A 264,225-nucleotide genomic window follows, 5' to 3' on the forward strand; every position below is an offset into this window, starting at 1 on the left:
AAAGTGCTGCACTCAATATGCCAGCAAATATGGAAAACTCAGCAGTGGCCACAGGACTGGAAAAGGTCAGTTTTCATTCCAATCCCAAAGAAAGGCAATGCCAAAGAATGCTCAAACTACCGCACAATTGCACTCATCCCACACGCTAGTAAAGTAATGCTTAAAATTCTCCAAGCCAGGCTTCAGCAATATGTGAACCGTGAATTTCCAGATGTTCAAGCTGGTTTTAGAAAAGGCAGAGGAACCAGAGCTCAAATTGCCAACATTCGATGGATCATCGAAAAAGCAAGAGAGTTCCAGAAAAACATCTATTTCTGCTTTATTGACTATGCCAAAGCCTTTGACTGTGTGGATCACAATAAACTGTGGAAAATCCTGAAAGAGATGGGTATACCAGTCCACCTGACCTGCCTCTTGAGAAACCTGTATGCAGGTCAGGAAGCAACAGTTAGAACTGGACATGGAACAACAGACTGGTTCCAAACAGGAAAAGGAGTATGTCAAGTCTGAATATTGTCACCCTGCTTATTTAACTTACATGCAGAGTACATCATGAGAAACGCTGGGCTGGACGAAGCACAAGCTGGAATCAAGACTCCTGGGAGAAATATCAATAACCTCAGATATGCAGATGACACCACCCTTATGGCAGAAAGTGAAGAAGAACTAAAGAGCCTCTTGATGAAAGTGAAAGAGGAGAGTGAAAGAGTTGGCTTAAAGCTCAACATTCAGAAAACTAAGATCATGGCATCCAGTCCCATCACTTCATGGCAGATAGATGGGGAAACAGTGGAAACAGTGGCTGACTTTATTTTTGGGGGCTCCAAAATCACTGCAGATGGTGATTGCAGCCATGAAATTAAAAGACGCTTACTCCTTGGAAGGAAAGTTATGATCGACCTAGATAGCATATTAAAAAGCAGGGACATTACTTTGCCAACAAAGGTCCGTCTAGCCAAGGCTATGGTTTTTCCAGTCATGTATGGATGTGAGAGTTGGACTATAAAGAAAGCTGAGTGCCGAAGAATTGATGCTTTCAACTGTGGTGTTGGAGAAGACTCTTGAGAGTCCCTTGGAGTGCAAGGAGATCCAACCAGTCCATCCTAAAGGAGATCAGTCCTGGATGTTCATTGGAAGGACTGATGTTGAAGCTGAAACTCCAATACTTCGGCCACCTGATGCAAAAAGTGACTCATTTGAAAAGACCCTGATGCTGGGAAAGATTGAGGGCAGGAGGAGAAGGGGACAACAGAGGATGAGATGGCTGGATGGCATCACCGACTCAATGGACATGGGTTTGGGTAAACTCCGGCAGTTGGTGATGGACAGGGAGGCCTGGCGTGCTGTGAGTCATGGGATCGCAAAGAGTCGGACACGACTGAGCGACTGAACTGAACTGAACTGAACTGAAAGGTACCTTTTGGATCATTTAAAATATATTCAGTATATTCTCTATTCCAAGCAATTAGTTTTTTCAAAGCCATGGGTATGTTCCATATTTCATTATAAATAAGGTAATGATCTAACCGAGGCATGTGGAGGGGCAAATCCTTTCCCATGCCATATGAGGGATTGACTACCATAAGTACTAACGGCCTTATTTTTATATACCCATGGGGAAGACACTTTAGATTCTTTAAGTTTAGGGGTTCCTCGGGGTCCCCAATTGATAATGGAGCCTTCTGTGACATTTAATAATAAGTGACCTTCTGATCCCTTATGTAATTTCCATTGTATCCAATTTTCAATACCATGGCTAATGTCAGCAATACAATCAGGAAGGTCAGGTAGATTCATCATACTGGAAGTTTCCTCCTTTTCTAAAAAAGTAAGAGCAGTTAACAGAAAGAAGGAAGTCTTATTATCATTTGATTCTTTGACAACTAACAGCCATTTTTGATATCTTGTTTTAAGGCATACACTTCCAACACCAATACAAACAGGAGTGGCATCGGAGCCAATATTATAATTTACCAACTGGCGACCTTCTTCTTTTTTAATAGGGAAGTTTTGATCATATGGCCTGGGGAGCCAGGCCAAATCATTTATGAATAATGGGACTGGCGAATCTTCCCAAGTCACAAGTCTCAGCAGGGGAGGATTAGGTATACAAGTCCAATAGTGATGCCTATCTATAGCTTGTGTACTTGCCGCCATGGTCAGCAAAGTGACCATAGCCAAGAACAGGTTGTCTGGTGTTTTTGGCAGTCTTCTATGTAGCATCTTCTCTGCCTCTAGAGATAGTTTCTCTATCTGTCCCCAAGTTGGCAAAGGTGCTTCTTGGGTTATTTTTGATAGAGATAGTCCAGGATTAAGGATCAGCAATGACATGGCTCCAAGCGGGGGTTCAAACAGTGGGTCTATATCAAAGTAGGTCCTTTTCTTTCCAGGGCCGGATTTTTCATTTTGGGATCCACCGATGTTCATCTTCTTCTGTTAAAATAAGAGCATAACCGCGTCCTTGTTTAAGTAAAATTCCCTTTTCCAACTCTTATTGTCTTTCCATAAGACTTGTTGAGTTTGTTGTAAGGTTTCTTTTTTAGAAAGCAAATCATTAGCAGTTTGATTATTTTTCCAATGTATTGTAGCTGCTGGTTCTGTATTGTCCCCTCTAATACCCAAAAAATTTAAAGTAAAAAGAGCCATTGTTAATTTATCTTTCGGGGAATTAAGTCCTATTCCATACCTTTCTCCCCCTTTTAGTTTTTGTAAAGTGTTTTTTAATGTTCAGTAGACTCGTTCAACTATAGCTTGTCCTTGTGGGTTATATGGAATTCCAGTGATGTGTTTAATAGACCAGTCTTCAAAAAATAATTTTAACGTGTGACTTGTACAAGCTGGTCCATTATCAGTTTTTTTTATGTTTAGGGAGTCCCATGTAAGCAAAAGCTTGTTGGAAGTGAGAAACCCAGAGATTTGCAGTTTCTCCTGTATGACGTGATGCAAATATTCCAGAATAAGTGTCAATAGACCCATGGACTAGTCCAGCATTGCCAAATGTTAGAATATGTGTTACATCAGTTTGCCAAATATCGTTGGGAAATAATCCTTGTTAATACCTTCAGGCAATGTCGGAGTAGAATTAACTTGTTGACAGGAAGGACAATGAGATACAATATCTTTAGCTTGTTGACAAGTCAACTGAAATTTATGTTATAATCCTTTAACTTTTAAGTGTGTTATTTCATGAAATTGTGATGAGAAAGAGATGAAATGAGTTTAGTGTCAGTAGTATTGTTTCCTTCTGCTAAAGGTTCTGGAAGTTGTGAATGTGATCGAATATGAGTAATATAAAACGGATTGTTTCTATAAAAAATAGCATTTTGTAATTGATTAAACAGTTGAATAATAGGCAGATTAGAGTTAGGTATCATTACAGTCTCAATTAAAGAAGTAACCTTGACAGCATATTGTGAATCACAAACAATGTTAGCAGGTTCTTTGATATCCAATAATACAGTGTAAATAGCTTCTAACTCAGCCTGTTGTACAGAAGAATATTTAGACTACCAAATCTTCAGTAGGGCCAAAATAAACTGTTTTGAGGTCCTCATTTGCGTCAGTAAAATAGGTGACAGCATTGTGAATAGGCTCTATTTTTCTTATTTTAGGGAGAATCAAAGCATGTTTTTTAAGAAAATTGATTAACTTAGAAGAAGGGTAGTGGCAATCAATGTTGTCAATAAAATCAGAAAGAGCAATTTGCCATTCAATATTTTGAATATATAAATGTTCAATTTGTATTTTAGAAAATGGTGCTATTACAGTCTTTGGATTGTAACCTGACAATTGTTGAGTACGAGTTCTCATCTTAAATATTAACTTGCTAACCATATCAACATAAGTAGTCAATAACTTAGTTTGTTTATGATGCAAAAAGACCCATTCAATTATAGCTTCTGTTTGCCAGATTATTCCTGTGGGAGAATATGGAGTGGGCATAATTAAAGCTGCTATAGGCTGATTTAATTCTACCCTAGTCAACTGTTGATTTTGAATTGCCTGATTAATTTGTTGTATTTCTATTTTGGCTTCATGGGTTAGAGACCGAGGACTTTTTAATTCATTATCTCCTCGTAATATATTAAATAGATTTTTTAAGGCATAATTTGGAATCCCTGAGGTTGGACGAAGCCAGCTAATATCACTTAATAATTTTTGAAAATTATTTTAATTGATCAATTCAAATCTATGTTTTTTGTGGAGTGTTTCTATTTAATATATAACCCAAATATTGATAAGGAGTTTCAATTTGAACTTTATCTGCTGTAATAATTAATCCATACAATTCTAAAATCTTTTGAGTTTCTAAAAATATTTGTTGAAGAATTTTCTTATCAAAGTATGCTAATAAAATATCATCTATATAATGAATAATATATGCTTGTGGATATTTTTCTCTAAACATAAAGGCTGATTTACAAAGTGTTGACACAAGGTGGCGCTGTTCCTCATTCCTTGTGGCAAAACAGTCCAGTGGTATCGCGGACTAGGGCCTTTCTTATTAATATTGGGAATAGTAAAAGCAAAATTTTGGAGCATCATTAGGATTTAATGGCATAGTGAAAAAATAATCTTTTAAATCAATGATAATAATTTTCCATCACTTTGGAATCATAGCGGGAGAAGGGAGTTCAGGTTGTAATGCTCCCATGGGTTCCATAACAGCACTAATTTTTCTTAAATCTGTAAGCGTTCTCCATTTACCTGATTTCTTTTTAATCAGAGACCGGTGAATTCCAAGGTCTAGTAGTTTCTACTATATGTCCTAATTTCAATTGTTCTTCTACTAGCGTTTGTAAGGCTTCAATTTTTTCTTTTGATAAAGGCCACTGTTCCACCCATATAGGTTTATCTGAAAGCCATTTTATTTTTAATGCAGTCTTTGGAACAGTGGCCCCTAAACTAAATTTTGAGGAGTACTAGGGTGAAGTCCTATATTAGTCATAATTTGTTTTGTCTGAGACATTATGGGAGGTATTGTAAGATAAGCTCCCCATTGCATAAGTAAATCACGGCCCATAAGTTAATAGGAATATCAGCGACCAATGCTTGAAGCATAACAGTTTGTTGATCGGGACCCTGGCAACACACAGCGTGTGCACTCTGAGCTATATTGCTCATTGTTCCTATTCCAGTAATAATTGTAAGAACTTGTTGTAACTGCCAGGATCGAGGCCAGTGTTTAGAGGCAATGATAGAAACATCTGCCCTTGTGTCCACAAGTCCAGGGAATTGCCTTCCCATAATTTTTATTTCTAATTTTGGTCTCTCGTCTGTAACAAAAGTTTGCCAAAATACTTGTTTTCCAGTACTTCCAAACTCCCTTATTCTCTTTAAGGAGAATTTAATTTTATATAAGGTAATAATAACAATTGAGCAATTTGATCTGCCTTAGATATTTGACAGGGAACACCGGTTTTTAGCATTATAAGTATTTCTCCTTCAAAATCTTCATCTATTATTCCTATTTGAACTTTGACCCTCTTTAAAGTGAGACTGCTTCTTCCTATTATTAAACCAACAGTGTTTGTAGGTAGGACTAAAATAGGTAGGCAGTCAGTTGGTATTTTATATATTCCCATATAGGGCATTGCTACTAAATTTTCTGAGGCTGTTATGTCTAATGCTGCTCTCTCTGATGTTGCAGGGAATAAGTCATGAACTGATTGTTTTCTTGAGGTTGAGCTGGGTAGGCAAAGGGAACTGCGTTCCAAGTGCCCGCATTATTTTGGGGGCCCCGAGCCAGGCCTTGATTCCCATTTCCTGACAAGGGAGTCCCGTCTTTATGAAATTTTGACCTACATTGATTTGCCCAGTGATTTCCCTTATAGCATTTTGGGCATAATCCTGGGGTCTTGATATCATTTTTTGTCTTTTTTGAATTTCCTCCTTTACAGTCTTTTTTTAATGTGTCCTAATTTTCCACATTGGTGATATCTCATATCCGTCTTTTTATTAGCCTTAGACAATGCTTGAGGAAGAGTTGCATTTTGTATGGTTCTGACCCAATATCCTGGTAAACTTTAAGATATTCTTCTAGGGGGGCACCCTGTGCTTTGAGAGGCTGAATCGCCTTTTTACATTCTGAGTTAGCATTGTCATAAGCAAGAACTTGCATCAGCAAATCTCTGAAACCAGGCTGTGAGACTGTTTTGTTCAAATTTTGACACAACCTGGCAATAAAATCTACATAAGGTTCCCTGTTTGATTGTTTAATTTGGGTAAATGAAACCGAGGCTTGTCCAGGTGGATTTATTCTCTCCCAGGCTTTTTAACATATCATTCTCACTTGAGTAAGTAATTGATCATCAAATGTAACTGAGCTTGGATGCCAAAATATCCTCTGCTACCCATTAATTGATCGAGCGTTATATTAACTGGCGGGTTGGCTGTCGCATTTCTGTGAGCTTGTTGATTTGCCTCATCTTGCCACCAGGTCCTAAATTGTAAAAATCTGAGGTGGATAGGCAAGTTCTGGCTATCATTTCCCAATCATAAGGAATTAACTGTTCAGCTTGTGAAAGTCCCTGAATTAGTCCCATCGTATAAGGAGAATTAGTTCCATATTGGGTACATGACTGTTTTATCTCCTTTATTTTAAATGGTATGGCGTTATAATCGTAATGCATTCCCCCTTGTGGGAATTGAGGATCTGGTGGGATTTGAGTTACAGCCACAGGGAGAACTAAAGCGTCTTCATCCCCCTGCAATCGTGCCATAAGAACCCCCTTTTGTAAAGGCGTCATTTTATTAGGCACAGTTACCTGTGGTTTAAAAGCAAATCCATTATCCCAAGGGGTTTCAGGATTGAAAGGAGGAGGCTCAACCAGAGGTGCAGTTGGTCGAGCGAGCAAGATCTGTTCTTGACTTCTGTCGTTCTTTTGGCTCTTATTTTTTGTTTTTATTGATTGCTTCTCTTTCTCATCACCAATGTTATCATATAAATTCATTTCTTCCATTTGTTCTTGTAACTGTTCTGTAGAATCCCCTGAGCCTTCGAATTGCAGTGGTCTTAAAGCTGTGCTAATGAGATTCCCTACTGACTATACAGATAAAGGAATCTTTTCCCCATGTGGGTAGGCACGGCGCAGGCAACGCATAATTTCTTGCCATTTCTCATACCTCCAAGTCCCTCTGTCTGGATCTAGCCAGTAGCAATATTTTTCAATGGCAGAAAACAATTCTTTAAAAGAGGATTGAGATATCTCAACCTCCGAACTTTTTATCAGAGTTTTTAACGCTTGCATATAGTCACTATGCTTAGAAGGTTTTTGCCCCATTGTTACTTTGATTGACAAATCCGTGGGAATGTACTTACCAAGGACGAGCTGGCCGGATTTCGCTCCGTTCTCCGCCGCTAGGAGCGTGGCCTCCTAGGCTGGTTTCATTTTCAGGTCCTCGGGCACAAGCAGGGGTTCCGAAAGCGTGATGCGGCGGGAGAATGAGAAACAAGACACAAGAGTTCAGTGAAAGGCGAGGATCAGGGGACCAACACCGCTCCAAGGTGAAGGTGCCGAAACTGAATCCGTGCCAGCTTTGTTATCCTCTCAGCCGCAGTGGCACCCCACTCCAGTACTCTTGCCTGGGAAACCCCGTGGTCGCGAAGAGTCGGACACGACTGAGCGACTTCACTTTCACTTTTCCCTTTCATGCACTGGAGGAGGAAATGGCAACCCACTCCAGTGTTCTTGCCTGGAGAATCCCAAGAACGGAGGAGCCTGGTGGGCTGCCGTCTATGGGGTCGCACAGAGTCGGACACGACTGGAGCGACTTAGCAGCGGCAGCAGCAGCCGTGAAGGAAGGAATGTGCAGGGGGTTAAGCAATAACTCATGTGGCCTTCAAGGCCAAAGAATAAAGTGATCATTAACCTTTGGGTAAACAAGAAACAGTAATCAATAACAAATCAGTAACTAAGACTAATATTCTTATCTATAGATATCCTCCGGATACGGAAAAACATGTAACTCTTAGAGGCCAATTGGTAAACAGTCTGGGGTTGGTTTTCTGCCCACAGGATCATATCTTGTTTTCAAGATTATGAACTGTTCCCTCTGGACTTGTTCCAAGAGTCCCATGCCTTAAAGCATCCACTTTATCAATAATTATAAATTCTTTCTGTGGCCCTCCCTGGGGCCTGCTTTTCTTCTATTCTTCCTGTCTCCTACAATAGTCCAACTCACATCCATACATGACTACTGGAAAAACCATAGCTTTGACTAGACAGACCTTTGTTGGCAAAGTAATGTCTCTGCTTTTTAATATGCTATCTAGGTTGGTCATAACTTTTCTTCTAAGGAGCAAGCATCTTTTAATTTCATGCCTGCAATCACCATCTGCAGTGATGTTGGAGCCCCCCAAAATATAGTCTGTCACTGTTTCCCCTGTTTTCCCATCTATTTTCCATAAAGTGATGGGACCAGTTGCCATAATCTTAGTTTTCTGAATGTTGAGTTTGAAGCCAACTTTTTCACTCTGCACTTTCACTGTCATCAAGAGCCTCTTTAGTTCTTCTTTGCTTTCTGCCATAAGGGTGGTGTCATCTGCATATCTGAGGTTATTGATATTTCTCCCAGCAATCTTGATTCCATCTTATGCTTCTTCCAGTCCAGCATTTCTCATGAGTATTAGACATCATTATTATTGCTAAAGAGATCATTCACACTGACCTATACTTTAGGAACAGCAAACATTTTCCTACTTGCAATATTACAGCTTTCAATAACTAAAGCCAACTGCTACAACATAAGAAAAATAAAAGAGCATAAGGATCCAAGGCTGGTTTCCTCCTTTGAACTTCCATAATAAATACTGATAAATCTTGGAATAACAATAGCATTCAGTAGATAGGTTATTTAAGGTCCCAGGCTCCTTGCTGATGGGTTGTCTCATTTACTCTTCAAACAGCCTCAGTTCAGTTCAGTTGCTTAGTCGTGTCCGACTCTTTGTGACCCCATGGACTGCAGCATGCTAGGCCTCCCTGTCCATCACCAACTCCCGGAGTTTACTCAAACTCCTGTCCATTGAGTCGGTGATGCCATCTCATCTTCTGTCGTCCCCTTCTCCTCCCACCTTCAATCTCCCTCAGCATCAGGGTCTTTTCAAATGAGTCAGTTCTTCACATCAGGTGGCCAAAGTATTTCCTTCCAATGAACATTCAGGACTGATTTCCTTTAGGATGGACTGGTTGGATCTCCTTGCAGTCCAAGGGACTCTCAAGAGTCTTTTCTAACACCACAGTTCAAAAGCATCACTTCTTCAGCTTTCTTTATAGTCCAACTCTCACATCCCTACACAACTACTGGAAAAACCATAGCTTTGACTAGACAGACCTTTGCCAGCAAAGTAATGTCTCTGCTTTTTAATGTGCTATCTAGGTTGGTCATAACTTTGCTTCCAAGGAGCAAGCGTCTTTTAATTTCATGGCTGCAGTCACCATCTGCAGTGATGTTGGAGCCCCCCAAAACAAAGTCTGTCACTGTTTCTCTGTTTCCCCATCTATTTGCCATAAAGTGATGGGACCAGATGCCGTGATCTTAGTTTTCTGAATGTTGAGTTTTAAGCCAACTCTTTCACTCTCCTCTTTCACTTTCATCAAGAGGCTCTTTAGTTCTTCTTTGCTTTCTGCCATAAGGGTGGTGTCATCTGCATATCTGAGGTTATTGATATTTCTCCTGGCAATCTTGATTCCAGCTTGTGCTTCATCCAGTTCAGCATTTCTCATGATGTACTCTGCATATAAGTTAAATAAGCAGAGTGGAAATATACAGCCTTGACATACTCCTTTCCTGATTTGGAACCAGTCTGTTGTTACATGTCCAGTTCTAACTGTTGCTTCTTGACCTGCATACAGATTTCTCAGGAGGCAGGTCAGGTGGTCTGGTATTCCCATCTCTTTAAGAATTTTCCAGTTTGTTGTGGTCCACACAGTCAAAGGCTTTGGCATGGTCAATAAAGCAAAAGTAGATGTTTTTCTGGAACTCTCTTGCTTTTTCGATGATCCAACGGATGTTGGCAATTTGATCTCTGATTCCTCTGCCTTTTCTAAGTCCAGCTTGAACATCTGGATGTTCACAGTTCACATACTGTTGAAGCCTGGCTTGGAGAATTTTGAGCATTACTTTGCTAGTGTGTGAAAGTGAAACTTGCTCAGTCATGTCCTACTCTTTGAGACCTCATAGACTATACATACAGTCCATGGGATTCTCCAGGCCAGATAACTGGAGTGGGTAGCCTTTCCCTCCTCCAGGTGATCTTCTCAACCCAGGGATAGAGCCCAGGTCTCCCACATTGCAGGCAGATTCTCTACCAGCTGACCCATAAGGCAAGCTAGTGTGTGAGATGAGTGCAATTGTGCGGTACTTTGAGCATTCTTTGGCATTGCCTTTCTTTGGGATTGGAATGAAAACTGATCTTTTTCCAGTCCTGTGGCCACTGCTGAGTTTTCCACACTTGCTGGCATACTGAGTGCGGCACTTTCACAGCATCATCTTTTAGGATTTGAAATAGCTCAACTGGAATTCCATCACCTCCACTAGCTTTGCTCATAGAGATGCTTCCTAAGGCCCAGTTGACTTTGCATTCCAGGATGTCTGGCTCTAGGTGAGTGATCACACCACTGTGATTATCTGGGTCGGGAAGATCTTTTTTGTATAGTTCTTCTGTGTATTCTTCCAACCTCTTAATATCTTCTGCTTTTGTTAGGTCCATCCATTTCTGTCCTTTATTGAGCCCATCTTTGCATGAAAATTTCCCTTGGTATCTCCAGTTTTCTTGAAGAGATCTCTAGTCTTTCCCATTCTGTTGTTTTCCTCTATTTCTTTTCATTGATCACTGAGGAAGGCTTTCTTATCTCCCCTTGCTATTTTTTGGAACTCTGCCTTCAAATGGGTATATCTTTCCTTTTCTCCTTTGCGTTTCCCTTCTCTTTTCATAGCTATTTGTAAGGCCTCCTCAGACAACCATTTTGACTTTTCGCATTTCTTTTTCTTGGGGATGGTCTTTATCACTGCCTCCTGTACAATGTCACGAACCTCCATCCATGGTTCTTCAGGCACTCTATCAGATCTAATCCCTTTAATTTATTTGTCACATACACTGTATAATTGTAAGGGATTTGATTTAGGTCATACCTGAATGGTCTAGTGGTTTTCCCTACTTTCTTCAATTTCAGTCTGAATTGGCAATAAGGAGTTCATGATCTGAGCCACAGTCACCTCCCGGTCTTGTTTTTGCTGACTGTATGGAGCTTCTCCATCTTTGACTGCAAAAAATATGATCAGTCTGGTTTTGGTATTGACCATCTGGTGATGTACATGTGTAGAGTCTTTTCTTGTGTTGCTGAAAGCGAGTGTTTGTTATGACCAGTGCATTCTCTTGGCAAAACTCTGTTAGCCTTTGCCCCACTTCATTCTGTACTCCAAGGCCAAATTTGCCTGTTACTCCAGGTATTTCTTGACTTCCTACTTTTACATTCCAGTCCACTATAATGAAAAGGACATTTTTTGGGGGTGTTAGTTCTAGAAGGTCTTGTAGATCTTCATAGAACCGTTCAACTTCAGCTTCTTTGGCATTACTGGTCGGGGCATAGACTTGGATTACTGTGATACTGAATGGTTTGCCTTGAAAACGAACAGAGATCATTCTGTCGTTTTTGAGATTGCATCCAAGTACTGCATTTTGGACTGTTTCATTGACTATGATGGCTACTCCATTTCTTCTAAGGGATTCTTACCCACAGTAGTAGATATAATGGTCATCTGAGTTAAATTCACCCATTCCAGTCCATTTTAGTTCGCTGATTCCTAAAATGTCAATGTTCACTCTGACCATCTCCTGTTTGACCACTTCCAATTTGCCTTGATTCATGGACCTAACATTCCAGGTTCCTATGCAGTATTGTTCTTTACAGCATCGGACTTCCATCACCAGTCACATCCACAACTGGGTGTTGTTTTTGCTTTGGCTCCATCTCTTCATTCTTTCTGGAGTTATTTCTCCAGTATTCTCCAGTAGCATATTTGGCACCTACTGACCTGGGGAGTTCATCTTTCAGTGTCCTATCTTTTTGCCTTTTCATACTGTTCATGGGGTTCTCAAGGCAAGAGTACTGAAGGGGTTTGCCATTCCCTTCTCCAGTGGACCACGTTTTGTCAGAACTGAACTCTCCATCATGACTTGTCCATCTTGGGTGGCCCTACACAGCATGGCTCATAGTTTCATTGAGTTAAACAAGGCTGTGGTCCATGCAATCAGATTGGTTAGTTTTCTGTGATTGTGGTTTTCAGTCTATCTGTCCTTTGATGGAGATGGATAAGAGGCTTATGGAAGCTTCCTGATGGGAGAGACTGACTGAGGGGGAAACTGGGTCCTGTTCTGATGGGCAGGGCCATGCTCAGTAAATCTTTAATACAATTTTCTGTTCAAGGGTGGAGCTGTGTTCCCTCCCTGTTTTTTAACCTGAGCCCAAACTATGGTGGAGGTAATGAAAATAATGGTAACCTCCTTCTAAAGGTCCCAAGCAAGCACTGCTACACTCAGTGCCCCCAACCCTGCAGCAGGCCACTGCTGACCCACGTCCCTGCTGGAGACTCCTGGACACTCATGGGCAAGTCTGAGCCAGTCTCTTGTGGGGTCACTGCTCCTTTCTCCTGCGTCCTGGTGCGCACAACGTTTTGTCTGTGCCCTCCAAGACTCTGTTTCCCCAGTCCTGTGTAAGTTCTGGCAGCTCTATGGTGGGGTTAATGGCAACCTTCTCCAACAGGGCTTATGCTATACCCAGGTCTACTGCACCCAGAGCCCCTGCTCCTGCAGCAGTCCATTGCTCAGCTGTACCTCCTCAAGAGACACTCAAACACAGTTCTGTCTCAATCTCTGTGGGGGTCTCTCGGTCCTGATGTGCACAAGGTATGTTTGAGCCCTCTGAGCATCTCTGGTGGCATGGAGTTTGATTCTAAACGTGATTTTGCCCCTCCTACCATCTTGCTGGGGCTTCTCCTTTGCCCTTGGACATGGGTATCTCCTTTGCCCTTGAATGTGGGGTATCACAATGTAGTTAGTAATTCCCCTCCTTTTGTGATGAGGAAGTGGCCCGGAGAGGAGAAGCCACGGCTGCAGGGTCACATAGTTGGGAATGGTTTCACTCCCTTTTTCCCACCTCAGGGAACTGTGTCACAGTGACCACTCAGGCAGACATCTGGGAGATGCCCTTGATGGGAACTTCTTAATATCAATCCATAATCAAGCCCATCACTTTACCTTCAAATAGGACTTTATCCATTTCTCACTGTCTCTACCCTCTCTACCACTTCCCTCCTAGAGAAGCTCTAACAGCTTCCTCAGCAATCCCCCTCATGTCACTTGCCTTCCTTGAGCCCATTGCCCACACTGTAGCCAGAGGGGTCTCCCCTTTTAAAGCTCTTTAAGTCTTCCTGTTGCTCTTAGAATAAAACCAAACACCTTCCTGACAACTACAGGGTCCTGCATAGTCTCCCCCTTACTTATTATTCTAGCTTCATATTCTCTGAGTTGATTTATCCTGACCACAGTGAATCTTCAGTTTCAGGGTCCTTGCTTGGCTGGGCCCCTCCAAGTTGCTTGGAGAACATAGCAATGTGTTCAGTAGGGTATATGTTTCTATAAACATTGCAGAAGTAAGATATTTAACTATAATCCTTTAAGATCATTGTCTTTCAACTCTCCTTCTGTCATAATATATTGTTCCAATGCAGTACTGGAATGATGCAGCTAAGACAGAGTTGAGTTAGGTGTACGTTAGTTTAGATTCAGAGGTGTTATGGACTGAATGTTGTGTCCCCTGAAATTCATATGTTGAAATCCTAATCTCCAATGTGATAGTATTGAGAGATGGGGCACTTGGGAGGTAATTAGGTCATGAGGGCTCCACGTTGATGGGTTAATAATGTAGAATTCGTTCCCTTATAAAGGAGACCTTTCAACCTTTCTGCCATGTGAGGACACAAAGAGAAGACAGTTGTCTATGAAATACGAAACAGGTTCTCACCTGACACTAAATCTGCTGGCAACTCGATTCTGGACTTCCCAACCTCCAGAACTGAGAGAAACAAATGTTTGTTGTTTAGCCACTCAGTCTGTGGTAGTTTGTTGTAGCAGCCCAAACAGACTAAGACAAGAACCGTTTATATGGTTCACAGTCCCTTTCATCTACAGTTGTGTCATCACTGTCCATCCCAGTGCAGGAGTGGCTTCCAGGAATACTCCTACTGTCCACTGTGCTGACTCGCCCTGCACTGTGACAGGAAGGTGCAGGGCCACAGGTTGCAGTAGTGCCCAGCATCAGGGGTATGTACAAAATGGGTGGGGAAGAGATTTGAAACATACAGTACCAGAGCTAGTCTACAGAAAATTCTGTTGATCATCAGATGTATTAAACTACATGCAGAGGATTTGGTTCCCAGCAAAGCCCGGTTAGGAAATGGCAACCCACTCCAGGAGTCACTTGCCTCCCTTGGGCCCATTTAAGATCATTGTCTTTCAACTTTCCCTCTGTCATAATATATTGTGCCTGGGAAATTCCATGCCCAGAGGAGCCCCGTGGGGTCCCAAAGAGTCGGACACAACTGAGCAGACACACATGCATGCAAAGCCCGGGCAGTATATCTGGCAGTGCAGCCTATACAATTATAAATGTACTGCACGTTTTTTCCTCCTTTCTAACAGAAATGGAATGAACTAAAAGATATCAAAGTCCTATGTTTGTAGGGATATGGAGAACTGTAAACAGCTAATATAATATGTCTATGAGGAAATTTGAGTGTTTTATAATCTCATTGTGTTGGGTTATGCCTCACTTAGCATTTCTGTCCTAGCAGTGTCTTACAAATGAAGTGACCTGTAGATCATAACAAAAGTGATAGAGTAGGCCCTCCATATCCAAAGGTTCTGCATCCGTGGATTCAGTCAACCTCAGCAAAATATTTGAAAAAAATTCCAGAAATTTCCAAAAGCCAACAGCCATACAGTGACAACTATTTACATAGCATTTACATTGTGTTAGATGTTATAAGTAATCTAGAGATTATTTAAAATATGGGGGTGTGTGAGTAGGTTATATGCAAACACTATGTTCTTTTACATAAAGGACCTGAGCATCTGTGGATTTTGGTATCTGCAGGGGAATAATTGCCGTGCAGATTGTCGTTCTTTAGTCACTAAGTCGTGTCCAACTCTTTTGTGACCCCATGGACTGTACTTGCTGGGCTCCTCTGTCCATGGGATTTCCCAGTGGGTTGCCATTTCCCCCGCAGATACCAAAGAGTAACTGTAATTCATTAAAAGGAATAGATACATTTCAAATCAGAGTAATGAATAGACTTGATTGTGATAATCTAATTAATTAAAAGAAGTGAATTATAGGACTTCCCTAGTGGTACAGTGGATAGGAATCTGCCTCTGCCAATGCAGGGGACACAGGCTCCATCCCTGTCTGGGAAGATTCCACATGCTGAGAAGCAACTAGGCCCATGCACCACAACTACTGAGCTCACATACTGCAACTACTGAAGCTCATGTGCCTAAAACCTGTGCTCCACAATAAGAGAAGCCACTGCAATGAGAAACCTGTGCCTGGCAACAAACAGTAGTCCCTGCTTGCCACAACTAGAGAAAGCCTGAACACAGCACCGAAGACCCAGCACAACCAATTTAAAAAAAGTGAATTATATAAATACATTTGGGGAAAGACTCAAATTTCTCACTTATTTGACATGAAATACTGACATGGATGAAGATAATGTGGAATTCATATTATGCCACTACATGGGGATGCTGACAATAAAACTAGTTAATGGACTGTCAACTCAAAAAGTATTTAAGCTTAGACACTATATAAAAAGACTTATGTCTGTGTTTCCATTGCTGCCCTGCAAACAGCAGTACTATCTTTCTAGATTCCATACACATGCGTTAATATGCAGTATTTGACTCTCTCTTTCAGACTTACTTCACTCTCTGCAGTAGGTTCTAGGTTCATCTACCTCATTAGGACTGACTCAAATGCATTCATTTTTATAGCTGCGGGGCAGCAGTGGAGACATAGACATAGAGAACAGATTTATGGACACAGTGTGGGAAGGAGAGAGTGAGATAAATTACAAGAATAGCGTGAAAACATATACATTGCCATATGTAAAATAGATAGCCACTGGGAATTTGCAATGTGACACATGGAGCTTAACCCATGCTCTGTGACAACCTAGAGAGGTGGGATGGGGTGGGAGATGGGAGGGAGGTTCAAGAGGGAAGGGATATATGTATGCACATGTGCATGCTAAGTTGCTTCAGCCGTGTCCAGCTCTTTGCAACCCTTATGGACTGTAGTGTGCCAGGCTTCTCCCTCCATGGGATTCTCCAGGCAAGAATACTGGAGTGGGTTGCCATGCACTCTTCCAGGGGATCTTGCTGACCCAGGGATCGACCTGCATCTCTTACTTGTCTCCTGCATTGGCAGGCAAGTTCTTTACCACTAGTGCCACCTGGGGAAGCCCCAACATATGTATACCTGTGGCTGATTCATGTTGATGTATGGCAGAAACCAGCACAGTATTGTAAAGCAATTATCCCTCAATAAAAAATGTTTTAAAGAGTTATAGCTCATGTATTAATGTTAAAGAAATTTAGGAGTTTTTTCAAATTTGATAATAATCCTAAGAACTTACATGGCATTAAGCTTTACAACTTAGAGAAAATTGTTTAAACTACCCACCAAAAAAGTCAATCTTATGAAGACTGAATTATTGTTTTATATTTTTATAGAAATAAATCATTGTCTTATGACTATATGGTCAAAGAATATATAGAAAAAAGTTACAGAGCTATATCATGGCAGCTAATTAATAAAAATATTATGCTATATTTCCAGAGTTTATGATTTTATAATTTGCGTCAGTTTTTAAAATTTCATCATTTGCTGTTATTTCTTCCATAGTTATAAAAGAAAAACCCCCCTCTTTAATGTACTGGTGTACTTATGACTTTTTATTCTTTTTCTTTACTCAAAGAATACCCTAAATTTTATAAGCTTCAGGCCACATAAAACCTGTCTCTGTCCCTACCCAGACCTGTGTTCTTGCTCCTTGTGCTGTAGCCATAAATTGAATCCCTTCTATGCTCATTGCTTGGGAAAGTGCCTGGCATACCAGAAAACTACTTGTAGATAAATGAATGAAACTGGAATGCGAGAATGTCAACTACAGGAAAACATGAACTTTATCCATTTAATTTTTTCCCTACATTTCCACATCCGGAACAGTGTCTGACACATAGCAGATGCACCATAAGTATTTTTCTTTTAAAAAAAAAAATTATTTATTTATTAAAAGAGTATTTCTTTATTTGGCGGTGCTGGGTCTCAGCTGTGACACTTGGGATCTTCAGTTGTGGCATGTAGGATCTAGATCCCTGACCAGGGATTGAACACAGGCCCCCTGCACTGGGAGTGCGAAGTCTTAGCCACTGGACCACCAGGGAAGTCCCTTCAATTTACTTATTTTTAATTGAAGGGTAATTGCTTTACAGTATTGTGTTGGTTTCTACCAAATACAGTAAATATTCTTCTGAATGAGTCCAGATCTGTTACCCGTTCTATTGCAGATAATGCTTCTTTTCACTGTCTCTGGTTATTCCATTTACAAAGCACCTCCACAAGGTCTCCCACAGCTCTGACAGGTGTTATTTTCATTTCAGAGTGAAGGTTCAGAGGAGGAGAAGTGACTTGCCACAGGTAATTCAGTCAGTGGCAGAGCTGAACCTAGATCTCAGGGCCAGAAAGCCTCGGTGTCCCCTCCCAGTATAACCCGTTCCTCAGTAAGAAAGCAGACAGTGAAGGCAGTCCCACAACGCAAAGCAGGTTGATTAACCGAAGAGTTAGTCCACATGGACACCAGGTGGCGCCCACCCACCGAGTAATTCCCTTAGTCCTTGATAAAACACAAAAGCGTTGATCAGAAACCAAAGTTTGAACCACTAGTTTCATTTGCTCTCAACTGTCCGGCTTTTCCTTCATTGACCACCCGCTCTTTGGGTCTCAGTTTCCTTTCTGTCAAATGGGAATATCAACAGGTACTTCCTAGCCAGGTGATATGCTATGGTGCCCATGCACAGCCCATGTTCAATAAGCATGTGTCCTCTTTCTTCCGACAGGGCCCGTGGTAATCCCCGGCTGTACAAAATTTTTTAGCCCTGCGCATTGACAGAGAATGATTTCCAGTAGGAATGAGAAGGAAATTCCCTTTTGTTGATCATCTACTGTGCTAAATGGAAAAGTGGCTCCTACATCCTAATCCCTGGAGCCCATGAATGTTACTTTACATGGGGGTGTCTTCGCAGATGTGATTAATTTAAGGATCTTGAGATGGGGGATTATCCTGGATTATCAGGTGAGTGCTGAATGTAATCACACATATCCTCAGTAAGGGGAGGGCAGAGGGAGATCGTTCACACACAGAGCAGAAGGCAGAGGTGTGGCTTCAAGCCCAAGAACGCCTGCAGCCACCAGAAGCCAGAGAAGGTTGGGAACAGATTCTCCCCCAGAGCTTCCACAGGGAGTGCAGCCTGGCACACATCTTGGTTTTGGTCCAGTGAAACAGGAGCAGGAATGTGACCAGGGGGCAGAGGAAGGGCAGAATGCCCATCTTATGAACTGGGTTTACAATTTGCTGGGAGCAAGGAAGGGGCTGCACTCCAGGGGACACCCCGACTCTGGGTCTGCTCACCAACCATGGTGATTCCAGGGGGTGTTGTCTAAAGATGTCTTTGAGTTCCTTTCACATACTCACACACACACACACACACACACACACACACACACACACACACACACACACACACACACACACACACACACGTAGACTGTCTTGCCCCAGACTCTGCCAGAAGGAGTGGCAGGGGAGAGGGGGACGCATGAACTCAACATCTCTGCATCCTCTTTCCCACGGGACCCCTCCCTCCACTTTGTCTGATAGGAAGAACACTATTGTGCTGTGGGTCAGAGCTCTGCTTAGGCAGAAGGTAGATCTGAGATTTACTCAATGTGTTATTTGGGGCCACTTAGTTCCGCTGAAACCCAAGCCCTACATTCCTAAGATGGAGATATAACATGACCCTTGCAGAGCTGCTGAGTGGGTTCAGTGCAACATCTTTACACTGTTTCATATGGTGCTGGTAGCAGTCATCAGAGTAGATGACTGATAATGAAAATGAAGAGCTTACATGGCATGTACACAGCCCTTATTAGAAGACAGGCATGGTTGTAAACATTTTACATGTGTTAGCTCACTTTCACGACAACACCAGAAGGTAGGCATATTATCATTCCCATTCTATACATGATGAAACTGAAGCACAGAGAATTTAATGACTTGCCCAAGGGCACATCATTAGTAAATGGAGAGCTGGGATTTGAGCACTGGCAGTGAAGCTCCAGGCTGTACTATCCTGAGCTAAAAAATGGTAGCTGTTGTTATTCATTATAATAGCTAAGATTGATGTGCCAGGACCATGCTGATTCACTGCATTTGCTCAATAGGTATGTGAGGTAATTAACTGTTGTGTCCACACTTTACAGAGGAGCAAATGGAGGCAAGAAAAGTTATGTTATTTGCTTAAGGGCATAGAACTAATATATAGCAGACCTGGGATTCAAATCCAGGCATGCTGGTGTCACGGCCCTTACTCAATTACTGCATTGTACTTCCCGTGTATTGACAATGATGATGAAGAAGAGGCAGAAGAAGAGGCGGAGGAGAGAACAAACCTACCTTATACTAACCTGCTGTGATGTGCTCAGCTGTCAAAGGTTGAGCTGATCCAACAGATTCCCTTTCCATAGACTTCAATGCAGAGAAATAGCAAGACCGTGAAAGCTTTAGCAATGGAAGTGGATAAACAAAAAAATGCAGAAAGAAGACCAGAAAGTAAAGCCCAAACATAGTTAAAGGAAGCCAAAGCCAGGAAGTAGGACAGATGGCAGAACAGCCCCTGGCCCTTGGTTCTCAGCCTTCCCTTGAGGGTGTGGGGCCGGTGGAAACTCAGTTCCCCAATCCCAACTCAGAGGCTCCTTTCAGCAGGCCTAGGTGAGCCTGGGTGTCCCCATTCCTAGAGTGCACCCCAGGAGCTTCTGGGGGATGATGGAGACTCATGAGGACCCACTCTGATGTGGTGAGGAAGCCAGTCGTTGAGAGAGAATAGAGAGTGTATTTGTCACAGTGGTGCTTGCCAGACTGTCTTCCACATCTCACATTTCCCAGCCAACCCCCTCCCCTGGCTGGGACAGACCATGTGACTAATTCTAGCCAATGGGCTATGGGCAAAAGGGACACATGTCACTACCTGGTTAAAATGTGGAAGAGACAGTGTGTGACTCTCCAAATGTATCTTCCCTGCTGTAGCATCTGATGACGTCGCTGACGGTGGCCGGGTCCCCGAGCAGGAGCACCTTCCCTGACACTCCCCCCCAGCCCCCCACCAGAGTGTAGGACATGTAGTGTGAGCCAGGGAGGGACCGTGGTTGGGTTGAGGTCTTGAGATCTCAAGGTTGGTTTGTCATAGCAGCAGAGCTGAACTCACCTCTTAGGAACACACTGAATGAAACAGTAACGCTGGAGTGACGAGCAAACTCTTGTAGACCCAGACCTGCATTTCACCTCCTGAAGTTCCTTCTGTTGGATTTTGATGAGATTCTGCTTATCATTCTGCCTGAATTTATAATAAGCCCCACCTAGTCCTTGCAGCTGGTATGCCATACTGGAAACCTATCTGGTCTTACACGGTGTGGTGGCTTTAAAACACGTCTGCAAATTTCTGATGCTCCTCCCATCAAGAGTTGGTCTAAATCTGTTCCCCTTGCATGTGAGCTGCCCTTGGTGCCTGGCTTTTCCTGCAAAGGATACAATGGATGTGACATTGTATGACCTCCAAGGCTGGGTCATCAAGGCTATACAGCTTCCTCTTGATTCTCTTCAGATTCTTGTTCTTGGCACCAGCCACTATGCTATGAGGTAGCCCAGGCCACATGGAGTGTTCATAGGTAGGTGTTCCAGCTGACAGCCTCAGCTAAGGTCCCAGGTAACAGCCTGCATCCACTGCCAGACATGTGAATAAGCCTTTGGGATGAATCAAGCCAGACACCACCTGACTGCAGCCACTTGAATGACCAAAAGCAAGAGCTCCCCACCTGAGCCCAGTCCATCCCCAGAACCATGGGAAGTGTGATTTGCTGCAGTGATGAATGGTTGTTGCAATAATAAAATGATGCTGTTTTAAGTTTGGGAGAATTTTGTTACACACCAGTATACAGTCAGAACACACTCTGCAAGATTGTCACACCTGGCCTGAGGCTGGATGCTAGCGGCAAGTAAAGATGAGCCTCTGATCCTTTCTGGTTAAATCACAGTGTAAGCCCTGAACTGCCTGTCCTGACAATAAGTATCACATCTTGTACTGTTGTTCTGCTCCTAATTTTTTAGCTTCTGACCTCATCAGTCCTTTTCCCATCTGTGCCCCCTTCTCTCCTTACCCTTGGATGCGAGGCTTGGGTGTATAGTCTTGTTTTTGCTACCTCAGCGGAGAAAATCCTAGATTTTCCTTCATGATCATGATCCCCAGGCTCCCTCTGGTGTGCACTGGCTGTCTTGGACAAACATGATCTGTAACCCTGCCCTCTGGGAACCCACAATGAGGATGTCATTTCCACTCCAATCCCCTTGTCCCCCAGCATCTGGGCTCAGTCTGAGTTTGTTATGACCTGGGATCAGAAATCGAGCATTGGTTCCAGAGATGGGATCTCAAAAACAACAAATACCCCAGCAGAGGGATGGGTTTATCTTCCCAGATTAGTAGAGAGGGGATTGGCAGATGGTTTTGGTTTGAGGGCCCAGCTGTGGGAAGCTGGGAGAGGCAAAAGGGGCTAGTGGTTGGCATTGGGCATGGGAAGCAAATGTCATTGTTACTTTGTATGGTCAGGCAGATATTTCTCCTAATGATGGTTGCTAACAAGTTTGTCTATTTGTAACAGTCATAGTTTCACAAATCAATATATTTGTGATTATACAGTAATAATAATGTTATCATTTATTAGCCTTTACAATGCCAAGTACTGTGTAAGGTGGGTTATATGCATGCTACTATACCATATGTATATTAATCCCATGAGCTAGATACTATTTTTATCCCTTCTTTTATAAATGAGATAACTGAGTATCAGAGAGGTTGAGTAACTCATCTAAGATCAAAAAGTTAGTAAATGGCCGAGCTGGAAATAAACTCATGTTAACAACTACATAAGTAGGAACATGCAAGTTAAGATCACAAGTTAAGGTCGCAAGTTAAGGTTAACACCATTTTGCACTCAGTATATTGGCAAAAATTAAGAAGATTGATAATACCAAGTGTTGGCAAGAATATGGAGCAACAGGAGCTCTTGGACACAGCTTGTGGGAGTGTAAGCGAATGCCTCATTTTGGAAAATACATTTCTTGTAAACTTGAGTATTCACATACCTCCAATTCAACTCCTTGCTATACAGGTATCTGTCACTTTTCCAAAGTTCACTTTACGCCACCTCACTTGTATGAGAGATCTACATTTGTAACTGTTTTTGTGAATTGAAAGAAAGCCCAAGTTGATTTTCATTTTTACAAAAATGAGTGAAAAGTGAAAATGATGTTCAGTGTCTGATCTGGGGCGAGCTGTTACAGAGGCAGCAAATGCCCTGGGGAGGAGTGGCGGGGGAGGAGGGGGGACTGGGGCCACCAAGCTCCTTCCCCAAGAATTTCCCCAGAAACTGCACTCAGCATCTCTGCACCAGGCCACCATAGCTTTGGTCTGGCTTTGACCTGTGTCTGTGCTTTATCTCAGTTTACCTCATTTTGTGCTGTTCGCAAGATCTGTCTTAAGGTAACTGTTTCTTTACTTTACACAGTTTCAGCTTGTGAGATGTTTCATAGGAACACTCTACTTTTGGATAGTGGGGGAAACCTGTATATCCTAGGGGCACTGTGCCTACGTACATGAACAGAGGTGATCACAACAGCATCGGTAATGGTAGCCCAAAGTTGAAAACTGTGTCAGTCAGAGACAGGCAAGAGACAGAAACCAGCCTAGTTATTTTAACAGAGAGAATTTAATATAGAGAATTGCTAACCAAGTATAAAGTTGTTAACTGGATGACCAAAAGGTTATAAAAATATCTCTAAGATAGAATGAAGGCAGCACTTGCAGGAAGCATCTATCATACCCAGGCCTGAGGGAACAAAGAGAAAAGGCTGAGATTATCAAAACTGAAAAACATAAAGCAGAAGACTTGCAGTACTCCACTTCAGGTATCTGAGAAAGGAGGTGTGCTCAGCTGGGGCTCGAGTCTTGGAAAGCAGGCCAGGGCCAGGAGGGCGGGAACTCAGACTTCAGGGGAGGAGATTCTGGCTGGAGCTGATGGCTCTGCGGTTGGGGGAAGTACCCCATGGAGCTGAACCTAGAACCCAGAGAAGGGATGCTGACTGGTGCCACAGAAGGAATTGCTGAGGTGCAGGAGCATTGCTGGGTGATGCTCATGGGAGCAGGAAGGCCACAGGAAAAGTTAAAGAGAACAAAGATGAAGAAGCAAGTCTTTTCTCCCTCCTCCAGCCCTGCAGTGTCCCTCTAGCTCACCCTGCTTATTGGCAAGGTCTAACCAGCTCCAGACCCATCATCACAGAGCAGGTAATTTTTAAATTTAAAGTATTTATGTTTAACTGTGGTGAAATATAACATAAGATAAATATTATCATTTTAACCATTTTAAGGTGTATAGTGGCATCAAGTACATTCACGCTGTTATACCACCATCGCCATCATCCATCCACAGAACTTCTGTCATTTGGTAACACTGAAGCATGGCAATGCTTCCATGACTCCCTGCTCCCCAGCTCCTGACAACCAGAACTACCTTCTGTCTCCATGAATTTGACTACTCTAGGTACCTTGTGTGAGTGGAATCATACTGTATTTGTCCTTTTGCCACTGGCTTATTTCACTTAGCATTATGTCTGCAAGTTTCACCTATTTATAGCAGTGCTGAAATTTCCTTCCTTTTTAAGGCTGACTAATGTTCCATTGTATGTATGTGCCACATTTCGTTTATGCATTCAGCCATTGATAGAGTACAATTTTTTGTAATATCAAATACTGCATAGAAACCACCCCAGGTTAGTCTGATTATAGACGTTGTATATATAATACAACCCTCCCCCCACCCTTTGCCTCTGTATGCAATGGGTTTACTTTTTCAAAGCCATTAAAAGCAATATCCTAACAACATGCCAGAAGATTTTCAAAAACAAAAAAAAGCCTGATGATAATTGGGCCATCTTAACACCAGGACTTTATTTTCCACCTGTTCCATTTAAAAGTCTTTCTTATAGGCAGATATAATTTTTCAGAGTTATGACTCCATCCCATACAATTGAGGGTTCTGCCACATCATACATCTTGTTGCCTGCCAAACAGGTAGCGTGACAGGGTTATCATTTCTAACCCTGAATGAGGGAAAAACAATTTTTTTCTTGATTTCTCTTCTTTTTGTTTCTTTGACCATCTGGACCGTTTTGGTTGCAAATGAGGGGAGCCCTGCTCAAATCAGCTTAAGCAAAAACAAACTGGTGCCTGAGTTCATAGGTGGTAGTGGTGGAATTTTCTGGTTTTGTGCTCTGGATAGACAACAGGAGTAACTCACAGAACTAGAGTCTGAAACCAGGGACTATCTGGCCTGCCCGTCTCTTGAATGACCCTCTCTCTGCTTCTCTTTGATCAGCCTCTTTCTTTCCTACTGCAGGCAGGTCTCTGTCACCTCACAGTAATCCTGGCTACTGGCAGCCCCAGCTTTGCAACTGCAGAAGAACAAGTATGAAGAGGGTAATGCCAGAGAAGGTTTGTGATTGGCTCTGTCAAGTCACATGGGCCACCCATCGGGCCAATCATGTTGTTAGGATGACGATGAACTGTAATTGGCCAAGCCTGGCCACATGCTGATCCCTATGGCCAGGGTGGTTGTAGGGCCTGTTGCTTTCAGATAAAGGGAAATAAAAGGCCTGAAAACAACCATCAAGTCACTACATGGGGCTCTGTTTTTCACCATGGCAACACTAGATAAACACCCTGGCACACTGAGCTCTTTCTTTGTTTTAATAATCACCTTGTGAGAAATTCCCAAGAATAGGAGTACAACCATGGTGCTGGCCGGAAACCATATAACATGTTTCTGTTTCCCAAATGTATTCACATCCCTTAGCTTATTTGTGAAATACCGATAAGTGGCAGGAGAGGAAAGAGTGACACAGAGAAGCTGAGTGACAGTTCCAGGGACATAGAGTGAATGCGGGCAGGGGTAAATCCAGAGCCCGGACTTCCTGACTCCCATTCCAGGGCTCTCTTTCAACAGCATCACGGACAAAGTTTAGACTGGTTGGGGGAGGGTTAAAGTCAAGGTCATCTCCGGCCTGTTATGGGAGGGAACTTCGTCTGCTGTCTACCCCTTGAAGGAGATGGGCCAGACGCCTGGAGGGAAAGGGTTGGCGGCCCCTGCCTTCAGAGCCTGCTCGAGCTCGGATCGGGGAGGTCCCGCCACTCGACCTGGCATCCTCCCAGTGGACGCTTTCTGCGCGGAGCTCCTCCAGGACACTGTGAAGGTGCCTCAGTGTAAGCAGGAGTCTCTGGTCTTGGTCCTGCATCTCAGCCTAGAAGAGAGAAGAAGTATGTGAGGCGGCGGCCAGAGAACTGGACATTCCCCAGAAAGACGTCTCCTTCACTGTCTAATTGGAGACAAGCCCACAGACTCTCAGAAGCCATGTTTTCACCGAAGCCTCTGTTTCTTCATCTGCAAAGTGGAAAGCAAATTACTTGCCTTCCAAGGATCTCTCCCTTGTTTTAGATCCCACCAGGACTTTGGGGCGGAGGAGGTGATGGCACCCCACTTCAGTACTCTTGCCTGGAAAATCCCATGGACGGAGGAGTCTGGTAGGCTGTAGTCCATGGGGTTGTGAAGAGTCGGACATGACTGAGCGACTTCACTTTCACTTTTCACTTTCATGCATTGGAGAAGGAAATGGCAACCCACTCCAGTGTTCTTGCCTGGAGAATCCCAGGGACAGGGGAGCCTGGTGGGCTGCAGTCTATGGGGTCGCACAGAGTGGGGCATGACTGAAGCGACTTAGTGGCAGCAGCAGGAGCAGGACTTTGGGGGCTTATATGATTCCAGAACTGGAGGAAGAACACCAGACTTTTTGTTCATGGTAGTTGTTGGTGTTACTGATTTGTTCTCTCAGCTGCATAGAGTGATGGACATGCTTCCCTGATAGTCAATTGGGGCTCCTTGGCTGGGCTCCAGAGGGGAGTCCTTGTGTAGTCATGTAAATTCCCGGGGATAGAGGTTAAAGCAGGCTTTACTGGGAAACTTACCAGTCAGGGACCAGTAAGTGGAGACTCAAAACTCATCTCTTGGCATCACGTGGAGGTGGGGGTGCATTTGGGCCTGGGAGGCTCCTCTACCTACAGGTCATTCTCCATACCCCCACCTGTTCTTCCTCCTCATGGGTAGGAGGGAAGTACTTTATCAAATGGAAATCAGCGCTTTGAGTTCAGATACTAAGTAGTCTTAGTGTGGGGGCCCAGTGTTTAGGGGAGCACAAGGAGGGAGCAGCACACAGCCTATAATAAGCTGTGGCTCCTGCTACTGGAGTCCCCTGGACCCATGAGAATCCCTACTGGGTCAGCCCCTCCCACCAAGGTGAGGACAGGGTTGGGTCCCAGCTGGTCTGTTGCCTGGCAACCCAGGAAGGTCATTTTTGGACAATCCATTCTGTCTCTGCATCCCACCCTCCCCCCAGCCAAAAGTAGAAGCTCACGTCGTTTGGGGGTTTTTTTAGTTTTTTAAGTTGTTGAATTGATCAGTCTATTTTTAACGGCCCTCTCCTTCCTCTTCAGGATGATAAATTCTCCCAGGGCTGAAACTGGCATATTGAGATACAAACCTTGGGTGCCCTCTGGGGTTCCCCCAAACCACCTCCTTCTATCTCTTGGCTAGTGTCCCCACATATTATGGGGGCATCCTTCTATTTTTGGACCTGGAAGAAACATCACAAGGAGAGGTGTAAGATATGGCTTCCTGAGCAGTTACTGAGGGACCAGGTAACACCATTCATAAGTTCAGGAGAGTTAGTGCCCCACGGCGTGGACATTTACAGACAGGAAATGGGAGACAGGAGTGAGTGGGGTGGATAAACTTCTCTCGGGCAGGGTGCAGATCCTCCTCCAGGCAGAGAGTCCCGCAGTGAGGATGACAACCAGCTGCTAAGAGGGCTGCTGGCCTCTTTAGGGCTTCTTTGTAAGTGGCATCCAGTTGGGTAACACAAGGCATCTGCTGGAATAGTACTGGCCTTTGCCCCTGTACCTCTTCCCCTCATTCTCACCCCTCTGGCCTTGCACCTCCAAATAAGCAGGAATACCCCAGTGTTTGTGCAAGTGTCTGCTTTCTAGAAGGCCCAGGCTAAGACAGCTCTGGTGTACTTGATTTCCAGCTGGGCTAGGACTGTAAAAGCCAGTGTAGATGTGCCAAGCAAGTACTAAGTGAATGATACCATCGCCTCACCAAATTCTCACAATAACCCTTGTGATGTTAGTACTATTGTTATCCCCTTTTTACAATAAGGAGGCTGAAGTTCAAAGCCATTTGCTAGAGGCCACAAGCCACAGAGATGGGCACATACCAGGACTCAGTGTAATTCTAAAACCAGTCTGGCAAGCACTGCACCCACAGCCTCCTATGTAGGCCACGACCTACTTATCCCAGCACCTGGGGTGGCAACTGTGCACTGTGTGGCTGATCCCAGATGGGACCCTGTGGGGCCTACACCCCAGCCTGCAGCTCTCCCCCAGCCTAAGGGGCACCTGGGAGGTAGGAACCAGGGGACCCTGGAAGATATGGGGTGAAGGTATAAGGTAAAAAGAAATACAAAGCCTTACCAGCTCCTTTCTCAGCCACTCCAGGGTCTGCCCAAGACTCGAGGTTGGCTCTTCTGTTGTTTTCATCTCAGCGTCCTCGGGAGAAACCTTGATGCCGAACTGCTCTGCTTATGGACCTGAGGGATCTTAGACTTGGACAGTCCGGCTCCCTTCTTTGGGCCAGGAGCGGGGTCTGGCTAAGTCACTGAGGATGGAGTTAATGAGAGCAGGAAGTGGCTCACGTTGAAAAATGTAGTTTTTTTTTTTTTTTTTTAAAGGGCTTCAGTACTTTGAACAGAGCAAGGAGGGAGGGAGAAGGAGGGAGATAATTGAGCTACAGATGACTCAGTGCCTGTGGGCTCCAGAATCCAAATCTGATGCCCACAGGATCACAGAAGGTTTAAATGACAAAATTGATAATTATTATGGAAATAGGTGTCCATACTTTTTGGCCATATTGTTTTCTGAGGGCCTGTTTTGTTCTAAATTTTATATATATATATATGTATGTATGTATGTATGTATGTATGTATACACACACATACATACATATACAGATAAGTAAAATCTTATTGGGGGAGGGGATACCACATCTGTGTCCCCAGTCCCCTTCCTCCCTCCCTTACCCATCTGTTCAGTCCATAGATGAGAGAAATGCTCATTTTCCAGAAGAAAGAAAGCCCGCTTTCTTCTGGATGCCCACGCACCCCATTTCTAGCAAATGAGATCAAAACAGAAATTTGCTGTTAGACGTCTTGGAAAATGTTACCTACCTGATGAGGAAAAATGTCAGTGGTGCTCCTCCTTTACTCTTACTTTCTTCTACTTACTTCTGCCTTGAATGTGGATGCGATGCCTGGAGCTACAGTAACCATCTTGCAACCCTTAGATAAAGGCTCAAAAAACTGCAGAGGCACTGAAATCACTCAGTCACAGCATCACCAATAGCATCCGCCTGTTTTATGAGACAGGAAATCCATTTTTAATTGGGCAAACACAGTCCTAATGGACACCCGTGAAGTGGGTATTCTTTAATTTTCTCTTTCAACATATACTTACAAGTGCCTTCTGCTGCTGCTGCAGCTTAGTCGCTTCAGTCGTGTCTGACTCTGTGCGACCGCATGGACTGCAGCCTGCCAGACTCCTCTGTCCATGGGATTCTCTAGGCAAGAGTACTAGAGGGGGTTGCATTCCCTTCTCCAGGGGATCTTCCTCACTCAGGGATTGAACCCAGGTCTCCTGAATTGCAGGCAGATTGTTTACCACTGAGCCACCAGGGAAGCCCTATTGAGTGCCTGCTGTGTGCCATATTCTGCTGTAGGCAGATAGAAGAACAGAGCCCAAAATCAGAGAGAAAAAGGCTGTTCTTTCCTGGAGCTGACATCCTAATGGATGGAAAAAACCAAGATCAAGTTAATATTATGATGCCAATGAATAGGATCTATTCTCACACAGGCTTTAAAACATTTTATTCTATCCACTTGAACTAGGAACTCCAAACTAAGAATTAACATATTGATCACAGATAAGAAGCTGAGGTGACCAGAAAAACAAACTCAACCCAATTTGGAGGGACTTGCCCTCCAAAGGGCAAGCTGTTCATAGATAAAGCTGGGCTACACAAGCTCTTCATAGATAAAACTCCACTGAAGATGAACTCATAGCCCCAGATTACAAACACACAAGGAAATCATCCACCATAAGTGAGAGTCAGCAGACACCTTCAATAGCAGAATTAGACCTCACTTCCCCAAGAACTTCAGATGAGATAACCAAACAGTATTCTGAAAATAATTAAAACCATACAAAAGAATTAAAAAACCTAAGAAAAAAGACACCATTTAAAAAGGGGTATTTTAAAAAAACCTAAATAGAATTAATAGAAGTAAAAATTACAGGAACTGTTTATAAGTTAAAGGAAAATCATGTTTATATAAGTGTAGTTCTAAAAGATAGTTAGGGTGGGGGTACAGGACATAGGGAGGCAGACTGAGACTCAATAGGAGGAAAGGGTTGTTAAGAATTCTTCCAAGAAGTGGGCACTCAGTCAGTGGCATGTCAAGGCATAGCCCAGACAATCAAGGAAGCTGGAAAGGGGCTCCACTGGCTCTGAGATGAGACCTGAAGCATCTTGCCAAGTGTGACACTGACTGGGCAGGGAAGGGGGCCAGGCCACTGTATAGAAAACCAGGACACCTGGTTTCTAAGCCCCGTTCTATCAAATTTTCTATGTGAGCTTGAGCCTCATAGTTCCGTTTTAAGCATAAGGAGGCTCAAAATAGTTACAAAAATGAGTTGTAAGAAACATCACATTTCTCATACCCTGCGGTTTACAGCTTGAGATGCATTCTGACTGCCACACACAGAGAAAATTTTATGGGTAATTTCTCCTAGTTGAGCTGTTACTCTTTATAACCCAAGAGATTACAAGAAACTCTTGTTTGCCACATTCACACCCCTTCTGAACACAGAGGCCAGAAATGATTGCTTCCAGGCAGGTCACCAGGCTTTGTGGCACTGGACCCTGTAATTATGGGACAACTGCCTAGATCAGAAATGGGTGTCCCAAACCAAGGCATTTACCTGTGGACTGGACAGTAGGGAGATCCTTGGCTCATGGGTGATGGTGTAAAAGCAGTCATGTTCTGGGTAGTGACCACATGATCCAATCAGGCCTTCTCTCAGAGAATATGAATCTGATACAGCAAGAGGGGTTGGGTTGTCTCACCAGAATATTATGTAACAAAACTCTCCAAAACTCCATACCTTGAAACAATACTTGTTTATTTTTGCTCTTGAGTTTGTGGTGTGGCTGGGGTGGTCTACACTGGGATTCAGATCTGCAGACCTGAGCCTATGCCCTGGGTCCCTTGTCCTCCTCCTGGAATCATCGGGCTACTGGGGCAAGTTCTTCTCTTGGCAATGCCAGAGGATAAGAGAGCAGGTGGAATCGTGTGAGGCCTTAAGACTTAGGCTCTGAAAATCGCACTGTCACTTTTTCCATGTAAGCAAAGTGAGTCACACGGCCAAGCTCCAAATTAAGAGTATATTCCACCTATGAAGAGATCGTGCCACACGTGTGGTGGAGTTAGGGAGGAATGAAGAAGTGGGGTTGGGATTCTCTTCTAGAAGGAAGTTAGTTCAGAAGAGGGGCCACAGGCCCCAAGGAGCCCAGAAGGAAGGCAGCAAGCAGAAACCATGAGGTGGCAGCAGCAGGAGACCAGAAAGGACTAAAGAGACTTGAAGGGTGATTGAGGACAACCAGCGTTTATTGATCTCTGACTCCAGACCAAACATCGTGATGAGCCCTTGATAACACAACCCCATTTCATCCTCAAAACCTTATGACTGCCATTTCCAAACTGAGTGCCAGGGCACCCAGAGGCACTGCAGAAAGCTCAGAGACACTGCGAAATATTTTAAAAATTTGAGGGAAGCACAATAATATCTGTTGGATACTGGACAAACTACTATTATTAAGTTGTATGAACCTAATTTAACAAACAACCATTAGACATTTCTTTGGTCCTGGGGCACTGTGAAAAAATTACAGAGATGCGAATATGCCGTGAGCTGAGAACATTTGGGAACCTCTGCCTACAAGGTAGGTACCCTTGTTATCTGCATTTTATAGTTGATTGAGAACCTATTATTAAGCCTGTTTTACAGGTGAGGAAACTAAAGCTCACAGAGGCATAGATTTTCCTAGGGTTACTCTGGCAACAGGGTTGGAATTGGAACGTATTCTCCTTGATCTGTGTGGGAAGGTCTTGCCTGTTGTGTTGCCGGGGTGGAGAGTCAATGGGGGCTCGGGTTAGGCATCTGCTGCTGTGTTGGGCAGCCCAGCAGGCTCTCTGCCCAATACAGGCATGGTGTTGATAGGAGTGCTTGGCAGTTAGAGCCTCTAATGCTCTATCCTTGACTTCTAGTGCCAACACCGAATTATCCTGGGAAGCCATATCTTGTGGTTAACCTTTTTTGATGCACTTTCATTTATTTTTAATCCCCCTCTCATGATCCTGGCTCAGAAGACACTTTATTTCATAGGCTTGGAAAGGCTTGGCACGTGGGGAGAAAGGGATGTGGAACCAGGAGGCCTAGAAAGGAAAGAACTTCAACTCCTCAGAGAGGAAAAATGCCCTCACCATTTATCAAAGCCAGAATGGCCATCCACACGTCATCCATGGGCAGCTGGTAACATGGCTTCCATGTGCCAGGCCCTGCCCTGTACACCAGGAGCATAGCAGTGAGTTTTTTAACTTTTTAGACCTCGCACCTGACCTCACAGGGCTCATGATCCAGCTAGCAAGAGAGTTCATTAGCAATCAAGTGGTTCAAAAGTCATACCTTATACCACAAGCCTGGCATATATATGTGAATGAATGAAAAAATTTGCAGATGAAGAAACCACGGCTCAGATGGAGATGTGAGTTACCCAAGCAAGTCAGCAGCTAGGGCAAAATTGCAAGTTGTTCCTCTATAGCCTTTCTCCCATTCACACATGGCAAAAGACTATTCCTAGACTCCCTTGCAGGAAAGTGTGGTCAGATGATTAACTCCTGGTCAGTGGGATATGAATGGAAATGATGTGTGCAATTTCTGGGCTGTGCCCTGTAAAGGAGGGAGGAGGGTTCCTGCCCCTCCCCCTGTTTCTCCTTCTGCTAACTGGAATATAGTTGTAAGGCCTGGAGGTGGAGCAGCCATCCTGGACCATCAGGTGGAGGATGGCAGAGCAACAACATAAAAAGAACCAGGGTCTCTAGTGACTGTGAAGCCACTGTGTCAGCCTTAACCGCCACGAATACTTTCAAATGAAAGAGAAATGAGCTCTGTTTTATCACAGGCACTATCATTTTGGGTCTCCTTATTACAGGGGTCAAACCAATATCCTAAAAATACAGGAGCAGAGCTAGTGAGGGAAGGCAGGTTCCTTGATTTTCCCTACTCAGGTCCTTCCAATATATTTTATTCTCTTCCAAGTGTTTTCTTGTTCGTGACCTAATCTGCTCCTCACAACAGCTCTGTGAGGTCCATAGCAGGGAGAGGATTTCCGTGATGCTCGCCAGGCAGACAGGGAACCCAAGATGCGAGAGTAGTAGCTGATATGCATGGGCAAAGTTATTTCCATCTCTTCGATGGGGCAAGTGGGCTCAGTGATGTCACTGAGCTTTGCCTCTATGTCTGACTCCTCATCTAAGGCCCTACCAACCCTTGAAGGTGGTCCCTCACTTATCCTGGGCACCTTAGCCCTCATCCCCACTTTGTGAAATACAAATGAGGTGGAAGTTTAGCGGAGAGAAGCTTCCACGTTGTAAGAGCCCTTAAACCCGCCTTTCCTGCCACGCAAGCACATGCCATTACAGCAGCCAGCAGGAGCACAGAAATGGAGGACCAGTTGACTCGGAGAGTCCCAACACCACCTCTTCTTCTGTGTTGTTTATCACCTTCCCCACGCCTTCCCTTCAACCCAGACAGCAAGGCTGGTAATCCAAGCATTTGTCTTATACCTGTGCCCTTATCTGTGTACTCATGGGTCCTGAACACACGCCCTGCACCTCTGAGTCCTGTAGCAAACGCTGCCAAGACCCTGCCATATCCCCCTGATATTCCTCTTCTCCACATGTGCCCAGGGCTTCCGACTGCAAAGCACATCTGACTCTCTGCTTAAGGAACATGCTTGACCTGGGCAGAGGACAGTGTCGGCAAATAGGTGTTGGTAGATAAATACCTCTCCTTCCTTAGCTCCTGGGTAGAACAATACTCAGTCCAGCAAGACTGAGTCCCTGGTGTCAGCAGCAGCCATGTGCTCATCAGTGTTCAGGCAGTACATTGGAAGACTTCCCTTCCATGTCTAACTCCCCTATGCCTCTAATGTGCTTCCTGGACCACCTCCCAGATAGACCACTTGCCCTAAAATTCTTGTCTTGGGTTTGCTTCTGGGGGAACTCAACCTATGTCAGGTCCCATCCACGCGTGCCCTGTATGTGAGTCCTGTGTACCTCTTCTGTGCATGAGTGTCCTGTATAGGATATATGAATATCTTAACCCTCCTGCCCTGTACGCAGGCACCCTGTGTACGTATGTCCTACACACGCCTGTCTCATGCCCAGGTACCCAGGACACAGCTCTGTGTCCACTTATGTCAGGGCAGCAAGGCCTTTGATCCTGACGAGGTGGTGGAGACTGAGAAAGCAGAGTGGAATGGTGGGAAAAGTGTAATTTCTTGGCCCCAACTAGCTTTGAGTGTGACTCTGAGGCAAGCTGCCCAATTGATTTGAACCCCAATTCCCTCCTCCGGTGGATGAGTAGGAGGTAAAACTGAAAGTGGTGGGGAGAATAGGCATGCAGCCAGTCAGCCTTGGGACTTTGAGGTCCTCAAATCCATCTGGAAGTCAGAGGCCCTTGGCTCTGGTTGTACTTCTATTAATACTATCCCTCAGGGTGGCCACAGAACACTCTCTTCTGTCTTTGGCACTCAATTTTCTTAGACATTAAAAAGGGGATTAGGATTCCCCTGGCTGTTTAACGATTAGGACGTGGTGCTTTCACTGTGGTGTCCTGGGTTCAACCCCTGGTCAGGGAACTAAGACCCTGCAAACCATGAGGTGCGACCAGGAAAAACAAAAAAGGTCAGGGGGAATAACAACAGCTCAGGAATTTTGCACCTGCTTTGAAAATTATGACAGAACTCAGCACTGTGGTTATCTGCACTGAGTTGGGGTCTGGATTTGAACCCCAGAAACATTGTAAACTGGTTGTGTGACCTTGGGCAAATTATTAATCATTCTTGCCTCCACTTCCTCATCTTAAAATAGAGATAATAATAGCACCAGTGATCCATGCCTCTTAGTATTCACAAACTTATGTAGACCTCCCTGCCCTTGACTCTGGGCTGGCCTGGGAGCTTCCCTAAAGCAACAGAATGCAGCAGAAGTGACCTTGTGCCAATCTCTATTATTAACATCTTATATTAGTATGATAAGTTTGTTACAATTAATGAACTGATATTGATGTATTATTATTAGCTAAAGTCCATATTTTATTCAGATTTCCTTAGTATTTGCCTGATGCTTTTTTTTTCTGTTCCAGGATCTCATCCAGGACACCATATTATGTTTAGTCATCATACCTCTTTAAGGCTCCTCTAGGCTGTGACAGTTTCTCAAGACTCTCTTTGTTTTTGATGACCTTGACAGTTTTGAGGGCAGGTACTTTGTAAAATGTCCCTCAGTTGGGATTTGTCTGATTTTATCTCATGGTTAGATGGGGGTTATGGGTTTGGGGAGAGAGGTCACAGAAGTAAAGTGCCATTCTCATCACATCATATCCAGGATACCTACGATCAACATAATTTGACTGCTGAGGCTGACCTTGTTCACTTGGCCAAGGTAATCAGGTTTGTCAGTTTCTCCCTTTCAAAGTTATTCTCCATTCCCACTTCCACATTGTACTCTAGGAAAGGTACTCTGCTCAGCCCACATTTAAGGATTGGGGAGTTACGCACAGATAATAGAGAACAAACTAGTGGTTACCAGGACGGGGAAGGGCAATACAGGAGTAGGAGACTGGGAGATACAAACTTTTGTGCGTAAGATAGGCTACAAGGATGTACTGTACAAAATGAAGGAATATAGTCAATATTTCTTAATAACTATAAAATGGAAAGTAATGTTTACAAATTTTATTTTAAAAAAATCTCTACACAGAATTCTTAAAAAAAGAATTGGGAGTTATGTTGCTCTTCCTTGAGGGTGGAATATTTGGAATTCTTCATCAGAGATTTATCCTTTTCCCCCATTTTTGCATTTATCATATTTTAGGTTACAATTCAATATTACTTTATTTATTTTTGATCAGATTTTTCTAAGTTTGGCTATTAGGAGCTCTTTCAGTCAACTCCTATGTCTTTTGACATAGCCCCATCAGTGTGTGTGTGTGTGTGTGTGTGTGTTGTTGGTTCCTTCTTTGTTTTATGGCACTATTAGATGCTCCAGGTTTGTCTTGTATGTTTTCTGCTTCAGTCCCTAGCATCAACCATTTCTCCCGGGTTCCTTTTATTGGAGAGTGGTATTAGAAACCAAGATCTGGGCAGTAGGTGTGCTTGTTACTATGCAATATCAGGCAGCCAGGTCCTCTTAGCTGACAGAGAAAGGAAATGCAGTGTATACTAACTTGTGTGTATACACAATTACAGCTGTATATAAAATGTATCATAAGTATGTAATCATCTGTATCAATATTATGCTAAACATGAATTTATACTAATATCTCCAACTCAAATCCATTACCACATGGATCATTGGAGGCTCCTCCTCAGGGTCATTTTTTATGATTGCAATGTTGCCAGGTAACATAGTGACATATGTTTATCGGTTTCCAAGGAAACAGAGCTAGACAGTTAACCAAAGGTCAAATTCTCACACAGAAGAGGAAAAGTTTTTGTTAACCCTTTATTCACACTGATCCATGACTCCCCACTGCTTTGGGGACAAAGAACCAACTGCTTGGCTTACAAGTATTTGCAGTGACCTGGCTTACTGATAGTCCAGCCTCATCTCCCATGTTGCTTATTGAGCCCTTCTGGGCAACCATCCTGTCCTCCATCAAGCCTCACACTCACCACACTCCCTTCTACCCAGAGCCTTTGCCCATGCCAGTCCCTCTGCTGGGCCTTGCTTCCTTGCTGTCTTTTACCTGGCTGCCTCCTATTCATCTTTCCAGTCTCAGCTCAGCCCTCGATTCTGCAGGAGAACGTGGAGCCATCCTGTCTCCCAAACAAGGTCAGCACCTTGCTGAAAGCTTGCAGGATACCTTTGCTTTGTGGCAATGTTACCTTTGCTTATCCTTTCCTCCCACTAGAATATGAACTTCTAGAGGGTAGGGTGGGGATGGAGTTGTCTTGATTAATCAGTACATAATAGGAGCTCAATAAATGCTCATTTTCTCCATTCTTTATTTGTTAAACATTTACCAAAGGCCTCCTTTGTGTTGACTCCTTTTCTAGCATCTGGGGATACAGCAAGAGGGAATCAGGCAAAGCCTCTGCCTCCTAACATTTATATTTTAGTGGTGATGACAATAAAGAAAGAAATAAGCAAATGTCAGAAGTTGATAAATATTGTGGAGAAAAATTCAGAATTAAGGAGTAAAGGGTGCTGGGATACTGCTAGTCTTAAAAAGATGCCATGGGAAAGTGTCTCTGAGAAGGTGACATTTGAACTAAGATGTGAAGGATATGAGGGCAAGCTCTGGGGGGCCTCAGGAAGAAGAGTGTCCCAGGCAGAAGGAACAGCAAAGGCAAAGGCTGAGGCAGGGAACTGTGAGCACTTTACGGGGAGTACTTCATCTAGTCCCATTACCCTTCAGTTCAGTTCACTTCAGTCTCTCAGTCGTGTTTGATTCTTTGCGACCCCATGGACTGCAGCATGCCAGGCTTCCCTGTCCATCACCAACTTCCGGAGCTTGCTCAAACTCATGTCCATCGAGTCGGATATGGTGGGATGTTTTATAGGGAGCATTTCATCTAATCCCATTACCCTTACTGAGTCTACTTCACAGATGAGGAAACAGCTCCAAGAGGGGCCCCTTCACACAAGGGTGGTGGAGCTGAGATTCCCTTGGGAGTCTGGTGCCACAGACAGCTTTCTTCTGAAGTCTCCCAACAATAGGCTTTTTCTGGTGGCTCAGATGGTAAAGAATCTGCCTGCAATGCAGGAGACCCAGGTCCAATCCCTGGGTCAGAAAGATCTCCTGGAGAAGGGAATAGCAACCCACTCAGGTATTCCTGCCTGGAAAATCCCAAAGCTACCATCTTGGGGTCGCAAAGAGTCGGACTTGACTGAGCAACTAAACAACAACAATAGGCCAGGCCTCTGGAAGGCAGGAAGAGATTGAAACCCTCCCGCTCCTCCCAGCACTGGAAGTCCTGCCCAGGTCTCCATCACCCAAGCCTCAAAGGCCTGGGCACCTGGCTTCTGGGGCCGCCTCTGCTGTCCTGCTTGTCAAGGATGGCACAGGCCTTTGGAGCGGGACAGGTCAGGCTCTACCATGATGCAGCTGAGGACTCAGGACAGTGCCTCTACTTCCGGATGGTTTACCTCTGCTGACTCCTCCAAAGCTCCTGGAGTCTGCATTTTCATGATCCCATTGGCAGAGGCGAACACTGAGGCTCAGCGAGGTGGGAGGATTCCACCTGAGGCCACCAGAGTGAGCTGGTCACAGAGATTTCCAGAAAGCCGGTGATCTTTAGCTCCAACTCCTCTCTGGGCTTGGCTTGGCCTCCCAAAGAGGGAGTGTCTCCTTAACTTTGGTGCACTAGGCACTTCACTTAATTGAAGTGAAGTGAAATTTAATTCACCTTAGTCTGAGCCCCAGAAGGAAAGAAACGGTGAAATGTGTCCCACTACCACCTGTCCACCCACTCCCACGGCTGGGCTCTGGGAGTGTCGGTGTCAGGGGGCCCTGTTCTCCAGGACCTGCCAGTTTGAGGAAGGAGGCTGGCACTCCCTGAAAACCACAACCCTCAGAGATAAGGACAATAACGCGGGCCAAGAGAGCACAGCTGGAAGAGCCCCTGGGGCCAGGGAGCCTGTGGGGTTACCGGGTGGGCTTCCCAGGGGAGGGGGCACTACAGGGGTTGGTTCATCAGAGGCTTTCTTTCCGCCTTCAGGTGGCGCCCTCGAGTCACGGAGCCGCACGCGCCGGAGAAGAGCATCCCGCCCTGAGGACCTCGGAGAGGACCCCGAGTCCCTCCTGCCGGCTGCGTGTGTGGGAGGGGCTGAGAAGCGGAGTAAGCGTGGGGACCCGGCGCAGTAGGGGCTCCCCAGACGAGGGGCGAGGCCAGCGGCCGAGGGAGGGTTCTTCTTCAGCACCCACCCCGCGCCCCGCCCCTGCGCCCGGGCCGGCTGGAGGCTTCGGTTCTGGGTACCCAGGTGCTGGGGAACCAGACCTGCCCCAAGGGGAGGCGGAGGAGGATGGAGCCGCGTCCCCCGACCCTCGCCCCAGTCCATTACCCTCCTCCCAGTGCCTCCCGGAGCTGACTCCCGGCGCCCTCACCGGCCGCGGGCGGAGCTCGAGCGGCGGCGCTCGGCGATCCCCGGCTCCCGCCCCTTCCCCGAGCCTCCGTCCCCGGAGCCTCCCTGGCGGTCCTGGCCGCCGCCGTACGGCCCCGCGCGGCGCGAGCAGGTACGTGCGCCTCGGCCGCGGCTCCGGGCCGGGCCCGGCTGGGAAGGGGGCGGGAGAGGAGGGGGGTGAAGAGGAGGCGGCGGTCGGGCCCGCTCTCCCCCCGGGCTGCGCCGCAGCACCGACACCGGCTGCGGGAAGAAGGCGGGCGGTCGCCCGGGGAGGACGCGCCCTCCCCGTTGCCCGGCGGCGGCTCGGCGCCCTCGCCTCCCGCGCGGGGAGGTGGGGAGGTGAGGAGGGAGGCTTCGCACAGGTACGCACGCCAAGAGGGAACTGCTGCGGGCGGCGGGAGGCCAAGGACCCGAGGCGGAGAGGGGCGGCCGAGGAGAACTAGCCTGACCTCGCGGCCCGGCCGAAGGACACACGGCGAGGGAACCTGGGCGCACGCGGGTTCTCGCAGATCCCGGCCTCCCTGGGCCGCCTGGCCGCCTGGCTCCCGGCGCCGCTTGGCCCGGTCCGGCCTGGCCCGGCCCAAAGGCATTTGTGGTCAAGGGCAGGAGCAGGGGGGTGTGAGCTGCAGGGTGGCGGGCGCGTGGGTGCAGCGGGCAGCCGGGGCTGGAGCTTTTTGCTCGGAACTTTGGATATCACAGTGTGGATATCTGAGCGCCCGAGGCTTTGTGTACAACTCGTGCGTGTGTCTGTCGACTGGGTTTTGTGAAGCGTACCCACGCCCGCTGTGCGTCTGTTTTCCTCGCGTGTTCGTGCACGCCAGTGCGTGAGGTGCTGGACTTGGGCGGTTCTTGATGGATCTTAGCAGTCCTGAGAGTAGTAAACTGTGTGTGTGTGTGTTACCAACTCTATCCTTTCTTGGGGCGGGCGTGTGTGTGTTTGTGTGTGTGTGTGTGTGACCAGCTCTGTCCTTTCTTGGGGCGTGGATACCATTGTGATGTATGGATCTCTGGTTGTATTGTGTGGCTTCCAGTGTCTGTGGATGCTGCATATGGAAAAGGCCCCTGGGGGTCTGAGTGTGGGACCAAGGTATACCTTTCAGGTCCTGTTGGACTGCAAATGACATTGAAGTGTAACTGGTACAGCTGTGGGGTGTGAGCAGTGGACAGCCAGCATCATTGTCAGCTTGTCTGTTTCTGCTTATGTTTTGAGTAATTGACTGGGCATGCCCTTGTAACTCGTAGGTGTCTCTGAACCTGTGTGTCAAGAGACATAGCAACTCTGTGTAAGAAGGAATCTTATTTTCCTCCACCCTCTTCCTAACTCTGCTGGCATCCTAAGGAAAAAGTTTTGGCTTCCTGCCAGGTGAAAGAGCCCTGCTCCAAGAATCTGAGTGTCCTGGGTTTCTTCTGGGATTTGGAGGCATCAATGTGCTGGTCGGGGAAGAGGGCTCCTGGGCCCCTCCAGGGGCTGAGTTCTAGAGAAGATGCTGAAGACCTGGGTGGGGGACCACTTCTGGACACCAACTGGGCAGGAGTGGTCACTGCTGGTCCCTGTTACTGGCTGGGCACTCAGGAAAATGCATTTGGTGCCAAAAGTAAAAAAAAGAAAAGCCAATGAACACACCTCTCCTCTTGATTTACTGGAAAGTGGGAGCAGTTTGGCCAAAGCCTGGCCGGGAATAGGACTCCCCATCCTGTTGTGTGGGAAGGATTGTCTGCCTGAGCAGGTTGTAAAACCATTTCTGAGGACTGGCTGTGTTCCAAGCCTTGTGCAGGGGGTTGTGGACCCAGACGTATCCCTGCCCTCAAGCTGCTCACGGTTGCTGTTCAACAGTGGCATAAAGTAGAGAGTCTACAAGTGTGGCCTGGAAGACCAGGGAAGGAGGGCCAGATGATGCCACTGGCATGAGAGTGTGTGGGTTTTTAGGCTTTTAGGTGATAACAATTCTTGGGGAACCTGTATTCAGCTCCTGACCCCGACATGTATGCCATGGGATCTTGGCTACATTTTGTAAAATAGAGATAGTAACAACTGCTCATGGGGCTCGTGAAGGTTATGCGAGATACTCCTGAGTGAAGTGTCCACACTAGGGCCCACTAGAGAGTGTAGGTGCTCAGTAAACATTTTTTAAATTGAAACTCAGGCAGAAGGGACATGGTGATCGAGATGGGTTGTAAGTGGAAACAGGCTTTGTACTCAGATGAAAGGCCCTGTGTGTGCTAAGAGGAGGTGTCTGATGCAAGTCCATGTTGGATGGAAGATCAGAAAGATCGAAAAACGTGCCTTCCCACAGAGGCTCTTTGAATTTCATTCATTCATTCATTTCATTCATTTTCACTTCGTTCATTTACTTATATCCTCTCTCTTTCCCACATACACACACACTGAAGCAGGGAGCTTTGGAGAATAAACTCAGGCACAGGGAGGCAGAGAAGTGTCTAGAATCCTGCGTATGTGTGTGTAGACACCCTAGGGCACGTAAGGCACTCTGCACCTGGGGGTCTCTGTGCTGTGTGTGGACTTGGGTCTGGGATGTGTGTACCCACAGGGTGTGGGTGTGCATGGGGACGTGGTGGTCAGGAGTTCTACATGCCAGGGGGGCACCTGCTGGGGGCGCACCAGATCTGCTTGAGGGAGACTCCATCATCAGCTCCCGCTGTGTGGCTGTGAGGGAAAGGGGGCTAGGGTTGTCAGGTTCATCCATTTTGCAAGAGAAGCCAGGCATCTAAGGTTTAAAGTGTAGAATCTTTTGCTTTTTATATATTGGCAACTGCTTCACCAAAAAAAAAAAAAAAAAAGAACAGACCAGAAACATGAAAAAGCAAAACTCCTATGAGCCAAATATGGCCCATGGGCTGTAAGCTGGTATCCTTTGGCGCATGTGCTGTCTATGTGGGCAGGTGCTCAGGTACTTGGGTGGGGTGTCTGCTCTTTGAGCAGAGAGCCCCTCTTCCCTGTCCTCTCCCAGCTCCCCTTCTGTCATCCTCATCCAGGTCCTCCCATTTTCTATTTATATAAAGGCATTTGGCCTTGACCTCAGTCATGGCTCTCAAATATGCTCTTCCTTCCTCTTTGCCCTCTCAGCCCCTATGTGTCCCCTGACTATACTGGGTTCCTCTCTGGACCTCTGGCCTCTACTGTCCTCCTTCCCATCGTGACTGTTCTCCATACAGCAGCCAGAGAGAGCTTTCCAAAACCCAGGGGGATGTTAACCCTCCCAGCCCCAACGCCTTGCCTCCCTGGCTCCTTGGCTTGGTTTTCAGAGGATTTAGAGAGCTAGTCCCAGCTGACCTCCAAGGCAACCCCTCTTCCTCTCCAAAATGCCCTTGTCCCCTCTTGCTGCTGGGGGATTTCCCACTTATCCTCTGAGATTTGGCTCAAATGCCACCAACTCCTAGAAGCTACCCTAACTTTCTCCTCTTTGTTCATACAACCACCTTCATCTCCCCTTCCCCTGCCCCTAGTTATCATTTCATCACAACAGTGTCCATTAATTGAACTGGTGGGGGCCTTACATGCCTTATTTTATGAAATAGAATCCTCACATCAACCCTACGAGGGAAGCATTTTGCTTATTCCCACTTAACAGATCATAAAATTGAGTCTGGAAAGATCACCTCACTTGCCCAAGCTCAAGTGGTGATTCTGGGATTAGAACCTGATATCTACCCTATTTAAATTCCCTCCATCATAATAATAGCTCATTGCCGGTACTTACTGAGAATTTACTATTCTGAGGACTTTATGTGGATTATCTCAATCCTCACATCAGCCTTTTTAAGTAGGAAGTAGTAGTATTGCTGTCATTCAATAAACGGGGAAGCTGAGGCCCAGAGAGGATTCGGGCATTGCCCAAAACCCACATGCCTAGCAGCAGGCCTTGTGTGATGTCTGGCACCAGCAGGCTGTCAGTAATAGAGGTCTGCTAAATTCCACTTTTCTGTTTTCTCTTCTAGCTACCAAGGGGCCAAGGGATGAGCTGGGGTCCGCCTTCCCAATGGCATCTCCCCCTGGTCTGGAACTGAAGACACTGAGCAATGGTCCCCAGGCCCCAAGGAGACCAGCATCTCTGGGTCCAGCAGCCCCAGCTAGGGAGGGTGTGGAAAATGCCTGCTTCTCTTCAGAGGAGCACGAGACCCATTTCCAGAACCCTGGGGATGCCAGACCAGGCCGCTCCCCCAGCCCTCCTGGGGGCCTTGGCCCCTCACGGCCCCGATCCCAGAGAGACGACGTGTCCCTGCATTCAGAAGAGGAGCCAGGCCTGGAGCCCATGAGCCGCCCGGTGGATTACGGCTTCGTCTCTGCTCTGGTTTTCCTGGTGAGTGGGATCCTCCTGGTGGTGACTGCGTACGCCATCCCCCGTGAGGCTCGCGTCAACCCAGACACGGTGTCAGCGCGGGAGATGGAACGGCTGGAGATGTACTATGCACGCCTCGGCTCACACCTGGACAAGTGTATCATTGCAGGCTTGGGGCTGCTCACGGTGGGCGGCATGCTCTTGTCCGTGCTGCTGATGGTCTCACTGTGCAAGGGCGAGCTGTACCGCCGGCCTACCTTCGTCCCAGGCAGGGGCTCCAGGAAGACCTACGGCTCTATCAACCTGCGCATGAAACAGCTCCATGGGGATGGGGGCCAGGCCCTGGTGGAGAATGAAGTCGTCCAGGTCTCAGAGACCAGCCACGCCCTCCAGGGGTCTTAAGTAAGAGCCCACCGTGTCTGGCTGCTTCAGCTTCAGGGTGACCAGGCCCCCAAGGCTGGAGTTTTGGAGCGAGCTCCACCGAGGGCCCTGTGGAAGGAGTCGTGGGTGCAGGAGGGGGAGCTTGGGGCCTGGTCCAGGCTTCGCTTAGGAGAGCGGCCCCTCTGTCTGTTTTGTAGCTTGAGGTTTTGCATAAGGTTTTGTTTGAAGGATGGCTTCTGCTGCTAAAAATACAAAAGTCTGGAAACCGCTGCCCTTGGAGGATGAGGTTTCTTGGCATTTCTGTGGATTGAGAGCTGTTTGAAAGGCTGCCCATTCCTGTTCCCCATGCCTTGGGGAATTCCGGGATCTCTGCTGTCCTCATCAGCCACCTATGGGTGTTGGGTGACCTTGGAAGGACCCCTTGCAGCCCTGACCGTCGAAGGTGGGAGGTGGCTTCATGATGAGGGGAGAAGTCATCCCTGGGATGACCTCTCCTCTCCAGGCCTCAGTCCCCCTGACTGTGATGTGAGAGGGGTGGCCACTCCAGTTCTGCCCTAGGAATTCCCATATAGAATAGGAGCCCAGTATCTGCATGTGGCCACTCCGTCAGGGGAGGAGAGTGTCAGCAGGTGCTGACCATTTTCCGTGCCATTTTCTGACCAGGGTTGCCACCACTCACACAGCCAGCTTCTCCCACGGTCCTGCTAAAGGAGCCCTTAAGTCCTCAGGTTAGGCTGGGCTAAATACAGTTTGCGACAGCCTGGTTTCAGTCTTGGGATCGAATTACCTGCAGTGACTAGCACAAGTTTTACAGTCATGTGCGCAGTTTTCATTAAGTCCCTGGACAAGGGGCAGGGGGTCTTTCAAATAAGAAAGGGTGAGGGCTTTGCTGTATTTCTGTGGACACAGTGTGGGCCTTCATTACCTCCCCTTCCTCAATAGTATGTCTCTTAGGCATAACCTTATTCTGGGAACAGGAAAGAAAAAAAGTTTTTTTTACCTTGAATTTGTAACCTTCCTTCCCCAACCCCCCTAAGCAGTAAAGTGCAGCCACAATTTATCTGGGGAAGAAATCAGGCACACATTCTGGTGGCCTGGAAATTCTAGCCACATTGATCACCATTTGTTCTGTTTCTCTTAGTCAAGTGTTTTCTAGGCTCCATTCAGACTCTCTTTAAACTACTGACAAAGAAAGGAAGTGGGTCCTAGTGGGCAAGGAGATAAAGGTGTTTGAGGACTGGGGGGAGGGTATCATCCATTCTGAAAGGCTCTAGAGGCTTTGAGAATACATGCCTTCTAGGTCACTGGTTTGAAGACTCTAACGGGGTCATTTCAGTGAGCCCCCGAACCCCTGCAGGTTCTGTGCACTCCGTCTCAGTTGGCCATGTGGGTCACTGATCCTGATTCTTGGGGGTGGGAGAGTGGGGTAGGCATGGGGTCTGTAGACTAGAGCAGCCCTGACTATCTGTAACCTGAGCCCTTAGTCCGGTGAGTTGAACATCTGGACGGTGTAACATTATCGCTTCTATGACGGATCAAATATCTGCTTCTGCTGGCAGGATTTGCCAGGAGCAGGGGGCTGAGGGAGGGCTAGAGAGGACAAAGGCTATGCATCTTGGCCTGTCAGATTCTGTTTCTGCTGTTGAAGAGGTGTGGTTTGAAAAGGACAAAGCCTCGAGATAGTGAAAGATTCACAAGTCAAGGCTCCAAGCGAGGAGTGGATGCACGAAGTGGCAGGAGCCACTCTAGGTAGAAGAACTGAACATCCCAAATGATGGGCTCAGGCCTTTCAAATCCATAATGATAATAATAAAAATATCAATCCTAGCCAAATGGATGCAGGCTATCCATTTGTGACAGTGGGATACTCATTTGGAGACTAAATCTGTTGAGTGGATGCATCCGGGACCATCAATTCCTATCAGTTTAAATGCTGTGAATTGTGTTTAGGGGCTAAATCTGTTAGAAGGTTAAATTCCAGGAATCTCAGGTTTTCTCTAAACCAGAGAAGCATGCTTTGCATCCTAATGCACCCTTTAGAAAATGTGTAAAATGAATGGAGGCAGTCATTTCTTTGTTGATGAGTTAAGAAAACTTAAGTGATGCCAAAAACATTTCCCCAAGATTGCAGCTGAGATGGCCCAGCCAGTGGATCAGAAACAGGGTCAGGAGGGAGCAGGGCATAGGATGCTGAGAACTTTCTTTGCAGGTTTTTTTGGGGTGTAGCTGTGAAGTGGTCCCAGGGGACCCTGTGGTGGCTGGAAGGTGCCCACATGTAGCAACTGCATCTCCTACTTGAAAGGCTACTAGAGTCCCCAGACCTTGCTTTTCCTGGGATATGAGAACAGATACTGAATTTGGAGTTGGTAAAACCTGGGCTTCAGGGTCTGCCATTTCCTGGCTGTGTGACCTTGAGCAAGGTATTGTACCTCTCTGAGTATCCTGAGTATTGTTTTCTTTGTGAAGTGGGAGGAATGAAAGCTCATCCTCAGCCTCCTTTCAGGGAGAGGGAGGTTGGGAAAAATCAGAGATAAGCTGCAGGCCTGAGTGTATGAGGTCTTCTCCATGATCCCTCTTCTTTCTCACCCCGGTTGGAGATAACTGGATTCGGCCTAAAACTTCAGGGTCAACCCTTCTGACTTTCTTCTCTTGCCTCCCACCCTACCGATCAGCAGATCTCATTGGTTCCTTCTCTGGAATCTGACTCCTTAGTCACAACTGCCCAGTCCAGGATGCTCATTTGAGTCCTAATTCCTCTCCTGCCCACCCTCCACCTCAGCTCTTGTTCCACTGTGCAGCCAGGAGGATCCTTGTTGTTGTTCAGTCTCTCAGTTGTGTCCGACTCTTTGCGACCCCATGGACTGCAGCACTCCAGGCTTCTCTGTCCTTCACCATCTCCTGGAGTTTGCTCAGACTCGTGTCCATTGAGTCGGTGATGCCATCCAACCATCTCATCCTCTGTCATCCCCTTCTCCTGCCTTCACTCTTTCCCAGCATCAGCATCTTTTCCAATGAGTTGTCTCTTCGCATCAGGTGGCCAGAGTATTGGAGCTTCAGCTTCAGCATCAGTCCTTCCAGTGAATATTCAAGGTTGATTTCCTTTAGGACTGACTGGTTTGATCTCCTTTGAGGATCCTATTCAAAAGTTAATTAGGTCAGGTTGCTCCTGCTCCAAACTGTCCTATGGCTCCCTCTTACTCCAGGCAAAAACTACCATTCTCGCCAGTCAAGGATGCATTTACAAGGCCCCTCACTTGTGCAAGCTCCTTCCAAGGCCCTAAATCACACTTATTTATAATTCTGATTTTTCCAAAAAGGATGGCTCCCTAAATTTCATAGGCTTCAGATCTATCCCTCACGGTGGCGTATGAAAGCACTACACAGTCTGGCCCCTGTGCTGCTCTGACCTGTCCCATCCTAGCCTCTGCTCACTCCACTGCAGCCACGCTCGCTCCCTGTGGGCACATGCCCACCTCAGGGCCTTTGCACTTGCTGCTCCTTCTGCCTGGAAGGCAACCCTTTCCTGTGGGCCTTTGGGCGAATCATCCCACCTCTCTGGTGTTCCAGAGAGAGACTGAAAACATTCCCAACCAGTCTCCACCTTCTCTGGGGACTGAGGGGATCAGAAAACACAAGAAGAGGGCTTTCCAAAGTTAAGACGGTGGTGCTGAGTCTAGAGAGTTTTGGAGGGGCAAGAGGAGGGAAAGGAAAGGAGGCATTATGAAGCTGCAGGAGGCAGGTTCTGTCTAAGGGATCTGTCTTGGAGGAAGGGGGAGCATCACTGGCACTGACAGAGTCAAGGAGATGCCTTCAGATTGGGTCTGTTGGTTTCTCCCAAAAGACTGGGCTCCTCCTGATGTCCCTGAGGAGGTGAGTTTCAGCTAAGGGAAGGAGAAGCTTGTTGAGATCTTGCCCGGATTGGAATGGTAGGGAGCTCCTTGTCAGTGGAGGTATGTTAGCATTTACTGGTCAGGTGTTGGGTCTCTTCAGGGAGAAATATAGTGGAATTTGGGTAGGATTTAGCCTCAAGGCTTCTAACCCTCTCTCCTTGGAGGAGTGGCCAGAGCCTGGCTAAAGACAGTAGCAATGTTGGTTTTGCTGTATACTCTTTTCTTTGGTCCCAACACCCTCTCCCCCAGATCAACCCTATTCCTGGGTTGGGTTGTTCTGGAGCAGATGGGCAGGCCCAAGAGATATGTATGGTGCAGAGGGTAGCAGGATTACTGCCTTCCTCCTCCCAGGGGACCAAGTACCTCTGAGCTTTCTCCCTACTCCAGTCTTAGAGACTGGGGGCAGAAGCCCTTATGGAGGGAGTTCACTGAGGACCATCCATCACCTGAAGTTTAAGGGCACTGGCTCTGGAGTCTGATTGCCTGGATGCTTGTGTGCATGTGTGCTCAGTTGCTCAGTCTTGTCCAACTCTTGGTGACCCCATGGTCTGTAGCCAGGCAAGAATACTGGAATGGGTTTCCATTTCCTGTTCCAGGGGATCTTCCTGACCCAGGGCTCGAACCATGTCTCCTGCATTGCAGGTGGATTCTTTTACCGCTGAGCCACTGGGGAAGCCCGCCTGGATGCTGAGCCAATGTCTAACACCCCTGAGCCACAGTTTCCTCATCTGTTAAATGAAAGCACCTTCCCCATAAGGCATAGTGAGCAGTAAATGAGATACCTATAAAGCACTGAGCATAGTGCCTGGCACTTCGTAATTCACTCAATAATGTTAACTATTCATTTGCTTGTTCGTTCACACCTAATCTGTATTCTTCCCTGGGGGAGGATCTATGGGGACACGTGGGCCCTGCCCTTGACCTGGTCACAGATTGTCTGGAGAAACAGGACAGTGTACAGGGAGCTGTTTATGTGTGGACAGGGGTGGAGGGTGTTGGCACAGAGGAGGGATCTGATTAAATTGAGGTCAAGCCAACTTAATCTCCTGGGTCTGGGGGAAGGTTAGTGAGTGGAAGGATCTTCTGGCAGGAAAGCTGGCCCCAGGGGAGCAGGGAGGACAGGGGAAGAAGGTGCCTGCCATGCCAACCTCTTCCTGGGTGGCAGGCATCTGAGCCAATAATGACTTAGGGTAAAGGGTACTCAGGAAAGGCCATCTCTCTCCCTTTCCTGATTTTTCATTTCATCCCATCTCTCCCTATCTTCCTCTTTTTTTTATTCTTCTGTGTTTACACCTCCTTTCACTAAAGCCATTCCTGGGGGTTAGGCACCCACAGGTGTGTTGCTACTATTGCTGCCTCACCTGCCAGCCATCTGACTCTCTTCTTGAGAGTGTCTTCCCTCCTCTATCAAAGACGAAAGCAGGGGCCCAAATGCAAATGCCCATAGACTTTGGCAGGTGACATTCACTAATGAAGCAGGTGGCAATAGACAGCAGTGGCAGGATTAAAAGGGTGTCTGCTTCAGTTGATTGGCTGTTGCCCTGGTGGATGGGCTCAGGGTTGTCAGAGCTCCTGATTTTTCAAGAGCAGCTGGACATCTGGACATTTGCATGGGTAAAAAGGATTATCCCACTGCCTGAGAATTGTGACAGGCCAGAACTGAGGACAAAGGAGTGTCCAATGAGATGGCACATGCTAGAGTCAGACATCCACCCCCTCCCTGGCCCAGGGCTTACCAAGTCACTCATAGAGATGGGGGCACCCTCAAGAAGCAGATTAGACTGTCTCCCAGTTGGAGGCTCACTGAACTACAGTGCCTGCAGACCACTTGAGTGTTTCTCATCTAAGATCCTTCATTCTTTCACAAAGGACTTATGTACCATTCTGTGCTAGGTTTTGAGGTATAGCACCGAACAGATGAAAGAGGTTAGGAAAGTATTCTTGAGTGGGTTTGACAAGTATATTCTGGAGCTCAGAATTAGTGTGAACATGGAGATGAGGTCTGCTTCTGACCTGGAGAATTTCTGATGTGGGAGGCCCATGGAAACAGCCCACGCTGGTTTCAAGGGTGGTGGGACTCAGGGAGGAAGAAGGGCAGTCCTGCAATCCCTCCCAGTGTTCTGAGGCTCCTGAAGGTAGGTGGAGGACCCTAGTGTTCCAGAGCTCCAAGAGTTGATGTAGGCAGGTGAGGGGAGGCTGGAGCTGTGGGATGGTGCAGGTGGCTATGCAGCCCAGTATATTACCTCAAGGAGCAGATGGGCTGAGAACCTCTTATGGACTGAGGGAGACCTTCAGTACTGAGACTTCTGGGTAAAGTTCTCAACAGCACCCCCCAATTTTGCACATTGTCTACCAAAGACTCCAGCATCAAAAAACAAAACCCCAGTATGAATTAGAGTAAGAGTACCCCCCCCACCCCATCACCATGGCTAGTGAAAAGACTCTTCATTTTTCTCCCTTCCTCCTCCCATCCCACCACAGAGGAGCAGCAAGTGTTCAAAAGAGGTCAGAGGAGAGACCTCTTGGAACTGGATGTAAGTTTAAATTGGACTGGACTGAGTTTGAAAATCAAAGTGACCATTCAGTTTTTGGTTGGATCCTAGATGCTGAGATGAGAAAGGGGAATCTGACAGAGGTTAATTGGATGAAACCAACCACTTCATGTTTCTACATTTCAGTGAACCCATTATGTATTATACACATTAGATGATCGAATTTTAAATGAAATACAGTGTTCTTTCTGTGCCAGGCACTCTTCTAAGTCTTTGCATCTGCTAGTTCATTTAAACCTCACAACCATCTTGGAGAGTGGGTGCTATCATTAATTCCCTCTTACAGATGAGTAAGCTGAGGCACAGGCAGGTGAAGTGACTTTCCCAAGGTCACACAACTAGTAAATAGCAGACTCAACTATAATAGCATGCAGGCCGGTCAGACCATGTTCGCAGATCTGGACTGTAGGCTGCCACTGAGGCTTGTGGTTTAGATGTCAAATGGGAAGCTCTGTGGGGGATAAGAGGGGACAGTTGGGGCAACACCAAACTTGGACAGGCCCATGTCCTGCTTAAGTCATGGAATCTCATAGGTCAGCGGGATCTTTGAGGATCCTTGGAGGATCAAGTCCACCTTTATCCCCATTTTACTACTGGGGAAAACCAAGGGAAGAGGTGGGACTTGCCCAGGGGCCCCATGGCTCAGGCCCCCTCTCTTCTTCTTAGGCTTCTCATGTGAATTTATGTCATAGACATCAAGAAGCCTAGAGGATGAATGAAGCTGTGCTCCTGTGGTTCTAATCTGGAGGGCGGGTGGGCAGGGCTGTCTTGTAGGCAGAATACCTAGGTTCATCCTTCTTAGGGATGCCTGCCTGTCCCAGAGGAGGGCCATCCTGGACTGGGGAGCATTCAACACTGGCCTACCCTGGCCCAAAGGCTTCCTCTGCCAGCTGCACCTAGGTGGGCGCTGACCACGGTGCTGAAACTGCATGGCCCTTTCCTCTTATAGCCTGGTCGAGGGGAGAAAAGGAAGAGGGAGGGACGATTTTGGGGGGTCATATTTTTGTCACTCAGAGACCAACATGACTGTTATGGGTAATGTTTGACACACAAGTTTTGGGCTAGGATTTCTTTGTGGTCTTTGTGGCAGAGGGAGGGTCACTCAACTGCTCTGGATACTCTTTCATCTGTCCAATGGGAAGAGTAGCTCTCAACCTACCAAGGTCAGAAGGCTGGGGTGAGCATCATTTGGGGTCAGATGACAGAGCCCTGCACGGAGCCCAAGGCCATGTCTAGGCCCAGTGAAGCCTCTCAGGAGGTCACCCTGACAGGCTTTGTGGCCTGTGCCTTCCTCTGTGGGATAGGGGTTGGACTGGGTGGTTTCAGGTGCTCCTAACCTGGGTGCTTGGGTGCTGTGGCTGTAGGTGGAAGTGCTCAGAAACATGAGATACACTTTGCAATAGGACTGACTTTGGAGTCTTGGGCCATCTTGGGAATTATGCAGCATTGTTCCTTTCTCGTATCAGTCCTGACTTGTTTTCCGGCTTCAGGAATGGATTTTGCCCATGCTTCTCCTCTGGACAAGATGTGGGGTCTAGGTATAGCAGTTTTACTAAAAAGAGCACCAGTTTTAGAACCAGGCTGACTCGGGTCCTCATCACAGCTCTGCCACCCCTTACCACTTCAACTAAGCTGCTAACAATGTTTACCTTGGGAATAGCCAGGTGTACTACATGAGACTAGGAGGAGTTTGGCACACTGAGGGCATCAGATACAGTTATTCTCTTCATTGAATAGCAGCCCAAGATTTCCTTCTTCTTGTTCATGAAGTGAAAGTCAGTCATGTCTGACTCTTTGCAACCCCATGGACTGTAGCCCATCAGGCTCCTCTGTCCTTGGAATTTTCCAGGCCAGAATACTGGAGTGGGTAGCCACTCCCTTCTCCAGGGGATCCTCCCAACCCAGGGATCAAATCCAGGTCTCTTGCATTGCAGGTGGATTCTTTACCATCTGAGCCACCAGGGAAGCCCTCTTGTCCATGAACCCCCAGTCTTATCTACCCATATGGCTTCAGTAATGATAACTGGTACCCATGGAGCTCCTGCTATCTGTAAGATACATTATTTGGTTGGGTCCTGCAACAATCCTGAAGGTAGATGTGATGCTCATTTTGCATATAAAGTCACACACCAGCAAAGGGAGGACTGGGAGTCATAAATACTCCTGCTAGATTCCAAGAACCCTGCTTGACTTCTTGAGCAAATTACTGAAACTTTCCAAACCCTCTTTTTCTGGCCTGGAAAAAATGGGGGTAATATTTCCTTATATTAGATATGATATATGCTATTTTACCAGGGTACATCCATATTTAAAAACATATGAAACAAACACATTGAGTGGTATGGGAGAAAGGAATGGAGAGGTTACAGGGGGTAAAACAGAAAACAGTTAAAACGAGGAGGTTCTTGCATTAGTCATAGTATGTCATCAACCAAGAAGACTGACGATTCTTTTCACCTGCTATCCAGGTAAAGGGAGACGATATAAGGTTTGTACACTAGAGAGTTTCAGGCTTTCAAGTGCACACAAACCACCTGGACAACTTGTTAAAGTGCAGATTCTCATTTAATAGCCTGGGTGGGGCCCGAGATTCCACATTTCTAACAAGTTTCTAGGTGATGCTGCTGGTTTGAGTAGCAAGGATGTGTATAGCCTTCCCTTCCCTTCTCAGGAATTCTCAAACTGGTCTGTCAGATGAATCACCTGAGGAACTTACAAAAAATGGACTTAAGGGCCCTTCCCTAGTGATTTGGATCCATGTCTGGGTTGGGGCCCAAGATGTACTGTGTCCTTCAAGCAAGCATTTCAGGAGAGACTGGGAGGCTTGGGCAAGCTGGAGAAGCCTGGCTGTGGTATTCATCTCTATCAAGGCCCATGCTATAGGGATGTTAATACACAGGAGACTGGCTTGTCAGACCTCTGTCCCAAATGTGCCTTCCTGGGACAGGCAGGAAAAGGGAAAAAGACCATTTCCCAGGCTCCTTTGCAGCTATAGTTTAAGAGTTGATGTAGATTCCAACTATCAGATGCATGCAACCAAGCCTTACACTTGGAACTGAGGTGAGGGGGGGGTGGCGGGAGTCAAGGTGGCGGCACAAAGGGCATTTACTTTCTGGCACAGATCCAGGCAGTTGCTGTGTGGCTCTGGAGTTTCCTGACCCCCAGATCAAGACAATGATGATGTGATCTTGCTGCTGCCTGCATCCAAACCTTCTTGTTTCAAAAAGCTAAAGTAGTTTGTTTCCTGCAGCCCTCCCTGTCTCTCCTCTTTCAGAACCCTGTCACACAACACTCCCCTTATGTGGCTAGTATGGAACCTGGCCTTTCCCATGGTCATCCGATGTCCTCTATTAGAGGCTGGGCCCTCCACTTCATACGTGCCACTTAGCCCTGCCACTAGTGGGGCAAACCTCATGTTCAAACCCCATGTCATTGCTGCTCTCTGCACCCTAGTATCCTTGGTCACCTGGGTCTTGCCACTCCTCTACAGCCACCAATCCTCACTGCCTGCCACTCCTACTTGTGACCTACCCTCTGGGTGAGGCTCAGGGCTCGGAATAGCTGGAGACTTAGGGTATCCCAAGGACAAACAGGGGCTGGGGGCTTGGATGCCTGTCTTTGAATCTCTATTTTGGTGCAAAAAGTCAACAGAGGCCTTAAGAATGTAAGTTTTATATCAGACAAAGCTGAGGATATGCATGTGAAGGATCTTTCATCTCCTTGGTGGTGGGACCTGTCTCATTGGAACTGCCCAAAGCAGACAAGATTACAAGGTGACAGACAGTAACTGCTCCACAGACTCTAATTTTTCTTCTGTGAAGAAGCAAGGATCAGTAATAGAATGTCATTAATGAGTAGACAGGGAAGCTATGAAGGAATCTGGATTTCAAAGAATGAGGTTGTTATAGCGCTTGCTACCTGATTTCTAACTGCATGTCAATAGGTACCAGCCATCCAGCATAGGAATATAAAATGTTTTGAACATAATACCTGCTTGGAGTCAGGGTCTTGAGACCAGTGACTTCAACATGGAGGCTGACAGCTCACGATGAGCAGATAAATGCAATGCAATGAAAAACACAGCCAGCTCTAAGAATCAGGAATGCCACAAGGCAAGGAAGAGGAGTTGGGGATGAGGAGACTGTCAGAGATGGTACACGTGGTCTATGTCACTTCAAAAGACAAAGATTTAGAACTAGATGTTTATTTTACTTGTAAGCCACTGGGTCAACACAAATATTTCAAAACAAGCAAAAGTGGTCCCATGATCTCACCAGACCTGGAAAGGTCATGGTAACTTCCCTACAGACAGGACCTTTCTCCTACATCACATCCAGCCCTGAAACTTCCCCAAAAGTCAAACTTTAACTCCTCTGCATCTCATCAGTCAGTCATCCCAAGGTGGCTATTACCAAAGCCATAGTCTGCTCCCCAGAGGCGACAGTCTGTGGTCTCTGTCTTGTTTGACCTAGGTCAGAATTCCTTTTTTGTTTTTTTTAAATAGATGACAAAACCACAACGAGATACCACTTCACACCCACTAGGATACCCATACACAAGAAGACTAACAAGTACTGGTGAGGAGATGGGAGGAACTAGGCCCCTCATACTCTGCTAATGGGAATGTCAAATGGCACGGTCACTTTGGGAAACAGTCTGGCAGTTCCTTAAAAATTAAACATAGAGTTACCATATGATCCCACAATTCCACTCCAAGAGAACGGAAAACATATAAATAAACGGAAAACCAAATAAAAACTTGTACATAAATGTTCATAGCAGCCTTATTCATAATAGCCAAGAAGCTGGAACAACCTGTCCATCAACTGATAAATGGATAAAGAAAATGTGGAATATTATTCAGTCATTAAAAGAAATGAATTACTGATATATGCTACAGCATGGATGAACCCTGCAAACGTTAGCTGAAACAAGCCAAACATGAAAGACCACAATTGTGTGATTCCATGTGTAAGAACTGTCCAGAATAGGCAAATCTTTAGAGATAGAAAACAGACAAGTGGTTACTTGGGGCTGGGAGAAGGGAATGGAGAGTGACTGTTAATGGGTATGAGGTTTCTTTATGGGATGATGAAATGTGCAGAACTCAGATATGGTGATGGATATGCACAACACTGTGAATGTACTAAAAACACTGAATTGTACACTTTAAAAAACACGAACTTTATGCGTATGTGAATTGTATCTCAATAAAGCTGTTATTTTTAAAAAGGAGGAACAGGTTATTAAGTGCTGATATTTATTGTTAAGGCTCTAACACTTCTAGGTTCCACAAACCTACACCTCAATCACTCCCTCTGGCTGCTTGGTGATTTACTCATGGCTGGAAGGAGGGAAGTGGCCTAGATACACAACATGTACTGACAGCCTGACTTGGAAATTCCTAAAGGTCCCATTCACCTCCCCACACATAACAACTAAGACACAGTCTGCGTTTCTCAGTGTCCTTGATGCAAGGAGTCCCATCCAAAAAATGACTGATTCTGCAGATGAATCACTGAAGTTTCTGTTGTCAGAAAACAGTATTATGCTTATGACTATCCTTCCCAATTTCACTAATAGAAAATCTAAGTGGTGAATTTATTGTTTCAATCTTGTCCTTCCCTTGAATCAGGGTCCTAAAAGTTATCTACTTCCCCTGCTTGTCTGATGTTCCTTTAAATGCTTCTTTTTATAATAAAGGATGCTTTTATGAGCAAATTGCCTCAAGTCCTTTTGGTAGAAGTTATGATCCAGCTTCCAAACAAAAACATCTCACCCATTTGCTGGCAGATGTCCACTGATGACTGCATTTGTAGCTCTGCCTGACCTCTGGGTCTTTTTCCAGAGCAGAGCTGTTCTAAAAGCTTCAAGGTGGTCCTTCACTAAATCAGTGCTTGGAATGCGGCCTGCCAGAAATGCCAGGAAGCCCTAGCCTCACCAACTACGCCCAGGTGGCATCTTGGATTGACCCTGGGCATATACGCCTGTCTAGTTTACTTATAACCCACTCTTGGGCACAGCAGACAGGCACTTCCAGGCTATTATACAGCACGTTAGCAGATGCCTTAGGAAGGCTCCGGGAGCCCTCTGCCCACAGATAAATACTATCTCCTAATTTAGAGAAAGGAATCCAAGGAGCTGAGAAATGAAAGGCACCACCCATGGCTGAAATGCTAGCGGTGGAGTGAAAGTGACTAGTGCTTTCATCTCTTGCCTCTTGAGTCTGGTGCTCTAGGGTGCTCCTTCCACTCCAGCACAGGGGTTCATCACTGACCATGTCTATGAGGCCTCGGGCTGGAAAGGATCTGGAGAACACCAAAGGTCAGGTGGGCCTGGACACAGGGCACAGGCTTCCAGAGGCTGGGGCTCCCTGGGGGTGGAATGCTTTCCTGGGTTGTTTCCTGTATTACCAACTCCTCCATTCACCCTTCTCACACACTGGCTACCAGAGGAGAGGCTCCCTGCTTTTCCCTAAGTCCAGCACTGTGCTGCTATGCTCATGTCTGGGCCTCACGGTGGGTGAGAGGCACCGAGCTGCAGACTCTGTATGTAAGCACCACACAAAGCCTTGAACCTTCATTCTTTACCTTTTGTCCCAGTTACTAGGGATCATCATGCATAGAAGCCTACACCAGAATGTTTTAGAGCAAGAAAGGCACCTCAGATTTCGTAGGTGGGCACAATGGCCCTGGGAGGGGAAGGGACTTGCATAGGGTCACTCAGTTAAGTTAGTGGCAAAAAAGAGATTAGCCTTCAGGTCTGCTCTGTTTATTCCTCTGTTCGTGGGTGGCCACTGCCCAGGCACAGACAGACCCAGAGAACAGGCTCAGACAAGGAGAACTGGAACGTCTTGCCCTTTTCAGAGTGATGCAGTAGTTCTGCAATGCGCCTGGCCTTGTGGAAGTCATCCCTGTGGCCTATGGGGGTTCCAGTCACTCATTTTCATCTATGCAGCAAGACCATCTTAGTGGTGTCAGAAGCGAGAGCAATTCATGAAAGGAAGATGCCTAAGAGAGTCCTTTAGCCCCTCAAAGATTCAAACTCTCAAAACTCATACATGGAAGGAGGTGTGCAGTAAAGAAGAGTGGGAGACCGGCAACGTGATTTTTGTATTGACATTTGGCTCTTAATAATAACATCCAAAATGGGTTCTGTTCTTCTAGCGATGCAACTGGAACTGCATCAGGTCAAAGGCATATGTTGCCGGAGTCTCCCCTGGGAAGTGGGGAGGAGCTGGTGGAGAGACACACACTGATTTCTCTTTGGGACCTATATGCAGCCAGGTGGAGAACTGCAGCAGGTGCCCTGGCTCTGGTAGGGGGTGGGGAGGCAATCCCAGCCGGCCTGCAAACACATGGACAGAGTCCTTTGCCCCCAGCCCGCAAGAAAATGGGTGCTGATGGGGCCCACGGTGGCAGCTCCAGGAGAGTGGAGGGAAGGCTGGGACGTTACATTCTTGAGGCCTTCACAGGTACATGTCATCGTAGCCCGGCGGGGGCAGATGGTCTGGGTTAGGTCTGGAATGGAAAGAGGGGCTGATGAGTTGGGGTGATGAAGAATCAGGGGCACACAGGTAGACAGGGTCCTGAATGGAGGGAGCCTGCCTCCAGAATGATGTGGTGGTTTGCAGAGTTAAAGAGCGTGTGCTCTAGAGTTGGTCTGAATTCTGCTTTCCCCACCTTGGACAAGTTCCTTCACTCAGGGCCTTGATTTCTGCCTCTGTGAAATATCTATCCACAAGTGCTGACATAAGAATCCACTGAGTTCCTGGCACATACAAGAAGTCCAGTAAATGTGAGTAGCAACCCCTCCTCTGAGTCCTCCTGGAGGGAAGCTGGGGAAGGGAGCCACTGAGGAATGGGAAGCTAATGGAAGGCTTCAGGAGCACCAGGCAGGGGCCTGGAGGAGGCTCCACTCTTAGCAGCAAGGCCCAGGACTACTGGCAATTCTACGCTTGGAGTCAGATGCCTTTATCCCTGCAATGCCGAGCTGAGCTGCCATCGGCTCCTACCTCTCAGCATCCCTGAGTGAATACCTACCCAGATGGGCTGGTCCCAATGGGTCCAAAGGGGTCAAAGCGTGCTCCTGGGGGCACAGCGCCTGGAGGAAGCCGGTTTGGAAGTCCTGATGACGGGTCAATAAGTGCTCTTGGGAAGCCGGATCTCAGGGGATCCACAACCATGCCACCTCTCCGACACCTGAGGCAAGAAGGAACGATGGGTAAGCAGGTGTGGCAAGCAGCTGTTGGAGAAGAAGTGAAGGTGATGAGAATGTAGGTAAAAATGATTGGGACATCAACTCTGGATGGCTCAAGCAGACTGTGTGGATGGTTGCCTGAGTGCCAGCAGGAAGTGGGCAAGAGCAAGAACACAAAAAGCACACCTTTTCTGGCCATCATGGACTGCACTTTCAGCTCTACAAACTCCAGGACCCCACAACACTGAGATCCCTGCCATGTCCTGCAGCCAAGGAGGGGGGCGCGATTTGATCAAGAACATGGGCCAGAATTTGTCAAGGTGAATGCGGAACCAAAACAAGGCTCTTCCAGGCACAGCTTTAGGTCTAAGGGCTAATGAATTGAGAATTTGTAATGCTAGCTTTTGTGTGTGTGTGTGTGGTTTCCTTGAAGGGTCTCCGGGCGTTCTATGACTCGATTGTCCAAGTCTGACTCTTGACAGTACCCATCCCTCATGGAGTCCTATGGATCTGACCTTATGGCTCAAACTAGGATGAATAAGAAGGTGATGTTACCCCAAACTTTGAGGTCAAAGTTTGTTTGAGCTTAACTTTACCTCAAGCAAAAGTATTAAGTTAAAAAATTAAGTTAAGCTTAATTGTTCAAGCTTAACTTCAGACTTTCTTTCCCCACTGTCTAAAGATGAAACACTCAAGTTGGGGACACCCTTTGCAGCAAAGCTTAAAATCTAGAAGCACTGAGCAAAGACAGTGCAGTGCACAGCTGAGGCTGTAACTCTGTCAGGGACTTCACAAGAACCACCCCAAGAATCTAATGGGGATCAGTGACTTTCCCTTATCAAGTGAGGTCATGACCTCTGAAGAGCCCTTAACTGACCTCAGGTCTGTAACCCACTTGTGTATTTGTCAGTCTTCACCTGAGAGACCTCCCTGGGGGTATCGTTCCACCAGGGCAAGCGGGGCCGGAAAACAACAGAGGAACTGCCCACTGGACTTGCTCAGTTGCTCCCCAGCGTTCAGAGCCCTCTTGCACTGCTCCAGGCATGGCAGAGCAGAACAGTGGCAGTGCTTTCTCAGCCACTCGGCAACAAATGCCTCCTTTACCCCAAAGAAAGACTGATGAAAAGTTCTAAAATTAGAAGATGAGCTGGGGCTGAAAGGCCACGAGACCAAGTCGTGTTGCTGCCATCTCCCCAGCAGTACTCACCCAAAGGGGTCTAGGTCCTCTCCCCCGACAGCAAACGGGCCCAGGGGATCACACCTGAAACAAACAAGGGACAATTACTGAAAGTCCCAGAGCAGCTTGGCGCCTGGGCTCCCAGAGGTCCAAAGCTGATGCCTGTGGGGACACATATGTACTCCCAGGCATGGAGGCAGCAGGAGTCCCTGCCTAAGACCATAACACAAGGGATATTTCAACATGGTCCTTGGCACAGACTAACACTGAAAATATTACAATCACAGTTAACGTGAAAAAAGCTGGACACAAAACTAGAAACATGGAGGGTTCCTAACAATGTAGAAAGATAAAAATATGAACAGTGGGAAACAGATACATTTTATTTTATTCAAACCTTTCTCAGGTTCCTAAAGTCTGTACAAAGAATCAAGAACATTTAGAGCAGAAAAATACTATTCTAAAATCCCAAACCAAAAGCTCAAATTTAAAAGCTTCCAAGGGTGGAGTGAGATGGGTGCTCACATATAGCTAGAACTGTGTTTCTCAACCTTTTTCTCATTATGGCCTCTGCATGAAATGTTACAAGCAGATACTGTACATCAGTTTATGCACTGGAAACCACTGGACAGCCACAAAATTTCTCAGGTTTTTTCCACCCCCTACCAAGAACCAATTTTTGCCCACACTGAGACTGCAGGAGCCAGAAGCATAAATTAGTGCATGCTTTGTGGAAACCAAGTTTATACTAATATACACACACACACACAATGTAACTGCCTCTCAAAAGCCTTTTGTATCTTTACATTTCATGGTCTGATAATTTATGCCTAGGTATCCATCATAAGGGCGTCCATGTGGCTCAATGGTCAAGAATCTGCGGCCAATGTACAAGAATGGGGAAGATCCCCTGGAGAAGGAAATGGCAACCCACCCCAGTATTCTTGTCTGGGAAATCCCAGGACAGAGGAGCCTGGTGGGCTACAGGCCATAGGGTCACAAAAGAGTCACACATGACTTAGTGACTAAACAACAACAAATCCATCTTAAAGAAATTCAAATATCATCATAAAGACTTTAACCAAGGGAACTGGATTGGTCACAAATGGGGACCAGTTACGCAGATCATGGTAATGCAGCCATGGAAACAAATGTTCTTAGAATGTTTAAAAATGATGTGGAAAAATGTTTATGTTCTAGTGTTAACTGTAGAGAAAAGGGGATTATCAATAGCCTAGGAAAAAAGTGTGTATGTGTGTGCGTATAAATAAAACTAGAAAGAAGTATAACTGAAAATAAAAACAGTGACAGTTATACCTGGGTGACATTTCTTCTTTATACTTTCCTACTTTTTCTATAAAGGATCTGGCTATGGATATAATGAAACAAGTAAGATCTGGTATTTGAAAAAGTGTGCTTTGGAATCTACTTGGAGCCCTGGCAAGCAATACAAACCTGACAGTTCTGGGGCATGGCAGACCTCAGAAAAGCTTTGTAAATAGCAGTTAATCGAAGAAGCCATTAATTAAAGAACTGGGAAAAAATCCAAAAGTAGGTGCTTCTCCAGTCAGTTCTACCAATGAGGTGGAAAAGACACTGGGATTAGGTGGACATGGTTTCCAAGGGAAGCAATTTTTCCTGATCAAAGTTATTGTTTCCAAGCCATGGTTCGTGGAGCTGGCAGTCAAACTTTCTGGTGGCCTCCCAATAACTTGCCTCACTGGACAGACCAGGTAGTGCAGAGGGCAGGAAGCATTTTATCTATCTCCACAAACTGCCCCCTTACAGAGCAGCAAACAGAACCAACTATAACAATGACTTGGAGAACAGAGCCTTGATGGCTCCTGAAACATGGAGCCATCTCTATTTTTCTCTCCTAGGCCACGGAGTGTGAGGAGAGAAGAAATAAAAAACAACAGAGGTAAGAAAGGCAGTTGCCAGGCCCACCCCAACAATTTGGGTACTTCAAATGGTCATGGCATTTCCCTTAGGCTCATACTCAACACAGTCTAACTGCAACACACGCACCCTTCTGTGAGCTCCTCATATACACACCCAGAACCTATTATAAAAGTCTCAGTCCTGAATGTGCTGAATGAGGCTTTCAGGATTAAAAAAAAATTTTTTTTGTACAGTCTCTAGAATCAAGTCCCTAAAACTTCATCTGGTAATCAACTGAAGGAGAGTGTGAGCATGCTAAGTCACCTCAGTCACATTTGACTCTTTGCAACCTATATAGGCTATAGCCTGCCAGGCTCCTCTGTCCATGGGATTCTCCAGGCAGGAATACTGGAGTGGGTTGCATGCCCTCTTCTAGGGGATCTTCCTGACCCAGGGACTGAACCCACGTCTCTTACATCTTTTGCACTGGCAGGCAGGTTCTTAAAGCTGAGCCACCTGGGAAGCCCCTGAAGGAGAATGCTGGTACACTAAGTGCTATAGGCACATCTGCCTGGCTGGGCCCACTGGATCGTCTAATGGGTTTTGGGGGTGATCCTGACCACACATAATTTCCTCATTCTCTCCTTTGCTCTTAGATAAAAACAACTTGGCTCTCTTGGGCACACAAATCCTGCTGACGCCGTTCTTCTGGCTGAGGTGGTCTGGTGAACAGAAAAAACCTCGGGACTCTAGGTGGGGGGCTGCCTGGTTGGTTGGCAGGCGTCGGTCACAAAATCTTTGCACCTCAGTCTTTAAAAATTAAAATCTAAGCAGTAACACTCACAGGGTCTGCTGTGACGGTGAAACGTAGTATTGGACATGAACAGATTTGTTGACAGGAAAAGCCTGGAAGAATGGAATACCAGCAGCTGCCGATAGTTACTGACAGCTTGCTTTGTGTCAGGCACCATGCTAAATTTAGTTTTTAAAATTTAATTTTGTGAATAGGTAATGCCTTCACCAGTTTCAAAATTCAAGACAATATACAGATTGAATTCAAAATTCAAAGGCTACATAGATCCATAATCTTGTGCTGAATGTCTTTTGGAATTCAGAATTTTTCATATTTTAGAAATATGAGTATACCGAACATATTACTGTGTAGCACCCTGTAAATAAAACCCTAATATTTCTGCAAAATGAATGAGAATTCACATAAAATGAATATATAAGGAACTTCATTCCACTTCAGGTCACGTTTTGCTACCAAAAAAGGTTTGGTGCCAATCTTATGAAAAAAACAAAACAACAACAATTTTTTTTAGTGGTCTTTCGATATCAGAGTTGTAAATAAAAGATTCTGGACCTGTACAAGTAAAAAAAATATCTCCCCCTTAGCCCTGTCCTCCAGCCTATCAGGTCTTCCCATAGACAACTACTAACACCAGCTTCTTGTATGTCCTTCCAAAGATACTTTGCAATATATGAGCGAATATGCATCTCCTCTACTTTTTAAACAGAAGGATGTGCGGAGTTCTTTATATACATTACCTTATTTCATCTTTGTAACAGCCCTCTGAGGCCATATGACTTTTATAGTTATTTTACAAATGAGGAAACTGAGGCTCAAAGAAGCAAGTGTTCTTACACAAGCCAGACAGGTATAAGCAGCCAAGAATGAATTTACAACAGGTTTGCCCAATTTCAAAGGCCATGTTCCTTTAATTGGTGTGTTGAGACCACTTACATTTAATGTGATATGTTTAGATTTAGGTCTGCCATTTTACTATTGCTTTTCCAATTGTTCGCCTTTTTCTTTCTTCTGTTTTCTCTCTTTATAATTCAACAGAAGGGGTAAAGAGTGGAAACAGTGACAGATTTTATTTTCTTGGACTCCAAAATCACTGTGAATGGTGACTGCAGCCATGAAATTAAAAGACACTTGGCTCCTTGGAAGGAAAGCTATGAAAACCTAGACAGTGTATTAAAAAGCAAGACTATACTTTACTTACCAAGATCCATAGAGTTAAAATTATGGTTTTTCCATTAGTCATGAACAGATGTGAGAGTTGGACCATAAAGAAGGCTAAGCACTGAAGAATTTATGCTTGTGAATTGTGTTGGAGAAGACTCTTGAGAATCCCTTGGACTGCAAGATCAAAACAGTCAATCCTAAAGGAAATCAACCCTGAATATTCACTGGAAGGAAGGATATTGAAGTTGAAGCTCCAATACTTTGGCTATCTGATGTGAAGAGCCGACTCTTTGGAAAAAACTCATGCTGGGAAAGATTGAAGAAGGGGACAATAGAGGATGAAGTGGTTGGATGGCATCACTGACTCAATGCACAAGAGTTTGAGCAAGCCCCAGGAGAGAGTCGAGGACATAGGAGCCTGGCGTGGTGCAGTCCATGGGGTTGCAAAGAGTTGGACACAACTTAGCAACTGAACAACAACAAATTAAACATATTCTAATTCTCTTGAATTAGAGAACAGCCTATTAGAGTTATCGATTATTTACCATTTTTATTGCTCTTCCTTTATTCCTGATGTTCCAAGTTTCTATCTGATTTCCCTTCCCTTCTGTCTGAAGAACTTTCATCAGCAATTTCTTCTGAGAAAATCTGTTGCCTATTAAGTCTCTCAGTATCCTTTATACTAAGAATACCTTAAAATCCTTGAGAAATAAGATGATGTATTTGCTGGATATAGAATTCTGGTTCTGGCAATTCTTTATTTCTCCATACTTCAAGAATAGTGATCAACTTATTTCTGGTTTTCTGTTGAGAAATCCACAATAATTCAAATTCTTATTCCACTATAAGCAACACATGTTTCGCTCTAGTTGCTTTCATGACTTTTTTTTCATTTTTAGCAATGTGATTATGTATGAGCATGGACTTCCTTGGGTTTATCCTGTTTAAGATTTCCTGAGCTTTTAAAATCTATACGTTTATGTCTTTTGCCAAATCTGAGAAGTTTTTAGCCATTATTTTCTTCAAATAATTTTTCTGTACTACACTCTTTCTCTTCTCCATCTAAGACTCTCATGGTCCCAGTATTAGATCTTTTATAATTGTCCCAGGTTCCTGAAACTGTTTAAAATATTTTTTCTCTCTGTTGTTCAGATAGGATAATTTCTATTGATTTATTTCAAGTACTTAATATTTCCCGTTTTCTCTATTCTGCTAGTGATTCATCCAGTGAAGTTATTTTGATTATTTTATTTTTATTTCTAAAATTCCCATTTGGTTATTCTTTGTAACTTGTTTCTAAGCTGAGATTGTCTATCATTCCATTTGTTTCAAGACCATTTGCCCTTACTTCTCTGAGCACTTTTGAAACAGCTGCTTTATCTGTCAGCTAATTATTCCAACATTTGTGTCACCTTGGAATACTGGCATCTGTTTTGTCTTTTTGTGAACTGAAATTTTCTTGATTCTTTGTATTCCCCCAAATTTTTAATATTTTGTTATGAGGTTTCAGGAGAATCCTGATATTGTTGTCTTAGCAGGCAATCAACCCAACTGGGTTTGGGATTCAAGCTCAGGTTTCAATGTCAGTTCTGTTTGCAAAGCCTTTGTAGTGCTATCTAGTTCTATACCACATATGTGCTATCCAGTGGTCAGTCTGAGACCTGGCAGTGGGTGATACTACAGTTCTGTTTCCAAAGTCTTCGGTGTGCTATTTAGAATCAGATCCACTTATGTACATTGTGCAGGTAAGGCCTAGAGTCCACAAACGTTACGCAGTTGCTTTCTGAACTCTTCCCTTTCTATGATCTATCTCCTTGGTGGAGAAGGAAATGGCAACCCACCCCAGTATCCGTGCTTGGAGAACTCCACAGACAGAGGAGTCCATGGGGTCACAAAGAGTTGGACACGACTGAGCGACTAACACATCTCCTTGGTACCTTCTAGGTCCTTGGGGCTTTTCTTTTGGTCCTCTGGCCAGAAAGCTGGGGCACTGCTTACCTTGCTCTGCCATGTACTTCCCCGACAGTGCCTATGTCCACATGCCTGTATCAAGTGGAGGGAGAACAGAGAGGATAAAAAGCAGCAGTGGCTCACTTCATACTCTTGAAACAAGTCTTATTGGAAAGGAAGGGTCTTTTCCCTCAGTTTTAAGTGTTTTTGGACTGTCACATGCTGGGATTTTTTGGAGAAAAGGAAGAAAATACCTGAGAGATTTTCTTCCCACTCTCTCTAAACACTAGACCCCATTCTCAGTACTTTAGCCAGAATGGAGGACTCTCCTGGAGTGCTCTCTTTCAATACCAAGATCTAACTCTTCGTTTTGGGCTTCCTTGAGTTCATACCAGAGGCCAGTTTGTTGGTATTTCAGCCTTTGGTCTTCTCTCCCAATGTACCTGGTACTATTTTTCAGCATCCTCAAATAACTGCTCCATGCATTCTGCACAGCTGCAGTCAATGGGAATGTCAGGACGGAGTGTGCTTATTCCAGAACCAGAAGTTTCCAAACCTAGGCTTTTAACTGGTACACAATACCAACATGTCTGCTTTCAACACAGCTGCTGGTCTGCACTCATTGGTGACCACAGGCGTGAACACAAAACTCTCCATCTGCACATCACACTTCTTTGGGAGCGCCGGCTGTGTTTTCACAGTACTTCTGGCAGTAGTTACCTGAAGATTTCTCGACCCTGACCCCTGATTCAGTTTTCATGGCATTGTTTGAACCACCTAGGCCAGTTCTGTTCAAGCTGTTATATGCACATGAATCAGTGGGTGGATCTTGCTAAAATGCAGGTTTTAATTCAGAAGATCAGGAATGGGATCTGAGATGCTTCATTTTGTAAAAGCTCCCATGTGATCTGACATTGCTGGTGTGGGGACCTCAAATGGCCAGGCTGCTTCCCAGGGAGGATACAAGTTCAGCTGGAGAATCATGGTGATCTAGGTTTATGTACTTTGTCCTGCCAAATGTGGAAACTCAGGACTGGGAAATGGAGAAGCTGATAACTATAGACAAGAATGTGTGTACAAGTAGAGCACCAGCTATGTGTTTTTGAGTAAGCAGGGTACCACATCTTTCCCTTTCCTAATCTCAAGGATATCCTATGAGTTTAAAGGTGAATGGGAGATTGAGAATGGTTGGAAAATACTGCATTTAGGCTATGTGAACAATGATTTTTAAAAGAAAAATATGCATATTTCATAATAAAAAATTGTAAGAAAAATGTTACCCATCATCCGACTCTACCACAATGATTATTTTTGCTATTTCTTTCTGGTCTTTTTATGAGCATATTTTTATATGCTTATATGAAATTTATATGAAAATTATAAGTACAATTAGATCTGTTTTCCTCCATTTGTGTCCTATATTTCTCATGTTAATTGTCCTTGCTATTAAAATTTGTAATGACCAAATAACATTCACTCAAGTGAAGAAAATCTTTAAAATTCTTCTAATGTAGGTATTGGTATTGCTTCTGGTGTGTGTAATTATAAATAATGCTCTAATTAGTAATTTTCATGTTCATGTTTTTTTTCCATGTTAGAAAATAGTTAACTGTTATCCTCCACCCATCAGATCAGTGTATGATGGGAACAGACAATCTGTTTCTCTGGACAAGAGACAGAAAGCAGTTGTACTCAGAAGCTTCCACTATACCTGATTTAGATGATTTAGAAGGTGAGATCTGGGTCTTTTAAGCAGAAGAGATTTAGACAATATTTTCAGGCTGAGCTGACACAGTAATGGCACAAGAGTCCTCAGAACTCTAGGGGAGGGGAAATGTATTTTGCATTTGGTAAAAATAGCCCCTTCTCAATCTTCCATACTTCTTAATCCCCAGAATCTGTGTGTGAGATAAGAAATCACTCCTAAATTTATGTTTTATGGCACAGAGGACCTCAGAAATGGGGGATTATCTGGGTGGGCTAATCTAATCATACGGACCTTTAAAAGCAGAGAACCTTCTGCTGGTGGCAGAAGAAAAGGTGGAAGGGAAGGCTTGAGCATGAGAAGAACCTGACACACTGCTGTTAGCTTTAAATATGGAGGCAGCCATGTGAGGAGAAATGCAAGAAGTTTAAGGAGATGAGAGAGAGGCCTCCAGTCAACAGCCAGCAAGGAATGGAGTAACAACAAGAAACTGAATTTGGGTTCCATTAAGCTTACAAACGTTGTAAGGATGATGCCTTTCTAAATAATTTAAAAGAAAAAGGAGACTAACTTCAGCAATAAAAAGGATAGGCAAATGACATCAAAATAGAGGGTGAATGCTAATTAATACCACTGTTTAGGAAGGCAACTGGGCAATGTGTATCAAAATCTTTAAAAAGAGGCTTAGTCCTTCAGCTCAGGTCAGTTCAGTTGCTCAGTCGTGTCTGACCCTGCAACTCCATGGACTGCAGCACACCAGCCTTCCCTGTCCATCACCATCTCCTGGAGTTTGCTCAAACTCATGTCCATCGAATTGGTGATGCCACCCAACCATCTCATCCTCTGTCATCCCCTTCTCCTGCCTTCAATCTTTCCCGGCATCAGGGTCTTTTCCAGTGAGTCAGTTCTTTGCATCAGGTGGCCAAAGTTTTGAGTTTCAGCTTCAGCATAAGTCCTTCCAATGAGTATTCAGGACTGATTTCCTTTAGGATTGACTAGTTTGACCCCCTTGCAGTCCAAGGGACTCTCAAGAGTCTTCTCCAACACCACAGTTTAAAAGCATCAATTCTTTGGTGCTCAGCTTTCAGTATAATCCAACTCTCACATCCCTACATGACTAGTGGAAAAATCATAGCTTTGACTAGAGGAACATTTGTCTGCAAAGTGATGTCTTTGCTTTTTAATATGCTGTCTAGGTTGGTCATGGCTTTTCTTCCAAGGAGCAAGCAGTCTTTTAATTTAATGGCTGCAGTTACCATCTGCAGTGATTTTGGAGCCCCAAAAAATAGTCTCTCACTGTTTCCATTGCTTCCCCATCTATTTGCCATGAAGTGATGGGATGAGATACCATGATCTTTGTTTTCTGAATGCTGAGTTTTAAGCCAACTTTTTCACTCTCCTCTTTCACTTTCATCAAAAGGCTCTTTAGTTCTTCTTTGCTTTCTGCCATAAGGGTGGTGTCATCTGCATATCTGAGGTTATTGATATTTCTCCCGGCAATCTTGAGTCCAGCTTGTGCGTCATCCAGCCCAGCATTCTGCATGATGTACTCTGCGTATAAGTTAAATAAGAAAGGTGACAATATACAGCCTTGATGTACTCCTTTCCCGATTTGGAAACAGTCTGTTGTTCCATGTCCAGTTCTAACTGTTGCTTCTTGACTTGCATACAGATTTCTCAGGAGGCAGGTCAGGTGGTCTGGTATGCCCATCTCTTTAAGAATTTTCCACCGTTTCTTGTGATCCACACAGTCAAAGGCTTTGGGATAGTCAATAAAGCAGAAATAGATGTTTTTCTGGAACTTTCTTGCTTTTCTGATGATCCAGCAGATGTTGGCCATTTGATGTCTGGTTCGTCTGCCTTCTCTAAATCTATCTTGAACATCTGGAAGTTCAGGGTTCATGTACTGTTGAAGCCTGGCTTGGAGAATTTTGAGCATTACTTTGCTAGCATGTGAGATGAGTGCAATTGTGTGGTAGGTTGAACATTCTTTGGTGTTGCCTTTCTTTCTTTGGGATGAAAACTGACCTTTTCCAGTCCTGTGGCCACTGCTGAGTTTTCCAAGTTTGCTGGTATATTGAAGGCAGAACTTTTACAGCATCATCTTTTAGGATTTGAAATAGCTCAACTGGAATTCCATCACCTCCAACACCTAGCTTTGTTCATAGTGAGGTTTCCTAAGGCCCACTTGACTTCACATTCCAGGATGTCTGGTTCTAGGTGAGTGATCACACCATTGTGGTTATCTGGGCCATGAAGATCTTTTTTGTATAGTTCGTCTGTGTATTCTGGGACTTCCCTGGTGGCTCAGATGGTAAAGCATCTGCCTACAATGCAGCAGACCCGGGTTTGATCCCTGGGTCGGGAAGATCCCCTGGAGAAGGGAATGGCAGCCCACTCCAGTACTCTTGCCTGGAATATCCCATTGATGGAGGAGCTGGGAGGCTACAGTCCATGGGGTCGCAAAGAGTCAGACATGACTGAGCGACTTCACTATTACTTTTTGTGTATTCTTGCCACCTCTTCTTAATATCTTCTGCTTCTGTTAGGTCCATACCATTTCTTTCCTTTATTGTGCCCATCTCTGTATTAAATGTTCCCTTGGAATTTCTAAATTTCTTTAAGAGATCTCTAGTCTTTCCCATTCTATTGTTTCCTCTATTTCTTTGCACTGATCGCTGAGGAAGGCTTTCTTATCTCTCCTTGCTATTCTTTGGAACTCTGCATTCAGATGGGTATATCTTTCCTTTTCTCCTCTGCCTTTAGCTTCTCTTCTTTTCTTAGCTATTTGTAAGGCCACCTCAAATAACCATTTTGCCTTTCTGCATTTCTTTTTCTTGGGGATGGTCTTGATCCTTATCTCCTGTACAATGTCATGAACCTCCGCCCAGAGTTCTTCAGGCAGTCTGTCTATCAGATCTAATCCCTTGAATCTATTTGTCACTTCCACTGTATAATCATAAGGGATGTAATTTAGGTCATGCCTGAATGGTCTAGTGGTTTTCCCTACTTTCTTCAATTTAAGTCTGAATTTGGCAATAAGGAGATCATGATCTGAGCCACAGTCACCTCCTGGTCTTGTTTTTGTTGACTGTATAGAGCTTTTCCATATTTGGCTGCCAAGAATATCATCAATCTGATTTCGGTACTGACCATCTGATGACATCCATGTGTAGAGCTGTCTCTTGTGCTGTTGGAAGAGGGTGTTTGCTATGACCAGTGCGTTCTCTTGGCAAAACTGTTAGCCTTTGCCCTGCTTCATTCTGTACTCCAAGGCCAAATTTGCCTGTTATTCCAGGTATCTCCTGACTTCCTACTTTTACATTCCAGTCCCCTATGATGAAAAGGACATCTTTTTGGGTATTAGTTCCAGAAGGTCTTGTAGGCTTCCTAAAACCATTCAACTTCAGCTTCTTCAGCATTACTGGTTGGGGCATAGAGTTGGATTACTGTGATATTGAATGGTTTGCCTTGGAAACGAACAAGGGATCATTCTGTCATTTCTGAGACTGTACCCAAGTACTACATTTTGGATTCTTTTGTTGATAATGAGGGCTACTCCATTTCTTCTAAGGGATTCTTGTTCACAGTAGTAGATATAATGGTCATCTGAATTAAATTCTACCATTCCAGTCCATTTTAATTCACTGATTCCTAAAATGTCAATGTTCATTCTTGCCAACTCCTGTTTGACCACTTCCAATTTGCCTTGATTCATGCACCTAACATTCCAGGTTCCTATGCAATATTGCTCTTTACATGTTAGTCCTTAATGTAGTTAATTCTACTGTTGGGAATGCATGCTAAGAAAATTCAGAGCTGTGTTCTAAGTTGCATGAAAAGCATGTTCCCTGAAGCTATGGTAGCCTTAAATTAGAAATGACTTAGGCTAAAAAAAACCTCCTTGCATCACCCTGGTTTTTTCTTTCCGTCATTAAGCCAACCCATAAGCAAGTCCCGTAAAGTGTACTTCCAAATATATCCCAGATTATCCTTTATCTGCCACCATCTACCGCCATTATTTCTTGCCAGAGTGCCTGTGTCAGCTCCTTACCTGATCTTATTGTTTCTACTCTTGTCCCTCTCTAATCCATTCTCTACAAAGGAGCCAGAGGAATTAAAAAAAAAAAAAAGGAAATGATATCAAGTCTCTCTCTTGCTAAACATACCTAGTGGCTTCCCACTGTTCCTGACATTGACCCCAAGGCTCTACACAAACTATCCTGTGCTTACCCCTACAGAGTCATCTCCCATCGCCATATCTCACCATGTTCCAACCATACCAGCTTTCCCTTTGTTCTTGGAATAATTCAAGCCAAGATAGTTTCTTCTGAAGCAATGACTGATATAAGTGTCACAAGGAGAAAATACTAAGGGCTGAATCCCACAACAACATTTATGAGCTGTTTCTTTGGGCAAGTTGATTAACCTTTCTGTGTCTCAGTTTTCTTTTCCAAAAAGTGGGATAACAAGAGCAGGTACTTCTTATTCTCTTGCTAATGAAGATTAAGAGAGACTATATTCTATACTTAGTATAATAATAGCTTGGCACACAGTAAAGGCTCAATAAATATTAACTATGTAAGCTGACATTCTAAGTGGGATTCCTTGGGGGGGGGGGGGAGGAATGGTTAAAAAGGTCCCAAATGAATCACTTTCTATCCAAAACATTTTGATGGCACACACACACACACACACACACACACACACACACACGATGACAAGATGATTTCACAGCCCCATTTGTATCCATTTTTCTCTTGGCCACAAATACCAACTACTCCCAATACTACAGAATTTTTATTAGTCCCTTAAAATTTAGTTCATCATGCATTATCTCAGTGAAACCCTTCCTTCTATATCCTGTCCCAACTCAACCCTTCAGAATAATCACCCTTCTGTGAGCTTCAACAGACCTGAGACATACTTCTTTCATTGTTTTAGAAACATTTACGGTCTGGAATAAAAAGGACAATCAGCCCTAACCAACTGTGAACTCCTTGAAGGTTGAGTCCCTATCCAATATTCTATTATTATAACACAACTTCTGCTCATGAATGACTGTAGTCAAGTTACTTATACATGAACCTCAGTTTCATGTAAACCGTAAAAGGGGGGTAGTAGCCCTTACAAATCTCACGGGGTTGAGAGAATTAAATAAGAGAATATGGATGAAATGCCTAGCAATTTCTGCAATAGTTGGCACTCTGTATAGCAGTCATATAAGTATCACTGAACTAGCTTTGCCATTCATGGGGGGAAAAAAATCAAAAGGATCAAGATTACTTCTATTACAATGATAAGAATGAGGGCAACTATTATTGTATCACTAGTAATGAAAAATGAAAATTATTAAGGTGGCATAGGTAGGGGTTAATTCTTTTCCAAATATGGTGCTAGATCAACTGGATATCAATGTGGTAAAACATACATCTATCTCACAACACACATAAAATTAATTTCAAATGGATTATCTTAATATAAAAGGTAACAACAAAGCTTCTAGAGTATATGAGAAATTCTACACGACCAACGGATAGGGGAAAATTTTCTCAAACAGGTCAAAAAAGCACCAAATATAAAGGGAAGGTATTGATAAGTCATATTACATAAAATATTAAGAATGTATTAATTAAAAAAAAACACCCTTAACAGAGTGAAAAGGCAAGCTACAAGAGAGAAGACACTTGTAATACATATGTCTGACAAAGGACTAAACCTAGACTATAATAAACAATGTCTATAAATCATAAGCAGACAAGACAACCCAACAGAAAAACAAGCAAAAGATTTGAATAGACTCTTCACAAAAGAGTAAGTTCAAATGGACTTGTAAACATTAAAAAAAAAAAAAAAAAGATATTCAAAATGTGGTCCATGGACCCCTGGCAGGTTCCTGAGACACTCACTTCAGAGGGTCCATGAGGTCAAAACTATTTCATCTTAAAAACTATTTGCTTTCTTCACTGTGTTGATATTTTTTACTGATGGTACAAAAGCAATGATGAGGACTTCCCTGGTGGTCCAGTGGTTGAGAATCCACATGCCTGTGCAGGGGACAGGGGTTTGATTCCCTGATCCAGGAAGATTCCACATGCCTCAGGGTAACTAAACCCATATGCTGCAACTCCTGAGCCTGTATGCCACAACTACTGAAGCCTGCACACTCTAGAGCCCGTACTCTGCAACAAGAGATGCCACTGCAATGAGAAGCCTGTGCACAGCAAGGAAGAGCAGACCTTGCCACAACTAGAGAAAGCCCACTCACAGCAACTAAAACCCAGCGCAGCCAAAAATAAATTAAAAAAAACAAAAACAAAAGCATCAGTGTGTACCTAGCAGTCATGGTAATCTGACTCACCAGCCACTCCAACTACCCACCCCGCCATCCATTTTCCCATCAAAATGTCCTTAAAGAAGTGGTAAAAATTACCAAGTGTTCTCAAGTCTCAATCTTTGAGTACACTTCTTTTTAATATTGTGTGTGATGAAACAAGAAATATTCATAAAGAACTTTTGCTGCATGTAGAAATACAATGGCTGTCTCAAAGAGAAACTTGTGCAGCTAAGCTGCTAGCTAAAATAGCCATTTTTTCATGGAAAACTATTTTTACATAAAATGACAAACCAAGGTTTTTTCAGATTGAGATACACAGTAGACACTTTCCTGAAAGCCATGGAACCTGTTACTTCAAGGAAAATAACTGACAGTATATGCTGCCAATGATAAAATTAAAGCTTTCAAGAAAATTAGCAATTTGGAAATTTGTATTCACCACTAGGAGAAGGAAATGGCAACCCACTCCAGTGTTCTTGCCTGGAGAATCCCATGGACAGAGGAGTCTGGCAGGCCACAGTCAGTGGGGTCGCAAGAGTCAGACATGACTTAGCAACTAAACCACCATTCATCACTAACTTGATGGGTTAGTCGACTTAGCAACTAAACCACCATTCATTGCTAACTTGTTGGGTTCCCCCATACAGATGCTGATGAGATTAGTAATATTCATGAATATGATTTTTTAGATATTGTGTAATAAAATGTGTCAATGTTTAGTGGGTTGGCACATACCAGTGAACCACCATTTTCCAAACAACCAATACATGATCTTCCAACAGCATGTACTGGTAAAAGATCCATTAAAAGGGCATGATAGACCAGTGGATTTTAATGTAATAACGTACAAAAAGTTCACTGATATGAATTCAAATTTTACACTGGAACTAACCCTTTGTGAAAATTAATGAAGACAAACCTAACTAAAATAGAATGAGGAGGCCAGAAGGGAGAGCTTTCAAGCAGGTATCACTGGACATCAACACAGACTCCAGCAGGGAGAGAGTATCTTCCATTTCCTGCAGGAAGTAACACTATCTTACTACTTCCAGTGGAGGAAGAAAGATTTTCTCTGTGCTGGTAATAGCTCAGCTAATGAGAGAGTGCCACAACTCAGCCAATGAAAAGCCATTACACTATAAACTCCCAGTTTCTTCCAACAGACTTCTGATTTATAACAGGCCCAAGGAAGTGACAGATAGATTTAAGGGACTAGATCTGATAGACAGAGTGCCTGATGAACTATGGATGGAGGTTCGTGACATTGTACAGGAGACAGGGATCAAGACCATCTCCAAGAAAAGAAATGCAAAAAAGCAAAATGGCTGTCTGAGGAGGCCTTGCAAATAGCTGTGAAAAGAAGAGAAGTGAAAAGCAAAGGAGAAAAGGAAAGATATACCCATCTGAATGCAGAGTTCCAAAAAATAGCAAGGAGAGATAAGAAAGCCTTCTTCAGTGATCAGTGCAAAGAAACGGAGGAAGAGAAAAGAATGGGAAAGACTAGAGATCTCGTCAAGAAAATCAGAGATACCAAGGGAACATTTCATGCAAAGATGGGCACAATGAAGGACAGAAATGGTATGGACCTAACAGAAGCAGAAGATATTAAGAAGAGGTGGCAAGAATACACAGAAGAATTGAACAAAAAAGATCTTCATGACCCAGAAAACCACAATGGTGTGATCACTCACCTAGAACCAGACATCCCGGAATGTGAAGTCAAGAGGGCCTTAGGAAGCATCACTACGAACAAAGTTAGTGGAGGTGATGAAATTCCAGTGGACCTACTTCAAATCCTAAAAGACAATGTTGTGAAAGTGCTGCACTCAATATGCCAGCAAATTTGGAAAACTCAGCAGTGGCCACAGGACTGGAAAAGGTCAGTTTTCATTCTAATCCCAAAGAAAGGCAATGCCAAAGAATGCTCAAACTACCACACAATTGCACTCATTGCACATGCTAGTAATGCTCAAAATTCTCCAAGCCAGGCTTCAACAATATGTGAACCATGAACTTCCAGATGTTCAAGCTGGTTTTAGAAAAGGTAGAGGAACCAGAGATCAAATTGCCAACATCTGCTAGATCATCAAAAAAGCAAAAGAGTTCCAGAAAAACATCTATTTCTGATTTATTGACTATGCCAAAGCCTTTGTGTAGATCACAACAAACTGGAACATTCAAGAGATGGGAATACTAGACCACCTGATCTGCCTCCTGAGAAATCTGTATGCAGGTCAAGAAGCAACAGTTAGAATTGGACATGGAACAACAGACTGGTTCCAAATAGGAAAAGGAGTGCATCAAGGCTGTATATTGTCACTCTGCTTATTTAACTTATATGCAGAGTACATCATGAGAAATGCTGAACTGCATGAAGCACAAGCTGGAATCAAGACTGCTGGGAGAAATATCAATAACCTCAGATACGCAGATGACACCATCCTTATGGCAGAAAGTGAAGAAGAACTAAAGAGCCTCTTGATGAAAGTGAAAGAGGAGAGTGAAAGAGTTGGCTTAAAGCTCAACATTCAGAAAACTAAGATCATGACATCCGGTCCCATCACTTCATGGCAAGTAGATGGGGAAACAAGTGGAAACAGTGGCAGACTTTATTTTTTTGGGCTCCAAAATCACTGTAGATGGTGACTACAGCCATGAAATTAAAAGATGCTTGCTCCTTGGAAGAAAAGCTATGACAAACCTAGAGAATTTACTAAAAAGCAGAGACATTACTTTGCCAACAGAGGTCCGTCTAGTCAAGGCTATGGTTTTTCCAGTAGTCATTTATGGATGTGAGAGTTGCACTATAAAGAAAGCTGAGCACCAAAGAATTGATGCTTTTGAACTGTGGTGTTAGAGAAGACTCTTGAAAGTCCCTTGGACTGCAAGGAGATCCAACCAGCCCACCCTAAAGGAAATCAGTCCTGAGTGTTCACTGCAAGGACTCATGTTGAAGCTGAAACTCCAATACTTTGGCCACCTGATGTGAAGAGCCGACTCATTTGAAAAGACCCTGATGCTCGGAAAGATTGAGGGCAGGAGGAGAAGGGGACGACAGAGGATGAGATGGCTGGATGGCATCACTGACTCGATGGACATGAATTTGGGTGAACTCCGGGAGTTGGTGATGGACAGGGAGGCCTGGCATGCTTCAGTTCATGGGGTCGCAAAGAGTCGGACACAACTGAGCGACTGAACTGAACTACCAACTTCCCCTTATTCTCTATAAATGGGTCTCCCAGGTGGTTCAGCAGTAAAGAATTCGCCTTCAAAGCAGGAGACCTGGGTTCGATCCCTGGGTCAGGAAGATCCCCAGAAGAAGGGAATGGCCACCCACTCCAGTATTCTTGCCTGGAGAATTCCATGGACAGCAAAGCCTGGCAGGCTACAGTTCATGGGGTCACAAAAAGTTGGACACAACTGAGCAATTAACACTTTCACTTATTGTTTTAGGTTAACACCTTAAAGAAACTATCACTTATTAAGTTTTGATGTAATACAAAATAGAAAATGCGCCATTATTTGAAAATTACTAAGCTACTCCTCTCTTTTCCAACAACTTATCTATGTTAAGGCTTAAACATAAACATTATCAGCTACAGACTAAATGCAGAAGCAGAAATGAGAATCTAGCTGACTTCTATGCCAGATATTAAGAAGATCTGCAACAATGAAAACAATGTCACTCTTCTCATTACGTTTTTGATTTGGAAAATATTTATTTTCATAAAATTTGTTATTTAGGTTAACACACAAGAGGTTTATTATTTTTTAAAGAATAAATGTATATTTAAATTTCAATTTATAATTAAAATATGTTGGCTATAACCTATAATATAATAAATACTGACAGATATAACTCAAACAAACATCTTTTGGGTTCCTAAGTAATTTGGGAGCATGCAAGGGAGTTCCTGAGACAAAAAAGTTTGAGATCTTCCAGCATAGGAAATGTAACTTCAGGAAATAAAAATTTTATTATATAGATGTTCATAGTATACTATTTAAAATGAAAAATTGGACATTCTTGAAATACCCAATGGAGACTAGGCAAATTGTAGTATGTATCAGTAGAATAAAATATCAGATACTAAAAAAAGTACGTTTATCACTTTAGTAAATAAAACACAAAATTTAAAAAAAATGTGGAACACAAATATTGGGAATATTTAACAAATATGTAAAGATACAGACTGACTGGGATTAAAAAGTGAATTCTGAATGACATAAGAGCTTTATATGCAAGGATTTAGTTTTACCAAAGCTGGTTAAACACAGGAAAAATAGATTTTTCAAAACAGAGAACAAGATTTGGGGCACACAGTTTCCTGATTGAGGACAGATGGAGCAAAGGGAAATGGGTTAGAATCACAATGACAACAAAAAAGTTAGGCTTAGATTAAAAAAAATTTCCCTCACAGATGGGCTGTTTTCAGTAATTCTTCCCGAAAGATCTCAGCAGAACAGACCTACTTTGCATCCTCAGTTCTCCATTGTAATGGAATGTCCTCTCCCTCTATGCCAGCATCACACCAGCAAACCAGTATCCTCTGACAAGCTCTGGACACACGTGTCACCACACACTTACTGAAGCAAGACATCTCAACTTCAGTTTGCATTTGGAGGTTTCCAGGTGTGGGACAGGCAACATGGTATGGAAGTTCGGGGTGAGACATAGAACTGTATGCTCTACAAAGGGGCAGAGGTTGCTGTTTCCTGCTCAGAACATAACCCAAGGCTGTTCAGTGATAGGGTTAATTAACATCCTGCAGCAGTCTAATGGGCCCTCTGCTGACCCAATCTTTCCCTTCTTCCTGCCCTCAGGCTCTACCCTTAAATCTGGCATTGGTAGAAAAAACAAAAAGGTGACAGTGAGTGCCTAGTTGCCCAACAACATGGCAGTGATGGGGCTCTCACAAAGAAGTCATCTTTACAGCCATCTGTGCTGAAAGGGGAAGATGGCTCGCAAGGGGTGGGTGTGGAGGGAGAAGAGGACTACCGAGGCAAGACCTATCAATTCGCTAGTGGCTGACAAAAAGCCTCCTAAACATTCTGCCTCCTCTTCCAGTTCAGTGTCCTAGTCCTGGAAGATTACCTTGCTTGAGAAAGATCTCACTGGCGGGAGAGGTAGGGGATACATTTTTCTCCATAATCAGTGTACACTCACTACATTGAACTTGTACACAAACCAATTACATGAACTAAAACTGAAGCGTGCAATGGGGAAAATAACAGCTTCTGAGTCCCACGTAGAGGCAAAGCCCAGTCCTCACCATCTCAGTTAGATAATTCTGGGAAGTTATGCTGCCTCCCCTTATCCACTGTCTCCCTCTCGGTAAAAGCAGGGATGCCGCTGATCTCCATGTAGGACTGTCTGGAAGATGAGCAACCATAAATGAAAACACTGGGGATGGCGGTCAACACATGGTGGACAGCCAAGAAACAGCAGTTCTTCCTACCCTAGGTTAAGTGGTGGCCATCGTGAGCAACATGTCCTCACGATAGAAACAATGTCCATAGAGGTTCTGGGCTTAAATGCAGTTGCCTAGCATACCCTCTGGGTCGATATTCTCATACCTAAGTGGCTCCACAGCATCAAATCTTTTTCTCAGAGGAATAGGCTATGTATTTAAACAAAATAAAAGGTTCTCTCTTCCAGGGGACCATCTAGTCATTACACCTTCAGTGTTGTTCTCATCTCTGCCTGCTACCTGAATAAGATCCATGGAGTATTTCTTGAACATCTACTATATTCTGAGCAATGAGCTCAATATGACATCTATCATCATATTCCTGAGACAGACACAGTAATTCCCAAGTTGCCCATGAGAAAACCAAGGCTAACTGTGCTCACTGAGACAGGCAAAGCTACAAGGCCAGCGTTAGAACCCAGCTGATCAACCTGCAAAGCCTGTACTCCTAACTGCCATATGATACTCTCTCCTTGACACAGGAGGTAGGTGAGGTGGCAGAAAGAAGGGAAAGAAGTCCCGCCTGCTAAAAGTGGTACACAGGAGTGATAAGCCTTGGCCGTCTGCCTCACCCCTTCCAATCCACCAGGATCCTTAGCAAAAACACCACCGCCCTCTACCAGTATTCTTCAATGATTTCCAACTGTCCATTGGGGAGATTCAGGTACATCAGGTACGCTTGCCATCAGGGTCCTTGGAAAATCCAGTCTTATCCTTCAGAGCTGTTACATCCCAGGATTCTGACATGAACTCTTTCTTAAACCAAAATTCAGAGACAACCCCATGCTTTCAGACCTTGATGCCATTGGACTGCTGGTCTCACAGCCTGGAACAACCTCCCCAGAAAGGAATCTGAGGAAATAATCCAGACACATGAAAAGGAAAAAAGAAAAGGAGCCTGAGGAACACTTTTCCTCTTTCCCATGAACACACAGCTCAGGCAGCAACCCCCAAGAAGCCTTTCCTAGGCCACCAATGGAGGATCTCTGTGCTAATCCCTGATAACCTGGCAGTTATATAAACTCTTATTTACTCACCTGTCTCCCATACCAGAGGGACAGTACATGCCTCAAAAGTACAGGCCCAGGCACAGAGATCCCTGAACCCAGAGGGAAACATGTGCTGGACAGACAACTCAACAAAAATGTGCAAGATATAGGTCCAGCTGATAGAGATACAAAGGGGTGAAAAAGGAGGGTAAAGGGGATATGCACTTGATCAACGCCAATAATCTTGGAATTAGAGAAAAATAACAGCATGGTATGGACCTAACAGAAGCAGAAGATATTAAGAAGAGGTAGCAAGAATACACGGAAGAACTATACAAAAGAGATCTTCATGACCCAGATAATCACGATGGTATGATCACTCACCGAGAGCCAGACATCCTGGAATGCGAAGTCAAGTGGGCCTTAGGAAACATCACTGAGAACAAAGCTAGCGGAGATGATGGAATTCCAGTTGAGTGATTTCAAATCCTAAAAAATGATGCTGTTAAAGTGCTGCACTCAATATGCCAGCAAATATGGAAAACTCAGCAGTGGCCACAGGACTGGAAAAGGTCAGTTTTCATTCCAATCCCAAAGAAAGGCAATGCTAAAGAATGCTCAAACTACCACACAATTGCACTCATCTCACACTCTAGCAAAGGAAAGTGAAGATGCTCAGTCATGTCCGACTCTTTGCGACCCCATGGACTGTAGCCTACCAGGTTCCTGTCCATGGGATTTTCCAGGCAAGAGTTCTGGAGTGGGTTGCCATTTCCTTCTCCAGGGGATCTTCCTGAACCATGGATCGAACCTGGGTCTCCTGCATTGCAGGCAGACGCTTTACCCTCTAAGCCACATTCTCCAAGCCATGCTTCAACAGGACATGAACCGAGAATTTCCAAATGTCCAAGCTGGTTTTAGAAAAGCCAGAGGAACCAGAGATCAAATTGCCAACATCTGCTGGATCATCAAAAAAGCAAGCAAGTTCCAGAAAATATCTATTTCTGCTTTATTGACTATGCCAAAGCCTTTGACTATGTGGATCACAGCAAACTGTGGAATATTCTTCAAGAGATGGGAATACCAGACTCACCTGATCTGCCTCCTGAGAAATCTGTATGCAGGTCAAGAAGCAACAGTTAGAACCGGACATGGAACAACAGACTGGTTCCAAATCGGGAAAGGAGTACATCAAGGCTGTATATTGTCACCCTGCTTATTTAACTTATATGCAGAGTACATCATGAGAAATGCTGAACTGCATGAAGCACAAGCTGGACTCAAGATTGCCAGGAGGAATATCAATAACCTCAGATATGCAGATGACACCACTCTTATGGCAGAAAGCAAAGAACTAAAGAGCCTCTTGATGAAAGTGAAAGAGGAGAGTGAAAAAGTTGGCTTAAAGCTCAACATTCAGAAAACTAAGATCATGGCATCTGGTCTTATCACTTCATGGCAAATAGATGGGGAAACAGTGAAAACAGTGACAAACTTTAGCTTTTTGGGCTCCAAAATCACTGCAGATGGTGACCTCAGCCATGAAATTAAAATATGCTTGCTCCTTGGAAGAGAAGTTATGACCAACCTAGATAGCATATTAAAAAGCAGAGACATTACTTTGCCAACAAAGGTCCATCTAGTCAAGGCTATGGTTTTTCCAGCAGTCATGTATGGATGTGAGAGTTGGACTATAAAGAAAGCTGAACGCCAAAGAATTGATGCTTTTGAACTGTGGTGTTGGAGAAGACTCTTGAGAGTCCCTTGGACTGCAAGGAGATCCAACCAGTCAGTCCATCCTAAAGGAAATCAGTCCTGAGTGTTCATTGGAAGGACTGATGCTGAAGCTGAAATTCCAATAATTTGGCCACCTGATGCAAAGAGCTGACTCATTGGGAAAGACCCTGATGCTGGGAAAGATTGAAGGCGGGAGGAGAAGGGGACAACAGAGCATGACATGGTTGGATGGCATCACTGACTCAAAGAGATGAGTTTGGGTAAACTCTGGGAGTTGGTGATGGACAGGGAGGTCTGGCTTCAGTCCATGGCGTCACAAAGAGTTAGACACGACTGAGCGACCGAACTGAACTTCATGGTAGTATTCTCAAAGAGGGGGTGAATGCCAGGACTAGGGAGCCAGGAGTTTTAGCCAACCAAAAAGAACATGAAGGGCAGGATGGGGCAGGGCTGGCTCTGTCTGCAGCAGGCCTGTGCTTGGCTGGCACTATTCCCAGCCTCTATCCCCATCTTCTAGGCCTAGAACAATGCCTACATATTTCCAAATGCCTTTCGCAGCCCACAGACTTAAAAAGCAGAGACATCACTGCTGACAAAGGTCTTTACAGTCAAAGCTATGGTTTTTCCAGTAGTCATGTATGGATCTGAGAGTTGGACCATAAAGAAAGCCGAGTACCAAAGAACTGATATTTTCAAATTGTAGTGCTGGACAAGACTCTTGAGGGTCCCTTGACTGCAAGGACAACAAAACAGTCAATCCTAAAGGAAATCAACCCTGATTATTCACTGGAAGGACTGTTGCTGAAGCTCCAATACTTTGACCACCTGATATGAAGAGCCAATTCACTGGAAAAGACCTTGATACTGGGAAACACTGAAGACAAAAAAAAGAGAAGGTGATGGCAGAGGATGCGATGGTTACATAGCATCACTGACTCAATGGACACGAATTTGAGCAAACCCCAGGAGAGAGTGGAGAACAGAGAAGCCTGGCATGGTGCAGTCCATGGCGTCACAAAAAGTCAGACATAACTCAGTGACTGAACAACAACAACACTGTTCTACTGACCTATGAGTCTGTCCATCTAATGTAGCTATATAATAACCCTGAATACTGGGTATAGTGATTTCTCCTTCTTTGTTTCCAAAATTATTTTTAGCTACTCCAAACTCCTTTGCCTTTCCATATAAATTATGGAATAGAGTGGGTCGCTAAGAGTCGGACACGACTGAGCGACTTCACTTTCACTTTTCCAATTCATGCACTGGAGAAGGAAATGGCAACCCACTCCAGTGTTCTTGCCTGGAGAATCTCAGGGATGGCAGAGCCTGGTGGGCTGCCGTCTATGGGGTAGCACAGAATCGGACACAACTGAAGCGACTTAGCAGCAGCAGCAGCAGCTTCAGAAGTTTTTGTTGGGATTTTGATAGGAATTGCATTAAACTACTCAATCAATTTGTGGAGTATTTGACATCTTTGGTGCAGTGGGAAAGAATCCGCCCACCAATGCAGGAGACACAAGAGATGCGGGTTCAATCCCTGGGTCAAGAAGATCCTCTGGAGTAGGAAATGGCAACCCACTCCAGTATTCTTGCCTGGAAAATTCCATAGACGGAAGAGCCTGGAGGGCTAAAATCCATGGGTTAGCAGAGTCAGACAGGACTAAGCCACTAACACACAAAGTGTATCAATTTGTGGAATACTTGATACTTTTACTATATTGAGTCTTCCATTCATGAACATGTGCTGTTTCTCCATTTATTTAGGTTTTCTTTGATTACAGTTTTCAGCATAAAAGTCTGAAATGTTTTGTTAGATTTATACCTAAGTATTTTTTTCAATACTTATACCTAAGTATTAATTGTAAATGGTGGGCTGTGCTGTGCTTAGTTGTTCAGTTGTGTCCGACTCTGCGACCCCATGGACTGCAGCCTGCCAGGCTCCTCTCTACATGGGGATTCTCCAGGCAAGAGTACTGGAGTGGGTTGCCATGCCCTCCTCCAGGGAATTTTCTAAACCCAGGAATCAAACCCAGGTCTCCCACACTGCAGGTGGATTCTTTACCAGCTGAGCTAAAAGCTGTTATATTGTATCTTAAATGTCTATTTCCATGTGTTTATTGCAAATACAGTGAAACATAGTTGACTTTTGAATGTTGAGCTGGTATCCTACAAACTTACTAGGCTCATAATATTCTTTTTTTGGTAGATTCCTTGAGATTTTCCATGTAAACCATTATGTCATCTATGAATGTAAACCTTTATTTCTTCCTTTCTTACCTATATGTCTTTTCTTTTTGTCGTCTTAATGTGGTGGCAAAACTTTCAGTACTATGCTGAGTAAGACCCGTGAGAGTGGATATCCTTGCCTTGTTTCTTAGGGGAAAGACTTCAGTAACTAATTTTAAATAAATTTCTTTTGCTAGTATAATGTTGGTCTCAAAAAACATTGTTTAGGTTATTACCAAACCACTCTCCAGTTGAAGGGAAAATACAAAATCTCAATCATGGGCGATTATTATCAGTTCTCTTATACTCTGATCCTAGGAGCCTTATTTCAATTGTTATATATTTATGTTTCCAAATAAGCCAAAACTAGGACCTTTAAAAATTTTTTTGCAGCTTTACTGAGATATTTCACTTACCACAAAATTCAGCCAGTTAACACAGTGGTTTTTAGGTGTTTACAGAATGTGCGATTACTCTAATTTTTGAGTATTTTCTGCACCCTAAAAAAATACCCTGTACTCATCAGCAGTCATTCCCCATTCATGCTCTTTAATCCTTCCATCTCATCTCCTGGCAACCAAATAATCTACTTTCTGTTTCTGGGGATCTGCCTATTCTGGACATTTCACATAAATGGCTTTTTGCACTTAGCACAATGTTTTCAAGGTTCATGTATGTTGTGATGTGGATCAGTACTTCATTTTTTCCTGCTGAAATATTTCACTGTATGTATATATCACATTTATCCAATGGACATTTAGGTTGTTTCCACTTTTAGGCTATTATGAGTAATGCTGCTATGAACATTCTTGTACAAAAGTTGTACAAGAAGATGTGCACAAACAAGTAGTTTATCATTGTAGTTTGGATTTCCGTTTTTTTTCACATGTGTATGGGCCACCTGTACACCTTCCTTGGGGAAATGTCTATTCAAATCCTTTACCATTTTTGAAATTGGGTTGTCTTTTTATTACTGAGATGTAAAAGTTCTCTATGTATTTACGTATCTCTAATACAAGTCTCTTGTCAGATATATGATTTGTAAATGGTGTCAAATTCAAGATAACCCCACATACAAGTGCATATATCTATCTTTTCTAGTGTAATTATGCTCAGGCATATACACAATGAAACAAACATTATCTTATCATTATTTACTATTTATTTCTCATTTATATTATAGTCAGGACTTTATACTACCCCTTTTGAAATTGTGCATTTGGTAAGTTAGATTATCTATGAACTCCATTTTCAGAGAGTAAAGGAGATTTCAGAGAATATTTGTTTTGATATGGGAAGTAAATCTGAGAGAGCTGAGAATTACTATCTACTTAATAAGGTCTAAAAATCTTCCCCAATTTGACTGCTGTCTAGGGCTTATCCTTAAACCTTGTCAACATATTCTGGTTACATCACAGCAGAGCCCTGGGCTAGAGTGAGGACACCTGAACCCCCAGCTCCGGCTCTGTCTCTTTACTACTGGCTGGTGACCTTAGGCAAGTCATCTTAAATAAGGGGTTTAGGTCAGACAAGCTGTTCCCCACGTTTCAACCACTTTTTATCAATCTCCACTTTCCCCACAGAAACCAGTATTTCCAAAAATTGTCAAAGAGACTTGCCAATTATTACTTATTGTAGTAATAAATTTTCCATTTATTTAATTAATCAAAGTTATACAACTGCAACACAGAGTAAAACTTAATAAATAATGGCAGTTAACACTTATTGAGTGCTTATTATGGCTGCACAGTGAGCTCTCCCTCACAACCCTGGCAAGCCCACCATTACTACTGCACTGTGGACTCCAAATGGGGAAGTGCCATCTCAGCTAGAGACTTAAGGCGTCCCTGCTCCTTGTCTTCTCTCAGAGCAGAAGTCTCCAGTCCTAAATACTGCCATACCAATCGGCAAAGACCTTAGATGTGACTTGCTCAGACCTCATGCTGTTTTGGAAAAGTTTTCACGTTGTCAAAGAGATCAGGGGCTACGATGAAGTGAAATGCAAAGAAAGGGAACACTGAGACGACATCCCCTCCAGGAACCTCCAGTATTTCTGTATCTTTGCATTTTCCCCCAAAGCCTGATTCAGAGTCCTGAACAAACAGCTCTGGAATAACTGAACCAGCTGGGCAGCAACTCGAGAGTACTACACACACGCCTCAGAGGCACTGACCCTTGGGCGAGTTGTAGCCTCTAGAAAAGACACAGGCGGCCTTAAGATGCTGGGGTGACTAGCAGCAGTACAAGAACTCACTGCTCCACTCACATCTCCACTTCCTATCTCCAAATACCAAGACTCTTGACAATTCTGTTGAAGAAATGTGGGGTCCAGAGAGGGGTCAAGCAGCAGGATGGTGATGGACAAAATCCTCCTAGAGAAGCTGGGGCTGCCCACTGTGGGCTGTGTACTCACCAGGTAGGCTGTCGGCTGGTATGTGGGTGTTGTGGGTGAATCCGGAGTGGGTCCACCTCTCTGGCAGTGGCAGGCGGAAACTCCCGGTGGGGACTTAGATTAGCTTTTTCCCACTGCTCATGAATAGGTGTAATAATCCCAGACACAATACGAGACCGAAGTTCCTCGCTGTTCTTGTAGACCCTGAAGAAAGGAGACGAGGCATCAGCTGCTTTCAGCTGGTTGGTAACCCTGCGCACAGTATTTTGGTGGTGGTGGTGGTGGCGGCGGCGGCGACGGCCCTGATAGCGTTTAGACTGTTCACAAGGGGGGGAACAGGCCGCCCTGCGGACCTGGGTAAGGGGGGCAATAGCCCGGCGCTGTCTCCGAGATTTGGGCCTAAGCTTCTTAGGCATCTGAGTTGCCCCTTCTCATTTACCACCCCATTAGAAAGAGGGGAGGGTGTAGGGGCACAGGACCTTGACTCCTCTGGGCTCACCCCACCCCACCCTGCCCTCAGCCTCATTGTGTGTTCATCACATGTCATGGGAAGAGTCACGGAAGGCAAAGGCTCCATGGGAAGGATAGCCAGGTTCCTGGTCCAAGTAGGCAGGGCTCTGGGGCTTAATGTCCAATTCTGTCACTAACTCAGGGGCCCTTGGAAGGCTGCTCTAGGCCTCTTTTTCTCTGTCTGTGAGAGAAAAGCAATGTGAGCTACTGCTGAAGTATTAAGGCAGACTGAGGTAGGAGGGAGTGAGCAGGACTCTATGGAGTTCCTAAAAATCTGTCATTTTAAAATGAATCATATCCTGAGTCAAAAAACAAATCTTATAAACCAGGGACACAGAAAAAACCACCAGTCGGTGGTTGCCAATGGGAGGAAGTGGAAGAGGACCGAACTGGGAGTTTGGGATTAGCAGATGCAAACTGGTATATACAGAATGAATAAACAAGAAGGTCCTACTGTGTAGCACAAGGAACTACATTCAAAACTTTGTGATAAACCATAATGGAAAAGAATATGATATAGAATGTCTACATTGTATAACTGAGTCACTCTGCTATACAGCAGTAATTAACACAATACTGTAAATCAACTATACTTCAATAAAAAACAAATTAAAAAAAAAAGAGCAAACCTCATAAATGTAAATCAAAACCTGAAGGAAAACAGATGTCTTTACTGGAAAGAAAGGTGGCAAATACTGTCATAATCAAGCGATCAAACTGAACAAAATCAACAAGACAGATGTCATGTGCCTGACATGAAACACTTAGAAGAACACAGCCTCACTTACATAGAGTTCTTGTTGAAAATGTCCAACCTGAATCAAATGATAAGGAAACAATCTGAATATTCTATACAACAACTGACCTCAAGTCTTCAAAAATAGCAATGTTAAGAAAAATAAAAGTCTAGGAAACTTCTAGATTAAAGGTAATTGAAAAGACATGAAAATAAACGCAATGTGTGATATTTGGCTGGATTAAAAAAAACAAAAACCTCAAATTGAAAACTAAAACACTAGCCAGAAAGGACACTGCTTGGATGACTGCAGAAACCTGAACACTGACTGTGTACTAAATGACATTAATGTATCAAAACTAAGTTTCTGAGTGTGATAACTGCCTTAAGGTTATACAGGAGGACGTCTACCTAAGAGAAAGGAGATACATGCTGAAATATTTAGGGCTTAAGGTTCATAAAGTCTGAAATAATTCTCAGACGGTTCAAGAACAAAAAAGCATACAGAAAAACTAAGTAAATGCAGCAAAACGTTAAAAACTGGTGAACCTAGGTGGTGGGTATATGGGTGTTCACTGTATTATTTTTGCAAATCCTCTTTTCTGAGGGGTTACAAATTTCAAAATAAAAAGTTAAGATAATGAGAAGACAAGTTAGACTCCAAGAAAATATTTGCAAAACACATATATGATTAATGACTATTATCCAAAATATGCAAAGAACTCCTAAAACTCAAACTGAAGAAAGCAACTCGATTAAAAAATGGATCAAAGATCTGAACAGATACCTCATCAAAGAAAATGCACAAACAGAAAAGCATATGAAAAGATATTCAACATCATATGTCATCGGAGAACTGCAAATGGAAACAAAAACGAGATACCACTACACAGCTGTTAGAACGGCCAAAATCTGAAACACTGACAAGGATGCAGAGCAACAGGAACTCTCGTTTACTGTCGGTGGGAAAGCAGAATAGTATCGCTACTGAGGAAGACAGTGCAGCAGTTTCTTAAAAAAGTAAACACACCCCAACACCACCAAGAATGGAATCAGGGTGATAATATGTGTCAGCAGAGGTTCATCAACGGTGAGAGTGCAGGGCAAGAAGGAGATCCTAGGGAATTTGCTACACTTATTGCTCAGTTTTGCTGTGAACCTAAAACTGCTGTAAAAAATAAAGTCCATTTTAAGAAAAACGGGAATGGAGTGTAACAGAGTAGGTACACTTTATCCTAAGAGCTCACTGGCCTGGCCCCATCTCTACCCTGAAGACTTATGGTCTCTTGATTGCATCGTTTTATTTCATGGGGCATTTCCCACATGAATCTTCTCTTCAAATAAATTAAACACAGAAAGAACTGAGTGCCCAGGAGAGAAAGATCCTTCTGTTACCCTTCCTCCATTCTCTAACACCTCAAGTCCATTCCTTATGTCTGGTCATTGGTTCTCTCTTCTTTTTTCCCAGGCAAAAGCCATTGCTTGGAAATACCTGTGGAAGTCAACCAGATGTTCTGAATCGATATAATCATTCAAGTTCAGGGTCAAATCTGACACTTGCTGTGAGCCATGTTCCTAGAAAAATGAAAACAGAAAATGAGAGAATGGGGTATTTCTGGTCTAATGAGTGAGTAAATGGGCGACTTGGGGGGAGAAGGACAATTTTATATCCAACCCAAAGAAGTACACATGGGCACCAAGAGACATATACAAGGACTGTTTTGTAACAGATGAAATACACATTGAGCATTTGGGGACAACTCTTGATTTAGGAATAATGCCTTTCTGAGGCAGAGCCCAGAAAAACCTACTTCCTAAGCTCTTTTGCAGCTTGAAAGCAAACATGTGAATGAGGTGCCAAATAGATGCACAACTTCAACTTGGCAGTGAGCAACATGGATAAACAGCCTGAGTAAGGAGCAGACATCTTGCCATTACGGGCAGCAGCAGAGGCATAGGGGCTACAACATCAGTGGCTCATGAGAAGGGGGCCCCTGGGTTGGCAGTCAGCCAGCACCTAATGCCCTGCACTGACAGCAGCAGCACCGGTTTCCACAGCATGGTTTGGAGTAATGCCCTGGAAGCTCAGCCTTCAAACTGCTTCTCCAGCCTTTCCGACAACTCAGTTATCCCCGTTCTTTTAATAAACCCGACTATTCAAACAAACCTAAGGGGATTTTGTTGTTTCAAACTAAGAACCTTGAGTGATGTAAGCTATAAGTGATTATCAAAAGGAAGAGGGGTAAATAAATTATTGTATTATGGAATACTACATAGTGGTTAAAACGAGTAAGGCATAGTCATTTGCATTGCCACGTAAAGGCCTCCAAAACATATCAAGGTAAAAATGCAAAGTGCAGAACACTACAGACCGCATGATATCTTTATAGAATCCAGACAACCAGGCCAAACTTAAGAGAGTCACTGCCCTCAGGGTGCTTAGAGTCTATGTTATATAGACTACAGAATATTCTGCCATAGTTGCAGAATACAAAAATATTACACCAAAGCATAAATGTAATTAACCAATTGCAAACAGTGTCAAGTACCAGGCAGGAAAATAAAATGATGAAGCAGAGGCATAATTTAGATCTTTCTGACAGACTAGAGGAAGCAGTCAGGACTAACTGAACTTTCTGAGTAAGTGAAAAGAAAACAAGAGGGAGTCAGTCAGGCTAAAGGACTGTACCTGTGTGAGGCAGCAAAGGTGGAGAGGAAGAGCTTTCCAGGAGGGAAAAGGAGAAGGATAAAGGCTTCAAGGCAGCATAAAGCTATAAGTCATGCATGTCTAAAGAACTAAAAGCACTGCCCTAGGGCTATAATAAGCTTTTTTTGTTTTCTCTCAAGTTGTCCCAGAATGCTGCTGCTGCTGCTGCTAAGTCGCTTCAGTCGTGTGCGGCTCTGTGCGACCCCATGGACTGCAGCCTACCAGGCTCCCCCGTCCATGGGATTTTCCAGGCAAGAGTACTGGAGTGGGTTGCCATTGCCTTCTCTGGTCCCTGAATGAATCTACCTTAATTTATTTCACTATTCCTTTGTGATGGCAAGTACTTCCTTTTACAATAATAGGGAGTAGACATCTTTGAACACAAAGCATTTCTACATTTAGGGTCCTGGCCTCAGAATAAAGTTCCAGAAGTAGGATCACTAGGTAAAGGCTCTTAAATGGGTTTCAAAAAGGCGATCCCAAGGTCCATTCCCAACATCAGACTCTTTGTGACTACAGACTCACCAGCACATTGATGATCATGCTGTTCTCCACAGTGACAGCCTTCACGAGGAGCTTTCTGGACCCATCCTTGGACTCATACCGGAGGACATACAGGTCTTTATTACTGTTCCATTCCACTGGCAGCAGTTCTGATTTCTTATCATTGGGACTCGGCTGACAAGACACCAGAGAGAAAGATCATGACTTCAGATCTGAAAAAAGGAAATTGCAGATAATCTAATCCCGTTCCCTCACTTTACAGATGAGGACATGGAGACTGGGAGAGGTAAAACGTCCAAGGTCCCACAGCAAGTGAGAGATCTATGGTCTCTGGACTCCAGCTCGCGTTCCTCCCTCCCTCTCTCCTGCCTTTGTGACACAGCACTGGAACCTGTCAAGAAGCTACAGTCTTGGTTGAATAATCTCCTCTCCATCTCCCTGCCAAGAATAAGGCCAGTTATCTCAAGGAATACTGTGAAATTCTAAAGACAGTGTTTCTCAAAGTTTTGAATTTCGGCCAACTGCAAAGGCATCATGAAAGTGGTGACTAAAAATACAGATTCTAATGACACCTCTTCAGACTACTGTAGTGGTTTAACAGAAATTATGAACAACTTTCATACAAACACAAAATACAGCATATGTACAAGATAAAAAAAGAATTATAAAATGGACAACTAGGTATCTACAACCAGCTTAAGACAAAGAACGTGGCTTGAGTAGTGTACCCCTAATGAATCTCCCTCCTCTTCCCTGTGGGTAGTCAGTAGTCTGTATTTTAAAAAATTTCCTTACTTTTCCTTATAGTTGTTTTACTATACACAAATCCTAAACATAAGCTGTTTCAAATGTTTTTGAATTTTATATAAATGGCATCCCTTTTGTCATTTTCATTCAGTACTGTTTTGAGAGTTATCCGTAACTACAGCTGATGCACAGTGTGTTCCACTGCTACACAGTTCACGGCCATGTAATGCATCATTGTATGAACATGCTGCAAGTTACACTCACTTGATGGGTATGTGAGGTGTTTCCAACTTATCTGTTACGCTATTATAAATAACGTTGCTATGAACATTCTTGTACACATCTCCTAGTAACATAGAAATGAACTTCTATAAAATATGTCTGGGGAAGAACTTTTAATTTATAAGATAAAGTCAAATTGCTTCCCAAAGTATGGATTTACACTCTCATGAGCAATGTATCAAAGTTCGTGTTTCAAGTGGTCAGAAACATTGCTACTGACCAACTTATTTTTGCCAACCAAATGGATATAAAAATGCATCACTGGGAGTTGTGATGTCCTCCTTTCTTAAAAGAAAAACAAACAAACCCGAGGACTTTCCTTTTACACACTAATGTTTGTGACATAGTGCTCAAACTATTTCTATAGAAAACCCAAAACCTGATTTCCAGGTGGGAAAAGATTTCTTAAACAAGGCCCACAAAAGGAAAAAATGCTATCTTTGACACTGCTCATAATTTAAAGCTTCCGATCAACGACCACCACTACTACTAACGAAGTGAACAGGCAGCCACAGGCTAGGATGAACTATGTGCCATGGCTGCAAATGAAAAAGAATTAATAACTAGTACAAAAAGGGAATGCCTGAAAAATGAACAATAAAAATTGGTAATCCACCTGAAAAACTGGCAAAAGATAAGAGCAAGCAAAAGATAAGAGCAGCTAACTGTATAAAGGGTTGTTCAACTTTACTAGCATTCAGATACCAGGATCCACCCATCCGACTGCTATTATCCATTTTTCTATTTTTTGCCAGGTGTTTGTGTGGGTGTAAGGAGAATGGCAACCTCTAAGTACTGCTGGAGGCTGTTCACACTCATACAGCCCCCTGTGGAGAGCAATTTGGTAATATTTAGTGCCATCAGATAAGCCAATACCCCATGACCCAAAACCTCCACTCCTAAAAGAAATTCTACAAATTCTGGAATATGACAAGGGGTTGTTGGGGGCACCAAAGGGGAGGCAAATTGCACAATATGCCCACAGTACAGCGGTGAGAAGAAACAACTAGATCTAATCACAGTATTAAAGGTAAAACTAAACAACATGACAAACTTTTTTTCAAAAATGAGATTTACAGCTGGGTACCATTTATGTAAAAAGAATAATTAAAACACATGAAAAAAACTTCTGTATTATTTTCATGGATGCATATGTCTATAGCTAAACACAGAGCAAACGGACTGGGGAGATCTGTATTCACGAGACTGTAGTGGGAAGGAGTGGGACCAAAGATGAAAAACAACAACAAAACACAAAGGTCTACGAACACAAACCTCACATATACCAAGGACAACGGGAAGCCAAGAATCGAGATTGTGGGCCTCTCCTCTTTGGTCACCTCTGGGCCTTAGGAATCAAACGAGGAAAGTGGTGCCAAATAAAATTCAAGATGTTGCAACTGGCCTGGTTTCAAACCTGGCTGAATGACAAGGAAACTCACAGGCCTGAAGCAGGGAAATGAAAGTGACAGGAAACAAAAGTGAACCTTATCAGCCAACTCTGCTTAAGAAAGAGAAACTATCCCCTCACCCCCAGCTGGGTAAATCTCCTGTAACATGTTGTAGTGTCCTGGATTTATGGTTTACTCTGGAAGCCAAGAATTTGATAATATGACTTGTCTTTATTGTATCAAGGGCCTCTGAATTTATATTTATACTCTCCATGTACAGTATTCAACCCACCAGAATTTCTTCCTGGATTATAAATTACTGGGCCTGCTCACTGTCCCGTTAACATCTGGCTTCCAGAGCAACAGACACTGAGGTCTGGCGGGGCTGATACCTCTCACTGCAGCAGAACCAGTATTCCCCAGCTCAGTGCCTGCCCTGATACGGGAAAACAGGTGGGACTGAAAGAGACTGGCCTTGGTGATACTAAGTCAAACATGGCATTCAACTGCCTTCTAGACCAGGACATCAATATCAGACCTCCCAAAGAGCTACAACTGGAAAGTAGCCAAAGTACATGGTTGTGTAGTTTAACTCGATTAGATGAAACAAATCTAAGAGCTAAGAGGGAGCTGTGGCAACCCACTCCAGTATGCTTGCCTGGGGTATCCCATGGACAGAGGGGCCCAGCAGGCTACAGAGTTGGGTAGCAGAGTTGGACATGACTTAACAACTAAACAACAAGAGGGAGCTGAGAATTCCCCCAGATCATGGTAAGTCAGGTGCAGAGCTGGGTTTGGCATTCAGAGCTCCTGGTTGTCTGTGTTATGGCTAAAGATCCCCACTCCACAAAGTAAAGACAGCTGTCCCCTTAGGCAAAATCCTGGGGTTGGCAGTATTCTTTAATGGCCGTGAGTGCATCCCAGTATCCCTGGGCTAAAATGTGTCCCAAAAAGATCATTTCAGGCATTTTTCTCTTTTGTCATAATCCCTAGATTTCTACAACAGAAAACAAAATCCTCGAATTCAAGCCTATAGCCACCTCTATTCCCTTGCCACCTAAACCACCTGACATAGCTGTAAAGTTAAAGTTCTTATGAGGTGTGGTGCTGACTTCAAGAGAGAAATCCACATTCAATACTGAATTTTTGATTGAAAATGCATCGTTCTTCTAATCAAGTTTTATGTACACAATTTTCCTGAACCAGAGGATATAGAACCAAAGAGAAAAGCAGACAATTTAGCTTTCTATTTAACTGTCAACATATTAAATGATCAAGTACACGATTGTAGGACCTTCCTCTCTCTTATCACCCCTAGAACGGTGGGAAGCAGGAGGCGGCTGCTTCAGACAAACATTCTCTGAACTTTGCAAACACTGCTGGTCTCAGCTGAGTCTGCTGGCCCCATGCTGGAAAACTAAAACCTCTCTTGAATAAACTTATAGGAAAGATACTCCTCCAAAAGGCTTCTACTCTGAATGAAAGTAAACACAGAAGTGAGAGGAGGACAAGCACAACCTGAGCCCCAGCAGCATTTAAGGGCAAAGAGAAGCAAAAATACCCCACGCTACAGTGCGCAACACAAACACCCATCCCCCAGGGGCACATGCTTGACCTAGCACTGGGGTGGACAGATGGACAGTGGGCAATGCTTTCCAAACCCCCACCTGCACTCTCCTGGGCACCCCCCCCCACCAAGAGGTCTGGAGCCAGAAACTTTTTCTGTTTTGCATGAACTCAACATGTGGCACGGTAAACAGAGTGTACCTCTGAGATTCAGCCAGGGATCTTTTTTTAGACTAAATCATGTTCTTTCTTAAAACTTGGAAGCCTGGAGTACATGACAGGGAAATGGTGGCGGTTAGGAGGAGGCAATAATCTACACGAACTGATGTCCCTAAGCTGTCAAAGTGTCTCCAACAGAGTTGCTGACAGGATTTGTGCAGGAAGGGGTCCAGGTCAGTGCTCACTGGAAGCTGATGTGTACAATGACTGTGTGGGGAAGAGTCACAGGGAAGGGGCAGGGAAGTTGGGAGAACGCTACAGCAAAGAATCAAGTGAGGCAGGCTGGGCCCAGCAGTCCTGGCGCTCTGTAGGGACTAGCAACAAGACCCCCGGCTGTAAGAGGCAGTCTGAGGATGGGAGAGCAGGAGGGGCTGCTACTGTAGGGACAGCTATGGTGAAGGAAAGTTTACTTGGCCTTCACACCCAGGATGCACGTGTGTACATGCTGGGGAGGTGGCTGTTGGCCTGGAGCCTGAGGTCAAGATGACAATGGTGAGTGGGCAGCACAGGGCCCTGCGGTATAGAGTGAAGGGTGTCGAGCCCTCTCGGCTCTTGACTGGAGCTGAGTCCAAGCGCTCTCCGATACTGGTATCCCTCTATACCGGTGCTTGGATCCAGGTGAACGCTCCAGTACAGTAGGAGGGTGGTACTGAATACAGCCCTCACCCCATCCAGCTGCTTGTGAAGGAGTTCGGTGGAGTTCGGGTAGGTGAGGAGTGCTCGAGGGAGTTTATTACCCCCGTTTCGGTGCCAGAGGGCACAATCCCAGCCTGGGAGAACGCCAGCTGGTGCTGGAGCGAGTTTCTGACCCTGGGTTTTCAAATCATGTTGTGCCAGCTAGAATGGAACAATAGAGCACCTCCCTGAACCGCAGACTACAGGTACCAAAGCTGTCATGAGCCTCAGGGCCCGGACCTGGGAAGGGGAAAGGTCGGGCACTCTGGACCAGGCCTCTGGTCTTTGGATTCGGGCAGAAGACGCCTCCCGCCTCCACCCTGGTCCCACGCCACCCTGGCTCCGTGGCGTACCTGGTCGCCGGCACCCAAGCCGTAGTAGCCGTGCGTGACCACCTCCCAGTGCAGGAAGCAGACGAGCGCGTCCTGCGCGCAGGTGATGGCCGGCGCAGCCGACGCGAACAGTACCTCCAAGCCAGCCATGGGCGACCCTGGCTCCTGCGGGCGGAGGAAGGGAGGGAGAAAGTGCAGTGAGCCGACTGGGCCCTCACAATACTGCTGACTCCTCTCCGCTACTCCAAGTTGTGGTCTAGTGTCAACCTGCGCGACCAAAATGGAGACGCCAAGGGGTGGGGGTGTGGCCACCGGAAGTAACTTCCAACTCCCGCGCTGCCGCGCGAGAGCGCCCGGCTGGAAACAGAGGGAAGACTCTTAAAGGTTCCGCCAGGCAGAACGTGGGCAGGGCAGGACCCCGGGGAGCGAGGTCCTTCAAAGCTGGAATCGCCATCTTCTCTGTAGGTGGTAGGTGTGCTACACGTAGGTTGGGGCATCGTTGAAGAGAGGCTACCTTTGTTTTGAGTCACAGACTTCTGCAAAATAGGGTGGGCATCTGCTGGTAGGAGAAGAGATTACGAAATAAGGTTAAAACATATTCGTAGTAATAGTTGGCACTTAATGCAGTGCTTGCTCCATGGAACGTTATTGTAAATGTTTTACTTCTGTTAATTTATTTAATCCTCAAGGCTTAACCCTATAAAGTTGGTATTTGATAGCTCCATTTTGCAGATGGGTAAACAGACACACGGGGCTTCCCAGGTGGCTCAGTGATAAAGAATCTGCCTGCTAAGCAGGAGAGGCGGGTTCTATCCCTCGGTCCGGAATATTCCCTGTAGAAGGAAATGGTAACCCACTCCAGTTTTCTTGCCTGGGAAATCCCATGGACACAGGTGTCTGGTGGGCTACAGTCCATGCATTCACAAAAAAGTAGGACACGATTTAGTGACTACACAACAGCAACACACACACACAGAGGGGTGTATTTGACTAAGATGAGTGAACAGTAGAGATGGTACTGCAATCTAGCAGTCTGGCTTGTTGGATAACATTTATTAAATGTTTATTGTGTGCTGGATCCTGGGTGAAAAACTTCATGTCACTCTATCAAATGTTTCATGAAATATGTTCCATTATCATTCCCATTTTGCAGATTTAGCTCAGATGGAAAAGAATCTGCCTGTAATGTGTGAGGCCTGGGTTCCATCCCTGGGTCGGGAGGGTCCCTTGGAGAAGGGAATGGCAACCCACTCCAGTGTTCCTGCCTGAAAAATCCCATGGACAGAGGAGCCTGGTGAGCAACAGTCCATGGGGGTCTCAAAGAGTTGGACACAACTGAGAGACTAATACTTTCATTTTTCACTTGGAGAATGGAAGCTGCTTCCCCCAAGAAGACACAACTGCTGACTATAGAGCCGATCTACTTCCAAATGTCAGTCATTTATTTGACTGTCTTCTTCCTGATTTTTACCACTTACTGATTTACTCAAATGGGCTTCCCCTGGTGGCTCAGACAGTAAAGTGTCTGCCTGCAGTGCAGAAGACCCAGGTTCGATCCCTGGGTCGGGAAGATCCCCTGGAGAAGGAAATGGCAACCCACTCCAGTACTCTTGCCTGGAAAATTCCATGGACAGAGGAGCCTTGTAAGCTACAGTCCATGTGGTTGCAAAGAGTCGGACACGACTGAGCGACTTCACTTCACTTCACTCAAATAAATTTAGTTTTCCGATCCCATCCAGCACCCATCCAGCAAGCCACCATCATCCCCCACTTGAATGTCTGCACCAACCACTAAATTGCCTTACTCCATCTCTGACTCCGGAAAGTCTGTTCTACACTCTGCAACTAGAGATTCTGTTAGAACACACACCAGATCACATCCCTCCTCTGCTTGAAACCTCCCAGGATTCCCATCACACTCAAAAGAAATCCTTCCCCTTGGTCTGCAGGAACCATCATCTGATCTGTGTTCCCCACCCTTGCCTCTCTCTCAGACATTAACTCCTTCAACTCCCCTCTCATCCTCTGCACTCTTGACTTCCCTCGCCTTTCACACCCACATCTGATCCAACTTTACCCTCAATGTATTATGAATCTAATCACTTCCTCCCACCTCCACTGCCTCCCCCTGGACTGCTCTTTCCCCAAAGAGCTGCATGGTTTACTCCTTCATTTTAAGTGACTCCTTCCCTCACCTCCTCTCAGCCTCAGCAGAGGGCTTCCCTGACACCCCAGCTAAATAACATCCTATCTTAACCCCTTTATTGTTCAGTCACTCAGTTATGTCTGACTCTTTGCAACCCCATGGATTGCAGCACACCAGGCTTCCCTGTCCACACCATCTCTTGGAGCTTGCTGAAACTCATGTCCATTGAGTTGGTGATGCCATCCAACCATCTTGTCCTCTGTTGTCCCCTTCTCCTCCTGCCTTCTATCTTTTCCAGCATCAGGGTCTTTCCCAATGAGTCGGCTCTTCGCATCAGATGGCCAAAATATTGGAGCTTCAGCTTCAACATCAGTTCTTCCAATGAATATTCAGGATTGATTTCCTTTAGAATTAACTGGTTTGATATTCTTAAAGTCCAAGGGACACTTAAGTCTTCTTCAGTACCACAGTTGGAAAGCATCGATTGTTCGGCACTCAGCCATCTTTATGGTCCAACTCTTACATCCATTCATGACTACTGGAAAAACCATAGCTTTGACTATATACAGATCTTTGTCAGCAAAGTAATGTCTCTGCTTCTTAATATTCTGTCTAGCTTTGTCATAGCTTTATCTTAATCCCTTACCTTGCTTTCTTTCCTGCAAAGCATTAATGATAACCTGACACTATGCTAAATATTTATTTGCTTAATAATTGGATGACTGGTTTACCACTGAACTGTGACAAGGGAGAAGGGACCATGTCTGTCTAGTGCACAGGTGTACTTTAATGCTTCGCTGGTTCAATATATACTTATTGAATGAATGAATGGTGAATGCATGAAATATTGGCCTGGGCTCAGCCCAGTGGGGCCAGTTTCACCCTTTTGAAATCCACTACTCACTTTGTTAGCTAGCCCAGTACTTCTCCAAATTTTGTGTTCTTGGGGTTTCCCTGGATGCCCAGGTTCTTGAATCCCATTTGCAAAGATTCTGGTTGAGCATGTCTGAGGCAGAGTGCAGGTAGGTCAACCACACATTGGGTGGTGCCAAAGCTGGTGACCACGGAACTCCTGACGTGTATTGGCGGTGCTACCAGTGACATAAAGCTGCCCTTTGCACTGAGAAATTTTGCACTTGCAAGCTTCCTACTTTTGCTTACTGTGTCCCTTCTGCAGTGTCCTTCCCCATTATTTTAAATTCTCACCTATTCATTCATTCACTAATTCATGAAACCTCCATAGGCTGGATCGCCATGAATAGTGATGCAAGCTGTGCACTGCACAAAAGTAGCAGCCCCATTCCTAAGTGTCTACTATGAGTCAGGCCCAGATGACCAAGCCGTAGTTCCTGCCTTTATGGAGTTCACTGTCTAATGGTTAAAAAAAATGACGGAGATAAACCAGTGTGAAAACTTCCACGGCAGAGGGGCACTTGGAGGACTGTACCAGGCAGCTGGTACTGTGTGATTGGCGGGTCACTGTTGCATGAGTAAGACCTTCCCCCATCTCCTCTGCTCACAGTTAATTACTCTCTGTTAGGGCAGGTAGCCTCAGTGGGGTGCCAAAGGATGGGCATGGACAGTGAGATCTATCATGTTCAGTAGGGAGGAGAATTTTATCACTGAAAGTTGGTTAGAATGACTGGTTCATAGTGATAAGAAAAGTAGACTGGCTGTTGGTCCATTATATTACTGCTTGTAAGTGTTTTAAAGGCAAAGTCCCCACCACCTCCACCATTGCCTGAACCTGGGCAGATGGCTCCCCTTGGTTTGGCCATTGCTTTGCATACAATTGGTTACAGCTCACAGAACTTTGCTTCCTTGTGATACATCATCCCTGTTAGCTTGGGTTCCCGCAGAAGCCAGCTTGAGATGAGGATTTGAGTGGTTTACTGGGGAGCTGATTCCAGGAAATAGCAGTAAGGAGGTAGAGAAGTGAGACAGGGAATGGAAGGGAGCCAATGTATGTTATGTGCTCATGCCAGGATGCTACCTGTGGGCACCTGAAGCTCAGTCCTGCCAGGCAACTCTGAGAAGCAGTGTAAGACATGTCTCAGACTTGTTTCAGTGGAAGGCGAGGCAAGCGGGGTGTTTTGTTCACTCACTCCCTTCTGCCACAGTTCAAGGTCTGTGGGCCAGCAGCCAGCATGGAATAGGCACTAGCATCTGGGTATTGAAAGAATGAAGTGAGCTCTGTCTCTTGCACTAGGCTGGGAATCCCTTGAGACCAGGACTGTGTTCCATTCACTCTGGACAGGGCCCTCTATGAATGGAAGCAAATGGGGGAATCCTCTGGGGCTGAAGGTTGTCTGTGCCCTGCCCCCAGTCCATCTAGCATTTTGTGAACTTACCGCCATCAACAAGAGTTTCAGTTGTCTCTGTGAGGCTTGTGAGTGGCAGAGAAGGAAGGCTGGTAGAAGGTGCCTCCCTGGCTGGGCCCCCGCTGCCTGGGCTGTTCAGAGTCCATGCCAGAGATCAGGGCCCAGGATGATGGAAGAACATGGCAAGTTGTTGCACCCACCAGTTCTTGGTTGCCAAGTGACAGCAATATGCATATTCCAAGTTCCTTGGAAACTATCTCCCTGGAAACTGTGAAAAAGTGAGCTGAGAAGCAGGATCCAGATGAACAGTGAGGTGGAATCATTCACCACTGGAATCCTGCCCCTTTGGCCTAACATCAGTCCAACCACTATACCTCCTCCAGGAAGCCCTCCATGATTGATACTATTCAGTAGTATCTGAACTTCCCATTTGCCTTGTCAATGGGGTGCCCAGCATATTTGACACCCAGAGGGGATAATTCTTTAGGAATATATATATATTATATAATTTTAATATAACTCTGTTAGTTTTTTGAAAGTTTTTTATTGTGGTAAAATATATATAACAAAATTTAGTTATGTTAATGATTTAGAAGTATATGGTGCAGTGGTATTAAATACATACATATGGTTGTGAAATCACCAACATTCATCTTCAGAACTCATTTCATTTTGCAGTACTAAAGCTTTGTACCCATTAAACATTAACTCCCCATCTTCCTCTCTTCCCAGTCCCTGGAAATCACCATTCTACTTTCTGTCTCTAAGGATTTGACTACTCTAGATACCTCATTTTAGTGGAATCACATAGTATTGTCTTTTTGTAACTGGCTTATTTCACAGCTAAATGTCTTCAAGATTGATCCATATTGTAGCATGTGTCAGAATTTCCTTCCTTTTAAAGGCTGAATAAAATTCCAAATATATATGTATATATCTATTAATATATCACATATATGGGCTTCCCAGGTGACTTAGTGGTAAAGAATCTGCCTGCCAAGTAGGAGATGTGAATTAAATCCCTGGGTTGGGAAAATCCCCTGGAGAATTTTTTTTTTTTTTAATAAATTTATTTATTTTAGTTGGGGGCTAATTACTTTACAATATTGTAATAGTTTTTGCCATACATTGACATGAATCAGCCATGGGTTTACATGTGTTCCCCTTCCTGGACCCCCCACCCACCTCCCTCCCCATCCCATCCCTCTGGGTCATCCCATTGCCCCGGCTCTGAGCCCTTGTCTCATACATCGAACATGGAATGGTGTTCTGTTTCACATATGATAATATACATGTTTCAATGCTATTCTCCCAGAACGTCCCACCCTCACCTTCTCCCTCAGAGTCCATAAAATTGGAGAATTAAATGGCAACCTGCTCTAGTATTCTTGCCTGGAAAATCCCATGGACAGAGGAGCCTGGCGGCCTACAGTCTGTGAGGTTGCAAAGAGTCAGACACAACTTAGCAACTAAACAACAAATGACAGATATATATCTATATATCTGTTCACATATCTATCTCTACAGTGGAATATCTGTATCTATTGCATTTTGCTTATCCACTCATCTGTTGGTGGACACTTGGGTTGCTTCCACCTTTTGGCTATTATGAACCATGCTTCTGTGAACATGTGTATACAAATATTTCTTGAAGACCTTGATTTCAGTTGTTTTGAATATATACGCAGAAGTAGAATTCTTGAACCAATGGTTAATTTTATGAGGAATCACCATACTGGTTTCTACTGGGGCTGTAACATTTTACATTCCCACCAACAGTACACGTGGGTTCACATTTCTCCACATTTTCGCCAACATTTGTTATTTTCTGTTTTGTTTTTGATAGTGGCCATGCTAATGGGAATGAACTGATATCTCTTTATGGTTTTGATTTGCATTTCCCTAATGATTAGCGATGTTGAGCATCAGTTCATGTGCTTATAGGCCATTTGTATATCTTCTTTGAAGAACTGTCTGTGCAAGTCCTTTGCCCATTTTTGAATTAGGTTGTTTTGGGATAGACTTTATTGTTTAGAGCAGTTTCAGATTCACAGCAGAAACTGAAAGGAAGTTATAGAGATTTCCTATATACTCTCTCCCACAACACATGCACAGCCCCTCCCTTTTTCAACATCCCCCAAAGAATGGTATAGTTTTTACAGTTGGTGAACTTACATTTACGCATCATTATCACCACAGATCTTAGTTTACATCACTGTTCATTCTTGGTGTTGTACATTCTATAGGTTTGAACAGACGTATAATGACATGTTTCTGCCATCATGGATTCATACAGAGTAATTTCACTGCCTTAAAAATCTTTTTCCCCCCACCTATTTATCCCTTCCTCCCTCTTAATCCTTGGTAACCACCATTCTTTTTACTTCTTCATAGTTTGCCTTTTCCAAAATGTTACACATACAGTATGTAGTCTTTTCAGACTGGCTTCTTTCACTTAGTAATATACATTTACAATTCTTCCATGTATTTTCATGGCTTGATACCTTGGTGTTTTGGGGGTTTTTTTGTTTGTTTTTTTGCTTATCTGCTTTTGTTCTTAGCTTTGCATGACATTCCGCTCCTAGAGGGGTAAATGGCAACCCACTCCAGTATTCTTGCTGGGAAAATCCTATGGACAGAGGAGCCTCGTGGGCAAAGTCTGTAGGGTTGCAGAGTCAGACATGACTGAGCAACTGAGCACCCACATATAACATTCCACTATCAGGATGCACCTGTTTACCCATTCACTTACTGAAGGACATCTTGGTTGTTTCTGAGTTTAAGCAAATGTAAGTAAAGCTGCTATAAACATACATGTGCAGGCATTTGTGTGAGCGTAAGTTTTGAACTTCGTTGGGTAAATACCATGGACCATAATTCCTGGATTGCATGAGAAGAGTATGTTCAGTTTTGTAAGAAGCTGCCAAACTGTCTTCCAAAATAGCTGTACCATTTTGCATCCCCACCAGCAATGAGTTCCTGTTGCTTCATATTCTCACTAGCATTTCATGCTGTCGGTGTTTGGAATTTTGGCCATTCTAATAGGTGTGTAGTGATAGCGCATTGTTTTCATTTGCATTTCCCTGATCACGTATGATGTGTAGTATCTTTCCATATGCTTATGTATATCTTCTATGATGAGGTGTCTGTTCAGGTCTTTGGCCCAATTTTTAATTATGTTGGTTGTTTTCTTACTGTTGAACAACTCGTTGTTGTTAAGAATTCTTTGTTTATTTTAGATTAAAATCCTTTATCAGATATGACTTTTGCAAATTTTTTTCCCAGTTTATGGCTTGTCATTTTATTCTCTTGACTGTGTGTTTAGCAGAGCAGACTTCTAAAATTTTAATGAAGTTCAGCTGATTGGTTCTTTCTTTCATGAATTGTGCCTTTGGTGTTGTATCTAAAAAGTCATCACCAGACCCTAGGTTATCTACATAACATCTCCTACATTGTCTTCTAGGAGTTTTATAGTTTTGCATTTTATGTTTAGGTCTGTGATTCCTTTTGAGTTAATTTTTGTGAAGGATGTAAGGCCTGTGTCCAGATTCTTTTGTTTGTTTGCATGTGTGTATCTAGCTGTTCCAGCACTGTTTGTTAAAAAGACTATCATTCTTCCATTATATCACCTTTACTCCTTTGTGAAAGATCAGCTGACTCTATCTATTTGGGTGCATTTCTAGGCTCTCTGCTATGGTCCATTGATCTCTTTGTAATTCTTTCACCAGTACCACATTGTCCTGATTACCATAGCTTTATAGTAAGTCTTGAAGTCGGGTAATTGATCTCCTTCAATATAGTGTTCACTATTCTGGGTTTTTCACCTCTCTACGTAAACTTTGGAATAAGTTGATATCCACAAAATAACTTGTGGTTTTGATTGGGACTGCACTGAATCCATAGATCAAGTTTGAAAGACCTGACATCTTAATACTACTGAGTCTTCCTAATCTTTGAATATGGAATGTCTCGCTATTTAGTTCTTTGATTTCTTTCATCAGAGTTGTTTGTAGTTTCCCTCACATAGATCTTGAATTGAGATTTTGTGTGTGTGTGTATGTCTGGTAGAGTTTGAAAAGTTATTTATGTGTTCTGGGTATTAATCCCTTATTAGATATATAATTTGTAAATATTTTTCTCTCATTCTGTGGGTTGCTTTTTACTCTATTGATCGAGTTTTAGGATGTACAAAAGTTTTAAATTTTCATGAAGCCCAATTTGTTTATTTATTTTTTGTCATTGCCTGTGCTTTTGGTATCAGATCCAGGAAATCACTGCCAAATTTAATATTATGTAGCTTTTGCCCTGTTTTATTCTAAGAGTTTTATAGTTTTAGATCTCACATTTAGGGCTTTGGTCCATTTTGAGTTAAGTTTGGTGTTTGGTGTGAGATAGGGATTCATCTTCATTCTTCTGCATATGGATATCCAATTTTCCTAGCACCATCATTTGTTGTAAAGAGTGTCCTTCCCCTGTGAATGGTCTTGGCACCCTTGTCAAAAATCATTTAACTATATATGCAAGGGTTAATTTCTGGGCTCTTATTTCTGTTCCATTGGTCTATATATCTGTCCTTTATGCCAGTACTACACTCTTTTGATTACTGTAGTAGCTTTGTAGTAATTTTTGAAATCAGAAGTGTGAGTTCTCCAGTGAAACATTAAAGTAATAATCACTTGAGATAACCAGTAAAAACTACTTTCCTGATTCATTCTTTTTTTCACGAAAGTATAACTTGTATCTAACAGGTCTTCTCTGGTAGTTCAGTGGTAAAGAATCTACCTGCAATGCAAGAGATGTGGGTTTGATCCCTTGGTTGGGAAGATTCCCTGGAGAAGGAAATGGCAACCCACTCCAGTATTCTTGCCTGGAAAATGCCATGGACAGAGGAACCTAGTGGCTACAGTCAATGGGGTCACAAAAGAGGGGGACACAACTTGGCAACTAAACAACAACAACAACATAACTTACTATAGTACAAATCCTTCTTTTTAGTGTATAGTTCTATGTTTTGACAAATGTATACAATCCTGTAACCACCACATGGTCTAGATATTTCTAGAAAGCAGAGATTTTTTTTTAAAACATCTTTATGGAAGTATAATTTGCATACAATAAAATTACTGATTCAATTGTACACTTAAGTAGGTTTTGAAAGATGTATCGTGAAATTGCTCAATCGCTCAATCGTGTCCAACTCTTTGCGACCCCATGGACCGTAGCCTACGAGACTCCTCCATCCATGAAATTTTCCAGGCAAGAGTACTGGAGTGGGTTGCCATTTCCTTCTCCAGCAGATCTTCCTCACGCAGGGATCGAACCCAGGTCTCCCGCATTGCAAGCAGATGCTTTTACCATCTGAGCCACCAGGGAAGCTGTTTGAAAGATGTATAAACCAGTGTAATCACCATGATAGTCAAGATATAGCGCATTCACATTACTCCAAAAAGTTTGCTCATGCCCCTCTACAATTGATCACTCCAACCTCTTGCTCATTTGACTACTGATCTGCTTTCTATCTCTACAGATTAATTTGGCCCCCTCTTAAAATTCCATCAAAAAGAATGTCAGTTAGGGGGTCCTGGGAAGCAGATCTCAGGATGGAGTTAGCAGTGCTAGAGATTTATTGCAGAGAAGGCTTATGAAAGAGAAAGGGGAGCATAAGTAGGAGTAGCTGAGAAGGCTTTTCATTCCATGATGTGGGTCTGACACCTGTGAAAGAAGAGAGGGAAGAAATGAAAATTGTGCAGGCAGAGGCTCAGGCTTTGGTGCAGTTCCGAGTAAATCTCAGCAGGCTCAGAGCAAAGATTCCCGTAGAGTCCCATGTCGGGCAGAAACAGTCAAGCACTGCTTTGCACTCCCTCAGCGACCTGTCACTGGGAGAACGGCCATGAAGAGCATGGCCTCAGCATTATCCCAAAGGTGCTACAGCTATGGGCTGTTGGAGAACTTCACTCTTCACAGGTGATTGGCAATTTCTTTCTTGAAGAGAGACTGGCACCCTTCCACGGCTGACACATAAAACATACAGTCTTTTTTTTTGCCTGGTTTTTATCTGTCATCGTAGTGTCTGAGGTTCATCTGTGTTGTTCTATGTGTCAGTTCCTTCCTTTTTATTTCTGAATAATGTTCTGCTCTATGGCTGTACCACAGTTTATCTTACTGATGGACATTTTGGTTATTTCCAGTTCTGGGTAATTGTGAATAATGCTGCTATTAACGTTCATGTACTTGGGGAAACTCCGGGAGATAGTGAGGGACAGGGAGGCCTGGTGTCCTGCAGTCCATGGGGTCAGAAAGAGTCAGACACAACTTAGTGACTGAACAGCAACAACAACACAGGTCTTGGTGTGGACGTATGTTTTCATTCGTCTTGGGTACATTGCTAGAGTGGGATTGCTGGGTCATATGGTGGTAGTGTATAAGAAACTGCCAAATGGATTTCCAAGGTAGCTGTGCTATATTTGACTCCAAGGACCATGAATGAGAGCCCTAGTTAGTCCACATCCAGCTGGAATGGATTTCATATGAAAAATTGAGGGCTTACAAAGCTGTTGAATGTATCGAAATGTAAAGATCAGGCTGGAGGCAGCTTTCAAAGAGTCTGGAAATGGCAGAAACCACAGAAAACCACTAGCAGTGATCGCAGCTGCCTCCTGTCCTGAGGCTGTGTTCAGAGAAAAGCCTGCAGAGGTATCTGCAAAATCGAATCCTAAAACTCCTGATTCTGCTGCTGCTATTGGAGAAGCAGTAACGTGCCTTTGCCACCTCTCATTGTCTGAAGCTAACCTGGAACTCTGATGGCAAGTCAGCACAGAATTTTTGTGTATGCATGTGTGTGTGTGAGTGTGTGTAGAACAGGACTGGTACTGAGGCTTTAACAGATAAATTGGCCAATGAGTATTATCTCATTTAATTCTCATAGCTCTTTAAGGTAGAAACTATTATGATCTTCATTTTTAAAAAGAAAAGTAAGACTAAGCAGGGCTTCCCTGGTGGTTCAGTGGGTAAGGAGTCCACCTGCAATGCAGTAGATGCAAGAGGCGCACATGTTCGATCCCCAGGTTGGGAAGATCCCCTGGAGGAGGGCATGGCAACCCACTCCAGTATTCTTGCCTAGAGAATCCCATGGACAGAGGAGCCTGGCAGGCTACAGTCCACAGGGTCGCAAACAGACACAATTGAAGCGATTGAATACACATGCACAAGACACAGCAAGTTTGTACAGTTGCTCCTAAGTGTGGACACAGTCAGGATTTGCACCAAATGGTATGTCTGCATGCTACATCAGCACATGGTTTTGCCTGCAGACAGCATCACAAGAGCTTGCAGGCACCCAAGTTTGTGTTCCAAGGTCTACGCAGTAAAGCGTGAGAAAACTGTGACTAAGTTTTTCAGGTCTCAGCTGGAGGCAGGAAAGGCTGAGAATAGGGGAAAGGGGTTCAAACTGGGAGCAGAAAAATGGCCCAGGACCTCCAACCACAGGGACACATGGAGGGTCCATGCACAGACAAGGGAAGCCACAAGAGGGCGCTTGGGCCTACCCAAATGTCCACTGAAGACAGCCATGCAGAGTAAAGTATATGTTTTCCTTTTGATTCTTTCTATCTGGAGGTTCAGGGGAGCCCTAGATTGGAGACACCAAAGCAGGCTTTGTCCAAAGTGTAGTCAGAGTTTTCATGCGTGGAAATACCTGCTTTTAGCTCTGGCCATTGTTGACCTCAGAGAGACACAGTCCTCAGGGATCCAAGTCCCAGGGGGCACAAAGAGTCTGCTCTGCTGTTTCTGAAGCCATTCCCCACTTCTTTTAGCAGATATCTTCGCATTTATCTTTTCAGATTTGGTCCTGATCCTTCCCCCTACCCATTACCCAACCATGTCCAGCTCCAGCCCCAAAGTCTCATCAGGTATTTGCCCCCCCTTGGTCAGGCAGGTGGGGATGGGTGACCAGCCTCACCCTGAAAGGCTTGGTGTTCCTGTAGCTATAACATCAGTTTCAGGAGCACTAGAATTTGTGTCTGTTTGGTTCACTGCTGTATCTCTACCTCCTAGAACAGAACGGTGCCTTGCATACATAGTAGATGCCTAATGAATACTTGTTGAATTAATGAACACATAGAGGAGGGAAAGGTGTCCAGGTCTTGGAGTCAAGCAACTTGGTTTATATCTCAACCTCACTGTTCACTTTTCAACTTTGGGAAATGACTTCTCAAATTGACAGATAGGGGCTACAGTGGTCTCTCCCCAAGGGTTGTTGGGAGGATTCCTGGAGATGATGTCACCAAAGCACCTCCCACAGTGCCTGGCACGTGGCAGGGGCTCCTAAGTGATGGCTCATTATTTGAGATAACGAGGCCTTGGGAAATAGCACTATTTATTGAGGATTTTCCATGTGTCTGGCACTTGGCTTACATTATCTAATTATCTTAACTACTTCATGAGAGGTTAACTAGCTCAGAGAGAGGTTAAATAACTTGCCCAGGGTCACACACTGGTTGAGAAGAAAACCTTGGGCTTGAGTCTAGGCCTTGGAGACCTAGCATGAAGCCTGCAGCATGCAAAGTTGGACTTCCAGGGTTCAAGTACAGGCTCCAGCACTTGCAAACTGACCATGGGCGATCTTCTCAGTGGGGAGATGTAGGAAGGGACAGAGGGGGCCACCACATAGGCCTGGACTGTTCTTTAGGATCTGCAGGGGCCAAAGGCATGGCCAGCTGTAGTACTGCAGCCTCATTCCCTTGAGACTGAGTGACCTGCCACAGCCTCTGGGAGCTGCCCTGTTTCCACAGCACCACCTGGCCCCTGTCACATGCACCAGACCATTTCCAAATATATCTCTTGGACTCTACCTGAAGTTGGATTCACAGTCTAGTCTAGGAGGCAGGACACACAAACAGCTCTAAAAGAGGAAATTGTTGGCCTTAGCCGTGTGAAGTGAAAAGTTAAAGTGTTAGTTGCCTAGTCATGTCTGACTCTTTATGACCCCATGGACTGTAGCCCACCAGGCTCCTCTGTCTATAGGATTCCCCAGGCAAGAATACTGGAGTGGGTTGCCATTCCCTTCTCCAGGGGATCTTTCCAACCCAAGGATCAAACCTGGGTCTCCTGCGTTACAGGTAAATTCTCTACCCTCTCAGCCACCAGGGAAGCCCTTGGCTGTGTAAACTTGGCTAAGTTGCTTTGCCTGTTTGAGCCCTAATTTCCTCATTCATAAACTGCAGAGTGATAAGTAGCATCCTGTATGACGATTATCTAGAAAATACACGTGAAAGGGCTGAGTCTAGAGCACTGGAGATGAGCAAGGGAGAATAGGAGAGTTGATTTCCAGGGCTATTCCATAAGGATCAGGCATTGATTTCTTAGGCCTTGTTAAAAGATAAACTTCAGAAAAAGGCACAATCATGCTGCTGCTGCTGCTGCTGCTGCTGAGTCACTTCAGTCGTGTCCGACTCTGTGCGACCCCAGAGACGGCAGCCTACCAGGCTCCCCCATCCTTGAGATTCTCCAGGCAAGAACACTGGAGTGGGTTGCCATTTCCTTCTCCAATGTATGAAAGTGAAAAGTGAAAGTGAAGTCGCTCAGTCATGTCCAACTCTTGGTGACCCCATGGACTGCAGCCTACCAGGCTCCTCCATCCATGTACAATCATGACTCTCATACAAATCTAAAACTGACATGTTAAAGGTTTTATTTTACTTGTTAAATGATAAGAGAACTAGATGGATGTTATAACTGGCACAAAGGAAAAGTCAAAAAGCACAAATTTATATGAAGAAAAGTAATTGAATTATAAATGGAGGCAAAGTTAGTTTTTCCACAAAGGGGAGGGAAGTCAGTTCTACCAGACAAGGCAGAGTTTGCCCATTCATTAGTTACCTACACTTTGCAAAGGTGCAAAATGACTCAATGATAGTGAACAGGGCTAGAATCAGACAGCAAGGGTGTGCTGTGGTTTTCTCTGTAACCCATCTTGGCAGGAACAGTCCAGGCTTCTCATCCTGGGAAGTGCATCACATCTCAGCTTTTTGGGACTTCAGTTTCCTCATCTGTAAAATGGGTTACTAATTGTATTACATCCCAGAGTTGTTGTGAAGGTGAAATGAGCTGGTGGAGTAGAGCACTTAGAATGGAGCCTCACATACAGCAAGCCTTTACTTCTTATTAGGGCTCCAGCTCCTTGGGAAGAATAGCTACGACAAACCTAGAGAGCATATTAAAAAGCAGAGACATCACTTTGCAACAAAGGTCCATATAGTCAAAGCTATGGTTTTCCTAGTAGTCATGTATGGATGTGAGAGTTAGACTATAAAAAAGCCTGAGTGCGGAAGAATCGATGCTTTTGAACTGTGGTGTTGGAAAAGACTCTTGAGAGTCCCTTGGACAGCAAGGAGATCAAACCAGTCAATCGTAACAGAAATCAACCTTGAATATTCATTGGAAGGACTAGTGCTGAAGTTGAAGTTCCAATACTTTGTCCACCTGGTGAAGAACCAATTCATTGGAAAAGATTGATGCTGGGAAAGATTAAAGGCAGGAGGAGAATGGGGCAACAGAGAATGAGATGGTAGGATGGCATTACTGACTCAATGGGCATAAGTTTGAGCAAACTCTGGGAGATAGTAAAGGACAGGGAAGCCTGGCGTGCTGCAGTTCATGGGGTTGCAAAGAGTCAGACACAACTTAGCGACTGAACAACAAAGGCTCTAGAGCTGTTCTTAGGGGGAGTTACCACCTGCTGAGGGACTGTTTGGGTCAAGCCCCTACTATTTGTTGTGCTCCTCATTTCATCCTACTCACAACCCAATACAAGAGAAGCCATTCTAACCTTTGCTTAAGGAACCACAAAGGTGTTGCTACTTGCCCAAAATCACCCTGAAATTAAGTGAACCTTGGGTTAAAACCCAGGTTACTCTGGTCTCGCAAGCCCTGGGGTTTTGTTGAATGTCTATGTGACCCTGGGTGGGTCTCCTCCCCTTGCTGGCCTCAGTCCGCCCATCTCTCCAGGACAGTTGCATCAGCTGAACTCCAAATGACATCTCACATTCCCTCCACTGTCTGGAGCACTCCGCAGCTGCTGAGCTGGCCAGGCCAGAGCAAGTCTGGGAATGGTCTGGTGGGCAGGTGGCGTGGGTGTGGCAGGTCAGAGAGACTGGCTATCAGGGACATGGCAGGGATGAGGTCCAGCCTCCAGCCACAAACCTCAGCCTGTCTGGAAGCACCATAGTTTCTACCTTGCTCACAAGGCCTGGTGGAAAGGGCTGGCCCAGCTTAACAAGTTAAAAAGAAAAGCTATTTCCCAATGGCTGGGTTAAACCCCAGGATGGCAAGGATGGGAAAGATGGGGCATAGGCCATTTCCATTTGAATGAGGGTGTCCCTCTGCCTTATCCATGGCCCCGCAGTCATCCTGCACACAGCTGTCATCTTAGAGCATCTTTGTGTCAACTGCAGTCACAAGGCAGGTTTTCCTGCTTTGGGTCATGGCTCCAGTTCATTGGACTCTATACGAAGTGCTTTGGTGGGGCTAAGGGAGGGGCCCTTACCTTTGAAGAGTTCAGCTGTCAAGTCTTCATCAAAGGCTGGAATGCTTAATTTTAAAGGAAGGAAAACTCAAATTAGTTGAGACAAAAAAACCCAAAACAAAACAATTTCTTGGCTTATGTAACAAAATCATCTGTCCCAAGGAGGGAAAAGAAATGGGGAGGGGGAAAGTTGGATAAGAGTGAGGCTGGCATATTTTAACTACAGAGGACAGGGAAAGGTCTCACTGACAATGGATATTTGAGTACAGACCTGAAGGAGGTGAGAGAGTAGGCCAGGTGGATAGCTCAGACAGATGGAACAGCAAGTGCAAAGGCCCTGAAGTGGGAATGTGCCTAACGTGTCTTCAGAGCCCAGGGAGGGAGGGAAGAGATGGGAGGTGAGGTCAGAGGCATCACCTAAAGCCAAATATTAGGAAGAGACTTCGAAATTTTTTTTAAAAAGAAAGTTCTTTATTCCATGGCCTAACAGAAGAGTCTTCCCTGACTTTCTGCAGTCACCTAAAGCCCCTCGGCAACTAGGTTGGGCCAGAGAAGTCTTGTGACAGTTGCACGCATTCTCTATAGCAGGAGCATCCAGGCCTGCCTCCCAACTAGGGCTCATAACCTCATCTGAGTGTCTAGTGGGCATCCCAGGCTTGGGGCAAACCCCAAATCTTGAGAGAGAATAGAAGACAATCAGCCAACCACACTTCATTTTATATACGGAGAAACAGACACACAGAGAGCAACTGGTGCACCCAGGGTCACACAGTGGAATAGAAGCAAAACCAGGACTTGAAATCAGCCTTCCTAACTCCATATCTCAATCCTAACTCCTAACTTCTCAGTCCTGGGGGTACAAAATAGCCTTGTGAGCTTGCCAGCCCTAGAGTTAACCTCTGCATTCGAATCCTGGCTCCGCCAGCTGTCTATGTGGCCTGGGGCTGGTGACTTTACCTCTCTGTGCCTCAGATTTCTCATTTGTAAAATGGAGGTAATGATATTAACAATACCTGCCTCTTAGCATTGGGGCAAAAGATAAGGTGGTATCTGTCAAAGTTTTAGAAAAGTGAAAATGATGGAGTAGGGCTTCCAAAAATGCTTCTATAAAAGGAGGCCAAAAAAATTGTCAAAATCAATGTTTTCCAGAATTCTTGAAACTAAATACCTGCAGCTACCAAGAAATAATTTATTCATAAGAGGGCAAAATCTTATCAAAAACACTGACGTTTGTGGCATTTTAACCTGCCCTATTCCCATTTTTCCACCTCTAACTCTGTGGTCAACTTGAAATCCAACAGCCTAGCAGCCACCAGAGGGATCAGAATAGAGGGAACTTCTTTACAAAGCCTCATTCCAGGCTATTGTCATTAGTTGGCCTGTCTGGTGCTTCCCTGGAAGACCCCACTTGCAAGACTGTTTTTATTTGAATTGACTAGGAGCTCACCCAACACCAAAAGTCTTTTCCTTGGAGGCATTTTTCAAAAATATTTAGAGGCAATTGTTTAACTCTGGGGCTGCCTGAAGTTATGGATAGCATTTGGGGAAAACAATCAGCTAATCAAAAGCCCTTAAAGGAAAAGCTGGAGAATGAAATGTCCAAAGGGGCTGTGAAAAGCTCTGACATATTCCAGGGAATCTAGACGGTCGTGTGAATGTGTAGACTGTGTGTATGCCCAGAGCTATGCAAATGCACAGGAAAAATCAGCTTTAAAAAGGACAACACACACAAACAAGCATTTCACAAGAGAATATTCAAGTGGTAAATAAGGCACATGAACAGATGCTCAAGCTCACTGGTTATCAGGGAGGCAAAATTTTCAGCCTCCATGAGATACTTCTACACACTCACCAAGATGGTTAAAAAGGAAAGATCTGATACTGCCAAGTACAGACAAGGGTGTGGAACAACTGAGACTTTTACACATATTGGTTTAAAATCAGTACAGCCACTTTTGAAAACTGACAGTGTCTAGTAAGCCAGATATATGCACACCCTATGCCCAGCAATTTCACTCTCAGGTTTATACCCTATAGAAATTAGTCCAAATGAGCACCAGAAAATCTACAAAAAAGGTTTGTATAATTATCTGTAACAGCCCCAAACTGGGAACAATTCAACATCCGTTGCCAGTGGAATGAATATATAAATTGTGGTATGTTTTTAAGTAGAAAGCTAAAGGGCTATAAAAATGAATAGTTTTTACTTCATGTGACAAGATGGATGAGTCTCACAACATAATTTTTAGTGAAAGAAGACAGACACAATAGATACATACTGCATGATTCTATGTATAAATATAACACAGGCAAAGCAAATCCATGTTGTTCAAAGTTATGATGAAGGATACTGTTTGGATCAGGGAAGGGAGGATGACTGGGAGGGAACATGGGGATGACAGTTAGTTACATGGTACGTTCACTTTGTATGTGTCCTACTGTATGTAAGTCATACTTGAATAAAAGGGCTTATTTTCAAAAGTGGGTATAATGATAGTACCTAATATTATGGGGAATAAATTATAACAATAATAATAAATTGGTCAAGACTATTGAACTCTATTTCAGCCAGGCACTGAGGAAATGCCTGGCCAAAGTGTCTTAAGGATTAAAATGTTGAAATATTTCCAAGCACTTTTCCCCTTTCTTTTTCGTTGTACCTAAACTTCCCCACAGGCAGCCAGAGGCATTCATTTGCCTGCAGGGGTCAGAATTGTAACAGCAGAAGCTCAAGGGAAAATGTTGATGTTCAGCCTTGGACTCTCAAAATAGGAATTCTCTCCCTCAAAACAGGAATAGATTCCCTCTTAAGAAAAGGAGAGTTTTGAAAGCCCGAGTTGTTTAGAGAGAAACAAATTGTTCTCAATTCCTGCTGCTGCTGCTGCTAAGTCGCTTAAGTCGCTTCAGTCGCGTCCGACTCTGTGCGACCCCATAGATGGCAGCCCACCAGGCTCCGCCGTCCCTGGGATTCTCCAGGCAAGAATACTGGAGTGGGTTGCCATTTCCTCCTCCAGTGCATGAAAGTGAAAAGTGAAAGTGAAGTCGCTCAGTTGTGTCCGACGCTTCGCGACCCCATGGACTACAGCCTACCAGGCCCCTCCGTCCATGGGAGTTTCCAGGCAAGAGTACTGGAGTGGGGTGCCATTGCCTCAATCCTAGGCTTCATCAATATGTGAAAAGCCTAACCTTGACCTGATGGGTAGGAAGATGGATCTTGACTATCTTAGATAAGTTGTTTATGGATGAGCCTTCTGCCTAGGAGGGAAGATCAGGGAAGAGAGAGAAGTCAGGGAAAAAGAAGTAGAGAGAGGAAGCAAGATTCCTGGGAGCTTCTTTTATTCACATACCCACACACACACACACAAATACACAATGCACTGCAAGGTGGGCTGCCATCAAATGTGCAGAGCGTCAAAGAGATCAGTTAGAGAAAGCAAAGACTCCATCGTTTGTGTATCTGCTCCCTGTGGTAGTCTAACAACCTGCACACATGCTCTTGTTTCATCCTCATATCAGACTGATTAGGTAGGCACTGTTATCACCCCATTGATCACATGTGGGAACTGAGATAGAGTGATGTGCTTGCTCAAGGCCATAACCTGACTGCAGAATGCTGTTCTTTGCTGTGATGCTGTTCTATTCCTACAGCACTGAAGACAATAACTAATATCTTAAAAGGTATTATTGTTACTATCTTCCCAGTCCTTCTTCCCAAATAAATTACAGAGGCTGCTGCAATTAGAAATCAGGAGACTTGAGGTCTAGAAAACTGTAATTCAACCACTAGCTAACCATAAGCCCTTGAGTGAAAGGGCCACTATATTGCTGATCACCCAGTGTTTCCTGCCCGCTCTCCAGTCTGCTCCTTGCAGGGGGTTCTTTGGAAAGGATGGGTTGGGAGGTGTCAGTACTGTCCTGCCTTGAAAAAAAGAAAACGGAGGGACTCAAACTGCTTGTCACAGGCTACTTAGCAGGTCAGTGAAAATGTTTGCGATGTTGCCACTGCTCCTTCCTGGGCCTCAATGTCTCCATCTCTAAAGAAAGGAGAGAAAAAGGCACTCAGATTGGATAATTTCAAAATTCTGACACCTGGCTTGAAGTTTCTGGAGTGCAAGAAAAAAGAGAAGGGGCAGGGGAGAAAAGGAGAAGAATGAAGGAAGATGAGATACAGAGTGTTAAAGGGGTGGCTTAGATTTCAGCTTTTATTTTTTTAGGTCATAACGAGCAAAAATTCAAACCAGATGTTGTCCTGGTGACTTGCAGTAGCCGAGAATGGAGCTGTGCTGTGATAATACCACATTAGCTTGAAGCCATATATCTATTAACAGCCCCGGTCAGAGCAAAGCAGTTGGCATTTGCAGAGACCGTGTCCCCCACACTTAGTTCCGTGTTTGGAAGAGCCTCAGACCCAAATGGGTTGTCTGAACTGTTCCAGGAAGAGCCTGCTCTTCAGAGGCTGTCCAGCCCCCATCTCCCATCACACCTCTGGGGAGAGCCTCACTCAGAGAGCAAGGCTGGAACCCCAGTCACTCACTTGGCAGCACATTTGAAGCAGGCTGGGAGGCAAGGGCAGCAGAGAGGAGCCAGGCTCTGCAGGGGCTGATGGAGCATGGCCCAACAGCCCACAGGATCACAGGCCACATTGTTATTACTTTTTAATTAAAATGGCGTCTTTCCCCCTTATTACAAAAGCCATGTTTGTTTATTTTAGCAAAATTAGACAGGCCAGACCAGGAAAAGAGAAAAAAATGAAAAACAACCTATGACCTAGAGAGAGCCATTGTTCATGCCCTGGTGTATTCAGGGGTCACAAAATAAATGCACAGGGGGCCAGGCACTTAATGTAAATGTGAATCATATGGTATTAAAATGAATAGATATGTTTGAATCAAGAGGTATTAAAATCAGTATAAAGATATGAGGGTGAAATCAATTTGTATGGGAATTAATATAAGGATTTCCCTGGTGGTCCAGTGGTTAAAATTCTATGCCCCCAATGCAGTGCACATGGGTTCAATCCCTGGTCAGGAAACTAAGATCCCACATACTGCACAGGTGGCCTAAAAACAGAAAAGAAAATTCACGTAAATATGTGAATAGTGATGTTAAGAATATCAGCAATGTTTGCATCTATGGAGTACTTGAGAGTATGCGGCCAGTCTGAGGACATTCAAAAGTCAAAGAGGTTTTTAAATACTGGCTGAGGCTTCAGGAGTCACCAGTTTAAAACGCCTGCTGTGTGTCTTTCTAGATTTTTCTCTCTCTCAAATATATATATATATATATGTATGTATGTGTGTATAAATATGTAGATAGGAGGGAAGGGTCAAGGTGGCAGAGTTGAGGGATGTGGGACTCACCTCCTCTTATGAATAACTATGTAGATACATGAAGATATACAATATATATACATACACACCTATACACAAGAAACACATACCTCCACATACATCTAGTAGAATTTCCTGTGGGTACTCACGGTAACATTCAGACAAAAGTGGAAATGATCGGGCTGAAGGATGATTGTGAACTAGTACTTCCACCCTTCTCCCCACCTTCTCAGCCTAACAGAAGCCCCTAAATAATTCTGGGCAACACAGGAATCTGATTTGAAAACTATTCCCGTGGTTCCTAGTCTTCAGGATTTAGTGAACTAGTAAATCTCACCTTTGAAAAATTAGGGAAGCCTGATCTCAGGTTGCCAGCTTTCTTTCCATCAAGTGCAGCAGGCATGGTTAGCTCTCAGCAGTCATTTCCTACCACCCAACCCCCCTTGTTTCTTGGTTTTCTTTTAGGGGGCTGTGTGCCCTGTCCTGGTAGTTAATCATCATTAGTAAATCCAACATGGAATTCCATTTCCTTTGCCAGATTCTTGATTTCCTAGACCCTCTTGCAACTAAGGGTGACCCTGGGACATAATTTAGCCAATGAAACATAAGAGGAAGTCTGCTGGGGCTTCCCAGGTGGTGCTAGTGGCAAAGAACCCACGTGCCAATGCAGGAGATGTAGGAGATGTGGGTTCAATCCCTGGGTTGGGAAGATTCCCTTGGAGGAGGGCATGGCAACCCACTCCAGTATTCTTGCCTGGAGAATCGCATGGACAGAGGGGCCTTGCGGGCTATAGTCCATAGGGTCTCAAAGAACTGGACACGACTAAAGCAACTTAGAACACACACGCATGCTGGAGACTTCTAGGAAAGTTTTTGCTTTCATGCAGAAGGGAAAATGTCATGACACCATCTCATACCCAACTCTTCCTACCTTTGAACATGAATACCTTGCCAAGAGTAGTGGCAGCCTTCTTGGAATCATGAGGGAAAGGGGAAGAGAATCACAGAGATCTCTACTTGCCCAGCCTTGGTAAGCACTTCCTCAGTGGTTGCTACTTTTAGACTTCTTTTTCACATTGAAAAAAAACGCCCCTACATGTTTATGCCTCCGTTAATTGGGTTTTTTTGTTATGTGCAGCCTAAAAGAAAAAAGTTAATATCCCTTCTCATCATTAAGCCAAAGAAGTAGAATGGAGATAATGTTACATACAAAAAAAAAAGTTTAATGAACATCTTGTTGTTGTCTCTGTTTTTCTGATTTTGCCATAGACTAGAAACTACTTTTTCACAGAGCAGCCTTGGCCCATGGACAGATGTCTGGCAATTGTTGATCTTTACCACAGCAGCAAGTCAAATGACTAAAGAAGTATCCATCATCAGACTTCCAGTCATTAGATATACCACCCTCCTATTTTTGGACATTCAGTTCATTTCCAGTTATTTCCTATCTAAAGAGTGTTTCAGTAAGCATCCTTGAAGCTCAATCTTTGCCCTCATCTTTACTGATTTTCTTAGGATAAATCCCTAGAAGTAGAACTTCCAGGTTAAAGAATATGCATGTTTTAGGCTTTTGCTCACATTGCCCAGCTGTCTTCAAGACAGAAAACACCAAGTTGTATGGTTACTTCCCCACAGATGTTTCACAAAACTTGATAGAATGAGTCACCCCAAGATCCTTCCTGAACTGCTCTTTGGGTCAAGGTGGTTTGAGTTAGCCACCTTCTGCCCCTACAACCTGTGCAACCTCCATCCCTCTTGAGATCAAAGTCACTTGCTTCTTTACCAGTTGTCACTGCCCATCTTACATCCTCCCGTGTTCTCCCTCAGCTCCCCAGAGCTAGAGGAATAAAGGCAGGGCTCTGGTCAGTTTCAGATATGGGGCTGTGCCATCAGGGCCTGCGGATACCCCCGAACCTCACCACTTACCTTTCTCTGGCACATCTAGCATACAGAGCTATTTACTGTTCTACACCACATTGTGAGGTTACTACTTCCCTTGGCAGTAAAGAATCCATCTGCAAAGCAGGAGACGCAGGTTCGATTCCTGGGTTGGGAGGATCCCTCGGAGAAGGGAATAGCAACCCACTCCAGCCTTCTTGCCTGGGAAGTCCCAGAGGAGCCTGGCAGGCTACAGTCCGTGGGGTCGCAAGGGTCAGACATGATTTAGCGACTAAACCACCACCCAAAATCACATTGTGAGCAATTGTACTTCTATGCTTTGCACATGACATCCCATCACTGGAAAAGCCTTTCTAGCTAACTTAAGCTCTTCTGTCAAAATTCAGCTCAAACATCCCTGCTATCAGGAAACCTCCTTGACCTCCCCCTTCTGGACAAAGGCCAGTGCTGGGACTCCCACGCTCCCTATAATGCTTTCTCCTATAATGTCCTGGTAATACTCTGTAGCTACAGCTGGTCCCCCTAGCTACAGCATTTCCCCACCAGTTGGTTAGGTCCCCAGAGGAAGAGAAAGAGAGAACCCCTTTGGGGGGAAGCCTAGTCCTCTTCTCTGCTCTCTGTGCACAGAAACCCTGACCACTCTACAAGCCCTTGCTGAAAGACATCAACACCCCCTAGCCCTGCCATAAATCTTACCGGGTACCCTCAGAGCCCCATTGGCTCCCTCAGTACCTGGTTCATTTGGCCTTGCCCCTGAGGAGACAGTTGCCAGAGAGCAAGGCCCTGAATCATGCCTGGCTTTTGTCATTGTCTCAGTCCACTTGGGCTCCAGTAACAATACCCCATGGACTGGGTGGCTACTGTATCTCTCACAGTTCTGGAAGCTGGAAAGTTCAAGATCAAGGTACTAGCAGATTCGGTGTGTGGTGAGGGCCCTGTTCTAGGCTTGAAGACGGCTGCCTTCTTGCTGTATTCTCACATGGTGGGGCGGTGAGGTGTCTCTGGTCTCTTTTCTTACAAAAGCACTGTTCCCTTCCTGCAGTCTCTACCATCATGACCTCACCTGAACCTACCTCCTCCCAAAGGCCCCACCTTCAAATACTGTCACACTGGGGATTAGGGTTTCAACATGAATTTCAGAGCCATATGCAAACATTCAGTGCACAGCACCGCTGACAAGTTGTGTGACCACAGGCACATCCTTCTCTCACAGTACGATCGCCCCTTTTGTACAAGGAAGGGAATGGAAAGGGCATTTTCAATCAGTCAGTAAACTCTAAAGGAGACATTATGGTTTGGGACTCTATCCTGCCCTGAACCTAAAACTTCCCCGTTCTTCCGGCTGGTTTCCTCTTCTTCCAGTCCAGGAGGGCTAGGGGTGGAGCACTGGACCCAAGCTAACCTGACTTGGACATTTCTTGGACACAGTGATTGGTTACAGTATGCGGGCATGTGACCTGAGAGCCAATTAGAGTGGATCCCAAACCGCTGCTGGGATTGCTACTATCACTGCTTTGTGTGGCTGTAGAATCCACAAGTTGGAGCTGCCTGGGTTGCTAGAGAATGGGATTCACACAGACGGATCAAGAGAGCGGCAAGATTCTGGTGACACTGTTTGAGCCCTGTATCCAACTTCTTCTGGATGACTCGATTCTCTCTCCCCTGCCCTTTTCTCCATTTTCTCCTCCCCTTCTTTATTTTCCTGACCTCTGCCTCTCTTCTCCCACCTCCCAGCTCCTGAGCACCTTGTGCTAGCTACTGCCCCACATACCACACATGTAGACTTTTGCGTTTCAGGCTCAGATTGGTCCCAGATTGTGCCCAGCTGCAGCTTTGACTCTAGCTGGGAACTGGGTCCTCAGAGGGGCTGTGAGGAACAAGCTGCAGAGGGCACATGGAAGGTGCAGAGAGACTGGGCAAGAGGTAGTGTTCCTAGAACCCTCCACGAGAGTTTCTTTGTCCTGGGTTCAAGGTTCAGCCTTATTACCAGCTTAGGAGCTTGCCCCATGCCAGCTCTGCACACTCTTCACAGCACTTGGGGAGGGAGAAGGCTTCCTCCCCATCTGTCCCCTTTGTTTATTCTTGAGACAGTTCAAAGTCAGCACCAGACAGTGCAGGGAGAATGAAAGGGCATGGTCTCTATTATGGTTGTAATATCATTCTTGTGATGCTGACTGGCAGGAAGAACAAAGGTCATCTGTGTCATCTCCTCGTTCAAGCCTGGGCTCGTTGTCTCTTCTTGGGACCATTGTCCCTCGATGCTTGTGCTGCCTGCAGCTTCTAATCTGGCCTCCAAAGCACCAACAGTGTGCTTTGCCTGAAATGCGAGGTGTTCAGGTCACTTCACAAATTCAGGTAGTGGATTAGTTGTATACTGCCACATAACCACTTGCAAAACAAAGCGGCTTAAAGTAAAGATTTACTAACTATGGCCCTCAGGCCAAATCTGGCCCACTGCTTGTTTTGGTAAATCAAGTTTTATTGGAACACAGCCACGCTCATTCATTTTTGTATGACCTAGGGCTACTTTTCAGACTTGAATAGTTTTAACACAGATTATATGGTCCGTACAGATTGAAATATTTACTGTGAAAGTGAAAGTGTTAGTCACTCAGTCGTGTCCGGCTCTGCGACCCCATGAACTACACAGTCCATGGAATTCTCCAGGCCAGAATACTGGAGTGGGTAGCCTTTCCCTTCTCGAGGGGATCTTCCCAACCCAGGGATCAAACCCAGGCCTCCCACACTGCAGGCGGATTCTTTACCAGCTGAGCCACACGGGAAGCATTACCTGGCCCTTTATAGAAAAAGTTTGTCAACCCTTGGGTTACACAACAATAGTCACAACAATAATCATCTATGATCTATGCTCTATGATGGTTTCTATGGGTCAGGAATTTGGGAGCAGCCCAGCCAGCTCTGTCTTAGGATCTTTCATGAGGGTCCAGTGAGGTATTGGCAGGGGCTTCACTCACCTGAAGCTTGACTAGGACTGAAGGACTCTCTTCCAAGTAGTTCTACATATGTGGCTGTCCAGTTGGTGCTGGATGTAGGCTGAGAGCCTCAGTACCTCTTTCCATGGGTCTCAACAAAGGATGACTTGAGTGTCCTCATGGCTTGGCTGCTGTCCCCAGAGTGAGTGATTCAAGAGAACAAGATGGAATCTCGGTGCTTTTGTGAGCTAGCTTCAGAAACCACACACTATCAGGCCTACCATTTTCTACTGATTGCAGAGGCCAGCCCTGATTCAATGTAGAAAAGATGACACAAGAGAATAAATACCGGAAGGTGGGACCACTGGGGTCATCTTAGAGGCTGGCTATTGTATGGAGGATGCAAACTCATGCTCCCATGAGTATTTTGATCTACCGATTAGTTTCTTAAGCTTGTACTACACTTTACATTGATATTTTTAAATTTGAAAATTTCATAAAATATCTGAAGTATCCCACATTTCCACATGAAACAATAGGATAGCAGTGACCAACAATTGCCCTCTTTGCAGAAAATGTGATTCTTTCGAGTTTGCCACATTCCCCTCTATTCTTTATTAATACCTGACAGGGAAATTAAATTTTAATTAATGATTGCCCTTTGATTGTGTCCTTACTGGAAATAAAGACTTCTCTTCAACCTCATCTGTATTAAAAGATGGCAAAGGAAAAGATGTATTAAGAAGGTGTCCCAGTTTAAGAATTGGAGGGACTGACTCTTTGTGATACCGGGGAAGTTCCTCCTCAAGGTGGCCTTCCCTAACTCCCCACAGCGAAGACACTTCTTCCATTCTTCATTGAATGAACATTATTTGGTTCTTGGTACTCTATTCTCAGGCTTCCCAGGTGGCTCAGTGGTAAAGAATCTGCCTGCCAATGCTGGAGACCCAGGTTTGATCCCTGGGTCAGGAAGATCCCCTGGAGAAGGGAATGGCAACCCACTCCAGCAATCTTGCCTGAGAAATCCCATGGACAGAGGAGCCTGGCGGGCTACAGTCCATGGGTTCATAAAAGAGTCAGACATGGCTGAGCGACTGAGCTCGAACACGCTCTATTCTCAAAGCCATTATTGTTATTTATTTACCTGTTTATGGTGTGCCTCCTCCACTGAATAACAAGCTTAGGACCATGGGGCCCAGCTTGGTGTCTGACATGGAGATATTAAAAATGAATGAATGACCAATGAAATTTGCACATCTCATGGTTAGCAATGGTGCCTGGCACAGAGCATGAGCTGAATGAATGAATGAGTAAACAGCCCTTCGACAACTCATCCACCTCTGACCATATTCACAAATATCTTCTCCCAAGCCACAGCACAACTCGAGAGGAGGCAGAAGGCCCAGTGGAAGGAGCTTTTGCTGCTGCTTCTTTGTTTTTCCTCCTTGCTGCAAAATCTCCTGTGACCATTTAAAGCCAGGAAGCAAAATCAAAGGGCCCTGAATTCAAAGGACACTAATTACCTTTCAAAGAGTTCCCCTTGGCTTTAGCTACACAATTCCTGTCAGAGGCTGTGGGAGTTTGTGGTTCCTGTGCTGCGCTTTGATACTTGGAGGGATTAATGGGGCTTGATTAAACCACAAATGTCAGGAAATGTGGAGGGCAGCTCAGGATGCTGGCCACCTCCATCCTGGGAGAGGGATAGTCACTGACCTCCCCTCCCCCCACTGGACTTGAGCTGCTGATAAAGGGGCTGAGGGGGTAGGCACCTTCTTCCCCCTACACTCAAGGGTACCACTGTCATGCTTAGGATGACAGTCATTTACACAGAAATGACTGATATGCTAAAAAGAATTTCGTTCTGCATTTCATTAAAGCATTCCTCAAAGGAGGTGTAATGAGAATCCTGTCCACTAATTTTCTGTGGCCTGATGTTTAAAAACCAACGTCTTCAACTCCACAACAGCAGGATTGTGCTAAAATAATTGATAATAGTGACAATAGAAACCAGTTCACTGAGCACCTACCTTAGTACTAGGAATGGAGCTTGTTGTTTTATTAATATGCCATTGATCTCATTTAATCCTCTTACTTTGCTTAGGGGAAGCAGGGGCTCTCATTAGCTCCATTTTACAGATGAAGAAACTGACGCTCAGAGAGGTGGAGCCACCTGCCTGAGGTCACACAGCATAGAAATGACAGGCCAGAAATTAGCCCTGGGTCTTTCCCACCTTGTGGCTCAGCTGGTAAAGAATCTGCCTGCAATGTGGGAGACCTGGGTTTGATCCCTGGGTTGGGAAGATCCCCTGGAGAAGGGAAAGGCTACCCACTCCAGTATTCTGGCCTGGAGAATTCCATGGACTGTCCATGGGGTTGCAAAAAGTTAGACACCACTGAGTGACTTTCACTTTCACTTTCCCACCTCAGAACCCAAATTCCTCTACCCTGTCTGCATTTTTTGGTAAATTCCGAGGGCGCATTCCTCTGATACTCTAGGAGGAATGATTCTGTGGAAAACAAAGGCAGTAAGACAGGAGAAATACTGGAAAAATCTGTGGTGGAGTCTCATTAGTTTGTGTACTGACCCTGGGCCTGACTTCCACATTTTAATAGGATGACCATTTTATTAAGGATGATGAAATTTCCCAGAAGCCCCCTCCCTAACAGAGTCATCTCACATCTCCAGAATTTTGTCTGATCCCTTGCCTTAACTGGTACTACTTTCTGTCAGAAAGGTTTTCAGCTGGGAGTAGCTAGATCTCACTTCAGCGAGGAAGACACTGTGGGTTTGCTCACCCCACATCATCCCCAACCCTTCTTTTCCTGCCTTCACTGTAGAGGTTGGAAAACCCAAATACCCACTTAGCCAATCTCCCTTGCTGCCAGAGGTGCCCCTGTGACCTATTCTGGCCAGTGAGACATAGGTGGTAACTTCCTTGGGGCTTCTAGGAAATCTCTACTTTCCCCTAGAGGAGGGACAGACATGGCTTGCAGCAGCCTTCCCCACTTCCTCCTCCTGCTTGGAATACTATGTGACACCTAGTCTGTGGCAGCCATTCTGTGTTCAGAGGCAAAGGCCAAGAGAATCACAGACATTGCTAAGCCATCAAGCCAAGGCTAGCCACTACTTAGCTCTAGACTTTTTGAAAGTGAGAATAATAAAACTCCTGTTTACTTAAGCTCCTGTTAGCTGGATTTTCTGTGGCTTGAAATCAAAAACATCTTAATGAGTAGAGTCTTTCATCCTATTAAGGATGATGAAATTTCCCAGAAGCCCCCTCCCTAACAGAGTCATCTCACATCTCCAGAATTTTGTCCAGTGTCTCCTCCTACACTAAATGCTGGTCAGGAGAAAGGAACCAAAGTTGTCAACTTAGGTTAGTGGTTCTTACACTTGAAAATGCATCTGTATCTTACTAGGAAGACTTGTTGAAACCCAGACAGGTGGACGCTGTCCCTGGAGTCTTTGATTCAGTATGTCTAAGGGTGTTTGAGACTTTACATATTAGGGAAATGTTCTACTCCACTAACTATTCATGTAAAGTCAGAGTTCACTATGAAGAAAAGTAGTCAAGGAAGGCTTTCTGGAGGATGGGTCATGAGCTAAGCCTCAAAGAAGGCTTAAAGATGGAGAGGAGATGGAAGGCTATGAGGAGCATGAAGGGGCATGGTCAGGAGTAAAGTGGAGAGGACAGGATTCAGTGGATACTAAAGCATCAACAAATAGTTCCAGAGCTGGGAGCTGAGTTTGGAGGCAGGAATAAGTTAGGTGGGTTAAGAGCTCAGTCTTTGCTTCCAGACCTAGATTCAAGCCCTGCTTCCACCACTTTTTTTTTTTGAAACTGTGGTTTCTCCAAGCAAGTCAACTTGTCTCTCTAAGCCTTTGCTTTCTCAGCTGTAAAATGGAAATAATGTTGCCTCTCTCCAAGAAGCTGTTATAGCATTTAAATAATATAATACGTGTAAAGCACCTAGTGCTTACTACCTAATAGCAAACAGAAAAAAATCAATTTGAGAATAACTTGTGTCCCAGACTCTCATGATACATTAAATGGCAGGTTCTACCACCAAGTGATTTTGGGAAACACTGAGTTAATGAAGTTTTCCTTATTGTGGGACTTGACAGGCTGTAGTATCCTAAAATGAGGGATGGGCCATTGTGGAAGACAGTGACATTTCTTCAAACTTGTTTAAAAATAAAAGATTGGTTCAAGATGGTGGAGTAGAAGGACATGTGCTCATCTCCTGCGAGAGCACTGAAATTGCAACTAGTGAACAGCCATCAACAGCAGGAGGACGCTGGAACCCACCAAAAAAGATTCCCCATGTCCAAAGACAAAGGAGAAGCCACAGTAAGATGGTATAAGGGGCGCAATCACGATAAAATCAAATCCCAAACACGCCAGGTGGGTGATCCACAAACTGGACAAAAATAATACCAAAGAAGTTCTCCCACTGCTGCGAAAGTTCTGAGCCCCACGTCAGGCTTTTCAGCCTGGGGATCTAGCAAAGTGACAGAAATCCCCAGGGAATCTGACCTTGAAGGCCAATGAGATTTGATTGCAGGACTTCCACAGGACTCGGAGATGCAGAGACTCCAGTCTTGGAGGGCACAGACAAAATCTTTTGTGCACTAGGACCAAGGGGAAAGGAGCAGTGGCCTCTCAGGAGACAGAACCAGACCTACAGGCATGTGTTAGAGGGACTCCTGCGGAGGCCTGGGGCCACAGTGGCTAACTGCAGAGACAAGGGCACTGGCAGCAGCAGTCCTGCCCCTTGGTAAGAGAGAGCCCTCTTGGAGGTCGCCATTAGCCCTACCATCAGTCAGTCAGTTCAGTCGCTCAGTCGTGTCCGACTCTTTGTGACCCTATGGACTGCAGCACTCCAGGCCTCCCTGTCCATCACCAACCCCTAGAGCTTGCTAAAACTCATGTCCATCGAGTTGGTGGTGCCATCCAACCATCTCATCCTATGTTGTACCCTTCTCCTCCCGCCTTCAATCTTTCCCAGCATCAGGGTCTTTTCCAATGAGTCAGTTCTTTGCATCAGGTGGCCAAGGTTTGGAATTTGGAGTTTAGAGTTTCAGCTTCAGCATCAGTCCTTCCAGTGAATATTCAGGACTGATTTCCTTTAGGATGGACTGGTTGGATCTCCTTGCAGTCCAAGGGACTCTCAAGAGTCTTCTCCAACACCACAGTTCAAAAGCATCAGTTCTTCAATGCTTAGCCTTCTTTATGGTCCAACTCTCACATCCATACATGACTACTGGAAAAACCATAGCCCTGACTAGACGGACCTTTGTTGGCTAAGTAATGTCTCTGCTTCTTAATATGCTGTCCAGGTTGGTCATAGCTTTTCTTCCAAGTAGCAAGCATCTTTTAATTTCATGGCTGTTCACCATCTGTAGTGATTTTGGAGCCCCCCAAAATAAAGTTTCTCACTGTTTCCCCATTTATTCACCATGAAGTGATTGGACTGGATGTCATGATCTTAGTTTTCTGAATGTTGAGTTTTAAGCCAACTTTTTCACTCTCCTCTTTCACTTTCATCAAGAGGCTCTTCTTTGCTTTCTGCCATAAGGGTGGTGTCATCTGCATATCTGAGGTTATTGATATTTCTCCCGGCAATCTTGATTCCAGCTTGTACTTCATCCAGCCCAGTATTTCACATTATGTGCTCTGCATATAAGTTAAATTAGCAGGGTGACAGTATACAGCCTTGACGTATTCCTTTCCCAATTTGGAACCAGTCTGTTGTTCCATGTCCAGTTCTACCTGTTGCTTGTTGACCTGCATACAGATTTCTCAGGAGGCAGGTCAGGTGGTCTGATATTCCCATCTCTTTAAGAATTTTCCACAGCTTGTTGTGATCCACACAGTCAAAGGCTTTGGCATAGTCAATAAAGCAGAAGTAGATATTTTACTGGAATTATCTTGCTTTTTTGATGATCCAGTGGATGTTGGCGATTTAATCTCTGGTTCCTCTGCTTTTCTAAATTCAGCTTGAACATCTGGAAGTTCAGGGTTCATGCACTGTTGAAGCCTGGCTTGGAGAATTTTGAGCATTACTTTTCTAGCATGTGAGATGACTGCAATTGTGTGGTAGGTTGAACATTCTTTGGCATTGCCTTTCTTTGGGATTAGAATGAAAACTGACCTTTTCCAGTCCTTTGGCCACTGCTGAGCTTTCCAAATTTGCTGGCATATTGAGTGCAGCACTTTCACAGCATCATCTTTCAGGATTTGAAATCGCTCAACTGGAATTTCATCACCTCCACTAGCTTTGTTCTTAGTGATTCTTCCTAAGGCCCACTTGACTTCGCATTCCAGGATGTCTGGATGTGATGGTGATCACACCATTGTGGTTATCTGGGTCATGAAGATCTTTTTTGTACAGTTCTTCTGTGTACTCTTGCCACCTCTTCTTAATATCTTCTGCTTCTGTTAGATCCATACCATTTATGTCCTTTATTCTGCCCATCTTTGCATGAAATGTTCCCTTGGTATCTCTAATTTTCTTGAAGAGATCTCTAGTCTTTCCCCTTCTATTGTTTTCCTCTATTTATTTGCACTGATCACTGAGGAAGTCTTTCTCCTTGCTATTCTCTGGAACCCTGCATTCAGAAGGGCATATCTTTCCTTTTCTCCTTTGTCTTTAGCTTCTCTTCTTCTCTCAGCTATTTGTAATGCCTCCTCAGACAACCATTTTGCCTTTCTGCATTTCTTTTTTCTGGGGATGGTTTTGATCACTGCCTCCTGTACAACGTCACGAACCTCCATCTGTAGTTCTTCAGGCACTCTGTCTACCAGATCTAATCCCTTGAATCTCTTTGTCACTTCCAATGAATAATCATAAGGGGTTTCATACCTGAATGGTCTAGTGGTTTTCGCTACTTTCTTCACTTTAAGTCTGAATTTGGCAATAAGGAGTTCATGATCTGAGCCACAGTCACCTCCTGGTCTTGTTTTTGCTGACTGTATAGAGCTTCTCCATCTTTGGCTGTGAAGAATATAATCAATCTGATATTAGTACTGACCATCTGGTGATATTCATGTGTAGAGTCATCTCTTGTGTTGTTGGAAGAGGGTGTTTGCTATGACCAGTGCATTCTCTTGGCAAAACTGTTAGTCTCTGCCCTGCTTCATTCTGTACTCCCAGGCCCAGTTTGCCTGTTACTCCAGGTATCTTTTGACTTCCGATGCATTCCAGTCCCCTATAATGAAAAGGAGATCTTTTTTGGGTGTTAGTTCTAGAAGGTCTTGTATGTCTTCATAGAACCATTCAACTTCAGCTTCTTCAGAATTACTGGTTGAGGCATAGACTTGGATTACTGTTATACTGAATGGTTTGCCTTGGAAACAGAGATCATTCTGTCATTTTTGAGATTGTACCCAAGTACTGCATTTTGGATGTATCTTTTGTTCAATATGAGGGCTACTCCATTTCTTCTAAGGGATTCTTGCCCACAGTAGTAGATATAATGGTCATCTGAGTTAAATTCACCCACTCCAGTCCATTTTAGTTCACTGGTTTCTAAAATGTCAATGTTCACTCTGGCCATCTCCTGTTTGACCACTTCCAATTTACCTTGATTCATGGACCTAACATTCCAGGTTCCTATGCAATGTTGTTCTTTACTTCCATCACCAGTCACATCCACAACTGGGTGTTGTTTTTGCTTTGGCTCCGTCTCTTCATTCTTTGGGGAGTTATTTCTCCACTGTTCTCCAGTAGCATATTGGGCACCCACCAACTTGGGGAGTTATCTTTCAGTTTCCTATGTTTTTGCCTTTTTTACTGTTCTCAAGGCAAGAATACTGAAGTGGTTTGTCATTCCCTTCTCCAGTGGACCACGTTTTGTCAGAACTCTCCACCATGACCTGTCCGTCTTGGATGGCCCTACACAGCATGGCTCATAATTTTATAGAGTTAGACAAGGCTGTGGTCCATGTGATCAGTATGATTAGGTTTCTGTGATTGTGGTTTTCATTCTGTCTGCCCTCTGATGGAGAAGGATAAGAGGCTTATGGAAGCTTCCTGATGGGAGAGACTAACTGAGGGGGGAACTGACTTGGTCTTCTTCTGATGGGTGCGGCCATGCTCGGTAAATCTTTAATCAAGTTTTCTATTGATGGGTGGGGCTGTGTTCCCTCCCTGATGTTTGACCTGAGGCCAAACTATGGTGGAGGTAATGAAGATAATGTTGACTGCCTTCAAAAGGTCCTGTGCATGCACTGCCGCACTCAGTGCCCCTGACCCTGCAGCAGGCCACCGCCGACCCGTGCCTCTGCTGGAGACTCCTGGACACTCACGGGCAAGTCTGAGTCAGTCTTTTGTGTGGCCACTGCTCCTTTCTCCTGGGTCCTGGTGCACACAAGGTTTTGTTTATGCCCTCCAAGAGTCTGTTTCCCCAGTCCTGTGTAAGTTCTGGCGGTTCTATGGTGGGGTTAATGGCGACCTCCACCAAGAGGGCTTATGCCATAACCAGGTCTGCTGCACCCAGAGCCCCTGCCCCTTCAGCAGGCCACTGCTGACCCATACCTCTGCAGGAGACGCTCAAACACTCAAAGGTAGGTCTGGCTCAGTCTCTGTGGGTTCTCCTGATGTACACAAGGTTTTAACTGAGCCCTCCAAGTGTTTCTGGCAGGTATGGGGTTTGATTCTAAACACAGTTTCACCCTTCCTACCACCTTGTTGGGGCTTCCCCTTTTCCCCTGGATATGTGGGTATCTTTTTTAGGTGGGATCCAACACTCTCCTGTCGATGGTTGTTCAGCAGCGAGTTGTAATTTTGGAGTTCTCACAGGAGAAGATGATTGCACATCCTTCTACTCCACCATCCTCAGTGTTGGGCTATCAGCCCTACTGTAACCTGACTCAGAAAAGGCCCTGATACCGGGAAAGATTGAAGGTAGGAGGAGAAGGGAACGACAGAAGATGAGATGGTTGGATGGCATCGCCGACTCAATGGACGTGGGTTTGAGCAAGCTCTGAGAGATGGTAAAGGACAGGGAAGCCTGGCTTGCTGCTGGGGTCACAAAGAGTCTGAACAGCAAGAGCAACAAGAGCAACTGAACAAGAGCCTTAGACTCCAGGGCTGGGTTGCCTCAGGCCAAACAATTAATAGGGAGGGAGTGCAGCCCCACCTATTAGCAGACAATTGGATTAAAGCTTTACTGAGCACTGCCCTGCTCTCCAGAGCAAGACCCAGTTTTTCCCACAGCCAGTCTCTCCCATCAGGAAGCTTACACTAGCCTCTTAGCCTCATCCACCAGAGGGCAGACTGAAGAAGCAAGAAGAACTACAATCCCACAGCCTCCAGAACGAAAACCACAATCACAGAAATTTAATCAAAATGAACAGGTAGAGAGGGTTATCTACCAGGTGAAGGAAAAAGATAAAACTCCAGAAAAACAACTAAAGGAAGTGGAGATAGGCAACCTTCCATAAAAAGAATTCAAAATAATGATGGTGAATATAGCACCAGTGGTGAAGAACCTGCCTGCCAATGCAGGAGATATAAGGGGTGTAGGTTCAATCCCTGGGTTGGGAAGATACCCTGGAGGAGGAAATAGCAACCCACCTCAGTATTCTTGCTTGGAGAATCCCGTGGACAGAGGAGCCTGCTGGGCTAAGGTCCATAGGGTCACAAAGAGTCAGACACGACTGAAGCAACTTAGCACACAGGCATACACAAAGATGATCCAGGATCTCAGAAAAAGAATGGAGAAGATGCAAGAAATATTTACCAGACTTGTTTAAAAATATAAATCCTTGTAAATATTTGGGGGGGAAATGCTTCTGTTCATTAGAACAATGAGAAACTAATGTAAAGCATCAATGTACTACTTACAAAAGGTAAGTATACTACTTATACGGAGAAGGCAATGGCAACCCACTCCAGTACTCTTGCCTGGAAAATCCCATGGACAGAGGAGCCTGGTAGGCTGCAGTCCATGGGGTCGCTGAGTCAGACACGACTGAGCGACTTCACTTTCACTTTTCCCTTTCATGCATTGGAGAAGGAAATGGCAACCCACTCCAGTGTTCTTGCCTGGAGAATCCCAGGGACGGCGGAGCCTGACAGGCTGCCGTTTATGGGGTCGCACAGAGTCGGGCACGACTAAAGCGACTCTAGCAGCAGCAGCATACTACTTATAAAATTTATACTCTAACAAAGAATGAAACTTTCTATCAATTCATCGGTTATATTTCTGTATCAGTCAGCTTCTCTAAGTTATACTGCAGTAACAAATGTCACATCTCACTGGTTTACAACAACCAATGTTTATTTCTTGCACATCCTACACCCAGGATTGGCTGCAGCTCTCTCCACGTCATCTTCCTTCTAGGACCCAGCTGGGTCCTTTCTGGGACCCAGTGACCCTATTGGGATACCTGGTGGAAAGGGGGAAACGTATGGTGGAAATATGCAGTGGTTCTTCAAGCGCCTGCTCAGAAGTGCCATGACATCACTCAAGCTCACCGATCTTTGGTCAAAGTAAGTCATGTGGCCAGGCCTGATGTCAGCGGCACAGAAAGTATAATCCTCTTACAGGAGAGAGAACTTTGTGAGGCTAAAGCATACCATGCCAGGCAGCTTCCACCTGGCTCTCACGCAGTGCTCACTCTCTGGATACTCTGTCTGGGAACCCGAGCACATGCTGTGAGAAGCCTGGGCCACATGGAGAAGCCACGTGTAGGCACTTGCTCCAGTGGACAGTCCCAGCCTTTGAGTCACCCCTGCCCAGGCAACAGCAGAGAAGCCTCCAGATGATTGTAGCCCTGGCCGTTTGAATCTTCCCAGCTGAAGCCCCAGACACCATGGAGCAGAGTCAAGCTGTCCCCGCAGCGCCCTGTCTAGACTTTTGACAGAAAGAATCCATGAAAGTAATAAAATGGTGGCTTTACGTCACTCAATTTGGAATTACTTGTTACGTGGAAATATTAACTAGAAAATGGTGCTTAAAAATTTTTTTTGATTCCATTACCAACATTTAAAATGGGAAGATTTCACGTACAAACTTGGGATTTTGGCTTTTAAAGAGAAATCAGAAAATCTGGCCGCACTGACATGCCTGATGGGAAAAAATTGGTCAGAGTTGCCCTCTTGAGAGGGGGTATGGGTATCTTGTCTACCTTGGCCTCTGCCTGGCTGTCTCTGCTTGGTTAGGTCCCTTGCCTGGTCCCAGCAAGCCTGTGGGTGTGCTGGCCCTGGGACTGAACTATCCTACTGCCTGGGTTGGGGAGGGGGGAGCGCTGCCATCATCTCAGGACCTTTCCCTTTCCCCTGATGGCTGGGACATCCCTGACCTCTGTGGGCATTCCCTTTTTGTCCCATAAATCCACCAAACCAGGCAGGGTTCTGCCCTTTTGTCTGCTCAGAAAACCATTTATGTGAAATAAAAACCAGGCAGGGGCTGGGGGTGGTGATGGCTGTGTCTGGAGTTGGCCTATCCTGTAAACAATTTCCTGGTGATAATCTTTCCAATTATCCCTCCAAGCTGGAACTGCTATGTGAAATCAAGCTGGGTGCCCTTGGTTTATCCTGTACATCTTGGAGTCATTAAGATCTGGCTTTATATTTCAGGGTGAGCTGTCCAGAGCCACCAAGGCCAGGGTTTCCAAGATCCTTGATACAGACACAGAGAATCACAGTCTCTATAATAGAGACTTAGAAACAAATGCAGGGCAGATTATAGAATCTTATACCCAACAAGACTCTTAAAAGTCAATCTATCTTAACACCAAGGATAGAAAAGTCAGGTACAAATTCCAGGAACTATAACTTTATTTTTCCTTGCACAAACTCAATTTATTATTAATAGCTTCCATTCATACATGTGGGACAGAATTAATTATTATTTATTCAACAAATGTTTATCAGGGGCCTCTATGTACTAGGTATTTTCTTTTTTTTTAACAGAGTGAGAATATAGCCATGACATATCAGATAAAAACTTCTTATACCATGAAGTTTCATCTGCTTTCCAGTGGGAGAGAGAGATGAAAAACAAAACAGAAAAACCAAATATATGATAGCATGTCATAAGTGGTGTTAAGTGCTCTGATGAAAAATTCAGCAGAAGGAAGGCAAAAGTAGTGATGGAGAAGGAGTGTTATTTTATTGAGGGTGGTCAGAGAAAGTGTCCTGATGACGTGACCTTCATTCAGAGACCTGGAAGACATGAGGGAGTGAGGTTTATGAGGACTCAGAGAAGAAGGGTCCATCTGGGTGAAGGAATGGAGAAGGCAAAGGCCCTGAGGCTGGACTGGAGTGTGGTTGGCCTGTCCTGGGAGAAACAGTGGGGCAAGCTGGATGTCTGGGCAGAGGTAGGAGAAAGGAGGAGGAGCAGAGACAGAGGTTGAAATCTCCATTCAATATTCTTCTTCCCTGCTGGGTTATGTCTAGATCTACAGGGCATCACACAATCCCTGGATGGAGGGAGCATCTCGTATATCTAGTCCTGCAGTCAGGACTAGCTGCCTGCTCCTGCTATGCCTTCCTCATTTTGATTTTCAGCTGAGCCTGTTGGCTTTTGTTGCCTCACAGCTGCCACCATCAGGTGTCTGGCTCACCTGGATTCTCTGACCTGCAGAAATCTGCAGGAGGTTACTCAGAGGTGACTACCTAGGCACCTCGTGCATAATTTTTCAGCTCCTGAACTGGGCCAAGATGGAGGAATCTAGCTGGGGACTCAGCCAGTGTCTGTCTTTTTTTTCTCACCTTGACATCTCCTTGAAGGGATCGAAGGCAAATGTAGAGGGTGGAAGCAGGACAGGATCTAGTTTTTGTGAAGTCTAAAGTTTATGCCATTTTGGATGACTCTCTTTAAGAAAAAGAAAAGAAAATTATGAATATACATTTAGGTATAAATGTGAATGTTTATTTAGAATGAGAGAAGAAAATGAAAATAAACTACAAAATTGGAAAAGCTGACAAATACCACAAGCAATACAAGATCAAGAAAAATAACACTATGGGCTTCCCTGGTAGCTTAGATGGTAAGGAATCCACTTGCAATGTGGAAGATCTGAGTTCAATCCCTGGGTTGGGAAGATGCCCCTGGAGTAGAGAATGGCTCCCCACTCTAGTATTCTGGCCTGGAGAATTCCATGGACTGTATAGTCCATGGGGTCGCAAAGAGTCAGACACAACTGAGCGCCTTTCACTCACTTATTCATCTTTATTAACTGTCTGATATCCCCTATAATACTTTTCCCCTTCATTTTTGGAGAAGATTTTTACAGCAGAAGCCAAGAGAATGAGAAGGAAGTCGGTAAAGTATTTAAAATGCTGAAAGAAAAGAACTGTCAACTCAGAATTCCATATATAGCAAAAATGCCCTTCAGAAATGAAGGTGAAATTAAAAGGTCAGTCTCAGGTGAAAGAAAACTAAGAGAACTCATAGCCAGCAAGCCACCTACTCTAAGAGAATTGCTAAAGGACGTTATCCTGATAGAAGGATACAGAAGGGAACTTGGAAGATCAGAAATGAAGAAGGAGCAACATAACTGGTAATAATGGGTCAGAGAATGGCAAATATGTGAGTAAAAAATAAGGGACTATTCTTTTTCTCTTGCATTCTTTGAAATATATTTATAGGTGAAAATTTGCCTGAACACTATCTGATGGAAATTTCAATATATGTAGATGTAATACATAAGACAATTATAACATAAAGAGAGGAGAGTGAACAGACATATCCAAAGGTAAAGTGTCTACATTTCCCTTAAAGTCATAAAATATTAATTCCAAATGATTGTGACAAGTACCAACGTCAGCTGCAATCAGTGGACCAGCCTCTAAACTTAATTATACAATGAGAGATAGCAAACACACACACACACACACACACACAATAGGTAAATTAAAGTAGAATACTAAAACAGGTTCAGATAACACCTCAAAAATAGGAAAGGAAGAACAATGGAATGAAAAATAGAGGAAACAACCAGAAAACAATAAAGCAACTTAAATCCAAACGTATCAATAACAAGTACATTAGATATAAATGGTCTAAATTTACTGTTAATAATCAAAAGTCAAAAATGGTCAAAATGGATTTTAAAAAATGACCCAACTATATGTTGTCTAAAAGAAATTTACTTTAAATATGATTACATAGGCAGGTTAAAATTGAAAGGATGAAAATTATATACCATACTAGCACTAATTACAGAGTGACTACATTAATATTAAAGTGAATTTCTGAGCCAAGAAAATCACTAGGGGTAAAAAGAAACATTAAATAATGATAAATAGATCTATTCACTAAGAAGGACAAACAATCCTAAAGTGTGCATGTATGCATCCAGAAAAAGAGCTTTAAAATATAGAAAGCATTCAGACAGAACTGAAACATGAAATAGACAAATCCATAATTATTGTTGAAGGCTTCAATACAGCTCTCTCAGTAATCTATAGAATTTGTAAACATAAAATCAACAAGGGTATAGAATGAACACCATTAAACAGCTACAACTAACTGGCTTTTATAGACTACTTTACCCAACAACAGTAACAAATGCATATTCTTTTCAAGTGCAGATGGAACTTTCCCCAAAACAGACTTTATCCTGCATGAGGAAACAGGACAAAGAATATAAAATGCATGGGAAACCCTTCAGTTATTGTTTTAAGATGTGCTGTCTCATAAAGCCTTTGAATCTTAGAAATACAAACACAGATTCTTTGAAAATAAAGTTTCATTGACTAGTTTTTGAACCCTAGAAGTATGTAACAAAAAAAATACTAGATTCTTGACAATTTTAAAAGCATACAATCATAGAATAATTGCTTAATAAATTTGTAGAATCTTGGAAAAACTGGAATGTTAGATATGTAAAGGGAATCTAATCTAGTGATTTCAAAATTGAGGTCCCAGAAGATAGTACTATTTCAAAAAGCTGAAAAGATATTTCACCTTAGTAAATTCAGTTTAATTAAGACATAAAAATCTTTCAGGATTTGGACCTGTAGAGAAAAAATAGGAGTCCCTCAGGGTGAAAAGGCTGAAGAGTTGATAACTATAGTCGGACAACATCATCATCTTACAAGTGGCAAAAGTGACAAAAATAATGCAAGCAATTTCATTACTGTGGAAGGTGGCATTACTGGTCCCAGTTCCTAACCTCTCCCTGTATTTATGCCATTTGCCTTTCCTCCTACAAAAGAGGTAACTCTACACTAAGCTATGTAACAAATGCATGAGCTACAGTAATCAGTCATTCAAGCAACTGAGGTTTGGGGTGGTTGTTATATACCAACTGCTGACTGAAACAGGGAAAGGAGTTAATGACACCAGTGAATTCCTTCTCCAGTTCTTTCCCCACTGTGTCAGTTCCCATTCAAGTGTGGATGCGACACCATGGGTGTACCCAAGGGGATCTAGGCAGGATTCAGGCAGAACTCTGAAGCATTGAATCACACAGGGGGAGTGTTACTCCATTTCTAAGTCTTCATTAGTCCTTCCGATATCTTTAAAACAGAAAGTCTCAGGAGGCAGTATGTCTCCAGCACCTCTCTGACACTTGCTGATGATTTTTTAATCAAAGAGAGAACATGCCTTGGGTTCACATTTTTCAGGTAGGCAAGAATATCTAGCAAGAATTTAATAGATTATTCAGTTATTAGAGTGTTTACTTTTATAGATACTTTCTAGTCATAACAAGGGATAAAATTGAAAGTGTTAGTCAATCAGTCATGTCCGACTCTTTGCGACCCCATGGACTGTAGCCTACCAGGTTCCTCTGTCCATGGAATTCTCCAGGCAAGAAAACTGGAATGGGTTGCCATTTTCTTCTCTAGGGGATCTTCCCGACCCAGGGATCAAACCCGGGTCTCCTGCATTGCGGATGGATTCTCAACCATCTGAGCCACCAGGGAAACATAACAAGGGATAGATGCTTGCTTTTCTATTTATAGTTGTGATGTGATTTTAAAAATTTTAAGTACATCTTTTTACGTGCATTTTAAGATATTTATTTACACAAAGAAAAGTGGAATCTAAAGAAAAATATGGAGTCAATGAGAGTGTAGATGTTGTAGCTCTGGCCCAAACCATACCGTGGTGATAGAAAACCTCAGAATTGTGTCCCACTGTGGCAGAAGGCACATCTGGGCAGCTCAGTGGGATGATGAACTTGGTGAAGTAGGGATTGATTGAAACAAACATCATAAGGCCACGAGTCTGTCTAGGATGGCCCTGCCAAAGCTCTCTTCCAGAATTCATATTTTGACGCTGTTTCATTTTATGTGATGACTCTGATCTGTGACTTGGATGCAGTTGGGGAGGGAGGGAGGGCAGCTCTCCTCAACTCTCGGTGTGACCTCGGCTGGATCCCTTGCCCTTTCTGGTCGGCTGGATCCCTTGCCCTTTCTGGGTTTGATTTAATGGGCCATTACCTGTATCTAAGAAAAGTAAGTGACATGAGATTAATTTGCAGTGTGGGCTCAAACTTCACTGGGAAAAAAAGTTACTCATGTCAACCTGCTCTCCCTCTCTTACCAGTTTCATTTGGAGATTTCTCCCCATCTGGTTTTGAAACAGGCTGATAAGGGGCTCGCAAAACAATCATGAAATTCAAAGAAACTTTCTTGAAGTAAAAAAATGTTTTTTGAAATTATGTATTGAAAGAGAACATAAATACTTGACAATATTGACCTCAACTGACCAAGACATGTTCCAGGAAAATTCCTAGACTTTAAAGAAAAATAAAGAAAAGTTGGATACCTATGCAAAAAAAAAGGAGTCATTACATAAAGAAATAACATAGGCTTGTCATCATAATTTTTTTAAACACCACTTTATGGTCAAATGAAATAGAGCAACATATTTAAGATACCAGAGGAAAGAAAATGATAAATAAGGTTTTTATATCCATCAAAACTGATTTCCAAATACAAAGGACACAAACTGTTATCAACATACAGGAACTTGGGGGATATTGTTTCCATGAGTCTTTCCTGAAGAATCTATTAGACAATGAGCTTCAGACAGCAAAAATGAACATGCTATCTTTGTATGCCTAAAATCTTTTCCCTTTGATTCCTGGAGGAGAATTGCTGAGTCAAAGGATATGCAAGTGCAAATACTGATAATGTACTGCCACATTTTTCTTCAGAGATGCTATTACAACTTTCATTCCTATTAACAAGGTATGAGACTGCCCATTTCCCCATAGCATTGCCAGACTTAGCCGGCTAACCATTTCTGAAATGATTAAGTTTTGTTTTCAACTTTTATTGGTAGCCAGTTTCCTTAAGGCCTTGTCTCTGCAATCCTGGTTTTCTTTTCTTTAAATATAAGAAACTTTGATATGGAAATAAAAATGATTATGGTAAAGAGATGTAAAAATAAAGACTGGTGGTGAGCATTAATGTATATTTTTTTGCAGAACCAAGATTAGGTGATGGTTAAAAAGGAGAGAATACATTATTAAAAGATTTATTATATAATAATGTAAACTTAAAAATGAGAAAGGGAATGAGATCATCTATGCAAAAATTTAAAATCTCTTCTCAGTAATTATAATTAATGGTAATAGTGTTAGTATTGTTAATCTAAGATTGTTGTGTGTATAGCATGGGATCAAGAAAATGACTAATTATGGACTATTGCTATCATCCTCTGTGACATTAAGAGCTAGCATTCTCAGTGCATAAGAAAAAAGATACAAATATATTATAAAGAAGTTGAATAAACAACCTGAGTTTTAAGTTAGATTTGAAAGTTCCAGTATGAACTCATGAGCTACTATATATATTAATACATATATTATAGCTCTGTCCACTGAAAAGTTCTAGAAATAATGACCAGCCCAGTAGCATTGAGCATTCCTAGCATTCTGATTGAGATTTTAAACTATAATTTTCCATGAAAAGGCACCAGGACTCCTTGGCAAGATGGCTTTTCTGGGTCTGAGGTCAGAAATGAGGACAAGGAAAGCCTGGAATATTTTGTCATACACATAGAAATTTTACTACATATAAAACTAATGGAGATATGCCAAAATGACCCCAGAGCCAACTTGAAGAGGTTCCTACTGACCAAAAATCAGACAATCTAAGGGTCAATTAGGCTAAAAATACAATGGATTGAAAATCATAAACCATACGGTGACTGCAGCCTTGAAGTTAGAAGACGGTCTCTCCTTGGAAGAAAAGCTACGACAAAGCCAGACAGCATTTTAGAAAGCAGAGACATTAATTTGCTATATGGGCAAAGGTCCATATAGTCAAAGCTATAGTTTTTCCAGTAGTCATGTACAGATATGAAAGTTGAACCATAAGGAAGGGTGAGTGCCAAAGAAATAGATGCTTTCGAACTGTGGTGCTGGAGAAGACTCTTGAGAGTCCCTTGGACAGCAAAGAGATCAAACCAGTCAATCCTAAAGGAAATCAACCTGGAATATTTACTGGAAGGGCTGATGCTGACGGAGAAGGCAATGGCAATCCACTCCAGTACTCTTGCCTGGAAAATCCCATGGATGGAGGAGCCTGGTAGGCTGCAGTCCATGGGGTTGCTAGGAGTCGGACACGACTGAGCGACTTCACTTTCACTTTTCACTTTCATGCATCGGAGAAGGAAATAGCAACCCACTCCAGTGTTCTTGCCTGGAGAATCCCAGGGACGGGGGAGCCTGGTGGGCTGCCGTCTATGGGGTCGCACAGAGTCGGACATGACTGAAGCGACTTAGCAGCAGCAGCAGTAGCAGCAGCAGCAGCTGATGCTGAAGCTGAAGCTCCAATCCTTTTGCCACCTGATGCAAAGAGCTGACTCATTGGAAAAGACCCTGATGCTGGGAAAGATTGAAGGCAGGATGAGAAAGGGAGGACAGACGATGAGATGGTTGGATGGCATCATCGACTCGATGGACATGAGTTTGAGCAATTTCTAGGAGATGGTGAAGGACAGAGAAGACTGGTGTGCTGCAGTCCATGGGATCACAAAGAGTTGGATACAAATGAGCAACTGAACAACAACAGAAACAACAAATACTTAAATCTACAACATAAGTATAAATCATAAGTGCAAAGGCCCTGTGGCAGGAGCATATTTAGTGTGTTTCAAATATTTCCCATAAGTTTCTCAGACCCACCCAGCAGACCTACTGGGTATTGTCTCTTGAGCCCCAGCAACTCATTTGGTTCCAATTTTGATGATTTGCAGCACCTGGTGCTGGGGCAGGGCTGCCCTCTGGAGTTGTTGACACCTTGTAAATCTGTCCCTTTTAAGCAGCACCATGTGCATATGCTTTAGCACAGCTACAACTGTGGTTTTGTTTTTAATTAGAGGAAGCCCCCTGGGGGATTAACTATGTGCTAGCAAAGGCAGTTCGACATCTTCCTGCAGAGTGCTCATAACTAAGGATATACTCAAGCTGCTGGGACAGGCTGGTGCAACTGGAGTCACCTAGGAAGGGCAGGGCTGCAGTTGTAGCCAGGGAAGATGAGGATCCCCATCAACTGGAAGTGACTGCCAGTTCTTTCTTCCAGGATGAAGTTCTAAGGTTGGCAGCAGTCCTGTGGAAGGGGATATCAGAACTGCTTACCTCAGTCAATGGAGAGACCAAGACAAGACAATCTTAGAGTACCTTTAGGTAAGTAAGTGTTAGTCTCTCAGCTGTGTCCGACTCTTTGCAACCCCATGGGCTGTAGCCCTCCAGGCTCCTCTGTCCATGGAATTCTCCAGGCAAGAATACTGGAGTGGGCTGCCATTCCCTTCCCCAGGGTATCTTCCCAACCCAGGGATCAAACGTGGGTCTCCTACATTGTAGGCAGTTTCTTTACCATCTGGGCTACTAGGGAAGCCTTCAAATCATTTTTGGAACATGTATTGAATACCCACTCAGAGTCAGTGTCTGTGCACACACCAGAACACCAGTGGAAAGAGTATATAAACTATGGACACTGCTCTCAAGGAACTTACAGGAATTTATACATTTTGCTTGTATATTCTGTTTCTCTAGTAAAAGTAATTCTGAGCTACCAAGATGGAGACTTGAGATCTAATCTCTGATTCAGATCATTTCTTGGGTGGAAGCATGGGAAATGGTCCTGGGTAGTTAACGGGCTCTGAGAATTGCCAGACCTTCCTTTCTCCTTCCCCTCATTTCTCTCTCTCTGCCCTCCCATCTTTCCCTTCAGTATTCCTTTCCCAAATATTTTTTGAGCAGCCACTAAGTATCATTCCCTCTTCTGGACACTGAGGCTCTAGTATTGAACAACACAGACATGGTTCCTGCCCTCACAGAGCTCATAGACTAGCTGGAAAAACTATAAACCAGTAAATTTACAAATCAAACAAGTGCAGACTTACAGGGTCTAAGAAGGATATCAAGTATGATGGGGAAGGTATGGCCAAGATGGTGAAATAGGAAGACCCTGAGCTTACCTCCTCCAACAGATGCACCAATATTACAACTATTTACAGAGCAACTATCGATGAGAATGACCTGGAGGCCTGCAGAAAAGATTTCCCACAGCTAAAGACATGAAAAAGGAACCACAACAAGACAGGTGGGAGCAGAAGAGATGTGGTATAGTTAAGACCCACAATTCTTGGTAGGCAACTCAAAACTGGGAGGATAATCACAGTTGCAGAGTTTTCCCAAAGGAGCAAGGGGTCCAAGCCCCTTATAGGGTTCCCGACCTGGAGGCCATGCACTAGGAAGATGAGCCCCCCATAATGTCTTGATTTGAAGGCCAGTGGGGCTTGTGTGGGGCTTCCCAGGTTGCACTAGTGGTAAAGAACCTGCCCGCCAGAGCAGGAGACCTAAGTGATGCCCGTTTGATCCCTGGAGGATCAAACCAGGAAGATCCCCTGGAGGAGAGCATGGCAACCCATTCCAGTATTCTTGCCGTAGAATCCCCCTGGACAGAGGAGCCTGGTGGGCTATAATCCATAGGGTCACACGGAGTCAGACACAACTGAAGTGACTTGATACGCACGCATGCAAAGATTGTGTATAGGGAAGTCACAGGGCTTTAGGAAACAAGAGACTCCACTCTTAGAAGGTGCATGCAAAATCTCACCTGCTCTGAGACCCAGTACAGAGGGAGTAATTTAAAAGGAGCCTAGACCAGACTCACTGGCTGATCTTAGAGACTCACCTGGAGAGGCAGGAAGCATCTGAGACTCCCCCCTGGGGACACAGACACTGGTGGCAGCCATTTTGGGGAGCTCATTCTACCATGAGGACACTGGTGCTTGGAAGCACCATTTTGGAGTCCTTGCTCTAGCCTATTAGCGCCAGGGGCTTACTTGCTCACCACTCTGACCAGCCAGCGATGCAGGGACACTGCCCTGTTCATAACTACCTGACAACAGCCGCAGAAACCCAAAGGGTAACCCAGCCAACCACCCAGGGACTTGGCCCTGCGCTCCAGTGGGCCAGTAGCCTCCACATGACGCAGGGCCTGGCAGCCAGCCAGGCCAACGGGTAGCCCTACCTATTCCATGACCACAGTAGTCAGCCCTGCCACAACAGAAGGGCCCATGCAGCCCATGTAGGGGGCACCTCTACACCATACAGCTCTGGTGACTAGACGGAGAATGCTGCTTGGCCGCATAAGAGGTCTCCAAACAAGGCCACTCCTGCACGACTGGGAAAAGTAACCAACCTATCTAAGGCATCGAAATAAAACTAGAGAAAAAGGAAAGATGAGGCAACAGAAGAATATGTTTCGAATGAAGGAACAGGATAAAATCCCAGAAGAAGAGCAAAGCAAAGTGTGCCTAAGCAGTCTATTTGATAAAGAGTTCAAGCTAATTGGGACTTCCCTTGTAGCTCAGTCAGTAAAGAATCTGCCTGTAGCGCAGGAGACCCAGGTTTGATCCCCGGGTCGGGAAGATCCCCTGGAGAAGGAAATGGCAACTCACTCCAGTATTCTTACTTGGAAAATCCCATGGACAGAGGAGCCTGGTGGGCTGCAGTCCATGGGGTCGCAAAGAGTCACGCATGACTGAGTGACTAACATTTCAAGCTAATTATCATAAAGCTGCTTAGTGAACTCAGGAGAAGGATGAATGAACACCATGAGAAGTTTAACAGAGAGCTAGAAAATATAAGAATCAGACAGAGCTGAAGAATACAATAATTTTAATTTTAAAACACACTAGATCAACAGTAGATTAGATAATATAGAGGAACAGATCAGCAACCTGGAAAGCAAAGTAGTGGAAAACAACCAAGCTGAACAGAAAAAAATGAAAAAGAGAAAAATGAGATTAGTTTAAGAGAACTCTAGGACAATATTTTCATTATAGAGACCCTAGAGGGAAAAGAGAAAGGGGCAGAGAGCTTATTAAAGACCTACTGTATAACACAAGAAACTCTACTGAATATTTTGTAATAACCTATATGGGAAAAGAATCTGAAAAAGAATGGATATATGTATGAAAAAAAATGAAAGTGAAGTCGCTCAGTTGTGTCCGACTCTTTGTGACCCTATGGACTGTAGCCTGGCAGGCTCCTCCATCCATGGGATTTCCCAGGCAGGAATACTGGAGTGGGTTGCCATTTCCTTCTCCAGAGGATCTTCCTAAGCCAGGGCTCTGGGGAGAGCTTCCAGTGAAGGAAGCTGTGAGTTGCACTAGAATGAGTGTGTAGGGCGGTGAGGGGTGAGGGTGGGAGTGGGAGAGGATGGCAAGACGCTTCATGCAGAAGAAACAATGTGAGTGTGGAACCCAGCTGTCATTTCTGCCTTCCCAGCATTCAGGATCCCTCTGGGAAAAACCTTCCTGGTCCTCCTCTGAGGAGTAGTCCCCACTCTCAGTCCTTGGGGGATTTGACTCCTTTGTACTCCTAAGACACAAGGGTAGGTGGGCACATGATTGGTATGAGGGTGGGCTCTTGGCCTAACCAGACCAACCAATGCCAGTGAACCTCTGCTTAGGACATTTGCTAGAGTGTTTAGGAAAGAGAAGAAAATCTGTTAGGATGCCTTCAGCTGTAATTACAGATAACAACAAAACAGCTGAATGGGCTTAAAAAGAGAAAATGTATTATTTCATATAATGGGAATTTTATGGTCAGGGCACCTTCAGGAATGGTTATTTTAGCTGAACAATATGATTAATGCCCTAGGTTGTGTCTCCTATTTCTGTCCACCAGAAGTACGTCAACCTTGTCCTTACAGTCACAAGATGGCTGCTGCAGATCCAGGCATCACATTCAGCCATGATAAAGACCAAAGGTTGAAAAGAAACTGTTTCTTCTTTTGAGGTTTTCACATTTATTGTCTACATTGGCCTCACCAGCCCATGTTCTAACCAATCACAGGCCAGGGCAATTGCCTCTGTTGATGCAGTCTCAATAGGGACAAATGGCTTCCCTGGTGGCTCAGTGTTAAAGAACCCATCTGCCAGTGCAGGAGACATGGGTTCAACCCCTGTGTCAGGAAGATCCCTGAAGAAGGAAATGGCAACCTACTCCAGTATTCTTGCCTGGGAAATCCCACAGATAGAGGAGCCTGGAGGGCTACAGTCTACAAGGTCACAAAGAGTCAGACATGACTTAGCAACTGAGCATGTTTGCACACATGCAATTGAACCAATATCTCCTCTGGGGCAAAAATTTGTTAAGAGGAGGGTGATGAAGAAAATCTTAGTTATTACAATGGTTTGTGGCTCTCCAGAGGGCCATACTATATAAACAGGTATATCATTGGTGGTAATAAAATTTCATGCGGGCACAATTAGGAGAAAGAATGTCTAAGAAGTCTGTGTAGGTGGATAATAATGGGAAAAATGATTAAGAAACACTGCCTTAGAGAAAGATTCACCTCCTGAGCCTGAAGTCCACCTCCTCTGAAACATGTGCATCTGGGGAGGGAACTGAAGACAGGACAAAACTAGGCCCCACCGACAAGGAGGAGGGCACAGGCTGTGGTCCTGGCAGTTACCTGTTGCCACTTTGCAGGAGCCCTCCTTCTCTTGGAGTTGCTAGAGGTGGGAGGGTGGGGGTGTGGAAATTCTAAGATGAAAAGTAGCATTTAATTAGCAGCAGCTAGTAATGAACACTTAAATCTACACTCCGTCCTTTGTTTAAATCGGCTTGAGTTAGGTACCTGCCACTTATTATTAGGCAATGAAGGGCTTATGCAATAATCAGAAGCTGTTAAGTCCTCTTGCATGACAAGTGGTCCAGAGGTTTCTTGTGGGGAGTTAGAGGTAACCTAGGCCTCCAACATCAGGGAATCGGCAGGTAAGGCATGAAGGATGCCCACCGTGATTGACCATGCAGGAGTTAGAAATGATGGTTGCACACACACAGAGCCTAGATCTTAAAACAGTGTTGAGGGGGAAAGGTAAGAAATGATAAGGTTCGATGCATGAGACAAATGCTCAGGGCTGGGGCAATGGGATGACCCAGAGGGATGGGATGGGGAGGGAGGTGGAGGGGGGCGTTCAGGATGGGGAACACATGTAAACCCAGGGCTGATTCATGTCAATGTATGGCAAAAACCACTACAATATTGTAAAGTAATTAGCCCCCAACTAAAATAAATAAATTTATTTAAAAAAAAGAAATGATATTAATAGCATTTATGTAAATTAAAAACATGCACATAGAAAACAACATTGTATATTCTCCAAGGGCGCACGCATATTTAAAGACATACACCAGACACGTTAGAGAGGGTGCCGAGGTGGAAGAAGGATGGTTAACAGGACTCGGGTGTGAAAGGGGCAAATAAGAAAACAAGCGAAGGTCTCACTCTGACCAGTAACAAAATGTGACTGGAGTGAAGGCATGTGATTAACTAAACTCTCGGAGCCTGACTTCCAGTTGAGGGGAAAGGAAGAGAAGGTCTTTTCTGGGGGGAACCCAGGGGCAGCTCTGTGTGGCTAGAGACCAGAGGGTGGGAGGAAGGGAGAGGAAAATGAACTTTTAAACCCTCTCTGCCCTCTATCCTGGGGGGCTCCAAGGCTGAAGGTTTGAACTATGTTTTGTAGACAGTGGGAAGCTTTGGAAAGTTTTGGAGTTGGAGAATCATATGATCTGAGTTAAGCTTTTGGAAGGTGACTCTCAGCTGTGAACAGCTGGATCAGAGTAGGGAAGGCCATAGAAAGATGCTGTTGAAGTTGCACCTATTGACATCAGATGGCATGTTTTCAAATAGCTCTCGACTGGGAAGTGTCACTGGAGGACTTTGGGTCTCTTGACACTTTCTCCACAGATCATTGCAAAATCCACAGCATCAAGTCTGCCTAGTAACTTCAGAAGTCAGGAACAGAGATGTTCTGTGCAAAGTGCATCACGTGCATTGTCATCCAATCTCCACAGCACCCAGTCCTTTCACGCCCCAGTCCTGTTACCATCCTTCTTCCACCTCGGCACCCTCCCTAACAGTGGATGCTGGGATCGCCACTTTCTCTTCTCTGAGAAAACAGGCTAACACTCAACCCACCTCACTTCCTATTTATTTTCTGTTTCCAGTTTAATTTGGGGCACATTTTTTCTATTTGAAGTTATTTTCTGGCAATAGAATGCAGCACTCAAAGAGACAAAAATACCCAGTCTTCTTAGTGAAGAACAAGGGACACTCCATTATGGAGAAAGGGAAGAAACAGCTCTAGGTAGACAGAGCAAAGAGGAGGAGAAGGGCTGGGACTGAGGGTAAGAAAGACCCCTGGGCTAAAGGAGGAGATTGCTGCTCATACCACTCAAGCAGGAGGGTCCTCGTGACCCTCCTGGGGGTCCTCAGACTTCTCATCTGTAAGACAGAGGCAAAGTGGAGGAGGAGGCTTGTTTCTAACACAGTTCTCAGCATCCGCCCTGTCAGCTTAAAACACAGACCCCAGGTCCCAGCCCAGAGATGCTGGGTTATTAGGACCAGGGCCACCCTGGGTACCATATTTACCTTTAAGTGCCCTAGGTCATTCAGGTGTGTGTGGCAGGGCTAAACTGACATTCCAGGGTTCTAGCAAGCAATGAAACTTTCATTGTATCTTCTTCTTTCTTTCACAAATAAATTTTATCTAATACAAATGAACCTATTTCCAAAACAGAAACAGGCTCATAGCCATAGAAAACAAACTTATGGTTACCAAAGATAAATTAGGAGTATGGGATTAACAGAAAAATAGATAAACAGCAAGGATTTACTGTATAGCCAGGGAAATATATTCATTATCTTGTAATAACCTATAATGGAAAAAATCTGAAAAAGAATATATATTCAGTTAAATATATATGTATATATTTAAATGTATATGTAGGTATATATATGTATTTAAATATATATCATATATATTTAACTGAATCACTTTGCTGCCCACCTGAAACTAACACAATATTGTAAATCAACTATACTTCAACAATAAAGTAAAATGCAAAATCAAAAATAAATTTTATCCTCTCCTGCAGACCACCACCTTGATTACCTGATTACAAACATATTTCCTTGATTCAAAGGTACTTTCCCCCATAGACTTTAACTTTTCTAAAACTGGGAGATGTCTTACAATTCCATATAGTAGGATTTTCATTTTTCCTCTGAAAAAATGCTGTTAAGTTGACAATAGCTTATAGCTTATGAGCTTATAGCTCATAGCTTATAATGTCATAGAATTAGGGAAGCACAGTATAATATTCTTCAAGCTGAGAGTTTGGGGGGAAAATCACCAAGATAACAACAAAATCACCGATAATCCCCCCAGAGGGATCTATTGCCAGAATTTTGTAATATTTCTAGTCCCTTGATTTTGTTGTTCTAAGTCTTCCTTTCACCATTAGTGAGTAATTCTCCAGCACCTATATTACACACCCCACTTAGGGACTTAGAAGTAAAATAAGAATTCTAGCCACTCTGGGATAGCAGTTTAGGTACATGATTGCTTCATTCCATCAATAACCCTAAAAGGTAGGGGGTAGTATTTCTACTGAACACAGGAGGAAACAGAAGCTGAGGAGGTGAAGAACTTATCCCAGTTGCCATGGTTAGTGAGTGAATGAGCCGAGATTTGAACCCAGGCATCTGAACTTGATGCTGCCTCTCAGGGAAAAGGCCAGTCTGGTCCAAGGAGAGAGGTTCATGGACTATGGGTCAGGGCTGTGGGAAGGTGTTATTTTCTGGTGGGGCCAGGGGCTTCCTGGAGAATCACATGGAGGCTGCATTAGCACAAACATGACTCTGCAGCTGGAACCTGGGTTCAAATCCAGCTCACGGTTCTTATAGACCTTTAAGTACTTTATGCTTCAATTTCCTCATCTTCAAAATGAAGATACATGATACCTCCCCCAAAGGGCTATGAAAAGGATGAGAAATTATTATATATGCAAAGTGCCTGGCTCACAAATAATATCTACTATAGAGAGCTAAAACCACTGGGGTTTGTATCAAGAGTGTAGAGGAAGTATTAGAAGTCTTTATGACATATTAATATCAATATAAATATTTTAAGAACAGGTAGATATTTTAGCCGAACTCTATTTGGGATATTTAAATTCTAGGAGCTATATTGGGGGTTTCTACAATGAAGTGACCTACTTTTTTTGGTAAAGAAAAAAAAATTAGTTTGCCAAAAAAAAAAAAAAAAAACAAGCAAAAACCAAAACAGTCTTCAAGTTTGAGGTCTGGAAAAATAATGTATCTCTTCCTGGCTTGGGACTTCACATTCAGTTCAGGTTCTATTCAGAAGCCCTACTTCTTCAAGCCCAGAGATGGGGCCCTGGTGATTCTGATGAGCAGCCAGAGTAGAGGCGGGCTGGCCTGAGTCAGCCACGCATGGGCCATGGGCCCCTACCTACCCTCCTGATGACCACAGCCTAGCAGTGAAGAGGTGGAGGTAGGGGGGGAAGACTTAGCAGAGCTGCCAATTCCTGGTTCCCAGGTTCAAGACCAAGAAAGAAGGAAAGACCAAGGTGAAGCTGGGTAGGAGGGAGGCCAGCATTTAAGGAGTACTTCTAGAAGGCCAGCACCAGGATGGATCCTGAAGATGCAGGGGTTGGGGTCAGGAAACCTACCCAGGTTAGAATCCAGCTCCTCCACCTCCATCCTGCTTGTCTTCAGAGGAGATTCCCAATCTCTCAGGCCCTCTGTTCTCTGTAAAGAGGGCTGTGATGCAGATGAAATAAGAGGATGCTGGTAGGGGCCTGGCTCCATGCCTGGCATGCAGCAGGGCTCACTAGATACTGTTCATGGTGTTCTTGACTCCTCGTCACAACACCGAGAAGTTGGTGCTATTGTTTCTGCCATTTTACAGTTGAGGAAACAGGCTCAAAGAGGTCAAGTGACTGGCCCAAGGGTGCACAGCTGGTATAAACAACAGAGCTGGAGTTTGAATTCAGATCTTTCTGCTCTAGAATTCATGCTTCTTCCTTTTCTGGGCCTGAGCTAGACAAAACAGACAAAGGAAAAATGGGAGTGTTGATGATGGGATTTGAACTGTGATTGGCCCAATCCTGAGGTCTATTCTCATTGGGGATGTAAGACAACCTCCATCCCTTACTTTTGATTCAGGCCACATCAGCCAGACAGGACCCCGAGGAGACAGGGCTGTGGCGGATCCAAGACTGAGGGTTTTTGACAACTGGATTTTGTTTGGTGTTAGCTATTTTGGAAAAGCGGAGGGGAGCACAGGAGGAATGGTCTTACTCCCAGGCATATGGGAGCCGGCTGTCAGCTAATATGGAAAATGATTAAGACAGCTTAATTTTTAAATTTTTTATATATACTAATAATGAAGTGGGAGGAATTTGAAGGAGGAGGCCTATGAGGAGAAAGGAAAGTATTACAGATGTTAGAGTCACGCATGGGGGATGGCTCTAGCCCCAGTGGGACTGTAGTTCCTGCAGCCAGGAGGGGTGGTAGAGGGGAGGGTCTGGTGGCATCTGACCATTCCTCAGCAATGTGGAAAATCTCTGTGGTCTGTCCAGAGACAGGAGTGTGTCTGGCCTGGGGTTAGGGGTGGACAGGGAAGCAGGGGTTGCTCTCTGAGCTGGTTCTGCCCAACGGCCCCCTCTAAGACCTAGCATGACACACATGCTGGGCAGGAGGCTCAGGGAACAAGGTGAGTATCTGCTCAACAGGAAGCGTGACACATATGATAACTGGGCTCAGGTGGTCAGTGGAGAACTTGGCCTGGGGTGGCTAAGACACAAGGTAATCAGTGGATACCCTGGGGCCCAGAAGGGCTTCCTGGAGCAGGTGGAAATGGGGCTGGAAGGATGGAGAAGCTGATAGAGGTGAGGAGGATCAACATGTATTGAGCACTTGTTGTGTGCCAAGCATGCAACTAAAAACTAGAATAGAAATGCATTCATTTAACAAATATTTATTGAGTACCTACTATGTACTGGGCACTGTTCTGGGCTCTGGGGATAAAGCAGAGAATGAAAGAGAATCTCTGCCCTCATGGTGCTCATATTCTGGTAGAGGACATAACAACAACCCCGTAAGCAGATAAATACCATGCTGAGTTGTGATACATGACACAGAGTGAGAGAAAGCGAAGAAGATTTCCTACCATTTACTGAGTGCCATCTACTGTGCCATCCTACCATCTACTGTGTGCCAAGCCCATTCATTGGTCAAGGACTCCGCAGTTGTTGTTACCACTTAATAACTAGCTCACCTTACCTGGCACTGTTCTAAGGGCTTAAATGGATTAGCTCATGTGATCCTGACAAAACAGGAGAGAGGTACTATTACTGTCATCTTCACTTTACAGATAAAGAAATGAGGTGGAAGAACTCATTAAGGGTCATGGATTTGAACCCAGTTAGACTCCAGCACCTGCACACTTTACCTGGGCTGGGCTGTCAGCCTGATCATCTATATCTGACCTCTTGGGACCTGGGCTTTCTCACAATGTGGAAGATTGGATTCCAAGAGTGTGTCCCAAGACAGAGCCAGGGTGAAGCTCTATCATCTTTCCTGTCTCATCCTTGGAAGTCTGACAGTGTCACCTCTGCTGAGGTGCATTTAATGTCAGTCCCGAGTTCTGCCCGGGTTCCAGGGGAAGCGAAATCAACTCTCCTGTTGATGAAAGAAGAGTGCCGAGGTTCTTGAAGAGCATTTGGGAATGGAAATATTGTGCATTTTTGGAAAGCATAATCTACCCCACTCAGCCACCTGACAGGTGGGAAGAAATATGTGGACAGATCCCAATGGTCATGCCTCCCAGCCTGGGGCACAGGATCTGGCCTGCCTCTCCTGTCTTCTGTCCTGGGAGACCCTCTCCCTGCCCTGCCAGGTTAGGGCTCTGCAATCTACTGCCAGGCCAAGTGAGCCTCTCCTCATTTGGCAGGTGGTGATTCCAGCTGTGGTTGAGAGGGGTTGATTCCATTTGCAGTTACAAGCTTCCTCTCCTATGGGGTTGGTGGATAGCCCTGGGAGGGCTTACTCTTCCTCCACTTCTAGGACCATCTCCCTGGGGTCTCTGTCAAGGAGAAAGCCCTGAACCTGGTCCGATTTCCATTTCAGCCTCACTTCTGATGGCCAGGATGAGCTGATTGGTTGAGCCCCAATCTGGAGCCCACTGCTGGTCCATTCAGCAACAGTGGAGGGGATAGGTTATGAGCTAATCAGAGTACCCATGGGTGGGAGGGTCTCCGGGGAGGCAGTTGTGAGATGTAAAGATCCTCCAAAAGTCTAATGAATGTGAAAGTGTTAGTCATTCAGTCCTGTCTGACACTTTGTGACCCCATGGACTATAGCCTGCCAGGCTCCTCTATCCATGGAATTCACCAGGCAAGAATACTGGGGAGGATTGCCTTTCCCTTCTCCAGGGGATCTTCCCAACCTAGGGATCGACCTGGGCCTCCTGCATTGCAGGCAGACTCTTAACCATTGGAGCCACCAGGGAAGACCTATAGGTCTACTACTAAGTCTATTGATATGTATTGGCTCTTGCATTAGATTTTGTTTGGATTATTTAGTTTCTCCCCCCCTCCACAACCAATCCATCAGTAAGCCCTCCAAAATCTACCATGAATCTATCACTTTACTTCCCTCTCTCTTAGCCCTCAGCCTCATTCAGACCACCATCACCTCCTGCCAGGATGAATCCACCAGCCCCTCCTGGTCCCACATCCAGTCCCACCTTCTCCAGCTCATCTCTGCCCAGCGGCCTTCTGGACCTTTCCAAAATGTGAACCAATTTTTTGTATTTTTCCCCTGCTTGTGGCCCAACCCACAGTCAGGTCAGTTCAGTTCAGTTCAGTTCAGTTGCTCAGTCGTGTCCAACTCTTTGAGACCCCATGGACTGTAGCACGCCAGGCCTCCCTGTCCATCACCAACTCCTGGAGCTTGCTCAAACTCATGTCCATTGAATTGGTGATGCCATCCAACCATCTCATCCTCTGTCGTCCCCTTCTCTTCTCACCTTCAATCTTTCCCAGCATCAGGGTCTTTTCAGATGAGTCAGTTTTGCCCATCAGGTGGCCAAAGTGTTGGAGTTTCAGTTCAGCATCAGTCCTTCCAATAAATATTCAGGACTGATTTCCTTTAGGATGGACTGGTTGGATCTCCTTGCAGTCCAAGGGACTCTCAAGAGTCTTCTCCAACACCACAGTTCAAAAGCATTAATTCTTCAGCGCTTGGCTTTCTTTATAGTCCAACTCTCACATCCACACATGACTACTGGAAAAACCATAGCTTTGACTAGACAGACCTCTGTCGGCAAAGTAATGTCTCTGCCTTTTAATATGCTGTCTAGGTTGGTCATAGCTTTTCTTCCAAGGAGCATCTTTTAATTTCATGGCTGCAGTCACCATTTGCAGTGATTTTGGAGCCCAAGAAAATAAAGTCTCTCACTGTTTCCATTGTTTTCCCATCTATTTGCCATGAAATGATGGGACTGGATGCCATGATCTTAGTTTTTTGAATGCTGAGTTTTAAGTCAACTTTTTCATTCTCCTCTTTTACTTTCATCAAGAGGTTCCTTAGTTTTTCTTCACTTTCTGTCATAAGGGTAGTGTTATCTGCATATCTGAGGTTATTGCTATTTCTCGAGGCAATCTTGATTCCCACTTGTGCTTCATCCAGCCCGGCGTTTCTCATGATGTACTCTGCATATAAGTTAAATAAGCAGGGTGACAATACACAGCCTTGACACAGTCCTTTCCCAATTTGGAACCAATTCATTGTTCCATGTCCAGTTCAACCCACAGTGGCCTACCCTAAAGTCAGCACTCCTGACTGAGGCCCTGCCTGTGTGTTTCAGGTCTTGTGCCATTCATTCTTACCACACTGGTGTCCATTCTATCCCTCTGACATGCCAAGCTCAGTCCATTTCCTCTGCCTGTGATGCCATAATCCAGCTCATCACATGCCTACAGGTCTCAGTTTGAACATCATTGTATGCCTCAGCTAAGCTAAAGGGCTGAAACAAAAAGTCCCCAGAAGGCGCAATGGCTCAAACACAGCAAAAGTGTGTCTCTCACTCATGTAATGGTTGTGCCAATGCAGTAGGTGGCTCTTTTCCACATGGTGATGCAGGAATTCAGGCTCTTCCATCCTGGGGTCTTACTGTCACTTGTACTCCACCAGTGGAACAGGAAAAAGTATGAAGCAACACACCCACTTCTGAAAGCATAGGTTTAAAAGTGGCACTCATCAATTCTGCTCCCATCCCATTGGCAAGAGTTGGTCACACGGCCACAGCTGGATGCCCAAAGAGGGCTGGGAAACATTGACCCTCCCCAGGCAGCTGCTTGTCAGCTCCAGCTATATAACTGCAAAGGGGAGCATAGATTTGATGGACAGTTGCTACCTTAGTCATGGTCACCTTCTCAGAGAGGCACTCCCACCCTAATCATCCCACCAAAAGAATGTCCATACATTACCATAAATCTCATATCCCTATTTGATTTTCTTCATAGTACATTTTATTTACCTGCTAGTTTATTGTCTCTATCCCTTTCTAAAAGGTAGGCTCGGTGAGGGTGGAAACCTTGTTTCGCTAGTTAATGCCATATTCCTAGCACCTCAATCAGTGCTTGGCCCATAGTAGGCATTTAATAAATAGTTACTGAATCAATGAAAGGGCAAATAATTCCCATTTTACCAGTAGAGACACAGAGGAAACCAGTAGCTTCAAGGACAGAGAATGCTTGGCCCCCTGGGGGCCAACAGAATATGTAGGGGCCCCCAATCATGTTAATTCCTTTCCTTCTCCAATGTGGACATTAAGGCTGCAGATTTCAGGGAAAGGCTGGTGTGCCATCTATGAGTCAGGAGGCCAGGGTTTAAGTCTGATGCTGTGCTGACTTCTGTGTGGGCCCTTCGTCTCTCCTGGATGAGCCTTGTTTTCCCAGCCTGCAAGTTGGGGGTGGAGCAGGTTGGGTCAGGCAGACTTCCACATTCCTCAGGGCTTGAGACTAGATGACCACCCCCGGAGTACATCTGTACCTTCTTTTTCCAGCAGCTGACCTTTGGGAGAAAAGCCTCCTCCCCTTTACCCTCCCCTCTGTGGGTTTAATAAGACTTAATGAGGGGCCTGGGTGGGCCCAGACCCTCAGTGGCCACCAGCTCATACTTTCACCCAAGGGCGGGGTAGGGGAGAGTGGCTAATGACAGGGTCTTGGTTGGGGGTGGCCTTTCAGCCTCAGCTGGCCTTTCTGGGCCTCTATTAACAGACCACACAGGGAAATATCTTCCCAGGGCCCATGATTTTCAATTTTCCACTGGAAAAGGCAGCCAGGAGGAGGTAGCCAGGAGGCCAGAGACACTCGCCTGTGTTTCTGTCACATTGTTCTATTTGTCCTTCCATCTAGCTACCTACTTATCCTTCCCTCTGTCCTCCCATTTACCCATCCATCTACTCATCCAAGTATTCAAGTGTCTGCCCACCTAGTCACATGTCCATCCTTCCACCTAACCATCTACCAAGTTACTCTTCCACCCAGTCAGTAATCCAGCATCCATGCAACCTTCACGTTATCCATCCATCCTTTCACCTCCCCTCTCATCTACCCGCTACCCATTCACTCTCCTCTAAGTACATCCCTTCATCCATTTACACACAGACCCGTCTATCTGTTCTTTCAATGCAGCGTGATCCTAGATCTATCTGGCACTAATTTTGTGCCTTTGATTAAAACAGTGATTAGTAAATTATTCATTCTATTCCCTTCAGCCTTTATGTCATATGATGAAAAGTATATAGTGAAAAGTAATACTTTGTTGGCTATCAGACTTAGGATTGAGTCTGAGCTCTGCTTGTATTGACTTTAGTGACCTTAGACAATTTCATGCCACTCATGATCTTCATTTTTGAGAGTACACCCCACAAGTCTAAGTACAGAATGATCCTTGTCCAAACTCTGGCCTTTGAGTGGAGAAAGGGCAGGAGAGAAAGGAAATAGGACATGCTGCTCCCATGATGTGGTAGAAACAGACTCTTTGAGAGATGGTAAGAATGCAGATGGGGAAACTGAGTCCTGGAGAAACCCAGAGAATTCAAGGTTAAAGATCCTCTGATATAACGATAAACACACTTACTGAACACCTTTCTCTAAGTTGAGGCCACATGGTGCCTCAGTTTCCATAATTAAACAATGGAAATTGATAAGAGAACCAACTTCACAAAGTTGCTGAACATATTAACGAAGTTAAGACACACAAAGGACCTAGAATTTTGCTAGCCATGAGAAAAAAATGCTCAATAAATATTCAGAATAACCACACAGAGCCCTGTGAGGGTGGAGCCTTTTCTTCCTCCAGGCCTGGCTAGTCTGAGCTCATGCACACAAGCCCTGGCTACCACATCCCAGCTCTTCGGGCCCCTCAGATAGTCCCAGAAGGGTTTGCTCTGTGTGGTTTAATTAAAGCCACTGCTGCCACGTGTCAGACTGTCTGAGAGGGGGTCCTGGAAGACCTCCTGGGAGTGTTCCCTTCCTCCTAACTACCTGCATCAAGCCTGAGTTCTAGCAGATGTTGCCTGGAAACAAGATGCTGGAATATTCAAGAGTTCAGGTTCTGGTGCCAGATAGAAGCCTGCCTTTGACCCTTCGGAACTGTGAGTGTGACTTCACCTCTCTCAGGCTGTTTCCTCAACTATAAATAGCAAAGCACATAATAGCTACTTACTACTTAGGTAGCTGCGTGCTAAGTCGCTTCAGTTGTGTCTGACTCTTTGAGACCCTATGGACTGTCGCCTGCCAAGCTCCTCTGTCCATGGGATTCTCCAGGCAAGAATACTGGAGCGGGTTGCCACGCACTCCTCCAGGGGATCTTCCTAGGGATTTCCCAGGGATTGAACCTGCGTCTCTTAGGTCTCCTGCATTGGCAGGCGGGTTCTTTACCACTAACGCCACCTGGGAAGCCCACCTAGTGTATAGCAGGTCCTTATGGAAAACGTTGGTTACTTATCTCCCTAGAGTCCATTCCCTTTTCTTCTCATTTCTGTTTGAGAGCCCCTTCCTGCTCTTTGGTCAGTGTAATGGGGGGCATCTCCCAGGCCTTGACCACAGCAATTCGTTCTGAGTCTGTGACCAAAATAGTCCAAGCAGGCACTCCTAATGCTATTATGCCTCTGTAGTGATCTGGACATGAAGCCAACACTAAAGGATGCTGAGCAAAAAACAATGGAAATTCACCTTGATGACATCATTGGAGTCCTTAAATCCTGCCTACCTGGAGCTCCAGCCTGGGCTTTCCAGTCCAGTCGATCCCCTTTTTGTGTGATCCAGTTTGCCAGCAACCAAAGGAGTCAACTGATACAGACATAGATGTGAGGGTAGTGCGCCCCTCACACAGGCTGCATGCCTTTTATTCCTCAGGCCTCATTTGATTTTGTGGTGCACAAAATCAGGCCTGGTTCCCTGTACTAGGGGCTCTGATGGAGTCCAAACTCTTTTATTTCACAGAGTTTTTGTTCTGATGTGCTATGTCGCTTTAGTCGCTTTAGTCATGTCTGACACTTTGCCTATGGACCCTACGGACTTGTAGCCTACCAGCCTCCTCTGTCCATGGGATTCTCCAGGCAAGAATACTGGGGTGGGGTGCCATTTCCTCCTCCAGGGGCTCTTCCTGATCCAGAGAGTGAACCCACATCTCTTATGTCTCCTGCATTGGCAGGTTGGTACCTTTTAATTACAGGATTTTGCAAGCCCCTCAGCAGAGTCGCGCTTTCTGCTCCATGGGAATTTAGGGACCATCCCCAGTGATGTTCCTATTTTCAATGATCCAGACTCTGATACCTATCTTCAGATGTTGCCTCTAGAGAGCTAATGAGCAGGTAATACGGGAGCAGGGAGATCCCACCGTGCTGGATATGTGTCTCCGCACTCCTCATCCCACCCCTGCCCAGGGGCGCTTGGAGATCCCCACTGGTCTGGCCCTCAAGTGATGCAGAGCTGGGATCTGAGCACAGATCTCTCCAAACGGAAGGTTAAGCAGTGAGGGGAAAGGCGGGTGTCCCGCAGGGTGAGTAAGGGAGAGCTGCAGTGTTGGGGAGCCTTCCCAGAAGCAGAGCTGGGGCAGCTGTGAAATGGGCAACACAGCACGGAAAGGGAAGGGACCTGGCACAGCGTAGGGCATGGAGACAGGAACATGGGTAGGATTCTGAGCAACCATGCAAAGAGATGCTCTAGGGCACAGAATTCTGTAGAAACCTCCCATCTCTCTTACTGCCCTATCCCCACGTTCCCTGCAGGGTTAGGTCCCACTCCCTCTCACCTGGACAGCTGCTCTAGACACCTCACGGGATTCCCTGCCTCCTCTCTGGTCTTCTAGTACACACTCGATCAGCAGCCATCCATTCACCCATCTGACCATTCATGCATTTGTTCACTCATCAAATATTCCCGAGGGGCAGAATCTGTGTCATGTAGAGCCTTGTGGCTGGAGCTTCTCCACCTGGCTGACCTTGCCTCTCGTCTCAGGTCTTCTGGCCGGGATGGCCCCATCCCCCACCCTGAGATTGCATTTCCTCCCAATATTTATTACAAGACATCAGATGTCTGGACCAAAAGTTCCTGGAAAATGTTCTTACAAGGTACAAAAGAGGGATCCTGAGGTCTCACAGCTTGCGTTAGAATCCCAGCTACAGTATTCTCCAGTCACATATTTTCAGGAGAGATCTTCGTCTCACTGAGCCTCAATTTCCACACCTGTAAAGTGGGGATAATAGAGTCCCCCTTCAAGGATGAAGTGAGGGAATCCACAGAACATATGCAGAGAGGCTCTTTAGAGGTAGATAGCGCCTGGTCAGTGGGATCCCTGGTATTTCGCTCATTCTTAGATAACAAAGGGCAGGTGGAGTGGATCCTGGGGCCTCTGCCTGGATCCCTTCGGCCACCCATTCTGGCTGATGGGAATCAGCTGCTGATGACTCGCAGCTGGGAACTGCCCTGCCCATGCTTTCCTGGGGGCAGCCCCTGGCAATGTGTAATATAAATACTCGATTCTTCCCTTAGCTGGGGGCAACTCGGAAGGGTCATCTCAGCACCAGAGCTCCTTGTGGGATCAGGTGAGATTTTTATCACCTCCACCATGCATCAGCTTTTCTGCCACCCCAGTCCTGTCTTCCTTGCTGTCTCAAGGTAGTAAGTATCCTGAGAACTCTCGTGAATAAACCCTTGAACACTGATATTCACCTTGGGAACCAGTGGAAAGCACAGCTGTGGCAGGGGTTCCAGGGCAGGAACCTGGGAGGGTGGGAGATGGAAAGGAAGGCCAGAAGAGGAGGGTGGGGCCCTGGCCAGGGCAAAGCCAGATGGTCCAGTTCTGGGTCTCTAGAATGTTCTAACCTTCTGCCCTGTCTTCATGGCCCACCTTGTTCCTTGGTGACTGATCACAGTGGTTGGGGGTGCAGGCTTTGGGGCCCTCCCTTGAGTTTGAGTCCCAGTTCTGTTTCTGACCCTCTGTGGGATTTTGGGCAAGTCCTTTCACCTCTTCAGGCCTCAGTGGTGCCACGTATATAATGGGACTGGAGGGAGAGAATCAACAAGGGGCACTACGGAGCTCTTAACACAGTGCCTGGGAAACAGAGAGCATAAATGCTACCTCTTATGCAATCCCTCCCAAAGTAGTTTACAAATCAGCCTGCCTGGGCAAGGTCACCATTTCCACATTCCCCTCTAAGGCTTTCTTCTCTGCAACTTTCATAACTGACAAGTTTCCCAAGACTTTCCAGAAATCATAGAAAGTTTGTCCATTTGGGAAGTTTCATTCTATGCCCTTTTGTTCCATAATAGCTGATAGAATATCCATGAGAATGGCTCATTGGAACTGAGATGTTACTGTGTGCCAGGCAGGGCTCTAAGAGCTCTGTAGGAATTGAACTTTCACAGCCACCTTACGACATGGGTATTACCTTAAAAGCTAAAGAAACTGAGGCTCAGGGAGGTTAAGTAATGGGATCACATAGCAAGCAACTGGAGGGCTGGGTAATGGCTAAGATGAAGGCAGACTGGACTGGATTAGAATCCATGGTCTCTGGCTCCAACCTTTATTAGTGGTGTGCTCTTGAGTAAATTAGTCTTTAACTTTGCTCTGCCCCAGTTTCTTTATTTATCAAGTGAAGATGATAACATCCCTATTTCACTGATCATTGAGATTAAATAAGATAATACCTATATGGTGCCTGGTGCATATTATACATGTATTATTTTTATTCACTCTACACCATATGCTGAGCACCTACCATGGGATAGGTACTGTTGTAGGTGCTGGGGGCAGAGCAGTGACTAAACAGACACAGCTCCTGCCCCATATTGCAGACGTTCTGGAAGTAAATGTTAGTCGCTCAGTCATGACTGACTCTTTGCAACCCCATGGACTGTACCCCTCCAGGCTCCTCTGTCCTCAGGATTTACCCAGGTAAGAATACCAGAGTGGATTGCCATTTCCTTCTCCAGAGGATCTTCCCAACTCCAAGGATTGAACCTGGGGCATTACAGGCAGATGCTTCACCGACTGAGCCACCAAGGAAGCTGTAGCAAAGGCCTAGAGGTTTGCATTCAAGCCCCAACTCATCCAAGCCATAGCTGATTTTTCCAGCATGCTGATCTCTCTTTCCTCCCACTTGATTAATGCTGAGAGGCAAACATGTAACACTTAATACTTTAACACACACCATGCAGCATTGGTTACTGATGTTTCCAGCAATCCGTGTTGCCTTGGGCTTCAGGCCTAGGTGCCTTGGGTGAGTGCCAGGGCATCGGTGGGCAACTGGTTTCACCACTTACTTATTTAATTTGCTCATTTGTTCATTCATAATGAACTTATTTGCTCAACAAGTATTTTTCAAGCCCCATGCCAGGTGCTAGGTCAGTGCTGGGATCCACCATCAGGACAGGCTTCCTGCACTGGAGGCACTCATGGTCTCATGGGGAGAACAGATGAGAACAATCCATGCCAACAAATAAAGGTAAAATAGATGGTGGTGACATCTGTGAAGGAAACAAACAAGGGGATGAGAGATGACAGGGAGATGTTAGAGAAATCCTGTTTTTTCAGGGGTAGTCAGGGAGAGTTCCCTGGAGGAAGTGACCATCAAGTTGATGAAGGAACAGCCATGTGGAAGAGAGATGAGAAGGGTGTTTCAGGCATGGGGAACATTAGGTGCAAAGCCCTGAGGTGGGTTTGACATGTTTAGACCTGAAAAGAAGACAGTGGTGACTGTGGGGCCAGTTAGGGGCTAGGAGTGGGAGATGGGGCCAGGGCACCTTGCAGCCCATACTGAAGAGTTTGGTTTTTGCTCAGAGTGTGAAGGGAAACTCCTGGGAGATGTCAAGTAGGAAAATAAGAAGATCCTTTGGCTACCAGGAGCCATGGAGAAGCTGGAGGCCAGATACTCTAGGCTGCTCTTGTCTAGGCATCTAGACAAGAGATCCTGGACACTGTCTGCTTTCCCCACACCTGATGCTTTAATCACTGTGTTTGCAAATACCTTGCGATGGGAACTCATTACCTTGGAACATAATCCCTTTCATTGTTGGATAGCTTGAGCTGAAGGAACATGGTCCCTTTGATCAGTGATTCTCAAACATTTTTGGTCTTGAGATCCCTTTATACCCTTAAAAACTGAGGACCCCAAAAGAGCATCTATTCATGTGGATTATACCTAGTGCCAGGACAAGGGGTAGTTAAATGAGTATAAAATTTAAGGGATGCTAAAAATCTCAGTAATCATGATAAATATTTTAATGCAATAATTTGAAAAACTCATATTAGAGCCTGAAGCAAAAGGAAAAGTCAATAATATTGATCTTTATTGAAAACTGGTATTTTTTCCCATGGATTTATATATTAATCTTTTTTGTTTGTTTGTTTTTAAAGTGATGGTGCTATCACATGCCACATCAACTTTGGAGAATTCCACTAACAGTGAGAAGGATAAATGATGTCTCAGTGTGGCAAAAATAATTTGGACTTTATAGACCCCCTGGAATGGTCTCAGGAGAGTCTCCAGAGAGTCCAGACTGTACTTTGAGAACCATTGCTTTTGATAGAACCAAAATTTCCAGATGGTTTCTACCCTTTGGTTTTAGGTCTACTCCCAAGAATTCTCTCTGCCTTCAAGGGGGCAGCACCCGGGAGGCTAAGCTGTAGAATTTAGGCTTCCTCCCCATCTACTCAGGGCGTCCCCTATGGGTCAGCTGTGAAGAATCTGCCTGCAATGCAGGAGACACAAGAGACATGGTTCAGTCCCTGAGTTGGGAAGATCCCCTGGAGAAGGAAATGACAGCCCACTCCAGTATTCTTGCCTGGAGAATCCCATGGAATGCGGAACCTCGTGGGCTACAGTCCATAGGGTCACAAAGAGTCAGACGTGACTGAGCAAAGCACGCACTCCATCTGCTTCAGGCTAAAGATCTCCCAGAGCTTTCCACTCACCTCTCCCCATCCCTCCACTGGACAAGTCCCATTTGGTTGATGGCACTGAAAGATCAAGGGCCTCCAGCTATGTTCCCAGGGATGGCCTGAGCAGCGTGGAACCTGGGAAGGCCTATCACTCCCTGTCTTGGGACACTCCATCTCTATTCCTGCCCCAGGGGTCTGTCCATGGTTCCCACCCCTCCTTTATCCTGCTTTGGTGATTTGAGTGTTCAATATCTCTATGGGTTCCCTCTGGGCTTCTGGAGAGCAGGCATCCCACCAAGAAACAGCATACAAGCAAAGAAAACTTCTAACATATTAAGTTGGCTTCTAGGAGGCCAACTTCTGAAAATTCAATTTGTCATCAGTATAAACAGGATATCAAGCCTGGCGAAGGCAGGCTCCCAGGGAAACATCTGATGGGGAAGAAAGCGGGCAGCAACCTGCAGGGTAAGTGGTACCGTGGGCACATTCCTCAGCAGCACTGAAACCCACAGCTAATCACAAACAGATCCCTGCCCGCCCTGGGCCCTGCTTTGTTCACTCAGATTTCTCTCTCTAAACACCAACACCCGGTCCACCAGACTCTGCCTCTCTTGGATACCTCTGTTTCCCTCTGTGGACCTCAGTATCCCTGTCTGCTACGGGAGAGGATCTGCAACCCAGGGTCCTCTCTGTTGGTCTGATACACCAGAATCCAAACCTCTCTGATTCAAAGCCCCCAAGAGCCTAGAATTCCAGGGTCATAAAATGCCTGAATTTTCTGACCCCAGAATTTGACAAGTCAATGATGGTAGATTCTCCAATGCTACAGTTTTAAGATTCAGTGGCTGTACAAGTCTGCCCATGTAGCTTTCTATGATTCTGAGTCTCAATGATTTTAAGTGCAGTGGGCTCTAGAGCCTGATAGCCTTGGTTCATCCATTGCCAGCCCCACCCCCACTAACTGAGTGACCTTGGGCAAAATTCATGACCTTCTGCTGTTTCAGTTTCCACATTTGTAAAGTAAGGAGTATAGTAGCTATGATCTCATGGAGGGGTTGTGAGCACTAAATGAGTTAATAAGTGTAAACAGTGCCTGGAACATGGTAAGAACTCAGTTTTGCTCCTACGATTATTCTAGACTCAACAGTTTCTACAGCCTCAGAATCTGAGATGGGTGTTTCTGGGTCTCCAAGGCTCCAAGTTTGAAATTCAAAAACTCCGTTGTTCAAAAATTCAATGATACTCTGATTCTAGAGGCTGGCTCTGGACATATGCTTCGGTGTCCCTGCCCCAGGGATCGAGGGATTTACCAGGGCAAGCTGAGGACCTGGATGGTTGGCTTGACCCTGGTACTCTCAGCCACCAACCCAAAGCGTGTGACACGCTTGGGACTTGCAAACTCTGAGAAGTGCCCTCTTCTGCCCTCAATACACACGTAACCCTGGAGATAACTTGCCTTCTGGCCAAAGGTTCATTGACCTTGACTAATTTCCTGAAATCTACGGGACACAGGAAGACAGTTTCCCCCACCCCAACTCCCATAACTTGGAACTTCTTTTCTCAAAAATCTGCCGCATCTCCCTGCTGTCTTTCAAATCAAGTTCTACCTTTTCGCTTGGCTTCTTGAGCCCCTTTGTACCTGTCTGCTTCAAGGTAAGTTGAGGTCATCTGGGTGGGGAAGGGAGAACTGGGATGGTTCTTTTGGAAGTTACTTCTAGGTCCATATACCTTCATTCATTTGTTCACCCCACAAATATTTATTAAACATTTACTATATGCTAAACTCTGCTCTAGACCCTGGGAACACAAAATGAATAAAACTGATAGGCTATCTGTTCTTGGGAGATCACAAAACTCACTTCTGGCCCCACTCACTGTAGAGCATTATGCTCGCGGGGAGTGATAAAAGCGTAGGCCATTTCCTGATTGCAGAACTTTGGACCAACTCTCTGTGCCACATTTGTAAAATGGGCCAATAACACCACCTACCATGTAAGATTGCTGTAAAGATTAAAAAAGATAGTGATGGTGAAAACTCAGCACAGTGTCCAGCACAGAGTAAGTCCACAATCCATGCAAGCTGCTGCTGCTGTTTGATTTCTACCCCCAGCTCCCTTCAGAGCACTTAACTTGTAGGTTAAAAACCAGACAGGCCTGGATTCGTGTCCTGAGATGTGAAAAAAAAGGATATCAGAGAGCCTGTTTCCCAGGACTAGCTGCCTGGTATGCTGGGCATACTCAGCCAGAGTGCAGATTTTAATAGGATGTATTTTCACTTCCCTCCAGCTCTCTCTGAGAAGTCATGCCAACTAACCTCACTATCTGCAGTAGCTCTCACATGCACACACCTGACAACTTGCCCCTCTGGGCCCGTGTCCTCCCTGGAGGGGCCCGAAGAGAGTCTGCTCTAAGGATAGGCTGAGACATTTGGGCATGATAAAAGGCAATAGGGAAACAAGGCTGGTGATGGAGACAGAAAGAGGCTCCAGAAGAAGGGCATCCCTTATCTTCCAGCAGCTACTCTGGACCCTTTGCGTCTTGTCCTCACAGCTGCCAGGGGCTCCCGCCAACTGCCATGAGTTCCTGCTGTGTTTGGGGTTAGGTTATTTTTTCATTAAGTTTGCAATTATTAAAAAGAAAAAAAATGCAAGTCAAATTGTGACGTGCTGAGCTGAGCAGGCTGGAGGTTAAAGCTTTTTCCCTGCCTGCGGCCCGCTGGGCCCCCACCCTATTCTGGGTAAAGGGGAACATTTTGGGGAAACTAAACAAGGAGACCTTGATCTTTTGGGGACTTTATGAACCTGCCCTTACCCCACCCCATACCCGACTCCATTAGCAGGCTTGGTCTCTCTCCCTGTTAATTAAAGAGGAAACTAGTTTCCAGGGCAATTTCAGCTCTGGCCTGGCCTGTGCCCACATCCTTGAGAGGGAGGCCATGGTGATGGGCTGGCTGAGCAGCTGGTGGCCTCAGAGGTAACAATTTGCTTCGAGATGGAATCCATTCCCCTGAATAAAAGGACTTTGTGTTCTTTCTCATAGTCCCCTGGCTTCTAAGGAGGGAGTTATTAGAGAGGAAGCAGCTGTGTTCCCCAAGAGCAGGGACCACCATGGCAAACAGCTCAAGACCCACTGCTTGGACCACCAGACTCTCTCATTGCCCCTTGGCCTCTATGTGTGTCCTCAGAGCTGTGGGCTTCTGATAAAATCCTGGAACTCATTCAGCCACTCATTCATTCGAGCATTCAACAGCTCTTTATTGAGCATCTACTAATACACCAGGCCCTGTTCTAGGCACTGGGCATAGAGAAATACAAACATCCCCTGCCATCCTGGAGCTCACATTCCAATGGGAGCAGATAGACAGTAAAGATGAAGAAGTCAATATTTAATCCATTGCCCGGCAGTCAGGTGAGGACAAATAGAGCAGAGGTAGGAGGTAAAAATGATGGGTGGGGAGAAGTTCCTTTTGAGGGGATGCCTAAGCAGAAACCTCCAAGGTCAGTGCCATAGCAGGGATAGACTGGCCTTACACCTCAACCCCTCTTTTCCACCTCTGGGCTTTTGCCAAGGCTTCCTGAGACTGCCCCTCTCTCTGCCCTCTGCCCAGCCAGCAATGACTTACCTGTGCTTTCCTTAATATATAATTTGCTATTTCATTAACTGTATCAAATGTATTTTTAAAAGCAGAACATTTAGCCATATGGGCTATAATATAGGTTGTCTAGCAAGATTCATGAAACCCACATTCCTGAGGCACAGTATAATAGTGTTTTAATATTCAAAACTCTAATGAAATGGTATTTTAAGATGCTGAACTAAATAAAGGCATTTCTACTCCCTTTATCTTGTTCAAAATATCTCCCCAAGACAAGAACAATAAACAGAAATACAAACTCTGTCTTTGAGAAAACTAGGAGATACTGTAACACTTAAGTACAATATACAGAGAAGAGAAGCAGATAAATGGCCAGTGACTTAGATCAACCCAGATCAACACCATAATGAAGAAGCCAATCTCATTTCCCTTTCATGGCTAATTCTCCCACCATCTGCCATCACTGCAAAGGATAACCACTAACCTGACTTCAAAAAGCACAGATTAGTTTTGCCAGTTCTTGCACTTCACAGAAATGAAATCTTTCAGTATGTACTTTTTAATGTCTAGTTTCTTTTGCTGAACAAAATTATTTTAAGATTAATCCCTGTCATTGCACATATCAGTAGTTTATTATTTTTTACTGCTATGTAATATGTACAGATGTGAGAGTTGGACTGTAAAGAAAGCTGAGTGCTGAAGAATTGATACTTTTGAACTGTGGTGCTGGAGAAGACTCTTGAGAGTCCCTTGGACTGCAAGGAGATCCAACCAGTCAATCCTAAAGGAAATCCTAAAGGAAATCAGTACTGAATATTCATTGGAAGGACTGATGCTGAAGCTGAAACTCCAATACTTTGGCCACCTGATGAGAAGAACTGACTCATTGGAAAAGACCCTGATGATGGGAAAGACTGAAGGCGGGAGGAGAAGGGGACGGCCGAGGATGAGATGTTTGGATGGCATCACCAACACGATGGACATGAGTTTGAGTAAGCTCCTGGAGTTGGTGATGGACAGGGAGGCTTGGCATGCTGCAGTCCATGGTGTCACAAAGAGTCAGACATGACTGAGAGACTGAACTGAACTGATATAATATTCCATTATGTATAGAACAGTACAGATATATCTCAACTTATTTATCTCTTATTGATGGACTTTGGTGGTGTTTCTTGTGTTCTGCTATTATGAGTAAAGTTACATGTGAACTTTAAAGATGTGAACATCTTTATTATGAATAAAACTACATGTACGCAATCATTTTGTGGACATGTGTTCATTTCTCTTGGGTAAATACCAAGGAGTGAAGCTACCTGGTCACTAGGTAAGTTTGTGTTCAGTTTTAGTAGCTACTGGTCAACACTTTTCAAAGTAATTATACTAATTGAGACTCTTACCATCAGAATATGAGAGTTTCAGTTATTCCCTGTCCTCACCAACACTTTGTATTGTTAGTCTTTTAAATTTTAGCCATTCTGGTGGGTATGAGATTATATCACATTGTAGCTTTAATTTGCATTTCTGTGATGAATAATGGTGTTAAGCACATTTTTATGTGCTTATTGTATATTTGGATCTCCTCCTTTTGTGGGGTTCTTATTCAAGTTTCGTCCCATTTTTTAAAAAATGGGTTATTCATCTATCATTGATATATATGAGTCTTTCATTGGAGAGATATTTCAAATATCTTCTCCAAGCACATGGGTTGTCTTTTTGTTCTCTTAATGATTATTTTGATAAACAAAATACTTAATTTTAATGTAGTTCAATTTGCCAATTTTCTGTGTAAGGTATATGACAATTGCCAAGATTATTAAAATATTTTTATAAAATGCTTTCTTCTAAAAAAAGATTCATTAGACCCAAAGGGATTTATTATTATCACACAAAATAAGAAGTCTGTGGTCCCAGGGTTAGCTCATTATCAAACTCCTTTGATCCTTCAGTAATATTGTGAGATGTTCCCTCACGGCCACATGATGGCTGCAACAGCTCCAAGCATCACATCCTCACATGACAATATCCAAAAGCAGGAAGCAGTGGGGTGGGGGAGACAAGTATGTAGAGAGGGAAGAAACCCTTTTCCAGAAACTCTCAGCTGACTCTTTCTTTTGTCTTGTTGGCCAGTGGGTCACATGACCATACTTCACCAAAAGAGAGGCTTTTGGCCTCTAACAAAAGAGGTGGACTCTGCCAGCATGGGAGAAGGAAAATAGGAGAGGGGCAATGTCTGAATAAATACAATATCTGCCACAGAGATTCAGTGGCAAACAGGACCCAGATCCTTAACTCAAAGTAGAGTGACCAAGTGTCCTGATTTGCCCAGGAAATGATATTTTAGAAGTAAAACTGAGAAAGTCCTGGGCAAACCAGAACAAATAAGTCACCCTACACCCAGGAGCTTTCACCTGGTCTGAAGTCAGGGGTAGATTAGACCTTGTCTCAAAACTGGATCAGAGAAGGCAATGGCACCCCACTCCAGTACTCTTGCCTGGAAAATCCCATGGACGGAGGAGCCCGGTAGGCTACAGTCCATGGGGTCGCTAAGAGTCGGACACGACTGGGCCACTTCACTTTCACTTTTCCCCTTCATGCACTGGAGAAGGAAATGGCAACCCACTCCAGCATTCTTGCCTGGAGAATCCCAGGGACGGCGGAGCCTGGTGGGCTGCCGTCTATGGGGTCGCACGGAGTCGGACACGACTGAAGCGACTTAGCAGCAGCAATGAATAATTTATTTCATTAGACGTTATGCCAATTGGCATGTATGGCTGGGAATGCTTGCAAAGTGAAAAGAGTAGAACCTACTAAGGGTTTTCAACTCCACCCTGAGATGTTGAGTGAGCTGGAGTTTTGACTAGGATTTTATCTGAGCAGAGATCTATGGCTAAAACACCTCGAAAGTTTTCCTCCCCTGGGGCTACTCCATGTACCAATGTGGAAAGGTGGTGGTGGGGGAGGTGGTGTGGGACAATCTGGAGCAATAAGGATAGCACTGGGGGCCTGAGGCCAGCACGACGCTGGGAGGGTGGTCCTCCTCCTGGAACACTGTTCAACATCCGGAGGATGCAATGGATAGAAGTGCCACCCCCAGGTGGGGAATAGGGGATGGTTGGCGGGTCATAACTGTAGGATTGGGCTGGCTTTCAGGTCTGGCTGTAATCCCAGCCTGGCCCACCTCCGACCGGCAGCCTATGACAGTTGCAGTCCCCTGGGAATGGCAGGAGGCATTTCTCTGCCCCTTACTGCAGCCAAGAATGCCTCTGACTGTTAACAGGGAGGGCAAGGCAAACCAGGCTCAACCCTGGGCCTGAGACCCAGATGAATTCTGGGAAAGCAATTCTACTTGGAGGTGCTAGAGAAATGAAAATTAAAAAAAAAAAAAAAATTATTACCATCATGGTGGATCAAAAGCTATAGGGCTAAACTCAACCATTTGGGTTGTTTTTTTAAATAAAGTAAAATTTAAATTAAAATCTAAATTTAAGAAGAGAAAATCATTATCAAAATTTAATAAAAAGGCAACCCAATGGTTCCTAAACACAGGAGCAAATGCTTCCCATCACTCCCAATGAAGAAATTTACCCTTTAAATGTATGTTTGACAAGAACAGCTGTTTAATAAAGATATTAAAGTATATCCCTAAAAGCTAATCATAAAAGAAAAAGTAATATCTTTACAGTGGAGAAACAACACCACCTTAACCAAGTCATAAAAGTTAACACAAGCAAAGGGACAAATTGATACCATGTGCCTCCTGATGCAACACAGGAGGAAGGACATAGCATCACTTCTAAGTCATTCCACTGAAAAGGCATAACCTGAGTCTAATCAAGAGAAACAGAACAAAAACCCAAGTGAGTGATGTAACACCCATAAAGCAACATACTTACATTCTTCAAAAATGTCAAAGTCATAAAAGACAAAGAAAGGTCAGAAACTATTCCGGATTAAAGAAGACTAAAGAGACACAACAACTAATACAATAGGTGATCCTGGACTGCATCTTGCATTGAAAAAAAAATCTATAAAGGACATTATTGGGACAGCTGACAAAATTAGAATACAGATGACAAATTACATGAAAAGTATTGGGCAACTTGCTGGTGGGGAACAGGCTGCTGCACTGATTGGAGGGTCAGGCCATTTGGCAACATTTAACAGGTTACAAGAGGTACCCATTACCTCTGCTGCACTGACTCCACTTCTAAGAGTTTATTCTGCACATGCTCATACGTGCAGATGACATCTGCATAAGGACAGGCGTTACAGCCTTGTGGTTATAGCAAAGGTCAGGGAACAACTTAAATGTCCATCAACAGGGCATCAATTAAATAAGGGAGCGAATGGCGCATCGGAACCATGGAATTCATGCAGCTGTGAAAAAGAGAGGCAGCTCTCTAAGTATTCATAAAAAAATACTGGCCAGGGTGTCTCGCAGCAGGTGAAGTGGGGAACACTGTGAAGTATGGTGCCCTTACCCCACAGGATTGCACTGCCCTCTCTCCTGGACCTCCAAACCCACTCTGAGAGGGCAGGGGGGTGCTCTGATTTTAAGGAGGCTAACCCAGGCTCCAGAAATGGGGACAGGAGAGGCCTTCCTTGTGGCTGGCTGGTGTTTAAAGGGAAGGTCTTGGGACCACGTCTGATATCATCTCCCATTTGTCACCTCCTTTTCCATTTGGTTACAAAAACCACTTCTGAGTGAAAACACAAGAAAGAAGCTAAAAAGGGTTGCTGCTTCCTGGAAGGGGAACTGAGGGGCTAGGGGACAAGCGTACACGTTCCCCGGTAAACCCTTTTTTACTGTCTGTGTTTGTGCAGCATACGTCTATTAAATATTCAGAAGAGAAGAAGAAAGAAGAGAAAGAGGAAGAGAAGGAGGAGAAGAAAGAGGAGGAGGAAGAAGTAGCAGGGCAGGAGAAGAGGGCGAAGGAGAGAAAGACAAAATGGGAAGAAAAGAAGAGAAAGCGAAGGAAGTAAGAAAAGAGGGGAGGGAAGGGAATAGTTAATAAAAATTCTTAAAGAAATTTTTTTTCAAATATTGTCTGCTTATGCCTGCTTTCCCCGTGCAACGTTGGAGACGGGTATAAGGAGTCACAGACGACAGATGAAACTGGTCAATGTTCCCCAGTGACCAAAGACGGCGGCTCTGGCTCCTTCACCCCCAGAGAGGTCAAGAAGGTCCCAAAGGAACACACAGCCTCGGAACCCCCTCCACCCACCGGAGCCACCATCCCCCTACCTGGCCTGCAGGCTTTTCTTTTGCATTTTGCAGCAGGGTCCCCGGACTCCCATTCTCCCCCATACCACGCCGACCCAGCCTCCCCGGGTGCCGATATCTGTGCAGCCCTGTACCTCTTGGTTAGCAAGTCTTCATCATTTTCTTGGCTGCCCATTTCGCTACCAAATTGTAAAATATTGGTTCAGGATCTAAAGCCAGACAACCTGGGTTCAGCCCGTGCCACACCAAAGTCCATCTCCTCTCTGGGTTGTGCCGGCCTGCGGGGGACCTTGCTCAAGCTCAGGGAGGTGGGGCCACCACAGGGAAGCTGTATTATCATGAAAAATGAGCACCATCTGCCAAACCTCTGTGTGTGTGTTAGTCGTTCAGTCAGGCCTGACTCTCTGCGACCCCATAGACTATAGTCTGCAAGGCTCCTCTGTTCATGGAATTCTCCAGGCAAGAATACTGGAGTGGGTGGCCATTCGCTTTTCCAGGGGATCTTTGCTACCCAGGGATTGAACCCTGGTCTCCTGCATTGCAGGCAGATTCTTTACGTCTGAGCTAACAGGGAAGCCAAACTTCTAACTCTCAGGAAAGCCTCAGCCATGGCCAAAGAAAGCCTACAAAACAGATTCCCAGATCTGGGGAGAAGAGTGACCCGGAGGAGGGGTCCGACAGGAGGCTATGACCTCATTCTCTCCTCTTACTTTGGGGAACTCCCTGTTGTACATGCTGAAGGCAAATTGTTTGTGCTCACACATTGTCTGTGTTGATGTATTTTAATTCAGTTCAGTTCAGTTCAGTCTCTCAGTCGTGTCTGACTCTTTGTGACCCCATGAATCGCAGCACGCCAGGCCTCCCTGTCCATCACCAACTCCCGGAGTTTACCCAAACTCATGTCCATCAAGTCGGTGATGCCATCCAGCCATCTCATCCTCTGTCGTCCCCTTCTCCTCCTGCCCCCAATCCTTCCCAGCATTAGGGTCATTTCCACTGAGTCAACTTTTCCCATGAGGTGGCCAAAGTATTGGAGTCTCAGCTTCAACATCAGTCCTTCCAATGAACACCCAGGACTGATCTCCTTTAGGATGGACTGGTTGGATCTTTTTGCAGTCCAAGGGACTCTCAAGAGTCTTCTCCAACACCACAGTTTAAAAGCATCAATTCTTCAGCGCTCAGCTTTCATTATAGTCCAACTCTCACATCCATATGTGACCACTGGAAAAACCATAGCTTTGACTAGACAGACCTTTGTTGGCAAAGTAATGTCTCTGCTTTTTAATATGCTATCTAGGTTGGTCATAACTTTCCTTCCAAGGAGTAAGCGTCTTTTAATTTCATGGCTGCAATCACCATCTGCAGTGATTTTGGAGCCCCCCAAAATAAAGTCTAACACTGTTTCCACTGTTTCCCCATCTATTTCCCATGAAGTGATGGCCCAGATGCCATGATCTTAGATTTCTGAATGTTGAGCTTTAAGCCAACTTTTTCACTCTCCTCTTTCACTTTCATCAAGAGGCTCTTTAGTTTTTCTTTGCTTTCTGCCATAAGGGTGGTGTCATCTGCCTATCTGAGGTTATTGATATTTCTCCCGGCAATCTTGATTCCAGCTTGTGTGTCATTCAGCCCAGCATTTCTCATGATATTCTCTGCATATAAGTTAAATAAGCAGAGTGACAATATACAGCCTTGACGTACTCCTTTTCCTATTTGGAACCAGTCTGTTGTTCCATGTCCAGTTCTAACTGTTGCTTCCTGACCTGCATACAGGTTTCTCAAGAGGCAGGTCAGATGGTCTGGTATTCCCATCTCTTTAAGAATTTTCCACAGTTTATTATGATCCACACAGTCAAAGGCTTTGGCATAGTCAATAAAGCAGAAATAGATGTTTTTCTGGAACTCTCTTGCTTTTTTGATGATCCAGCGGATGTTGGCAATTTGATCTCTGGTTCCTCTGCCTTTTCTAAAACCAGCTTGAACATCTCGAAGTTCATGGTTCACGTATTGCTGAAGCCTGGCTTGGAGAATTTTGAGCATTACTTTACTAGCGTGTGAGATGAGTGCAATTGTGCAGTAGTTCAAGCATTCTTTGGCATTGCTTTTCTTTGGGATTGGAATGAAAACTGACCTTTTCCAGTCCTGTGGCCACTGGTGAGTTTTCCAAATTTGTTAGCATATTGAGTGCAGCACTTTCACAGCCTCATCTTTCAGGATTTGAAATAGCTGTACGGGAATTCCATCACCTCCACTAGCTTTGTTCGTAGTGATGTTTTCTAAGGCCCACTCGACTTCACATTCCAGGATGTCTGGCTCTAGGTGAGTGATCACACCATCGTGATTATCTGGGTCATGAAGATCTTTTTTGTACACTTCTTCTGTGTATTCTTGCCACCTCTTCTTAATATATTCTGCTTTTGTTAGGTCCATACCATTTCTGTCCTTTATCGAGCCCATCTTTGCATGAAATGTTCCCTTGGTATCTCTAATTTTCTTGAAGAGATCTCTAGTCTTTCCCATTCTGTTGTTTTCCTCTATTTCTCTGCATTGATCACTGAGGAAGGCTTTCTTATCTCTCCTTGCTATTCTTTGGAACTCTGCATTCAAATGAGAATATCTTTCCTTTTCTCCTTGGCTTTTTGCTTCTCTTCTTTTCCCAGCTATTTGTAAGGAAGGCCTCCTCAGACAGCCATTTTGCTTTTTTGCATTTCTTTTCCATGGGGATGGTCTTGATCCCTGCCTCCTGTACAATGTCACGAACCTCCATCCATAGTTCATCAGGCACTCTATCAGATCTAGTCCCTTAAATCTATTTCTCACTTCCACTGTATAATCATAAGGGATTTGATTTAGGTCATACCTGAAGGGTCTAGTGGTTTTCCCTACTTTCTTCAATTTAAGTCTGAATTTGGCAATAAGGAGTTCATGATCTGAGCCACAGTCAGTTCCGGTCTTGTTTTTGCTGACTGTATGGAGCTTCTTCATCTTTGGCTGCAAAGAACATAATCAATCTGATTTCAGTATTGGCCATCTGGTGATGTCCATTTGTAGAGTCTTCTCTTGTGTTGTTGGAAGAGGGTGTTTGCTATGACCAGTGTATTCTCTTGGCAAAACTCTACTACCCTTTGCCCTGCTTCATTCTGTACTCCAAGGCCAAATTTGCCTGTTACTCCAGGTGTTTCTTGACTTCCTACTTTTGCATTCCAGTCCCCTATAATGAAAAGGACATCTTTTTGGGTGTTAGTTCTAAAAGGTCTTGTAGGTGTTCATAGAACTGTTCAACTTCAGCTTCTTCAGCATTACTGGTTGGAGCATGGGCTTGGATTACCGTGATATTGAATGGTTTGCCTTGGAAACAAATAGAGATCATTCTGTTGTTTTTGATATTGCATCCAAGTACTGCATTTCGGACTCTTTTGTTGACCGTGATGGCCACTCCATTTCTTCTGAGGGATTCTTGCCCACAGTAGTAGATATAATGGGCATCTGAGTTAAATTCACCCATTCCAGTCCATCTTAGTTTGCTGATTCCTAGAATGTCGACATTCACTCTTGCCATCTCCTGTTTGACCACTTCCAATTTGCCTTGATTCATGGACCTAACATTCCAGGTTCCTATGCAATATTGCTCTTTACAGCATCGGACCTTGCTTCTATCACCAGTCACAACCATGACTGGGTATTCTTTTTGCTTTGGCTCCATCCCTTCATTCTTTCTGGAGTTATTTCTCCACTGATCTCCAGTAGCATATTGGGCACCTACCGATGTTAATAAATTATAATTATCCAACTCGCATATGTAGAATACAGGTGATACATTGTCTTTGAAAACAGTAGAAATGTACACAAATATATCAATCTCAAAAAGTAAAAATAGTGAAACACACAAATTGAATGTTGGGTGCCCATACACAGAGTTGTATCCATCTTAGGATCACATTTATATAAGGTTCAAAAATTGACAAATGAATCTAAGGTGACAAAGGTGATAGGAGGATACAGATAACAATCCTTGAGAGGATGAGGAGCAGAGAGGGGCCCTGGGTGCTGGTAATATTCTCTTTCTTTATCTGAATGCGGGTTAGAGGGATGTATAGAGTTTGTGAAATGTTATCAACTTTTACCCATATATGTGCTCATTTTAAAACATTTCATACTTAAATAGAATTGTAAGTAAAAATAGTCCTTTGCACACCACCACCACCACCCCCCTCCATTTTCTTTCTCTTCTCCAGGCGCTACCATTGTGAACAGTTTGGTCTTTCTTTCCAAGATATTTCTCTGTTTGTATTGACAGATTGACCAAACTGTTCACAGTGGTAGATATACAGAATAGATACATAGATACATAGGTAGATAAGAAATAGAGTTTTTGTTCTTCGCATGGATATTACCTACTGTTGCTCTGTGACTGGCTATTTTCTTTGAGTAATGTGTCCTAGAGATCACACCACATTAAGTATCATAAATCTGTTCTTGCTTTTTCAAAGACATATGGTATTCCATGGGTTTCCTTGGTGGCTCAGCTGGTAAAGAATCCTCCTGCAATGTGGGAGACCTGGGTTCGATCCCTGGGTTGGGAAGATCCCCTGGAGAAGGGAAAGGCTACATTCCAGTATTCTAGCCTGGAGAATTCCATGGACTGTAGTGAGGATATACCATAACTTAATCAGTGTCTTGTTATTGTGCATTTAGGTTATTTCCAACTTTTGCCATTTAACAATGCCACACAGAACATTCTTCGATCCATTCCTTTGAGAATTTGTGTGTTTGTATTGAGAAGATGGACAAAGGAGGAATTTCTGAATCAGTGAATGAGGGTTTAAAATCAAATGAATGCTTCCAGATCACCTACCAAAATATGCTACACTAATTTACATGCTGTCTGTTCAGTCATGTCACTCGCTCATGCTCTTGCTAAATATTTATTGAGCACCTATGACTCTGTTCTGGAATATTGTTCTAGGTGCTGAGGATTTAACAGTGAAAAGGCAATAGTCATTCTCATGGAACTCACAGTCTGGTCGGGGAAACTGTTCCAAACAGATAAACACATAAATATATAATATGTCAAATGATGTTGTTGTTGTTCAGTCACTCAGTCGTGTCCAACTCTGTGCAACCCCATGGACTGCAGAACACCAGGCTTCCTTGTCCTTTACTATCTCCTGGAGCTTGCTCAAACTCATATCCATTGAGTCGGTGATGCCATCCAGCCATCTGGTTCTCTAAAAGAAAACAGAGGTGTCTGAGCTGGTCCATTGCCTCATACCTTCAACAACACTGGTATTGCCCATTCTTTTGATGTTTTTTGGTGATTTGATAGATATTTTATCTGTTGTGAATTCTGCTGTGAATTGGTTCTTTATTCCCCTTTGCCCGTTTTATGATGATGTGTTTTCTTCTTACAGGCTTGAATGAGGTCTTGATTTATTATGGATTTTAATCCTCTGATTTATATATGTTGCAACTATTAAAATCTTCTCCAGCCTGTTACTTGTCTTTTCTCTCTGATCATGGTGTTTCACAAAGTCTTTATAATGAGGAAAAACAGGAAATTTAGTCTAAATTTTTATTCCAGGAAAAGTTGGTCTTCTGCTCAGGAACTGACTTGGGGGTTTTCCCCCCTATGAAACCATGTAACCATGTTTCTCTTTCTTCGCTTTGACTGTAAGAAAGCTCAGAACAAACCGTGCTGGTCACTTCTGACATCTCTTCAGAACCTCATAGCATTCATTCAGGAACTTGGTCTCATCCTTGAGCTCACATTCTTTTTCCTTCTCTCAATTTCATTATCCGTTTTTCTTACCTTCTGGTTTTATAATATCTATAGTTCAGTTCAGTCATTCAGTCGTGTCTGACTCTTTGTGACACCATGGACTGCAGAACGCCAGGCTTCCCTGTCCATCACCAGCTCCCAGAGCTTGCTCAGACTCATGTCCATTGATTCAGTGATGCCATCCAACCATCTCATCCTCTGTCATTCCCTTCTCCTCCCACCTTCAATCTTTCCCATCATCAGGGTCTTTTCAAATGAGTCAGTTCTTCCCATCAGGTGGCCAAAGTATTGGAGCTTCAGCTTCAGCATCAGTCCTTCCAATGATTATTCAGGACTGATTTCCTTTAGGATGGACTGGTTGGATCTCCTTGCAGTTCAAGGGACACTCAAGAGTCTTCTCCAACACCACAGTTCAAAAGCATCAATACTTTGGTGTTCAGCTTTCTTTATAATCCAACTCTCACATCCATACATGACTACTGGAAAAACCATAGCTTTGACTAGACAGACCTTTGTTAGCAAAGTAATGTCTCTGATTTTTAATATGCTCTCTAGGTTGGTCATAGCTTTTCTTCAAAGGAGCAAGTGTCTTTTAATTTCATGGCTACAGTCACCATCTGCAGAGATTTTGGAGCCCCCCAAAATAAAATCTCTCACTGTTTCCATTGCTTCCCCATCTATTCACCATGAAGTGATGGGACCAGAGGCAATGATCTTAGTTTTCTGGATGTTGAGCTTTAAGCCAACTTTTTCACTCTCCTCTTTCACTTTCATCAAGAGGCTCTTTAGTTCTTCTTTGCTTTCTGCCATAAGGGTGGTGTCATCTGCATATCTGAGGTTATTAATATTTCTCCTGGCAATCTTGATTCCAGCTTGTGTTTCATCCAGCCCGGCATTTCATATGATGTACTCTGCATAGAAGTTAAATAAGCAAGGTGACAATATACAGCCTTGATGTACTCCTTTCCTGATTTGGAACCAGTCTGTTGTTCCATGTCCGGTTCTAACGGTTGCTTCTTGACCTGCATACAGATTTCTCAGGAGGCAGGTCAGGTGGACTAGTATTCCCATCTCTTTAAGAATTTTCCACAGTTTGTTGTGATCCACACAATCAAAAGCTTTGGCGTAGTTGGTAAAGCAGCTACATCCAGTAGATGTTTTTCTGGAACTCTTTTGCTTTTTCTATGATCCAACGGATGTTGGCAATTTGATCTCTGGTTCCTCTGCCTTTTCTAAATCCAGCTTGAACATCTCGAAGTTTACAGTTTGCATACTGTTGAAGCCTGGATTGGAGGACTTTGACCATTACTTTGCTAGCGTGTGAGATGAGTGTAATTGTGTGGTAGGTTGAACATTCTTTGGCATTCCCTTTCTTCGGAATTGGAATAAAAACTGACGTTTTCCAGTCCTGTGGTCACTGCTGAATTTTCCAAATTTGTTGGCATATTGAATGCAGAACTTTCACGGTATTGTCTTTTAGGATTTGAAATAGCTCAACTGGAATTCCATCACCTCCACTACCTCTGTTCTTAGTAATGCTTCCTAAGGCCCACTTAACTTCACGTTCCAGGATGTCTGGCTCTAGGTGAGTGATCTCATCATTGTGGTTATCTGAGTGGTGAAGATCTTCTTTGTATAGTTCTTCTGTGTATTCTTGCCACTTCTTCTTAATATCTTCTGCTTTTGTTAGGTCCATCCATTTCTGTCCTTTATTGTGCCCTTCTTTGCATGAAATGTTCCCTTGGTATCTTCAATTTTCTTGAAGAGATCTCTAGTCTTTCCCATTCTGTTGTTTTCCTCTATTTCTTTGCACTGATCACTGAGGAAGGCTTTCTTATCTCTCCTTGCTATTCTTTGGAACTCTGCATTCAGATGGGTATATCTTTCCTTTTCTCTTCTGCCTTTAGCTTTTCTTCTTTTCTCAGCTATTTGTAAGGCCTCCTCAGACAACCATTTGCCTTGTTGCATTTCTTTTTTGGGGGGATGGTCTTGATCATCACTGCCTCCTGTATAATGTCATGAACCTCCACCCAGAGTTCTTCAGGCAGTCTGTCTATCAGATCTAATCGCTTGAATCTATTTGTCACTTCCACTATATAATCGTAATGGATTTGATTTAGGTCATACCTGAATGGTCTAGTGGTTTTCCCTACTTTCTTCAATTTAAGTCTGAATTTGGCAATAGGAGTTCATGATCTGAGCCACAGTCAACTCCTGGTCTGTTTTTTTGCTGACCGTATAGAGCTTCTCCATCTTTGGCTGCAAAGAACATAATCAATCTGATTTTGGTATTGACCATCTGGTGATGTCCATTTGTAGCGTCTTCTCCTGTGTTGCTGCAAGAGGGTGTTTGCTATGACCAGTGAGTTCTCTTGGCAAAATTCTATTAGCCTTTGCCCTGCTTCATTCTGTACTCCAAGGCCAAATTTGCCTGTTACTCCAGGTATCTCTTTACTTCCTACTTTTGCGTTCTAGTCCCCTATAATGAAAAGGACATCTTTTTTTGGGTGTTAGTTCTAGAAGGTCTTGTATGTCTTCATAGAACCGTTCAACTTCAGCTTCTTCAGCATTACTGGTTGGGGCATAGAGTTGTATTACTGTGATACTGAATGGTTTGCCCTGGAAACAAACAGAATTCATTCTGTCATTTTTGAGATTGCACCCAAGTGCTGCATTTCGGACTCTTGTTGACTATGATGGCTACTCCATTTCTTCTAAGGGATTCTTGCCCACAGTAGTAGATATAATGGGCATCTGAGTTAAATTGACCTATTCCAGTCCATTTTAGTTCACTGCTTCCTAAAATGTTGATGTTCACTCTTGCCATCTCCTGTTTGACCATTTCCAATTTACCTTGATTCATGGACCTAACATTCCAGGTTCCTATGCAATATTGCTCTTTACAGCATCAGACCTTGCTTCTATCACCAGTCACATCTACAACTGGGTGTCGTTCTTGCTTTGGCTCCATCTCTTAATATCTGCAAGCTGCCTTAAAATGTAATCACAACAAGATGAGGCATAAATAAATGATGTTATTTCCTACTCATTTCATCACTGATGATGAAACTGAGGCCCAGAGAGGGGCAGCGACTTGAGCCAGGGCTGCAGTGAGTCAGCAGAACATCTTAGACCTTCACTCAGCCTCTCCATGTCTACTGCATTCCATTCCCGCTCTGGCTATTTCTAAAGAGGAGGTCTGTCTCAATTTGCCAACTGTATCAATCAGAAGTATTTCAGTTCCCTATTTCAGAAATCTTGTTGAACAAAGGGAATGTATTGATCCACAGAAAGATCACGTCCAGTGGGCTGCAGGTATGGTGAGATGCAGACACCTGGACAATATTGCCAGCCCTCCCCCTACACTTAGCTTTGCTTCTCTCTGTATCTCTATTGGTAGCATCATTTTTTTCTACTTTAGACAAGCTTTGCTCCATGTGGTATAAATATGACACAACAGCCCCAAGACTACAAAGCAATAGCCTGAAGAGGGAGATCCTTTCAGTAGCCCCGACAGAAAGAAAAGATTCCAACTGGTTCCAGTTCCATTCTAACTGGAAAAGCCCTCCTCTTCTAGCCAGAGTGACAGGCATCTTGACTGACACCTCCATCCAGACTCCCAAAATTGGAAAGGAGTTCCCTAGAGACAGAGGAAAGGGGGTAAGAAAGCGCGATGGGCAAACCCTGCACTGACCAATGCCTGTTGTCCCAGAGAAGCAGAGATCTCTCCAACAGGGGAGGAGAGATGCTCACCCCAAAAATGAATCAGCTAGTGAATCCCTTTTCTTTAATGGAAGCTCATATTTTCCCTTCCAGCTCTTGTGCTCTCTCCCTCTCTTTGACTATAGTCTACCACTATCATCTTCAACAACAGCATTGTTCAGCTCAGTCCTGCCTCCATACCCTGGCTTTTGCGATTTGCAACTCCCAGATGCCCTCTCCTTACCCTCTAACCAAATCTTAGCACTTCTTTTCTAGGGCTCCTCCTTCCCAACCCAGGAGATTTTTCCCTCTTGTGAACTTCCCACCCTATCCAAAGACATGTTTACAGCAATGACTATGTGCTTGGCTCTATGTGGAGAAATAAAGATGTGCCAGTGTAAGAAGGTACATCTGACTTGATCTGAAATGCCATTTCAGAGGAGTGGCTGAATGGTCTCTGGAAGGCTGTAGTTCACGCTGGAGGAAGAAAACAACATTCCTCCCATGGTCCCCAAGACTGATTAGTAGACTAAGTGAGAAGAGGAATGGGAAGAGAAGACAGTGCTGGAAGTTATTTTCAGATGTATGATCTAGTTTGTGCTGTGCTTAGTCACTCAGTCATGTCCAACTCTTTGCAACCCCATGGACTGTAGCCAGGCACCTCTGTCCATGGGGATTCTCGAGGCAAGAATACTGGACTGGGTCGCCATGCCCTCCTTCAGGGGATCTTCTCAATCCATGGATTGAGCCCAGGTCTTCTGCACTGCAGGTGGATTCTTTACCATCTGAGCTGCCAGGGGAAGCCCATCAAAAGTGGAGTGGGTAGCTTATCCCATCCCCAGGGAATCTTCCCACCCCAGGAATCAAACCGGGGTCTCCTGCATTGCAGGCGGATGCTTTACCAGCTGAGCTACCAGAGAAGCCCGTATGATCTAGTTTAGCATTCCTCAAATCTCTGCCACCTAAATCTTAATTTACAGACAAAGGAGCTGGTGCTCAGAGAGTGAAGTGGCTCATCCAAGATCACACATCCAGGGAGCTCAGATTTGAATTGTCCAACTGTCCTGTCCCCTGCCCACCCACTCCCTAATAAACACCCCCCATTATTAAAAGATGACTCACACTACAGAAATGTCTCCTAATTAAATTTGAAAATAGGAAAAGCATTTGGAATGTACTCTGAAGAGGCTAGCCTTAGCAGAATTACTTCCATACGAAGAATTTGTTCCCCAGCTATGTAGCAGCTGGATTTTTTTTTTTTGTATTCCTTGATGAGTGGAATGTAAGAATCACAGAAGATGACCAGTTTGCACCCTTTACTCTCTTCCTAAGCTGCCTCAAACCCTTTGTACAATAGGGACATAGAAATCAATTGATCGATCAGTTAGGAAATCTATTGATGAATAAATTCCCACTTTTATCAGATGTGCTTATTTGATGGAATTATTACCCCAGAATAGGCACAACTATGTCTTAGGCTCTGTGCCCCCAAACACAATGACAATCGGTAGAGATAATTGATTTGTTTTATAGCTTACAGTCTGGGAACACATCTGTTGTCAAGCTCCAAGTCAAGTCACTAAAGTTGTGGAGGAAAATATGGGTTCTTTCCCTTTCTGACCTTTCAGAGGTGTAATAAAATAAGCCATTACTCTCCCAGCCTCCTCCTCTCTAAGCTGTGTGACCTGCAGGATGTACCTTCAGAGGGTCTCTTGTTCCCCATCAAGAGAATGGTGGGTTGTGCCAGGTGACTGTGAAGTTGGCCTCCAAAATTGGCCTTAAGGCTACAAGTGTCTCTCACGCTGAGTCCAGCACCCAGTAGGAACTCAAGCTAAGTTTTTGAAAGATTTAATTAAGTAGAGTTGAAAAGGTAGAAATATGGGTGAATTTGGTGCCATCTCCTGGCCATGTGACCTCAAGCAAGCTCATGACCTCTCAGAACCTCAATTTCCTCTTCTATAAGATGAATTCAATGATGCCAGCTTTGGAAAGTGGTGAAGATGAAATAGGTTGAAAGATGTTAATAGTGTTCAGGAATGGTTAGCCCCTCTCCTTCCTCACCCAGTGAAGGACAGACTCATCTCCTGTGGAAACTGATGCACAGGACTCAGACTCCTAAGCACCTGTCTCTGGCGCCAGCTCCAGTGGCAATTGTGAAAGGCACTGGGCTGGTTGGTTGAAAAGAGAGATCAGGAAGTATTGATGCCCACAGCTCTGTGGCCCCTTCCCTGACAGATGAGGAATCAATCTATTATTGGGGCGACTCTGTTGGCTAACTCAATGGAAACAGAGTTCATTTATAGGCATCCCCCACTTTATGAAAGTTCACTTTAGACCACTCTGCTTTTATGAAACATCTACTTTAGTACCTGTTTACACTAACCAAAATAAATCCAAAGAGGATTTTCACTTTTACAAAAAAAAAGTGAAGACAAAATAGCACTCAGTGTTTGTTTTGCAGCAAGTCCTTATCAAGGCAACACACTGCCTAGGCAGTGAGAGGGGCCACACCCAGCTCCATCCCCCCAGAACTACACTCAGCATCTCAGTATCAAACCACCATAGCTTTGAACTGTGCTGTGACCATCTGTGCTTTATCTCAATTTATACTGTGCATATCTGTCAACAAGATGTTGTTCTCTCAGTCGCTCTCGTGTCCGATTCTTTGTGAGTACGCCAGGCTTTCCGGTCCTTCACTATTTCCTGGAGTTTGCTCAAACTCATGTCCATTGAGTCGGTGATACCATCAAACCATCTCATCCTCTGTTGCCCCCTTTTCCTCCTGACCTCAATCTTTTCCAGCATCAGGGTCTTTTCCAATGAGTCAGCTCTTTGCATGAGGTGGCCAAAGTATTGGAGCTTCAGCTTCAGCATCAAGATGTATCCTAAGGCAATTGTTTTTTTCATCCTACACCATTTTGGCTTACAAAACTTTTCATAGGAATGCTCTCCTTTCAGATAGCATGGGAAATGGTGTTCACAGTGACCAACAAGGGTGGAGGTCATCTAGCCTAACTGGTCTCTTCCTCTCCCATCTCTCCTTCCCTCATTTTGCTTCATCCACACCAGCCTCCCTGCTGATTCTCAGGCCCATCAAGCCCATTTCCACCTTAGGGCCTTTGCATGGCTGTTCCTTCTACCTGGAATACTCTTCTGCGCAGTTATCACAAGGGTTTGCTTCCTCTCTTTCTTTGGACTTCTGCCTAAGTGTCACCTTGTCAGAGAGGACTTCCTTAACCATCAACTTGTCTTAGTTGCTCTCAACATTGCTCTCCTCTTTACTTTTCTTTGAGGCACTTAAGCCTCATATGCAGAGGGTATTTATTTGTTGTCTGCCTCCCACAGCCAAATTGTGAACTCCAACAGGGCAGGACTTTGTCTAGCTCAAAGTCAACTTCAGTCCTTAGAATAGTGATTGATGAACGGTAGGCTCTCAGTAACTATCAAATAAATGGGTGGATAGGTGGATTGAGGATGGGAGGATGGATGGATAGATGGACAGATGGATGGATGAGAGAATGGAAGTGTAAGAAAATGGGTGATTATAGGTTTGTAGATGGGAAGATGGGTTGACTGATTGATAGGTGTATGGGTCAATGGATGGATGAGAGGATAGGAGGGTGGGTTGATGAGTTGATGGGCCAGTGGGTAGAGTGGAAAGAGCATAGGGTTTGGAATAAGACAAGCCTGTGTTTTTGTTCCAGTTCTCTCCCCACTCCTTATGTTACCTTAGCTGATCCTCTATTTCCATATCTGCAAAATACACAAAATGAATTCTGCCTTATGGGGTCATCCTTTGCATCTCTGTCTTCTGAGAGGATGGGCAGAGGAGAGCTGAGGGTGGACTGGGTGGGTAAGATCAAGGAACATCAGCAGAAAGTATTTCCTCCTCTGACTTTGTCTCCAGGTAGAAGACCAGATGGCCCTTGACAAGACTGAAAGTGTGGGGCTGGAAAAGAGAAGAGGGAGATGGTGAGAATATTGGGAAGGAAGAATGGGTAACACCAGTGACTCATTGATAAAGGGTCTAAAAAAGGGTGGCACCCACAATGGAGTGAGTGGGACCAGGCTACCAACAAGAAGAGATCTAAATCAAATCAAATCAAAGTGATTCTGGATCCCCAGCCACAGATTATTTGCTGGAACTTTGTGATGATTCAGAGAGGCAGCCCAGTAGTAAGGAGTAGGGCTTTGGAGCCAGAGAGACCTGAAGTTGAATCCTAGCTGTGCCCTTGACTTGGGCAAGTTAACTTCTTGTTTCTGAACTCTGGTTTCTTCATCTGAGAAATGTAGATAATCATTATTTGGGGCCCTTATGGATGCTGTGAGGATTAAAAGAGATTGTGTGTAAAGTGCTTAGTATGGAATCCTTCACTGCCATGTAGTAAGGAGACTTAAGCAGCCCTGTGGAGGAGCCCACATGGAGAGGAACCAAGATCCCCAGTCAACAGCCAGCACCAGCTTGCTGGCCATGTGAGTGAGCCACCTTGGGGGCAGACCCTCTGGTCGCAGCAAAACCTTCAGGTGTGGGCGGCCCCAGCTGATATCTGGACAGCAACCTCCTGGGAGACTCTGAGCCAGAAGCTCCCAGCCATGCCAGCTGCAAACTCCTAGAAAAAGTGGATCTCCTGACAAAAAGGGATCAGTTCCGCTGAGTACAGAGGGAGAGTAGAAGCCAGACCTCCAGGGAGGATGGAGAGAGAAGAGGGTGAGAAAGCAGCCACCACCCAGGTGGGCAGAACTTCTGAGATGTTTCACGATGACAGAGAGAAGTGAAGTGAAGATGGGAGCAAAGCGGGGTGGAGAGGACAGAGACCGGAGACTGGAGGCAGATGGAGGGTGGGGAGGCAGAGCTGGCCAGCTGGACCAAGAGAAGAAGGAAGCTAGCAAAGGGGGTGGGACCCACGGGGAGGAATTCTGCCTATTTCAGGACCACGAGCAGCCATCTTTGCCTCCTCCTCACACAAAGGAGAACCAAGAAACAGGGATGCAGAAAACAGCCAAGTGTGGGCTGGTAAGCTTCCTGCTGGTACTTGAGGCAAGGACTACCAGGCAGCCCCTGTATCCAATCTCCCTTTCTCTTAGAGAATATTACCCCTAGGAATCTGCCTGCAATGCAGGAGACCTGGTTTTGATCCCTGGGTCAGGAAGATCCCCTAGAGAAGGAAATGGCAACCCACTCCAGTGTTCTTGCCTGGAGAATCCCATGGACAGAGGAGCCTGGCGGGCTACAGTCCACGGGGTTGCAAAGAATAGGACACGACTGCACGACTAAACCATTACTGCTCCCCAAGCTGGCTACTCTCTGTCTCCCAGTTCTTTTCCTTTGTGGCATTTTCCACAACTGGTGCATCATCTGTCTGCCTCCCGGAGCCTCTGTCCAATCAGATTATCAACTCCAAAAGGGCGGGTACATCACCAAACTCACAGCTAGACTGAGAAGCCAGCCGAGGGCCTGGGGCAAGAAGGCCATTGTGTGCAGACAAGGTCCCTGCTTTGGGAGCACAGTCAGAGTCAGCAAGACAACAAATCCACAAGGCCAGCTCAGTTCAGTTCAGTTCATTCAGTTGCTCAGTCGCATCAGACTCTTTGTGACCCCATGAATCGCAGCACGCCAGGCCTCCCTGTCCATCACCAACTCCCGGAGTTTACCCAAACCCATGTCCATCGAGTCAGTGATGCCATCCAACCATCTCATCCTCTGTCGTCCCCTTCTCCTCCTGCCCCCAATCCTTCCTAGCATCAGGGTCTTTTCCAATGAGTCAACTCTTCGCATGAGGTGGCCAAAGTATTGGAGTTTCAGCTTCAACATCAGTCCTTCCAATGAACACCTAGGACTGATCTCCTTTAGGATGGACTGGTTGGATCCCCTTGCAGTCCAAGGGACTCTCAAGGGTCTTCTCCAACACCACAGTTCAAAGGCCAACTCAGATGGTGGGAAAAGGCTTAAAGGGCACGAAGCAGGCAAAAGGGATGGAGCATGGTGACAGAGAATCAGGACTCCTTGATTACGTGGTCAAGGAAGGCCTCCCCGAGGAGGTGACATTCAAGCTGAGAATAGGAGAACCAGAGAGAGCTCAGCATGGGAGATCTGGGGAGAGTTCCAGGCAGAGGGAACAGCAAGAGAAAAGGCCCCAAGACCGTTATGAGTGGGTGTGTTTGGAGAGCAGGAAGGCAACCAGTGTGGCTGGGTGGGGGGAAGAGGTGAGAAGAGGTTAGCAGGACTGGATCCTGTGGTCCCTGTGGGCTGTGATGAGGGGAGAACCAGGGGCCACAGCAGGTGTTAAGCAGAAGAAGGAGATGACCTGGTTTGCTTTATATCAGATCCCTTTGGCTTTTGGGGGGTTGAAGGCAGAGGCAAAACTGGAAGACAACCTGGGAGGCCTTCACATGCATGCAGGCAGGAAGTGCTGGATACTTGGACTAGGTGGGCAGTCACAGAGGTGATGGAGAGAAGGAGCTGGGTTTGAGAGCTATTTCACAGGTAAAACTGACTAGCCATAGTGATTACTTAGCAGACCAGAAATAAGATTCAAATGCAAATGGGTTACTTGGAAGCAGACCCCAGAAAGCAAGTGGGCAACCTGGTTTCCATCCTACTGGGAAGTCTGGAGACAAGAGTCATCCCACCCAAGGGGCAAGGAAGCTGAGGCTTATCCACTATCTCCTGGGGTGCTAACTCACCAGCACTCTCAGCTTGCCTGGCGGGTGGTCAGAGCCCCAAGTTCTGGCCAGCAAGTATCTAAATGGTGAACACCAAATGGTATGGGCAGGGAACCCACTGATGGAGCTGGAGAAATGACAGGAGGGGGAGACTTGGGACTGTGGATATCTTTACCAAGAATTCCCAGGAGCTGAACTGGTCCAAAGTTACAAGGAATTGGAGAGGGACTGGGGAGGCTCCCAGGTAGGGACTGGGATTAAGGAGGCTGAAGATAACTGGAGGGTTGATGCCTGTCACTTCTTCCTCAGCCCAATTTTGGCTGAGCCGGCTAGAAAGAAGGTGGCTGAGGACTGTGTGGGCTGCGGGAGGCTGTGGGTTCTGAGGATCCTAAGGACTGGGAGTCAGATGCCAGAGAAGACAAGGGGGAGACCAGGGAGCCAGGGCTCTGGAGCTAGCGGCAGCCAGATCTGTGTTCCCTCTGTGTGACCCTCTGGGGCCTCCACTTCCCCATCTGTGAAATGAGTTGTTGTGAGAATTAAGGGGAGAGGGTGGAAGGACCCAGAACTCCAGCCTTTCTAATGCCAGTGTCTGATCTTGTCCCTCCCCAGTCCTCCTCAAAGGCAGCAGCTCCTGCTTCCTTATCCCCACCACCATCCGCCCCTCCCATCTCCCTGGGAATACACCCAGACAAGGCTGCGCATGTCTCAAACCCACCACCGGTGCTTCTGCTCTGCCCCATTTCCTACACACCAACCCCTGCTCCCTCCACCCCAGCCACTCTACCTCCCTTCACCACCTTGAACCCAAGTTCATTCCCACCTCTGAGCCTTTGCATCTGCTGTTCCCACTGCCTGAAATGCTCACCCGACTTGGTGACTAAACAACAACACATATTAAGCACTTAACAATGTGCCAGGCAAGTTCTAAGTGCTTTGTATGTATTAATTCATTTTAATCCTCACAATAACTTGATTATCATTCCCATTTTACAGATGAGGAAACTAAGGCAAAGAAGGGTTCCACAAATTGCCCAAGGTCACACATCATGCATGCTCAATCGTGTCTGACTCTGCAACCCCATGGACTATAGCCCGCAAGGCTCATCTGTCCATGGGATTTCCCAGGCAAGAATACTGGAGTGGGTTGCCATTTCCTTCTCCAGGGGATCTTCCTGACCTAGTGGTTGAACTTGTGTCTCCTATGGCTCCTGCACTGCAGGTGGATTCTTGACCTGCTGAGCCATCGGAAGGTCAAGTAATAAATAAGTAATAGAACCAGGACTTGAACCCAGGTGGTCTGATGCTGGCCTCCATTTACCACCAAGCTCTACTGCCTCTCAGCTGACAAACAATATAAGTATATTTTTATATTGTTTTATATATATATATATAAACACGTTTTTATATATAAATAATAACAATGGCAGCAACTGCTATAATTTGCACCCGCCCAGGGTCAGGACTTGAGCTGGGTACTCTGCAGTTGTCTTTTGATCTCCAGAGTCTTCCTTGGGCAGATGTATTGTCTCCATTTCATAAACAAAAAAAGTGAGGCTCACAGTCAAGGGTGCATAGCAAGTAAGAGGCTCAACTCCTTTTAGAGTGGGAAGGTTCAGAGGCATGAACCTTGAGTTTTTCCTCCACCTTTCTGAACTCTGTTCCCCTGCATCTCCCCAGAGCCAAGGCTGGTCCCTGCACCCCTGCCCCAGCCCAACAGAGATCTGCCTCCCCCAACTATGCAAAACTTCTCTTTGTCCTTCCTTTCTCTCCCCCAGCCAATTACTGAGAGATCAACTTGATGGTGAACATGTTTTAGAAATATTTTCACTGTTGTTTTAAAATTTTTCCCTTTGTTTGAAAAAGTGTTACAACTTCAACCGCAAGAGCAAGAAAACCCCAATCCCAGCGGACCAGGGCTGTGAGTGTAAAACCATGAACAACTGTATTAAATAATCAGAACTGAAAGCCACCCAAACAATAGAACTCCTCAGAGTTCTGGCATCAGGAGGACTTGAGTCTTCGAGGCTGGCTCTGGGTGGGATTAGGGGGGTTTGCAAACACAGGCAAGGAGATGAGGGTCTTGCCTCCTGTAATAGGTTGTAAATCCTGCTCTGATGCCTGGGTCTTCTCCAAAGGGTGCTGAGAGCAGTTTTCTTTCCCACTGCCTTCCAGGCGATGGACTAAATCCTGGGGAAGATGGGAAATTGGGATTCATAGAGCAGATGCAGGAAGAGGCTAGAAATACTGTCCCAGGTTAGAGACCCCCACTGAGGGTTCTGTCTGGGGCCAGAGCGGAGGCTCAGTATGAAACCAGGATCATATGTCAGTATGGGGCTAGGAGTATCACTTAGGCTATAAGAAGGACCAGGATTCAGTCTGTCACAGGATCAGGGCTCCATCAGAGCCTGAAGTCAGCATCTACTGTGAAACAATATTCAAGGTTCTGACTGATCCCAAGATGACAGCTTAGACTGGGACTCAGTCCATGATCAAGAATGGAGTCAGAGCCCCATGTGGGACCAGGATTATGATTCAGTCTAAGATCAGGGTCAAGAATCAGTGTGTGATGAAGGACCAAGGCTCAGTCTATGATGAGAATCTAGGTAGAGTGTTACAACCAGGATCAGGATTCATCTTGGGTCCTCGAACCACCAAATAGGTGTCTATCACTTTCCGAGACCTTGGGAGAGTCTGTTCACCTACTAAGCCTCAGTTTCCTTTTTTGTAAGCTGGGCTAATCATCACCCATGCCCTGAATCCTTCTGCAGTTAAATGTCAGGCGGGATGAAAGAGCAGATGTCAGCAAGCTTTGCGAATTGCAGGGCACTGGGCAGATGTTTACATAAACACCCCAGAGGAAACCCCAAACAAGGCTCACTGTGGAAAATCTAAATGTCACTAAGCCTCCTATTCCATCTTCTATCCTACTTTCTCTTCTGCCTGTAAAACTAATAATAGCTAACAACTACACCAAGTGGCCTTGTGCCAGGCACTGTTCTAAGAGCTTCATATATATTTAATCTAATCCTCAAACAACCGTATGAAGTAGGTACTAACATGATCCCTGTTTTCAGAAGAGGAAACAGAGGCAGAGATAAGTAATTTGCTTAAAAATATTTATGAAATCTCTGATTCAGACCTAGGTAGTTTGGCTTCCAAGTCTATGCTCAGTATGGGATCTAGGGGTGGGGGATGAGTCTGAGAGGTTCTTCACAGAGCAGACAGACTGCGGTAAGAGATGCAGGTTAGCAAAGGGCCTAGGGATGACCCGTGGCTCCCAGCAGCCTGCCTGTGCCCGGGAGGAGAGACTTTCAGCAGACCCCACTCCCACATGGGGACATAAAAGACTGGGGGAGTAGTTGGCGGGTGGCATTAAGACATCTCTTTAAACTTGTTTGTTTATGGAAAGAAATTTCAGGCCAGCTGCTGAAAACCTGTATTTTATGGGTAATTTTTCAATTTATTTCACACTGGTATTAAAAACAATAACCCCTACCTACCATGGAGGCTGTGATTCCACTGGGGTTGGCGAAGAGGGGGGTGGTGCTGGCTTAAAGCAGTGCCTTTGTTTGCCTGAGCATCCCAGGGCCAAGGCTACCAGCCTTTCCCTGGGAAAAAATAGCCCAAGTGAAGAAGAAAGACAGGGGTTGTTGCAGAGGTTGTGATTTAAGAGAGCAAGACAAAGTTCAGTGGAAGAAGCTGGGGCGCCTCTGTTTTGTGTGTTAGTTGCTCAGTCGTGTCCGACTCTGACCCCATGGACTGCCGCCCACCAGGCTCCTCTGTCAAAGGAATTCTCCAGGCAAGAATGCTGGAGTGGGTTGCCATTTCCTTCTCCAGGAGATCTTCCCAACCCAGGGATCAAACCCATGTCTCCTGCATTGCAGGCAGATTCTTTACCGTATGAGCCACCAGGGAAGCCTGACTCTCTTTTATAAATGATGAAACTGAGGTATAGATAATGAAAATTATTAGTGAAGATTTACTCGGAAATAGGCATTGCTTTTACCTGCACACCTCAAGAGTTGTCAGAAGAATTAGTAAGATACTGTATTGGTTTGGGTTGCTGAGAAGGAGACCTTGAGACACAGACTGGAGTTCAAGAAGTTTACTCGGGAATTGATCTTGGGAAACACAGGGCTGAGAATGAATGAAACAGGACCTAAAGGCAACCCATGGATCATCAAGACAATTACCACCGGGCACAACAGGAGCTCAGCCCTGCTGGGGAGTTCTGGGAGACAGCGTAGACCATGCCTCAGGCTCCCCAACTTGCTGAAAGAGGGAGCTGGGGTATTTGTCCATCACTGGGTATCTCCACTCTGTTAATGACTCTATTAGCAAAGTTTTTGTTTCAAATATTTTTTCAGTTTTATAAATTTCTTTCTGGTTCTTTTTAGTTAACTTCTATTTCTTTGTTGAGATCTTCTGTTTTCATTTTTTCAAAAGAATGTGTGATTTCTTCTCAAAGCATTTTTTTATGGCTGTCTTAAAATCCTTGTCAGATAATTCCAACATCTGAATCATCAGATATTAGCATTGGTTAATTGTCTTTTCTCATTCAAATTATGGTTTTCTGGTTTCTGATATGACAGTTAATTTTCTACATATCCTAGACATTTGGGCTGTTATATTATATCTAGGCCTACTTTAAATCTTTAACTTTAGCAGGCAGTTTCACTGTTTAGGTGTACATATAGGTTCTCACCTACTTTGGGGGCTGCAGTTGCAATGACCATTTGGTTTCCAGAGCCCTTGCAATTCTATTCTGGTCTGCTTGGCTCTTCTGGTGCTACTAGTGCTAGTGTTACTATCAAAATCAGACATACTCAGTACACAAAAATGCACAGGGATCAATAGCCTTCATGAATACAGAAGCAATAATCCTTAACAAAACATTGTCAAGTAGATTTTAGCAATATATAAAAAGAATCATATGGGTTTCCCGGGTGGCTCAGTGCTAAAGAATCTGCCTGCAAATGCAGGAGATGCTAGGAGACACAAGTTGGATTCCTAGGTTGGGAAGATCTCCTGGAGGAGGAAATGGCAACCCACTCCAGTATTCTTGCCTGGAGAATCCCATGGACAGAGGAGCCTGGCAGGCCACAGTCCACAGGGGTGCAAAGAGTCAAATGCGACTGAGCAACTGAGTGTGCACATGTGCACATGCACACACACACACACACACAAATCATACACCATGGCTAAGCAGAGTTTATTACAGTTTAGAAAGGCTGATTCAACATTCATGTATGTATATATACACAATGGAATACTACTCAATCACAAAAAAGAATGAAATAATGCTATTTTCAGCAACATAAATGGAACTACAATCATACTAAGTGAAGTAAGTCAAATAGAAAAAGACAAATATCATATGGTATCATTTACTGTGAAATCTAAAATATAACACAAATGAACTTATTTATAAAACAGAAAGAGACTCACAGATATAGAAAACAAACTTTGGTTACCAAAGGGGAAAAGAGGGAGTGTGTGGGATAAATTAGTAGTTTTGGATTAGCAGATATAAACTACAATATATAAAATAGGGGAATTCCCTGGCGGTCCAGTGGTTAGGACTCTGTTTCCACTACCACGTGCCTTGGTTCAATCCCTGGTCAGGGAACTAAGATCCCAAAAGCATTATGGCACAGCAGAGAAAAAAAAAAAAAAAAAAGTCTTAAAAATAAAATAAATAACAGTGTCCTACTGTATAGTACAGGGAACTATATTCAATATCTTATGTGTGTGTGCTTGTGTGCTAAGTTGCTTCAGTTGTGTTTGACTCTTTGCAACCCTACAGACTATAGCCTGCCAGTCTCCTCTGTCCATGAGGTTCTCCAGGCAAGAATACAGGAGTGGGTTGCCATGCCCTTCTGCAGGACATCTTCCTGACCCAGGGGTCGAACCCATGTCTCTTAGGTCTGTTGAATTGGCAGGTGGGTTCTTTACCACTAGCGCCACCTGGGAAGCCTATCTTATAATAACCTATAATAAAAAAAAGAACAAGATGAAGAATATATATATAAGAAAACCAAATCACTTTGGCGTACCTCAGAAACTAACACAATATTGTAAATCAGCCAAATTTCAAGTTTTAAAAAACCAGATGCATTTCTATAGGTTAGGAATGAACAAATGGGCAGCAAAACTAAAAATACAATTGCTTTTTTAGAAAAGAAAAGAAATACTTAGGTGTAAATCTAATAACACACACACACACACACACACACACATATATATGCTGAAAATGATCCCAAACACTGATTTTTTAAAAAATCAAAGAAGATCTCAAAAAATGGAGAGACACATATTCATGGATTGGAAGACTCAACATAGTTAAGATATAAATTTTCCCCAAATAGATCTACATGTTTAATGTAATTCTGATAAAATTCAACAAGATTTTTTGTAGACATAGGCAAAATTATTATAAAATTTATATTGAAAGGCATAGGAACTAGAATAGCTCAAACAACTCTGAGAAAGAATAAAATGGGTAGGATCAGTCTACCCAATTTCAAAATTTCTTAGAAAGCTACCATAATCTTGGTATTGGCAGACAAGACAACATATAGTTTGTGGAATAAAATAAATAACCTAGAAAAATATCCATATAAATATACCCAATTAATTTTTGACAGAAGAGCAAAAGCAGTTCAATGGAGGTAATGCAGTCTTTTCAGCATGTCATACTGGAGTAATTGGACATCCATAGGCAAAAAACAAACCCTGACTTAAACCTCACCCTTTATACAAAAATTAATTTAAAATTCACTATGGACTTAAATGTAAAACAATATGATGTCTAGAAGAGAAATAAGAGGAAATATTTGAGACTTGGGACCAGCAAATGTTCTTAGATTTGACACCGAAAGCATGATCCATAAAAGGTAAACCTGGGATTTCCCTGGTGGTAAAGTGCTTAAGAATCCGCCTGCCAATGCAGGGGACATGGGTTTGATTTCTGGTCTGGGAAGATCCCACAGGACTCAGAGTAGCTCAACCTGTGAGCTGCAACTACTGAGTCCCCGTGCTGCAACTACTGAATCCCATGCTCCTAGAGCCTGTGCTCTGCAGCAAGAGAAGCCACTGCAATGAGGAGCCTGTGCACTGCAATGAAGAATAATCCTGGCTTGCTGCAACTAGAGAAAGCCTGCACACAGCAACAAAGACCCAGCGCAACCAAAAATAATAAATAAATAAACAAACCACTACTGTAAGACTTTTAGGAAAAAAAAAAGGAAAAACTGATCATGTGAACCTCATCAAAAGTAAAACCTTGGCTCTATGAAAGATGCTGGCAAGAGGATGAAAGGACCAATTGTAGATTAGAAGAAAATGTTAGCAAATAACATATAGTAAAAAGAATTCTTAAAATCCAACAATTAAGAAAATCTAATTAAAATGGGCAAATATGTCTGACATTCACAGACATTTGCCAAAAAAGATAGGCAGAAACTTGTACACAAATGTCCATGGTAGCTTTATACTTAATAACCAAACACTGGAAATTATTCAAATGTCTTTTGATGGATGAATGGCTAAGCAAAATATATGAAACATCCATATCATGGAATACTGCTCAGTAGTAAAAAGCAGCTATTAACACATGCAATAACCTCGACAAATCTCAAGGAAATTATACTAAGTGAAGAAAGCCAGTCTCAAAAAGACACATACCACATGATTTCATTATATAACATAAGTGTAACAACATAATTATAGAAACGGAGAACAGATTAGTGGTTTGTTAAGGATTAGGGTGGAGGGGAGGGAGTGGGTGCAGCCCTAAAGAACAGCATGAGTAAGGGAGTGTTGCAATGGTCCTATTAGGTGTTTAGATGTGGTGATGGTTACAGAAAACTGTACATGAGATAAAGTTGCATCCCAGGAATCTCTTCAGTCCCTGGCAAACTGGGACAGTTAGTCACTCAAGCAGGAGCCATCCAGCAGCCTTTGATGCTCTGAGGAGGAGTTTGGGCTTCACCTGGAAGAAAAGCCAGGTCCTCTGGCTCCTTAGGAAGAAGAGTTCATAGCGGCCCTAAGTGACACAGACAGGAGACACCACATCACGGGGGTGAGAGTGGTCCAATGGGGCAAGCTGGCCAGGGTTCACCAAACATTTGCTTTTCCTCCTTAGCACATGGCATGGCTAGAACTATATTTTCCAGCCACCTTGGCAGGTATATGGGGTACATGACTGAGTTCTGACCAATGAGATATGGAAGGACACGCTCTTTACTTCCCATAGGTGGTCCTCCATGCCCTGCCCCTTCCACAGTGGGCTTTAAGCCATGTAGTGGCTCAGTGGTAAAGAATCCTCCTGTAATGCAGGAGGCACGGGTTATAGTCCATGGGGTCGTAAAAAAATAGGACACAATTTAGCGACTAAACAGCAACAACAAAGACAGCACAGCACAAGCTGGAAGGAACTGAGGTCCTGGCTATCCTGCAAAGAAGGACTTGTTGATCAGGAATACACACTCTGAGCATAATGCAGTGCAGACATTATATCCAGCTTCATTTACTTGTGACAGCGTCCAGTAGTTCCTTAACTGACGGCTCCTGGAGTGTGCACCTCCTATTCTGCCATCAGCACCACTGACCCTGATGTCCTCCCTATGTTGGGAGAGGGCGGTTGGATGGCAGACTGGGATTCCCAGACTCCTTCCCCACTACAGCTACAGAGAACCCAAGACCCTTTGAGCAGCTCTAGGTTGGGTGGGGGCCTGAATTCTGGCTCTTAGAACCCTAGAAATACCAGTTCTGAAAGGATCGGAAGAGAACACAAAATCTCATCTGTGCCACTGAATGAATGGGGAAACTAAGGCCAAGAGAGAGAATAGGAGGTACTTGAAGTCCCACAATGAATCAAGGGATGAGTGGGCACACACTCATTCATTTTTTCATTTCACAGATATTTATTTAGCAATTTATGTGTCCAGCACAAGGATAAAATAGAAGATTCCTGCCCTCATGGAACTCACAAACAAGCAAATTTCAAACATGAACAGGCCTGGTGGTGCTTGGTACTACAGGCATTAAAACAGGACCAGCAGATAAAGGGCACAGGCATCCTATTTTGTCTGGAGTATTCAGAGAAGGCCCCTCAGAGGAGGTAACTTAGAGTGGAGACAGGCCCTGAGGATATCAGGAATTTTCCAGGCAGTGTGTACATGCTCAGTAATTCAGTCGTGTCCAACTCTTAGCAATCCCATGGACTATAGCCCACCAGGCTCCTCTGTCCATGGGATTTTCCAGGCAAGAATACTGGAGTGGGTTGCCATTTCCTTCTCCAGGTGATCTTCCCGACCCAGGGATTGAACCCGGGTCTCCGGCATTGCAGGTGGATTCTATACCACTGAGCCACCTGGATGACTACAGGCTGACTCTCCAATTTCCCAAAAGTTGATCTTCTAGGGTCACCTTATTTCTCTGCATACCCAAATTCCATGTATAAGCCAAGAGACTCTTGCATCTGGAGAACTCATTCATTCATTCATTCTACAAACATGTTGCATACCTGCTCTGTGTCCAGCATGAGCCAGGTTCTGGCATCCGGATATGACCTCATCTCTGGCCTTAAAGAGTTAACAATTCAGAGGAAGGGACAGACACATTTATAGTTACCACCTCATGTGATCCAAGCTGTGACAGAGAGATTGTGGAAGCCCAGAAGAGGCCCTGGACTGGCCCGAGAATCAGGGAAGCCTTCCTGGATGAAGGGTATATTCAGGATGGGTCCTGAATTACCCAGCGGGGAAGGGGGATGGAATGTAGGCCAACATTCCATGAAGAGATCATTCATGAAAGGCTCAAAGGTGTGAGAGACTTGGAGACATCTGTGAAATACTGCAAGGAGTTGAGATCTTTGGGATTAAAGGGGTGAAAGGAGGTGTAGAGAGGAAGACGGAGATCAAAGAGGTGAGAACAAGAGGACTTGGTAGGCTCTGATGGATGGGGACCATGCTGGGAGGCCATGATGCCATCCCACCTCTGCCCTAGATTTTCTGGGCTTCTTGGCCCAGGCACCACCCATCCCTAGGCCTCAGTGGCCCATCTGTAGAATAGAGCCACTCGGACGGATGGCTCTGACATTCTACCCAGATCCCTACTAGGTGGTTTGCTGGTCTTCATGGACACCTATCGAAGAAGACCAGCCAGGGTAGAGTGGCCTCACTCTCTGTGTTTCTCTTCCCCTGACATGCCCTCAAACGTCCTCATTGCACCGGGGATCTCACTAAGGATGAAAATAAGGGGCTGGAGATGGAGATGGAGATTTTTTTAAATCAAATTACCACACAGGTAAAAGGAAGAACAACGGTTCAGCAACAGACTGTCAAGGGTAAGTTCCCCAAGTAGTAGCTAAAAGGGTGCCTTCACTGGACCCAGACAGACCAGTGACCTGCTGTGTGGTCTTAGATAAGTCACTCAGCCTCTCTGAGCTTCCCCTCCCCGCCCTCCCGGTAAAGTGGAGTTCATCAGAACAGAATCTCACTGGGTTGTTTTGAAGACTGTATTCTATGTAAAGTGCTTAGAACGACGCCAAGGACATAGGCCTCAAAAGTGACAGGCAGTATTATTAATTACTGTTACAGCTTTCAGTGGGCAGGGTGGCGGGAGGCAGAACCGTACCCTTTGTTGGGAAGGAGGAATTTGACTCTGAAAGGGTTAAAATTGGGCCAGCTGCTCCCAACCTGCAGATAAGGTTGGAGGAAACACAGTCCAGGCCCCGGGCCCCTTCCCTGGTGAATTTATGAGGTGCTGGTCACTTTGAGGCTTAGGAGAAAGAAAAAGAAAATCCGAGGCAGAGGGTGGGGTGGAGGGAGAGGCTGAGGGCAGGACAGGGTCACCTGGCGTCTGAGCGTCTGTACCTGTGTGTGTGGTGTGGGGGACCATACCTGTGTCCGCCACGGGGCAGTGCAGGAACGACGGCAGAGCGCTCACAGCCGGACAGACCGACCTCTCGGCCCCTGGCCTGGCGACCCCCTCCGCCCCCACCGCGCGCCCGCCCCTAGCGGGTTAACGCGCCGCCCCCGAAGCGCCAGCTCCTCCCAGCCCGTCGCGTCCGGGCTCTGCCAACGCCCTCACTCGACCTGGAGGCCGGGCCCTGGGCGGACGGCGGGTCCCTGGCGGCGGGACTGACCCCGCGCCCGCGGATGCGCAGGGATCGGCCCCCGCGCCCCGCTGCAGGGTAGCCGCTGGGTCGTCGGTCCTCCCAGGGCGCCCCGCACGCCCGCCTGGACCAGGCTGCCCAGATGCGGGCGCCACTCTGCCTCTTGCTGCTTGTCGCCCACGCCGTGGACATGCTCCCCCTGAACCGAAGGAAGAAGCAAGGTATGAGGGGCAGCCGGCAAATTGGCCGGGCAGTGCAGTGGGATAGTCGAGGGGTGGCCCTAGGGGCATCTGCCTGGTGCCTGGCGCCCCAAGCCGTTAGCTCTTCCAGACTGTTGTCAACCCCACTCTACAGATGGGAAGACTGAGGCCCCAGGATACTGTAAGGCAAGCTGGACCAAGAAGGCTCTCCAGGGAGGGAAAGATCTGGCAGGGCTGGCTCCTTACACCCACTCCCTCTAATAATAGTATTGCTGGGGGAAAAGAAAGAGATAAGAAGCCTCAGGTGACACAGGCTGGGGTCGAAGGGACTAGGGGACAGAGTTAGTGGCTCAGAAATCAGCCCAAGCATCCGCACTGAGCCAGGAGGTGACATAAAGAGCCCTGATCTGGAAGTCCCAATGCCCCGGTCTCAGCCCCAGTATAGACCGTGAATCTCTGCATGACTTTCCAGAAGACAGTATTTTTTGGTAGTTTCTCCCTGGGTGAGCGCCTGAGCTGCGTGAGCTCAGGAAGACTGGAGTTTGACAACAGTTATTCTAGGGTGACCTGGAAGACAACTACACCCTCCAAGATCCTCAGTTTTTCCATCTTGACCTCCTAGGGCCACTAAGAGGATGAACCAAGGTTCAGATTATCAATGTACTTGGGGCACAAAGCCAGGGGCCCCTTGCACTCTCGCCTTGGGGGTCTTTGCCAAGTTCCCTCCCTGCGGGAGTCAGAATGTCCCAGGAGGTGAGTTTGAGGTTGTCCCTGCAGAGCCAGGGTTGGCAGAGCCTGTGGGGCCGAGGAGGGTGAGTGAGTCCCACACCTGAGCCATCAGCCCTTTGACCTCCATCCAGCTGGCAGTCTGAGAGTTGGGGGCCAAATGCCAGCCTCTGTGCCCAGGGTTTTCCACGCACGGAGGGAATCCCCACCACATCCTTGTGACATAGGGATCATCCTATTCTTAGAGCCAGGTGCCAAGGCTCAGATAGGCTGAGTAACTTTGCTAAGTTGACCAGCAGGTGAATAAGACCCCGTGTCTTCTTTCTTTCCAGCTCTGGTGTTAGGTGTGAGCAAGGCTACCTGGGAAAGAGAACAAGACTCTACTCTCTGGGGGCTTCTAATCCCTTTTAGTAAAAAGCCCTGAATAGACAAAATCACTCCTGGAGTGAAACAGGAGGCTGAGAGTGCTTGTGGGAGAATGGAGGGGTGGGTTTGGGTGGGACAGAGAGACTGAGGCCTGAAGGACTGCAGGTCCAGGCGTGACTAGACAGAGGGGTCCGGGGAAGGGAGAGGTGGGTAGGCTTCAGGTGAGTCTGTGACCTCACGGGGACACTGCTCTGTGAACGGCCCTTTTACAGTAAAGCTCATGGGCTCTGGAGTCAGCCTGCCTTTTGCAAATCTCTGCTTCCTCAGTTACCAGCTGAGTGACCTTGGGGACATCACTTTGCCTCTTTGAACCTCAGTTTACCCATCTGAGGGTCTATTAGAAGCTCTCTAAGATTTTCTCAGTTCTCAGAAAGACCAAAAAAAAAAAAAAAAATTTAAAAACCTCTCTCTTCAGTAACTCCTCTTAAAAACAGGAATAATGATCTTCATATCCAACTCACAGGGCAGATGTGGGTAAGACTCAGTGAGTTAGCGTGTCTGTTGAGTAGCCAAATGCAGTAGTCATTCTCCTTTCCTGCCCGTCATGTCACTGATCACTCACAACAGCCCAGGGGAGGTTGGGGGGATGCTTATTTTCTGCATGAGAAAACTGAGATTCAGAGAGAAAAACTGATTGTCCAAGGTTTCCCAGCAGGTTAGTAGCAAAGCAGGCTTGAATCCCAGCCGATCTGACATAATGCTGAGAAGGTGTCTCCTGAGCTCTGTTGGTCTTCCCTTCTCAGAACCTCAATATCCCCATCTGAAGAGGAGCTGGTTTAGAAGAGCTTTAAGGTGCTTCTCAGTTCTAAAACACATGCCACACAGACACACAGAATCAAGAAGAAAACTTCCAGTCCCTCCTCCATCCCCAATTTCTCAGTGAGGAGGTCGGGCATGGCTGCACCTTACAAGGCCACTGTTTGGTGAGGGGGCTGCTGGTACCCCTCCCCATGGTTGTTGATCTGTTGCATCTGGAACATATGCATGTCCAGGGCAGCATCTTCAGAGAGAGGCTTTGACTCGGTTTACCTGTCAGGTGCAATGGAGATAGCCTTGGATTTCAGTCCCACCCCACCCTCCACTCCTTTTGGGTGAGTGGATTCCCCCAACCTACCTCCTACCCACAGCCTTGGTTTCCCCATTGGCACTAGGGTGGAGGTAGGGGGGTAGCAGAAAGCTTCCTGTAACCTTCTGCAAGGTGGTCATAGGAGCCTTGGCCAAATAGCTTTGAGCATTGCTGGCTTTAGCAGAGTTCTTGATGGTGGGACTTATCAGAGCATTTGTGGTGAAGAAGTAGAGGACAGAGAGTAGGACCTTTCCCAAACCAGTTACAGATTAGCGACCATTTTTCATAAGATAGCTGCTTGGAAACTTCCACACAAGATCCCCAAGGGTCTTCCCAGCTTTGACATTCTGGTCTAACTTTGGCAGGAGAATGTGTCCTGAAGGCACCTAGATATTAGCAATGCCTCTTTTCTCCTTTCTTCTCCCATCCTTCCCACCACCACCCCCCTTCCTTCTTTAATTCCTTCTTTTCTTCTTTCCTTCCTCTCTCTCTCTTTCCCTTGCTCATTCAATAAGCACTACAGGGCAGACGCCGCGTCAAGCTCTGTGTTGGGGAATCTGGGAGTGTCGAGGTAAACGGACCTGGGGCCTGCCCTTGAGGAGTGGCCAGTGTGGACGGATGCCCTGCCCTGGTCCTCTCCCACCTCCCCTCCGTGCCCGAGCTCTTGGCCCAGCGTTTGACTTGCTCTGCAAGGTCAAGAGGAACGTTCTCTGGGCCCAGCAGCCGCCCAGGCTGAGCTGTCACCCTCAGGGCCTGGCTCCCACAGACCCGTGCTTTGTCAAGCTCCAACATCACTGTTTTTTGATGAAACCTAATTTTTCTGTTTCCAAGACAAGAAAGACAAAAAGACTTGAGAATGGTTCTCAGATCTCAAGTGACTCTTACAAAACAACATGTTGATTAATTAAGTATAAATGAATCAGAACCAGATGGGGACGTCTCTCTCGAAACGTGCTGGGGTGTCCCAGCAGTAGGACAGTCGGGCAGGGTGCGGGGTCCTGGTGTGTACCCCTGCCTTGATATGGAGCTTCATTTAGGCAATGAGGAGAGGACAGGCCATGCCTGACGTTCCCCAGTGTCCATGGCCTGCCGGCTTGTGGATGCAATTGTCCCCCGCATTCACATGGTACCTTTCGATCCTTCTGGACCTGGGGCAGCAAACGGCAGAGGGAGGAGCTCTGGAATTCAGGGCCCTCTCTTGCCCTGGATGTGTGATTTGGGGCAGGCCACATACCTTCTCCAATTCACGGTTCCACATCTGTGAAATGGGAATGGTTGTGCCTACCTCTTTGGCGTTGGGGACGATTCACCACAGTCACAGGGAAAGGTGTCCAAAGGCATACAGTAGGTGCTTCATAAGGACTCAACCACTTCCCCCTCCATTCTACAGCAGAGCGGATGCTCCCTGGGCTGGGGGAAGGGATTCTCAAGTGGGTTGAATCTCACCTCTGCCCTTCTCCTCTCTCTGAGCCTCTAGAAATAGAGATTTCTCTACAAATAAAGAAAATTATCTGTACAAGGGCTATAGCAGTGCCCACTCCAGAGGCCTGTTAGGTGGACTGAATATAATAATTCTCCAAACTGAGAACCCCTGTGTGGATGTCCAGACAGGCAGCACTGTCCCCTGCCCAAAGATAGAGAAGCTGAGACCCGGAAGGCAGATGCCCAGGGCAGAGGCCCTGATAGAGGAGGACCTGGGTTTCTAGTCTCCAGGTCAGGGCCATGGCTGAGCACAGAGCAAGGTGTATCTCACCTCCCTCTCCCCTGGGTGGAGATAAGCTTACCCCTGCCCAGCCACCAAAGCAGATCCTTAAGGCCAGCACGTGCCAGGAACTCTGCGTGTGGGTTATGAAGTCTGACTGTGTCGCTGCCTACATTACTCCTATTTCCTGGACAAGAGGTCTGAGGCTCTGAAAGAGGCAGAGACCTGCCCAGGAACTCCCTACAGCTGAGTTGGAAGGTGGACCCAGAGTTTTGTAGGCTCCAAAGTCTGTGCATGGAAAAGGAAGAGAATCCCGTCAAAGACTTGCCAAGGGCTACAAGGAGGAGTTCAGTTCAGTTCAGTTCAGTTGCTCAGTCATGTCCGACTCTTTGTGACCCCATGGACTGCAGCACGCCAGGCCTCCCTGCCCATTACCAACTCCCAGAGCTTACTCAAACTCACGTCCATTGAGTCGGTGAGGCCATCCAACCATCTCATCCTCTGTCGTCCCCTTCTCCACTCGCCTTCAATCTTTCCCAGCATCAGGGTCTTTTCAAATAAGTCAGTTCTTCGCATAGGGTGGCCAAAGTATTGGAGTTTGGCATCTGAGGCCCTCCATGACTGGACGCTGGCCCTGTCTGCAGTTGGACCTCCACCCCCAATACAAGAAGGAGGGTTGGTAGTAAAACAGGCTCAAATCCCAGTCAATCTGACATGATTCTGAGAAGATGTCTCCTGAGCTCTGTTGGTCTCCTCTTTTCAGAGCCTCACTTTCCCCATCTGAAGAGGAGCTGGTTTAGGAGATCCTTAAGATGCTTCTCAGTTCTAAAAGACACACACACACACAGAGAGAATAAAGAAAATGAAGACTTCCAATCCCTCCCCCATCTCCAGTTGCTCAGTGAGGAGGTCAAGCGTGGCTGTACCTACCATAGCCACTGTTTGGTGAGGGGGCTACTGACGTCCCTTCCCACAGTAGTTGATCTGTTGCATCTGGGACACATGCATGTCCAGGGTAGTATCTTCAGAGAGAGACTTGTGGCAAGGAGGAGGCATCTGAGAGGAGCCCCATCAGAGGGCTAGGTCTTGGGAATTTGTCAGCCGGAAGCAGCAGTAACATAGGAGCTGGGGACTCTCGCAGACGGAGCGAAGGGTCTGGCTGGTGGGAAGGGCAGAAGGGGCTGCGTGGTAGAGGGGGTGGAGATCCGACTGCAGACAGGGCCAGCGTCCAGTCATGGAGGGCCTTGGATGCCATTTGCCTGTCGCCATAGTCACAAAGAAATGTTTACTGAGCCCCTCCTGGGGATCAGGCCCTAAATTAGGTCTTGACAAGGACAGCAGGGATGTGCTCCGTTGTCCCTGCTGTCAGAGCTCAGTTGCTCAGTCATGTCTGGCTCTTTGTTACCCCATGGACTGTGTGCAGCCAGGCTCCTCTGTCCGTGGGATTTTCCAGTCAAGAATACTGGAGTAGGTTGCAGTTTCGAGAAATGGGTTTTTGCTTACATATGTGTGGGTACATGTGTGTACCCGTATGTAGGTGTGTGTGCACATGGATGTGGGTATGTGTGAGTGTGGATGAGGGTGTGTGTACTCTGTGTACTGTGTGTGTACTGACATAAAAATGTAATTTTTACTATTGTCCAAAAAGTGTGGAGGCCACTGTATCAGCTGAGCCCAGTGCAGCCCTCCCGACAGTTCTGGGAGGAGGGTTCCAGGGGATTCCGGGATTGCAGATGAGGAGTTGAAGGCCCCGTGGGTCACACAGCTGTAGGCTTGTGAACCCCAAAAGTCTGGCTCTGGAACTCCAAACAGGAGGCTAAATTACCTTTAAAATAGCAATCGCCCTCGACACATTTGTTCGTACGCTTGTTTCTGACGGCCCTGAATCTGATGGCCATGTCCTTCCCAAGATGTTTTCTTTTCTCAAGGTGGACTTTAGCCCCAGGAAATGGAATGATCCATTGGGGTCTAAATGTCCTCCTGCATCAGACATCCCCAAGCAGCTGCTGAGTGGCGGACATCACATGCTCCTTTCACATTGACCCTCCCCAGCCCTGCCGGGTGGGTGTGGTTACCCTTCTTCCTTTACAGAAGAAGCAGGCTGGCTCAGAGAGGGAAACCGACTTATCCAAGGTCACATGGCCAATGCTCCTGATTCCGGAACCATGGGAGCAGCTCCCGCCTACTATAGAGTGCTCCAGAAAGTCCATCTAATGCTGCCAGTACACGCTCATTCGTATAGCTCTTCCCAGTTTGCAGAACAGTTCAACTTCCATTTTCTCTCTGGAGTTCTGGAGAAAGGTTATCTAATGATGGAATGCTAGGGCTGAAAAGGCCAGTTGAGACCTTGAAGACTCATGTTTGTGAAAAAAAAAAATGGAGCTTCCGACGAGGAAGGGCCTCACCCAAGATCGCCCAGCCAGGGTGGAGGTGAGGATGCTGGAAAGGGGGCAGGGGCCGCGAGGGCGGCCTTGTATAGGCAAAAGAAGGCAGCTTGCTCCAAAGCCTACAGTCTGGTTTAGAGCTTCTCAGAGCCTCAGCTTCTCGTGTCACTCCGTCTGCTTTGTCCTTCTCCCAGGCCCAGAAGAAATGTTAGATGAGAGGATGCAACTAAGAGGGCTTGCACAGCTCTGCAGAGGTCTCTTAGTAACCAGAGGCCAGCCCAGGTCCAAGAGCCTTGTAAGGGCCTCCAGGGTTACCTGAGTGCCACACGGAGTCTGTGGCCTGGCTGTGTGGTTCCATGAGAGGCACCTGGTGGAGGCCTGGGACCCACGCAGAACCGCCATGGCCTTGAAGCCAGTCCTTCTGTCAGAGCCCAGACTGTGGACACTGTTAGGACGTAGAACAGCCCTAGGTTCTGTGGACACCCAGGGACACACACCTCATGTATGTGTCAAAGGGGTTCTCATAGGGACACACACCTCAATTAGCCAGAAGGAATGGGTTACGGGTGCGTGCTCAGTCGCTTCAATCATGTCTGACTCTTTGCGACCCCATGGACTGTAGGCCACCAGGCTCCTCTGTCCATGGGATTCTCCAGGCAAGAATACTGGAGTGGGTTGCCATGCCCTCCTCCAGGGCATCTTCCTAACCCAGGGATGGAAACCACGTCTCTTATGTCTCCTGCATTATAGGTGGATTCTTTACCGCTGAGCCACCAGGGATGTCCCCTCATGTATATATCCACACACATATATGTTCCTAAAAACATTTATTTGTTTCTTTAAAGGTACTTAATTTTCACTGCAACAAAGGTTTAGAAAGTCTCTTTTTGATTTCGTTTTACGGTTATTTCCTCTATGCCAGATGTTACCTGTATTGTTTTATTTACCAACGTCAGGCACTATGCATATAAACTGATTAAATTCTCCTAATAAACCTGTGATGTGGGTACTATTATTGTCCCCATTTTACATATGAGAAAACTGAGGCACAGAGGGGTTGAGTGACTTTCCCTAGGTCACACAGCCAAATTCAAATCCTTCCTAGTCCCAGAGCCCAGACTCCAATTACTGAGCTCAGTTGCCTCCCAGCCTTATTTAGTCCTTGCAGCAATGTGGAAAGGGATGTTATTATCCACATTTCACAGACAAGGAGACTGAATTAAGAGAGAAAGGAATATTAGTTAAAGAATGTGAAACTGCCATTTTTATAGGCTGAAAAATGCCAAATATTAGTGATTTCATATGTTCCAGTCTACTAGCTTGGCAAGTAAGTTTGGCAAAGCCAGGATTTAAACCCAGATGATTGATTCCAAAGGTTGGGTCCATAGCCACCCTGACTGGCCTTCTCCCAGTACATCCAGATAATAGCCCACAAGGTGGTTGGATCCTGTTGTTCTACAGAGGCCTTCCAAGCATAGAGGGGGCTATCAACTTGCCAGGGTCACACAGCCAAGATGGGGAGAGGGTGGAATGTGCCCCCCACTCCAGGTCTCCATGGCCAGAGCCTCCTGGTCTCAGCTCTGTGCAGCCGTCAGCACCACCCAGGACAGACACAGACTCTTGGCCCCACCCTGGGGATTCCTCCAGGGTCCCACAGTGCATGGTCTGGTTCCCGTTGCACGGGTGAAGCTCCCTCATCTCGGGCACTGCTGCCTCAGGCCAGGCCACCCCCGCCTACCCTGGGATGATTTCTTATAATGCCGCGTGATTCCCTGGGCCCCTGCTCTGTGGCCCTTGGTGGGGGCCTCTCTGGGTCGTTGTGGGTCGGAGGGGGGAGGGTTCTGTTTCACTAGCTCAGAAGAAAGGCATGCCCAAGCCTGGGGGACCCAGACCGCGTAGGGAAACCACTCCCTTTCGCCAGAAGCCTCCACTTTCCCTGCAGACCAACTGCAGTGCCCACATCCGCAGGGTGGGGACACCCAGAAAGGAATGTCACAACTGCTCCTCTGCAGCCTGCTCCGCTGTTGGCAGGCAGGCACGGCTGTCTCCAACATGACCCAGATGAGCGGCGGGAGGCCGACTGACTGGCACGAAGGCCACGGGCTCTGCTGCTCACCACCTGAGTGATGTTGGGGAGGTCGCCTCTCCCTTCTGTGCCTCTAGTGGCTAATTTGCAAGATGGGGCACAGAAGCCACCCACAGCACGTAGTGAGTGCTCAGCTGGTGACCGTGAAGAGGGTCCAGTGCCGGGCAGGCAGTGCGGGATTTGGGCTCTGACAGGCCTGGGCTCAGCTCCCAGCTCCGCTACTGCCATGTTCGTGTAAAGATATTTCATTACTGAATCTCAGTGTTGTCTGTCAGTACCATGGTGACAATAGTAGCATCTACATCATAGGATTGTCTTGAAGATCGAAATTGTGCATGTAACCCACCTGGGAGACAGTAGGTGCTAATAAATGGTGATACCAGTCATGCGTCATAGGAAAGTTGGCTCGCTCTAGTGTCCAGGACTTTCCAGCCTAACGTCAGACATGCCCCCGCCTGGGTTTGAAAGTCCTTGGCAGACCTAACTCTTCAAAAGAAAGTTGTCTGGGGAAGCCCAGATTCAGAGGCTAGGGAGGTCCTAAGTGCTGTGTGTCTATAGCAGAGTGATTCACCCTCTCTGAGCCTCTGTTTGCTCCTCTATGGAAGGAGACCTCAGAGAACAGCAGTGAAGATAGCAGTGTGTGTGTGTGTTGCTCGCACATTATAAATGTGTAAATGATGTGATGAGGCCATGATGAGGCCCGACATCCTGCCCTCTGCCCACAGCAGCTGGAAAAACGCAGTCAGATGCTGCCTTTCAGACATAATTTTCGTTCCTCCTCCCCTCTTGCCTGCTTCTGGCAGACATGTGAGTCCAGCAGACTTAATTCATAGCACATTATCAGTTTCAGTCGAGCTGATGACGTTCTTATTTTGTATTATCTTATTTTTTTCCTTATTTTTAAATGGTTGTGCTTAGTCACTCAAGTCATGTCCGACTCTTTGTGCCTCCATGAACGTTAGCCCACCAGGCTCCTCTGTCCGTGGGATTCTCCAGGCAAGAATACTGGAGTGGGTTGCCATTTCCTTCTCCATTTTAAATGGTTACAAATTGTCAATGTTTAATTTTACTCTTAACATTTACTTCACTTATTTTAAGATTTTCATTTTTGTTTTATTTGAACATCTTATTTTTATTAATTTTAATATATATTATTAGTTTGTTTTTATTGAAGTATAGTTGATTTACAATATGGTGTTAGTTTCAGGTGTACAGCAAAGTGATTCAGATATATAGATATATATATATTTCTTTTTTTTTTTCTTTTCAGATTCTTTTTCCTTATGGGCTATTACAAAGTACTAAGTATAGGTCCCTGTGCTATCTAGTAGATCTTTGTTGGTAGTCCGTTTTATATATAGTGCCTTAGCACTTTATAATTTACTATCTTTGTTCTGGCCATCATCTTGTGGGTAAAAAGCTAATAAACTGTGTTATTTGCATGATATCTAATTTGCTTATCATGTCTTCTTAGATTAGTGAATTTAGGCTCTTATAAATAAATACTTTATATGAACTTCTTTTAAGTGTCTTTTGTGGATTTTTTCAGCTTGTCTAAAAAATGATTTTATTATGGTTGTATCAAATGTTAATCTTTCTCCCAAGAAATGTCAAACTCAGATGAACAAACGTGGTAAGGATTTCATATGATGAACATTTTTGCAGAAACAGTCTGATGCGTTCTAAATGGTTGTTATTATCAAATGAAATTGCCCTCAAATTTTCTTGGAAGGGGTTAATGCAATTTATTTAAATTTACAAATGTATTTTTATTCTATTTTTACATTTTATTTTTCTAAGCTTTTTGTTTTTATCTTTTAGTTTTAAAATGCCTTTTTATTTTGAATTTTTATTAATTTAAATTATGTTTTATTTTAAATCTTTTAATTTTACTTTTTGGATGGTTAATTTCTTTTTAAAAAATGTTATTGCGTTTTTATTTGCCCGCTTTTTTACTGGGTTTCCTGAATTTTTCTCATCAGTTTATAGGCATGTGTGTGCTCAGTCGGTCAGTCATGTCTGACTCTGTGACCCCATGGACTGTACCCCACCAGGCTCATCTGTCCATGGAATTTTTCAGGCAAGAATACTGGAGTGAGTTGCCATTTCCTACTCCAGGGATCTGCCTGACCTAGGGATCGAACCCATGTCTTCTGCATCTCCTGCATTGGCAAGACAAATTTTTTACCAGCGCGCCATCTGGGAAGCCAGCAGTTTATAAGACTTCCTTGTATTACCTATTAATCTCCTGTTGGTTTTGACATGGAAGGTATGTTTCTTTAATCTCTTATGCCAGCTGCTAACTTTGTATGTCCTTTGGAGAATAGACATTGTTACTTATAATACTGTTCAAAAAAAGGTTTGAAGGTTTGGTAGGAGTGGAGTTTTTCTACCTTATGTTCTGGGCTGTTTGATCTTACAAAATGTCCTCATAAGAAGGTCTCATGAGAAGGGTGTGAGTTCCCAATTCTCTGTCTTTTGAGCAGATCACCCTTCCCGTGAGCAATTCTTCCTTGACAAGTGTTTTCAGTCCTGATGCAGCGGCCCTAGGGCCTTCCCTGAGGATACTCCTGGAACTCTCAAATGCAGGTGCCTCTTCTCTGTCCACCTTCATTCCTGGTTGTCCCTGGGTCACTGCATTTCAGCCAGCACATGTCTATTAAACCCTTGCTGTCAGCCAGACTCTGTCCTTGAGGGCCCCAGACTGATGAAGGTGGCAGGCCCAACAGAGTGAATAGGAGAGGTGTCAGCTGGATACACCAGCCCCGGGTCAGGGGGAGTTGGCTTGATGTTTTCCCCACGGTCCCCACCAATGGCTGACATTCTTCCAGGGCTGCTTTCTCTGAATGGTTTCAATTCGTGGACCATCTTATTCTCTTGCATCAGTAACCCTCCCTCCAGCCCCACCCCCCCCAAAGGAAAAAGAAAGAAACCAGGCACTCAGGACATTTGTGAGTAATGCAGACTTGAAGATTGAAGGTCTGGGGATGCTGCTAAGGGCTCCATCTGCAGTACAGGTGGTTTCAGGCTTAAGACCACTGGGTCGTTCCTTCAGCCTCCTCTCTCCTCCTTCTGTCTGACTCTGCACCACACAGCTCCGGGGCCCTCTCTGTGGGCCTTGGGCTCTGGGATGTGTGACTTTCAATGGCACTTTTCTGCCTTTGGAGAGTCCCCAGGCGTGAGGCAGCAGAAGGGGCCGACAGGCCACCAGGGAGGTACAGCTCCAAGCAGTTAGGAGCTAGGGCTTTGGTTTGCATCCCACTTGACTCTTTGCTGTGGGTACTTGAGTCAACCACTTTAGCTTTCTGAACCTTAGTTTTCAATCCACGAAAATGGGTAAATACAGTCCAGCTTTGCAAGGCTGTGATGGGTTTGCAGTGATTTAATAGAAGGACTTGATGGCACAGGGTCCTGCATGCTGTAGATATTCAGCAGGCATCGGCCTGGCTCTGCCCCTCTGCAGACCTAGTCCTTCCGAGGGTCTATAGGAGCTTGTAGAGATCAGCATCTCTGGCTGTAGCTGTTTGTCTCAGTTCTAGCCGTTGATCCTGCCTTTAACTGGATAAGAGGGATTACGATCCCCATTTTGCAGATGAGAAAATTGAGACCAGCTAACAGTGGGTGTGGAATTTCCAGGCCCTGCAAGCCTAGATTCCTCTAACTGACTGGGTTTTGGTATGGTGGAGACAGTACCCCCAGGACCATGAGAAGTTTCCAAGACAAAACCCCACGCATACTGTGCCTCTGTCACTTTCTTCTGTTCAGCTTCTCCCTGCTCGCATCATACCATTTTTGAGCACCTACTATGTGCCAGGTGATCTGTGTGCATTAATTACCCATAACCTCAGGAGATAGGACGCATTTTACAGAAGAGGAAAGTAGGATCCAGATAGGTGAGGCCACATACCCAGGTTTCCACAGCCCCCATCCATCTGGGTTGGAAGCCAAGCTAGGGCTCTGAAGCCAGAGCTCTTGAACCCAGGGCAGCAATGAGGATAAAGTTGACTTCCATTTGGTGAGTCCTTGGCATATGAACCGGGCATGCCGCCAGGTGCTCTGTAGGTTATTACCTCCCTTCATCCTCCAGACAACCCTTTGATAGCATCATTTTCATTTTGCAGCTGAGATGTGAGGCTCAGAGAAGTGAGAGGGACTCCCCAGGGTCAAGGTTGCAGAGTTGGGATTCAAACTCAGATGTATATGACCTGGACTCTTGCCTGCCCCACACTGCCTCCCCTTATCTCCTACTTCCTGAGCTGGGAAGTTGGTCTGGGGGCCTGAGCGGGCAGATGCCTGTTCTGTTTTTCTCACCTTCAAGAATGACCTGGGGAGCCATCCAGACAGGGCCTCAGGTTTCAGCCCAGCTTTGAGGTGGCAGGTGTACAGCAGGTATAGGGAGCAAATGAACAGCAAGATGCGAGTGAGACCTTGTCCCAGTGGCCTGCAAACATTAAGAGGCCACTGCAGGTCACTGAAGCACTACCGGAGCCAATGACATGGAGGAGCAGAAGGGATTCAGGCACCTCTGGAGGAGGCTGCAGGATAGATACCATCATGGAATTCCTAGATCAGGTCTCTTTAGAGCTGAGGACGGGAAGCTGACAGCAGCTAACACCAGCTACCTGCTGCACCATGAACTAGACTGCTTACCTTTTAATTCTCATGATTACCCTTGAGCAAGACTTGTCCATCTGCTGCTCATAGCCAATAGCCTGATCTAGAACCCCCCAGATGACCACAGGCCTCCAACCTGGGCTCCCAGCTCCCACTGCTGCCCATTCCCATCCATTCTGCTCAGCCCCAAAGGGATCTCTTGAGATGCAGACGCTTGTTGGCCTGTACCCCGCAGGGCATTCCCATCTTGCTTCCAGGAAAGCCCAGCACTAGCCTTTTCTGTGCCCAGCACCTCGCTCTGGGCTGATCTGCCTTTCTGACCAGTCTCTGTGTTCTGGCCTCACTGCCCTCTTCCATGCTAAGCCCCTGGACCTTTGTACCTGCTACTTCCTCTGTAGGAATGCATTCCTTGTATGTTTCAGCGAGTCCTGTCTTGTGGCCAGACCCTCCTCTCCTCTGCTCACTCTGTTTCCTTTCATTCACTTACTGTCACTATCTCCGATGATCTCTCTCTCTCTCCTTTAGGATGCAAACTCCAAGAGGAGAAGGGCTGTCTTGTCCTCTGATGGATCCCTGGTGCCTACAACACTTCTTGGCACATAGTGGGTTCTTGATACATATTTGTGGAAGGAACAGGCTTTCCAGTGAGTGGATGATTGCCTCTACCTTACAATGAGTAAACTGAGATTCAATAACAGGCCCAAGGAATGAAGTATGGAGCTGGGATCTGAAGGCAGGCTTCTCGGCTTCCCTGGTGGCTCAGATGGTAAAGAATCTACCTGCATTGCGGGAGACCTGGGTTTGATCCCTGGTTCAGAAAGATTCCCTGGGGAAGGAAATGGGTGCCCACTACAGTATTCTTGCCTGGAGAATTCCATGGACCAAGGAGCCTTGGCGGGCTACAGTCCATGGGGTTGCAAAGAGTTGGACACAACTGAGCGACTACTCATTTTAGGGCTTCCCTGGTGGCTCAGACAGTAAAGAATCTGCCTGCGATGCAGAAGACCCAGTTTTGATCCCTGGCTTTGGAAGATCCCCTGGAGAAGGGAATGGCTACCTTCTCTAGTATTCTGGCCCAGAGAATTCCATGCACAGAGGAGCCTGGTGGGCTATAGTTCATGGGGTCACAAAGAGTCTGACATGACTGAGCAACTAACCCTCTCACTTTTTCTTTCCCATAAAATAACAGCACCTGCCTTCTTGCTTCTTAAAATCAGGTCTGGAGGCCAGCACCATCAGCATCCCTGGGAAGCTTTGTAGAAAAGCAGACTCTCAGGCCTCACCTCAGACCTTTAGCATCAACATCTACATTTGAACCCAAGACCCCTGGGCACTTTGTATGCTCATTAGTTTGGGAAGCCCTGGCTGACCTCACAGAGTGGTTTTTTAAAATCACCTGAGTTCATACACATATGACACCAGGTGAACCACCATAAAGTGTTAAACCAACAGCACGTATCGAAGGGTGGAAGTGCCTCTGTTTTAAATAAGCAGCCCCAGGTGATTCTTTTTTTTTTTTTTTAATTTTCAATAAGCATAATAAATATCTTCAAAGAGATAGGCTATTTGGTAGTAACTGATGAAATAACCACTTCCCAGGTAGCTCAGTAGTAAAGAATCCACCTGCAATGCAGGAGACACAGGAGGCGTGGGTTCAATCCCTGGGTCAGGAGGATCCCCAGGAGAAGGAAATGGCAACCCACTCCAGCATTCCTGTCTGGAGAACTCCAGGGACAGAGGAGCCTGGTGGGCTACAGTCCATAGAGGGTCACATGACTGAGCGACTGAGCACGCATGCAGTAAAATAAGCAGTTATTTTTAAAAGACTAATTGGAGATACAGGGTCTAACAGGAAAATGCATACAGCCCCAGGTGATTCTGATGTGGATTTGATTCTAAGGATCACCACTGGCTGGGAAACAGCAGATGTGGGTATGAGCCCTGGCTCCACTACCAGCCTCCATCTCCCCACCTCCCCAGCCAGTGGAAGCCAATGTCTGAGAAAAATTCAAGCAGGAGCTGGGGCAGGGTACTTCCCCACTCCCCCAAGTCCAGGTGGTGGCAAGAGAATCACTCAGAGAGAGCCTGGAGGGGACCTGAAGGACAGGGAAACGGGCATTTGGCTCCCTGATTGAACACAGAGGTACTGATCTGCTCCGTGTCATGGAGACGAGGGGAGATGAGCATGGGATGGAGGGAGATTGAATGAGATCCAGAAGGTCGGGGTCAGTCCTGGGACAACCTATACTGCCACTGTCTGGCTGATTTCCTGTCTCTGTCAAGGTCAAATGAACATTGAAGGAGACAGTAGCCTTAGCACAGCACAGGAAACTTAACAAGGCCTTAAAAAGGGGACCTCTTACTCTGTGTGGAGGATTAAAGGAGGCATTGAGATATGCTGGCCATGGGAAGGCAGTGTGACCTTCAGGTGAAGCCTTCAAGTTCTGCAGTCACACTGCCTGGGCCAACTATCCAGTCACATAACTCTTAGTAAGTCACTTACCTCTTAGTAAGTGACCTTGAGCAAGTGGCAGCATTGCCCTGGACCTCAGTTTCCTCTTTTCTGAAATGGATATGATCATTGTACCTAAATGAACCTTGCAGCATCTCTACATGGTGGGTAGCAGGTATTAAAAAGGACGAGGCAGTGATGTATTCACCAGGATACTTTAAGTGATCAAAGCAAGGTGCTGAAGAGTCTGTGCAGGGCACTGTGGTTTATCCTTGCCCTCCTGGAGCTCACCTTTCAGTGGTGGGAAAGAGATAAAAACTCAAACCAACCCCTCACATATCAGATGGAGATAAGTGCCAAAGAAGAACAAAGCAGGGTGAGACAGGGATATGTGATGGGTCTGACTTCAGGCGAGGTGGTCAGGGAGGTCTCATGGGGAAGGACGTTCCAGTAGAGACCCCAAGGGGGTGAGCCCTGTGGATGAATGTAGGGAGGGCATTCTATGCAGAGGGAAGGGCAAGTGAGTGCAAAGGCCCTGAGTTGGGAGTGGTCTTGGCATGTTTGAGGGACAGCAAGGATGAGGCCAGCGTGGCTGGAGCAGGGCAAGTGGCAATTGGGAGGGAAGGGAATTAGTGTTGGTGTAGACTGATTTCTGATAGATTGTATATGGGATAGGACATAAGGTGAAGAAGCAGGGTGACTCCAAGATGTTTGACCACAAGTGGAGTAGTCATTGACCCACATGGACAGGAGGGGCAGTTTGGGGTGGGCAGGGGGAGGAAAAGTCATTAAAAGTTTCCATTTTGGATGTGTGTCTATTATTACTATATTTTGAGAGTTCTACCCATTAAACCCTTGGTGACACTATAGCAAGGATTTGCTCTCTGCTTCTTGCCCAAGCTCCCTCCCTGCCACCAACTTATATACAGTGAGTCCCCTACATACAAATGAGTTCTGTTCTCAGAGTGCATTCTTAAGTCCAATTTGTTTGTAATTCCAACATAGTTAGCCTAGGTACCCAACTAACATAATTAGCTATATAGTACTGTACTATAATAGGTTTATGATCCTTTTCACACAGATAATACATAAAAACAAACACGCACAAAAAAAACCCATTTCTAATCTTATAGTACGGTACCTTGAAAAGCACGGTAGTACAGTACTACATCTGGCACACAGGGGCTGGCATCAAGTGAAGAGGCAAGAAGAGTTACTGACTGGAGGAGGGAGAGGAGCTGGGAGATGGTGGAGCTGAAGGGTCATCAGCCGTAGGAGATGGGGCGCATCTCCTATGGGGGGAGATGCAGTTTCACTCACGCCTGACGTTGATGGCACAGGTTCTGGTTCATTGCTGGATTCAATCCTCTTGACCCTCTTGAAAAACTGATCCAGTGACATCTGGATAGTAGCTTTTTCTCTCATCATAGCTGACATGGAAGCACTGAATTGCATTTTGAACAGCTGCTGCAAACTTCATGGACCTTTCTACATTCAGGTCCTGTTTCTCAAAAACTAACAGCCTTCTTAGATAAAGAACATCCCCTTGCCATCTCCTGCATTGTGAGCCTCTTCGGCTCTTCAGTTACTTCTTCCCCTTGTCTCTCTTTGTGCTTTCTCTGGACACACTGTCATCTTTGAAAGTTCGTAGCCTGAAGGTTCGTATGTAGGGGATTTCCTGTACTGTCATAAACTCACCTTTCTTAGGAAACCTTTCTTCTGACACAAACCAGTCCTGCTCCAGTTCCCACATCTGCCTCTCCAGAAAACCATCCCTGATGAACTGCAGTCTGAACCCGGCTCCTGGCTGCCTGAGTCCTTCACTTAGCTCTGAGCTCTGCTGGGCAGACATCATCAGCTTTCTTGCCAATGTATGAACCAAGTTCTCTCCCCACTAGATTGCAGCCTCCCTGAGAACAGCTTTTGAGAACTTTTATTAAGCTATCATTCATTCATTCATTTAAGAAATAGCACGCACCTGCAGTGTGCAAGACTGTGGAAATTTGAAGGAGAATGAGCCAAGCTGAACCCCCAGCTCTCAAGGGAGCCCCTTGGGGTGCTTCCCATGCACCTCCCTTAATCAAGTGCTAAAACAGTGCTCATTTATCTGCCGTGAGCTATGCTAAGTACTCGGCATGGATGAGCTCACAAGTGCTGGGAGGTGGTTGCTACTATTGTCCACATTTTGCAAAAGAAGAGACTCGGGTTCAGGATAGTGAAGCCACGTGCCTAAGATCACACAGCCAGAAAATGGGCGTTTGTTATGGTGGAAGCTGAGACAGTGTCCCCACCTCGCCCCTGGTCTCTCCAATCAGGAGTCATCGCTAGGGCCCATGCCTTGCTGGGGATGGTGAAATCTGCTCCCAAGGCAGGAATGTGCCCAGGGGTCCTCTGAGCCAGCCTCCAGTGGCAAAGACTGCCTCCCATATGTGGCCATCTGAGCAGGCAGATGGGAGCCCAGATGTTGTTTATTTTCTCTGGTCATCGGTGACATGCATCTTCCACTGCCAGGCGGGGATAGGAGAATACACCATCCAGCACTCTCTGTGTGTGGGCACCACCCCCCCACACACACATGGTTCTGGATCCTTCTCAAGGGCGTGGCCCTCCTCAGGTTGCCCTGCCTTGGGATAAGGAATGGTGGTCTCTTTCCCTTCTTCTCCATCCTCCTCTCCCCCAGGGAGTCCTTCGGGACAGCTGTGTTAAATCCTGTAGTCCACCATGACACACACTGTTCTCATGCAAGACACATTTCCCTGGGCACACCCCAAATGTGAAGAAACTCTACCTCAAAAGTGTTGACATCAAATTAAAAGTTCTGTGCTGATTGCCAAAGCAAGTCTGAGATCACAAACACCAATGGAGGCATGGCAGGTGGTGATAGCAACGTTACTGAGACCCTCGTTAACTGTCAGGCCTGCTCAGGTCCTCAGGGTTCTCTCAGGTTGGTCAGTGTGATCCCTATTTTACAAGTGGGAAAACTGAAGCACAGGGCAGCTAAGGCACTAGTTCAAGGGCACATGAACAAGAATAAAGGGCAGAGCTGCTTGATCCCAAGCAGTGTGGCTCTTAACCCTGCTTTAAAGTAGGAACCTGTTAGCAGTGCAGATTCTCAAGCCCTACCCAGACTTACTGACTCAGCAACTGAGGGGAAGGCTCAGCAATCAGTGATTTAACCAGCTCTCCAGGTGAATTTGATGCAGTCCCAAGTTTGGGAACCCCTACTCTGCATTGCCTTCTAATGTGAATGAATGAAGCAGCTGTAAGATAAACAGCTGCCCAAGGATGATAATACATGGTGATTGACCTTTGCCCTCAGTGTCGCGGATAATAACAGAAGTGGTGGGGACCTTGGCAAACCAGAGATCATAGGCCATGTCTGTGGAATTCCAGCCAAGCATTGCCCTACGGGAATGCAGACCTGGTGTGTGGGCAAATATTCATACCTTTTCCAGCTTCTTACGTGATATCTATTTTTTAACTGTTAGCAAATTAGTTTTTTGTTTTTCTTAAGTGTATAGCTGAAGTTCTTGGCTTGGGTATTGAGGATTTGTCAATTTCAGGCTCTCTGTGGGCTGCCAAGGAGATGGGCCTGCCTGAGAGACCAGGTAATTTTCAGGATCCTAGATGTCACCCTGTGCCTTCTGACCCCCTCAAGGAAAGGTGGGTGGGAGGCACGATAATGCAGAGATGACTCTGAATCCACTCAGATCCCTAAATGAAAAAATATAGCAATCACTTGCAAACACTGAAACATTGACTCCCATCAAAACAAGGGGCTTGCAGTCATTCTCAGAATGTGGGTGACCCTGAGATTGGGAACCCTCATTTCAAAGAACACAGGTCACTCCATGATCTCAACAGAAAGAATAACCTGCCCTCTTCCCAAGACCAAAGCTGCCTCCTCTGTCTCTGCCCTGAGCCCTTCACCATCCCAAGGGTGAAAGGCTCTATGCTAAGACTTTTCCATGTATTATACCGTCTGCTTTCATCACATCTGCAAGTTAAGTACACAGCTAGAATGACTGAGGCCCAGAGAGTTGAAGTACTTTTCCCATGATCACACAGCTGCTGCCACATTTTGTAACCACTGAGTCCCTAGCACTGGACCTCACAGAGAGTAGGGGCTCACTAGCTATCTGTTGAATGAATGGTTGGATGGATGAATGGATTAGTGAACCTTGGTCTAATGCACATGCTCAGAGTTGTTATAAGCCTGCATCCCTTAGTAAACTACCAACCCTGATGTGATAAAAGTCCACTGTCATTCTCCATAAGATGGACATCCAAGTCTCAACTTATCCCCTGGCTGCTTGAGGAAAGACAAAGTGACTCCAATGTCATTCCAAGCCCCTATGGATGCTGGAGCAGCACAAGATCATCCTTTTGGGGTCATTGGTACTTTGACTGTGGGAGGATGAGGGGAAGTATTTACTAAGAGAAATCACATGGGGTGTCATCCCCTGTGATGCCCCAAGAAAACTGAGGGAGGTTGCAATCAGAGCTCAAATACTGATACTTCAATGAGAAATGTGCCTCAGAGGGGAGAGAGGGCAGCAATGAAAGCCAGCATCCAGTTGAGGTACAGAAGGAGCCAGGGGTTTTCAAAGCAGGTGCCCTACAACCCCAGGGCCCCTTAGTGTGCCATGTGGTCAGGCTGAGTGGGCAGAGCTTCAGGCCCTCAGCCTTGCTAAAGCCAAGCTGCTCTATGATGACCTGTTGGGCTCCACCTACCTGGTGACCTACGTCATTCTGATTACAATCTGACGTGAGGAGAGCTACCTCAAGTTAACTAGTGACTTTCTTTGGGACTATGGAGTGAACCAAGTCTTTGGAGACTAGAAAGATGGACTTAGAAGGTGCTCAGAAACTCTGACCATCTGGGCCCCATGAGGTTTTTTTTTTTCCTCTCTCTCTCTCTGCATCTGATTTCCCTCTCTCTCTCTGTGTGTGTGCTTCTGTGTAGTCAGGAGTCTTTGTTGGCAAGAGACAGAAAACCATACTCAAAATGGTTTTAGAAGAGAAGAGACTTTATGGCCCCTCCCAGGAGTAGATAAGATGCACAGGCAATCTCTTGTGTGGCCTCCATTCTTGGGACCCTCTCCCCTCATGCGTTGTCCACCAACTCTGGTCTACATCTTCTCAAATCCAAATAGAGTGTAAACACACACACACACACAATCCTAAGACTAGCTTCTGTCAAAACATGTGCCTGTGTCTGGACCAATCACTGCAGTCAAGGGGACCTGATGCTGATTGCTCAAGCCCATGTTAGATGCATCTGGACAGAGGTGGTACCACATGAACCTCAAAGTCAGAGATGGGGCCTTTGCTAGAAAAGAGTGCTAGTGCCCACCAAAGCTTCTCACACTTGTACACTGGAACAGGCCACCCTGCCCTCCTGCAAATGTCCTTAGGTCAAGAGGCCATCCTAAACCATGGTCTGTCTGCCCACAGTCAAAATTCTCTAGAGAGATGGTCTAATGGTCCCAGCCTGGATGACCTGTCAGGCCTTGGTACAGCCTGTCCGCCACTGGCTAGGGGACAGGGTCAAGCTGTACAAGCATAGTTGCCTTGTCTGGTTCTCAGGGAAAGGAGATTGTGAGCAAGAAAAGACACACACAAAATGCCAATTATGTCTATTTTGGTCTGTTTAAATGTACATTCCTGGGCCTAGAGGCTTTACAAGCCTCCCTGGAGATTCTTATGCATAGTCAAGTTTAGGAGCCATCATCAAGTCTGGATCTTTCTAAAGCAACATTGTACAAACTCTAGTTGTCATCACTTATGATTCATAAAATTAGCACTCAAGTCTCTACATCTGTAACTGTGGGGAAATTGGAGGAACAGCATTGCCCTTTCTAATGAGTTATAGAGATGTGATGAAAGCCAGAGTGAGGCCATCAGATTCAAGAAGTCAGAGGTGTGTCATTACAACAGAAAGGCAGTAGAGGGCACCCTACCAACCGCCGAGATCAGGGATGCAGCAAGAGGCAGAGCCAACAGCTCTTCAAAGACCTGGTGATGAATGATGGTAGTTGAGATCCAGCACCTGTCCACAGGTATGCATGCAAGCACACACACTGACACCCTCCCAGGTCAGGGGCGAGTCCTTGTTGGGTTGTTTTTTCTGCAGCATGTTGAAATCTCACTCTACAAATACTGCAGTAGCTCTAATTGGAATTTCTTTGCTATTTGGCTGCCTGACCTTGGGGAAGACTCCACCTTCTCTGGCCTCTGGGTCCCTAGAGTGAAGCTGCAGGGGTTGGGCTGCGTAATCCCTAAACTCTTCCGAGAGACAACAGTTAGTAAGGGTTTTGCTTTGTCACCATCTGCGTTGCTATTACAGTCACTTCTGTGGGCTGCAACCCTCCCACCAGGCTGTGAGGTCCCAGAACAGCAGGGCCACATGTTGCTCATGCCTGCAGCCCCAGGCTCTGCCTGACACAGAGGAGGCCCTGAGCAAATGCGCCGCGTGGCAGTGTGGTGCTGACTGATGTGGGTCCCTGCACCACTGATTCTAGGGGATAGTGGGTGTGTCATTTCACCTCTTTGAGCCTCTATTTCTTCAGTTGCAAAATGGGTAGCACCACTCATGCCTGTGTCAGGCTGAGTCTCTAACTACAACCTCAGTTTTCAGGAAATACCCTTCTATTTCTCTGTCGTTGAACGTAATTTCTAATCTGAGTCCTATTCTGCCAGGTAGCAGAGATCATCTCAAGCCAATAGAGGTTCTCTTTGCCCTTTGTTGGTGGGGTCACATCTCAGGGCCAGTGGGCTTACATAGTGCCAAGGTAACTAGTTTATTAAACAAGCTGAACTTGGTGAGGTATAAACATGCAACAGTTTCATGTTTCCCTAATCTCTGCCTCTATGAAGCTGCCTGGCCCTTTCCTGTCCCTTAATGACACCCGGTTACTTTCTGACTCTCCCCAGCTCCCGCCTACCCTCAATGGTCTACCCTACTGCCTCTTGCTGGGGCGCCTGCCAGAAACCAGCCTTCTTGGGTGAGGCTTCTTGAGCCTGATTACTCCTGGGGAGACTTGCCACTGAGAACCCCTCATGCTGGCCATGAAGGATGTGCAATTTCTTCTGCTGCCTCCCCCCCTCAGCTTGGCCCTTCCCTCTCCTGGTCTCTTTTCTGTGCTCAAGGCGGTATTGGAAGGAGCAGACCTGTGGGGCTGCCACACAAGCTAACATCCAATAGGCGTGTGAGGTGCTGGTCACCCCCTTTATGCAGGCAACAGTCTCTCTGAGGGGTACCCTTGCATCTCCTCTCACTTGGTTTGAGAGTTTGGGAAGTGAGAGGAAGCCACAGCAACCCCCTCTTCCCCAAGTTGACAGCTCCTAACTCTCCTGAGTCCTCCTGTCTTGGTGTCAACATGATCAGAGGTAGTCAGATGGCAGAGACTCCCTGTAAGCCCTGGAGGAGCTTCTTTCTAGGGTATTTCTCACCTTTTTCTCCCCAGCTTTGGTTGCCACTTCTGGAAAAAAGTTCCTTCCCTTTACTTGCTGTACTTGAGGATGTTGGGAGCCCTTGATAATGGTGTCAGTGAGGAATGGGGTATCGTTCAGAAAGGCAGCAGGGAGACGAGGGTCTTCTCCCACCCCCTCATGCATGTGCACCACAAACACACTCAAAAACACACACTGTATTAGTAAAGATTAAATATGTCAGTGAGTGACCGAACTTTTAATCTTATTTCTCCAACATCTTTAACACATGGTCTATACCTCATGATCCAAAATAGATGCTTGTGCTCCTGCCCTCGTGTTCACATTCCACCCAACAGGAAGGATCAGGGGATGATAAAGGGCATTCCCCTGCCCTTTAAGCTTTCTAGAAGTTGCACACACACTGCTTTGCCTTATAACCTACTAGCCGGGTTTTGGTCACATGACCAAAGTCACATGATCTAGTTGCATGGGAAGTACAGTCATTTGAATGGGCACGTGCTCAATTACTGTTCTATCCCAATGAGACAGTCTGAGCTGCTGACACATGTGGTTTCACTATCTCTCTCTCCCTTTCCCCACCCTCCACCCTGGTCTGGCTGGCAGTGGGCACTGGTCTGGGGGGCAACTGCACAGGCTGTGTTATCTGCTCAGAGGAGAACGGCTGCTCAACCTGCCAGCAGAGGCTCTTCCTGTTCATCCGCCGGGAAGGTATCCGCCAGTACGGCAAGTGTGTGCATGACTGTCCCCCCGGCTACTTCGGCGTCCGCGGCCAGGAAGTCAACAGGTGCAAAAGTACGTGGCCCCTCCCTTATCTTATGCTAGCACTGTGCTCCTGCGCACTCCTGGTCCACATCCCACCTCTCGCCCAATACAACAGCCCCTGGGGAAGTAGAGTATGCCTGAGCCCAGACTCAAATATATGCTTGCTTTTAGGCTGGCTCTGAAGCCCTAAGCAAGTCAATGTCCTCTCTGAGCTCAACACTAACAACAGGGCAGGGAACTTCCACCTCTACACTAGTTTGCTCTGTGGCCTTTGGCATGCTACTGACTCTCTCTGGGCCTAGCTCAATGGGAAAAAGAGTCCTAACTCCTAACTTTGGTTTTCACTGTGAGCTGGGCAAATCATGACCATCTTTGATCTTTGGTGGAAATGGAGTAGGGAGTCCTCGCTCCCAGCCCAGATTCACTGTGTGACTTCAGGCAAGGTATTTGCTCTCTCTGAGCCTCAGCTCAAATGATAAAGAGAATCAAAATAACCATGTTACCTTGGACATGACACCTGCCCCCACTGAGCCTCAGTTCAAATGAGAAAAGGAGTTCTGGAATGCAGCCCCATTTGTGGACAAGTCTGGGCTTCAAATGAAATGTTAGTCACTCAATCGTGTCCAACTCTTTGTGACCCCATGGACTGTAGCCCACCAGGTTCCTCTGTCCATAAAATTTTCCAGGCAAGAATACTGGAGTGGGTTGCCATTCCCTTCTCCAGAGACACACTGAATCTGGACCCCAGTACTATAGAACTTGGGTCACTCAGAGGCCCTCCTCAGTCCTGGGCAGTCCCAGGGGGTCCCCTCCCCGGACAGCTCCTCTCACCCAGGCTGGTCCTGGCTGTATTACAGAATGCGGAGCCACATGTGAAAGCTGCTTCAGCCAGGACTTCTGCATCCAGTGCAAGAGGCGGTTTTACCTGTACAAGGGAAAGTGTCTGCCCACCTGCCCGCCGGGCACCACGGCCCAGCCCAGCACACGGGAGTGCCAGGGTGAGTGGGGGCATCCTCGCCCTGCCCTGTCCCCTTCCTCCCTGGAGCAGGGGCTGGTGAGGGGTGTCAGGAGACCTGGAAGAAACTGTAGCAGAATGTCACGTGATGATGGGAAACCCAAAGCCATGTCAGGGACACAGGGGAACTCTTCAATACACTAGACCCATCATAGGCACCACTGTGATGATTACTATTACTACCAACATCTGCATCATTATTATTGCCAAGGGCGGCTGCAGAGCACAGAAGAGCATCGGTTTTGGAATAAGACCTGGGTTCAAATGCTGTCTCTAAAAATCACCCATTAGTGACCTTGAGCAAGTCAGTTAAGCTCTCTATCCTTCAGTTTCTCCAAATGTTAAAAAAATTACAATAGAACATAAAACCTGCTTCATGGGAGAGGGTTGTTATAAGGGGTAAGTTAATTAATACACTTTAAAGTACTTAATACAGTAACTGGCACAGTAAGTGCTCAATATATGTCATTATTATCACCTGTCATATTAGTTGTCATGACTGCTCTGTTTTCCCCTTACTCCTTTTCAGATTCCTGGGTGAGCACCACTTCTGTGATCTGTCCTTTTATGAGGCTGTTCTCCAGCGTTCTCACCTGAATCACCTATCTCTGCCCACAGTCTCTCTGGGCTCATGTTCACGGTCATTCCAAACACTGATGGCTCCTAACTCGCTCTCCTCAGCTTCATTTTCTCGTGGGCGGTAGACTCACATCCTCACCTGCCCTGTGGATGCCCTCTTCCCTCATGCCCATCCCCGGCCTGGTGCTTCCTCTGGGCTTCCTCTATCAATGACCTGCTCCACCACTCACAGGTTGGCCATCCTGGAAGCATGGGCATCACTGTGGACTCTTGCCTGTCATCCTACATTCAATCCAATGTCGTTCATCCACTCAGGAAATATTTGCTAGAGCATCTTTTATGTTCCAGGCACTTTCCAAGTTGCTGAGGACATATTAGTGAACAAAACAGACAAAGTTTCTGCCCTGGTAGACGTGACGTTTTACTGGGGAGACAGAAGACACACAAGAATAAATGCAGATGTTAGGTGGTGAAAAAACAACTTTGGGGGAAATGAAACAGAATAAAGCTCCCGAACTTGCCCCAGCCTTCCTTTCCCTTTTTCCCCACCCTACATCCAAACATCCCTTTCTCTCCCCACCCTCTGCCCATTGCTAGGATCTTGGCCACAGCCTCTTACCATATGCCTGCCTCCAGTCTCACTGTCTGCCGCCCACACTGTCTCTCGTTCCAGAAGCCAGAGCGATGATCTGAGAATGACAATCCGACCAGGTTTCTCTTCTGCTCAAGGCCCCTCAGTGGCTCCCATTGTTCCCCAGGCTGTGGGCAATGTGGTCCCCATCTGCCACCTCTCCAACCCTATCAGGTTTTTCCTCCCCCATTTGAGTCTGTGCTCCAGCTTCCCCATGGAGGCAGAGTCATCCGGGGATTTCGCTTGGGGTATTTCTTTCAACTATGGGCTTTTCTGGTGGCTCATATGGTAAAGAATCTGCCTGTAATGCAGGAGACCCAGGTTTGATCCCTGGGTCAAGAAGATCCCCTGGAGCAGGGAATGGCAACCCACTCCAGTATCCTTGCCTGGAGAATCCCATGGACAGAGGAGCCTGGCAGGCTACAGTCATGGGGTCACAAAGAGACACGACTGAGTGACTTAACACTTTCATTTCTTTCAGTTGGAGCACTTGTCCTTCCTGCCTCTCCCTGAATCTGGCTGACCTCCCCATGCCCACTTTAAGACTCAGATCAGAAGTCTCCTCCTCTAGGAAGCCCACCAGGTGGCTCAGGATGGGGCCCCCTGGTGTCCTATTGCTGCTGGTGCTTCCCCATGTCTGTACAAGCACCCTGCCCTACCAGCCCCAGTGCTGTAGATGGTGAGCTCTGGGAGGCAGACCCGGGGCTGTCCCGTCCCTGCCTCACCTGGGCACCCCGTACAGAAGGTGGCACATGGCAGGTGCTCAGTCTGTGCTTCCCAGATGAATGCGTCTGTGAAGGACCGTCGTTCCAGGGTCTGGAGACCTGGTTACTGGGCCCTGCTGGATCATAACCACTTGCTGTACTGCTGTGCAAGCGCCTCTCTTCCCTTGTTGCTGTTCAGTCGCTCACTCGTTTCCGACTCTTTGCGACCCCATGGACTGCAGCACTCCAGGCTTCCCAGTCCTTCACCATCTCCTGGAGCTTGCTCAAACTCTGTCCATTGAGTCAGTGATGCCATCCAACCATCTCATCTTCTGTCGCCCCTTTCTTCTCCTGCCCTCCATCTTTCCCAGCATCTGGGTCTTTTCCAATAAGTTGGCTCTTCGCATAAGATGGCCGAAGGATTGGAGCTTCAGCTTCCCCCTTACCTGCTCTAGGCCTCCGTGTCCTAATCTGCAAAGTGAAGATATTAAGAGCTGCCCTATCCTCTGCCTACCTTTCCAGGACTCTTGAAAGAACCAAATGTCAAAGAATACTATATATATTCATATATTTAAAAAAAATTTACTCCCTACCTTTTCTGTCCATGACCTCATTTTTCCTCACAACAGCACAGCATAACTCCCACCTCCTAAAGCTTATCAGAGGCACATGATCAGGTTCAGAAACCAGGTCTTGGCCCTGAGGGCCTCCCAGCCAACCTTGCAGCCTGTCTCCTGTCCCTCTCGTCCTGAACCTTCACTCTGCCCCTCACTACAGCATCCTCCTGCCCCCCACAGAATGGCCAGGCCTCCAGGACTGTGCACACCTACCTGGGATGCACTTCTTTCCACTGCCAGCTGATGAAGTCTGCTCTTCCTCTGGCTCCTATGTCACCTCCTCAGGGAAGCCTGCCCCTTTAAAGTCACACAGTCGGTCACATAGGCTTCTGGCCCGCCACAGCCTGTGTTTGCGTTAGTACTGCTCTCATCCCAGGATCTCATAAGTAGCTGTTTAAACGTTCCCCCTTGGCTCCTGAATGATAGCCTGGGACTCTTACACATGGAGATAGTGTCTTCAGGGAGCTGAACCCCTCAGACTCTGTGCTTGATCTGAGGGACATTCACTGCCAACTGACCCCATCCATCTGTCTGTCTCCCCCTCCCCACCCCCAGAGGAGTGTGAGCTGAGCCCCTGGGGCAGCTGGAGCCCTTGTACACACAACGGGAAGACCTGCGGTTCGGCCTGGGGCCTGGAGACCCGCGTGCGGGAGGCCGGCCGGGCCGGGCGGGAGGAGGCAGCCACCTGCCAGGTGCTGTCTGAGTCAAGGAAATGCCCCATCCAGAGGCCCTGCCCAGGAGGTGAGCACCAGGGTGGGCACGGTGGGCAGCAGGCAGAACGGAGTGACCGGAGGACCCAGACCCCAAAAGCGTCCCTGTAAGACTGCCTGAGGGCTTCTCTGGTGGCTCAGATGGTAAAGAATATGCCTGCGATGCAGGAGACCTGGGTTCGATCCCTGGGTTGGGAAGACTGCCTGAAGGAGAGCATGGCAACCCATTCCAGTATTCTTGCCTGGAGAATCCCCATGGACAGAGGAGGCTGGTGAGCTACAGTCCATGCGGTCACAAAGAGTCGGAAGCAACTGAGTGACTCAGCACAGCACAGCACAAGGCTGCCCGAAGGCCCCCACTAGCCACACCTTCCTGTGTGTTGAGCTTTGCCCTCCCCAGGGTCCACCTGCCAGGGTCAACCTCAGACCCCTTGGGAAGATCAAGCTTGTCCTTTCCAGCAGGGGTTTGAGACCCTTTCAGACTGATACCTCCTATAATAAAGGACTCAGGACACCCCCTTGACACTCTGAAACAAAGTCATGGATAATGTGACCCACTTGCGCTGGTCACTAAAAAAGAAAAATCAGTATAGTGCCTAAATGGGCTTCCCAGGTGGCGCTAGAGGTAAAGAACGTGCCTGCCAAAGCAAGAGATGTAAGAGATGAGAGTTTGATCCGTGGGTCGGGAAGATCCCCTGGAGAGGGCTTGGCATTCCCACTCCAGTATTCTTGCCTGGAGAATCCCACGGACAGAGCAGCCTGGTGGGCTATGATCCATAGGGTCACAAACAGTCAGACATGACTGAAGGGACTTAGCATGCACCCATACACAGTGTCTAACTGTAAGGAGAAACAAATTTCATTATGGCCATGCTTGGGTCCAACACACCAGAGAGTACTGACTGAAGTAACATCACAGTGAAGGCAGTGGCCGTCCACAGTCAGGGCCTCAGGCACCCTCATGTTGCCATCAGAGACGCAGTTTCCCAAATGACGACCAGTTCTCTGTAAAGTCCAACAGAGCTGTCTCACTTCCTGATTGACCGCACACTGATGGCCCTAGAATAGTCAGCAGCGGGACAAGTGTTCCACAGCCCTTGGCATTCATTCCCACACGAGACAGAGTTCGGCTCTAAGTGAGCAGATTCCTTGCTACGTGAGGCTGGGGCAGCCGTTAGGGAACTGGATGGGATGAGCCTTCTTCCTGAGGGACTGTCCCACGCATGGTGGGCAGCTGGGGACAGGGGATGAGTTTGAGATGGGACCAGAGAAACTAAGAGACCCCAGACCTGGGGAAGCACCCAGCAGCTCCTGTAGAAGAGTGTGGGGCCAGTGATGCAAGAGGATGGCCTGGATGTGCACTTTTAAACTAGAAATTTAAGGCTGTCCCTGGTCCCACCAGATTCCCTGAAAACTTGGTTGGTAAAGAATCAGCCTGCAATGCAGGAGACCCCAGTTCGATTCCTGGGTCGGGAAGATCCACTGGAGAAGGGATAGTGTTCTTGGGCTTCCCTGGTGGCTCAGCTGGTAAAGAAACCACCTGCAATGCAGGAGACCTGGGTTCAGTCCCTCAGTTGGGAAGATCCTCTGGAGAAGGGAAAGGCTACCCACTCCAGTATTCTGGCCTGGAGAATTCCATGGACTGTATAGTCTGTGGGGTCTCAAAGAGTCGGACATGACTGAGCAACTTTCACTTTTTTGCTCCCACCCATGCCTCCATCTTCTTGCCTGTTGATAATCACTAACAACAGGAAGAGCATTCCAGGCAGAGGGCACAGCCCGTGCGAAGGTGTGGTGGTGGCATGAACCTGCCAGCGACCAGGATGGTGTGAGCAAGGGCGGGGGTTGGGGGACAGGCCTCGGAGATGATGTAGTCTTTTGCTCCAGATGAGCTGGGAGTCACTCGAAAGTAATGCCCAGAACTCCAGCCCAGACTGTGCCTCTGGGCTTCAGTTGCCTCACCTGAGAAATGGGACTTGATTGTGTGTTTGTGTTAGACACTCACCCCAGCTCCGTGGGGGGCGGGGGGCACAGCGGGGTGAGGATTCCCCCGCAGGTCTGAGGTTTGCATCCACTCCCCACGGTGGCAGAGCCAGTGGGTACAGACCCCAATGATGGCGTCATATGGGGCATCCGGACTGCCCTTGTCTCCCGGATATCCTGGAGATGAGATACACATGGCACCTGGAGCCACAGCTGGCAGCCGCGGGAGCATCAGCCAAGTGCTGCTGTCACTGCTGCTGTTTGAGGGCAGAGCTGGGCCGGGAGCTAAGTGGGGAGGTAGGTGCTGAGACCCCAGTGAAAGGTGTCGAGTCTCCAGCAAAGAGCCCGGTAAACCTCGCAGTGAGTGCACGTGGGTGGGTCCTGTCCCCACCCCCCAACCCCCGGCCCTCGAAGCCACCCTAAGTTTCGACAAAGGGGGCCCCACAGACCTCAAGGCCTGATGAGGCAGATGCCCAGCATGAGTGGTGCCCCGCAAGTCAGTGCCCTCTTCAGCCCCTAAGGAATTGAGAGTGTCCGGTTTAGGGTACGTGATGCCGCCATCCCAACTCCCAAAAGGAGTGGTTGTCAGGTCAGCACCCCCCTGTCATTCCAAGCCTGCTGCGGGGAGTGGGGGGCCCCTCGTCTGTCAGGATGGCCTCAGCAACAACACTCTGTGCTCTTGTTGCAGAGAGAAACCCCAATCGGAAGAAGGGCCAGAGAGAGCGGCGCCCGCGCAAGGACCGGAAGCTGGACGGCAGGGGGGACGGGAGGTCCCGGCCAGTGCCCACCTAGGCGCCCAGCCCGCAGCCAGGGCGTCGCCCGCTTCAAGAGTTCTCTCTCGCCCCTTCACTCTCTAGCTATTTCCCCTCCTCTCCCTTCCCTATTCTCTTTTTCTCACTTACATCTCATCTCTTTTTCCTCCTGTATTTCCTACATTTCTGCCACCTCGGTTTTCCCCTGCTTCCTATCCCTCCTTTCTCCTTTTTCTTGCTTTCCTTTCTTCTTTTCCTTTCCTCCTGTTTTTCTTCACTGTGTCCACCCCACCACCACGCACACACTAAGACAGAAACCAACTCCTGTGTGCCTGGCCCCCCCCAACTCCTCACTCTCTATTCCTTCTTAAAGAAAGTGCTCCTCTTTTATTCTAGGTCTTTCCCTGACCCTCCTCAGCCCCTTTGCAGAGAAGGTGTTTCTAAGGGCGGGGCCCAGGCCACAGCCCAGGCAGGCTTGTTGAGTTCTGAGAACCCTACTTCCACTCCAGAGGAGACTCCGGAACCCAGAGCTGTGGATGCCTCCAGCTCTAGCCAATCCATAGAGGCATCTCCACAGCCCCCAGCTTCCCTGGGAAGCCCCTGGAAGAGGTTCCACAGGCTTCCAGCTGGGATATCCCAGCTGGCCATGGAGGAGTCGTGACGGGGCCTCTGGCCAGACAGCCAGCCTTGTGCAGAGTCCACCCTTCTGGAATCTGCCTGCTGCACCCATAAATGCTCCCTCAGCACCCTCCCTCCCTGGCCTCTGCTTCCCTAGCCCCTGGTCACCTATGTCCTGCGTCCCAGCTCATCCCAGAAGAGGCCATGCAGGCTGAAAGGAACTTCGAGATTCTCCAGGCCACTCTGTTTCCCCCCCCAGCTCCTCCTGCTTGTTGTACCTCTGGGGAGACTGAGGCCGAGGAGGGACTTGTCCAAAGTCACCCAGCGATCTCAGGGGCTGTGCCTTCCATTTGCTCACTTGCTCGGCACACCCACACCTGCGAGGAAGCTTTGGGAGCCTTGGGGAGGTGAGGAAGGAAGTTGTCGGGTCAGGAGTAAGGGAGGATTCCCCTCCTCACCCACCCCACCCCTGACACCCCAGCCTGTGGCACGCCCCACAACCGCCGGTTGCGGCCATACACCAGCAGGAAGAGCAAGGCAAGGCATCTCCTCACTGCCTGTCATTCCACCGTCAAGCGCCTCCCTTTTCCTTTGCTCTCCTAACTCCCCAGAAAGTGGTGCTTCCTGCGTTGGCCTTCCCCGCAGCCAAGAGCCAGCAGAGGATGAGAACCCAGGGCCCCAGGGTGGCCTGGGAATGGGGGTGCCAGTGGAAGAGGCTGAAGGTGATGAAGAAGGACAGCCCCGCCCAGAGACAGCACCCACCCTCAGGCTCCCCTCCACCTGGCACAGGCGGATCCCCTATCACTGCCTCCAACAGACTCTGGGGGCTCTGTCCCCCAAAGCCTCCCTCTTACCTTGCCCTCTTGTCTCCCTGAGGTCAGCGAGAGCCCCTTGCCTGGCCAGCCCACTAGCTTCTCTTCTGCAAAAATTTGTGCCTCTGAAATGCTCTGTTGTTGTTTTGAGACCCGACTTTTTTTTAATAAAGGGAAAAGAAACTCAACAGATGCTTCTTGGGCATCAAGCAGTGTTACAAAACCATGATGCTGATCATTGTGGAGTAATCGAACCTAAACCATGTGGGGTGGTTTTCTCTGGAATGCCCGGGGACCAGAGGACCAGGGTGTGTAAGGGACTGGGTGGGGAGTGGGTCCTCAGCCCCTCCAGGCCTCTCGCAAGAAGGGGGCTCAGCCAGAGGCAGACGAGAGCTGTGCTTCCTTAGTCCTCTCAGCCCCAAGATCACAGAAGAGGCCCCAGGAACCCATCTGTCCCCTGTATGACATGTCTGGAGGGTCAGGGACACCTAGGAGGTGTGACAGTTCCACAGAGCCGTCTAAACTCCCTGGGCTGCTATTGGGGTGGGCGGGGCGGTTAGCGCTGGGGAGGCACAGGTCCAAGTCTCAGCCTGTAACCAGTGATCAGTGGGGTCAAGGCCAGATCATTTCCTTGTTCTGGGCCTCAATGCCCATGTTTGATGGATGAAGAGGAGGCATAACTGGGTTAAGTCCATTGCCTAACCTGGGGGAGGGGTCTTCCCAGGTGGCTCAGTGGTGAAGAATCCACCTGCCAAGCCAGAGACGCAGCTTCCATCCCTGGGTGGAGCAGATTCCCTGGGGTAGGGTATGGCAACCCACTCCAGTATTCTTGCCTGGAAAATCCCAGGGACAGAGGAGCCTGGTGGGCTACAGTCCACGGGGTTGCAAAGAGTCGGGTATGACTGAAGTGACTAAAGAGCAACAACGAAAACCTAGATGGCCTAACAGCATTTTCTGGTGCTTCCTAAAAATTAAGATTTAAGGGCCCTGTCCCAGACTTAACTAATTGTGAACAAATTTAGGAGCAGACAGTGCGAGCAAATTGACTACGCCTTTGACTGTGTGGATCATGACAAACCGTAGAAAACTCTTAAAGAGATGGGAATACCACACCACCTGACCTGCCTCCTGAGAAATTTGTATGCAGGTCAAGAAGCAACAGTCAGAACTGGACATAGAACAACAGGAAAGGAGTACGTCAAGGCTATATATTGTCACCCTGCTTATTTAACTTATATGCAGAGTACATCATGTGAAATGCCGGGCTGGTTGAAGCACAAGCTGGAATCAAGATTGCCAGGAGAAATATCAATAACCTCAGATATGCAGATGACTCCACCCTTATGGCAGAAAGTGAAGAAGAACTAAAGAGCCTCTTGATGAAAGTGAAAGAGGAGAGTGAAAAAGTTGGCTTAAAACTGAACATTCAGAAAACTAAGATCATGGCATCCGGTCCCATCACTTCATGGCAAATAGATGGGAGACAATGAAAACAGTGAGAGACTTTATTTTCTTGGGCTCCAAAATCACTGCAGATGGTGAGTGCAGCCATGAAACTAAAAGATGATTGCTCCTTGGAAGAAAAGCTATGACCAACCTAGACAGCATATTAAAAAGCAGAGACATTACTTTGCCAACAAAGATCTGTCTAGTCAAAGCTATGGTTTTTCCAGTAGTCATGTATGGATGTGAGAGTTGGACTATAAAGAAAGCTGAGTGCCAAAGAATTGATGCTTTTTAACTGCAGTGTTGGAGAAGACTCTTGAGAGTCCCTTGGACTGCAAGAAGATCCAACCAGTCCATCCTAAAGGAAATCAGTCCTGAGTGTTCATTGGAAGGACTGATGCTGAAGCTGAAACTCCAATACTTTGGCCACCCTATGCGAAGAACTGACTCATTGGAAGACCCTGATGCTGGGAAAGATTGAAGGCAGGAGGAGAAGGGGACGACAGAGGATGAGATGGTTGGATGGCATCACCGACTCGATGCACATGAGTTTGAGTTAGCTCTGGGACTTGGTGATGGACAGGGAAGCCTGGCGTGCTGCAGTCCATGGTGTCACAAAGAGTTGGACACCACTGAGCTGAACTGAACTGAACTGAAGTGAGAGCAAACATTCATTCCAAGACCAGACTGGGGGTGAAGTACGCTCTCAGATGACTTCCAGTCCCAGATTACTGGATCTAAAGTTGAGTTGACTGCACTTCTGATTCTGATCTCAAGGCATAATCTGATTCTACAGAGTTGATATTCTACACGGAGTTTTCTGATAAGCGTCAAATTCTAGGATGTTGAATGTTCTAAATTCCAAAATTCCAAGACACGAAGACAGGAATGGAAAGTTCCAGTCCTGCCACCCCCTGTCCATATTCTTTGCCTCAGAGGACCTGGTTCTCTTCCCCACCCAACTGGGGGCTGTAGACAAGGTTTTTCTTAAACATTTTCAAGTTGGGAGATGAAGTTTCTTCACGCCTAAACCCCTCCTACAACCTTTGGATCTCAGGGAGTTCATTGTTCTCCCACCCCAGCTCCTGTTGTTGTTCAGTCGCTGTCACCTCCAACTGTTTGTGACCCCGTGGACTGCAGCATGCCAGGCTTCCCTGTCCCTCACTATTCCCCAGAGTTTGCTCAAACTCATGTCCATTGTATCCCTGATGTCATCCAACCATCTCATCCTCTGTTGCCCCCTTCTCCTCCTGCCCTCAATCTTTCTCAGCACCAGGGTCTTTTCCAGTGAGTCGGCTCTTCACATCAGGTGGCTAAAGTATTGGAGCTTCAACTTTAGCATCAGTCCTCCCAGTGAATATTCAGGATTGATTTCCTTTAGGATTGACTGGTTTGGTCTCCTTGCAGTTCAAGGGACTCTCAAGAGTCTTCTCCAGCACCACAGTTCAAAAGCTTCAATTCTTTGGCGCTCAGCCTTCTTTATGGTCCAGCTCTCACATTCATACATGACTACTGGAAAAACCACAGTTTTGACTATACGGACCTTTGTTGGCAAAGTGATATCTCTGCTCGTTAATATGCTGTTGAGGTTTGTCATCGCTTTTCTTCCAAGGAGCAAGCATCTTTTAATTTTGGGACTGCAGTCACCATCCACAATGATTTTGGAGCCTAAGAATGCAAAGTCTGTCACTGGTTCCACTGTTTCCCCATCTATTTGCCATGAAGTGATGGGACCAGATGCCATGATCTTAGTTTTATGAATGTTGAGTTTTAAGCCAGTTTTTTACTCTCTTCTTTCACTTTCATCAAGAAGCTCTTTACTTCTTTTTCGCTTTCTGCCATAAGAGTGGTATCATCTGCATATCTGAGGTTGTTGATATTTCTCCTGGCAATCTTGATTCCAGCTTGCGAGTCATTCAGTCTGGCATTTCTCATGAGGGACTCTGCTTCTAAGTTAAATAAACAGGGTGACAATATACAGCCTTGACAAAATCAGCCTCTCCCACATTCTCCCCAGAATTTAGGCCCCTTGCTTGGAAGAAGACCCTCCCAGGTGACCACCGCTTGCAGATCAAGCTCAGAGAGAAGCTCAGAAACTGGTGGGGCTACCCAACAAGACGGGGCAGTCAGAGAGAGTACATGGGGAGGTTCTGGGGGATGGCCCCTGTGGATGCTACCCCAGAGGGAGAGAACAATAGTTTAGCCCAAGTTTAGGCTCCCCTACCTGACCCCTGTAGGCCCCACTCCAGCGAGGCCCACTGAGGCTCTCTCTCCAGGCGGTCTCTCTGCATGGCCCTGTGCTCATTTCATATAACTGCCTAACCAGGTACCACGGTGCTTGTCATACCCACCTTCTGTCACTAGAGGGCGCTGCCCAACCAGAAACAGGCTTGCAACAGGCCACCAGTGGCAATGGGATGAGTGGCATTCACACAGCTCCAGAGGGTTGGACGTGAGGTCCAGAGCCCAGGCCCTTTCTCGCACAGAAGGGAAAGACTCAGCAGAGGACGCTCACCCAATATCCCATAGCCAGTCTCCATGATGGTGGCAATTCTGATCCTCCTGCCAAGACACACAACATTCCCACCCCACCCCCAATTCCTGAAGCTTCATAGTCTCCATTTCCATTTCCACATGTATGAAAACCATGCTATGGGTCCTTCTGGCTCAGGAAATCTGCTTTCTTATAAGCAAAAAAAAAAAAAAGTAATAACAATAATGCTGACTAATAACAAGAATATCTTCTATGTGTTGAGCACCTACTGTGTGCCAGACACTGCTAAGTGTTTTAGGGGCAGTATCTCATTATCTTTGCTTTCCCCTCCTCAGTATAGATTATATTAACTCCCATTTTTCTGCCTGCCTCTTATGCGCATATATTTTCACATCCTTTATCTCCTGCCACCTTCATAACATCCCTGAAAACCAGCTTATAGAAGAGGAAATTGAGGCTCAAGTTAAAGCCATTCAAAAGTCATTAATCTCATCTCTTTATCCACTCAGTAAATATGCATTAAGTACCTGCTGTGTGCCTGGGACTGTGCTGGGTGTTGGTGATAAGGACCCAGACCTTGTCCCTGGAGCTTTCAGCCTGTGGACAAGTCCATACAATGGTGTGATAAGGCCCCTCCACAGGGAACAGGATCTAGGAGTAGGGACAGCAAATCTGGGAGCTCCACTTCCAGGACCAGAGAGCCAAGCTGGGAACTGACGAATGAGGAGGTATGAATGTGATGGGCGGGGAGGGTCCCAGCTCAAGGAAACAGTAGGTGCAGAGAGGCCTGGAGAGGAAGCTGCTCGTGGGGGTGCCGAGCCCAGAACTCCTAAGGCTCTTAGGCCGTTAGACCCTGGAACACGAGGACACAGCCCTGGGACCTGCTGCTCCCCACCCTGCCCTCCATGACTCCCAGCCTCACCTTTAGCAGTGCTTTTCCGTTCAGCCTGCCACCCACAAGGCAGAATATCATCCAGCCAGACTTGACACTAAAGAAGCCATCTCCGGAGTGGGTCTGCCAGGCCTGGCCTTTCCAGCCCCAGCTGTAGCGTCTTCCCAGCCAAGGCCCCGGCAGAGATAAGCCAGCCCTGCTCTGTCCTGTGGAGAAGGCAATGGCACCCCACTCCAGTACTCTTGCCTGGAAAATCCCATGGATGGAGGAGCCTGGTAGGCTGCAGTCCATGGGGTCACTAAGAGTCGGCCACGACTGAGCGACTTCACTTTCACTTTTCACTTTTATGCACTGGAGAAGGAAATGGCAACCCACTCCAGTGTTCTTGCCTGGAGAATCCCAGGGACGAGGGAGCCTGGTGGGCTGCCGTCTATGGGGTCGCACAGAGTCGGACACGACTGAAGTGACTTAGCAGCAGCAGCAGCTCTGTTCTGTCTGGATTCCTGATCTCAGAACTCATGAGCACAGTAAAATGGTTGATGCTTTCCACCTCTCAGGTTGGGAGGTTTTGTAGCAACAGACAATAGAAACTGGTTGACCATGGCACCTCGCTCCTAGGGTGGAGAGACAGACAGCAAGGCCGCTAATCCCATCTCCATTGCTGAGCCTTTAGGCAAGACCCTCTGGTTTTCTCACTCCAGTATTCATGCCTAGAAAATCCCATGAACAGAGGAACCTGGTGGGCTACAGTCCACGGGGTCACAAAGAGTTGGACACAACTGAATGACTAACACACTCTGGTTTTCTCTGTGCCTCAGTTTCCTCATCTGTAGAAGGGGGAAATGGGTGTCCCTCCCATTGTCACTGTGAGGTTTAAATAGGTTAATATAAGAGCAAGGGTTTATATATACACAGCTAGTGCTCAACAAAAGTTTTTATTATGACATATTTGTTTATTGACTCAACAGACATTTCTTATGCACTAAGTGTGAGCCAGGAACTTGTGCCAGGCACTTACCATTAAAAACATAAATTTGTCTTCCCCTAGATCTCTCTGGAGGAGATTTTATTATTATCCCTGTTTTTTTTTAAAGACAAGGAATCTGAGTCTCAGAAAGTAAGCAGTGGAATGGGAGCTCAAACCGTTGCCCTCCACCAGGCTGCCCTTTTGTTCATGCACGGGCACCCGAAGGCTTTGCTCTCTTATTTCAAACACATTGATCCAGAATAAGAATTCACATGCACTAGCGAAGATGGTCAACCTCACTCAAATTAAATGACAGTAAAATCACACAGAGCTATTATTTTCCACCTATCTGATTGGCAAAGAGCCAGAATTTCAAACCACTGGGCTGTGGGTCAGCTTCTGGCGCTCACTCCTACCTTCTCCAGGGAAGCCCAAACTCTACAGAAAGGAAAAGGCCAGCCTCTACAGCGGACAACATCTATCAAAATTACATTGCCCATGTCCCCTGACCTGGCAATTCACTTCTAGTGATTTATCCTCTAATTAGCCTTGTTCACATGCAAAGTGATAAGCATACATGGTACTTGGCTATTTCTTGCAGGCTGTGTGTGATCACAAAAAATTGGAAACATCCTGAACGTCTCTAAGGATCTGTTTACGCTACAATCGCATAGCTTGTGATGGAACAAACACCGTGCAGCTGAGAAACCTGAGGAAGCAGGCAGTGTGCTGGCCCAGAGCCATCCCAAGACCCACCGTTACCTGGGAAAGGCCAGTTGCACAGCAGAGTGTGGTGTGCACGGGCTGGGGTTGAAGGGCATGGAAAGGAGATTTGCTTTTCTCTTTTGTTCCTTTTGACTTTTAAGAGATGGAAATATATTACCAAGTCCAAAAAGTAAAAATGAAATACTTTGGAGACATTTTGCAAACTGGTTATTAAATAATATACTTAATAAAAATTCAAAGGGCTTTGACATAAATTTTGAAATGAAGCATTTTTCAGACAGTGTCTTAGAGATACGTTCTTGAGTGCAGACAGCGAGGCCCCACCTTTGATCCCCAAGTGTGGGCACCCCAGCTGCCTGCCAAAGAGCAAGAGGCAGCTTCTGAGGTGAAGCCCTGCAGGCCATCCCACAGTGAACTTCCCTCTCTCTCCAGGGGTTCCATTTCCACTACTTGTGCAAACCTGATGTGAAATTCTGCTAAGGGGTTGTTCGGATGCCAAGATTCAGGGGTGAATTGTGCCTGGGATCACTGGTTTCCTTGATCCACCCCAAAGTGAAAACGATTGAGCATATCAGCCAGCCCCCAAGACTGGGTGCGAATCCTTGGGTGTGTCACCTTGCTCCCTGAGTCTCCCTTTTCACAGCTGTCAGTGAGGCCAAAAGCATTAACACTCATTCCTGGGGTGTTGGAGGATGAAATATCAGGTATGTGAAGACTGGCACACAGCATGGCTTAGTGATGGTTGTTGTTCAGTCCGTAAGTGGTGTCTGACTCTTTGTGACCCCATGGACTGCAGCAGGCCAGCCTTCCCTGTCCTTCACTGTCTCCCGGAGTTTGCTCAAAGTCATGTCCATTGAGTCACTGACCCCATCCAAAGATATCATCTTCTGTCACTTGCTTCTCCTCCTGCCCTCAATCTTTCCCAGCATCAGGGTCTTTTCCAATGAGTCAGCTCTTCGCCAAAGGATTGGAGTTTCAGCTTCAACATCAGTCCTCCCAGTGAATATTCAGGGTTGATTTCCTTTAGAATTGACTGGTTTGATCTCTTTGCTGTCCAAGGGACTCTTGAGAGTCTTCTCCGATACCACTGTTCGAAAGCATTAATTCTTAGGCACTCAGCCTACTTTATGGGCCAACTCTCACATTCCTACATGAGTACTGGAAAAACCATAGCTTTGACTGTACAGACCTTTGTCAGCAAAGTAATGTCTCTGCTTTTTAATATGCTGTTTAGGTTTGTCAAAGCTTTTCTTCCAAGGAACAAGTGACTTTTAATTTCATGGCTGCAGTCACTGTTCGCAGCAATCAGCTTTTGATAATATATTAATAACTCCACACTTTCTTTCATTAGCTCATCAATATCTCAGACTCCAGAGAGTTTCTATCCTTCAGCATAAATGCTCCTCCAGGAAGCCTCACTTGATCCATATCTTTCCCAACTGGAAATCCTCTTCCTCTTGTGACTCCATCCTCCTCCCTTCTTTCACACCCTTCGTCTGATTCCCTGGTAGTGGCCTGTGTGTGCTTTCGAATTGTGATGCTGGAGAGGACTCTTGAGACTCCCTTGGACTGTAAGGAGATCAAACCAATCTCTCCTAAAGGAAATAAATCCTGAATATTCATTGGAAGGACTGATGTTGAGGCTGAACCTCCAACACTTTGGCCACCTGATGCAAAGAACTGACTCATTGGAAAAGACCCTGATGCTGGGAAAGATTGAACGTGGGAGGAGAAGGGGACGACAGAGGATGAGATGGTTGGATGGTATTAGTGACTCAATGGACATGAATTTGAGCAAACTCCGGGAGAGAGAGAAGGACAGGGAAGCTTGGCATGCTGCAGTCCATGGGCTCGCAAAAGGTCCGGACAAGACCGAGTGACCCAACAACTGGCAGTGGCCTGAGTTTTATCACTATTTTAGCCACGAGAGGGCAGCACTGCCTAGGAAGCTAGAGAAGCAAGACCTGAGCCAGTGGCTGGAAGACTCACACCTCAGAAGCTTGACTGTGTGCCATGTCCGCGCTGAGTACTCTGCCTACATTGGCTCATTGAGGAAAACATTGCTATGGCCACCCTTCCATCATACCCATTTTATCTTCATTTTGTTTTTACGGTGTGGATGCCAAGAAAGTTGAGTTAATGGTTCTCAATTCCCGTAAACCCCTCTCTTGCTTTATTTCCCTTTGATGCTCCTTGCTCTTCTGCTCTCACCCAGGCACCCACTCTTACGGGTCCAGTCTATGTGCTTGAATACTCGTGATCCTTGTGAACCACGTGGGAATGTTTTGTGGTGTGTGTGGTCTTTTATTTATAGAAATGGCCTCGTGCTACAGATTTCTATCTTCCTTTATCCCCCCATGCACCTGGGGTTTCTTAACTTCAGTTGCATTGCTCCCGCATCCCTGGGGCTCAGTTACCATGACATCAGACGTGGCTTATTGTTGACTGGTCCCTTCCTCACACCTCAGCACAGGCGAGAGACCCATTACCTCTTAGGGTCCCCTCCAGGGCCTGCGGGAGAATCTCTCCAGGTTTTCTACGCAGGAGAAGGGTGGCTGGCTCGGCACCACATCAGTCCAAACACCAGCAGGAGGAAGAACTCCCATCTCCCACATCCTCGCTAATACTTGGTAGTTCCTGGCTTCCTAATTTTTGCCAGTCCACTGTGTGTGTGTGTTTGTCACTCAGTCTTGTGCCCATGGATGGTAGCCTGGCTGTGCATGGAGTTCTCCAGGCAAGAAGACTGCAGTGGATAGCCATTTCCTTCTCCAAGGGATCTTCCTGACCCAGGGATTGAACCTCAGTCTCCCACATTGCAGGCAGATTTTTACCATCTGAGCCACCAGTCCAGTAGGTGTAGGCAGAGGGGTTGTGCCTCTTACTGTATAACCCACATTTCTCCAGTTTCTACTGAGGTTTACAAGCATCTGTTCACACACTTGTTGGCTACATTCTCTGGCATTTTACAGGTGACACAATTGAGGCTCAGGCCCCCAGGAAGCAGAAGGAGGAGCACTCGCCCTGGGCCACTTCCTTGATGATCTCGGGGGATGTGGTAGAGAGCAATGGCAACGTTAACCCAGCATTAAACAAGAGGACTGAGGATCCTATGAAAAGGGCATTCAGGGAGGGTGGGCCTTACTATTGGATGAGCCAGGGTGGGTGGAGGGGCACTGGGAGGGATCTAGGGATGGCCAACCTGCCCACTGACCTTGACAAGAACAGAGGAGGAAGCAGGGGGCCGGGAGCCACCAGGAACAAGGATCTGGAGGGCATCTTGCACTATGTCAGGGCTGGGACAAGCTCATAGTGACCACAAGGCCCAACGTAATCGGCCCCCATGCCCTCTCTGACCTTGTCTTCTGTCCTCTTGTCCTTGCCTGTTTCAACCACACTGGCTTCCTTTGTTCCTTAAACACACTGATCTCATTCTGGCCCCAGGGTCTTTGCATTTGCTAACCTCTCTGCCTGGAATGCTCTCCCTCTAGATTTCACATGCCTGGCTCCATCTCTTCCTCTGAGTCTCTTGGGTCAAGTGCTACCTCTTCAGTGAGGCCTTCCTTTATAACCTTATCTGAATAACATGCACCTCCCCACAAGTCATTCTCTGCTTAGTATCTTTGAAATTTTTCTTCACAGCCTTTATCAAGGTATAAAGGATCTTGCTTATCCAATTCTTGACCTTTTACATCCTCCTCTTCACCTGGGTTCTGACCCAGTTTCAAAAGGCTACCACCAGACGTCCCCCTACTCCCCTTCAAGCCCCCAAATGTCCCTCTTCCTCCTCTTCCCCCATGGTGCAGACCTAACTGTGCTTCGGTCGCCTTACACATATTCTCTTGCATCATCTTGCCCATTTTGAGAGGCCAGGTGATGGCACTCTTCTCCAAATCAGGAACTTGAAAGCCCGTGGCTGCAGAAGGTGTGAACTATGTGACTCCCCCCTCCACCTCATCTTATCCCTCACCTCCTACACACAGCGGTGCTCTCCACCTGGAGCCCTCTCACCCTCCTCTTCACCTGGTTAACTCTATCTTCCTGGAGGTTTCAGCTCTGACTCTGCCTCCTCCTGGAAGTCTTCCCTGATAGCCCCCCGGGCAGGATAAGTACCTCTCCCGCTTGCTCTGCACCAACTTCCCTGTGAGGTCCTGACTCTATGTGTCTGTCTCACCCTGAAACTGAGAGCTCCAAGAGGGCCAGGCCTGGGTCTGACTCAGCTCTGAGTCCCCAGAGCCCATTTCCAGTCTGGTACAAGGGTGGGACCTGGGTACTGCTGAAGGGGTGAGTGAATGAAAGTAACTCTGGGCAAGAGTGAGGTCTGGGGTGACCTGACAAGCAGCAGGTACTGCCTGTGCCATCCACAGGCCCCAGAAGATCTGCATCCAGTCATGGCCCTAAAGCCCCAGAACACAGGCTCATCTGGTCACTGACCCACCCCCATTCCCTACCCGCTGTGCTGTGCTTAGTTGTTCAGTCGGGGCTGACTCTTTGAGACCCCACGGACTGTAGCCCACCAGACTCCTCTGTCCATTGGGATTCTCCATGCAAGATGAATACTGGAGTGAGGGGGTTGCCCTTCTCCAAGGGATCTTCCCAACCCAGGGATCGAACCCAGACCTCTCGCACTGCAGACGGATTCTTTACTGTCTGAGCCACCAGGGAAGCCCTACTACCCTTCAAAGCCCAGCCCTCACTCACTCTAGGAGGGCAGACAAACTGCTACAATCTCTATCTCTGTGGGGCATTTGGAAGTAGTTGTTAAGTTTACAAATAAATGTATGGTTTCCTTAAATATTTTCCCATACTAAAATATTCAATATTGAATTTATTACTGTTTTGTTGAAATATAATTTACTCTAGTAAATAAAATTCATCCCTTTGAGTTGTAAAGTTCATTGTGTTTTAACAAACAGCTAGTCATGTAGTCAGCACCACAGTCATGATCTGGAACAGGTTCATCACCCTAGAAAGTTCTTTCCTGCCCCTCTAAATTGATCTCCTCCACCCCCCCTCCTCCCCCACCTGCCCCCGGAAAACACTAATCAAACTGCTCTCTGTCCATTTGGTTTGCCTTTTCCAGAAGGTGGTGGAAGCGAAATCACACAGTATGTAGCTTTTTGAGTCTGATTTCTTTCACCCCACATCTTGCCTTTGAGATTCATCTGTATTTTTGCTAGTATCAATAGTTCATTCCTTTGTCTTGCCGAGTAGTATTCCATTTTGTATCCATTCACCATTGTAGGGGGACCACATTGTTTCCAGTTTGGAGTGATTATGAGAAAATCTGCTATAAATATTTGTGTCCAATTTTTTCACTATTTTAATTTCGCTTGGGTAGACATCAAGGAGTAGTATTGCTGGGTCATATAGTAACTGTAGGTTTAATTTTGTAAGAAACTGCCACATTGTTTTCCCAGGTTACAGTGGCTCTTTACCCTCATCAGCACTTGGCATCAGCATTACTTTTGATTTTAGTCATGCTAATAGGTGTGTAGTGGTATCTCACTGGGCTTCCCTGGTTCAGTTCAGTTCAGGTCAGTTGCTCAGTCATGTCTGACTCTTTGCGACCCCATGGACTGCAGCATGCCAGGCCTCCCTGTCCATCACCAATTCCCAGAGTTTACGCAAACTCACGTTCATCGAGTTGGTAATGCCATCCAACCATCTCATCCTCTGTCGTCCCCTTCTCCTCCCACCTTCAATCTTTCCCAACATCAGGGTCTTTTCCAATGAGTCAATTCTTAACATCAGGTGGCCAAAGTATTGGAATTTCAGCTTCAGCATCAGTCCTTCCAATGAATATTCAGGACTGATTTCCTTTAGGATGGACTGGTTGGATCTCCTTTCAGTCCAAGGAACTCTCAAGAGTCTTCTCCAATGCCACAGTTCAAAAGTATCAATTCTTCTGCACTCAGCTTTCTTCATAGTCCAGCTCTCACATCCATACATGACTACTGGAAAAACCATAGCCTTGACTAGACGGACCTTTGTTGGTAGAGTAATGTCTCTGCTTTTAATATGCTGTCTATGTTGGTCATAACTTTTCTTTCAAGGAGCAAGTGTCTTTTAATTTCATGGCTGCTGTCACCATCTGCAGTGATTTTAGAGCCCCCCAAAATAAAGTCAGCCACTGTTTCCATTGTTTACCCATCTATTTGCCATGAAGTGATGGGACCGGATGCCATGATCTTAGTTTTCTGAATGTTCAGTTTTAAGCCAACTTTTTCACTCTCCTCTTTCACTTTCATCAAGAGGCTCTTTAGTTCTTCTTCACTTTCTGCCATAAGGGTGGTGTCATCTGCATAGCTGAGGTTATTGATATTTCTCCTGGCAATCTTGATTCCAGCTTGTGCTTCCTCCAGCCCAGTGTTGCTAATGATGTACTCTGTATATAAGTTAAATAAGCAGGGTGACAATATACAGCCTTGACATACTGCTTTCCCGATTTGGAACCAGTCTGTTGTTTCATGTCCAATTCTAATTGTTGCTTCCTGACCTGCATACAGGTTTCTCAAGAGGCAGGTCAGGTGGTCTGGTATTCCCATCTCTTTAAGAATAGCTGCTAACTCAGCTGGTAAAGAATCCGCCTGCAATACAGGAGACCTACGTTCAATTCCTGGGTCAGGAAGAGCCCTTGGGGAAGGGATAGGTTACCCACTCCAGTGTTCTTGGGCTTCCCTGGTGGCTCAGACAGTAAAAAATCTGCCGGCAATGCGGGCAACCTGGGTTCGATGCCTCGGTTGGGAAGATCCCCTGGAGGAGGGCATGGCAACCCACTCCAGTATTCTTGCCTGTAGAATCCCCATGGACAGAGGAGGCTGGCGGGCTACAATCCATGGGGTCACAAAATGTCAGACATGACTGAATGACTAAGAACAGCATAGCACAGTATTTCATTGTATTTCATTTGTGTTTCACTGATGATTGATAATACCGAGTGTCTTTTCATGTGCTTATTTGCCATCAATATCTATATTTTGGTGTCGTATCTTTCAAAATCTTTTGCCCATTTTTATTGGATTATGTGTTTTCTCATTATTGAGTTGTGCAAGCTCTTTTTCTATTGAGCTTTTCCATATGATGTTGAGGAAAAATCCAAACACACTTTTTGGCCAACCCAATATATTCCAGATACCAATTTTTTTTATCAGATATAGTTTTTGCAAATATTTTCTCCCAATCTGTGGATTGTATTTTCATTTTATTAACAGTACCATTAGAAAAAAAGAAGTTTCTAATTTTTATTAAGTCAAACATTATTTTTTTTCTTTTCTGACTCATGCTTTTAGTGTCTTGTTGAAAAAATGTTTGTCTAACCCAAGTTGACAGAGGTTTTCTCCTACTTCTTGTCTGGATAGTTTATGGGTTTACCCTTGACATTTAGATCTATGATCCATTTCAAGTTAATTCTTGTATATGGTGTGAGGTTAATTCTTGTGTATGCTTTGTAGATTAAAATAATTTTATTTTACATATTGATGAAGAATGCAGGTTCACTTCTAGAAAAATATCCTGCTCATATCTTCCCACAAATGTATAAAATAGATACTCAGTGCAATTGCAACTAGATTGAAAATGGAAAATATTGGAAACAACTTAAGTGCCCACCACTTGAAGATTGGTTGAGTACATGCTGACACATCCATACAACGACAAAACTATGAGGACACAGAGCTGGCACCAGCCAGCACTGCACAGGGGTTGTGCACTGTTGGGATCTATTCTACTTTGTCAATGTCGGTACCGAACATATTTTGACTATCATCTTGGTCAGGCATCAAAAAGAATGAGATACTCTTCGTGGAACATGTAGAGAAATACTTGTAAAGGGAATTTTAGACAACAAAAGGATGGTGCAGAACAGTGTGTGAAGTCTGCCATCACTGGGTAAAAAAATTCCTGTGTATTTCCTTACAAGTGCATAAAGCATCTCTGGGCAGATTCACAAGAAATTGTTGACAGGGTTACCTCAGGAAAGGAGGGTCTGGGTGTTTGGAGGACGGGGTGGGAAAGAAATTCACTTTTCACTATGTCCCTTTCTTTTTGTACCTTCAAGATCTTGTACTATGGATATGAATTATACATTCAGAAAATAAAAGCCAAACAAAAAGTCCCTACTTTTCCAGTGGCACTTGTTCTGGAAGATTCTGCCCCTGGTGCACAGCCCTCCACAGTTTGGGAAACACTCTCATGCTGCTCCTCAAGTTTCCCAGCACATGACGGCCCTGCCAGGCCAGAGTGAAGGAGAATGCTTATTGTAGGGCAATGTCTGCTTCTCAGAGGGAGAAACTAGGCTCTAAGCCGGACCAACATTCCTGAGGTCAGCTCGCCCAAACCAAGGTACACTCTTGGGTATCTACCAGCACCAGCGGGGCTGAGAGCCAGGGAAGAGGTCTGCAGTCTGGCCCCGCAGGGACCCAGACCAAGTCACGTAAGGTACCGCTCAGAGCTGAGCCCATCTGGAAGCCATCGCCACCCCCATCCGGGGCTGCAGAGGAGGATGGGCAGGGCCCGGACTCTGTGCATCTGTTCCTCATCAAGGCTTATGCTCTGAACTGGGCTCCAGCCCTAGAAATCCCATTTCCCAGCCGGGCCAGGCCACCCTCACACCAGCCACCCTCCCCACTCGGACCTGAACAAGGGGAACAGCAGGAGGTGGCTTTCCAGTTCCAGACTGCACATCCCTTTACTTCTCAGAGCTTTGGGTTCCTGTCGTTGTAAGGATTAAACAAGCCAGTTCCTACACAGAACCCAGCACACCAGCATTCAACACACGATTGTTGTTGTTCAGTTGCTCAGTGGAGTCCGACTCTTTGCAACCCCATGGACTGCAGCACACAGGGCTTCCCTGTCCTTCATCACCTCCCAGAGTTTGCTCAAACTCATGTCCATTGAGTCGGTGATGCCATCCAGCCATCTCATCCCCTGTCACCCCTTTCTCCTCCTGCCCTCAATCTTCCCCAGCATCAGGGTCTTTTCCAGTGAGTCGGTTCTTTGTATCAGGTGGCCAAAGTATTGGAGCTTCAGCTTCAGCTTCAGGATCAGTCCTCCCAATGAATATTCAGGGTTGATTTCCTTTAGGATTGACTGGTTTGATCTCCTTGCAGTCCAAGGGACTCTCAAACTCTCAACACTGTTCTTGTCTCCTGATACCCTCCACATTTCATTCCTGTACTGTAGGTGCTCAAAGGTCAACAACTAATGTGCCTAGCATTGTTGAAAGCAACAAGTATGTACTAACTCCTCACAACAACCATCAGAGCTGGATGCTCCTATTAACTTGGCTTTTCTGATGACCCAACTGAAGCTCAGAGATGTTGAATAATTTGCCCAAAGGCAGTCAGCCAGCAAGGGTCATAGCCAGGATTTGAACCCCAGGCTTCTGGGCTCCAGAACCTCTACTCCAGAGCACTCCCTACACCATTTCTGTGGATCCAAACCTCTTCCCCATTGACCTCTGATTCCTGTGGGTGCCTATGACTGTCCCCTGAGATGGTGATGAACACTGGTCTCAAGGTGTGATGGCTGACTGAGAGATGAGCATCAACACACAGCAGGGAGAAGACGCTGGAACTCCAGTCACCTTGAAGCCAGCAAGCAAAACAGAGAGCCAGGGAGGCTGAGGCCTTCCAGGGTGGAGGGGTGGGAGCCACAGACACCCACAGGGGGAGGGAGTGTGCTAGTCTAGAGCAGCCTGCTGGGGAGCTGGGACTTGATGGTACCCCCACACATGAAGAGCATGTCAGCCTCGGGTCCAGGGATCTGCCTTCGAGAAACTGGTGCCCATGTGGATGAAGAAGCACAAATGTGGGCTGACCCTGACACCCTGTCGCAAATGGAAGGTGCTGGGCTGCAGCTCAGGGGTCCACCTGGGACACTGGCCCCACCGACCGAGGCCCAGCCAGACTGTGGCAAACTATATGGGGATGGAAAAGCCTGACACAGGGGTCCTGCCCTACCAGGACACCATGCCCTCCCCTCTGTGTGGCGGTCAAAGAGGCTGTGGGGGCATAAGTGGGCAGAGGAGGCTGGTCTGTGTGCACAGAGAGGCTGGTGAGGGGGGCGGAAGGGGACTGCGAGTGGACAGACGGACGTGATTTTAACTCTTACACCCGTCCAGAATGTCTTCTCTGAATCATCGTCTCTCAGAAAGAGAGCAGCGCACAGCACTGAGCCTAACACATATGGAGCTCAGTTGAAATGGGTGGAGGTGTTCTGAGCCCCTGGTGGCTGCAGGGCTGAGAGAGAGGTGAAGAGGGCTGGCCCTTGGCAGCCCTTTCCTTCACTGTGGCTCCAAGTATCTGATTGAGAACTGGGTGGATGGAGGTGATGAGACAATCAAGAGGAGGGGACAGCGGGAGTCTGAGGGCTGAAGTCTTAGAGAAGATTTATCATTGCTTGCAAGGGCTAGGCAAGGTTCTAAGCAAGAAATCTTACATTATCATCCCCATTCTGCAGATGGAGAAACTGAGGCTGGGGGAGTGACCCATGGGTTGCCCACCTCACCTTCCACTCAGGACTCCTCAGCTCACAGCCCTCTACTCAGAACTCTCTGCTCACAGCCCTCCCACCCAGCCTGAGCACTGGGCCAAGAGTCTGAAGCCCAGCTCGTGACCCACTCTGGCCTCTGCTCCCTCATCTATCAGCCCCTTCCAGTGCTGGGTGAGGGCAGCCAGAAGCCAGTGGCAGCTCAGCCAAGAAGACTGGGAGCCATTAGGCTCTAGCCTCATTTTTTGGACAGAAGCGCCTTCTGCATTTTAATCAAGCAGGGCATCAAGAGACTAGCCCAACTTTCTACTCTCCAGTGGGACTGAGGCAGGACTTGAGGGAGAGAAGGAGCATCCCCTCAGGAAAGAGGAGGGAAGGGTGGGCAGAGAAGCCCAAAGAATGTGGGGCACCTGGTCCACTGGTCCCCTGGGCTGAGACCAGTCCTCTTGGAGGCAGAACTGGGCTTCGCTTCCTCCCTGCTCCCCCTTGCTCCCTCCAGGCTCTCAAAAAATTTAGGCCTCAGGGCTGATTTGTGTTCCTGACTGCTCCTCAAAGTGGAAGCAACCTTGGATCCGAGCAGAAAGGAGCTGGGCAAGGCTGGAGCAGGAAGGAAGGGGTTGGGTCCATCTCATAGAGGAGGTCAAGCCCCCTTCCCCATCCCAATTCCATGCAGGGCATCAGTGAGGTAGGTGAACACTGTTCCTTGACACTGGCTGAGAGGAGGAGGTATAGACAACAACTGGGTCAGTCTGAAAGCTGGAAGGGGCCCCTGAAAGGACCTGCATTAACAGTTACAGCAACAATAACAATAGCAATAGAATGGTCAAATAACACTAACTCCTAGCAGTTACTGAGTGCCAGTCACTGTACATTTAATCCTCACCATAACCCCAGGGACTGGGCCATCCCCAGTGCACAGATGAGAAGATTGAGGCACAAGGGGGTTAAATAACTTGCCCAAGGACAGAGAGCCAGGAAAGAGTAGAGCCAGACCAGCCCCCTCTTCAAGCAGAAGAGAGAAGGGAGGCCCAGAGACAGGCAGGGACCAGCCCCTGGTCACACAGTTAGAGGCAGAGCAGGGGCTATGAGAGCCTGACTTTCAGGGCTGTCTGAGACTCAGACGATATAATAGGATGGGTTTGGGATGCTCACAGCCTGGTCCTGAGAGCAGAAGGGACACTGTGCACATGGTGTTTGATGCAATCTTTAAGGCTTGTCCTTTACTCCCAGGGAGACCGCTATCTGGACAGTTCCCCTGAATTATCCTCCTTCCACCTCCCCAATGAAATGTCTGGAGGATAACCGAGCCGATATTGCCCTCCATGTTCCAGGAAATGATGGAGGGAAATTCAGGCCATGAACAGGTGTCTGTCGTCTCCACGGATCTTGGGGTGTAGGGAGGGCAGCCACCATCTCCCTCCTCTGCTGACAGCCCTCTGCTTGCCCATGGAGGAACCATTCCTGCCCACTCTCAGCCTGTGTGGTGAAGGCGGCTGCCAGGGCAGTCAGTTGGCATATCCCATCCCTGCGGGCCTCCATGGTCGGTCCAGTAGTGGGACAGGACCCCATCGGAGCCAGTGTGATGCCTTCCCAGAGATCTCATGGGCTGGACAGAGAGGGACAACAATCAAAAATGCTTTCCACTATAAGTAACCGGGAATAATGCAGTGGCTTAAACAGCATAGGCTTATTTTTCTCTCTTAGGAAGAAGTCTGAAGGTAAGAATTCAGCAGATTGGCAATGTCAGGGCTAAAACCATGATGATTTTTTTCGTGTTCCCATCAAGGTTGCAAGATGGTCCATGGTCCAAGCATCACGCTTGTGTTTGTTGACCTGAAGTAAATAATCAGCCAGATATTTCTCCCACAACGATGGGTTTACTCAGGATCTACAGAGGATTGCGATTTGGGTTTGGTAACCATGGTTGAGCCATGTGCAAGACCCTGCATGGTAAGGAAAGGGGAATGCTTTCAGAGAGAAGAAATGAAAGTTGGAAGTTAGAGGGCTATAGTAAACAACGAGCCAATGGCTTTTCGTTGGGTGAGTCCTCGCCAGGAGGGAAGTCTTTCTTCTTCCTGTTGCTTGGCTATCACTGCAGACCGGGAGGCCTCCCTGTTCTGGTCTCTCACTTCTTATTTAATTGAGGCTTCTGTTTATTAATTTTTTATATGTTCAACGCAAGACAAAGTGAAGAAAGGCGGCTCCAGCCACTGCTCCCCTTTTTATCAAAGTAGCAAAAACTCTCTTCTTGCCAGCTGGCTTTGACCTATGTCTCCCTGACCAGCACTATGTCGTATGTCCCTCACAGCTGTAGAAGAGGCTGAATCGGTGGATATTTGGCTACACAGTTACTATGGCGGAAGGAAACTGAAGGGAATGGGCCCTTGATAAGCCAAGTACACGGACTGTGATTATATATTCTTTCCCTCAAAGCTTGGTTCTTTGGGGATGTGAGAAAGGAATTGGAGAGCTAGCATTACAGCCAGCCATCTTGAGAGGTCATCTGAGAATGGATGAGTCAATTTTGTTGTTGCTGTTCAAGATCCTAGATCCAACCATACCTGAAGACTGCCCCTTGTGGATATACTCATTACATAAGCAACAACTAATAACAATGACATATTATTATATTTCATTTAATTTTTAAATTTTTTTAAAATTTTAAAAGTAAAAATATATCATAAAATAGTCTATTTTCTAAATAATTGTTTTTATATAAAACAGTATGTGTGTGCATGCTCAGTCGCTTCAGTCATATACAATTCTTTGCCACCCTATGGGCTGTAGCCCTCCAGGCTCCTCTATTCATGGGATTCTACAGGCAAGAATACTGGAGTGGGTTACCATGTCCTTCTCCAGGGGATCTTTCCAACTGGGAAGGGACCGAACTGGAGTCTCTTAAGTCTCCTGCATTGGCCAGTGGGTTCTTTAGTGCTAGCGCCACCTAGTGAGTGAAGTCGCTCAGTCGTGTCTTAGTCGGCCATCCCATGGACTGTAGCCTAGCAGGCTCCTCCGTCCATGGAATTTTCCAAGCAAGAGTATTGGAGTGGGTTGCCATTTCCTTCTCCAGAGGATCTTCCCAACCCTTTGCCTGCCTTTTTCAGTTCAGTTCAGTTGCTCAGTCATGTCCAACTCTTTGCGACTCCATGGACTGCAGCACGCCAGGCTTCCCTGTCTGTCACCAACTCCCGGAGCCTACTCAAACTCATGTCCATAGAGTTGGTGATGCCATCCAACCATCTCATCCTCTGTCATCCCCTTCACTCTCGCCTTCAATCTTTTGAGTCACTTCCTCGCATCACGTGACCAAAGTACTGGAGTTTCAGCTTCAGCATCAGTCCTTCCAATGAATATTCAGGACTGATTTCCTTTAGGATGGACTGGTTGGATTTCCTTGCAGTCCAAGGGACTCTCAAGAGTCTTCTCCAACACCACAGTTCAAAAGCATCAATTCTTTGGCGCTCAGCTTTCTTTATACTCCAACTCTCACATCCATACATGACTACTGGAAAAACCATAGCTTTGACTAGACGGATCTTTGTTGGCAAAGTAATTTAATTTAATTTAATTTATGGCTGCAGTCACCATCTGCAGTGATTTTGGAGTCCAAAAAAATAAAGTCACTGTTTCCATGGTTTCCCCATCTATTCACCATGAAGTGATGGGACCGGATGCCATGATCTTAGTTTTCTGAATGTTGAGTTTTAAGCCATCTTTTTCACTCTCCTCTTTCACTTTTATCAAGAGGATCTTTAGTTCTTCTTCATTTTCTGCCATAAGGGTGTGTCATCTGCATATCTGAGGTTATCGATATTTCTCCCAGCAATCTTGATTTCAGCTTGTGTTTCATCCAGCCCGGCATTTCTCATGATGTACTCTGCATATAAGTTAAATAAGCAGGGTGACAATATACACCTTTGACATATTCCTTTCCCGATTTGAAACTAGTCTTTCGTTCCATGTACAGTTCTAACTGTTGCTTCTTGACATGCATACAGATCTTTTTTTCTGTTCTGCAAGAAAAACCTCATTGGTAGACAAAATAGTATTCAGAGTTTATAGTCAGGCTACCCAGTTCCCAATGCTGGCTCTGCCTTGAGTTTGATTTTGACCAAATCATTTCATTGCTACACATTCCCAATGCTTATACTGTGAAACAGGCTACTGTATGAATTAAGCCAAATATGGTATGTGAGAGGTTCTGTCACAGGTGGGCCTCAGCCCATAGTAACTGCCTTCCTCCCTCCTTTCATTCAGTTTGCAGAAACTGAAGATGAATTTTCTAGCTGTGTTTTGCAGTGGCATTTGTCCAACTTTTTCCTTTTCCTTTATACCAAGTGCCCCTTGAGGCCAAGGACTGTGTCTGATTTATTTTCGTATCCACAGCCCAGAGGCTATCAATAATACTCAGGAAATGCCTGGAGACTGCAATATTTCACTTATCCACTCAACGAATGTTTACTGAGCTCCTACTGTGTGCCAGGTGTACAGTGGGGAGACAGAGGTGAATGCCTTAGACACAGTCCATGCTATTGGGAGCCCACATTATAATGGAGGAGACAGACAACAGGCAAATTTAAAACACGATGTCAGATGGTTAGAGTACCATGAAGAAACTCCAGTGGAGAAAGGGATAAAGGGTTTGTTTGATAGGGTGCCCAAGGAAGGCCTGTCTTTAAAACTGAGCTCAAAACTATGGCTTCGTGCCACACTCTCTTCTCTCCTGCAGATGCACTTCTTCCCTACCTGAAGCATCCCAGGGGAGGTCATGCCACCAGCTCTCACACTCCCATGCCAGTCTATGTTCCTGGTCCAGATCTGAACCCATCTCATACCCCTATCAGGCCTCCGTGAGGTCCCCAGCACCCTGAAGACCTTCCTGAATCTGATTTCCCCTGCTCTTATGGTAGGTGGGGGTGGGATGGGGAAGTTATTGGACAGAAAGCTGGAGGCAGCCACCGATCCCAGCCCTGCGGGAAGCTGAAGTGACAGAGGGACCATTCCATTCCCATTTGGAGCCCAGGTCTTCCTGACACACATACGAGGCAGGCCTTTCTTCTTCACACTTTCTTTCTTGTATTGGATCTTTGCCCCTACTGTGCTTTCTGCTGGAAGGTGCCCGACTACCCCTGACCACCCCTCCAACCTGGCTCAAATGCTCCTTTACCAAAGCAGCATTTTCTAACCCTGACTAGGTTGAGACCTTATTACACTGATTCGGGGTTCCCTGGAGCCACCTCCTTTCCAGCATTTGTCACAAATGAATTAATTTTCTATTTTTTGCTTGACATCACTTTCTTGCACTAAAATGTGAACCAACGAAGACTGCATTTCTTCTCATTTGTTCTTGAATCCACAGGGCCAAGCACAGTTCTGCACGTGTAGCAATTGCTCAATAGATATGTATCAGATGGATGTATAAATGAATGGAGGCATGGATGGATGAATTCTTAGTAGATGCGGAGAGTACCTTCACTCATCCTTATGTTGAAAGTAAAGTGAAAGTGTTAGTCGCTCAGTCATTTCTGACTCTTTGTGACCCCAGAGACTGTAACCCACCAGGCTCCACTTCCATGGAATTCTCCAGGCAAGGGTACTGAAGTGGGTAGCCATTCACTTCTCCAGGGGATCTTCCCAACCCAGGGATCGAATCCGGGTCTCTTGCATTGCAGGCAGATTCTTTACCATCTGATCCACTAGGGAAGCCCACCCTTATGTTTATTAGAAGTAAAAATCATCACCATCACTTACTATGATCTTTCACTATTTTTTTCTGCCTCATTTCCTGTCCTCACAAGCGATCACACAATGAGATGGGTGGTGATTCTCATTTGCTGATGAGGTACAGTGCCTTCTACTTGGTGGTCCAACACCTTAACGATCACCAAGAGTCATGCTTCTTCTTCCTGACACTACCTGTTACTGTTTTAATCAGCTTCATTAAGGTACAATTTACGTACCATAAAAGTCACACACTTATGTTTATAGTTCATTATATTTAAAAAATTCATACATCTGTGTGCCTACCACTCTGATCCAGAACAGAGCACCCCCATAACCCTCAAATGTTCCTTTATGATGTTCCTTCCCAGTCAATCTCTACCTTTCAGTCCCCAGCCCAGGCAACCACTGATGTGCTTCCTATCACTATAGATTAGCTCTGTCTTTGTTAGGGTTCCGTATGAATAGAATCACTCAGTATGAGTTTTTTTGTGGTTTTGGCTTCTTTTACTTAGGATAATGCTTCTGAGATTCATCTTTGTTTTTCTATATAGTCCATCCCTTTTCATGGCTAAGTAGTACTCCTTGGTGTTCATGTACCTTGATTTGTTTATCCAGTCATAAAATGGAACATTTGGTTGTTTTCATTTGGGGGTAATTTTCACTTGAGGGCAATTTTTAATTATGGATAATGCTATTTACAGGAACATATGTATGCATATTTGTGGGCATATTTTTCATTTCCTTTGAATAAATAGCTAAGAGGAGAATTTCTAAATTTTATGGTAAGTATATGTTTAACTTAAAAAAAAAACTGCCAAATTGTTTTCCAAAGTGGCCGTACTGTTTTGCCTTCCCACCAGAAATGAATGGGGGCACCATTTGCTCCACATGTTCAGTCTTTTTGACTGGAGTCATTAGGTGAAATGTGTGGTGGCCTCTCACGGTGGCTTTAATTTGCATTTCCTTAAGGACTGATGGGGTTCCTCCCTGTGGCTCAGACGGTAAAGAATCTGCCTGCGCTGCAGGAGACCCAGATTCCATCCTTGGGTTGGGAAGATCCCCTGGAGAAGGAAATGGCAACCCACTCCAGTATTCTTGCCTGGAGAATTCCATGGACAGAGGAGCCTGGGGGTGGGGGGGTGGGGCAGGGGTGCTAGAATCCATGGGATCACAGAGAGTTGGACACGACTGAGAGACTAAAACTTACGTAATGACTAATGCTTCTGAAGACCTTCTCCTGTGAGTATTCACCATTTGCATCTTTTCCTTCATTGAGAGTTTGTTCAAAACTTTGGCCATGTTTGTGAGGGGTTGCTTGTTTTCTTGTTCTTAAGTTGTGAGATTTCTTTCTATACTTGGATGTTTCTCAGATATGTATTTTGCAGATATTTTCTCCTAGTCTGTGACTCGCTTTCTCATTATTTTCATTGTGTCTTAGAAGGATAAAAGCAATTAACTTTGATGACTTTCAGTTTACCAATCTTTGAGGTATACCTCTGTTTTTTGTGCCATTACCATACTGTTTTATCAATTTATCAAATTTTCTCTTATGAATCATGCTTTTAGCGTCCTTAGAAATCTTGGCCGAGGTTGTTTCTGTAATTTAATATATCATCGATCTTTCCAGCAACCTCACTTTTAATAGCTCCTTGGTTTTCAGCCCAGGAACTTGCTAAGGCTTCCTAGTCCCCTTGTGGAAGAGGAGTCCAGGCAGGGGCCCACTAAATCCCAAAAGCTGGACCAGAGGGGCCTCCTTCCCATCTCTACAAATGCCACTTCCTCAGAAAATCCACACACACATCTACCTAGTTACCCTACTCAGCATCGACCCGTCTAGTCAGCCAGCTCTGTGAGGAGGGGCCATTTCGTTCACAGCGCTTCCCCACTGCCTAGACAGAAGTGCTGGGCATAGTAGGCACACAGTAAATAAACAAGAATATGAATAATACAAAAGTGAATGAATGAATACTGTATATGGAGCACTGAGCACTGTGCCTGGTACACAGGAAATCTCACTGAACAGACACTGTGATGACTGCCAGAGGCTAGTCATTGACTTCATTGACTGTTGCATTAACCAAGGTATGTTGGTGGATTCATTTCCAGGGGCTGCCATAACAAAGTACAGCAAACCACGAGGTTTTAAACAACAGAAATGCATTCTCTCACAGCTCTGGTAGCTAGAAATCAAGGTGTCAGCAGGGCCATGTTTCCTCAGAGAAATGTGTGGGTCCTTCCCAGCCTCTGGCTTCCAGTGACGGCCACCAATCCTTGGAGTTGCTTGGCTTGCAGCTGCCTTACTCCACAGGTATCCTGCCCTGCTGTTGGAACTGAGCAGGACCCTGTGGGGCTTTCCCAGGTACAAAAGCCCCTCGGTGTTTCCCGTTTCTTACTTGTAGAGAAAAAGTTTTAGTCTCCTAGGCCTTCCCTGAGTTCCAAAGAGCAGACTCATACAGTTACTAATTAGGGAAGTGAGGGAACATAGAAACAAAGGAAAAGTAGGCAAGCAAGAAAACTGATGATAATGTAAACAACGGTTCAATGATAAAACAAAGTCCCAGTTCCTCCCCAAGGGATATACATAACAATTACATATTCCCCAAGTGATTTATAATAACAAGTGGAAGATGGTGACTACATGCTGACCGCAAGCAGGGAGACCCCAGACTGGTTGGAACCAGAAGATTGATGGTTAAGATTCCTGAAACATCACCCTGTTACTTCACCACCAACCAATCAGAAGAAAATACATGAGCTGCAACCCTCACCCCAAATGTTGCCTTTAAAAACCTTCCCTGAGAGCCAGTAGGGATTTCGGGTCTTTTGAGCATGCACTGCCCATTCTCCTTGCTTTGTGCGCTGCAATAAACACTGTACTTTCCTAGTAGAACCTAGTGTCAGTAGACTGACTTTGCTGCCTGGGGAGCGAGTGAACCTGATTTCCATTTGGTAACAGTATCTTCGCATCATCTTAAGAGGACACCAGGCATATTGGATTAAGGACCCGTTCTACTCCACTATGATCTATCGTAACTAATTATATCCACAATGATCCCTTTTTCCAAATAAGATCGCATTTGGGGGGTTAAGACTTCAACATATATTTTGAGGGACTCAGGTCAGACCAAAATAGCATTTGTTATGCTGACATAACAAACAGCACAATACAACAATGGTTTCTTTCTTCTTTCTCATCCTTCTCGTCCCCAGTGGGAATCATCAGGTGAGTCCATGGGAACCTCACTGAAACCACAAATTTTGACCATTTGGTGCTACTGCTGTCTCAACACAGGGTTTCAGGTTCTCTGTAGTAAGGAAAGGAAGCAGAGAATCACATGAAGGTTCTTTACAGTGTCCAGTGGTCAAAGCAAGTCACATGGCCATGCCTAACTTCAAGAAGGAGTGTCTTAGGGGGAGGAGAGACCTGGAGGTGTAGTGGTAGGGATGGGATGTTAACTTAGGTGAACATTAAATACTTAAATTCTCACGTTTGCTTTTACATTTAAATGGTGATACCCTCCAGAAAACCTGGAAGAATGCAGAAGCTTTGGATAATGAGGGGAAGCAGGGAGAAGAAGGGGACATGAGAAAATTTGCAAGCCTAAGACTACCAGAACCTGAAAGAGGACATGCCAGGTAGTGATGCCTCGCTGGATGACACATGTGCCATCTTATTTATCCTCATAGTGACTTGAGGGATAGGTATTATCCCCCATTCGACTGAGGAGGAACTGAGTCTCAGCAACTTGCCTAAGATACACAGCCTCAGTGAGCTGAACAAAAGGAAGAGCTAACTGGAGCCACATCAGCTCTTGTGCTAATGTGTGCTAAATTGCTTCAGTCGTGTCTGACTCTCCCAAATTTGGTGGCTTAACAAAACAAATATCTACTATTGTCATCTTTCTGTGAGTCACCTGAACAGTTTTTCTGGTCTGGACTGTGTAGTCTAAAATGTCTTTAGCTAGGCCTGGGTGGTCAGGGATGGCCTCACTCATCTGGAGTTCAGTTAATGTCAGCTGGGGTGATAGGATGACCTGACCACACATCTCTCATCATCCAGTAGGCTAGCTGGGGCTTGCTCACACCACGGTTCCAGGGTCCCAGGTGAGCTAGAGAGAAAGCCCCAGGGCACAACCTCTTTCAAGCCTCACATTTGAAAGTGTCCCGCTAGCCAAAGCAAGTCACATGGCCAAGGCCAGCTTCAAGGGGTGGAGACATAGGCTCCATCTCTTAAAGGGAGGATTTGGAAAGACACACTGCAAAGAAACATGCTTACAGGGGTGGGGATCTGTGGTCAGTATTGCAGTTTACCCCAAAACAAAACCCAGTGTCCAACAATAGGGAACAAATTAAGAAAACCTTGGCTGTACAAGTGGAGGCTTATGCCACCATTAAACATGTGCTTAGAGAAGCATCTTCTGCTGTAGAAAGTACTTTATAACACATTAGTTCGGTTCAGTCACTCAGTCGTCTCCGACTCTCTGCAACCCCATGGACTGCAGCACGCCTAGAGCATTAAATACACAGGAAGTGTGGGCTATGAAATTACATAAACCATTTCATAGCCATCAGATTGCTACAGAAGTAAAGTGTGACAATACCAAGGGATGGCAGGAGTGTAGAGAATGGAAACTCAGTGCAGCCACTCCACTTGGAAGCACAGACTGGAAATCTACCCAGACTGGCCACACATGTCGCCCACGTCCCAGAAGGAGCACCCCTCCATTAATACCCTACGTAAGCACTTGCTCACGGCACAAGGGCTAGTGTGTAAGAGTCACAGAAGCCTGGTTAGGAACTACTGAAGAATTGCGTTAACCTCATGTCCGTCCATGGAAGCTGAATAAATAGAAAGTAGTGCGATTACATGCTGCACAGCTGCACAGCCATGGAAAGACAAGGACCCCAGTCACAGGATCTATATGTGACATTTGTGTAGATCTGGGAAACACAGTGTGCCCGCAGGACATTGCTTATAGTTTAATAGCATACGTTTGAGTTTTAAAAACACAAAAATAGTATCGCTATTTATGGATACATACAAATGGACCTGTGGGCCTGGAGGAGAGAAAACGAGACTGGGGGAGGAAGATGTCGGGGAGGCCAACTTAACCTGTAATAGTATTTCATGTCTTTAAAAAATCTGGGCAAACTTGCAAAATATTGACAGGTGCCCATTTGGAGTGATGGGTATAGGGAGTGGTATTATGTTAACCTGTGCATTTTTTAAGATCCTGTGTCAAAAAGTTAAGTCCAGTGTAAGTAAAATGAAATTAAAAATGACTTAGAAAATATTGCTTTGAGGTTTGGGGAGGTTTGTTTAGGGTTTCGTTTTTTTTTTCTAGAAAACCACCCCAAAACATATGCATCTATTTGTAGAATGGTTGGGGGAAAGATACTCCAAAATGTTAGCTATGGTTTTTGCCCCTGGCTTGGGAGAGCACAGGCACCATGTATTTTCTCCCTTCTGGCTAATATGTATCTTCTGATTCTTCTGTGAGGGACATGCTGTGCTTGTTTAATAAAAACAAACAAAATACAGAGGGGCCTGTTGGTTCTCTGGGTCACAGGCTCCCCTGGGCCTCCAGGGGATGCCAGGTTCTAAAATAGATCTGCCCTCCGACCTGGCAGCCTCACTCTTCACGTCCTGCAGTGAGTGCCAGGCGTGGGCTCAGAGGCAGTGGGGCTCCCCGGGCCTGAGAAAGGACGGACATGGATGGTGGCCCAGCCTGAGCGGCACAGCCACGAGGTCCATGTACTCCATCCTGGTCCCCTCTGGGGTGGCAGAGCCAGCACAGTGCCATCGTTCAGACGGGAAACCAAGGCCCAGATGGAGACTCCAGGGAGAGGCAACTGTTGCTAACAGCAGTGGCAGCCGTCTGAAGCTTGTCTGGTGGGGACTGGACGGGGTGCTGATATGGTGGGTGACTTTGGACAAATCCGAGTATGTCCGGGCCAATTTCTCTGGCAGTCCTGATGGAAATAATCTCACTTCCTCCTATACCTTTAGCGATCAGAAGGTCTGGAGGACATTTTCATGCAAAGAGATGCTGAATCTTTCACATAATAGCAGGGGTAGTAATAACAGCTACCAACGATTAAGCACTTCTGCACTAAACACTTAAATGGCATTTTCTCATCCTGCCCTTCTATGGCAGATTATATTTTCCAAAAAAGGCCACATCTCCCATTCCACATGCTCTTCCAAAACCTGGCCGCCCTCCATTAAGAGGTGGTCTGTTGCCCTGCTCCTTGAACTTGGATGGGACTTCGTGACTGCCTCTATGAATAGGGTGGAAAAGAGCTGGCCTTGCATGATTCACGAGGATAGGTCGTAAAGGTTATATGCCTTCTGCCTGATTCTCTTGAAATGATCCCCCCTGAAACCCAGGCCAGTCGTGGACCACCCCCACCCCCCTAACGTGGGGAGGCCGTACATAGCCATTAGGGCCAACAGCCCCAGTTGAGGTCTCAGTTATATCAACGGATGAGCGTTCAGATGATTCCAGTCTCTAGCCCTCAGTTGCCCCAGCTGATGTCGAATGGAGTCACATCTAGCCACCCCCGCTAAATCTGGGTTAAATTGCATGTTTATGAATAAAATAGGTGTTGCCATTGCTTTAAATCACCAAACATTGGGTACTTTATTACATAGCCCTGGTAACCACAAGCCCCACTGCAACATCTTGCTAATGAGGGATTGTTCTCCCATTATACAGATTAAGAAACCAAGTCTCACCTCCCAAAGCAGAATCAAGATTCAGTGTCATGAGTGGGGAGCTCTTAATCGATAGGTGTGGGTCACAGCAGTGGCCTCAGTATCCAACCTGGGTCCCTTCTGATCCATTGATTTTACTGTGGCTCTAGGTTTGGGTGGCAGAAAGCAGGGGCAGGAAACAGTTGACAGACTGCTGTCTTGAGGGGAAAGTATCATGGGGACACCATGACTTCTGCTCCACAAGATCCCTCTTGGCCTCCTGAGGACACTGACAGACCATCCCCAGTGTGGTCAGCAGCTCTGGGTTTCCTGCAAGGGCTCACCACATTGCCACCAGAGGCCCTAGGAGATGCCAGGTCATGTTCTCAGGGACGTGAAGAGTAGCGAACAAGAGGCTTGCGAAGCTTCAAGTTGCCCACTTGCAACCCTCAGTTATCACCCTGGGTGTTGAAATGCAGGAAGTTTGAAAGGGAAGGGGAGAGGGAAGTGCTGGATTGTGGAGATGAGGCCAGGAGTGGGAGACTCAGACCTGTGACTTAATCCTCTTCTTTGGATCCAAAATCAGCAAGTGACTCTCCAAGAATGATCACGTTTTCTCCGTCTTTGTTCCCAGGAGCAGGAAGAGCCATGCTTCTAAGAAAATCATTTCCAGTGTGTGACTTGGAGCAAGTTGCCTCATGAGCTAAATGTGAGGTAGGAACTCATGGAATCCCCAGTTAGGCTAAGGCTCCACTGGCTTGGTGGCAGGGGGACCAAGAAACCAGTTGATGAATGACTAGGATGGGGAGGCAGTGGGCAGGTGGTCTGCACCTATAAATATGCATCTCCCTCCTGGTCTCTCTTTCCCAGGTCTCCTTGAGAACCACCCTACCCTTCCCTCTATCCCTTTGGGTGCCATGAGGTTGACCCATGAGAGGCACATAGCCCAGCCTGACCAACCAGAGGATTTCGTCCCTCTGGCTACAGTAGTTGGTTCAGGAATGGCCATGTGACAAGCCAGAACTTTCCCAAGAGCTATCAGGAAAAAGGGACTCCATTTCTTGGGTTGGGATGGGGGGTTGCTAAGTTGATAGATTGGAGCTGCTGTCATCAATTGTGGAGGTAATGATGGTGGGAACTGTCAGAGGATAAGTTAACAGAGAAAAATAAGAGCCTAGAGTTGGAGGAAAAGGGGGTGGGGAAGAATTCCTAATATCATTTGAGTACCTGGATCCAGCTATGCCTGAAGCTAAATATCCTTACACTTTTCAGTTTCATCAGCCGATAAGTTGTCTTTTGCTCTGAGACATTTGAGCAAAAGCCAAATTCTCCAGATGGATATGAGTATTTTCTCCAAGCTCTGGCTCCATAGCAACAACAGGCCAGCAAAGGGAAAATAAAGTAAGGGTAGAGGGGTTGTTTTCAGTGTTTGGAGGCAAGATACTTGAAATATCCCAAACAAAGTTCCTGCAGCCCTTGCTCTGGAAAGAGTGATTTCCTGAGTCTCCACCTGGGGACTGCAGCTCCAACCCGCATCCCAAAGTGGAGACTGTAGGGCACAGGAGACCACTCAACAAGCACTCTTGAGAACCTACTATGATGCTGACCTTTGAATAGGCAACACAGAAATGGAAAGTGCGGTTGATACTCTGAAAAGGTTTTCAAACTAGAGGGGGATAAAAGCCTGCAAACAAGGGTGAAAACTTCGATGTGAGAAGCACAGGCAGGGGGCCTTGGGCTCCTAGAGAAAGAGGACCTGTGTGCACCGAAGGAGGGAGGTTGATGGAGAAGCTTCCCAGAGATGGTGATACCTGAGGTTAAGACCCAGAAGACAGGTCAGTGAATAAAGAAGGAAGGAAGTCAGTGAATAAAGGTGAAGAGGATTGTCCAAGCAGAGGTTACTACAAACAAAGGTACTGAGCTGGAGAGAGAAGAGAGCATGTTGGAAAGTAAAAGCAATACCTTATTATACGGAACCAAGTCCTAGGATAAGAGCAATGAGGCTGAAGGCCAGATCCTGTGGAGATTTATAAATCATACAAATAATTTGGAGTTTCAAACTGAAGGGTTTAAAGCAAAGGAGTTGGGAGCTGCATTTGTACCTTAGAAAAATCACTGACTGCAGCATCAAAGATGGATTAACAAGAAAAGTTCAGTTCCAAGGCTGTTATTCTCCCCTTGGCAAGGGATGAAGATGCTGGGCTAAATAAGTGACAGTTGGGGAATGATGACAACGTCGGCTGCCACCTATTGAGCACTTAGTATGTGCCAGACATCAGTTTTTTAATCCTTTTAACAGTCCTGCCAGGTAATTGCTAATAGCAACCCCATTTGACAGAAGAGAAAACTGAGGTACAAACAGATGAAGCACATTGGCCTAGACCATACATTTAGGAGATGGGAAAGTCAGAATTCCAACTCAGACAGGCTGGCTCTGGTATGCCCAGAAGAGTGAAGAAGGGCACAGAAGGGAGAAATATTTAAAGGGTCATGCTGGCAGAACAGGTCTGATTGGATGACAGATGCGGTGAAGTGGATGGTGGGGCCTCAAGTCTCCCTGGCAAGGCTGGCTACGTAATTTGAGGGCCCCAGGGCAGAACGAAAGGGCCAGACCCTATGTTCAGAACTTATTAAGAATCTCGAGATGGTAACAGCAGAGCATTAAACCAAGACATGGGAGCCTTCTTAAGAGTGGAGCCCTGTGTGACTACAGAGGTCACACACCCATGAAGCTGAGCCTGCTTCCAGGTTTCTGGCCTAGGTGCCTGGTCAGGTTGGGCAATTCCCAGAGATGGAAGAGTCCAGGAGAAACTCATCTGGGATGGAGTCAGAGGAGGAGAAAATGAGGAGTTCTGTTTGAGACCTAAGGGAGTTACCTCCAGAAGGCAAATGGCTCTGGGTCTGGTGCTCAGAAGGAAATTCAGGACTGGGGAGTCCACGGCACAGAGCACACTGGTCACCAAAGCCCGTTCCAGGTCCAAAGGTCACTGCTGAGCTTGCTAACCGACCCCAAGTGGCATCTTTCCAGTTTCCTCTCTGGGTCCAGCCACTAGCTCCTCCTGCCTGCTGCCACCTAGATACCTGCTGCTTCTCATGGGAATGGCTGGCTCCCATTTCCCTGAAGTTCAAGAGGTCACTTTATAAACTCTCCACCTCCCAGCTAGACCTATGCCCAAGCCATCTCCGACACTGGCCCCGAGGCCCTGTGTTCAAAGATCCTATGGCCTGACAGTGTGCAAACATCCCCCCAGAGCTCTCCTCTGCAAGATCTCAGGAGACATGGTCAAGCCTGTTCACGTCCTCTGGCTGAGGAGGAGGAAGCTTCGGCCCCAAATGCTAATCTGCCCAAGGCCTCCCAGCATCGTGCCAGCTGGGACTTGCCCTGGTGTCACAGCCCCATAGGAGCCCCTCAGACTCCTGCCCCTCGTCGGTCCGACAGGAAGAGCCCGACTCAAGCATTCATTCATTTATTCAACAGATATTTATTTACTGAGAACACTGTATATCAAATGCTGGAAACAGAGGGAGATGAGTAATTACACAAGTAATTAACCTCTGAGCACCTTGAGAAGGCTAAAG

The 264,225-nt window shown here is 45.7% G+C and overlaps 4 protein-coding genes and 3 long non-coding RNA genes across 15 annotated transcripts; 4 read left to right on the forward strand and 3 right to left on the reverse strand.

The window, feature by feature from the left end:
• Positions 1–25,184: 25,184 nt before the first annotated feature.
• On the reverse strand, positions 25,185–28,918 carry C13H20orf202 (chromosome 13 C20orf202 homolog). 4 transcript variants are annotated; one of them, XM_081560619.1, is made up of 4 exons: positions 28,840–28,918; positions 28,636–28,723; positions 28,031–28,214; positions 25,185–25,746 (listed from the first exon to the last, which is right to left on the reverse strand). In XM_081560619.1, the coding sequence occupies exons 3-4, from the start codon at positions 28,094–28,096 to the stop codon at positions 25,513–25,515; spliced, it is 300 nt and encodes a 99-aa protein (XP_081416745.1). In that variant the 5' UTR covers positions 28,097–28,214; positions 28,636–28,723; positions 28,840–28,918; the 3' UTR covers positions 25,185–25,512. The 4 variants fall into 4 exon arrangements, with proteins under 4 accessions (XP_081416745.1, XP_081416747.1, XP_081416744.1 ...); XM_081560621.1 differs by lacking the exon at positions 28,636–28,723 and having other exon boundaries at positions 28,031–28,105; positions 28,783–28,852; XM_081560618.1 differs by lacking the exon at positions 28,636–28,723 and having other exon boundaries at positions 28,783–28,852.
• Positions 28,919–31,787: 2,869 nt separating this feature from the next.
• On the forward strand, positions 31,788–44,029 carry TMEM74B (transmembrane protein 74B). 2 transcript variants are annotated; one of them, XM_081560617.1, is made up of 7 exons: positions 31,788–32,255; positions 35,099–35,217; positions 35,341–35,397; positions 36,731–36,789; positions 38,679–38,798; positions 39,033–39,193; positions 43,039–44,029. In XM_081560617.1, exon 7 carries the CDS (start codon positions 43,080–43,082, stop codon positions 43,779–43,781), a length of 702 nt encoding a protein of 233 aa, XP_081416743.1. In that variant the 5' UTR covers positions 31,788–32,255; positions 35,099–35,217; positions 35,341–35,397; positions 36,731–36,789; positions 38,679–38,798; positions 39,033–39,193; positions 43,039–43,079; the 3' UTR covers positions 43,782–44,029. The 2 variants fall into 2 exon arrangements, with proteins under 2 accessions (XP_081416743.1, XP_081416742.1); XM_081560616.1 differs by lacking the exons at positions 31,788–32,255; positions 35,099–35,217; positions 35,341–35,397; positions 39,033–39,193 and having other exon boundaries at positions 36,381–36,789.
• Positions 44,030–57,295: 13,266 nt separating this feature from the next.
• Positions 57,296–100,602, reverse strand: PSMF1 (proteasome inhibitor subunit 1). 5 transcript variants are annotated; one of them, XR_014074036.1, is made up of 8 exons: positions 100,411–100,602; positions 95,935–96,078; positions 90,723–90,875; positions 88,983–89,065; positions 86,266–86,448; positions 59,609–59,662; positions 58,245–58,446; positions 57,296–57,722 (listed from the first exon to the last, which is right to left on the reverse strand). XR_014074036.1 is itself a non-coding variant. In XM_081560624.1 (8 exons), exons 1-8 carry the CDS (start codon positions 100,414–100,416, stop codon positions 57,671–57,673), a joined length of 834 nt encoding a protein of 277 aa, XP_081416750.1. In that variant the 5' UTR covers positions 100,417–100,602; the 3' UTR covers positions 57,296–57,670. The 5 variants fall into 5 exon arrangements, 4 of the variants coding, with proteins under 4 accessions (XP_081416750.1, XP_081416752.1, XP_081416751.1 ...); XM_081560624.1 differs by having other exon boundaries at positions 58,245–58,403; XM_081560626.1 differs by having other exon boundaries at positions 58,245–58,403; positions 90,723–90,913.
• On the forward strand, positions 86,826–89,656 carry LOC145533383 (uncharacterized). The gene is made up of 2 exons (XR_014074037.1): positions 86,826–86,987; positions 88,959–89,656. It is a non-coding gene; the product is annotated as an uncharacterized LOC145533383 (long non-coding RNA).
• A 20,553-nt stretch (positions 100,603–121,155) lies between the features above and the next one.
• Positions 121,156–154,233, reverse strand: LOC145533384 (uncharacterized). The gene is made up of 6 exons (XR_014074038.1): positions 153,403–154,233; positions 150,041–150,410; positions 134,790–134,892; positions 131,646–131,773; positions 122,106–122,372; positions 121,156–121,447 (listed from the first exon to the last, which is right to left on the reverse strand). It is a non-coding gene; the product is annotated as an uncharacterized LOC145533384 (long non-coding RNA).
• Positions 154,234–157,024: 2,791 nt separating this feature from the next.
• Positions 157,025–167,682, forward strand: LOC145533385 (uncharacterized). The gene is made up of 6 exons (XR_014074039.1): positions 157,025–157,210; positions 157,561–158,099; positions 159,440–159,568; positions 160,818–161,394; positions 162,306–163,295; positions 167,089–167,682. It is a non-coding gene; the product is annotated as an uncharacterized LOC145533385 (long non-coding RNA).
• A 31,200-nt stretch (positions 167,683–198,882) lies between these two features.
• Positions 198,883–231,435, forward strand: RSPO4 (R-spondin 4). Its single transcript, XM_081552336.1, has 4 exons — positions 198,883–199,136; positions 222,633–222,821; positions 223,649–223,789; positions 229,719–231,435. The coding sequence occupies exons 1-4, from the start codon at positions 199,058–199,060 to the stop codon at positions 229,820–229,822; spliced, it is 513 nt and encodes a 170-aa protein (XP_081408462.1). The 5' UTR covers positions 198,883–199,057; the 3' UTR covers positions 229,823–231,435.
• The last annotated feature ends 32,790 nt before the right edge of the window (positions 231,436–264,225 follow it).

The sequence above is a fragment of the Giraffa tippelskirchi genome, chromosome 13, assembly GCF_054371585.1.
Source record: "Giraffa tippelskirchi isolate mGirTip1 chromosome 13, T2T-mGirTip1v1.2.pri, whole genome shotgun sequence".
Taxonomy (NCBI): Eukaryota; Metazoa; Chordata; class Mammalia; order Artiodactyla; family Giraffidae; genus Giraffa; species Giraffa tippelskirchi.

Bases quoted from the DNA above. Each gene is read 5' to 3' on its own strand.
- C13H20orf202 (XM_081560619.1), bottom strand. From the start codon at position 28,096: ATGAAAACAACAGAAGAGCCAACCTCGAGTCTTGGGCAGACCCTGGAG. The intron at 25,747-28,030 runs GTAAGGCTTTGT...TCTCTCTTCTAG, and splicing joins AGTGGCTGAGAAAGGAGCTG to GCTGAGATGCAGGACCAAGA.
- TMEM74B (XM_081560616.1), top strand. From the start codon at position 36,570: ATGTTGCTTATTGAGCCCTTCTGGGCAACCATCCTGTCCTCCATCAAG. The intron at 36,790-38,678 runs GTCAGCACCTTG...TTCCGCCTTCAG, and splicing joins CATCCTGTCTCCCAAACAAG to GTGGCGCCCTCGAGTCACGG. The intron at 38,799-43,038 runs GTAAGCGTGGGG...TTTCTCTTCTAG, and splicing joins GGGAGGGGCTGAGAAGCGGA to CTACCAAGGGGCCAAGGGAT.
- PSMF1 (XM_081560624.1), bottom strand. The intron at 59,663-86,265 runs GTGAGTACACAG...TGTTTGTTTCAG, and splicing joins ACCAGCCGACAGCCTACCTG to GTGTGATCCCCTGGGCCCGT. The intron at 58,404-59,608 runs GTGAGTACTGCT...TTCTTGCCTCAG, and splicing joins GAGGACCTAGACCCCTTTGG to GTGTCGGAGAGGTGGCATGG.
- RSPO4 (XM_081552336.1), top strand. From the start codon at position 199,058: ATGCGGGCGCCACTCTGCCTCTTGCTGCTTGTCGCCCACGCCGTGGAC. The intron at 199,137-222,632 runs GTATGAGGGGCA...TCTGGCTGGCAG, and splicing joins GAACCGAAGGAAGAAGCAAG to TGGGCACTGGTCTGGGGGGC. The intron at 223,790-229,718 runs GTGAGTGGGGGC...CTCTTGTTGCAG, and splicing joins CAGCACACGGGAGTGCCAGG to AGAGAAACCCCAATCGGAAG.